The sequence below is a fragment of the Anolis carolinensis genome, unplaced genomic scaffold (assembly GCF_035594765.1).
Source record: "Anolis carolinensis isolate JA03-04 unplaced genomic scaffold, rAnoCar3.1.pri scaffold_7, whole genome shotgun sequence".
Classification (NCBI taxonomy): domain Eukaryota; kingdom Metazoa; phylum Chordata; class Lepidosauria; order Squamata; family Dactyloidae; genus Anolis; species Anolis carolinensis.
This window is the reverse complement of record NW_026943818.1, coordinates 4416341-4704698: the sequence shown is the minus strand read 5'-3', so window position 1 is coordinate 4704698 and position 288358 is coordinate 4416341. Positions and strand designations below refer to the sequence as shown.

The window sequence follows — 288358 nt, the reverse complement described above, 5'->3', positions numbered from 1 at the left end:
CCATGGATTTTATTTTCTCCACCTGGCTTTTTTTCTCCCTGACAAATCTTTTAGTTTGACCTTCAGGTTGGGTGACGCTGGCTGTATAAAATCTGCATTGAACTGTATAAAATCCACTTCCTTTCCTCCTTCCTTCGTTCCTTCGTTCCTTCCTTTCCTTCTTTATTCTTTCCTTTCCTCCTTCCTTCCTTCTTCAACTAATTTATGACACCATAGAAACTTCCAGTAGCGTGCGGAAAGGAATGAGGAAGTACTCCATCCAGGACTCGGTGTCACAATTGATCGATGAAGCAGCAGCTCCCCAGAATTGAGCTGAAGCTGGAAAAAATGTTAAATTGTCATTTTTTTCTTAAGTGAGTGAAGACTGTCTCCTTAATGAACCATTGGAGCGAAGCCCCTTTGGTCCTCTAGACCAACTCCCTGACACGCAGGAAAACACAATAAAAACATATCCAACAGATGGCCATCCAGCCTCTGTTTAAAAGCCTCCAAGGAAGGACTCTGAGGCAGAAGGTTCCACTGTTCAACAGCTCTTACAGTCAGGAAGTTCTTCTTAATGTTCAGTTGGAATCTCCTTTCCTGTAATTTGGACCCTAGTCTCCAGGGCAGCACAAAGCAACCTCTCCCTCTTCCTTATAACAGCCAATCAAATCTATGCACATAATAAAAATGAAAGTGTACGTGGGAAAGGTATCCACTTACACCTGTGGTTCCCAAACTTATTTGGCTTGCCGCCCCCTTTCCAGAAAAAAATATGACTCAGTGCCCGCTGGAAAGGGGGGGCGTGGCTTAGAGGGGTGGGCGTGGCTCTTGCTCAAGAGGGCGGGGCTGAGCCTCTCCCCTATTCCAAGATGTAGGGCTGGGAGGGGGAGGGGGATGTGGGCGGGGCCACCAATGGGTGGCCAGGACTGGGATGGGTGGGGTTACGAGCACTGAGGCAGGGCTGAGCTTCTATCTCTGTCCTGCGGTGCCTGCCAGGACACAGTGGGCGGGGCCTCTTGCTTGACGGGGCTGAACCTCTATACCTTGCCCCTGTGTTCTAACAAGCGCCTCAGGGGAGGTATAGTGGCTCAGCTCTGTCTCACACTCTTGAGAAAAGGCCCTGCCCCTAGCTCTGCCCTTTGGTCCTAAAAGGCCTCTCAGGAGAGGTATAGAGGCTCAGCCCTGTCTCAGGCTCTTGGAAGGATGCCCTGCCCCCTTACCTAGCTCTGCCCTCTTTGTTCCAACAAGCGCCTCAGGAGAGGTATAGAGGCTCAGCCCTGTCTCGGGCTCTTGGGAAGAGGCCCCGCCCCTAGCTCCGCCTTTTAGTCTTAAAAGGCCTCTCAGGAGAGATATAGAAGCTCAGCCCTGTCTCAGGCTCTTGGAAGAAGATCCCGCCCCCTTCCCTAGCTCCGCCCTCTGTGTCCCAACAACCGCCTCAGGAGAGGTATAGAGGCTCAGCCCTGTCTCGGGCTCTTGGGAAGAGGCCCCACCCCTAGCTCCGCCCTTTAGTCCTAAAAGGCCTCTCAGGAGAGATATAGAGGCTCAGCCCTGTCTCGGGCTCTTGGAAGGAGGCCTCGCCCCCTTCCGTAGCTCCGCCCTCTGTGTCCCAACAAGCACCTCAGGAGAGGTATAGATTCTCAGCCCTGTCTCGGGCTCTTGGGAAGAAGCCAAGCCCACTCCTCTAGCTCCGCCCCCTGTGTGTCCTAACAGGCGCCTCAGCCCTATGGACATCCCAGGATTCCTTAATTTGCATGACACTGCCAACTGCCTCTCCCTTAACCCTTTCCTACCCCTTCCTTTGGCAGAGAGTCCTGAACCCAGCTGGGAAGGATGAGGATGTTGGAGGGCGTGCGCTTGGGCTACTGTGGTTCCTCCACTGATACCACTAAGCTCATCCTGGATTAACATACCTGAGCGACCAAACAAAGCCGATCACGGTTCCTAGAGGGAATAGGTTGTCATAAATCCACATCCCTCCTCCTTCCTATCTGTCCCTTCTCGGGCACCCTTGTGCGCTGTCTTTCCTGTGAGCCCCCTCCGCTGTGAAGCATGAATCACCGTAACCAATCAATTTGTTCTTCACCTTTGTTATGTAAATCCACGCTGCACGGATCTGGATGTACCATGACAGATACAAGGATTGGACGTGTGTATCCATGGAGAGGAAGGAACTTGATCCAATCGAGGCGTCTCACTCGGATACAGAAGCGTGACAGACGCCTTCTCTGACTCCGCCAAGTAATATCCTGGATGGAGGAAGCCGTTCGTCAAATGGAATGAAAGGTCCTTAAGATAGCTAGGTGACAGATAGGCGGATAAATTAATAAACAGATGAGAGATTGACAGAACGGCGAGTTTCTGAGTCCAGTGGCCAACAAAAAATGATCAGGAATGTTGTATTAAAAAGGGGATTTTGTCACTGTTTGAGGGCCAAGAAGTGAGATTTATCTATAAGTAGAAATATAATAATAATAATAATAATAATAATAATAATAATAATAATAATATATTATTATTATTATTATACAATTATAATAGTGTATTACAGTACAGTCTCACTTATCCAGCAGAACGTTGGATAAGCGAATATGTTGGATAATAAGGAGGCATTAAGGAAAAGCCTATTAAACATCAAATTAGGTTATGATTTTACAAATTAAGCACCAAAACATCATGTTATACAACAAATTGGACAGAAAAAGTAGTTCAATACGCAGTAATGCTATGTAGTAATTACTATATTTATGAATTTAGCACCAAAATATCACGATATATTGAAAACATTGACTACAAAAATGCGTTGGATAATCCAGAACGTTGGATAAGCGAGCATTGGATAAGTGAGACTCTACTGTATTATTATTATTATTATTATTATTATTATTATTATTATTATTATTATTATTAACACAAGATGAGTCCACAGCAGACACTCTGCTGGCTGTTGTATTGGATCATACGTCGGACACTTTATTATTATTATTATTATTATTATTATTATTATTATTATTATTCTTTGAAACACAACAAGATGGGTCCACAGCAGACACTCTGCTGGCTGTTGTATTGGATTACACGTCGGACACTTCCCAAGTGTATTATTATTATTATTATTATTAGTAGTAGTAGTAGTATTGCACTCCCAACTGGCTTCCTTGCATTCAGATTTTGCCACTGTTTGAGGGCCAGGAAGTGAGATTTATCTAAAAGTAGAAATATAATAATAATAATAATAATAATAATAATAATAATAATAATAATAATTATTATTATTATTATTATTATTATTATACAATTATAATAGATTATTATTATTATTATTATTATTATTATCACAACAAGATGGGTCCACAGCAGACATTCCGCTGGCTGTTGTATTGGATCACATGTTGGACACATTATTATTATTATTATTATTGATACAACGACGTTGTATGACACAGCAAACAAGATAGATATGCTGGGTTTCGTTTCACAAAATCACAAGTCGAACACTTCCCAAGTGTCTAGGACTGTGTGATGTATTTTTGGATGATGCGCGCAGATCCCAGCAGGGTGGCCTTTTGCAGTTGGCAGATCGTGATTTTGTCAATGTCTATTGTTTCCAAATGCCGGCTGAGATCTTTCGGCACGGCACCCAGTGTTCCCATCACCACTGGGACCACCTGCACTGGTTTCTGCCAGAGTCTTTGAAGTTCAATCTTGAGGTCCTGATAGCGGCTGAGTTTTTCCTGTTGTTTTTTGTCAATGCGACTGTCACCTGGGATGGCGACATCAATGATTCAAACCTTTTTCTTTTGCACAACTGTGATGTCTGGTGTATTGTGTTCCAGAAGTTTGTCAGTCTGGATTCGGAAGTCCCACAGTATCTTTGCGTGCTCATTCTCCAATACTTTTGCAGGTTTGTGATCCCACCAGTTCTTTGCTGCTGGGAGGTGGTACTTGAGGCATAAGTTCCAATGAATCATTTGGGCCACATAGTTGTGCCTCTGTTTGTAGTCTGTCTGTGCAATTTTCTTACAGCAGCTGAGGATATGATCAATGGTTTCGTCGGTTTCCTTGCACAGTCTGCATTTTGGGTCATCAGCTGATTTTTCGATCTTGGCCTGAATTGCCTTTGTTCTGATGGCTTGCTCCTGGGCTGCAAGGATCAGGCCTTCTGTCTCCTTCTTCAGGGTCCCATTCGTGAGCCAGAGCCAGGTCTTCTCCTTATCAGCTTTTCCTTCAATTTTGTCAAGGAACTTTCCATGCAATGTTTTGTTGGGGTTAATAATAATAATAATAATAATAATAATAATAATAATAATTATTATTATTATTATTATTAGAAACACAACAATATGAGTCCACAGCAGACACTCTGCTGGCTGTTGTATTGGATCACACCTCTGACACTTATTATTATTATTATTATTATTATTATTATTATTGATTTATTGCTCTGTTTTTATATTGTCAATGTCCGGTCTTGGCCCCATGGGGCGGGGTATAAAAATAAAATAATAATAATAATAATAATAATAATAATAATAATAATAATAATTTATTATTATTATTATTATTATTATTATTATTATTATTATTATTATTATTGGATCACATGTCGGACACTTCCCAAGTGTATTATTATTATTATTATTATTATTAGTAGTAGTAGTAGTAGTAGTAGTATTGCACTCCCAACTGGCTTCCTTGCATTCAGCTTCTCTCTCTGCAGGAAAGATAACGCAGGTAGTAAAGAGGAGCGGTCATCTCGGAGTCTGTCTATCAATCTCATAAAGTTTTTTCCCCCGAAAGCGAAATATATAGATCCTGTCAAAAGCTCAGGCATCCAAAGAACATCCTGTCTCTGAAAAAAGCACCTCCGAAAAGGTGTCTTTTATGTAAACATTGGGATGCATCACCTGCTAGGTCCAGAGCAATTTCTCTCTTAAATCTCTCCTTTATTGCTTTATTACGGAAGGCAACGTCTCATAAAGGAAGCTCTGGGCCGGCCTCCGAATGCCAGGCGGCAGCTGTGCGCAGGCGAGGGAAGGCATCCGGGAGTTTGTGCGAGAGGACATGTTAAGCGTGAGTTATAATATGTTGGGGGGGGGGGCATGTTAATGATCCGAAGGACCTCTTCCAGCTCTTTTAAGGTTAATCAAGTCGGCATTTGTGTCAGGTGTAATGTCTAATTAAAATGATGGAAGGAGCACAAATGCCTTCTGGCAGAGGAGGCAAATGGCACGGAGAGGCAGCCTCAGTGCCATATTGGTTTAGAAAATCGATAAGACGAGCTCATTTTATCCCTGTGTATCTCCACGTTTTGCCATTCAACAAGCTCATTTGAAAAGGCGCCAGCTTGGCGGAAAGGAAAGGTTTACATGTATCTCTTAAAATAAGATGAGGAAAGGCCCGAGGGATTGGAACCATGGATGAGAAGCACGTGGAATCGTCTGGAAACGCCCAGAGGAATGGTGCCAAATCTTGCAGAATCGTTCGGAAGAAATGTGCAGAATCATCCAGAACTCTCCAGATAATAACAACAACAACAACAACAACAACAACAACAACAGCAGCAGCAGCAGACAAAAAAAATCAGTACAAGAAAACCGCACTACAAACTAGAGCTGACAGCTGGCACAACAAAACATTGCATGGAAAGTTCCTTGACAAAATTGAAGGAAAAGCTGATAAGGAGAAGACCTGGCTCTGGCTCACGAATGGGACCCTGAAGAAGGAGACAGAAGGCCTGATCCTTGCAGCCCACGAGCAAGACATCAGAACAAAGGCAATTCAGGCCAAGATCGAAAAATCAGCTGATGACCCAAAATGCAGACTGTGCAAGGAAACCGACGAAACCATGGATCATATCCTCAGCTGCTGTAAGAAAATCGCACAGACAGACTACAAACAGAGGCACAACTATGTGGTCCAAATGATCCATTGGAACTTATGCCTCAAGTACCACCTCCCAGCAGCAAAGAACTGGTGGGATCACAAACCTGCAAAAGTATTGGAAAATGAACATGCAAAGATACTGTGGGACTTCCGAATCCAGACTGACAAACTTCTGGGACACAACACACCAGACATCACAGTTGTGGAAAAGAAAAACGCTTGGATCATTGATGTTGCCATCCCAGGTGACAGTCGCATTGACAAAAAACAACAGGAAAAACTCAGCCGCTATCAGGACCTCAAGATTGAACTTCAAAGACTCTGACAGAAACCAGTTCAGGTGGTCCTGGTGGTGATGGGCACATTGGGTGCCGTGCCAAAAGATCTCAGCCTGCATTTGGAAACAATAGACATTGACAAAATCACGATCTACCAACTGCAAAAGGCCACCCTACTGGGATCTGCATACATCATCCGAAAATACATCACACAGTCCTAGACACTTGGAAAGTGTTTGACTTGTGATTTTATGATACAAAATCCAGGGTATCGTGCTCGTTTGCTGTGTCATACTATGTCTTTGTGTCAATAATAATAATAATAATAATAGTAATAATAATAATAATAATTAACTATTATTAACTTGGGAAGTGTTCAACTTGGGATTTTGAGATATGAAATCCAGCATGTCTATCTTGTTTGCTGTGTTATATAATAATAATAATAATAATAATAATAATAATAATAATAATAATAATAACAACAACTTTATTTTTGTACCCTGCCTCCATCTCCCCGAAGGGACTCGGGGCGGCTAACATGGGGCAATAAAACAATAAAAGCAAAATAAAATACATACAAGATACCCAACAGAATACGGTAAAAATATTGATACAGTAACATAGTACAACAAACAAGTAAAACAAGATACAATTGGGGTGAAGATATAATTTGTTAAACCCAAACTAAAGCACATCCAAATAACAAGGCCCATATTGACAGAATGGAACTGCTTCTCGATTCAGTAAAATGGAAACGGGACACTTTCCCCATATAATGAAAAGAACCAATGTGGGTTGCTGTGAGTCTTTCGGATTCACAGCAACCCACATTGGTTTACCAGCAGTTAGGATTTCTGGGAGTTGAGGCCAAAAACATCTGGGGACCCCAGAACCACTGAGCTACACAATGGTGCAGGATCTTACCCATCATAACTCGTTCCTTTAGGGCTTGAGAAAGCTTTCAAACCAGATTTTCTTACCATTTTCATCTCCAGTGTCCACGAATACAGCCCAGTATATCCAATCAAAGATCTCATCCATCAGCAAATACCATGACAAAGTGAATGCTGGTTGATATTAACAAACAGTGATGTGCTCATGTTGTGGACATTTTGACTTGCTAAATCCTCCGAAGGCCTCACAGCAATGACACCCAGATTGCATCCCCGCCACCCACCCACCCTTCTCCTCAAGGACCATCTGATTGTGATTCACTTAAACAAATCTGCTCCCATTGCCTTTCGATCCAGAGGAAGACACAAGAACAGCTTGACATCTGCCAAGATGGGTAGGAAATCTTTTTGATTTGTGTCTTTGCAACGCTTTGTAGTGTATGTATATAAAAAATCCTTGGTCAGGCTTTGAGCTGTTTGCCCCATTTTGCAGAAAGGGGAAGAGCTGGGATTTGTCATTTATAATCGAGATCCACTCCACAACATTTCAGAGGTCTAACTCAGGTTCAGAGATGGAACTTGGACCATCCATGGTCAGTTACTGAGTTAAACAAGTTTCTCAGTTCTTGTCACACCTCAGGTTAGCTTCACCTTGCTAAAGACACCAGGCTGCAGACAGAACGTATTCTTTTATAGTTTACTAGCTGTGCTCGGCCACGCATTGCTGTGGCTTTTTTAGGTGGTTCCGTGTCTTAGAGGGGGGGGGGGGAATCCTTTGTTGGGAGGTGTTAGGTGGCCCTGATTGTTTCCTGGATGGAATTCCTTTGTTTTCAGAGTGTTACTCTTTATTTTGTGTTTTGAGATGAAAGAGTGATGAGTACCGAATGGGTTTGGACCTTCAAAGAGTGGGTGTTTCCCTGTTTGAGGGGGGGAGGATCCTTTGTTGAGCGTAAGAATGTAGAGACATGAATGAGGGGTTGTGTTGTCAATTTTCTAGGTTGGGGGGGCCTTTAGTTTTGTTCTTTTGCCCGGTGGAGCGACACCATTATCCTTTTATATATAGAGATTAGGAAACAAGCAGAAGAATAGTTCATAAAAGGCAAAAGTTCAGTTCCAAAATATAGTTACAAAACAAGGCTGTAATAATCAAATCCATAGAAGCGTAGGCATGAAACAAGATCCTTTCAAAGGAAGCCAAAGTCCCAGAAATGAGAATACATCCAGGCTACGAGGTAATACAGGAAAGCAGACTTGGTTCTTGACTCAAGCTAAAAAGTTGCTTTTGACAAAGATCTCCCTTTCAGCAGACTGTTTTAATAGCATGACATGAAGGCATTCCTTTGCCCTTTGATCTCCCTCTTATTTGCTATTCGGAGGCTTCTACACAACCCCTGAAATTCCAGTCGACTGGAGCGATCAAGGGGAGCAGCCTCATCGTCAAGGCAGTCAAGGCCACTGAGCTCATTAGTGTTATCAGAGCTACTCTCCCTTTCTGCTTCTTGCACCTGAAAACCATCATCAGTAACAACATCATTTCTTCCCGTGGGAAAGCCTCCTTGCTCCTCATCTCCCACAGCAGGAACACTCTGCACCCGAATCCCATAATTCCCATCAGAGTCATCTTGAATCTCATCCTGAATCTGAATCCCATCATCATGCACTTGCATCCCAGAATCCTCATCAGAGTCACACAAAGGCAAGGGCTGAGTCACAACAGTTCTCAAGTTCTTTCATGTAATTGCCAAAATCCTGCATCTAGGTGATAATACAACTTTATACAAATTGTTCCATGTGGTGGTTGCACAGCCCTACTTCTCTAGAGTCCCATTGATGCCAACACCCCTTTCATTTAGGTTCAAGTGTTCATCAAGGCCTTTGAGCCTCATTACTCCACTCCCAATGCTAGTTTCAAAAACCTTTAAATCACGTACATCTGTCCTTCAGGAGATGGAGCGGGATATAAATAAAGTTTTATTATTTTTTATTATTTAATATGTTTTCCTACTTATTTACATTATTTTAATTAATTAGACATTCCAATTAATTAATAAGTAAATAAATACATTGAGATATAAGGTATGAATAGACTCAGCTTGTATTGAACCACGTCATGGCATTCTCCTCCTCCTATTGACCCAACGGGCAGAGCTCTGAGGGTAAGAGCACATGGCAATTCTCTGCACGCCAAGTGAGGACTCACCACATGCTCATGAAGATCAGGCGAGGAGTTGGGATTGGCTCCCGCTTGCTTTCATGTCAAGCAGATTTTCGTACTAGGAGGGGCCTTCCTGTTACGTGTTCCTGAAGATAACAAAAAGAACAAATGTAAGAAAGGAAATGGATCCATGCACAACTCTAATATTCATGCCCATTGGAATTGTGGGAGCTGGAGTTCAAAACACCTGGAGGGCCAAAGTTTGTCTAAAGTGAAAGGGATGTAACAAGGTGGGTTGCTGACATAATTCATCATTACAAGCTTTGTTCATATATAATAGGATCTCTCAACAATGCTTGGCTCAATTTCCCAGTGTGTATACTCGAGTAAAAGCTGACCCTAATATAAACCGAGGCACCTAATTTTACCACAAAAACTGGGGAAACTTATTGACTCGAGTATAAGCCGAGGGTGGAAAATGCAGCAGCCACAGGTCCATTTCAAAATAAAAATAGATCCCAATGAAATCCCTGCAATATTTACAAGCGCTATGTTCATATCTATCTATCTAGACATCTCTTTATATATAGATAATTATATCTGTATAGGATTTGCAAAGACTTGCAAACATGTGAGGCGAAAATTCATATATAAAATAATGTATACACATAGATATACAGGTACATGGAAATCTCTAGCTATCTATATGTATATAGGATTTGCAAAGACTTGCAAACACATCGGGGGAAATTCATATATAAAATTAATGTAGATAGATAGATAGATAGATAGATAGATAGATAGATAGATACAAATATAAAGGTACATAGGGATTGCAAAGGCTTGCAGGGGGAAATGCCTATGTATCTGTAGTAGAGAGTAACAAATATTTCAGGGGAAAATGCTTTTATAAGATTAATGGGTATATATGTATTCTTCTTCCTGACTTGCAAGGGCTTCTTTCCCTTTTCAAAACATTCCCTTGGTTAAGAGCGAGGGAGGCTTTGGAAAAGAAAATACTGATAAGGGAGGGTAAGATGAGAGATAAATAGATCATATATTGCAAGCAACTGCCTCCAGGCTCCACTGCTGGCTTGACCTTGACCAGTTTATAAGCCGGGGGAGACTTTTTCAGCTCATAAAAAGGGCTGAAAAACTCATCTTATCTTCGAGTATTTATGGTATATATGATGAACAAGCATTGTGGTTTTCATAATGCTTACAGTATTGGTTAAGCTGCCTTTCATGACCTATAATCTTTGACATTGTAATTTTTTTCTTACTGGAATTATGAATCAAGAGCACATCATGCTATGGAACCAAAAAATGAGAGAGAAAGGGCAAACAGCAAACAATGTGAAGGCTAAATTTTGGAATTCTCCTCCAGTGCAGCCTTTAAGCACAGCAGACAATGGCAGAACTGTCTTGAAAGCTGCGCTTAATTTATGCATGACAGTGATTAAAAGTGAGAGGGAGAAGAAGATGAAAATGAGCAAATCCATCTTTATTGCCAAGATTCCATTATGATTGTGGGGAGGAACAGAGAGGGAAATTAGAATTGCGGGTGTCAGAGACAACCCATCCCACCTGGGAAATATCCTTAGAAGGCCAGATGGGAAAATGCTGGTCGGATGATGCGTTTGCCCTTATGATGAGTCAATCCTTTATCTTTGGAAGATGATGTGGGAGGAGTTGCAGGATCATTCGGTTCTCTGGGACACAGCAAAAACATGATTGTGCAATGTAAAATCCGATGACTAACCGCACAATAATTGCCATCTGGTGGTGTTATCAATACGGTGGAGAAAATGTGTGTGTGTGTGTGTAGTGGTGATGGCAGCAAACTGAAGATGGCTCCTTGAGATAGCATTAGTTCTTTCACTTCTATGGCCTTGTCTTATCATAGGCCATAATTTTGGCCCCATAACTCACCCTCGACTTATACATGAGTTTGACTTATACATGAATATGTATAGTAGCTTACGTAACTAACTTAACAAAATAATAACAATAATAATAATAATAATAATAATAATAATAATAATAATAATAAATGCAGACTGTGCAAGGAAACCGACGAAACCATTGATCAATTCCTCAGCTGCTGTAAGAAAATTGCACAGACAGACTACAAACAGAGGCACAACCATGTGGCCCAAATGATTCATTGGAACTTATGCCTCAAGTATCACCTTCCAGCAGTAAAGAACTGGTGGGATCACAAACCTGCAAAAGTATTGGAAAATGAACATGCAAAGATACTATGGGACTTCTGAATCCAGACTGACAAAGGTCTGGAACACAACACACCAGACATCACAGTTGTGGAAAAGATCATTGGATCATTGATGTTGCCATCCCAGGTGACAGTCGAATTGATGAAAAACAACAGAAAAACTCAGCCGCTATCAGGACCTCAAGATTGAACTTCAAAGACTCTGGCAGAAACCAGTGAAGGTGGTCCTGGTGGTGATTGGCACACTGGGTGCCGTGCCAAAAGATCTCAGCCGGCATTTGGAAACAATAGACATTGACAAAATTACGATCTGCCAACTGCAAAAGGCCACCCTACTGGGATCTACACACATCATCCGAAAATACATCACACAGTCCTAGACACTTGGGAAGTGTTCGACTTGTGATTTTGTGATATGAAATCCAGCATATCTATCTTGTTTGCTGTATCATAATAAAATAATAATAATAATAATAATAATAATAATAATAATAATAATAATAGTAATAATAATAATAATAATAATAATAATAATAATAATAACAACAATAATAATAATTATTATTATTATTATTATTTATATCCTGCCACCATCTCCCCCGGAGGGGATTCGGGGCGGCTCACAGAAATATGGGATACAATACAATAACAATGTACAATACATCAATAAACAATAGCATTTCCTGGCCCAACCCGAAATCCTCCTTTGCTGGACATTGGTCGCCATGGCAATGCACATCTGTTCTTTAGCTTCCCTAAAATTCAGACTAAAATCCTGGATTTTCATCCATGGTTAAACAAAATAAAAGACTGAGAATGCTGGTTGAGTCCTTACGGCTACCGAGAGAGGTTTTGCTACAGTGTGGATAATATACGACATGAGAAAGGAAACTAGATTCAATTGCACACCTCTGGCACAATTGACCCTGCTCATCAAATGTTGGGCCGTTGTGCATGGAAGGTGAACATGCTGAGAGCAGGGAACATATGACCCCCGATGATAAGGGTATTACCTGGCAGGGGGAAGTAGAGCTGTAATTAATCACTGACAGGCGCAAGCTACCGTTGAACCAACCAAGCTAATTTATTCCGATAACATGCGCTGATTTAAGCTCAATGTCACTGATGGATTTCCTAGAAGTCTTCCTTGCTAGCAAGGATGAAATAGTCTCCCTTTCGCCACCATTTCTTTCCAATCCCTGGATTGATGTTGGCCTTTGGATTTCTGTCATTCCGTCCAATCGATTGGCTTACCAACTCGGAAAGAAACACCACAAAGTTGGGTGATGAAAAGACCAGGTTTATTAACTAATTAAATATTGATCTTTATTGATGATTTATGCAGTGGGAGGAGTATTAAGTTGCTCCCAGTTTGGGCAGGAGGCACCGATTGGACCTACTTTTGAGACACCGAACCACTTAGCCAGTCACTAACAAAGAGACCTCCTGGGGATTTAGTCCCATCACATCAAGGAAAGATATCCCCTTGCCAAGGGCAAATGATCCAACTCCCTGGGTTCCATAATACACAGAACTAATTCTGGAGTCCCCTCTTCACCAAATTGATGCCTAGGGATGCTCACCAACATTGGTCCATCTAGTCGTCCATGCCTATAGCATTTACTAGTGACTGCCAAAGTTAGCTAAGTTCAATATGCAGCAATGCTAGGTAGACCAAGAAAAATACTTCTGGAAGAGGAAAATATTATCTCTAGCCAGCCCCAAAAGGCAACCAACAAATGTCTACAGTTCCCGAAGGATAGATAGGTAGACCAAGTAGACGTCAAGGGTATATCGAGACGTTCCCAGTGTGCCGTCGCGTCTGGGGCTATAACTCTTAGCGAAAGAGGCATGGACGTGACATCTTTCCCCAGGGGATTGCTTCTTGCCCGCCTTTAGGGAAACTGGAACTCCCAAGGACCAAAACACTGTAGATAACTCAAAACTGGTTTTATTGTTCACAAAAGGTTAGTCCTTTAAGGCAATAAGCTGGAAGTTTTAAAGGGCTAAAGGAAAATACAATCTTTGGTTGTCTTAAGTCCAAGGAGCTCTGCAGCTGAGAAGCTTTTCCAGGTCCCTCTTTCTCAATGGCTGTGAATGCTGGAGCAATCCTCAGTCTCAGTCCAAATGGCCTGTGTTTGAAGACACATTCCTTTGGTGCCAAAGAAGTGATTTGAAGGTGCTTGAGACTCCTCAACATCATCCAGGTTGGCCCTGAATATGAAGCGTAAGTCTCAAGGGTAAGAACCTCAGAATTGGTGCTGAGAGGTAACTTAATCAAGGGTTTTTAGAGCCAAGTCTCTCTCTCACGTCCATCTGGTAGAAAGCTTGATGGTGGAATGAAAAAAGGAAACACTGTCCTACTCCAGGAAGAGGTGGAGCCAAACAATTGAGCTGAGGAAGCAATATAACTGGTGCAAACAACATTGATTGACAGCTATAAATAACCAATCAATCCAACTACATTTACAGGGTAAAGGCAAAATCAGGCATGATACAACAATTGAAATCTTGCAACTTACAGTTCGACATATAGATGGTGCCACTCGCGCCTTCGCACCCAGCAGCTCAGCCACTCATCTGTGGTCATCAGAGTTATTTGAACATATAGGTAGTGGGGCATTGAATACATAAACAAACAACATTGATCAAGGATGACCATGGATGAGCAGCTCAGCTGGTAAGAAATTCTTGGTATACCTTTGATTCCATCTTAGTTCAATGTTTCCCCAAGTCCTGGGGAATTATCAGTTTTATAAATAATTTTTTTAAAATTCCCCTTACATATTTCCTGCGTGTTTTGGATATCACTTCGTATGCAAGAATTTAATGAATTTGATCCGAAATACAAATTAAAAACAAAATTATGCACAAGCCTAATAGCTATAGGTACATACACACAGTAGACACTCAGTTAACTGACACCCATTTGGTTTGGTGATTTTAAATGGAGAATTTAAAATGTTATCTAGTTAGACTTTGGATCAGGATGTACTTATCACAGGTGAACAAATGTTGTTAATTATTAAACATACCAAATTTGAATGCACATCTGTCTGATTGTACAAAGTATTGAATGTTGCCTAAAACGAAACTCCTAAATGAAGCCATTCAAAACAAAACAAAAATGGCAACACAATCTGCAGTCATCATGGCAAGCGTTTTTTGGCTTCAAAATCATTTAATTGCATTTCCATTTTTCCCATTACAAATAATCCTATAGACATATTGCAAAATTTAATTTCCTCTCTGCATTTCCTCCTTCCTCCCACCCCTCAGCCTCAGTTAATAAAGCCAAATATATGTCACTGTCTATCACCGTAAATGTAACTCATCCTCAAAGTACTGACAAATGGGTTGTATATTGCTCTTGACATTCGAAAGATGCTTTTCTGTGGAATTGATCAGATGGTGGTTGAAACCCAGAGTTCACCTGGGCAGTGTAAATCATAAAGAAAATCACAATGTTTGGAGAAGCCCAACATCAAAATAATTATTGAGTTTAGGTAATACATGGTTGAGTGTTGGTTTGAGTGTTGGACTAGCACTCTGGGTGACCAGGGTTTAAATCCTTGCTCTGCGATGGATACTCATTGGTTCACCTTGGGCACGATACATACTCTCTGCCACAGAGGATGACAATGGCAAATCCAATGCCAAGAAATCCCCTCTTGGGATAGTCGTAAGTTGGAAATGACTTGAAACAACAAAATAAAACAACAACAACTAAAGAAATGTTTGGGTAACTCAAGCAAATCTGCAGGAGACAGACCATGAGCTTAAGATTGGTAGATCTGTCCCTGTCCTCTTGGGCAGTAAAGACGTTTCCTATTGAGCTGTTATATGGAAAATCCTTTCAGGTGTTCGGGGAGGAGAAATTCCCTGCTGCAAGTTTATATTTAGAGGCCTGCCAGAGAGCGGTAGATAACCTTGGTTAATAAATCTGTTACATTAACAACACTGGCGTAGAGACTGAATGAGTTATCAAGGTTCTGCAGAGAACACACATATTGCTTTCCTTAGCCTTTCTACATCACACATAACTGTGTGACAGTAAGCCTATTCAAACTGTGTAGAATTAAAGCAAATTGGCACTACTTTGACAGCCATGGCTCAATACTATGGAATCATGGTAGTTGTAGTTTGGTGAGCACAAGTACTATTTGACAAAAAAACCCAAAAACAAATTACATTACATTGAGACCTGGCAGAGAGGTGGTTTAATGATGCATGAGACCCTTTCCAATGCCATAATTTCATGATTCTATACTAAACACAGAGAGCATGTATAGTGGTTAGTAGGGTTGTGCTTTCGGGGTAAATCTTAAATGCCTAAAATGATGAGAAGAGGATCCTGGGAAGCCCTCCCCCCATAATAGGTCAATAGAATGGCTTTTTCGGCACCCTAAGTAAAAATAGTAGTAGTAGTAGTGGTAGTAGCAGTAGTAGCAGTAATGATAATAATAATCTATCTTGTTCGCTGTGTCACACTATGTTGTTGTGTCAATAATAATAATAATAATAATATATTATTGTTATTATTTACATAAGGATTTAATTATTATTATTATTATTATTATTATTATTATTATTATTATTATTATTATTATTATATTTTGACACAGCAAACAAGATAGATATACTGGATTTCATATCACAAAATCACAAGTCGAACACTTCCCAAGTGTCTAGGACTGTGTGAAGTATTTTCGGATGATGCCTTTTGCAGTTGGCAGATCGCAATTTTGTCAATGCCTATTGTTTCCATATGCCGGCTGAGATCTTTTGGCACGGCACCCAGTGTGCCCATCACCACCGGGACCACCTGCACTGGTTTCTGCCAGAGTCTTTGAAGTTCAGTCTTTGAGGTCCTGATAGCGGCTGAGTTTTTCCTGTTGTTTTTCGTCAACGCGACTGTCACCTGGGATGGCAACATCAATGATCCAAACCTTTTTCTTTTCCACAATTGTGATGTCTGGTGTGTTGTGTTCCAGAACTTTGTCAGTCTGGATTCGGAAGTCCCACAGTATCTTTGCGTGTTCATTTTCCATTATCCTTGCAGGTTTGTGATCCCACCAGTTCTTTGCTGCTGGCAGGTGGTACTTGAGGCATAAGTTCCAATGGATCATTTGGGCCACACAGTTGTGCCTCTGTTTGTAGTCTGTCTGTGCGATTTTCTTACAGCAGCTGAGGATACGATCAATGGTTTCGTCCGTTTCCTTGCACAGTCTGCATTTTGGGTCATCAGCTGATTTTTCAATCTTGGCCTTAATTGCATTTGTCCTGATGGCTTCTTCTTCTTCTTCTTCTTCTTCTTCTTCTTCTTCTTCTTCTTCTTGTTATTATTATTATTATTATTATTATTATTATAGATCTGGGTGAAACATCAGGAGAGAATGATTCTGGAACATCGCCAAACAGCCCTAAAAACTCACAGCAACCCAGTGATTCCAGCCTTGAAAGCCTCAGACAATACAAGTAAACTTTCCTATGACATTGAGCAGTGTTAACATTTGGCCATAGGAAGGATTCTAGAATCCCTTCTGCCTTGCAGCTATTCCCATCCCAGCATCCATCCTTGCTTGCTTCCTACTCTACTCCGACCCTTTAACATTCAATATTGTTTTCTCTGAGTGACCCATGTCCTCTCCTCAAATGATATGATTGAAACCAGGCAGAATATACTTCCCCATGAATTCTTCTTTCCCAGCATCTGGGCAATTTTGAGACTAATGTTGCCAAGCTGGTGCCGAGCTGTGAAACATGGAAATGAATGCAGCTGAGAAGAGTAGACAAACCGGGGGTGGCAAACTCTCTGGAGGTTCGACAGCGAAGGGGGCAAATGTTGGAACAGCATCCAGAGCACGGAAATTGGGGAGTGGGGAGGGAATCAAATAAAAGCAAGGCGCGCTTAACAAACACGAACATGTGTCTGCATTTATTAACATTTCCAGCGTGGATTTAATTCTCTGCAAGCGTTCCTGCCTACACAGAGCCCCGGTGTGTGTTGTGCAGAACCTCTTGTTAAGTTTCATGCAAGCCATCTCTCCAGCGTGTCCTCCAGGGGATTCTTCAAACAGATTCCATAATCTCACTGATAAATGGCTCTTTTGAAAAATGCTATTTACATGCCAAAAGTGGCAAGATTCTCTCCCTCCCTCCCTCCCTCTCTCTCTTTGTTTGTCTCTTCTTCCAGTCTTAGCAAGCTTTAACTATTGCTTTGCTAGAAGCATTGGGGAAGGATTGCACGGGGAGAAAGGGACAGCAAAGAATCCTAAGGGCAAGAAAGAATAGATCTAGATTATTTCCTAAATCCTACTGTAGAATAATCCCATTGAATGGATGAAATTCACCTAACTATTGATTTGCCATTCGGGGTAAGAACCCTCACTGGATTTAGGGGCCAATTCCACCCCAAATGGAACACATCTCTCATGACAAAATATAAAATCATCCTACCTATCACACTGAGATTTAGCTTCACGAAATACTGAAAAATGCTGGGAACTCATTTTTAAAACAGCTCCCAGGCAAAAAGGGAGAGATTAAAGAAGATTGGATAGCTCTTGGATAGCTCAAGCAGATTTTCATGCGGGGAGTGGGCTTTCTATTTTGTGCTCCCGAAGAAACTGAAAACACGAAAGAAACGAAAGATACGGTAGGAACGAATGTTGCGCACAAGCCTAGTTTAGACCAGTAATTCCCAAAGTGGGCGCTACCGCCCCCGGTAGGCACTGCAGTGATCCAGGGGGGTGGTGATGGCACCTATTAGGAGATGGGGGCGGGGCCAGAGGAGGGGCGGGGCCTCTTCCCAAGTGCCGGAAACAGGGCTGAGCACCTAAGGTGCCTGTTAGGACACACAGAGGGCGGGGCTAGAGGTGGGGGCGGGGCCTCTTCCCAAGAGCGTGAGACAGGGCTGGGCCTCTATATTTCTCCTGAGAGGCCTTTGAGGACTAAAGGGCGGGGCTAGAGGTGGGGGCGGGGCCTCTTCCCAAGAGCGTGAGACAGGGCTGAGCCTCTGTATACCTCCCCTGAGGCACTTGTAAGAACACGGGGGCAGGGTAGAGAGGTCCAGCCCCATCAGGCACTTCAGAAGACACCCCTCCCCCTCCTCTAGCCCCACCCCCTGTGTCCTGGCAGGTGCCACAGGACAGGGATAGAAGCTCAGCCCTGCCTCAGAGCTCATAACTCCGCCCATCCCAGTCCTGGCCACCCATTTGTGGCCCCCGCCCATCTCCCCCTCGCAGCCCTGCATCTTGGACTAGGGGAGAGGCTCAGCCCCACCCTCTTGAGTAGAAGCCACCCCACCCCTCTAAGCCACGCCCCCTTTCCAGGGGGCACTGAGTAATATTTTTTCTGGAAAGGGGGCGGTAGGCCAAATAAGTTTGGGAACCGCTGGTTTAGACCATTGGGTGGTCAGACTGAAACCAGAGCAGATTTGTCAGGACCTGGCTGACATGAACGGGAAGTCCTCAGTGGACAATAGGAAAGATGCATGCAAGAAGTCTTGCAATTTCTACAACTCGCAAACAGAAGACTCCAGAGTCACCTGTCGTCTTGTATTTGGAAACTTTTGCCATTCATCCCAGCCAATCGGTTGACTGTTCTTTCGCCCACGTTGCCCTCCAAACACCTGCCTTATCAGTCCTTTGAGTCAACCATCCGCCCGTTCTCCCCAGCCCCCAAGGGGTCAGACTGGCAATGTGAAGGAATGCGATCATTATCTATTAATGGGCCCATCAATTAAGAGTCTGCCATTGCAGAATGCTTTCTGATTACTCTAATTATCCAATAATTGTATTATCCCATTCAGTGGTGCGGCTCAGAGCAAAAGACCACCAAGGGACAGGGCATCTGCACTCCTCAAAGCCTTGACGTGTAGTCACTGCTCGCTGCTTTTATTTGTGGAAGCTTTCCAGTCCTCTGAACAATGACAAGCCAGCCCCAAAAATACAAGGACCAATTTAGGGACAAACAAGTCTATATTTTGCATTTTACAGAGTTCACGTTCTGAGCCCCATGTGCATGTTCCAAGTCCAGTGAACTCAAATGTTAGTAGATGAATCAGGAGATTCACCAAGCTCTATTTACAGAAAGGGAGAGAGGGTGGAATATAAATAAAGTATTATTATTATTATTATTATTATTATTATTATTATTATTATTATTATTGCATGTGAACTAACTGCACTTGCAGAGCTTGGCTGATGCAACTGTCAACCGAACATAGACATCCACAACAACCAAGAAAGTGCAATCATGTGTGCAGAGGAATTTGTGTAAGCCTAGAATACTAACAGAATCCGAGGCCGGGATGCTTTGCAGATGCATGATTATGTACAGTACAGTTATTTGAGGATTTAGGCCTGCCTGCCTTTTTATGCAGAGCAAACTGATTCACAATCCCTGGATGAGAGTAAAGAGTGTCGCAAAGCAATCAGGTGAATATCATGCTCCACCAGATTCCGCGATGCACTTATCAGCTGAAATAATGTGTAAAATACAGCCAAAATTGGATTAAAATCAGACAAATTTGCATAAAATATGCTTCTAAATTGATGTCACAGGTGCTTTTATTGCGTGTGAATTTGGTACAGTGTTTTTTTAAAAAAGCTTCACAAACAATGCCTGATGGGATGAATCCAAGATAGGGAAAAGCAAAGACTAGCAGGGAGGCAAAATACATACCTTCCTCCCTTTCTTAGGCACAGAAATCTGGATAGTGTAGCATATAATGATATATACACCCAGCCATATTTGAAATATACTAATTGGGATTTCCTTTTATAATACCCCCCAAATAATGCATTTGGCTGTGATTAAATAATTGTCACCTTGTTCAATGTCCTGGAAATTATCTTTGATGTCTAAGATGTAAGACATGTATCTTCCAACTAAAGAAATCTGTTTGAAGCCATGCGACTGTTTCTGGTGATGCTTCCATCTCTTAGTCTGCTGTTTTGAAGTTCTATGGTTTTATACTCCATGGGTGGAATGATATATGCTTTCAAATATAGTGCAAACATACACAGGCGTAGTTATGGCATAGCCGGTCCAACAATGAGGCAAATTAAGTGGTCGCTTGGGGCACAAAACATACGAGACTGCTTTTTCTGTTGATTTCTTGTAAAACATGATGTTTGGGTCTTAATTTTTAAAATCTTAATGTAATTTGATGTTTAATTGGCTTTTCCTTAATCCCTCCTTATTATCCAACGTTTTCGCTTATCCAACGCTTTTATTTTTCAGTGATTGGTTGGGGGGGGTGCCAAAATTCTGTTCGTCTACACTTGAAAAATACCCAGGGCCGGCTCTGAGTTATGGGGCACATATGGTAGAATGCTTTGAGTGTTGGACTATGATTCCATAGACCAGGGTTTGAATTCCTACTTGGCTGCGGAAACCCAATGGGTGACCTTAGGCAAATCACCTAGAAAACGTTGTGATGAGTTCACCTTAGAGTTTCATCAGATGGAAATGGATTAACCGGGCTTTAGCCCAGCAGATTAGCCACTAGCTGACCATTAGAAAAGTAAGCAGTTCAAAGCCCGGGTCGGGGTGAACACTCGACCTTCAGCCCAGCTCACAGCCCACCTAGCAGATCGAAAATAGCTGTGAGTAGATAAATAGGTACCACTTAAGCAGGGAGGTATTTTAATTGGCACCATAAGGAAATAAAAGAAAAATGCTGGCGATCAACAAAAAAAAGGAGGAAGTCTGTGAATAGGGCTCTTTGACATGAAGGACTAGGTGACAGCACCTCCTTCATGGCCAGAATTGAGCACATTCCCAGGACGCCGAAGATGGGAAATGCCTATATACCTCTATCAGGACTGTGTCTGTTCTGTCTGTTCATAACGGCATTGAATGTTTGCCATATGTGATCCGCCCTGAGTCCCCCTTTGGGGTGAGCAGGGCTGAATATAAATAAATAAATAAATGCATCAACATCCACAACTTATTTATGTAGAATCTTCCATCACAACGGTACCATGACTTTGAGCTTGCTGACCAAAATCTGTTCAAACATCAATCCACCAAGTCAATAAAGAGAAGTAAGAAAGTTGTGTGCACATTTGCATACAACATGATGATGATGATGATGATTATTATTTTTGTAACCCACTCATAAATCAGACATGATGAAGAAGAGGATATAATGATACACTGGTCAATTCGTGCTCAAAATAGATACGAAAAGAGGCGAATAGAGAAGATGTTGTGATCCACACGAAAACTGAAGACGCATTGTCTAAGTGTCTATGGGAAGGGATGCATTCTGAACTCATTTCTCCATGCCATCAAACATTAGCTGTCACTGACTTTCAATTGTTTCAAGTCTGATGTCTGTCCTTTTTGAAACCAGTGACTTGTGAGGATCGTCTTTACACAGATGACCTCCCGTCCTGATTCCTCTCTTGCAGTCACTTCACCCTGACTCCGTGTGCATCTTTGCCGACTCAGGTAATTGCTTTTAGATGGCCATAATTAAGAAGCGATTAATGTTGAGCTTCATCGTCGCTTATACCTTGGTCTCCATTTGAGCGGGGAAATGGGAAATTAACATAGTGCTTCTTTTCGGAGTTCTCAGTAACCGTGGGTCTTTCTACGAGCTGTTTCTCAGCTTGATATGTCTGTATCCTCGTCATTCCTTACCCCACATCCCTTTAGTCTAAATTGCGAGTTTTTCTTTAAGAAAGCAAATTTATTCCAGAGCTGAGAGGCTCTCTCACATTTTGATCACATACTGTGGCTACACCCCATGCAGCTGAAAAGCCATCTTAAGGAACAGAGGGCACAGATGGAGGAAATGCGTTCGCATATTCACCATTGATTCAGTGAATAGCCGAAAGGCACTGGATCCTGTCTGAATGTGGAAATGAAGCAGGATCAAGCCCAGGTTAGTACTTGGATAGGAGACCTCCAAGGAAAACCATCTGAAGTGCATGGGTCCACCATATGTCAACAGGCATCTTGAAGACATATCTACACAGGGTTCTAGTCCAAAACTGAAACTATTGCACGATGCTGCCTCTCAAATAATAATATAGTGATTTATATACGAGGGTTATCCAGAAAGTAGATTACGTTTTGGAATTAAAAATGAACAAAGTATAGGAGAAAACGCTTACCATATGCAGTTGAAAGCCACACCCAAATACCACTTCTCAACATAGTCGCCATTCATATCTAGGCACTTATCATAGCAGTGAATGAGCTTGGCAACGCCTTCCCCACAAAACTCTGCCGCTTGCGTCCTCAACCCCTTCCCGCAGCTGTGCATTGTTGCCAAAACACTGTATTGCCGGCTGGTTGAGGACGCAAGCGGCAGAATTTTGTGGGGAAGGAGTTGCCAAGCTCATTGATTGCTATGAAAAGTGCCTAGATTTGAATGGCGACTATGTTGAGATGTGGTATTTGGGTGTGGCTTTCAACAGCATATGGTAAATGTTTTCTCCTATACTTGGTTCATTTTTAATTGCAAAATGTAATCTACTTTCTGGATAACCCTTGTATAAGTGGAAAGAAGCAAGACGGAGTCCTTGAAGGTCACAAGGTCCATATTCAGTATGGATTTTATACAGCTGTGTAGAAGGGGCCTCATATAATCCTGTTCTAAGCACATAATATAAGATGATAAATATAATATGAAATAATTACTGTGGTATAATAAAACAGAACAATATAATCTCTAAAACCTGGAGAGTAAATAAAGAGCAACACTCTGAACCAGGGAAATTGGGAATTCCACAAAGGAAACAATCAGGGCCAGCTAACACTTCTCAACAAAGGATACCCCCAGGCAGGAAGCAGCCAGGCTTTGAAGCTGCAAGGCCATTAAATGCTAATCAAGGTGCCTAATTGCAGCATTCATATTTGCCACACTGAAACTATTAATTGCTATTCAAACTGGCCAACCAAGATGGACCCTTGCCCCCCAATTGGAATCTGTTGTGATTATCATTGATGGCTATTTTTAGTGTAACATTTTATTTTGTGTAATAATCTGTTTGTGTATTGTTATGTTTTGTATGTATTATGTATTGTATGCTGTGTATCACTGTTGTAAACCGCCCTGAGTCCCTTCTGGGAGATAGAGCGGTATATAAACAAAGTTTTATATTTATTATTTATTATCACTCAAATTTATGTTGCTGGGACTGCCCTTCATGTGGGGATTTGGACCCGCTTGTGTCTCCTCCAAGCAGACAGACTGACTGCTCAGGGTTAGATGAGATCCACATCTGTCAGGCACAGGGCTCCTATGATTAATCAGTGACAGATAGGAGTGTAAATATGGTTCATCAAACCTTAATTAAACAGTTCAGTCTCTGGGAGAAGCAAGGAAAAGAACTCGACAACACGACTTCTTCCTTCTGAGGCGGCAAAACACATCAAATCATCAATAATGCAGCATTGCCAAGATGTTCTTGCGCGAACTGGAAATGCCAAATAATCAAAGGCTTTGTTTATTTAGCATAGATGCTCCCTCCCCATCATTGTACACATACAGCATGCATTAATTCTTTATCACCTGGAAGCTCTGCTGTGGATTCAGGATGACAGGAGGCGGCAAGAGAAGGAGCCACTCCGAGCTCCCAGCAGAGTTCCTGCAAAGTTGCACTTTTGCAATCAACAGTATATTCCTGGAGAAAAGTATTTCTGGAATCGAATCTGTCCATGGAAACAAATGGGGAGCTGCATCTCATTTGGATTGCTGCAATATGCTCAACATGGGGCTGCCTTTGAAAAGTGCTTGGAAACCTCAATTGACCCCAATAGCTGCTGCCAGATTGTTAATTAGGGCAAGCTATAGGGAGCACACAGGTCCTTTCTTGCAACAATCAATTTCTGGGCATAATTCAAAGTGCTGGTGATGGTCAATAATGCCCTATAAAAGATGGCCCCACAATACCTCTGCTGAAGTTTCGCAAAGCAATGGTAGCACAAAATGATGAAATGTTGCTTCCTGTTACCATTCCCATAGAATCATAGAGTTGGAAGAGACCACAAGAGCCATCCAGTCCAACCCCAGCGTGTCATGGAGGAAGACACAATCAAAGTGTTATCGAACACAACGACCCCTACCCTTAATAAAAGAGAGACCTAGTTCAACCCCGAAATCTATATATATAAAAGAGTGATGAAATTTCGGCCTAGGACAAAACGACAAAACTACACATCCCAGAAACACTAAACTTGGCAGCACAACCCCTTATCCATGCCTCTACGTTCATTCAACAAAAAGAAAAGAAAAATAAAGTCCTAATTAGAGGGAGAGGAATAATTGTTTTTATCCAATTGCTGCCAGTTAGAAGGCTAAGCTCCGCCCACTTGGTCTCCTAGCAACCCTCTCAGCCCAGGGGACAGGCAGAGTTAGGCCTCATTTAAGCCTCTTCCACATTGCCTATAAGATACAGATTATTGGATTTTAACTGGATTATATGGCAGTGTAGACTCAAGGCCCTTCCACACAGCTATATAACCCATTTATAATGGACTTAATGTCAGGGGAAAACCTTGACCCTTTACATTAACTACCACTAATTCCTCAATACTTTATTTTCCATACCACCATACTTCGCCACAGCAATGCGTGGCCGGGCACAGGTAGTGAAGTTATAATTTCCCAAGAATGCAAGGTTGGGATGAACCGCAACAGCACAACTGCAATTCTGCAGATTGAACAAAGCTTCTGTTGTTTGTCTTCATGACCTTTGTCCAATCTGTTTTATTTTTCCCTTCAAAATGTATTTGTATAATGTCTATTATTTTAATTAGACAATCTTCTGCATTTGGAGCTTCTTTCCCTTTCCAAACTCTTGCTAGGGTCAATCTGGCCGCAGAGCTAATGTGAAATAGTCTTCTATCTTCGTTTTTATTTAATGTTGTGGTTGTAAATCCTAAGAGGTACATTTCTGGTTTTAATTTGTATTTGGTTCCTAACATCTTTTGTGACATTTTATGGATTACCTTTCAAAATTCCTTGAATTGGGGCCGGGCTGTGGTGCAGGCTGTTGAGCAGCTGCAATAACTCTGACCATGGGGTCATGAGTTCGAGGCCAGCCCGTGGCGGGGTGAGCACCCGTCAATTAAAAATAAAAAATAGCCCCTGCTCGTTGCTGACCTAGCAACTCGAAAGATAGTTGCATCTATCAAGTAGGAAATAAGGTACCACTTATAAAAGTGGGGAGGCAAGTTTAACTAATTTACGACTCGGAATGAGGAAATGCCATCAGAGTGGATGATGAAGCAGCTGCTCCCTCCTGTGGCCAGAATCGAACATCCCCTCAGGAGAAGGTTAAATTGCCTCTGTGTCTGTCTGTCTCGGTCTCTGTTTGATGTGTTTATGGGCATTGAATGTTTACCCTATGTGTGTATAATGTGATCCGCCCTGAGTCCCCTTCGGGATGAGAAGGGTGGATTATAAATACTGTAAATAAATAAATAATAATAATTTTCTCGCAAGTCCACCATTGGTGAAAAAAAGTTCCTGTTTTCTTCCCACTTTTCCAGCATATTTTAGAGGGGTTTTTTTTAATTGATTTTTGCCAATCTCTCCGGGGTGTAGTACCAATGATATTGCATCTTGAACCAAAAATTATAAATAAATAAATAAATAAATAAATAAATAAATAAAATACACTGCAGCAACCGATATAAGAGACTTTTTGAGTGGGAATGCAGTCTGAGGGTGGGGACAGGCTGCTGACCTATGTGCCGTTGCCTGCAATAATAAATGAGACGAGGAATGTTCCTCAATTCCACTGCAGGATGGGGTGCTGGTCGTGTCTAGAGTATACCAAGGACTGGACGGAAATAGCTACATTTCCAGAAAGGACGATATTCATTGTCAAAAGCCAGCATCAGATTAGTTTCATACTCAGAGCTGGCCCTAGGTAATTTTCAAGTGTAGGCGAACAGAATTTTGGCGCCCCCCCCCCCCCCAAAACCAATCACTGAAAAATAAAAGCGTTGGATAAGTGAAAATGTTGGATAATAAGGAGGGATTAAGGAAAAGCCTATTAAACATCAAATTACATTAAGATTTTACAAATTAAGCACCAAAACATCATGTTTTACAGGAAATCAACAGAAAAAGCAGTCTCGACTGCACCCCCATATGTTTTGCGCCCCAAGCAACCGCTTAATTTGCCTCGTTGTTGGACCGGCTCTGTTCATACTCTTCTCTCAAGCACTCATGCAAAATGGATGGCTTCTATTCTCTCTCTTTCTCATGCAGGCAGCAACCGCCAATGGCGCACGTAGTTTGCAGCAGAACCGGGCCGGGGGGAGAGAGCAGCAGAGGCGAAGTTTGCTGCGGAATTGGCTGCGCTGACAGAGAAGCCCCGGTACATGGAATGACCTTGCTTGTGTGCCAAACTTCACACGGAACAATAATGAGAAGGCAGCAGAACTAATCAATTTGGAACGAGGCCCACTCCCTCCGCCTCGCTCTTGCTGCCCGGCCACTTATCATTCAAGGAGTGTGGCGAGCTCTTCCTACAAGGCTGCCCTTTCAACAAAAACACAATGACTTCCCTTACATAACCCAACAGGCAATTTAGCAGGTTCGCAACTTTAAAAAAAATACACGCGGACACACGCACAAGCGGAATTAGAAGTTGGATTTCCGCAGCCTCTGCCACTTCCTCACCCCTACTACTCCATTATCATTTGAATGCACCCTCTCCCATTCCCTCCACCTTCTCTTCCTCTCTTTTGCTTGTTGTCTTCTTTGCGGCTTTTGTCAAGAGAGAGTGGCCCCATTTGGGAGGCTCTACTTATAGTAGTTACCTCTCTACTCTGGAGAGAAAGAAGTGGATTTCTGTTCTGACGTTGCCTCCCTGCTTCCTTCCCTTTGACATCCCACCTGCTCTGAACCTCTTTTCGTCAAGGAGAATCTTTGAACCATTGCTGGGGTAGACCACAATGGCTGCAGTGTTCAATTCTTATGTGCCAGGGTTCTACATGAGCTAATGAGTTAAGAATATTTATTATAGTAAGCATTCTATAGATACCAAGGATACCTGTGGTTATTTGGGGTGCTGATTCAGAAAATTGCATTGGATTGACCACATCAGCTCTAGTTTCGGATACAGAACATATGTCACCCAGTAGTCACCATCTTCTCACCCACAGAAAACCATCTAATCTAAATCTATGTAAATCCATAATAACCCGTATATGTGTATGTGGCACAGGTGTCCGCTCACACAGACAGCCTCTGGTCTCCACAAACAGGCTGCAGTTCCCAGTGCTGAGAAGCTAGCAAGTCACTCCTTTGCACTGACATTGTGGTTACAGCGAGCTCCATGAACATGTGGCCCAACCCCTGCCAATGTCCTCCCCAAACACTACGTCCCACCACCCAAGGAATGCTTTCATTTGGGGATCATTTCATCCTAGATTTTGCTTTTTCTTCCACCACAGGCAGGCATCCCAGGGTTCTGCATTGCTGCGGAATTTGCATGGTCCCGCCCACTGCCCTTCCCTTTCAAATCTATCTGTATAACAAACACAGCAGAATTGACCTGCAACTAAACTTACTGGAGGAGTTTGGGGACTGACTGCACATGATAGAAGTTGTAGTTCACCCTGCATCAAGTCAGAGCACTGTGACTCCTACTAGGGAATGTAGAGGAGTTGTAGTTCACCTACACCCAGAATCAGGGCCGGCCGGAGATCATAGAATCATAGAATCATAGAATCATAGAATAGTAGAGTTGGAAGAGACCTCATGGGCCATCCAGTCCAACCCCCTGCCAAGAAGCAGGAAATCGCATTCAAAGCACCCCCGACAGATGGCCATCCAGCCTCTGCTTAAAAGCCTCCAAAGAAGGAGCCTCCACCACGGCCCCGGGGAGAGAGTTCCACTGTCGAACAGCTCTCACAGTGAGGAAGTTCTTCCTGATGTTCAGGTGGAATCTCCTTTCCTGTAGTTTGAAGCCATTGTTCCGTGTCCTAGTCTGCAGGGCAGCAGAAAACAAGCTCCCTCCCTCCTCCCTATGACTTCCCTTCACGTATTTGTACATGGCTATCATGTCTCCTCTCAGCCTTCTCTTCTGCAGGCTAAACATGCCCAGCTCTTTAAGCCGCTCCTCATAGGGCTTGTTCTCCAGACCCTTCATCATTTTAGTCGCCCTCCTCTGGACGCTTTCCAGCTTGTCAACATCTCCCTTCAACTGTGGTGCCCAAAATTGGACACAGTATTCCAGTTGTGGTCTGACCAAGGCAGAATAGAGGGGGAGCAGGACTTCCCTGGATCTAGACGCTATTCCCCTATTGATGCAGGCCAGAATCCCATTGGCTTTTTTAGCTGCTGCATCACATTGTTGGCTCATGTTTAACTTGTTGTCCACGAGGACTCCAAGGTCTTTTTCGCACACACTGCTGTCAAGCCAGGCGTCCCCCATTCTGTATCTTTGATTTCCATTTTTTCTGCCGAAATGAAGTATCTTGCATTTGTCCCTGTTGAACTTCATTTTGTTAGTTTCGGCCCATCTCTCTAGTCTGTCAAGATCATTTTGAATTCTGCTCCTGTCTTCTGGAGTGTTAGCTATCCCTCCCAGTTTTGTGTCGTCTGCAAACTTGATGATCGTGCCTTCTAACCCTTCGTCTAAGTCGTTAATAAAGATGTTGAACAGAACCGGGCCCAGGACGGAGCCCTGCGGCACTCCACTTGTCACTTCTTTCCATGATGAAGATGACGCATTGGTGAGCACCCTTTGGGTTCGTTCGCTTAGCCAATTGCAGATCCACCTAACCGTAGTTTTGTCTAGCCCACATTTTACTAGTTTATTTGCCAGAAGGTCGTGGGGGACTTTGTCGAAGGCCTTACTGAAATCCAGGTAGGCTACATCCACAGCATTCCCTGTATCGACCCAACTCGTAACTCTATCGAAAAAAGAGATCAGATTAGTCTGGCATGACTTGTTTTTGGTAAATCCGTGTTGACTATTAGCAATGACCGCATTTGTTTCTAAGTGTTCGCAGACCACTTCCTTAATGATCTTTTCCAGAATCTTGCCTGGTATCGATGTGAGGCTGACCGGACGGTAATTGTTTGGGTCGTTCTTTTTTCCCTTCTTGAAGATAGGGACCACATTCGCCCTCCTCCAATCTGCTGGGACTTCTCCCGTTCTCCAAGAACTCTCGAAGATAATTGCCAGTGGTTCTGAAATAACTTCCGCTAATTCCTTCAATACTCTTGGATGTAGCTGATCTGGCCCTGGGGACTTGAATTCGTTTAGAGAGGCCAGGTGTTCCTGGACAACTTGTTTCCCTATTTGGGGTTGGAGTTCCCCCAATCCTTCGCCCATTCCATGTTGCTGAGGTTGAAGATGGCTTTCTTTTTGTGAGAAGACCGAGGCAAAGAAGGCATTGAGCAGTTCTGCCTTTTCCCTGTCCCCTGTCCCCTGTCGCCATCACCCCATCTTCTCCTTGCAGAGGCCCTATCGCCTCCTTTTTCTTCCTTTTTCTACCAACGTAAGCAAAAAAGCCTTTTTTGTTGTTTTTTATGTCCCTGACAAGCCTGAGCTCATTTTGTGCTTTAGCCTTGCGAACCTTTTCCCTACAGGTGTTGGCTATACGTTTGAATTCTTCTTTGGTGATTTCTCCCCTTTTCCACTTCTTGTGCATGTCACAAGATATTTTTGAATGTGAAGCGGGGGTGCTGAAAAGCGCCCCCGCCACCGGCCCCGCCTCCCGCGCCCTGGGCCCGCCCAGCGTGCCCTGGCCCCGCCTCCCACGCTGCGTGGGAGGCGGGGCCAGGGCGAATAGTGAGGAAGGCGGGGCCAGAGTTGGCCCCGCCCCCCGCCCAGCGTGCCCTGGCCCCGCCTCCCACGCAGCATGGGAGGCGGGGCCAGGGCACGCTGGGCGGGGGGGCGGTGCCAGAGTTAGCCCCACCTCCCACGCTACTCCCGCTCGCCCGTCTGGCCTTTTCTAGCTGGCCAGACTGCAGCGGAGGTCCCTCCAGGCCGCAATCGCAGGGCCAAGGCACGCTGGGTGGGGGGGGGGGGGGCGGCGCGATCGCGGCCTGGAGGGACCTCCGCTGCAGTCTGGCCAGCTAGAAAAGGCCAGACGGGCCAGGGCGCACTGGGCGGGAGGCAGGGCACCATCAGGGCGGTGCCCCACCTCCCGCCCAGCCTGACGGCGCCCCCCCGGGCCTGCGCCCGAGGCGGCGGCGTCAGGTGCCTCTATAGTGGGGCCGGCCCTGCCCAGAATGCTATGAACCCAATGATGGGTCTGGACCACACTTGCCATGCATATCTGATATGCCTAGATTTGAATACTGGTGGGTTTTGAGGGGAATTGGTCTGAACATTTAGAAGTAGTAGATACTGGGATTTATAGCTCACCTGCAATGAATGAGCACTTCGAACCCTACCGATGATGGACCAGGACCACACTTGGCACACAGAGCCCCCATAACCAATAGAACATATTGGACAAGTATGGGGAAAAGGGAGTAATGGTTCACCTGCATCCAGTGAAACAGTGACCCCCACCAACAATTGACCAGGACCACACTTTGCACAGAGAAGCCTCATGACCAACTGAACATACTGCATGTGTTTGTGGGAAAGGGCCTTGATTTTGGGAGTTGTAGTTCACCCGCATCCAAAGACCATTGAACCCAGCCAATGACAGATCTGGACCAAACTTGGCACACTGACTGAACATTGCCTGCTGTGGATACTGATAGATCTTTCGAGGCAATTGCCCTGGGACTCTGGGAGTTGTAGTAGCTCACCCCCATCCAGAGAGTACTGCAGCACACCTGGTACACAGGCCCGAAACGGCCAACTTATAATACTGGCAGGGTTTGGGGAGGATTGAGCCACGATTCTGGGAATTGTAGTTCACCCACTCCAAACAGAATACATAACACTGAAAGACAAATAATACCATCCTCAAATGACCTGGGCACCGCCTGGTCCCCAAGCTTGTATTTAATAATCTAGAGCTGATGTGGTCTATCTAGTGTAATTATCTGAATCAGCACCCCAAATAACCTCAGGAACAGGCCTAAAAATGAAGACACCAAGAAAAAAATTGGTTCAGCTGTGTTTATCTGTAGTAGTAACGTTGAGGCCGAGGATCATATTTTAGTTCTTGCAGACCACTGGTGGTCCACGGACCACTGATCTAAACATTAAGATGAAATTCCTGACAACAAAAGATGTCCAACTGTGGAATATGCTGCCTCAGAGTCTGATGGAGTCTCCTTTTCTGAAGGTTTTGAAGCAGAGGCTGGATGGTCCTCTGTTGGGAGTGCTTTTATTGTATATTTCTGCCTGGCAGAAGAGGCTAGGACTGGGTGGTCCTTGTGGTTTCTTCTAACTCTTATGATTCTATGGTACTGAGGTCTCCATAGCTGGAAACATGATTGATTCTCCTGCCCTATCTTCATACTACTGGTATGGAGAACCACCAGAGTGAAGACCTCAACAGTTATGGTTAGGCTCAGAAGTTTGGGGTTCTCCACTCCCTTGCCATTAGAATCTATCTTCCAAGGGAAGCCCTCTCTTTGGTCCCAAGTGGGAGTCTTTTCAGGTTGATTTTCAAAGACCATTCTATGCCCACTTACCGGAAAGTAAGCCCTGGTGAAGTCAATGGGACTTGCTTCTTATCGGTATCTAGTCTTGAGGCTATTAGGCCCTTAAAAGCAGGAGAAAAGCAGAAGAAATGACTGCTTTCCTCTCCCCTTCCCTCCCTTCCGCCCGCTCCAATGCACTGCCCCTTTCCTCCATCCATTTTCGGAGAGAAATCTATATTGGAGCCTTTCAGAGACAAACTCTCTGTCATGGGGAAAAGGACTTCTTTGTATGCGAGTCGCAACACCTATTTTTCAAGATAACCTTTATTTCATGTACTGAGTGTTAGCTCGGATTTGGGGAAAGAGGGGGGGAGAAAGAGGAGAAAAACCAAGATAACTCCTTCACCTGTGGAACATTATTAGAGTTTCATTCTCCCCCCTCCTTTCCCGCCCTACCTGCCCCCGCTCCCCAAAAGGGATGAGTTTGGTCTGGTGCATGAGAATAGGGAATGAACAAGCCAGGCAGAGAAGAATCCTAAATTGCATCTCACTCTCTCACTCTCTCTTGTTCCTATCTCGGTTAATCTCTTTTTCGCTCTCTGTCATTCACTAGTCAGTCGGACTTTTCATTACCTGCTGTCTATTTGTCTCCCTCTCTCTCTGTCTCTTTTTCTTTAGCATGCAGCAGGGTGGATCACATTCTCTCATAAGTTGCCTTCCCGGGTTAGATTTTTCTCCTCTTTTCCACTCCTGCTGCTAAGTATGCATCTAGGCATCCTCATGGAGCAGAATAGAAATCAGTGGTGCAGCAAAAAGGGGTGTCAATGGGGGCATTCACACTACATGGTTATAATGCTGTGGCTCCATTTTTATTGCCCTGGCTGCCTCCGATGGAACCCTAGGCTTTGTAGTTTAGTGAGGAAGAAGTTAAGGTAGTGTGTTGAACTAGAGCTTTGGGAGACCAAGGTTCAAAATAAAACAAAATGAGAACCTTTGTGCCGGCAGGATTGCTGGTTTGAAGGTTGGATTTCTGACCTTAAGTTTGCTGATTCGAATCCGGGGAGAGCAAGGATGAGCTCCCTCTATCAGCTCCAGCTCCATACAAGGACATGAGAGAAGCCTCCCACAAGGATAGTAAACATCAAACATCCGGATGTCCCCTGGGCAACGTCCTTGCAGACAGCTAATTTTCTCATGCCAGAAGCAACTTGCGGTTTCTCAAGTTATTCCTGAGATGAAAAAATATATTACGAGGGTTATCCAGAAAGTACATTACATTTTGGAATTTAAAATGAACAAAGTATAGGAGAAAACATTTACCATATGCAGTTGAAAGCCACATCCAAATACAGGGCCGGTCCAACAATGAGGCAAATTAAACGGTCACTTCAGGTGCAAAACATACGGGGGCGTAGTCAAGACTGCTTTTTCTGTTGATTTCTTGTAAAACATGATGTTTTGGTGTTTAATTTGTAAAATCTTAATGTAATTTGATGTTTAACAGGCTTTTCCTTAATCCCTCCTTATTATCCAACATTTTCGCTTATCCAACGCTTTTATTTTTCAGTGATTGGTTTTGGGGGGGTGGGGCACCAAAATTCTGTTCGCCTACACTTGAAAAATACCTAGGGCCGGCTCTGCCCAAATACCACATCTCACGTAGTCACCATTCAAATCTAGGCACTTACCATAGAACTGAATGAGCTTTGCAAATCCTTCCCCACAAAATTCTGCCGCTTGCTCCCTCAACCACTTGTTTTCAACCATGGGGGCATGGCTGGCAGCGCAGCATTTTGGCGACACTTCACAACTGCAGGAAGGGGTGACCGGCTGGTTAAGGATGCAAGCGGCAGAATTTAGTGGGGTAGGAGTTGCAAAGCTCCTTCATCACTATGGTAAGTGCCTAGATTTGAAGGATACTACGTGAGATGTGGTACTTGGGTGTGGCTTTCAACTGCATATGGTAAATGTTTTCTCCTATACTTTGTTCATTTTTAATTCCAAAACATAATGTACTTTCTGGATAGCCCTCATATTATTTTATTATTATTCATTTACTTTTCTCCTGCCTTTCTCCCATGAAGGGGACTCAAAGTGATATAGATTTATTTGTACATAACAACACAGCACACATGCATATTAGGTGTTTGGGATTCATCTCTGAGTATCAGGCTCTTCCCAAAGGCCTAGGATATTAGAGGTATCTTTGCAGAATGTCATGATAGTGTCCTTTGGGAGGATTGTTGTTATTGTTATTTACTTAGCCATGAAAATCTACTGGGTGTTCTTGGACAAGCTGTCTATACTCACCTTCAGGAAAAGGCAATGGCAACCTCCCTTCATAAAGCCCTCTGCTAGCTTTATGAATAAGAAATGACTTGGAAGGCAAGCACAACAATAACAACAACAACAACAACAACACACTGGAGCTCTCTCTCTGAGACTTGGAAATAGCTACTTCCTAAACTACCAACCCTAGGATTCTATAGGATTGAACAGCAACATATCTCCCCTCATGAACCATCATCTGGGGAGGCCCTGCTCTCAGTCCCACCCTCTTCACAGGGATGAGAGACAGGGCCTTCTCAGTGGTGGCCCCTCGGCTATGGAACTCCATCCCAAGGGAGATTAGTGTTACGGGTTTGTAGAAAAACAAACTGCGTGCAGTCCTGTCCAGACTTATCCAGTCATAAAGTCTCTGGCATTAAATTCATGCATCTTCATAGTAGGCTCTCAGCAAGCATTCAGTAAGTCCCCCAGTAAGTCCCCAAAAGACATTACAAACATTTCCCAGATATACCCCATTCAGGGAGTGGCTCAAGCCTGTTAGCCCTGATTGTTCCAATTACTCAACCATGAGTTGTAATTAACCAGGTGTTTTTCTCTTAACACACACTTACACAAGTAGTGATCCCACAGAAACTTAGTCACATACATGCATATACAGTAATACCCCTCCTTGTGTTAGGAGGAAAAACATAGTACATTTTACATAGTACATTCAAAAATTCCTAAATCATTTAAGACCTGTTCATGTTTCTGAACACTTAGTGGCTTTGTCAATATATCAGCCAGATTTAGAGATGTGTTACAATACATTAAATCAATCTCACCATTCTTTACTGCATCTCTTACACAACTGTATTTTATATCTACACGCTTGCTTCTTTGTTTTACTCTGGCTTGTGTTGCCATCAAAATGCATGTTTGGTTATCTTCATATATTTTTGTAGGATCTTCAACAGGTATTTGCAAATCTTTCAATAATTGTTTTATCACACAGATTTCTGTATATGCTAAGCTGAGAGCACCAAATTCAGCTTCACTGGAACTTAAAGCAACAAACCCCTGCTTTTTGGATTTCCAATCTATGACTGTATTAGAAAATTTAACTAAAACTCCAGTTGTTGATTTCCTATCTGCACTATTTCCAAAATCACTGTCTGCATATACTTCTAAAGATAGTGAGTCATCCGGACTTAAAACTAAACAAAAATCTTGAGTTTGTTTTAAATATCTTGACACTCTCTTAAGTCCATTCCATGCTGAAATGGATGGATTGCTTGCATATCTACTTAAAAAATTTACAGCAAATGCTATGTCTGCTCTTGTGTAATTGCTTATATATAACAACTGCCCAATAATGCTTTTATACAAAATCTTTTCTTCAAATGGTTCAGAATTTTCTACTTCATTTGTAAAACCTAAAATCATGGGTGACTGAACCCCTTTACAATCTTTCATGTTTAGCTTTTCCAAAATTTGCAATATTTTTCCTTTTTGACTCAACATAAAACCTTGTTCAGTTCTCATAATTTGTACTCCAAGAAAATACTGTATTGAACCAAGGTTTCTCAGTTTGAAATGTTTGCCTAGTTCTTCTGCAAACTGATCAATTTCTGATTGACTCTCAGCTGCAAAACATAAGTCATCTACATATACAAAAAGTATTTGATAATCGTGCCGTATATTTCTTATATACACACATGGGTCTGCTCGGCTTCTCTGAAAACCCATTTTGGTCAAAGCATCATTCAAACAATCATTCCAGGCAAGCCCCGCCTGTTTAAGACCATAAAGTGCCCGGTTTAATTTGAAAACTGTGTTGGTATTTCTGCACTTAGAACCTGGTGGAGGTATTATATATAAGTTTTCCTTTAGATTAGCATTCAGATATGCTGTGCTTATATCAAAATGATATGTTTTTAAATTTAGACATGCTGCAAGACTTAAAATTAATCTTACAGAACTGGGGCTCACAGTGGGTGAGTACACCTCTGTATAATCTATGTCCCTGATCTGTGTAAACCCTCTAGCTACAAGACGCGCTTTGTAGCGTACCTTACCATCAGAATCAATTTTCTGCTTGAAAACCCATCTTGTATCAATAGGATTACTTCCTTCTGGTAAAGTTGCAGGTTCATATACATTTAACCTTTCCATACTTTTAAATTCTTCATTTATAGCCTCTAACCATTTTTCTTTCTCCCCTTGTGACAAACTCTCTATTTCCTCAAAAGTCTGAGGTTCATGGTTGACCAAACATACTCTTACATTTTGAATTTTAAATCTGTCAGGTTTCTTCCTGGTTCTTTCACTCCTTCTGAGACCTATGTCCTGACTAGTACTTGGCACGGCATCTTGTTGCTCATTTACTTCTGGTCTTATATCTACTTCTTCAGGTTCACTTACTTCTATCTTGGGATGCCTAGTTCTGACTAGCTCAGACTGAGTAACTTGACTACTTGAGAGTTGGTGACTAGCAGATGTTGGCTTTGCAATACTACTCTGCTCTGATTGTTTACCTTGCTCACGAGTTTTCTCATTTGAAATTGGAAGTAAAACTTCATGATTAGCATGTATTTTATCCCAGTTTTGGCTATGAGCAAAATTTGCAGATCTAGATATTACAATTGTACCATCTTTGTCTAAAAACCGCCAAGCTTTGGCTCCTTGAGCATACCCAACCATGGTTAACCTCCTGGCTTTGTCTTGTCCTTTCTTTCTCATTGCTTTGGGTACAAAAACCCATGCCTGCGTTCCAAAAGTTCGTAAATGCCCTAATGGAGGTTTCTTACCATATAACAAAAAATAAGGTGTGTTCTGAATAGGCTCACACCAGAGTCTGTTTATAAGATAACATGCAGTTAACATTCCTTCTCCCCAAAGATTTTGTGGTAACCCTGAATCTTCTAATAATGAATCTTTCACTGTTTGTATTTTCCTCACAAATCTTTCTATTTTTCCATTTTCTGCACTCTGATAAGCACATGTAAGTCGGTGCTTTATCCCCTCCTGCTTTAGAAAATGTTCCAAATTGTGTGAGGTAAATTCTCCTCCTCTATCTGTTTGTAGAGCTTTTACTCCAGCTCCAAACTGCCTCTTAACATATGCTACCCAATTTTTAAAAATTTCAAAAACCTCACTCTTTTGTTTTAACAGAAAACTCCATGCAAAATTTGAATAATCATCTAAAATACACAAAACATAAATTGCTCCACCTTTACTTGGCTGAAAAGGACCAATTAAATCAGCATGCACTAATTGAAAAGCTTCTTCTGAGTTTCTTAAGCTTTTCTTACTAATTGGAGCTGACTGTGCTTTTGTTTTCTTACATACATTGCAATCCAGAAACTTCTTGCAATCTTTCAAATTAATGCCTTCACTGAAATCTTGCATTTTATATAATACTTTGAAACTTGGGTGACCTAGTGCTCTATGTAAATCATGAATGCAACCTTGATGTAATGGAGCATTCTTACTAATTACATTTACCTCATTTGTATTACCTCTTGGGGTTAAGACATACAAATCTCCCTGTAATACTCCAATTCCACATAACTTATTCCCTTTCAGAATCCTGACCTTGCCTCCAAAAAAGTTCACTGCATAGCCTTCTTTATCTAGCTTCCCAACAGATAAAAGATTATAGTCAATTTCTGGAACTAAAAATACATTTCTTAATGTTCTCCCCAAATGTTTAGCAAAAACTTCCCCTTGACCTTGAACTGGACAAAGCTTTCCATCTGCAAGGGTAACATTTGAGCATTCCGGATCTACAGGATTCTGAATTAAATTTTTGTTGTTCACTATGTGCTGTGAACACCCAGAGTCCACATAAAATATGTCCTCATCTGCTGGACTTCTTTGGGACTTTACAATTCTTACATGCGATGAACCCCTCCTTTGGTTCACCTTCTTCCCTTGCTTCCCTTGTTGCTTTGGACAGCTTCTCTTTAAGTGGTTTGGAGACCCACAGTTGAAACACCTTTTCACCACACAGACTCTCTCTGTCTCTTCCTCGTGTGCAACTCCAGAAGACTGCTTCTCCTGGGAACGTCCTGCTGTGTTTGCAGACTCCAGGCCACGATCTCTCCTTCTCTCCCAATCTGCCAAAAGTCTCGCACAAATGTATTGCAGGTTTAATTGTGATTGTGGGAGCGACTCTAGGGAATTCACTATTCCGTCAAAAGAATCATCCATTGAGGACAACACAATAAAACATTTGTTTGCCTCTGTAAGTTTAAAGTCTCTCTCCTCTAGCTGCAAAAACAAACTCTGTAATGTCTGCAAATGGTCCTTGAGACTTTCATTTCTCTTCAGTCTCTTTCTATATAGTCATCTTGCTAGTACAGCCACTGTTGCTGCTGAGTCTGAAGCATGCACCTCTCTCAGTCTTACCCAAATCGCGTTGGCAGTAGGCAGGCTGCATATATGGACGAGCTGGTCATCGTCAACACCCAGGATAAGCGTTGCTTTGGCCCTTTCCTGTGCCCTTTGTTGCTCTGCTGTAGCTGGTTGTTGGACTGGGTTCTCTGTACATTCCCATAAGGATTCCCTCCTTAAATAACTTTCCATTCTTACTTTCCAAATGGAATAGTTATTGCCATTAAGCCTGGCCATTGGGAAAGCTGCAAGATTCACCCCAGGATCCATCTTCCTTGTTTGCAAGTAAATTCAAAATGCAAAACAAAACAATTTCTTCTTGCTACAGTCTTTTGTGGATTACTTCTGGAACTGGTCTGAAACTGGACCTAAGACTGGGCCCATAACCTGTTACAGGTTTGTAGAAAAACAAACTGCGTGCAGTCCTGTCCAGACTTATCCAGTCATAAAGTCTCTGGCATTAAATTCATGCATCTTCATAGTAGGCTCTCAGCAAGCATTCAGTAAGTCCCCCAGTAAGTCCCCAAAAGACATTACAAACATTTCCCAGATATTCATTCAGGGAGTGGCTCAAGCCTGTTAGCCCTGATTGTTCCAATTACTCAACCATGAGTTGTAATTAACCAGGTGTTTTTCTCTTAACACACACTTACACAAGTAGTGATCCCACAGAAACTTAGTCACATACATGCATATACAGTAATAATTAGATCATCCCCCTCCCTCCTGATCTTCTACAAAAAAGTGAAGCCGTGGCTCTTTGACCAAGCTTTCGGAAATCTAGTGCAATAATAGATATAAAAGATGTGTAACTGACTAATAGAATTGTTAATGTGGGATTTGTGTATTGATAGTGTTTAAATGCAATTTGTGCCATGCTTGTATTGCAACTGATTGCATCATCCAGAATGTACTATAGTGTGGAAAGAGTTAATTGCCAAGAAGCTATGATGTCCTTGATGTGTGGCTGGAACCAGGGAGTATCCGGACACAAGTGTTTGTGCATACCGATTGCGTCAGTTCAGTTGAGTTCTGTCTGCCTAGAGTTCGAGTCAAGTTCTGTTGGAGAACAGAACAGTCCTGTGTTCATCTGTCGTCTGCAAGTCTGTTTGTGTTGATTACTGCTGCATACAGTAAAACTTTGTAAATAGGTTTACCAACATCTCTGAGTGTCTCTTCGTTCTGCACTCCACTGCTTCCATCCAACTACTGCTGCGCTGCAAATACTCGGACAGGAATGGCCCAGACTAAGCCTATGGATCACGTAATTTATCCTAATGTGTGAAGTTAAATGTTTTAATTGTTTATTTTATTTTAATAATAATGATGATAATAATAATAATAATAATAATAATAATAATAATAATAATAATATATTAATACCCCGCCTCCGTCTTGGGGCGGCTTACAAGGGTCGAACCCAGATAAAAACAGTAACAATATAAAACACATCAGATGTACAGAAACATATGCAATTATAAAACAGACATTTGCACATACAGGTAAAATAGAAAATTTAATAACATAATTAAAACACAAATTAAAAATAGACTGAATAAAGTGCACTGTATAAATTTCAAACCTGAGGTAGGTGACGAAGTGCTACAGATTAATGAGAGGACAACTTGGGAAGGGAATAATTTTTGTTTTTGTACTCTGTTTGTAAAGGCATTGAATTGTTGCCGTGTTGTGAGGCTGCCTTGAGTCCCTTCCGGGGTTGAGAAAGGCGGGGTAAAAGTACCGTAAATAAATAAATTGCTATTATTGTGCTGCATGATAATAATACTGAAAGCCCTTGACTGGCTGAAATACTATTGGCACTCTACAAATGCATGTAGGTTTTTGCACAATGTGTAAAACAGGGGTCCTCAAACTTTTCAAGTGGAGGGCCGATTCACAGTCCCTCAGATTGTTGGGGGGCCGGACTAGGATGAAATAGTCCAAAATTAGGAGTGTTGTTGTTGTGTGCCTTCAAGTCGTTTCAGACTTAGGTCAACCCGAAGTCTAAAGTTTAGGACAGAGGCCAGGTCAATCACCTTTGAAGCCCATGGGCCTTAGTTTGGGGACCCCTGATCTAGACGATCTCATAAGACCATAGGTAAGCAAAGAGACCTCCAAAGACCATTTAAAAGGTTTCATAAGACCATAGGTAAGGAAAGGGACCCTCAAAAGCCATCCAGATGATCTCATAGGACCATAGGTAAGTAAAGGCACCCTCAAAGGCCATCTAGACAGTCTCATATGACCATAGGTAATGAAAGTGACCTCCAAAAGCCATTTAGATGGTCTCCTATGGCCATAGCTAAGCAAAGAGACCTCCAAAGACCATCTAGACGATCTCATAAAGCTATAAGTAAGCAAAGAGACCTCCAAAGACCAGGTAGACTTAGGTCAACCCTAAGTCTAAAGTTTAGGACAGGGGCCAGGCATCTGGCCCCCGGGCCTTAGTTTGAGGACCCCTGGTGTAAAATCTGAGAGGAGAGGCTTAGGCAAAAGAAAACTGCTGCAGCCATTCCCAGCTTGTATGCTTGTCTTCATTAATATTTTTGCCATCTTGGTCACACACTGATGTTGCTTTGCCGCACAATGTGGTTTGTCGAAGGTTATGCCAATCCCTTTGACTTGGGGATTGGAGTCTCCCTCTGAAAACATTGCACACATCTCCAAATCTCGGTGGAGTTCCCAAGCCCGCTAATTCTTTTTTTTTCCTTTTTTGATTACGGATTGTCATTTTGGCAACACAAAGATCAGCCCTTTGGGAACGGTGAGTGTGTGTGCTGCTGCTATTTGTATAAAGGATGTCACTCTTGGGTTATAAAGGGGAAAGATAAAGTCTGGCACCCAGGGACCGAGAAGGCATTTTGGCAGCCCAGCTTGCTGCATCAGTTGTTTCTAATGAAACAGTCCATGCGTCATTCTGCACGAAGCCGGGGTTTAAAACAATAATTGGAATGAGAATTAATGATCTGTTAGGAATTTATTAACAGCGGGTTTTTTTTTTAGGGTTTCTTTTTCATTATGGTTGAGTATTCTAATAGCAGGGCAGCTCCGTGCCGTGTTTAGCTCAGGGGATTCTTCTCCCTGTTTCTGCAGTGTTGGCAATTTCACGTTGACTAGAAGATGCCAGCTTGGGGAAAAGTTCTGGGGCCTTTGCTTCGAGGAGCAATTTTCCCCATCGGAAAGTCTCTGGAAGTTGCCATACAAAGGTCCCGTGCTGTGTCATAAATTGCCAGGTAGTTATTCCTTAGTTATTTAGCAGTTAACGGTGTCATTAATTCCACTTAATGTCAACTCTTGCCAATACGTCTTCCGTTAAGCATGAAAATTACAGCTCCATTTTTTGAAAGGGTTGAGAGGCACCGGGGGATTTCATGACAGTCCCAAAGTGGGTGTAAAAATGGGGGGAACTGGGGAAAGGGAATTATGAGATTGGGGAGAAAAAAGATGATGAATTCAAAGGATTGCGGGGAGGGAAAGTGAAGAATAAAGCTCTGCTATCACTCAGTGCCGTACGTCAAATGCTGTTTTGACAGAGTTACTGAAGATGTGCAAATCTTTCTCCTCCTCCCTGTTTCTATCATCTCAGAAACTCTGCATCCTCTCTGATACCCCAGTAAGCTGCTGGTTTCTCTCACAGGTGTAAGTTCACCTGCAGAAATAGTTGGGCATTTTGTTCTGTTGGAGAAGATCTGTATTTATTAGGCATGTCCGATTGATGAAAAAAATGTTTCAATTCTCGTTTGTAAAGTAGGGGCTGCTGGCGCTTCGATATAGAAAATATTTCCAATTTTTTCACCCAAAAATTTCAGATATTTCCGAAAATTCGTAATGATTCTAAATGTTTCTAAAATGGTGGACGCGCATGCGCAATCACTACACACCGGGCTTGTATGGCAATCTTCCATGTGTACGCAGAGGACGTTAGCCCCCACCTTTGCGTCCATTGTGGAAGCTTCTGATTGGCCGGGGAGCGGCAGCCATGTTAGGCTGCGCTAAGCTCCCATTCAAGGTAGGTTGAAGAAACAAAAAAATTTTTAAATTTTTTTAAAAATATATTAAAAAAAATTTGGGGTGGAAAAAAATTAACGAAACATTAAGAGACAATTAGAGAATGGGCCAACAATGGTTCAAATTACATTGCTGGTTGCGCTGTGAGACAATGTCTCGGAATGCGTATCAAAAAGCGAGAACAATCTGAAATAATTCCAATATACGATTCAAAACGATTTTTTGGACATGTCTAGTATTTATTCCACTTGTGTGTGTGTGTGTGTTTCTGTTCTGCACATGTCTTGTGCATTATGCTGATACGCACTGAATGCTAAGCATGTAAGTACACATTTTTGGTGGCACAACCTCAAAATAAACTATCAATACATTTTGTAAGCACAATATCACTCCATGAATGCTACGCCGCATTTCCTTAATGTAGGATCATGGACAATTCCTTGGTTTTAGGCACTGATTGCTAAAATCAAATTCACTTTCTGTCTGCCTGTACCACCTACAGCTCCAGAGATCAAGAAAGGTCTTTGTTTGCGAATCAGAGCCAAAAATAGATTGCATCATTCAGAGCAATTATGTGGAAAAGTTGTGAAAGAAATTCATGGGAAACAGAATGATTTCAAGGGTGTCTATTGAACAAGTTGTTTACTTTAAGATCAGTTCAGGCAACTCTGCGTTAGAGTGAGAAGCTAAGCCTGAGTTCTATTGTTCCAGGTTCAAGTCAAGTTTGATTTTGGATTTAATATATCCTGGAAGTTTTCTATTTTCATGTACTCTGTTCAAGTTTTACTAGTTATATCTTCCTAATTGTGTACTTATGCTGTATCTGTGAATCCTACTTGTTCCTGGACTTTGTCACCTTTGGAACTTGATGAGACATTTGGATTATTGTTTGATTCACGTCTTTTGCTAAACCTTTTTGGATTATATATCTTCCTTTCTTATTCCTGATTTTATATACTTTTATATATCTTTTACAATAAACTGCTTATATTCCTGCACTCGTGTGTTGCAGTGTTCACAGGTGGTTCCAGGCCTGGGGTGCAATAATTGGGACCTCAAAGGGGTGAGTAAAATGAAAGCATTCAGAAAGAATGCAAGTTACTAATGGTCAACTGAAATATTTCGAAATTGATTTGAAGAATAAATTGATGCTTTGGGTTTCAGAGAGGATTTTGGAAAGAAAGGACGTGCCTGGAAATCGGTTAGCAATGCACCTTCCCTATGTGTTATTTTCCTTTCAAATGTAATCCCCGGATCAACATCCCAGGTGTTTGTATAGTCCATATTCAAGTATTGTGGATTTGCAGTTGGCGGTGAGGATGGGAATCGAGGTTGGGTTTTGCTTCGCGCCTGCAGAGATGCAATTTAGTCCAGGAGAGAAGAAGTACGAAATCCCACTCAAGGCCAACAGGGAGATCAGAAGTGAGACAGGCCTGCCTTCTATTAATGATGATTTCACACCGAAAAACCAGCAAGATGAACTGATGGGTAGGGAAGATGATGTGTTCTTCATCTTCTTTTCACGAGAAAAAAAAATCAACCAGGCCTAGGAAAAGAAATTACCCGAGGGAACAGTGTGTATGCACAAAGCCGAGAGAAATATTATGGAAGAGAGATATTAAGGCTCGGCGGATGATATCTGAAGTATTATTTGAAAAGAAGTTTTCGTCTGGTAGGGCACAGCCGAGGAAGAATTGGATGTCGTTCAATGAGTCGGCTGGTGTTTTAGGGCACGAATGAGATCCATCTTGTTTGTAGGGCGATGCCGCTTCATGTGTTGCAAAGGTAAACAATGCTTGCAACTTTTCTCTTCCTTCGTATATTTTGCAGGGTGCCACAGTATCTTGTTGAGAAGGCAGCAGGGGTGTAGTTATTATAGGAGGGTTCTGGTTCTTAAAAATGCCTTCGACTGTGTGGATCATAATAAACTATGGCATGTTCTTAGTGGTCTGGGGAGACCAAGTCACCTTGTCTGTCTCCTGAGAAATCTGTATAAAGACCAAGTAGCCACAGTCAGAACAGACCACGGAACAACAGACTGGTTCAAGATTGAGAAAGAAGTGCGGCAGGGCTGCATACTTTCACCCTCCCTGTTCAACTTGTACACAGAACACATCATGTGACATGCGGGGCTTGAGGAATCCAAGGACGGAGTTAAAATTGCTGAAAGAAACATGAACAACCTTAGGTATGCAGATGATACCACTCTGATGGCCGAAAGCGAGGAGGAGCTGAGGAGCCTTATCACCAAGGTGGAAGAAGAAAGTGCAAAAGCTGGGTTGCAGTTAAACGTCAAGAAAACCAAGATCATGGCAACTACACCTATTGATAACTGGCAAATAGAGGGAGAAAACGTGGAGGCAGTAACAGACTTTATATTTCTATGCGCGAAGATCACTGCAGATGCAGACTGCAGCCAGGAAATCAGGAGACGTTTCCTTCTTGGGAGGAGAACAATGGCCAACCTTGACAAAATAGTGAAGAGCAGAGACATCACACTGGCAACGAAGGTCCGCATAGTCAAAGCAATGGTATTCCCCAGAGTAACCTATGGATGCGAGAACTGGACCATAAGGAAGGCTGAGCGAATGAAGAGAGACGCTTTTGAACTCTGGTGCTGGAGGAAAATCCTGACAGTGCCTTGGACATTGGCAAGAAGATCCAACCAGTCCATCCTACAGGAAATAATGCCCAATGGCTGCTCACTGGAGGGAAGGAGATTAGAGGCAAAGCTGAAGTATTTTGGCCACATCATGAGGAGGCAGGAAAGCTTGGAGAAGATCACGATGCTGGGGAAAATGGAAGAAAAAGGAAGAGAGGCCGACCAAGGGTGAGATGGATGGACGGTATCCTTGAAATGAATGGCTTGACCTTGAAGGAACTGGGGGGGGGGGGTGACGGCCGACAGGGAGCTCTGGCGTGGACTGGTCCAGGAGGTCACAAAGAGTTGGAGACAACTAAATGACTGAGCAGCAGCAGCAGGGATAACTATTATATATCATAACAATGAGCTAATTTTTGCCACTTCCATAGTAGATGCCTGGAAAAGGATTCAATACTCCAATGTTTCTTCCATTTTGAGACTTGCAATAAGTGAGTTTTGCCCAATATCCACGATTTTATGCAGACAAAAGGGACTTAAATCCTGCTGTAAGGACCAGTGTAGGACCAGCTGCTGAGAAGGCCACCTCTTATTTACCTCTCAACTTTCCTTGTGAAGCTGCTAGGAATGAGAGAAAGGCTTTCCTCTGGAGATCTTTGCACTCAGGTTAATTCGTATGGGAAGGATTCGCCTCCTAGGACTGATATTTCATCAGAGTGCTCTTTCTGTGCCTTCCCTACTGTGCCAGGGTCTGCTATTTTGCCCACAGGTAAGCAAGCCATTAAGGATATGAAGAGCCAGAAAGGCAGATCATAATAATCATCATAATAAGGAACTCTCGTGCCCGTTCCTTTCTCACAAACACATTTGCCAAGCCATAAAGATATTTTACTACAGCGGGATCTTTAACAAATAATCATTTTACACTGTACAGTTCATCAATAAAGGCAATAACACCGGGTTATGTAATAAATTAAATATGATGTGGAGTTGAAAGTAATAGCAGTCCCTGGCATCAGCTTCTTGTCACATTAAGGGTTCTGGCAAGGAGATTTAATATTTGCCGAACGGGCTGCATTATTGACAAGCCAAGGAGGAACCAGGCAGCCAGCAAAATGTCATGTTAATTTTTCAAGAGCTGATATTGCTTTTCTTGCTGATAAGGCGACAAACTTTCAGGGGTCTGGGCATCATGGCAGCGGGAGGGGGAAGAACAGAGCTTGTTCCTTTTGTTCTTTCTCTCCCCCTTTCTCAGTTTGCCACTAATACTCTTTATCATTTGATGCCAGCAAAGTGCCCACCAGGAGAGTCAGTATTTATTCCCTTTCCTAAAACGGAAGGGTTCCGTTGGGAGAAAAGAAATAATGAGGATTGAGACCAGATGTGGATGGAGCAGAAGCAAGCTGAAGTCAAAAACAGGGACTGACTTTTAGTCTTGCATTTACAGATTCATAACCCAGGGCAGGCATGGGCAAACTTCAACTCCAAGTCCAAAACACCTGGAATCCAAAACACCTGAAAGTCTGAAGTTTGCCCATGCCTGACCTAGAGTTACACATCTGTAATTTGCTCTGCATTGAATAAAACTATGTAGACATCCTGTTGTTGTTGTATGCCTTCAAGCAATTTCTGGCAAGGAGCCGGTATCGTGCTTTCGTGCCGAGCTGATTTTCGTACTGGGAGAGGCCTTCCCATTATGTGCTCCCAAAAGTAACAAAAGTACGGATGTAACAAAGGAAAACTGATCCACACACAACTCTACTGAATAGTGGACAATACATGCAACCTGAAACATATACAAAAACAAGAGCCAGCTTAGTGTCATACTTTGAGTGTTGGACTAGGACTCTGGCAGATTAGGTTTTCAGAGAGATCACCACAGTCTTAGAGAAAGGCAATGGAAAATGCTCTCTGTAGACATTTCGTAGGGTCTTCATATGCTGGGGGTCAGTTTGAATAATAATAATAATAATAATAATAATAATAATAATAATAATAATAATAATAATAAGTTTATTTGTATCCCACCTCCATCTCCCCCGAAGGGGACTCGGGGCGGCTTACAGCAAAATCAAAATACAAACAATGATAAAATATAAAACATCAGGACAAAAACAAAACCAATAAAAAATATACACAATAAGTTAAAAAACACAACGCAGAATTAAAACATCAGGTTAAAAACAATGAGGTTGCAATAGTGGATAAGCAAAGTGTATGGTGCACATTATGGGTAACAAATTCATAAATAGATAAAGTGCAGTAGAATCATTTAAGGTCACATTAGGTACGGTAGGGAGGAGTCCTGAGTAATATCAATCAATCAGGAATCGGGAAGAGCGACCAGTGCAAAAGGTTGAGGAGCATAATAATTGTAATGGAAAAAAGATGATCTTAACCAAAGGCCTAAGTGAAAAGCCAAGTTTTCAGACTCTTCCGAAATGCCATCAAGGTGGGGGCCTGATCTCCCTAGTTTGAAGGCACCTAACAATCTATATAATAAAAGTCAGTGTTTGTATGTGGCGGTGAACACGACGGTGTATGTATGTGGCAGCTTTCTGATTGGCCGCCACTTACGCAGGCCACTGTGACTGCCAAGAAGGGCAGACCTGGACCAAAATTTCCACACATAACTCCTATGACCCATTCTATGTCCTGGTGCCATTTGGGGGATGATGGACCATGGATGATGGGATTTTCAGTACTTTCAATCACTTCGATTCCCACAGATCACCGCGACACCCACCAGTGACAGATCTGGACCAAACTTGGCAGACAGAACCTCCATGACCCCCTTTAGATCCTGGTGCAGATTGGGCAATGACAGACCATGGATGATGGGATTTTCAGTATCTTCACTCACTTCCTGAGACCACTGCAACTGCCACAAATGACAGAACTGAACCAAACTCGGCACACTTATCCCAAATGACACACTTTGCACCCTGCAGCAATTTGGGGGAGGATGGGCCAAGGATTATGGGATTCACCCAATTCTCCTACCACAGACCACTGTGACGCTGGCATTGGATCTAGACTGCCCTTGAAACACAGGCAAGCAATGCCTTCCTCAAATGGCCCGGGCACCGCTGGGTCCCCAAGCTAGTCTTGTGAATATAATCGCCCCAAGAGACTGAGAGCCGGTATAGTGTAGTGGTTTGAGTGTTGTACTAGGACTCTGGGAGACTGTGGTTTGGGTCCTTGTTCACCCATGAAAACCCATTGAGTGGCTTTGGTCAAGTCACACTCTTTCAGCTCCAGAGGAAGGCAAGGACGTATCTCATGTTTACAAATCTTGCTGGAAAATCCAATTATGGGTTCATTTCAGGGTTGGCATAAGTTGGAAACAATTTGAAGGACACAAGAACAACCCTTAGTGTCCACAGGTTGAAGTCAAGAACAGAAACAAGATTGGGTCGCTCCCTCCCAAATGGATGAATTTCATTATACCGAAGGAAAATATGTCATGGCAAGGATCAGATGGGAAAAGGCTTTATGAAGATGTGTGCTATAGATAACGAAAATCACGAAGAGTGTTGTTCTTTTTCACAAGTGTAGCATCTACAAAATGAAAAGAAGAAAATGGAAACAAAATTGCCACTTCCCCATCCAACTCTTGAGAGTCACTGCAGAAAACAATACAATATATGGCGCTGTCACTTATGTGTGTGTGTGTATTGCATGATGTTTATCTTCCCCCACACATTCTGAACTGCAGAGGTTCTCATGGTAACAGGTGGAAATGAAGAAAGTCAGGCGCGGAGCATCTGATCAGCTTGTTGGGCTGCCCCAGGTGAATATGCGCGGCCAACGGATTTGTGCGGAACGCTCTCAGCTCTACGGCAAATAGATTTACATTTTGTTATTTGTCTGATCCAGCTGCGTCCCATTTTCCCATCTTGACTTTGCCAAGAGGTTGTGTCTTTTGATATTCTTGACTTTTTGTCAAGAAGGGAAGTGAGGTCTCTAGAAGACGGGTCCCCCAAAACTACAGCACTCAGCTGAAGTGCTAATATGGTGCAACCCTTAGCAAATTTTACTCAGAGCTCCCAGCAAGTAGATCCAGAAGGCCACATGGTTCCTCCTCTTACACCAAGACCACCTCCAGATGTCTTCAGCTAATCCTCAAGTAGCTCCTTCCTTCTTTCCTTTCATGAATGGAGGGCGAAAGGGAGAAACGTGCCAAGAGGAAGGCATGTCAAGCCAACCCTGACCAGGACCGCCTTCCACCTGGAAACTGATGTTCTCACTGTGGAAGAACATGCAGGTCAATAATAAGGCTCTACAGTCACCTACATACCCACTGCCAAGACACTACACTTGGAAGGCCATCATACTCGGACAATGAAGAATCGCTTTCTATCATGATCCCCATCTCATGCCATCTCCGGACACAGAGTGCTGACACAGAGCCATGAGCCAAAAGGCAGGACAGGACATAAAACTCAATTGCCCTGAGATGGGGGGAAAGGGACCCTGGAATGTGAGAATGGGCAACCTCCAGGCGCCAGGACTCTAAGAATGATTTATAACACTGTAGCTAGGGCCTATATAGATGGGCAGTAGAGTAGACTTTTGTATTCCGAACAATAAAGCAGTATGGTATCTTCACTCATTGTCTTGGTGTATTCTTCTGAAGAAGAACAGCAACACAGCAACACAGCTGGAGCTGAGAAGCCTTACAAATTCTTTCCTTCCTTCCTTTCTTTCATGAATGGAAGGTGAAAGGGAGAAATGTGCCAAGAGGAAGGTGCATAAAGCCAACTCTGACCAGGACCATCTTCCATCTGGAAACCAATGTCCTCACTGTGGAGGAACATGTGAGTCAAGAATAGGGCTCTACAGTCACCTACGTACCCACCACCAAGACACTACACTTGGAAGGCCATCATACTTGGACAACGAGGGATCTCCTTCCTTCCTTCCTTCCTTCCTTCCTTCCTTCCTTCCTTCTTTCCTTTCATGAAGGAAAGGTGAAATGGAGAAACATGCCAAGAGGAAGGTGCATAAAGCCAACTCTGACCAGGGCCATCTTCCACCTGGAAACCGATGTGCTCACTGTGTAGGAACATGTGAGTCAAGAATAGGGCTCTACAGTCACCTACGTACCTACTGCCAAGACACTACACTTGGACAACGAGGGATCGCCTTCCTTCCTTCCTTCCTTCCTTCCTTCCTTCCTTCCTTCCTTCCTTCCTTCCTTCCTTCCTTCCTTCCTTCCTTTCATGAAGGGAAGGTGAAAGGGAGAAACATGCCAACAGGAAGGTGCATAAAGCCAACTCTGACCAGGACCATCTTCCATCTGGAAACCAATGTCCTCACTGTGGAGGAACATGTGAGTCAAGAATAGGGCTCTACAGTCACCTACGTACCCACCACCAAGACACTACACTTGGAAGGCCATCATACTTGGACAACGAGGGATCTCCTTCCTTCCTTCCTTCCTTCCTTCCTTCCTTCCTTCCTTCCTTCCTTCCTTCCTTCCTTCCTTCCTTCCTTCCTTTCATGAAGGGAAGGTGAAAGGGAGAAACATGCCAACAGGAAGGTGCATAAAGCCAACTCTGACCAGGACCATCTTCCACCTGGAAGCCAATGTCCTCATTGTGTAGGAACATGTGAATCAAGAACATGGCTCTACAGTTACCTACGTACCTACTGCCAAGACACTACACTTGGAGAGTCACCATACTTGAACAACGAGGGATCACCTTCCTTCCTTCCTTCCTTCCTTCCTTCCTTCCTTCCTTCCTTCCTTCCTTCCTTCCTTCCTTCCTTCCTTCCCTCCCTCCCTCCCTCCCTCCCTCCCTCCCTCCCTCCCTCCCTCCCTCAATTCTCTCATCTCCCTTGTCTAGGCAGATTTGTGGCATTTTTAAGAACCAGAAATCCTCCATTAAAATATTGAAGAGGCACATTAAATATTTATTTTCTTCAGCTCCTTGTTAGGACAGGAGGGAATGAGGAAAGGAGGAAAACCTGACAGAAAGGAGCCTAATAGTCACATATTTTTTTTGAAGAGGCAGTTTATGATTATGGTGCCTGGGGGATTTGAGAAACGGAGAGAAAGTGACAAGAGCTTTCCCTCCTTCCACCCTGTCACTGTTATCTGCCAGCTTACACACACATGCTCCCTCCCCCTCTCTCTCTTGCTGACTTGCTCTTTCTCTCTCTCTTAATTCTGAGATTGAACAATGCCAAGGCAGTCAAATACTGTGCACCATTTCACAAAAGGGAACGAGGCCACCTCCTTTCCTCAAGATGCCTGTGAAGTTTCAAAGGTGAGGTCTCCTTTCCAGAGGTTTTCATGGCACCTAGGGATGGACAAGACTTTTGTTAGAGGATGAAAATGGATGAAAAGAACTTTTAGGGATTGTCCGTGAGATGAAACATACCTCACAATAAGGAATCATCTATGTCCACGGCCTGCTGCTCGTTTGGAAGAAGTACGGCATGAGAAGTTGCCGCTATGTGTTTTCAAGTAGTTTCCAACTTAAGACAAACCTATCATGGGTTTTCTGGGCTGAGAATGTGTGACTTACTAACAGTTAACAAATGCTCTGGTCCAGGCAGGATCTCTGCCATTATTCTTGAAGAGAGGCAAGCAGAACACACAGAAAAAAGCATCAAAAATCAGATTAGTGTCAATAGCCCGGGGCTACTTGCTATAAATGCCCTTTGAATGAAAGAGGCAAGAGAAGCTGACCTGAATTGCTTTGTACTGCAAATGAGGGGCATTCTGATCCAAAGAGCTGCCTTTGTGTTGCCACTTGGCTTCCTTTGTGCCTTTTTTAAAATAAAAAAATACGTCCTGGGCTTTTAAAAGACGGCAAAATGCAGCCAATTTGCAGCCAGCACGTGACAGGATGTCTCAGACAGTCAACCCAGTGGGCCTTTCTCATGCCCAGCAATGGAATTAAGGGACCAAAAGACCAAAATCTAGTATCATGTTGGAAAGAAACCAGACTATTTTCATAAACTCCCTGCTTCTTATCCACAGGACCACTACCACCATTGCCAATGCCCGGCATAATGTTTGCTTTTTTTCCGTGTCAGTGGAGCAACTTGAGAAACTGCAAGTCGCCTCTGGTGTGAGATAATTGGCTGTCTACAAGGATGTTGCCCAGGGATGCCCAGATGTTCGATGTTTTACCATCCTGCGAGAGACTTCTCTCATGTGTCCACATAGGAAGCTGGAGCTGACACATGGGAGCTCACCCCACTCTCTGGATTCAAACTGCCAACCTTTCAGTCAGCAGTCTAGACGACACAAATATTTAACACACTGCGCCACCGGGGGCTTCTTTAGCATCATAGTACCACAATGACATTCTGCCCACAGGGAAAATGGAAAGGAGAAAAAATTGGACTCTGATTCCCATTTATTTATTATTTATTTCTTTACAGTATTTATATTCTGCCCTTTTTTCTCACCCCGAAGGGGACTCAGGGCGGATTACAATGAACACATATATGGCAAACATTCAATGCCAACAGACAAACAACATATATAGACAGACACAGAGGCATTTAACATTTTTTTTCCAGCTTCATGATTCCGGCCACAGGGGGAGCTGTTGCTTCACTGTCCAGTTGTGGCTGTACTTCCTCATTCCATTCCTCGTGTTTTGCTGGCAGTTTTATGATGTTGTAAATTAGTTAAATTAGCCTCCTGCATAAAGCGTACCTAAATTTCCCTAATTGTCAGATGCAACTGTCTTTTGGGGCTGCATAGGTCAACAGCAAGCCAGGCTATTTAATGGTCGGGGGCTTAACCCGACCCAGGCTTCGTACTCATGACCTCTCGGTCAGTAGTGATTTATTGCAGCTGATTACTAGCCAGCTGCGCCACAGCCCGGCCCATTCAAAACTCATCCACGATCTAGAAGGATTCCTTTGGGATATTACTGTCCTAATGTCACCAAGCTGACTTTCTGCTTCTGTCCTAGGTTTCTGAAATACCATGGATCCTTCAACTTATTTTGAATATACTGAAGAAAATGGAAATTTACTGAGAAAGCTAGTAAAAGGTTAAGGCAGAGGAGATAAAGGATTGGAAGACTTGAAAGAAGGTTGAAACTCTTTGCTCATCAAAACAACAGAAAAGCAGATTTAGATAGGAAATTGAGGAGATGGAGGTGGGAGAAGTTTCAAGAGAGAAGACTTAAAGAGAAAGGAAGGGGAGCTCAGGAAGGAGGGAAGAAAGGGGAGAAATTACTAGAATTTAGCACCAAAATATCATGATATATTGAAAACATTGACTACAAAAATGCCTTGGATAAGTGAGACTCTACTGTACCTATTTCCCAAAACTATTTTCCACCACTGGTGCTGTATTATAGATACACTGTCCACAACAGAATATAGAGAGACCAAGGTTCAAATTATTATTATTATTATTATTATTATTATTATTATTATTGACACAAAGACATAGTATGACACAGCAAATGAGATATATATGCTGGATTTCGTGTCACAAAATCACAAGTCAAACACTTCCCAGGCAATAATAATAAAAATAAAAATAATAATAATAATACACTTGGGAAGTGTCCGACATGTGATCCAATTCAACAGCCAGCAGAGTGTCTGCTGTGGACTCATCTTGTTGTGTTTCAAATAATAATAATAATAATAATAATAATAATAATAATAATAATAATAATAATAATAATAATAATTTCTTATCCTGTTTGCCTCATGGCTCAAGACTGTTTACAACATTGCTAAAAACACACAATCATCTGATAGACAATAGAGGTGTGCAATTCAGCCCAAAGGCATGTCATTTCGGGGTCCATTTTCGGCTAACCCCTCAATCTGTCTACTGGGAAGTTTCGCAAATCGGGGAGGTGTGTTGCTGTTTCCATTCGGCAAAGATTCAGCCCATTGGCTGCAACAGGAAAGTTTAAATGCTCAATCCTCAGTCATTTTTAGACCTATCTGCATGAAACCTGAGCTTCACTTCACACGACATCTCCTCTTATGGTGTCAAAATGCAACCACGCACTTCCCCTCCCCGTACCATTTCTGGTGAAGGTCTTGAAGCTGCCTTGCCCTTTTGCGAAATCTGTTGAATCTGATTTCGTTGGAAGAACACCTGCTTTCTTTCGCTCTCTCCAGCTTTGTTCTGCTTCCTCTTCTTTTCTAATTTGCAAAGCGTATTCCCATGTTTGTTGGCTGCCCTCTTAAGTGTGAAATGTAGCACTCAATAAGTGCTTTCCAAAGAACGTTTGGCCTTTTCCCCAAACGTCTTTTAAAATATCTATTTATTTGCAGAAGCCTTTCTTTCCTTTGAATGCAAGAGTGAGAAAAGAAAAAAACAACAACCCATTCTTGTTGGAATGGCAGGAAGACAGGGAGAGAGAAAGATCATGGCTGAAATTCTTGGGTTTATTTATATAATCATCTAAAAAACTATCTCTTCCGACAGGCTTATCCAGCTAGTTTTAATCACGAATTCTAAACTTGTGTCTTATGTTTAATCTCTGTTCGGAGTATTTAAATATGTTTTATATGTAGAGTTTATAAAATGTTTTCAGATGATTGTGTGTTTTTAGCAATGTTGTAAACAGTCTTGAGCCATGAAGAAAACAGGATAAGAAATTATTTATTTATTTATTTATTTATTTAATTACATCACTTCTAACCCGCCCTTCTCACCCATCAGGGGAGGCAGGGCGGCTTACAATATAAACATACACATCAAAAAACAGTTTTCATCAAATTTAAAAATCCATCAAGATTAAAAATTATTTATTATTGTTATTATTATTATTATTATTATTATTATTATTATTATTATTATTATTATTATTATTATTATTTGAAACACAACAAGATGAGTCCACAGCAGACACTCTACTGGCTGTTGTATTGGATCACACGTCAGACACTTCCCAAGTGTATTATTATTATTATTATTATTATTATTATTATTATTATTATTATTATTGCTTGGGAAGTGTTTGACTTGTGATTTTGTGATATGAAATCCAGCATATATAACTCATTTGCTGTGTCATACTATGTCTTTGTGTCAATAATAATAATAATAATACATATATAATAAACAACAGAAAAACTCAGCCGCTATCAGGACCTCAAGATTGAACTTCAAAGACTCTGGCAGAAACCAGTGCAGGTGGTCCCGGTGGTGATCGGCACATTGGGTGCCATGCCAAAAGATCTCAGCCGACATTTGGAAACAATAGACATTGACAAAATCACTATCTGCCAACTGCAAAAGGCCACCCTATTGGGATCTGCACGCAGCATCCGAAAATACATCACACAGTCCTAGACACTTGGGAAGTGTTCGACTTGTGATTTTGTGATACGAAATCCAGCATCTCTATCTTGTTTGCTGTGTCATACAACGTCGTTGTGTCAATAATAATAATAATAATAATAATAATAATAATAATAATTTGAACCTTGGTCTCTCTATATTCTGTTGTGGACAGCGTATCTATAATACAGCACCAGTGGTGGAAAATAGTTTTGGGAAATAGGTACAGTAGAGTCTCACATATCCAAGACTCACTTATCCAAGGAACTGGATTATCCAAGGCATTTTTGTAGTCAATGTTTTCAATACATTGTGATATTTTGGTGCTAAATTCGTAAATACAGTAATTACAACATAACATTACTGCGTATTGAACTACTTTTTCTGTCAAATTTGTTGTATAACATGATGTTTTGGTGCTTAATTTGTCAAATCATAACCTAATTTGATGTTTAATAGGCTTTTCCTTAATCCCTCCTTATTATCCAAGATATTCGCTTATCCAAGGTTCTGCCAGCCTGCTTAGCTTGGATAAGTGAGACTCTACTGTATTTTGATGTGACCTGTATCCCCATATTTATTTTTCTGGAGATAAAATACTAACTTGAAGTGTCAAAGGATACAAAAGCAGCCTTCTATAGTCCTCAGGGCCATATTCGGCCCACCATAACCTCTTTTTCCTTGTCATATTGTTTCTTGTTCTCTGCCTCTCATGTTTCTATCTCTCTCTTTTTTAATCTCCTGCTTTTAATTTATTGTTTTTGGAAGAAATTGCTTAGAAACGTCATTCTTCTCCCTTAATTATACCTGAGAATCTGAGCAACACAAAGAAGCCATTAACCAAAATAACAACAACAAAACCCCTCACTAATTCTTACAATCCCTCTAAGGGCCTCTAGCAACAAACAAGGCTCATGCCGCCAAGCTAGAGCACTCCGGAAACCGGGCCATCATAATAAGCGTTCCTCTGTGTCTTTCCCTAAATCTGTTTTCCTTTGCTCTTCCTCGGCTTCTCACTAATGTGGCTGAGCAGTGAAACAAGTTGCTTTCTAGTACATTCAACCATCAGTCCTTATGTCTTAGTCTACATTGACTAGCAATGGCTCTCCAGGGTTTTGAGCAAGAGACTTTCCCAAACCAACTCAGAGATCCAGAAGATTGAACATCTCCCTTTCAGCCATGTTCCACTTTTTCTAACAGGATTGCAGAATTAGCAATCCTAAATATCCATCCTCAGATGGTATCTTAATGGCTCCAACCAAAGGATGCAAATCACGTTACCTTTGGAAGCTACATAAACATCTTCATCAGGAAACTATGGCAAAACTAAATTAAGGAAATGAACTCAATCGTGTTGTAATCATGGGATGTCTACTCTATGGATATTTATGTATTTATTCCAGATGGAATTCTACTTGTTGGGAATTGATGAGCCGTCAAGCTCAAATCACCCCCTTTATGAGGTAAATTCCCATTAAAATAGCAGAATAAAATGCAGCAGTGAGACTTACGTGGTGTGAGTCTTGAAAGCCTTTGTGTATTCAGGATGGAAAAGGACTGCAAAGTTAGCTTCAAAGTTTAAAAACATTTATTTAGGTAAAAGGAAATCCATTGATGGATAGAAAAGGTTTGGAGCTATCTATCCTGTTCTAATACACATAGACAGATCAAAATAACAAAGGTATAGATAGCTACATCTTGAAAAATAGGAGCGGACAAAGTGCGTCCTCTCTCTGGAACAAAGCAGGAAGCAGGAATGGCGACCAAGCCTCGTGGGTCGCTTCTTCTCTAGGGCCATAAACATTCCAAAGGCCAAATTGGGGAAGTTACATCAAAGCCCTGGGAGAGATCACATTTCTAAAGCATCAAAGGGTGGGGTTGACCTAACTAGGACAGGAGGGAGGAAACAATAGTAAAGCCTAATCAAAGCATGCATGGAACTGGGGAAGGTGTCCCTAACTCTTTTCTAGGCTTCCTATCTAACCATAGAGACTTAAGCAGTGCAGGATGACATTTTTCCAACACTACTTACTTTCAAAAAAACCTTTAGTCATGTAGCTAAGGGTGCATCTCCACAATAGAATTAATCCAGACCTACTTATGTATCCATATCCACAGTCCCGATACAGTCAGAATCATGGTCGTTTGATGTCACTTGGACTGTCATGACTCAATGCTATGGAATCCTGGGATTTATAGTTTGGTGAAGGATCAGTGCACTTGGACAGAGAAGACTAAACAGTTCCCATGATTCCATAGCTTTCTGTCAATGTAGTTAAAATCATGTCAAACTGCATTAATGTGACAGTAAAGCTGCACTGTCACACCAACATAAAAGTCACAATAGCTCTCTATATCCACAAATACGTTTTGGCATATAAGGAAAGAATTGCATTTTGTCTTCATAGCTTTCTGTATCTGAAGTTACCATTGCGAAAAGAAATCTGTGCCATCAAATAAAGAAGTCAAATGAATTAATTAAATGCTACCCATGGCAACAGAGGAACCTTGGATGAGTTTTCAATCACGACTTTCTAGAAAAACCTGTCTTCTTTCCCGTTGAGTGAATCTGTTTCAAACTTTATGGAGCTCTTAAGATAGGTGAGCATATATACCCATATCTGTCTGCACACTTAAGATTAAAAATACAGATGGACATGTAAGGAAGCCTTCTAACCTACATTGCTTTCTGTCTCTGAAGCGAGTGCTGCAGAAGAAAATCTCCACCGCCTACCCAGGGAAGCTTCCATTAGCAGCAGCTGTCATCTCTGTCTTGTAATTGGAAATAATTGGGATGCTGTCTCAAACCACAGAGCCCCAAATTAGCCAATTCAGCTTCAGTCATGATCCAAGAAGCATCTGGCGCCATCTGAGATGGCAGCAGTTCAACAGTCCATCTTTACCTTGTGTCCCTGGACGCCACCACACCACTAGTAGTCAATGTGTTTTTGAAACGGAGCCATGGATCTCCTCTATCAAAGGTCTTGGATCCAAAGATGGAAGAAAAAGAGGAGGAAGGGAAGGAGGAAGTTCACCAGCCAGCTTTGCTCTCCTTCAATGGGTTCCTTCTACACCTAGATCTCCTTTATCAAAAGAACCTGATCTTAAGAAGAAAACGAATTTGTGTTGTGGTAATCTCTGAGCAGTTAGACTCAATTTAACCCTCTCTGGGGGAGATTCCACCAAAAATCAGCACAGTAGCAAAAGCAAAGCTTTCAAATGCAGCAGTTACTTACACGGGGTGAGCAAAGAGAAGCCTTTGTCTATTTAGGATTGCAATGGACTGCAGAGTCTCAGTAAAAGTTCAAAAAGTATTTATTCAGGTAAAAAGAACTCCATTGTAGATAGAAAGGCTTGGGAGCTGTCTCGTCTACTCTTGACTGGTTTCTAAGGAAAAATAAGAAAGGAAAAATAACAAACATCTAAATAGTTACATCTTGCCAGGAGAGATGGTGAGATGCTTCTTGTTAGCTAGAAGAACAAAGGGAGAAGAGAGAACCAAAATGGTTCCAACCTCATGGTCCAGTTTATTAGGGCCATAAAAGACATTCTGACCAATGAGAAGTTGACTTCAAAGTAAGGGATGTGACGTAAACAGGACAGAGTGAAACACAGCAAAGCCTGTCTAGGCATGCTTTGGAAACAGGGAAAGGATTCCCTCAATCTAACTCTATCATCTATCTAACTACATTTAGACTTGAGTAGTCCAGGATGATTCCCAACAATTTGGACCCCATCATAGAAAACCATCTGAAAGGTGGAGTGAAGACTCAATGATTCAATTGGATAATTTAGTAAACATGGTATTTAGCCCCACATATTTCATGTCAATGGCTCCCTATGAAGTCTAACTCTGACCCATAGAATTGTAGTGTTGAAGAGTTCCTGCGATTATCTCCTATCAAACCCCACAACTGGACTTTCCCCATCCATTCCCAGCTCCTGCATATCTTGGAGATGGCCGCCCAGTATCTTCTGGAGCATCTCAAATGACAGAAAACCAACTGTGTGTTCCAGCAATCTCTCTTCCTTCACTCAGCCTTCCTTATGGTCCAGCTCTCACATCCATAGGTTACTATGGGGAATACCGTTGCTTTAACTATGTGGACCTTCGTTGCCAGTGTGATGTCTCTACTCTTCACTGTTTTATAAAGATTGGTCATTGTTGTCCTCCCAAGAAGGAAACGTCTCCTGATTTCGTGGCTGCAGTCTGCGTCTGCAGTAATCTTCGCGCCTATAAATAAAAAAGTCTGTCACTGCTTCCACGTTTTCTCCCTCTATTTGCTAGTTATCAATCAGTCTGGTTGCCACAATCTTGGAGTTTTATATGTTTAACTGCAACCCAGCTTTTGCACTTCCTTCTTTCACCTTGGTTATGAGGCTCCTCAATTCCTCCTCACTCCTTACTGAGAATCTCAGTAAGATACACAAGTCCAAGCTTGATGAGGTCTAAAAATGGGCTTATAACAGACCAAGGGTTGGTAGGTATGGAAAGTATAGAGGGCAAGTAATTGCCCTGTAATCATTCAGGTGCTCCATTGATTGTACAAAATAGTGTAGATTGTTAGGATCTCTTCTTCCAGTTGTGCCGTGGGTAAGTCTTCCCCAGAAGAAAGCACTAAGACACAGGCTGGGTAGATTCAAACAGGTTTTTATTGTACAGTGTCAGGCTTACTTCAAAGGACCAGTCTGAACGCAGATCAAAGACAGCTGCTCTCAAACACAATCTTTATTGAAGAATACATGACTTTGGAAAAGTCGAGAATGACCTAATGTTTACATACATCTAATTTTATCACTTCTGATGCAACGTAATATCACACGCAAATATCATCATCAAACCCCACCTTCTGGATCACATTTCCACCAAGGTTTCTATCCCCCCCACACTACAGCAATTATAATTGTTTATACTTTCACCCCTGAGTTCCCAGGCTCATTTTATCTTCTCCCGCCAGGTGCTCGCATGTTTATGTTATGAAGTCAGATTCAGGGCTTGGAAATTCAGCCCTGGGATCTGGCTGCATGACATGGCGCCCCCGTTTTCTTCGTCCTCCTCTTCGGTTCTTCTTTCACCATAGTCCTGAAACAAATCAAACAATAACTCTATGGGTCCATTTTGTCTAAAGTCCCCATATATTTTTTCAGCAAGCTGCGATGGAAGACTGGGTGTATTTTCCCTAAACTTTTTGGCAATGCCAATTGGAAAGTCACTTCATTGATAACCCCCTGTATTCTGAATGGTCCAATATATTTGGGGCCCAGTTTTCTTGAAGGTAACCCCAATTTGATGTTTTGGGTACTTAACCACACTAGATCTCCTTTATCTAATTTATCGCCTTCCACCCTCTTTCTGTCTGCGAACGTTTTATACTTTTTGTGTGCTTCTTTTAACGATGCAGTCACTTGATTCCAACATTCCATCATTTGCGTTTTCCATTTCCCTGCCTCTGTTCCTTCATTTTCTGTCCACCTCGGCAATTGGGGTAAAGGTTGTATTTCATACCCGTAAACTACTTCAAAGGGGGTTTTGTTTGTTGCTGAATGTATAGTTGAATTAAAGGCTAGTTCCGCAAACGCCAACCACCTAGACCAGTCATTTTGTCTCATGTTAGAGTACATTCGAAGGAACTGCCCAAGCGTTTGCTGAGTACGTTCTACCGCCCCGTTTGTCATGGGGTGAAAAGCAGAACTTAAACTCCTTTCTGCTCCTAGCATTTCCAAGAATTTTTCCCAAAATTTTGCTGTGAATTGTACTCCTCTGTCACTGACTACTCTACTTGGACATCCATGTAATTTGTAAATATGGTTTATGTACAATTCAGCTAGTTTCTCAGCCGATGGTAGCTTCGTCAGTGCTATAAAGTGGGCCTGTTTAGAAAACAGGTCTAATACTGTCCAAATATAACGATGTCCTTTGCTGACTGGCAGTTCTCCCACAAAGTCCATAGCTACACATTCCCAAGGCCTGGTAGGTTCCGCTACTGTCTGTAACAATCCCATAGGCTTCCCTCCTCCCGATTTATTTCTGGCACAATCATCACATTGGACAACATGATTCTTTATGTCCTTCCTCATTCCTGGCCACCAACAATGTTTTGCTATTGCCTTTGTTGTTTTGGTAATTCCTGTATGACCAGCGCTCTGGTTGTTGTGAAAACGATGCAGAATCTTAATCCTTAATATTGCTGGGATATACAGTTTCTTGTTTACAAACCAAAATCCCCCCTTCTGGTCCCCCTTTTCTGCGTTGGACGCGATCCATTGATCTCCTTTATAAGACTGTTTTAGTTCATCTCCCCAGTTATCTTCCCCGCCGAGTTCGACAAAAGCCGTGTCCTCCTTTTGGGTTTGTGCTCTTGTCCTGACAGCTAAGCCCCATTGTTTGTCAGAGAATATTGTCCCCTCCTTTGCTGTGGTTAGGCCTTCGTGTTGAGGCATGCGTGAAAGAGCATCTGCCAAGACATTCTGTTTCCCTTGAAAAAACTTTAATTGGAAATCGAATCTGCTGAAGTATTGCGCCCATCTGATTTGTTTGGGGGACAATTTTCTAGGAGACTTTAAATACTGGAGATTCTTATGGTCAGACCAAATTTCGAATGGGATTCCGCTTCCTTCGAGGAAGTGTCGCCAGCATTCTAAGGCTTTTAATATGGCTAATGCCTCTTTTTCCCATATTGGCCAACTTTTTTCAGTTTCGCTGAACTTCCGTGACAAATATCCACAGGGTTTTAAGTTCCCATTTTGATCCTTTTGCAATAGCACTGCCCCGTACGCACAGTCTGAGGCATCGCAATGGATTATGAAAGGGCTCCTGATATCAGGGTGTTTTAAGATGGGTCCTTCAGTGAAGCATTCTTTTAAGGTCTCGAATGCCTTTTGGCATTCTGGCGTCCAACTCAGTTTGGCGCCGGGAGCTTTCACTTTTGCTGTCTCCCCTTTCCCTTTTGTTTTTAAAAGTTCTGTAAGGGGTGCGGTTATTTGTGCAAAGCCTTTTATGAAGGGTCTGTAAAAATTTGCAAACCCCAGAAATGATTGTAATTGCCTCCTTGTTTGAGGCACTCCCCATTCTTTCACATCTGCTACTTTAGCTGGATCCATAGCTAACCCTTCTGGAGACATCCGATATCCCAGAAAGTCAATTTGAGTTTTATTAAATTCACATTTGGACAGTTTTGCGTACAGCTTTGCTTCTCTTAGTCTCTGCAAAACTTCCCGGACCAATTTTACGTGCTTTTCCTTATCTTCAGAAATGATCAAGATATCATCAAGGAATATGAACACCCCTCTGTACAATAACGGGTGTAGTATTTCATTTATAAGCTGCATAAAGCAGCCGCTTCCATTTTTTAACCCGAAAGGCAAAATTTCGTATTCAAAATGGCCGAATGCGCAGGAAAATGCGGTTTTCCAAGTATCCTCCGGTTTGATCCTTAATTTATGATACGCTTCAATTAAATCCAGTTTAGTAAATATGCTCCCTTTCTTCAATACGGTAATTAAATCCTTGACTAAGGGCATAGGGTATTTATTGTCCTTGGTAATTGCGTTTAAATTTCGATAATCAATGCACAATCTTAGGGAATTGTCTTTCTTTCTCCTAAATAACACTGGAGCCCCGAGAGGAGAATTAGATGGCTTAATGAAGCCTCGAGCCAGGTTTTTATCAATGTATTTTCTCAATTCCTCTTTCTCTTGCACAGACATGGGATGCACTTTTGGTTTTGGTAAGTCTGCTCCTGGGGTTATTTCAATCCCTACTTCTATATTTCTTTTGGGAGGCAATTTACTGGCCTCTTTCTGATTGAAAACATCCGCAAAGTCTCTGTATTCAGGTGGCAACAGCTGTGGGTCTATTTCCCCTGCTTCGTCTTCCTCGTCCTCCTCTTCTGCAATTTTGCTTATCTCCCATTGCATCTGCTGTTCTTTAAATGCTAAGCTTTTTCCTCTCCAATCTACTTCAGGATTTGCTTGTTCGAGCCATGGTATCCCCAATATTACATGGTATGTGGCAATAGGGGCTATCACAAAGGATATTCTTCCTCCCCATTTGCCTATTTTGCATGGAACTCCCCGTAATTCCTTTGTAGATACTTCCCCAGCAGCGACTGATCCATCTAGCTGCGAAAATGCAATTGGGGAGTCAAGTGCCATCTGCTGGCATTTCAGCGCTCCTGCTAATTCTGGGGTTATAATGTTCCTAGAACACCCGCAGTCTACAAACGCCTTGCAGGTGGCCCGATTTTCTAGCCCCGAGAGGCAAATTGGTACTACTATCATGCGTTTGTCCCGACTCACCAATCTTTCCGAAGATTCTGGGGCCTGCACCTCCTCCTCCGCACGCCTCCCGGTTGCTGGCTTGGGTTTTGGGGCTTTTGGCGGCTCCCCCTTCCGGGCCCAGCATTCCGCTGCTCGGTGGCCCGTCTTCCCACATACAAAGCATCCCGGTTTAGGTTTGTTGTCGTCTCCTCTGGAGGGAATCCCCGGCCTCCCTCCGGGTCTTTCTTGCTTCCTCGTTTCTCCTCGACCTCTCGCCACCGGTCTTTGCTGGCCGCTGCTGCTCCTGAAGCGCTTTACTTGGGCCAGGGTAGATTCGACGCGCCCCGCTAGTTGAATCCATCCCTGGAGCGTCTCGGGGTCGTCTCTGTGCGCTGCCCAGCTGAAAATCTCGGGGCGTAGTCCCTCTTTAAATAGTTCCACTTTGGTTACTTCAGACCACTCCGGTACCCTTTCCGCGAGGTGGAGGAATTCCTCTGCGTACTCGGGCACCGTTTTGTCCCTCTGTTTTATTCCTTTCAGCTGGTCTCGAGCCCTCAATTGCTCTAGCCGGTCTCTGAACCGGTTCTCCAGTGCGGCGAGGAAGCGGGGCACTGACCTCAGGCATGGGTCGCGTCTGGCATGCAATTGCACATACCAGCTGGCCGCTCCTCGCTTTAGTGTGTTGCCGATGGCTCGAACCCTGCTTGCTTCGGAGGGAAATGTGTGTGCGTTGTCTTCCATGTATCCTCTAATGCTAATTAGAAAAAAGTTCAGTTCATCTGATTCCCCTCCGTATTCCAGCTTGAGATCTTCCCTTCTAGGCATCCATTCTGCAGCCCTTTGATGTTGTCTGGGCGGCATGGGGAAGGGTTGCATCAGGTTTCCTCGGGCGGCTCCTTGGAACACGCCGCGCCCCACTCCGGTGGTCATTCTGCGCGGCTCCTGGAAGTCTGCCGCCGCTGTCGGCTCTTCCGCCCATCCGCATACTGGCCTAGCTGTAGCCCCCTCATCTCGCCTTTCCTCGTCGTACGGCACATCCTCCTCCTCTTCCTGGACCCCCCGCTCCTCTCCGCCTTCGTCTGCGAATCCACTGGACCCGATCCCTGGCCCCAGTGGCCTTTCCACCCCGACGCCCATTCGGGGGGTTGGGAGCTCTGTTGGAGACGGCGGCCTCAGGGTCCCCAGGGCTCGCTGACGCTCCACTTCTCGCGCCATGCTGTCCCGGAACTGCAGCTCCTGCCAGTATTCCTCATCTCCCTCGTCCCTTGCCGCCACGGGGCTCTGCGTTGACGCCCGCTGGCCCCTCTGGCTCCAATCTCCTTCTTTGCTTGGTTCTCTCTCGGCGCCATATCGGCTGGCCTCCTTCTGGAGATTCTCTTCCAATAATGGCACCAATCTCCCCACGGTTTCCGACAGCCTGGATAAATTAGTTTCCAGGATGGATAACCGCAGGGCCACGGTCTCCGGCATACTTCCTCCAGATCCCCAACTGGTTTCTGCAGCCGCAGAGACGCCTCTTCCGAGCCTGGGAATTCTCTGGGTCACGCCGTTCGGCTTGGGGTACCCCGTAGAGGAAGCTATGGCTTGCAGCGTCTCTTCTCTCTTCGGCCGGGCCCCTTGCAAAGGCCTCTCTGCCTCATTTGGGCTTTGATCTTCTTCCTCGCTCATTATCACTTCACTGCGAATTCCGCAGGAGGGTGAGAAATGGGATTCTCGACTTTAATGTCAGGCTTACTTCAAAGGACCAGTCTGAACGCAGATCAAAGACAGCTGCTCTCAAACACAATCTTTATTGAAGAATACATGACTTTGGAAAAGTCGAGAATGACCTAATGTTTACATACATCTAATTTTATCACTTCTGATGCAACGTAATATCACACGCAAATATCATCATCAAACCCCACCTTCTGGTTCACATTTCCACCAAGGTTTCTATCCCCCCCACACTACAGCAATTATAATTGTTTATACTTTCACCCCTGAGTTCCCAGGCTCATTTTATCTTCTCCCGCCAGGTGCTCGCATGTTTATGTTATGAAGTCAGATTCAGGGCTTGGAAATTCAGCCCTGGGATCTGGCTGCATGACAGTACAGAATACCAGAATCTTCTCTGTAGCCCATTTATATAGGGGCTCTCACATACCAGAGGGTAATTGAGGCTTTATGGCTGACCAGTTTTATGGCTGGCATCTGTCCTTTGTCAGCGTTTGCTCTGTATCCGGAGATGTTATAAGATCGGAGATCATGACATCGATGCACTCTTGGCTCAGAAATTATCTGAATGCATTACAAGGTCTCCTCTCAAATCTTGGGCAAGCTCATGGGTCCTCTTTTGTTTCTAAGCTAAACCATACTTTCTCGTTGCATTAGATCAGTGGTTCCCAAACTTATTTGGCCTACCGCCCCCTTTGCAGTAAAAAATATTACTCAGCGCCCCCTGGAAATTAATTTTTTTTAATTTTTTTAAAATTTGTTTTTATTAATTTATCAGTCCAAATGTACAAGCTCACATTTTCCTCATTCTACAAAATGTCAAACACATCACGTTGCATACAATCCAACAGCAAAAAAATAAAAATCAAGAACATCCCCAAGCATATTTCCCATCAGTCTTTTAACTTTTCCATTACAACTTCACTATACATCTCTCCACTACACACCCTTCATCTTCCTATACATGTATTATTATCAATATTATTATTAATTTATAATTCAAAATGTATAAATATACATTCTTTCCTCATTTTACAGTATCCAAGACATTTCACATTGTATGCAATCCAACAATAAAGAAAAATCAAAATCAAAACATCTTTATGCATATTTCTTATCAGTTGTCTTTCCCGTTACAACTTTACTACATATCTCTCTACTACACCCCTTTATATACTTATACATGTTTTATTTATTTATTATTATTATTATTATTATTATTATTATTATTATTATTATTGTTAAACCTTTTCCCCCTCTTCCCTTCCCCTTATTTTGTGCCACCTTCACCAGGACCAACCAACTCATACTGTTTCACAAGCCCAATTTTTTTTTAATTTTAATAGCAATTAAACTAAGATATATGTATTAATGTTTCTACTTGTGGTCATCACCGCCCCCCTGGATTGCTGCAGCGCCCACCAGGGGGCGGTAGTGCCCACTTTAGGAATCACTGCATTAGATAAACAAATGCATTGAATTTCTTTCTTTTTTTTACACATTTAAGATTCTTTCTTACTTGGAAAATATCATCCGGCCCTTTTATCTCAAGATCTTGTTCTCCTCCCCTTCCAGATTTCTCTTCCGTTCCATGCAGAGCCTTTAGAAAAGCCAGGAGACAAATGCTGGGGATAAATCACCTAAATGTGTTTCACAAACTCCTGGCGGGCTTTCCACCATTCCAGGCCTTAGCAACAACAGCAGCTTTTTGCTCAAGAGTAATTGGGTTGGAGGACCCCTCCGGGGGTTTTCGGCAGAAGGAAGGAAGGGGTGTGCTTTTATTTTAGGGGATGGGAAAAATGCTGAAACGGGAAGGCGGCTGGCAAGTTTTATTTGTGTCGTTTGTCTAGGTTGCTTCCCCTGGGAACCCCAATTACAGCTGGAACTAGGAAATATAAATTTAAATCTTCAGATTCCCATCATCTCTGTTGACGAACTCATTGGCGCCTTGGGAGAACAACCCCTATAAGGAAGAGCGCAGAAATGTGATGAAGTCCGGGACCCCCCCGGGAGCCGAAAACAATAAACTCAGAGCGAAAGCAGAGAGAATGGTTTTCCCTTCTGCATTGACCCTTCTCCTCTGGTGTTAATAATAACAGGGAATATTTATGCATCGGACTGATCGGAGAAAATAGAAAGAGGGGCCGAGGGGATGGGATTGGTGAGGAAAGGGGGGAGTACAGGAGAAGACAGCAAAGGGAAACAAGATGGGGATGTGAAATTATACCTTCCCTGTCTGTCATCTTTCAATGCTAAATTAATTATTTGTAGTGTGGTATATCCTTCCAGTGCTTCCACCGAGCAATGTGCAATCTCCAGTTCACTGTCCATGGAACAACTTTGAAGAAGATCTTGCAAATAGCATTAGAGATGGATCCAATCAAACATTTCCAGTTGTCACAGTAGACAAGGGAGCCGAGATGCACAAAGGGGAGTCAGAGTGCATGAGAGGGTAAGATGTAAACCAGGGGTCTTCAAAATGTTTAAGTGGAGGGCTGATTCAGAGTTCCTCAAACTGTTGGTGGGCTGGACTATGATGAAATAGTAAAAGATTAGGATTGTTTTTGTGTGCCTTCAGGTCATTTCAGACTTAGGTCAACCCTAAGTCTAAAGTTTAGGACAGAGGACAGGTATATGACCTTGGAGGGCCGCATCTGGCCCATGGGCCTTAGTTTGGGGACCTCTGATCTAGAGGTTTCATTAGACCATCGGTAAGGAAAGGGACCCTCAAAGGCCATCTAGATGATCTTATCAAGCCATCAGAAGACCATAGATAAGGAAAGGGACCCCAAAGACCATCTAGATGGTTTCATAAGACCATAGGTAAGGAAAAGAAGCCCCCAAAGGCCATCTAGACAATCTTATAAGACCATAGGTAAGGAAAGGGACCCTCAAAGGCCATCTAGACAATCTCATAAGACCATAGGTAAGGAAAGGGACCCTCAAATGCCATCTAGATGGTCTCATAAGACCATCAGTAAGGAAAGGGACCCTCAAAGGCCATCTAGACAATCTCATAAGACCATAGGTAAGGAAAGGGACCCTCAAATGCCATCTAGATGGTCTCATAAGACCATCAGTAAGGAAAGGGACCCTCAAAGGCCATCTAGATGATCTCATCAAGCCATCAGAAGACCATAGATATGAAAAGAGACCTCAAAGACCATCTAGATGGTTTCATAAGACCATAGGTAAGGAAAGGAAGCCCCCAAAGGCCATCTAGACAATCTCATAAGACCATAGGTAAGGAAAGGGACCCTCAAAGATCATCTAGATGGTCTCATAAGGCTTTAGCTAAGCAAAGAGACCTTCAAAGACCAACTAGACGATCTCAGAAGACCATAGGTAAGCAAAGAGACCTCCAAAACCCAGGTAGACTTAGGTCAACCCTAAGTCTAAAGTTTAGGACAGGGGCCAGGTCAATGACGTTGGGGGACCGCATTCGGCCCACAGGTCTTAGTTTGGGGACCTCTGATGTAAACAGAAGTGTCTCCATAACTGAAAGGCATCAAATCCTGTCTGATCTTGGAAACTAAGCAAATTCAGTCCTGGTTAGGATTTGGGTGGAGGACCACCAATGACTAACAGGTGGTGTAGGGAATATTTCAGAGGAAAGAATGGGCAAAAACACTTCTAGAGTATCCCTTGCTATAAAAAAAAAACCTGTGAAATTAATGAGGTCATCATAAGTCAACAGGCAATCTGAAGACACACATTCCACACACACAAAGTTACAATAAAAATGTTATCGACCTGGTTATGGAGACAAATGTCTGCATTTTTGAGGTTCTTCTTAGGAGTGTATTGTTATAGAAACAATCATGATGGCCTTTGGGGTTTTGTCTTGTTTTGACATTCATCTATTGATCTTTCAAGGTCAGTACAGTCCATCCTGATTATCAGTGATATATAGGCCTGAGTCCTCTTGGTCCCAACTGGATCCATATCAGTGAATCAGTTGGATTGAAATTCTTGTTGCCTCTATATCAAATGAAAGGTTCATTGGGTCAACTTTAGGGAGCTTTTGGATGAATCATATTAGAGCAGACTCTAGATTTTTTTAATGTGTTGACTCTCCATAATTATCAAATGAGCCTACTCTAATTGGGATTAACCATCAAGACGTCTGCCATAGAGTCCTTCTTTCCCATCCCTAGCCAAGGACAAATGGGATTTAATGTTGGATCATTTGCATCCAAAACACATGTTCTCTGACATGGCCTCCCCAAACTCTTCTGTTTTGCCATAAAAATCAAGTTTCCATTAAGGTTGTGCTTTCGGGGTAAACCTTGACCCATTTTATGTCCCAACTTTCAGTGGGGGCCCAATCCGTTTTTTGGGAGCCTCCCGAAACCGGGAAGGCCGATATCTGTTTTTGCTCTGGGTGCCAAAGGATCCATTTTCTATCGGCCCATTGGAATCCTAAAATCTATATTTAGCCCAGATAAGAGCCATTGTATCAGATGGGTTTACTTACCGTGTTTACTAGAAAATAAGACAGTCTCATATTAAATTTTGCTCCTGAAGATATGCTAGGTCTTATTTTCAGGGGATGTCTTATTTTTCAATGAAGAAGAAATCACATTTATTGTTGAACAAAAAAATGAGCATTTATTATATACTGTAAAGTAGTTGTCATCACAAAACAGCATGACCAGACAAACTGTGAATCCTATCAAAATTTTCTTTTTACATTATCATTATTTCCATGAACATCAATCTGTGGTAAATACATTTACCGATCCTGCATGCTCTGGTGTTCTGTTTGACGGGCATGCTTCCAAACAAAACTGTGCTAGGTCTTACTTTCGGGGAGGCCTTCTATTTAGCAATTCAGCAAAACCTCTACTAGGTCTTATTTTATTTTATTTATTTATTTATTTATTTTTCAAACTTATATGCCGCCACTCCCCTAGGGCTCGGGGCGGCTTACAAGAACCGGCTAAAATCAACAATTTAAAAACATCTTAAAACATCTTTAAAACATCTTTAAAAATATCTTAAAAACATCCTAAAAGCACCTTTTAAAACATCTAACAGAACTCAAAGGCCTGCCGAAACAGGTGTGTCTTACATGCCCTGCGGAAAGCCGACAAGTCCCGCAAGGCACGGACTTCAGGTGGCAAGGTGTTCCAGAGAGATGGTGCCACTGCTGAAAAGGCTCTGCGTCTAGTTGCTGTTAGACGCAAGGCCTTAAAACTGGGGACTTCCAGCAGGTCTTGGTCCTCAGAATGGAGGGATCTCTGGGGTTTGTAGGGAGTGAGGCGGTCCCTCAGGTACATCGGCCCTAGACCATGTAAGGCCTTGAAGGTAAGCACCATCACTTTGAAAGTGATCCGGTGCTCAATTGGTAACCAGTGCAGCTGCCGTAAGATTGGTGTTATGTGGCATCTCATCGGGACTCCCGCAAGGAGCCGGGCAGCTGCATTTTGCACCAATTTGAGCTTCCGGATCACCGACACAGGAAGGCCGATGTAAAGGGCATTACAGTAGTCCAGTCTCGAGATTTTCAGGGGATATCTTATTTTCAGGGGAAAAGGGTATGTGTTGACTCACTGTTCAAACACTGAATGAAGGGACCCACCCTAGTTGGGATCAGATTCCATCCACTTTGTCACACCAAAGCATCATTGTTCTTGGTTCTTACTTTATGAAAGTTACCCGTGAAACAATAAAGGCTAGAGATTTATTTATATTCTTTATCTAGGTGGTATTTAGTTAAGAATCTGAGGGTAGGGAGATATCCCGCAAAAACTCTGTGGATTGCCATGAGACAGTTCACCATTCTATGACCATTCCTTCTCTCTGAAATTAAAATTCTGTGCAACAAGAGGGTTAATGTGTTTCACAATGAATTTTGATTGATCAAACGTGATTAGCGACTTATGAATATGAATGAGGTTTTGAAAAACAACAAGAAGTTCCTACTGCTCCCCTCCTTCTTTAAAAAATTAATTTAAACCCAAGGAACAAGAGGAACAGCTGGCTTAATATTAAGAAGCAGGTATGGTAGCAATGGGGGAACAGAGGACACCTAAGCAAGTTAAGGCTATGTCTTTAGGTGCAGTGTTAGGAAATAGGATTATGGAACGAGAAATCAAATTTCAACCTCAAAGCAAAACTAAAACTCAGAGAGTAGGACACTGGGGGTAGAAATTACAAGTAAGGGGTCTACATCTTTATAATGGACTTCTGTCTGTTGTAAATAGAGTAGTCACACTATGTCCATTTTCAACAAGAGGGTTCCATGAGGTTACAATTAGGCTTATGCATGCATTTCATTTCCCCCGTTTCCTTCGGTACCTTCAGAATGCACAAGCCTAGTTACAATGACTTATGCCACATCAACACTGACCATTGAAAACAGTTTCGAACTGAAAGTGGTTTTGCTGTGCAGATGATGACATAAGAAATCCTGGAACCACATTAATGGCTTTCTTTCACATGCTTTTCCTTGGAGCTAGCTTCAAACTGCATCAGTATAGATGGGTCCTTAAAGGCACACAACACTTACTGTTGTGGTAATCTCTGAGCGGTTAGACTCAATTTAACCCTCTCTGAAGGAGATTCCACCAAAATGCAGCAGAGTAGCCAAAGCAAAAGCTTTCAAATGCAACAGTTACTTACATGGGGCGAGCAAAGAGAAGCCTTTCAACTTAGGATGGCAATGGAGTGCAGAGTCTCAATAAAAGTTCAAAAAACATTTATTCAGGTAAAAAGAATTCCATTGTAGATAGAAAGGCTTGGGAGCTGTCTAGTCTACTCTAGACTGGTTTCTAAGGAAAAATAAGAAAGGAAAAATAACAAACATCTAAATAGTTACATCTTGCCAGGAGAGACAGCAAGATGCTGCTTGTTAGCTAGAAGAACAAAGGAAGAAGAGAGAACCAAAATGGTTCCAACCTCATGGTCCAGTTTATTGGGGCCATAAAAGACATTCTGACCAATGAGAAGTTAGTGTCCCTGGAGATTCACATTTCTACTAACTTCAAAGTAAGGGATGTGATGTAAACAGGATAGAGTGAAACACAGTAAAGCCTGTCTAGGCATGCTTTGGAAACAGGGAAAGGATTCCCTCAACCTAACTCTATCATCTATCTGACTACATTTAGACTTGAGTAGTCCAGGATGATTCCCAACACTTACAAATGAAGTAAACTTAGAAGAAGGGAGCTAGGAGTGGATTTATGTATGAATAGAAAGTGAATGCAGTTCTGGGGCTAAGCCTGTGCTCAGAGAAGCCCTTTGAGTATAAGCCTCCCTCACCTATTTTATAAGGTCACTTATTTCAGGTCTAGTTTGTATGGGTGGACTTGAAAGAGCTAGGGAAAAAATCAATCCCAATATACTATATTATGCATTGCCCACATACGCACAAAAAATCAAGACAACTTGGTGGTATTTATTTTGTGTCCTGCAAAACATCACGTCTGTCAGAGAAGCCTTGGATTTCTTCAACTCAGCCTGGCTTTCTGACACTCCCGTCACCATGGTTTCTCAGCATCACACTTATGACAGGAATAAGCCCAGTTCAGGTTGCTTAGTGACAACAATTTACTTCTCTGATGTTATATCCACACAAAAGAGAGAGAAATAAGTACGTATTAGGGCCAATCCTGGTTGAGATCCTGCATTAGCCCAGGAGGAGCATAATGCTCCACCAACACAGTTGCAAAGGGCAACTTTCTAGTCATGAAGAACACAATGCCCAGGTGGCACCATGGAGGTCATCCCATAGCTATTAGACATGTCCAAAAATCGTTTTGAATCGTATATCGGATTTATTTCGGATTGTTCTCGCTTTTTGATACGCACTTACCCATACAGTTTGAATGTACAGTAGAGTCTTACTTATCCAACATAAACAGGCCGGCAGAACAACAGCAAATATGTTGGATAATAAGGAGAGATTAAGGAGAAGCCTATTAAACATCAAATTAGGTTATGATTTTACAAATTAAGCACCAAAACATCATGTTATACAACAAATTAGACAGAAAAAGTAGTTCATTATGCATTAATGCTATGTCGTAATTACTGTATTTACAAATTTAGCACCAAAATATCACAATGCATTGAAAACATTGAATACAAAAATGCGTTGGATAATCCAGAACGTTGGATAAGTGAGACTCTACTGAACATGCATTTAAAATTTTATAATTCATGGTTTAATAGAGTCTAATTAGAGTTTTAATTGATGTGGTACTATTTTATTGTTTATTAATATGTTGTTGTTTTATTGAATGTATTTTGGGCAATGTAATTTGCCAACTGTTGTAAGCCGCCCTGAGTCCCTCCGGGTAAGGGTAAAAGTGATGCAAATAAATAAATAAATAAATATATTCCTGCTCAACAAAAAGGACAAAGGGGACACCAATCATAAAAGCTAGGGAAGAGAATAAACAATTGTCCCACCCAATGCATTAGTATTCATTTCTTCCAACCCTGATTCTGTTTCGCAATATTAGCACTTGTTACAAAATGTCATTGATCTATTAAGGCTTTCCAGGCATTCAAAAACTCCACACACTGGGAGGAAGAGTGGATGGGGAAATTATGACTAACTAGACAAGATGAGAGGTGATGCTTTCTTGGGAAATTAAATCAGGTTGTAATGTTTGCGAACACAGCACAGGAGATTAGAGACAGGTCGGAATAGGCTGTTTTATATGGCATTGCACCTATTGTCCAACCAGTTGTGTCAACCTGAAAAGGAAGCTGTTCTATTCTGAAGCTGCCTATCTAACGAATATATTTTTGCAACTGCACTGGGAGAAACTGAATCAGTTGGCTGCCAACAAGGTCTCTTCCAACTCTATTATTCTAAAGGGCAATTAGGTAGTAAGTAAGTTATTCAATCGGCTTGTGCATTTTGGGTGAATTCTGTTGGATATCATCCTGGACTACACAAGTCTCATCTAATAGTTATGTAGTGGATAGGTTAAAATGAGGGAAACCTCTCTCTATTCCATGCATGCCTAGATAGGCCTTTGCTGGTTTCTCTCTTCCCTTTCCTGTTTACATCCACTCCCCACATTGTTGATATAGTAATGTGAACCCTTTTAGGGATGAGACAACTTCCTCTATCTAGATTGGAATGTTAATTGCCCAAAAGGCTCGGACCATGAGGTCAGCAGCCATATCTCTTCCTCCTTTGTCTTCTATCTAAGAAGGACACATTTTGCCCACTCTCATGGCAAAAATGTAGCTATTTAGATATTTGTTATTTTTACCTGCTTACCTTCCTTAGATGCTAGCTTAGAGAGCTAGTTAGCTCCAAGAAACCTTTTCTATCCACAATGGATTTCTTTTTACATAATAAATGCTTTTGAACTTTCAAGGAGACTTTGCAATCCTTTGCCATCCTAAGAAACAAAGGCTTCTCTAACCTCACCACACGTAAGTTTTTGCTGCTTTTGAATTGTGGTTCTGCCACTCTGCTGTATTTTTGAGGAATCACCCCCGAAAGAGGGGATTTTTTTTAGTCTAAACGCTCATAGATTCCCAACAAAGCCCCTCATATCTGTTTTCCAGCACCTCCTGAAAATGGACACACTGCTAAATGGGCATTTTTCTTCCTTGCCCAAAAAAAGCAGTACTTTTTTTTTGAAAAAAAGAGTGAAGAAAAGGAGAGAAAAAAGTTAAAAGGCTGAAAGCTCCCAAACAAGTGTGCATGCACCCCATCCACCATCCCTCAGGTCTCCAACTCCCACTAAAAAAAAAAAAAATCAGGAAAATAAAAGAAAATCAAAAATATTCTACTGTGATGCCGAATAGAGGAGGAGGAGCTGAGATCAGCTCCCACTTGCTTTTGTTGTGAGAGGCTTTCTGTACCGGGAGGGCCATTATTGTTAGGGGCTCCTGAAGGTACCGAAGGAAACTGAAGCTAGGCACAAGTCTATTATCCAATTTTTCTCTTCCAGATATTTTGGACCTCTTTCCCCAGAAGCCACAGACAATGACTTTGTTATGTGTTAAGTCCCACTATCAAATTTCACTGTCCTGATCTCAGAAAGAGTATGCGAGTTGACACATATTAATCCAAGTTTGTTATTCAGGCTTTCTGCCTTCATACATTTGACAATATTTTGACAGTTTTATTCTGAAAGAATCTGACTTTGATGGCTCTAGCTTCTATTGTGGGAAGTTATTTTTCGATACAGAGCCCCAGGTAGGTGGCAAATGGGGCGTGGTGTATTATGGCTAAGAGGGTGACTAATTTGATGTAGGCAGTGTGATAAGTGAAAAAAAATCGAAATGTTAACATTTTGAACATGTCAGTTTGGAAGAGAGGGCGCAGTTCTCCTTCCAAAATGCTAATTATGTGTCTGAAAAATGTAATGTGTTCCAAAATGTCAAAATGCAACATTTTCAACATCTTTTGGAGTGCCTGCTAGCAGAGTGGGCCGGGAATATTATTAAGCCTCATGCATATCATCCCCTTCCTCCTCTGCCATAGTTCTGTCTGCTTGTTCTTCTTATCTTGCTCTGACTCCCACCAAGTGAGTTTGGATGTCTCAGTCAGCTATTTCACTTCATTTTGGAACCCCACCGACTCGTCAAATGTCATGATGGGTCGTCATCACTTCCATGAGTGAGGTCTTTCATTTTCATAGTTGTGTTTGGCACAGCTGATTTCATGTTATAGTTTATAACATCATAAAATAGGGTTAATCAAAAAATGTGGTTGCACAACAGGGAGTTAGTAGTGTACCGTTCCAATGTTGGATGGGAGCAAGCAATACTAGAACAGTGAGAATCTGCCCTCATCCAGCTCATCTCTATTAGATTGAAGGTGTTCATCTACATCAGTGGTTCCTAAACTTATTTGGCCTACCGCCCCTTTCCATAAAAAATATTACTCAGTGCCCTGGAAATTATTATTTTTATTTAAATTTAATAGCAATTAAACCTGTGGCCATCACCGCTCCCCTGGATTGCTGCAGCGTCCAGCAGGGGGCGGTAGCACCCACTTTGGGAATCACTGATCTACATCTTGGAGAATCTTATGTTTGCCTCTTGTACTGAGTCTGAACTCGGCCAACAAATGCCACTCAGGGCAACTCTTTTGCTCGTAAGGAGAAGGGAGCAAGCTTGTTTTCTGATGCCCTGGAGACTAGGACACAGAACAACAACTTCAAACAACAGAAAAGGAGATTCCATCTGAACATGAGGAAGAACGTCCTAACTGGGAGAGCTGTTCAGCAGTGGAACTCTCTCTCTGCCTCAGAGTGTGGTAGAGGCTCCTTCTTTGGAGGCTTTGAAACAGAGGCAAGATGGCCATCTGTCAATTTTCCTACTTCTTGGCAGAATGGGGTTGAACTGGATGGCTCATGTATGATTTTATGATTTTATGACTCATGAGTGAAAGAGGCTAGTGGGAAGTGAAGACCAACAACAACTTTCTTATCCCCGTTCTGCTCAGTGAAGATGGATGAAAATGGCTTCCCGTAATTCCCGTTACAAACAAATTCTGGCCAAGGGCAATATTTCATACCATGTTTCCCCGAAAATAAGACAGTGTCTTATATTGATTTTTGCTCCAAAAGATGCACTAGGCCTTATTTTCAGGGGATGTCTTATTTTTTCCCATGAAGAAGAATTCACATTTATTGTTGAACAAGAAAATGAACATTTATTATATACTGTACAGTAGTTATCATCACAAACCATCATAACCAGACCAACTGTGAATCCTATCAAGAATTTCTTGTTACTACCCTGTTTCTCCTAAAATAAGACATCCCAGGAAAATAAGACCTAGTAGATGTTTTGCTGAATTGCTAAATATAAGGTCTCCCCTGAAAGTAAGACCTAGCAAAGTTTTTGTTTGGAAGCGTGCCCACCGAACAGAACACCAGAGCATGCAGGATTGGTAAATGTACGTACCCTAGATTGTTGTACATGGAAATAATGGTACAGTAGTAACAAGAAATTCTTGATAGGATTCACAGTTTGTCTGGTTATGCTGCTTTGTGATGACAACTACTGTACAATAAATAATAAATGTTCATTTTTTTGTTCAACAATAAATGTGAATTCTTCTTCATGGAAAAATAAGACATCCCCTGAAAATAAGACCTAGAGCATCTTTGGGAGCAAAAATTAATATAAGACACTGTCTTATTTCCGGGGAAACACGGTACTATTACTTCCATGTATATCAATCTATGGTATGTATATTTACCAATTCTGCATGCTCTGGTGTTCTGTTTAGTGGACATACTTACAAACAAAAACTTTGCTAGGTCTTACTTTCGAGGGAGGCCTTATATTTAGCAATTCAGCAAAACCTGTACTAGGTCTTATTTTCAGGGGATGTCTTATTTTCGGGGAAACAGGATAGTTGCTATTGCCCTAGCCAGAAAAGCCAATGTTGGCTGTTGCATTCTGGAGAGGCAAATTGTATCTATTCTGTTTATAAATGCGAAGGCAATTACATACAAAGGGTGAATTATCTCTCATTTAATGTTCCTCCAAAAGAACCCACTGAAAGTCCATTTTCGACACTGAAATGGTGGATTGGTGCTTTTGAATAAAATGAAACATTCTATTCCTACCTCGTCCTAATTATTCTCCTGCTAATACTAAAATACATTTTTGCTAAAACCTCCTGCTCCCTTATTCCTAGAGAACAGTAGCCCCGCTGTGAGGAAGGCCTGGTATATTTAAAATAGAACCAATTAACAAAAATAGTTAATTGCTTGAGGGAGAGAGAACTGGAAAAGAGAAAGAAAGAGAGGCCCGTCAATTTGCGAGTGTGTGTACATAGCTTCCTTTCCTCCCGAAGAACAATAACAACAACAGCAAAGAATACCTTGGCTTTAATGGGTTTTTTTCTGTCTGTTTGTTTCCATTAATTTTAATCAATCTTAAAAGAACACAAAGAATATAGTCAAGTGGCCTTGCAGCGCTTTCCAATTTTCTAAAATGTTCCCGTGCAAGAAATTGCAATTTCAGCTTCAAACCCTGGGAAACGTAATGAGAAAAATGGTCTTGATCATGTTGTGTGTGCGTGTGTGTGTGTGTGTAAAGGCAGATGGTGGGAAGTCAGAAAGAGTTGAATTAACCAGCGCACTAGGCTGGAACCACATAAAGGCATATGATGTTTCTGTCTGAGAAACCTGTCTCTTTATCTTTCCTGAAGAGGTCGTATACCTGTCTGTAATGGAACCAGGAGCATTTTGGGAACATAAGTTTAATATCTTTTTCCTCTTTTAATTCAAATTATGGAGGGGTTTGCATATAAAATTTAGATTTATACCTGTCCCAAATTTTTATCAGGCCGGCTCTAATAAAGTGATTGGAGAAGTTTCTTTCTACCTTTGACTTATCATACCATGTATAGGTATGCCACCCCCTCCGTAGATCGAATTCCTCCAAAGTCAAGATCCTTCACCTTTTTAGAATCGTCCATTCTCTGATCCAACATAGGCCCGCAGCTTCATAATAAAATCGTAAGTCCGGTAGGCCAAAACCACCTCTTTTTTTCCCATCTATTAGATTCGTCCGATTGATCCTTTTTTTTTAATACAGATTTTTTATTTTTTAAAACACAAAAAATACATACCATAGACATACAAAACATTTACAATTCCCACCACCAACACGAGGATTGTTTTCTTTTTACATATTCATTTCTTTGTGAGACAATCTTTATAACTTTATCTTTATCCATTTCCATCCTATATACTAAACTAGCTGTGCCCGGCCATACGTTGCTGTGGCAAAGTGGTGGTGGTATTGGTTAAAAATTGTTGTGTAATTTTTATTTGACGTTATTTGCATTTTTTAAATTAATTTTATTGTAAGTTATATTTTTATTTATTATATTTTATTCTTTTCTTGTATTCTTTTTAGTTATTTTCTATTATTATAGTATTTTATTGTATTGATTTTTAGTGTTTTTTTATTATTTTTTATTGGGTTGCTAGGAGACCAAGTTGGAGGAGCTTAGCCTTCTAACTGGCAGCAATTGGATAAAAGCAATTATTCCTCTCTCTCAAATTAGGACTTTATTTTTGTTTTCTTTTTGTTGTATCAACCTAGAGGCATGGATGATGGGTTGTGTTGTCAAATTTCGAGGTTGGGGGGCCTGTAGTTTTGTTGTTTTGTGGGTCACCGTGATGCCATCACTCTTTTATATATATAGATAACATTTGTATCCTATTTCTTATGGCTTGATCTCCACATTGATTCATGATATAGTTCTTTACCCTTGTCCGTCTTTCTTCCATTTCTCTTGTTCTATTTTCATTAGTTTTTACAACATTTAGTTTCACATTCATAATTTCAAATTCCATTTGCTCCACCATATATTGGTACCATTTACTTACTGGCCATTTGGATTTATCTTTCCACTCTAATACTATTAATGCTTGTGCACATTCAATTATTGCTTCTTTTATTTCCCTTTTATTTCCCGTTTCCTCTCTTTTCCCTAATACCACTATTTCCTTTGTTATGACCCACTCATTTCCTAGTATTTGATTTGACTCGTTTTGTATAGTCTGCCAAAAATATTGTACAGATTCGTCCGATTGATCCTGGGTTTTTTGTTTTGCCATATAAATTTTGAAATGTCTTTATGCCAAATATTAAAAATACTTAAATTCCTTATAATTGGGACTTGAATAGGTATAGCAGTTTGGGTAACACATTCATTTTGATGATTGAAATTCTGCCAAGGAGAGATAACTTTAAATATTTCCAATTGTCCAATTCTTTTTTGACTTCCTTCCATTTTTGTTCATAATTATTTTTCATTAATTGGGAGTTTTTTGCCTGTTATTGATAAACCTAGATATTGAATTTTATCAACCACCTGAAGACCAGCAAGTTTAGATAATTCTTCCTTTTTCTCTTTTGTTTCTAGCTGAAGCTGGCATTGAATTTCCCTGAAGAAGAGGCTTCAAGTTCTACTCCCAGATGATTATGAGCAATATTCAGTGTTAAACATGGTGTCCAGGGGGGTCAAAGTCTGTGGTCAACCAACCTGTTGTATCCCCTTACCATATTCTGGCACACAGGAGCAGAAAGGGAGAGAAAAGACAATAATAGCTGCATCTGTTTTGGTCCACCCCCTACCATTTCCTTTCCATGCCTTTTCTTTCATGCAGATGCTCCTGTCAGCGCACTACAGCACTCGGCCGGCTGCCTTGCCAATGAGCATGGCTCGGTTGTTCAAAAATGGCTCCCCCAGAGGGCAATGGAGGTTGGGGGCTCCTGAAAATTGTTGACATCTCCATGAGTCAGCTGGGTCTCCTGCAGCTCTCATAGACCAAATGTCTTCCAGCTTCTCATGAACATTAGCCATCTGGTCCTTCTGTACACATATACATTGTATATTAGCGATGGTGGGGGATTTTAGGCAATATTGCTAGAATAGGGAAGTTGTTCATTCCTTTCTGAGGTTGTGCTGCACTCCCAGTCATCATGTCCTACTAGGAGAAGACCTCCTTGGATGAGGAAGGGAAAGAGAGGAGCTCAGATGACAGACTTCAATCTGAAACAATTGAGAGTGGCAGTCCTCTCCTTTGTTTTAAACAACTTAAAAAGGAATCTATGTGGTACTAATAATAATAACTATTATTATTATTGTGGTACTACTGTGTTCCCCTGAAAATAATAGTGTCTTATATTAATTTTTGCTCCCAAAGATGTACTAGGTCTAATTTTCAAGGGATGTCTTATTTTTCCATGAAGAAGAATTCACATTTATTGTTGAACAAAAAAATGTATATTTATTATATACTGTACAGTAGTTGTCATCACAAACCAGCATAACCAGACAAACTGTGAATCCTATCAAGAAATTCTTGTTACTACCATTATTTCCATGTACAACATTTACCGATCCTGCATGCTCTGGTGTTCTGTTTGGTGGGCATGCTTCAAAGACAAACTGTGCTAGGTCTTACTTTTGGGGGAGGCCTTATATTTAGCAATTCAGCAAAACCTCTACTCGGTCTTATTTTCAGGAGATGTCTTATTTTCGGGGAAACAGGGTAGTAAGATAACTGAGTAAGAACCAATGCGGCCTGAGCCCTGCCACATACACAATGGAGGACCTTCTTAGAGCCACACTAGAGGCATTTCTGGTCAAAAGAAATTTAGTATAATGCCAAGTTTTTAACTTTGTGGGTTTTTAAAAAAATACATGATAGCTGTTGTAATGAAGTATGAATTTTTGATTTACAGATGTTATGTTTAATTGTGTGTTTGTGTTTTAAAAGGGTAAGTTATTGCATCTCAGCACTCGGAGACTGGTTGCCATGGAGAAGTAGGCGGAGCCAACTGCCGTTTTGTTGAAGAAGTGCAGAGTGTAAAAAAGGGATTCAGTCTGTGCTCTGATGAGGCACAGGGAAGATTGATCCCAGGTTGAGGGGATCAAGGAGACTCAATTGTTCATTTTTTGAGTCGGTTTAAAATAAGTTTGATGACTTATTTAATGTAGTCTGTGTAATGTAAGGAACAGAGAATCTGTGATCGTATATCAAAGGGTGACTGCGGTGTAAAAGTATCAGAGGAAGAAGTTCTAACTACTTTAAGTAAAAGAAGTGACACTTTAGAGAGTTTGACTCACCTCATTCTAGTATTCTAACTGTTAATAAAAGTGCCTCTAAGTGAGAACAACATTGTAACCGCTATTTATTCAGTGCCTGAATAAACTTGTTATTGTTCCTCCAACATCTAAGCCTCTGTCGCATATATTATAAACCAAGTTGCGTTACCATTTAAAGTGAATAAGAATAATAAAGAAAAAATTAATTAAAAGGTCTCCTCTCTTAGTCTTTGGTGGTTGCATCTTCGCAGCTGTATTCTCAATTTGCTTTTGATGCAACAAATAAATAAAGGAGCTATCCAAGGTGACATCCAAGATAAGCTCAGTCACCTTGGATAGCTCCCTGGAAACCTAAAGAAAAACATGCATACCTCACAAACTCACAACCTCTGAGGATGCCTGCCATAGATGTGGGCGAAATGTCGGGAGGGAATACTTCTGGAACATGGCCATACAGCCTGGAAAACACACAACAACCCAAACATGCAGTTGTCTCAGAAGGATAATGACATGGATCCCACCAGTTGCCACCAATCCAGACCATGTAGGGGAATTGCCATCGGTAGCAGTACAAGACTGGTTTTCTGTAGGCAAGAGGGACAGTTCAATGACACTTTCCTTGTGGAAGAAAGTCAAACATGACAGCTCCGTAGTTCCTTACAAGCCTAAGATGTGAGGAGACTGAAAACAAAGAACAGTACTGAAGAAGATATTCTGGGAGGAGGGGGCGAAATGGGAATGGAATGTAAAAGTAGTCTTATAAAGGGGGAGAGAATGAAAAAAGATTGGAACAATCTCAGTACTTTGCAGGTGTGGCTCAGCAGGTCGTCTCCGAGCTCCTCTCTCTGGGACACAGCGTGTTACCTGGGCTAATTTATAAAGGAAATGAAAAGGAAATGGACTTGGAATAATGAACACCATTAATTCACCACTTCAGACTTCCCTGTTTGAACAGAGAGTATCAAACGACTCAATTGTCATTTTGCCGTTCTCTTCTATTCACGTGCTCTTCCCTTTCTAGTCTTACTTCTTTTCTTCTTCTTCTTCTTCTTTTTTTGGTCTGTTAGAAATGGCCGGTGAGCAGATCCACACTGAAAGGCTGTGACGCGACTAATTAGCATATATATTGTTTGTCCTGCTCAAAATTTATAGCAAACAGCAATATTTTACACTCCAGTAAAGTTAATAAATGAAGCTTTGGGCTATAAAAATTTCATGTTCTTTTGTGCAAAGGTCAATTATAAATAGTTAAGCACATATTCATCTGGACGCTTTAGGCGCTGGCAGGAGGAGGATGAAATATATCCCAGTCGATTTTGCACTCCGGTCGGGCAGGAAGGTGGTTTATAGCCGTGGTGGCACTCCTGGCTAGCTAGCTACCACTCCGCAAAGGGTTAGCGAGGATCTGTGTAGTGGAGACAGCAAAGAGGAGCCGAGTCTTAATTTTATTCTCTGGGGATACAGTTGTCTTTGCCAGCAGCAGAGTTGGTTTGTTCCATGGCTGTAGCTCAATAACTGATATCACAGAGTAGGACTGAGTAGGACTGAAGAGGAATTCCTATTGGAAAAAAAATATTTTCCAATATTTGCAAATATCAGCCGAGATCATATATCACAGTCTACGTTTCATGACTTTATGAATCTGTAATGATGTTGCAGAAACGCAATAACTCCCTTTTAGCGTATTGGGGAGATTTGCATGCAGGTAATGCCTTCCACATGAGATACCTTTGATGGATGTTGGGAGTTCTTACTGTACTCTGGCACTTCCTAGTTGGAGTCCAGATGTACATCACGGAATGTCTTGATGTGCAACAGTGTCTGTTTTCCATCTTGTCATGGTACATTGTGGAGCCGCAGTGGTGCAATGGATTAAACCCTTGTGCCCGCTGAACTACTGACCTGAAGGTTGGGTTGCTGACCTGGAGGCTGGTGATTTCGATCCGCGAAACAGGGTAAGCTTCCGTCTGTCAGTTCTAGTTTGCGGGAGCATGAGAGAAGCCTCCAAAAAAGGGAAACGCTAAAGAATGCTCAAACTTCCGTACAGTGGCCCTTATTTCCCGTGCCAGTAAGGTAATGTTCAAGATCCTGCAAGGCAGACTCCAGCAAGACATGGAGCGAGAGTTGCCAGATGTCCAAGCTGGGTTCAGAAAAGACAGAGGAACCAGAGACCAAATTGCCAATATCCGCTGGATAATGGAGGAAGCCAGGGAGTTTCAGAAAAACATCTACTTCTGCTTTATTGACTATTCTAAAGCCTTCGACTGTGGGGATCATAATAAACTATGGCATGTTCTTGGTGGTCTGGGGAGACCAAGTCACCTTGTCTGTCTCCTGAGAAATCTGTATAAAGACCAAGTAGCCACACGGAACAACAGACTGGTTCAGGATTGGGAAAGGAGTATGGCAGGGCTGTATACTATCGCCCTACCTATTCAACTTGTACGCAGAACACATCATGCGACATGCGGGGCTTGAGGAATCCAAGGCCGGAGTTAAAATTGCTGGAAGAAACAATAACAACCTTAGGTATGCAGATGATACCACTCTGATGGCCGAAAGCGAGGAGGAGCTGAGGAGCCTTATCACCAAGGTAGACCTTGAAGGAACTGGGGGCGGTGACGGCCGACAGGGAGCTCTGGCGTGGACTGGTCCATGAGGTCACGAAGAGTCAGAGACGACTAAATGACTGAGCAGCAGCAGCAAGTTCATTATGGAGGATAGTAGTCTTGTGCACGGATTCGTTTTCTCCGTATGCCTTCGGCTTCTTCAACTTGTTTGGATGCCTATAATGGCAAGGTCTTTTCTGCCATGTTTTGCTCGACCAAGCTGGACCACATGACTACCTTCTGCTCTATTCAGGATCGCACAGTGCGCAGAGAGGCTGATCAGAATAGAAGAAAGCCGTGACGTGTCTTACACAACCTGTCTATTTAATGGGGCAAGTTCCTCTACTACTCAGTTGCGTCTTGGCTCTGGAGAGAGGTGCTTCAGTCCGATTGCCTTGCTGCTCACTCTCGGCTTTAACTTTTGGCTTGGCCTCTCTCTAACATTGAATCTTTTTGACTTTCCTTTATTTTCCTGATTCTTTATTTAGTGGGAGTTGGAAATTGCGGGTGGGTAGGTATGGAGTATTTGAGAACTTGTGGGTGGGTGTGCTTTTCTTTTAGGGTGTCTCTGAGCTTTGAGTCGCTCACGAAAGCCTTGAGCTTCTTCTCTTATCTCTCCTCCCTCCTCTCTTTCAGAAAGTACTTTTGAAAGATTATTGTTAATAATTATAGGAATTCCAGCAAACAGCAAAGCCTCCTTCTCAGAAAAACTACCAAACTACCTATCTAGCTAAACGTACCACCAATACCTAATAATTTATTTCCGTTGCAATCTCATCACAAGTTCTCCCTGTTTATATTTCTCTCTATGCTCTCTGCCTTCTTAATTTCATTTAATAATACTAATTTGGCTGTTGCTGCCTCATAATAATAATAAAAGATTTGGGTTTCTGTGGAAGCTTTGCCAACCCAACCCATCGTCTCTCTCTAATTCCAACCTCCATCAGAGCACAAAAGATTATGGTTATTATTATTATTATTATTTGTACTAGTATTCATGGCGCTCCCAGTGGCGCAGTGTGTTAAACCGCTGAGCTGCTGAACTTGCTGACTGAAAGGGTCGGTGGTTCGAATCCAAGGAGTGGGGTGAGCTCCCACTGTTAGCTCCAGCTTCTGCCAACTTAGCAGTTCAAAAACATGCAAATGTGAGTACAGTGTTCCCTCACTACTTCGCGGTTCACTTTTCGCGGATTCGCTGTTTTGCGGTTTTTCAATAAACTCTAAAAGAATATTTTAAATAATAAAAATTACAATTTACAGCCTAAGGAAGGGAGGAAAGAGAAGCCAAAGGGAAAGAAAAGGAACCCAAGCGGCAACGGGAGGAGAAGGAGGCAATTTATCAACACACAATTGGTTGATAAAGACTTAAAATAGTGTATAACTACTAAAATAATGTATAAATATTAAAATAAATATAGTGCCCCTACTTCGCGGATTTTCACTTATTGCGGGTGGTCCTGGAACCTAACCCAAGTGATAAGTGAGGGAACACTGTAGATCAGGGGTCCCCAAACTAAGGCCCGGGGGCCGGATGCGGCCCATCGAAGCCATTTATCTGGCCCCCACGGCACAAGGGCAGAAGGGGGTTGGGCTAAATGACCCAAGAGGTCGCATTATTATTATTATTATTATTATTATTATTATTATTATTATTATTATTATTAGAAACACAACAAGATGAGTCCACAGCAGACACTCTGCTGGCTGTTGAATTGAATCATACGTCAGACACTTCCAAGTGTCTAGGACTGTGTGATGTATCGGCGAATAATGCGCACAGATCCCAGTAAGGTGGCCTTCTGCAGCTGGCAGATCGTAATTTTGTCAGCACCGACTGTGTTTAAGTGCAGGCCAAGGCCTTTAGGCGCTGCACCCAGTGTGCCAATCACCACTGGGACCACCTTGACTGGCTTGTGCCAGAGTCTTTGTAATTCGATCTTTAAATCCTCATATTGTGTCAGCTTTTCCAGTTGTTTCTCCTCAATCCTGCTGTCACCTGGGATTGCAATATTGACAATCTATACTTTGTTTTTTAACACGATTGTGAGGTCAGGAGTATTGTGTTCCAAAACCCTGTATTATTATTATTATTATTATTATTATTATTATTATTATTATTATTATTATTATTATTATTAACACTGAGGCTGGGTGGCCATCTGTCAGGGATGCTTTGCTTGTGCTTTTGGTGCACAGAGGCAGAAGGGGGTTGGACTAAATGGCCCTAGGGGTCTCTTCCAACCCTCTTTATTATTATTATTATTATTATTATTATTATTATTATTGACACAACGACGTTGTATGACACAGCAAACAAGATAGACATGCTGGATTTCGTTTCACAAAACCACAAGTCGAACACTTCCCAAGTGTCTAGGACTGTGTGATGTATTTTCGGATGATGTGTGCAGATACCAGCAGGGTGGCCTTTTGCAGTTGGCAGATGGTGATTTTGTCAATGTCTATTGTTTCCAAATGCCGGATGAGATCTTTTGGCACGGCACCCAGTGTGCCCATCACCACCGGGACCACCTGTACTGGTTTCTGCCAGAGTCTTTGAAGTTCAATCTTGAGGTCCTGATAGCGGCTGAGTTTTTCCTGTTGTTTTTCATCTATGCGACTGTCACCTGGGATGGCGACATCAATGATCCAAACCTTGTTCTTTTCCACAACTGTGATGTCTGGTGTGTTGTGTTCCAGAACTTTGTCAGTCTGGATTCGGAAGTCCCACAGTATCTTTGCGTGCTCATTTTCCAATACTTTTGCAGGTTTGTGATCCCACCGGTTCTTTGCTGCTGGCAGGTGGTACTTGAGGCATAAGTTCCAATGAATCATTTGGGCCACATAGTTGTGCCTCTGTTTGTAGTCTGTCTGTGCAATTTTCTTACAGCAGCTGAAGATATGATCAATGGTTTCGTCAGCTTCCTTGCACAGTCTGCATTTTGGGTCATCAGCTGATTTTTCAATCTTGGCCTTAATTGCATTTGTCCTGATGGCTTGCTCCTGGGCTGCAAGGATCAGCCATTATTATTATTATTATTATTATTATTATTATTATTATTATTATTATTATTAACATTGAAGCTGGGTGGCCATCTGTCAGGGGTGCTGTGCTTGTGCTTATGGTGCACAAAGGCAGAAGGGGATTGGACTCAATGGCCTAAAGGGTCTCTGCCAACCCTCTTTTTATTGTTGTTGTTGTTGTTATTATTATTATTATTATTGCTCGGTGGCCAACCATAGTCCGGCCCTCCAACGGTCCGAAGGATTGTGAACTGGCCCCCTGTTTTAAAAGTTTGGGGACCCCTGCTGTAGATAAATAGGTACCGCTTCAGCGGGAAGGTAACAGTGCTCCATGCAGTCATGCTGACCACATGACCTTGGAGATATCATTGGACTACACTCGCAAAAGCCAATGTTGACTGAAGACCATGGAAACTGAAGTCAAGCAACATCTGAAATTCAGTCAGCATTTCTGCTCTATGCAAAATGGTAACTCAGGTCGACCATTTAACATGACTAACTACAAAAGTTCCAGGAAATGCAGAACTGGTCATTGTTTCTGAGATTGAAATGGCAGCTGTAGCATCAGGGTTTCATCCATGGCAACAATGTGGCTCTTTGACAGACAATCGGAAACAGGTTCCTGTCAAGGTCAGTGACCACCTTGGCTTCTGTGCAGGGACCTTCTTGGCTCCGAACAGAGAACACTCTCTTCAGATGTCTTCCCAGGTCTTATCAGCTTCCCACAGGGGAGTTTTTCAACCCTGCCATCCATCCATCTTGGAAATGTCTGAAATGCGGCTGAAAAACAGTGAGCAGAGCTGACCTGGCTTGATGGTCAAGGACAGCCATTTCACTTATAAATTACTGCCTTCACACATTCCTAGATTCGAGCTGACACCTCATGGCCAGCTGCAATGAAATGTACCACGGTGCTTTCTTTGTTTCCGGCAAAAGGGTTAAGTCAGCTACCTGCTGAAGAAACGGCACACACCCAGCCTTGTCTTCCTCCTCCCCACAAATTCATTATCCCTTCTTTTCGACTCATCACAACAGAGCACCTTCCCTGCAATTTATCATGTTTGTGCTCATTTGTTTCCCTTCAGAGCGTCTTGGAGACACTATACACTGTGACCTCTGGCAAAGGAGAGGGGACAGCACGCAGTTTGAGCCTGGCATTATGCACCGTCAGTGACAAATTGTTTTACTTTTTTGTGAAGATGAGGCTTTGAAAGAGGGGGAAAGGAGCCATGTCATTTCAAAGTTTGAGAAGTCGCAACTTTGGGTTTGTGTGTGTGTGGAAGGGGGGGGGGTGATGCTTAAAATAACATCCTGGCAATTTGAGCAAAGGATTCCAGGGACAACTTCAAACTACCGTGTTTCCCCGAAAATAAGACAGTGTCTTATATTATTTTTTTGCTCCCAAAGATGCGCTAGGTCTTATTTTCAGGGGAAGTCTTATTTTTCCATAAAGAAGAATTCACATTTATTGTTGAACAAAAAAAATGAACATTTATTATATACTGTACAGTAGTTGTCATCACAAACCAGCATAACCAGACAAACTGTGAATCCTATCAATAATTTCTTGTTACTACCATTATTTCCATGTATAACAATCTATGGTATGTATGTTTACTGATCCTGCATGCTGTAATGTTCTGTTTGGCGGGCATGTTTCCAAATAAAAACTTTGCTAGGTCTTACTTTCAGGGGAGGACTTATATTTAGCAATTCAGCAAAACCTCTACTAGGTCTTATTTTCTGGGGATGTCTTATTTTAGGGGAAACAGGGTATTTAGCCTAAGATTCCAAGGAATGGGACCATGAGAGTTCAAGTGGCGCAAAAAGGATAGAACTGTACAGTGTGGACCTGTTTCTGTATATTTCTGTATATTTGCATTAGTGTTTGGAATCCACATAAACCTTGATCCGCTTTCAGTGGGGCCTCCAGTCCGTTATATGGGAGCCTCTCAGCTGATATTTGCAAATATTGGAAAATATTTTTTTCCAAAAGGAATTCCTCTTCAGTCCTACTCTGTGATATCAGTTATTGAATGTCCTGGCAATTTGAGCAAAGGATTCCAGGGACAACTTCAAACTATTTAGTCTAAGATTCCAAGGAATGGGACCATGAGAGTTCAAGTGGCGCGAAAAGGATAGAACGGTACAGTGTGGACCCGTTTCTGTATATTTCTGTATATTTGCATTAGTGTTGTGCAATCCAGGTAAACCTTGATCCACTTTCAATGGGGCCGCCAGTCCGTTATATGGGAGCCTCTCAGCTGATATTTGCAAATATTGGAAAATATTTTTTTCCAAAATGAATTCCTCTTCAGTCCTACTCTGTGATATCAGTTATTGAATGTCCTGGCAATTTGAGCAAAGGATTCCAGTGACACAACTTCAAACTGTTTAGCCTAAGATTCCAAGGAATGGGACCATGAGAGTTCAAGTGGCTCAAAAAGGATAGAACGGTACAGTGTGGACCTGTTTCTGTATATTTCTGTATATTTGCATTAGTGTTGTGCAATCCAGGTAAACCTCGATCCGCTTTCAGTCGGGCCTTCAGTCCGTTATATGGGAGCCTCTCAGCTGATATTTGGAAATATTGGAAAATATTTTTTTCCAAAAGGAATTCCTCTTCAGTCCTACTCAGTCCTACTCTGTGATATCAGTTATTGAATGTCCTGGCAATCTGAGCAAAGGATTCCAGTGACACAACTTCAAACTGTTTAGCCTAAGATTCCAAGGAATGGGACCATGAGAGTTCAAGTGGCTCAAAAAGGATAGAACGGTACAGTGTGGACCTGTTTCTGTATATTTCTGTATATTTGCATTAGTGTTGTGCAATCCAGGTAAACCTTGATCCACTTTCAATGGGGCCGCCAGTTCGTTATATGGGAGCCTCTCAGCTGATATTTGTAAATATTGGAAAATATTTTTTTCCAAAATGAATTCCTCTTCAGTCCTACTCTGTGATATCAGTTATTGAATGTCCTGGCAATTTGAGCAAAGGATTCCAGTGACACAACTTCAAACTGTTTAGCCTAAGATTCCAAGGAATGGGACCATGAGAGTTCAAGTGGCGCGAAAAGGCTAGAACTGTACAGTGTGGACCTGTTTCTGTATATTTCTGTATATTTGCATTAGTGTTGTGCAATCCAGGTAAACCTTGATCCGCTTTCAGTGGGGCCTCCAGTTTGTTATATGGGAGTCTCTCAGCTGATATTTGCAAATATTGGAAAATATTTTTTTTCCAAAAGGAATTCCTCTTCAGTCCTACTCTGTGATATCACTTATTGAACGTCCTGGCAATTTGAGCAAAGGATTCCAGGGACACAACTTCAAACTGTTTAGCCTAAGATTCCAAGGAATGGGACCATGAGAGTTCAAGTGGCGCAAAAAGGATAGAACTGTACAGTGTGGACCTGTTTCTGTATATTTCTGTATATTTGCATTAGTGTTGTGCAATCCAGGTAAACCTTGATCCGCTTTCAGTGGGGCCTCCAGTTTGTTATATGGGAGTCTCTCAGCTGATATTTGCAAATATTGGAAAATATTTTTTCCCCAAAAGGAATTCCTCTTCAGTCCTACTCTGTGATATCACTTATTGAACGTCCTGGCAATTTGAGCAAAGGATTCCAGGGACACAACTTCAAACTATTTAGCCTAAGATTCCAAGGAATGGGACCATGAGAGTTCAAGTGGCGCAAAAAGGATAGAACTGTACAGTGTGGACCCGTTTCTGTATATTTCTGTATATCTGCATTAGTGTTGTGCAATCCACGTAAACCTTGATCCGCTTTCAGTGGGGCCTCCAGTCCGTTATATGGGAGCCTCTCAGCTGATATTTGCAAATATTGGAAAATATTTTTTTCCAAAAGGAATTCCTCTTCAGTCCTACTCTGTGATATCAGTTATTGAATGTCCTGGCAATCTGAGCAAAGGATTCCAGGGACAACTTCAAACTATTTTGCCTAAGATTCCAAGGAATGGGACCATGAGAGTTCAAGTGGCACCAAAAGGATAGAACTGTACAGTATGGTCCCGTTTCTGTATATTTCTGTATATTTGCATTAGTGTTGTGAAATCCACTTAACCTTGATCCGCTTTCAGTGGGACCCCCAGTCCGTTATATGGGAGCCTCACAAATTCAGGAGGGCGGATATCTGTTTTCGCTCTGGGATGTGGAAGTCCATGGAGGTTGCAGAAGGATGATTAAAGAGGATGAAAGAGCACACCAAGCATCCTAGTTATAATGGATTGTCCAAAGGCAAGGAATGCCTGTATTTTTAAAAAATGTAGATTCTGTAAAGAGTTTAGTACTATTTTAATTCCAGCATTTATTTTCTTTTCAGTGAAATGTGCTTTTACGGGCGCCTCTGTTTATTCTGTAAGCCATCTGGAGTCTTACTCTTTCTCAAGGAAGGATATTAAAAAAGAGGATGGGTTGGGTGTTGTGACGGGAGGTGAGAATGCACGAGCAGAAAAAGGCAATACACTTTTGCAATAAAAACTGAAGTTGGGAAACAATGCAGAAGATAAATGGCATAAAGCGAGAAAAGGAGAAACCGAGAAGGAGACATTGGTCCATCTCTCCTTGGCACCCATGGTCATTTGGAGCCTGTGTTGGACCATGAGGACACTCTTTGCCTTTCTCTCCGGAAAGAGGATTTCAGGAAACTTCAATCACAAGCTGATGATCCACTCCATCAGAGATCTTTTGCCTTTTTTCTCATTGCCTTGGCACGCATCCCTGGATGAGGCTCTTTACGAACCTTTCAGTTGCCTGGTTACCAAGTTAGTACTGATGATAAACTCTTGAAGGCAGACCAGCTGTTTCGCCCAGCTTCATTTGAGTTACATTCTCCTTTCTGGTTACCATCTTGCTGGGAGGCTTCTCTCTGCTGCTGCTCAGTCGTTTAGTCGTCTCCGACTCTTCGTGACCTCATGGACCAGTCCACGCCAGAGCTCCCTGTCGGCCGTCACCACCCCCAGTTCTTTCAAGGTCAAGCCAGTCCCTTCAAGGATACTGTCCATCCATCTTGCCCTTGGTCGGCCTCTCTTCCTTTTTCCTTCCATTTTCCCCAGCATCGTGATATTTTCCAAGCTTTCCTGTCTCCTCATGATGTGGCCAAAATACTTCAGCTTTGCCTCTACTATCCTACCCTCCAGTGAGCAGCCATTGGGCATTATTTCCTGGAGGATGGACTGGTTGGATCTTCTTGCCAAGGTCCAAGGCACTCTCAGGATTTTCATCCCGCACCAGAGTTCAAAAGCGTCTCTCTTCCTTTGCTCAGCCTTCCTTATGGTCCAGCTCTCGCATCCATAGGTTACTCTGGGGAATACCATTGCTTTCACTATGTGGACCTTCGTTGCCAGTGTGATGTCTCTTCTCTTCACTATTTTGTCAAGGTTGGCCATTGCTCTCCTCCCAAGAAGGAAACGTCTTCTGATTTCCTGGCTGCAGTGATCTTCGCGCCTAGAAATATAAAGTCTGTCACTCCACGTTTTCTCCTTCTATTTGCCAGTTATCAATAGGTGTAGTTGCCATGATTTTGGTTTTCTTGACGTTTAACTGCAGCCCGGATTTTGCACTTTCTTCTTCCACCTTGGTGATAAGGCTCCTCAGCTCTTCCTCACTTTTGGCCATCAGAGTGGTATCATCTGCATATCTAAGGTTGTTAATGTTTCTTCCAGAAATTTTAATTGAACTGAATTTTAATTTTAACTGAATCTATTGGAGATACAAAGTTCAGTACTTTGGATAGCTTCTTTGAAGTTTGATTTTTTTTTCAAATTTTGTTACATAGTGTAATGTTTTCAGCCTTCTCCTATCACTAAGCAAGGCTGCGACAATCAGAAGCAAGGCCAACAGGGTTTTTTTTGCCACTGTCTTACTCACTGGTGGGAGAGGGATGGAAATTTCATCCTCTTTGTATTCCGAGTAACAGCTGAACAAAGCTACTCCATGCAATATACCGTATATACTCGAGTATAAGCTGACCCAAATATAAGCCCGAGGCACCTAATTTTACCACAAAAAAACTGGGATAACTTACTGACTCGGGTATAAGCCGAGGGTGGGAAATGCAGCAGCTATGGGTAAATTTAAAAATAAAAATAGATACCAATAAAATTTCATTTCATTAATCAAGGCATCAGTAGGTTAATTTTTTTATATATTTACCGTATTTCAAAGGAAAACAATAAACTAGCTCTATAAGTGGAAAAGTAGGGGCAACAGAAACAATATGGTATCAACAATAACCTAATAATAATAATAATAATAATAATAATAATAATAATAATAATAATAATACAACTTCATTTGGATCCCACCCTATCTCCCCATGGGGACTCAGGCTGGCTTCCAACATAGAAACAGGCAAACATTCAATGCTTATATAAACAATGCAGAGCAAGATATATATCTATAATTATAGACATTAATTTCACATATGCATTTCCCTCTGAAATGTTTGCAAATCTCCTCTGTGTGTGTGTGTTTGTGTGTGTGTGCATTTCCCCTACAATATTTGCAAGCCATATATATATATATATATATATATATATATATATATATATATTCATATGTATCTATCTAGACATGTCTATAGATATTTGTGTATTCATTTCCCCCCTGTAATATTTGCAAGCCCTATATATAGGTAGGTAAGAATATATTCATATCTATCCAGACATCTCTCTTTGTATAGATATTTGCAAACATAAGAGGATAAATTCATATATAAAAATAATGTATATGTATGGCTACAGATACATACGTACATGGATCTATATGTATAAAGGATTTGCAAAGACCTGCAAACATATGAGGGCAAATTCATATATAAAATTAATGTATATAGATAGATACACATATAAAGGTACATAGAGATGGCAAAAGCTTGCAAGGGGTTAATGCCTATATATCTGTACGAGAGTTTAACAAATATTTCAGGGGAAAATGCTTTCATAAGATTAATGAATATATCTTTTTCTTCTTCCTGACTTGCAAGGATGTCTTTCTCTTTGCAAAACATTCCCTTGATTAAGAGCGAGGGAGGCTTTGCAAAAGAAAACACACTGATAAGGGAGGAGAAGAGAGAAATAGATCACATATTGCAAGCAATAGCCTGCAGGCTCTGTTGCTGGCCTTGACCCGATTATAAGCCGGGGGAGGCTTTTTCAGCTCATAAACAAGGGCTGAAAAACTCGGCTTATCTTCGAGTATATATGGTAACTGCTGGCTGTTAAGGTGAGTTTAGGGAGCCAGGGCAGGAAACATTATTTAGTAATGCATAAGCATCTTAGTAGCTGATGTAGACTACCAGTGCATATGCTTTTCTCAATAGAGTTATTCCTCCACAACACTCAGAGACATTTGAACACAGGAATAGTACTGAGAAGGATTGTGGCTGTTTCTTTTGTTCCTGCATATCAGAATTAAATAGTCAGGGATTTGCATCCCTACCATGTAGGTACAGCCTTAATCAGATTTCAGTTCTACCGGTAGAATAAGCAGTCCCTGCTCCTTTTATCTTATCTGGCTTGTTGTAGGAAAAATCACAAACAGAAAGCTGAATAAAACACACACGTTTGTTTCTTGTTTTCAAGGGTGTCCTTGGTTTTAAAAGTACATAATATACTGTACATAACAATGACATATCGCATGGTAAGTAATTGATGTTTTCGATGGATCATAGAGCAAAGGTGAAGGACATTTCCTGCCATTGAAAAGAGCCTTGGAAAGGACCTTCTGCTCTCAGGAAGTTAACCAACAAAAACAAGAATTGGAACCAAAGTGGGGGTTCTCAGGTAGATAAACATCATGGTAAAGTCTCATCCTTATTGTATACTTTATAGATTGCCTCAAGTGGGTTGGAGGAGATGGAATACTGAAGCGTGAAAGGTGTGACAGAAGAGCCAACCCAGAAGCGGATTCAAGGCCCTCCATCCATTGGGGCCGGGCTGTGGCGCAGCTGTTGAGCAGCTGCCTTAAATCACTCTGACCATGAGGTCATGAGTTCGAGGCCAGCCCGTGGCGGGGTGAGCACCCGTCAATTAAAAATAAAAAATAGCCCCTGCTCGTTGCTGACCTAGCAACCCGAAAGATAGTTGCATCTATCAAGTAGGAGATAAGGTACCACTTATAAAAAGTGGGGAGGCAAGATTAACTAATTTACGACCTGGAATGAGGAAGTGCCATCAGTGTGGATGATGAAGCAGCTGCTCCCCCCTGTGGCCAGAATCGAACATCCTCTCAGAAGAAGGTTAACTTGCCTCTGCGTGTGTCTCTCAGTCTCTGTTTGATGTGTTTATGGGCATTGAATGTTTGCCCTATGTGTGTTATAATGTGATCCGCCCTGAGTCCCCTTCGGGGTGAGAAGGGCGGAATATAAATACTGTAAATAAATAAATAAAATAAATTGTCACTCCTTGCAGAACCTAGCCAGGAATTCAGACCACTCACAAACCTCGCTTCCGATATAGCTTGATTGCCCTGAAATTGCTAATGGTGTTCCCGATCAAACTCCCCTGTTTTTCCTACTATTCTCACTACTCCGCTCCCATTTCTTTCCTTCCTCCTAGTTCCTTATCACAATTTTCCCACAAGAAAAGGTTAGTCCTTCCAGATTTTCTCATTGTGTCAGAAGCGACTTAAGTACATACTACAAGTTGCTTCTGGTGTGAGAGAACTGGCCATCTCCAGAGAAGTTGCCCAGAGGACGCCCGGATGTGTTACCATCCTGCTGGGAGGCTTCTCTCATGTTCCCACAAGATAGAGCTGACAGACAGGAGCTCACTCTGTCTCGCAGATTCGAACCGGCAACCTTCAAGTCAGCAACCAATCTTCAGGTCATCAGTCCAGCTTGCACAAGGGTTTAACCCGGTGGCTGCCAAACTTATTTGGCCTACCACCCCATTTCCAGAAAAAATATGACTCAGGGCCCCTGGAAAAGGGGTGTGGATTAGAGGGGTGGGCATGACTCCTGCTCAAGAGAGTGGGGCTGAGCCTCTCCCCTAGTCCAAGATGCAGGGCTGCAAGGGGAGGTGGGCGGGGCCACAAATGGGCGGCCAGGACTGGGATGCGCAGAGTTATGAGCTCTGAGGTAGGGCTGAGCTTCTATCCCTGTCCTGGACACAGGGGGAGGGGCTAGAGGAGGGAGCGGGGCCTCTTCCCAAGTGCCTGATGGGGCTGAACCTCTATACCCCACCCCCGTGTTCGAACAAGCGCCTCAGGGGAGATATAGAGGCTCAGCCCTATCTCTTGCTCTTGGAAGGAGGCCCCGCCCCCTTCCCCAGCCCCACCCTTTAGTCCTAAAAGGCCTCTCAGGAGAAATATAGAGGCTCAGCCCTGTCTCACTCTCTTGGGCAGAGGCCCCGCCCCCATCCCTAGCCCTGCCCTTTAGTCCTAAAAGGCCTCTCAGGAGAGGTATAGAGGCTCAGCCCTGTCTTGGGCTCTTGGAAGGAGGCCCTGCCCCCTTCCCTAGCTCCGCCCTCTCTGTCCCAACAAGCGCCTCAGGAAAGGTATAGATCCTCAGCCCTGTCTCTGGCACTTGGGAAGAGGCCCCGCCCCTCCTCTGGCCCCAGCCCCGTGTCCTAATAGGTGCCATCACCCCCCCCCCCCGGATTGCTCCAGTGCCCACTGGGGGGCGGTATTGCCCACTTTGGAAATCACTAGTTTAACCCATTGCACCACCTCGGCCCCTAGTCCATCCAGATGCCAGCAAGTCTTTCCATCAGCACCTCCTACTGGCCATGAGATATCACGGAAAAGATTTATGATGAACTTCTTAAACAGCAGAAATCGGCTCTTGACATCCATCCCCGGGCTGTGGAGATAGAGACAGACCTTTCTCCACCCCAAGTGCTTGCATCCTTGTCTTGGAATGGGAGAAGAAGAGATAGATATATACACAGTAGGCTTGATCGATCCATGAAAAATTTGATTCTAAACTCGTTTCAAAACTAGAGGGGGGCAGCTTTTCGTTTCTCATGGTATTTCCGAATTTGGCCCCCAAAAATTTTCGAAATTAATGAAAATTCGTTATCTTCAAAATTAATTCGTTAATGGCGGACGCGCATGCGCAATTCCCAAAAACAGCACAGAGGGAGAGGACTTTACAGGACTCTCCCACCCTCATTTTTTGAGTGATCTTCTTCAAACTTGGTACAGTGGTAGAACACATTTAACACTGATAGCTCACCAAAATTTGGAACGTTTCCCTTATCCTCTGATTTTTGGCGAATTTTCATAGCTTTTATAATAAACCATTTTTTAATAATTGCAGAAATCTGTTCCTGGTTTGAAAGTCTTATTTCCTGTTAAATTGGGTTGTCTTTACTGTGAAAGTCATTGTTCTACTTCAGAAACTTTGTTTTTGTGGCTGAAACTTTGTTAAATTGGTGTGTGTGTGATATATACTGTGTATAGTCCCTGCTTATGTGTGTGTGTGTGTGTGTGTGTATAGGTAAAGGTAAAGGTAAAGGTATCCCTTGACGTTAAGTTCAGTCATGTCTGACTCTGGGGGTTGGTGCTCATCTCCATTTCTAAGCCCAAGAGCCAGTGTTGTCCATAGACACCTCCAAGGTCATGTGGCCGGCATGACTACATGGAGTGCCATTACCTTCCCAGAAACACCCAGAAAATGGGAATTCCAGACAGGAAACAATCAGGGCCAGCTAATATCTCCCAACAAAGGATTCCCCCAGGTAGGAAGCAGCCAGGCTTTGAAGCTGCAAGGCTATTCAATGCTAATCAAGGTGACCAATTGCAACATTCACACTTGCCTCCCACAGACAAGAGTTCTTTCTCCCACCCTGGACCTTCCACAGATATATAAACCCCACTTGCCTAGCTTCGCACAGACGTCAAAACCTCTGTCTGCCACAGATGTGGGTGAAACGTCAGGAGAGAATGCTTCTGGCACATGGCCATAGAGCCCGGAATACATACCACAACAGTGTGATCCCGGCCATGAAAGCTTTCGACAACACAACCACAGTATCCATTCAAGTTCATGTAGCGTGGTATGGACTGGAGACCTGTATTGAGGGGAGGGAGGGTGCGAATCTGGGCCCCTGGAAGTCGTAGTCCTCCCTCCCTCCCTCCCCGGGAGCAGCCGAGGACGGGCCTGGCCCACACCCCCTCGCATCGCCTTCCCGCCTCACAGAGAGACACCAGGCCTGAGCTGAGGCGAGGCGGCGGCGGCGGCCATTTCCCCCCTCCGTCTTCCTCCTCCTCCTCGGCCTCCTTCCCCCTCGCCCCCTCCCATTGGCTGAGCCCGTGACGCCCCTTTTGCTGAGGGGCAAAAGGAAAGGAGTTTGGGTGATTTGCAAAAGCTTTTTTTTCCTAACGAAAAAAACGAAGAAATAAGAAAAAACGGCCTCTCGCGATTCGAAACCGCGATATCCAGACGTGTGGACAATCAAGGTCGTATATTGCTTCAAAACAAACGAAAATAACGAATTAATAACGGGTAACGGGGAAATCGAATTATTTGAGCAAGCCTAATACACAGTCTTAGAAAAAAATGCGGTTTTCAAATCTTTCCTTTCAGCAGGAACTAAAAGGCTAGAATCACTTGTGGCATCCTCCAGGAACAAATTTAGTGAAGAATTACATCACTACTGACCTTTCGGAAGGGGCCGATTGTTGTGAAATTAAAGTGGGAAGGAAGACGAGAGCATGAATCTAGCTCTGAGTTCATGATAGGAAAGGCAGGATGCACTCAATAAATAAATATGATGACCATCCACTCATTAGATTGCCCTGCTACTTGTTTATCATTGGCAGAAATGGAAAGTATGTGATGAATAAGGACCTTGGAGGTCAAAAAAGAAATCTACGGAGTATGAAAGTTACAAACTCCATTGGCTGGGAGCCTGCTGGCATATACATTCCCTTATGGATGTTGCTGGACTTACTTGCCTGTTCATCAGTGGCTGCATCTAGTTCAAGCTTGTGGAAACAGAGTTGTAGAAGTGGGGCCATTGATCATGGATCTATCCCGTACATTATGTGCATATTTGTTGCACATGGATGCACATTCTGTTTGGCAATGCACTCTGCTTTGTTCATGGTTGTGTGTGCATATCTGCTTTGGAATTTAGATTCACACTTGGAGTCTGGGTTCAGTGTTGCATTTTAATACAAAGGTGGCTCTAACAATTATTGTGTGCACAGAGATGTATGCTATACAATAGAGTAGTGTGAGGAATTCGTTTCTCCCGTTAATTTTGTTTCTATAGAAGCATGAAACAGGAAGCCCCTCCACACATGAAAATAAGCTTGACACAAAAGCAAGCTGGAGATGATCCCAGCTCTGAGCTTGCTTTCATTTCGCCTGCAGCCAAGCGCCTCCCAGAACTTGCCTCCTTGTCTTGGAAAGAGTGTGTGTGTGTGGCATGCAGGCCCAGAAAGCATGAATGACTGCCAGGACCTGCAGCCGAGTGCCTCTTATCTAGAGTAAGAGGTGCTCGGCTGCAGGTGCTGGAAGGCATGTGTGTTTTCCGGGCCTGCATGCCGCCCACACACTTTCCAAGGAGAGTGTGTATGTACCATGGCATGCAGGCCCAGAAAGCATGAATGCCTGCCAGGACCTGCAGCCAAGTGCCTCTTATCTAGAGTGAGAGGTGCTCGGCTGCAGGTGCTGGAAGGCATGTGTGTTTTCCGGGCCTGCATGCCGCCCACACACTTTCCAAGGAGAGTGTGTATGTACCATGGCATGCAGGCCCAGAAAGCATGAATGCCTGCCAGGACCTGCAGCCGAGTGCCTCTTATCTAGAGTAAGAGGTGCTCGGCTGCAGGTGCTGGAAGGCATGTGTGTTTTCCGGGCCTGCATGCCGCCCATACACTTTCCAAGGAGAGTGTGTGTGTGCCATGGCATGCAGGCCCAGAAAGCATGAATGCCTGCCAGGACCTGCAGCCGAGTGCCTCTTATCTAGAGTGAGAGGTGCTCGACTGCAGGTACTGGAAGGCATGTGTGCTTTCCAGGTCTGCATGCCGCCCACGCACTTTCCAAGGAGAGTGTGTATGTACCATGGCATGCAGGCCCAGAAAGCATGAATGCCTGCCAGGACCTGCAGCCGAATGCCTCTTATCTAGAGTAAGAGGTGCTTGGCTGCAGGTGCTGGAAGGCATGTGTTCTTTCCGGGCCTGCATGCTGCCCATGCACTTTCCAAGGAGTGTGTGTGTGTGCCATGGCATGCAGGCCCAGAAAGCACACGTGTCTGCAGTGCCTGCAGCTGAGCACCTCTTACTCTAGAGTAGAAATTGAAGGCAAGAAGCCTTCTTACAGCGAGCTCTGGGAAGAGGAGCCTTGATGGGAATGGTCTGATAAAAAAACAGATCTTTCAGGGCCCCAAACTGAAAAGAGATAAATGTCCTCCCAAGTTTGAAAGGCTCCCAAAAAACAGATCAGGGGCCCCAATGAAAGCCAGGATACGAAACAGGTCAAGATTTACCCCAAATACACAATCCTATTATATAACCACAGTGTAGAATCTTGGCCATGGGAGTTATGTGGTATGTGGTGTATTCCTTCTGAGTTGTGGAGGAGATTTAAGGGCATCATCCTATGAGGATGCAACACTTTTTCATTGTTTCTTTTCCTCCACACCTTCTTTGCCTTCCCTTCTGTTCTGGCGATTCTAGATCCATTATAGAGCATTATCAGCTTAGCATTTTCTTCCATTCTTCCCGCGCAGCCCTGTCTTGACCTCAAAGGCACAATCTCAAGAAAGTGTGTTCCAAACGCACACGCACACACACCCAAGCACAAGTCATTGTGTTCTTCCCAAATCCGAGGCTGATTTTTATCATGCGTTATCTTAATTGCAGGCTTTAAGGGCATGCACAGGGAAAAGGTAAAGAGAGAAAGAAAGTGGAGGGAGGGAGGGAGGAAATCACTTCTGGAGTCTTATATTGGCTAATAAAACTTGGAGCTAATTTAAGGAGGAAAAAAACAATTTTCCCTGGATTTTTTAATGTCAAAATGTCCCATTTCCCACTTTGAGCTCCGGCGATAAAAATTACAGAACAAGAGTACTGAGTTCTTTCTCTCGTTGCTAATTCATCCAATCTAATGCCTTTAAAGCACCATTTGACATTCAGGATTTCAAATAACAACGGCAACCAGTCATCTACAACTAGGAGTGATGCAAAAATCTATTATGTCTGGATCTAGCCATTTATTTTCCATCTTCAAAAGTTGAACAATGAGAGCCTACGCATTGGGCAGGATGTGACATCCTGCCAGCCCTATCATATGGTAGTGAGGAAGCAAGATGGAGTCTGGGAGTCAAGATACGTTTTTGGAGGACTTAACCCTGCTCATGCCTCCAGCCCTCCATATTAGGGATGAGATTGTTCTGTTACCATTTCTCAAAGAATATTCCACTGCCAATGCATTCAGCTTCCTTGCACGGGATGGAGTAATAATAATAATAATAATAATGATAATAACTTTATTTTTATACCCCGCCCCATCTCCCCGGAGGGATTTGGAGCGGCTTACATAGGGCCATGCCTGACATAAAAATTCAATTACAGCGATAAAACAATAAAAACAATTGTTGGAATCTATCTTGGTATTCTTGTCCCAAAATGATTTGGAAAGCAAAGATGCAGGTCCCAAGCAGAACGCTAGCCAACAATAGCTCTGTTTCTGTTGTAGTTGGGCCAAGGGGCAGTAATGATTCTATGGGTTTTCACCTAGAAGGAGAAAAAGGGCTAATAGAGAGCAGGTGCTTGATGAAGAACAACAAGTAAAGCGGGTCCGGGAAATACTTATGGCTCCTTCAGAGGATGAGATGTTTTATGGGTTTTCTAGTGATGAGGAGTCCATACTAGATGATGATTTTGCAGAGAGTAGAGGAACTAAAAGGTCTACTCGAGAGCAGGAGTTGGATGAGGAAAGATAAAGAAAAAAGATCCAAGATATATTCACTGCTCTCACGGATGAGGAGACTTTTGAGGGATTCTCTGGGAATGATGGGTCTGGGAGTGAGATGGAGAGTGCTGACTGGACTCAAGTAAATGTGGATGATGAGCCAGCCCATTGGGCTGCATCAGGGGATTGGCAAGCCTCTCATACTTCTGGGACATGGGGAGATCTAAGTCTTGAACAGAGATGGAGGGGCTGGAGGGATTGGAGGCAAGGTCCACTAACAAGATCAAGATCAGCTGTGATTGATGAGGAAAGGCAGAGGTCTCATGAGCATCGGACTCCGATGAGTAAGTTAAAAGTAGAGTTTGGAGGACTATTGCCTTGCAGAAGGCAAGGTGTCGTTTTGGGGACATTGCTTTGTCACTGCCTGTTTTCCATGGGTCCTGGCTGTAGAGCTTCCTGATAATCCGGATTGAATCCTGCTTCGGTGTTCCTGGCTTCTGACTCCTGTTCAGCTCTTGACAACGATGTTCCAGTTTGGCATTTGTTTTGGCGTTTCTGCTCCAGCGTTTCCAGTTGGGCGTTTGCCTTGGCGTTTCTGATCCAGCGCTTCCAGTTCGGCGTTTGCCTTGGCGTTTCTGATCCAGTGCTTCCAGTTCATCGTTTGCCTTGGCGTTTTTGCTCCAGTGCTTCCAGTTCGGCGTTTGCCTTGGCGTTTCTGCTCCAGTGCTTCCAGTTTGGCGTTTGCCTTGGCGTTTTTGCTCCAGCGTTTCCAGTTTGGCATTTGCCTTGGCGTTCCTGCTTTGACATCCCTGCTTTGGCGTCCCTGCTTTGGCGCTCATACTTCAGCTTTTCTGGCTTCTGAACCCGGTCCGGCTCCTGACCTTTGTCTGTGCTTGCTCCTGGCTTGGTGTCTCCGGTTTTCTCCCTTTGGTCTTTGAAACTCGGCTTGGCTTCAACAACAATTCTGCTTGCTGCCTTTTGGGAGCGTTTTGCTCTTTTCCAGCCCTTTGTGCCACAGCATTGAGTGGCGTCAGTTCTGGTAACATTTCTGTTAGATTTGCTGCGGATTATCAAGCCGGATAATCCGGTTTATCCTTTTGTTCTTGCTTTTGACTCCTTTTGAACTAAGATGTTTACTTTTGAAGAAAAACACTGCAGTTAAGTGTTTCTGAGTTTAAAATATCATTTAATAAACATTTGAGAACTTTCCTTTATGTGTGTGGCTTTTTAAGAGGCGGCTGTGTCACATCAGTTTCATTACCAAAAGATTTGAAAAAGCAGACCTGATATACGTGAGTTATAAAAAGCAAGTACTGTGTTAAACACATGCCCAGTCCCAGCGGGTGGTTAAGTAAACCTAGGCATGCTAAAGCCCAGAGGCCAACGCAGAGCTTGTTATCTTCTGTTTCAGATCACCCGGCTCCCCTCGCTAGGCCATTCCTTTCGGGGTGGAAGCTGGGTGCCTGCAGGGCGAGAGGCAGGGAGCTTTCTGTAGCTCCAGGCGGTGTGCCTTTTGCCTCTGGGAAGATGAGATTCACTTTCGCTCCCCGAAGTTGGCAGCAAAGTTGTGAATACATTGGGATCATGACTTCCAGACACCCAGAGGCAGGAGCTGAATTGTTTGGCTTTCTATTGTTGCAGCTTATCTCACTGTGTCATGTGGTTGGAAATTGGAGCCTTGCCGCCTAGGATAACTAGCAGGAGGCAAGGAAAGCTTGTATCACCATTGTCTTCTCCGGTTCTGTTTTTCTTCTTTCTTCTTTTCCCCCCTTGTGAGTGAATGAAACAGCTCAGCTGAAAAAAATCTACCTCTCCTTCTTTTCTTAGCCTTGTTTCTCTGACGGGCGGGGGAAGAGAGGTAGAATCCATTATCCAGTGTTTAACTGAAAATAATAAAAAGGCAGCATCATATGCAATACTATTTACAAATCAGGATCCTGGATCCTGCATGGCAAAAGGTTGGACTAGATGGTCCAGTGTTTAACACACATCACAGCATTCTTCTATTCAGATTGGCCCAACAGACAGGGTTCACAGGGAACCCCCATGTGAGCAGCACACAGCAGCCTTTTTGCTCACTGTGTGATGTTAAATAGGGAGGAGGAGCCATGATCAGCTGCCACGTGGTCCGATAATGAATAAAAAAAACATTGTGGCTGGGCTCTTACCATTATAGCCATCCAGCCAAGCAGAACAAGCCAGATTGGCTGGAGAGAACTGACCACTCCTAATCCGTGCACAAGCCTAATCTCTACAGAACTGAAGTATGTTGGTGTATTTTGGTGTAAGGGTGAAATGTTGAATCAAGTGTTTTGCTGTTGGGTTTTTGCAACTGTGTAGCAGCACACGGGTTAATGGCAGGCCAGCTTGAATGATAGCCTGTCTAGCCAATAGGTCAAGCCTTCTGGTCTCAGAAGTGCGGACAGGACATTCGTCTTTCTGCTATGGAATGTGGGAGTTGCTGGGAGAAGAACTTCTCTGACGATCTCGGCAAAGAGAGAGGACATGCTTTGCCTTGCTAGGGAAACATGGGTCCTATGAGCGATGGACTTTGTAACTGTATATAGTTTGTATGTATAATAAAGCCTTGGAACCGCTGTGATCAGCTGAATTACAACTGTGGTGTCGTTTGTCGGTGCTGCTTAGCCAGATGCTTAAGCAGTCTGACGGAGGATGGATTGGTGAGAGGCCTGACTCACCAATAAATCAGGGTGGTTCTGAGCTAATTAACCCCCCCCCCCCCCCGACAAAGTATGTGGAGCAATGGATTGCATCCACATTTCCCATAGCTGATCTAGACACAAAGGCCTTCACCATGGGACCCCCCTCAGTGTATTGGACTGCCACAAAGAATTGGAATCCAAGACACATTTATGCTGCTGCAAGCTTACACATGAACACCACTTTTGTGGCCCCTAAAAATCAGCTCCTTAAACCCTGCAATAAAAACATATTTGCATTATTTTGGTAAATCTTTGCACACACACCCCAATGTAGATGGTCCTCAAAAACGCACATGCCTATTATTTACAATATAGATTTGTACCTCCTTCAGTTTCCTTCAAGGATGGGGATAGTGGTTGACATTGGCCTTCCAGGTCTTTTTGGAGTTCAACTTCCAGGATTCCTCAACAAAATTAACTGTGCCAGCTACAGCTCTTTGGAGATGCAGTTCAACATCTTGAGGATTTCATAGCTCCCATCTTTGCTTGGGGTGTCCATCATAAAGGCCCAATTAGATTCCTAACAATGGGATCAAACCTAGAGATCACTGCAAGAGGGAAAGACCTGAGAACTGCATCTGAAGAGGTCTGTTTCCAAATGGTTTGCGGGTTTCCTCTGCTGAAAAATCTGCCTGACAAATCTAGATAGTAAAGCACTTTTCAGAATAGATACATTCAGTACTACTTGATGTTATCTGATTGTGTACAACCTGAATAAGAACTGAGTGTTTATTGAAACTTCAAGAACTCATTGTTCCTACTGGATCCACCTTTCTTAATAAGTCGTGCTTGCTTTTGCAGAATTCTTATGCTTGCTTTAAGCAGGCAGGGCACTTTCTCATTCCTCTTTGCTATATTTGGATTTCTAATTTTGTTGGCTTTTTCTGCTGCTGTTTGAAATTAATTCTGGCAATTTCCATTATTCTTAACAAAAAGAAACTCTTTTGCATGAGTAATACATTAGAGCGCCTGATCTGAGTTGCATAAATAATGTAATGGTTGAACAACTGAGAGATATTGATATCCATAACACAATCATTTGGCCAGTGGTGCGATTGAGGAAATACCTGCATGGAACGACTCTATACATAGCTATATTGGCATATTTTTCAAATATACATGCTAGGACCTTGGCCATCATTGTTGCTCACCCCACTTCCTTCTCTTCTTCTCTCTTGACTTCCCATTCTTTCTCTGCCTCCTTGTTCTCCATGGGGATGCAAACACGAATCACATTAAAGCTTGAATCTGGCATTTCACATGCTGGCAAGTCGTAGTTTGAACTTAGTAAAAAGCAGATTACACAACTGTGGTGTTCTTTTCAAACACAACCTGAAGGTGGAGGACAAACTTCTTTATACCTTTACAAAAGGAACAGGAAAGGGTCTTGAGGTTGTATTGCCTTTTCACTAGACTCCTGACTCCAGTATTGAATTCCTCAAGTTGCCTTCTTCCATCTGATCTTCCACAGGAAGAACATGAGGCTTCCATTCCTACTATCCGGTTTATCTGGAGCAGTGGTTCCCAACCTTTTTTTGACCAGGGACCACTTTGACCAGGGACCACTTTGACCAGGGACCACTTTGACCAGGGACTACTTTGACTAGGGACTACTTTGACTAGGGACTACTTTGACTAGGGACCACTTTGACCAGGGACCACTTTGACCAGGGACCACTTTGACCAGGGACTACTTTGACCAGGGACCACTTTGACCAGGGACTACTTTGACTAGGGACCACTTTGACTAGGGACCACTTTGACCAGGGACCACTTTGACTAGGGACCACTTTGACCAGGGACTACTTTGACTAGGGACCACTTTAACTAGGGACCACTTTGACCAGGGACCACTTTGACCAGGGACCACTTTGACCAGGGACCACTTTGACTAGGGACCACTTTGACTAGGGACTACTTTGACTAGGGACTACTTTGACTAGGGACCACTTTGACCAGGGACCACTTTGACCAGGGACTACTTTGACCAGGGACCACTTTGACCAGGGACTACTTTGACTAGGGACCACTTTGACTAGGGACTACTTTGACTAGGGACTACTTTGACTAGGGACCACTTTGACCAGGGACCACTTTGACCAGGGACTACTTTGACCAGGGACCACTTTGACCAGGGACTACTTTGACTAGGGACCACTTTGACTAGGGACCACTTTGACCAGGGACCACTTTGACTAGGGACCACTTTGACCAGGGACTACTTTGACTAGGGACCACTTTAACTAGGGACCACTTTGACCAGGGACCACTTTGACCAGGGACCACTTTGACCAGGGACTACTTTGACTAGGGACCACTTTGACTAGGGACTACTTTGACTAGGGACTACTTTGACTAGGGACCACTTTGACCAGGGACCACTTTGACCAGGGACCACTTTGACCAGGGACTACTTTGACTAGGGACCACTTTGACTAGGGACCACTTTGACTAGGGACTACTTTGACTAGGGACCACTTTGACCAGGGGCCACTTTGACCAGGGACCACTTTGACCAGGGACTACTTTGACCAGGGACCACTTTGACTAGGGACCACTTTGACCAGGGGCCACTTTGACTAGGGACCACTTTGACCATGGCTCACTTTGACCAGGGACCACTCTCCAACATTAGTACCAAAAGAGTTACGAATCGGTTTTTGGTCAACTTCAGATTTGGCTTGGTTATTTGGGGTGCTGATTCAGAAAATTGCATTTGAAAGACCACATTAGCTCTAATTTGTGATCCAGAACATATGACATGCAGTAGTCGCCATCTGCTCATCCACAGAAAACCATAGTTAATCATCTAGAGCTGATGTGGTCTATCCAATGCAAGGGTCAACTCTGCAGAAAGGAGCAGAAATAAAATTAATAAAATAAAATAAATAAAGAAATAAATAAAGAGGAAGGAGGTTCATGGACCGGATTTTCATTCTTGTGGGCCACTGCTGGTGATCAGAAGATCTATTCCACATTTCTGGCTTTTGGGCTGACCAAGGTGCTGAACCTCATTTGGATATAGAGTTCAGCACCTTGGATAGCTACTTTAAAATTAATATTAACACATGGAAACACCCATTACTACACTGACATCAGAATCTACCAGCTGCCATCCATTCATAGCTTGGAATTCACCATAGTACAGTTGTAGACCAAAAAATATGTTTCCAAACGTAGCTTCTACCTTCTGCCTACATCAAACTCAGTGCACTTTTCAGTATAATGTGCAACAGAAGTTCTAAAAGGAGAATTCTTGATCTTATGCTCCTCTATGCCCTCTTGAGGGATTTTTCACCCTGCTTTCCATCAGCGCTGAGAGAGGTTGGGATCTCCTCAGGCAGGAATCCATTGAAACAGGGCAAGGGTTAATATTTCAGGGGCTGGAGGTTGCAGAGGACAAGAGCTGTTTCTCCTGCCAGAAGGAAAAAAAGTAATGACATATGACATGATTCAGAAGAGCAGGGAAAAAAGAAATGAAGACTGGAAAAGGAGAAGGGGGGGGGGAGAAGAAGGGGAGGATCAAGGTTCATTGCCTGTTCTTCCCAGCTTGAATCCTATGAAAAGTCTCAAATAGAGCGGACCCATTTGGTCAGTGGATTTACACACGTTTCATAGAATTGAAAGCAACTTGGTGGTACACAAGAATAACGATGATTAAAGTTGGGTTTTATTGTGGCTCCCAACATTGCTCATCACTATATCTTATGGTAAGTATTACCATAAGATATTGTATTGGAGCCCCCAGATGGCGTAGTGGACTAAGTGACTTGAAGGTTGGGTTGCTGACCTGAAAGCTGCCAGGTTCGAATCCCACCTGGGGAGAGTGCGGTTGAGCTCCCTCTATCAGCTCCAGCTCCAGCTCCATGCGGGGACATGAGAGAAGCCTCCCACAAGGATGGTAAAAACATCAAAAACATCCTGGCGTCCCCTGGGCAACGTCCTTGCAGACGGCCAATTCTCTCACTCCAGAAGCGACTCAAGTTGCTCCTGACACGAAAACAAACATGGTAAGTATTGAAACAGAGTTTCAGAGTTATTTGGCCTTGCTCTGAGGACATATGGGGTCATCTGGAGGAACCCTCTACCCCTATTCAATTGTCTAGAAGTTCAAAGATCTTAGAATTATAGTCCACTGAATATTATTATTACTATTATTATTATACTTATTTATACCCCACTTTTATCTCTCCCAAAGGAGACTCAAAGTGGTGTTGTGGATGGCCAAAAATAACTGGGATACAAGACATGTAAATTTGCTCCTTGAGATGGAATATTTTTTCTCACCCTCATGATAATAATAATAATAATAATAATAATAATAATAATAATAATAATAATAATAATTATACCCCGCCTCATCTCCCCAAAGGGACTCGGAGCGGCTTATATGAAACCTTTTTAGAGAAAAGACACTGGGAAACAAATATGGGGAGCTTCCAGCCGAAATGGATAGTGATTCACCAAAATGCACAAGCCTATTGGTAAGTAAAAGGATCTCTATCAAAGCTCAATGTAGTCTATTGAGTTTGCTTCACTTCCTTTGAGAATTTTATTCCGTAATAAGGAGAAATGGATTTTTATCTCTTATTTAGAACGCATCCTTTAAATTACATCCCAATTTCTCTGAAGCTCATTCTTTTTTTTAAAAAAAAAGTCTAAGTGATAAACACAGAAAAATGGCTTATTTTTTTGCTCATTTAGCTAATATGCTGTGCCAAAAAAAGAGCAATCATTCTTTGTTATGCTTTCGCGGCACTTTCCAATGATTATGATAGTATGATCCATGCAAAATGGAAGGCTGTTACTAAATCCTGATCTTGATTATTTTATTTCGAAGGCATTAAAGTTTCATTTTTTAAAAATGCCGGAATCCTATCTCATGTATACGAGACTGTGAAAAGCTGACAAATAAACTGCTATGGCAGAAAAATAACCCAAGTCTCCGGAGGGAAATTACAGCACTTATTTTACAGTCAAGGAAAGATTTCTTTTCCTCCTCTGGATATGGCTTTTTTAAATATAGGAAAATGTGGTCGTCCTCTTTGTATATTAGGTTTGTGCCTTAATCAGTTTGAACTAAAATGATTTGTAGTTTTCGATGGCCAGTTGTATATAATCTCTGAAAACAGACTGAGGAGGAGGGAGACAAAAAGCCCGGCAAAACAGATTACAGGAGCCAGATTTTATCGGTTCTGGAGAGGAAAGAATTAAGTCTGCAATATACGTGAAATGGGGATCTGTTGCTCTTTTCTCTCTCCCCAGTAGAAACAGTGTCCTCCATGGGGTTGTTGTATGTTTTCCGGGCTGTATGGCCATGTTCTAGAAGTATATACTTCTAGAACATAGCCATTCAGCCTGGAAAACATACAACAACCCTGTGATCGCGGCCATGAAAGCCTTCAACAACACAGTGTCCTCCATGTTCCTTCCTCCTCCAGAAAGGGCCCTGGAAACTCACTTTCCCAGAAGCACTTGCATAGGGTGGGCATTGGAAAGTTCTTCTCAGAGCATCATGGGAGTTGAAGTTTTTCTCTTTCTCTGTAGGTCTAAAACTGAGGTAGGTTTCAAGCAGATAGGTTTCAAAATGGCTGAGGATTGAGCCTTTAAAGCAGTGGTTCTCAACCTTCCTAATGCCATAACCCTTTAATATAGTTCCTCATGTTGTGGTGACTCCCAACATTATTTTCGTTGCTACTTCATGACTATAATTTTGCTACTGTTATGGATGGTAATGTAAATATCTGATATGCAGGATGTATTTTCATTATCCATAGGTCATGTGGCCACTGGCATGACTACATAGAGCACCGTTACCTTCCCGCCGGAGCACCTATTGACCTACTCACATTTGCATGTTTTCAAATGGGTAGGTTGGCCGAAGCTGGGGCTAACAGCGGGAGCTCACCCCGCTCCCCGGATTCGAACCTCCGATCTTTTGGTCAGCAAGTTCAGCAGCTCAGTGATTTAACCCCAAAATCAATTTGGTTGAGTAACTTTTGGTTATGGATATTTTACACTTGAAGTGCAATATACAGCATATTTTTGCTGAATCCCACAGTTCTGCATAGGCTTGGCCTTGCCTTGACTAGTTGGGTGATGATTGACTACATCCCATCCCACAAATTGAAAAGTATATGAGAGAGAGCAGGACCACTAGCTTCTCTAGAGACCCCATGTTTGCAAGTTCTGAGAAAGAACAGTGGTTTTTTTTAATCATAGCCCAGTGTTCCAAGAAGATCCCAGCTGAAGAATCCAAATAAGAAACTTAATGGGTACATATTTGATTTTCCCTCTTCCCATTCTACCTCCAAGGAAGAAGATCATCAATTGCGGCAGAGGAAGAATACCCTCGAGGCACGCTTGGCCTGAATCTACAACGCCCACAGCAAAGATACCGGTAAGAATGTATTGTGTCGCAATGTGGTGATAGAATCAGTCGGAGGGCCTGGGGGAAATCACGCAATGTGTGCTCACTTTACAGCCGTTACAAAATAAATTGCACTCCCCTCCTCAAAGAAATTGATCTGAGTAAACTTTGGTGGGGGGAAAACCCCGTCATTTTCTTCCCAGTGCCTCCATGGGAGACGGTTCCTATTTATGCTGATAATGTTCATCTTAGATCAGTCTCCTTAATTGCAGGTCTCTCTGGGAAGCCAACTTTAGAATAGTTTTTTTTTTCAAAGTTACTTTTAATGGCGGTTGTAGCGCAGGGATGGGAATTGTACAGCCGGTAAGAGACCTTTTATAGATTCTTCCTTTTTTTTTAATACAATGCTCCATTTAATTGTGTGATCTTCCATTTAACTGCATGATCCTCCACTTAATTGCAGGAGCCTCTGTTTAATTGCATCGTTTCCCATTGAACTACAGCGACGGTCCACTCAAATATCTCAAAATGACCCACAATAGAATGTCATATTTTGTCTCAGTATCGCTTTTGGGGAAATAAGCAAGTGGAGGGGACATTGGGGAAGTGAAAATGCTTTCTGAAAAGGGTCCTAAGCTGGGTTTGGAGGTGTACCAACCAGAGTTGCATGCTGATCCATTTTTTAGCCATTTCCTTTGACTAATCCGGCTTCTTCGATTTGTTTGGGTGCCCGAAATGTCAAGGGTCCACCCGTCACAGACTCCTCTCCATAATGAGAACACATGGCAGATAATCAGGAGTCTCACTGAAATCCGGGACACTGAAATGGATTGTGTTTTACCCAGATTGCACAAGACCAATACCAACCATTCTTGGACCGGGTTTGCACTGCCCTTGAAAGAGTATGTTCACAGCTTTAAGGGCTCCTGGATCTATTGTTCCAAATGACTACTCAGATAGATGCAACATCCGAAAGTTCTTGCTATTAGTTTACACCTGTTGAGTTTTCTTTCCTAGAACTGGAGTTAAAGATGGCAATGTATATGCTATATGTTGGGCTACCTCCACATCAAATTTTGAAACTTCAGCTGGTTCAAAACAGGGCAACGAGTTTGGTTAATAGCACATCATGGCATGATATCACATCAAGGTTAAAATTATTCCGCTCACTGTTGTTTGTTGTTGGCTCCAGGTTACCTGCAGAAGCCTGTTATATCTGACTCATACATGCATGACCATTGGAGAATTTCTCCTTTCAGGCATCCAAAATTATGATGACTATTATCCAAAGACCTTGGAGACCTTGGAGGGATCTATGGACAACACCGGCTCTTCGGGTTAGAAATGGATGAGCACCGTCCTACAGTATTGGACTTGACTAGACTTAATGTCAAGGGGAAACCTTTACCTTATAGTATTTGTTGTTATTCCCTTACTATGATTCATAGGAAGAAGCAGGTAAGAAATCACCACTACCACCACTATCATCATCATTGCACATTGATACCTCTCACATACTAATGCACTGTGCTTGGACTGGGTTGCACATATGGTTGTGCAGCACCACAATGAACTAATGAGGCACTGTTGCAATGCATAACTCCATAAAATGCACTCCATCCCTTGGACATAATATGAGGAATTTATTTATTTTAGCAGCATCTCTGTTTGGGTGTTGGGTGGGGTCCCATGTTTAAAACTGGCCTTGAACCATAATGAGCAAATAAACAGCTGTAGAGCCTTTGTGTTATAGCTCAGCCATCAGGATCTGGCCCTCCACAGGAGTTAGAGTGGGACTCAGAGGCTGATTTAGATTTTGAGCCTCTCCGGGATTTGGATCAGAGCCCAATGGCTTTGTGGGTGCCTGAAGTTGTGGTTACAGAGGAACAGCTAATTGGAGAACATTCCCATGTTACCTCAAGGCTAAATTCACCAGATGGAGTTGTTGTAGGAGAGGATGAGTCTTTTGATCGGAGGCAATCTATCTCACAGGATAGAAGTCAAAGAGAAGTGCTGAGAAGAAGTAAACGTTTGACTCTCAAATGCTTCAGTTAGTAAACTTTCCCATGGGAAGCTGTGATTGTCCTGGATCTCATGAACAGGAGCCCTGAGTTTTCCTTAAAGGGACCTCGCACCTTGTTTTCTTTGCGGTGTCAACGTAGCCTTTCTTCGGAGTAGCATCTCCGTTCCTGTCTCTTGCTCCTTGCCTTGTTCCCGTGCTGTTTCCAGGATATCCAGTTGTAGTTCATGCCTTGTGACTCTCAAGTATACCTTTCCTTGTTACTCCTGTTTTTCCCTGCTCTCCAAGGGATACCTTCCATGTGGATTACAGTTGGCAGTTTTGCTGCGTCTTGTCCCTGATTCCTGCAACTACTGGCTGTTTGCTGACTTTGACTCTTTGCTGGAACTCTTCATGTTCTGTTTGTGGATTACAACTTTGAAAGACTTTGATGAACCATCTTTTGAACTATTGTGAACATTATATTATGGACTACTGACTCTTATTACTCTTACTCCTATTTACTTGCATATATATATATATATATATATATATATATATATATATATATATAAATATAACCTTCAATAAACTGTGTTGCTTGAATACCTGGCTTCCATGTGGTTCTCAGAGGGCTCTCATACCCTTGGGGTGCAACACTTTGTTTTCAATAAGTTGCTTCTTTTTCAGCACCCAATTTGCCTGATGTGCCAACTCTATCTTCCCCCTCACCCTCAACTTATCTGATGTCAGAAGAGTATATTAAGTTTTCATGTATGTTATATAAGCAGCTTATTATGCGCTTCCTCGTATAATAATGAAGTTATCTTGCAGTAAGACCCTGAGTGCTAAAATGAATTTATTCCAGCGTGACAGATTTAGGTCAGGGCCACTAATGGAATAGGCAGATTGATGGAGGTGGCACAAAAGGCAAGGGAAATTGAGTTGTATCTCGCGTAAAAGGGGTTTGATGGCTAGCCTGGGTCACCAAGTTTTATCCAAGTGTGGTGGTGCTTTCTGGCAGTTGGATAAGCCTAGGGTTTTCCAGACATTTGTCTCGAGCAGCACATGCCATGGTGTGAATCAGATTGTTTAATTCCAGTTAGAATCCTTTTTGAATCAGTTGTTGAAGGAAGAATCTATTCGAGGAAATCACTGAATAGACTTTAGTTGGGTTCAGAGCCAGTCCAATAATGAGGCAAATTAAGTGGTCGCTTGGGATGCAAAACATACGGGGGCGCAGTCGAGACTGCTTTTTCTGTTGATTTGTTGTAAAACATGATGTTTTGGTGCTTAATTTGTAAAATTTGAATGTAATTTGATGTTTAATAGGCTTTTCCTTAACCCCTCCTTATTATCCAACATTTTCGCTTATCAAACGCTTTTATTTTTCAGTGATTGGTTTGGGGGGGGGGATTCTGTTCGCCTACATTTGAAAAATACCTAGGGCCGGCTCTGGTTGGGTTTGTCAGCTGTAATTCTTTGTTTCTCCTCCTACTTCTTCTACATTTTTTCCAATATGAAACAGCTATATTCAGTTCCAGACTGCAAAAGCACAGCTGTATATGTACCGCCCATGGCTGGGCATTTTATATGGGTAGGCATTATGCCTGAAGATGAGCACAAACATTTTGGCAGGACAAAACGACAGTGTATGAATAAGGTGGTTGTCTTGTGTAACCATGATGGAACTCCATAGCCATATTGCTACATTCCCTCTCTGTGATGTAAGGTCTCCATCCTTGTTCAACCTATTGCAAAGAATCATGAGATCTAGCAGTGAGACCTGCTCTAATGCCTGCCCATCCTCTTTGCATTAGATTGTTTTATTTAGATCTAGAAATATTACACGGGAAGGAGGAAGGGAAGAAAGGAAAAGACATAAGAAGAATGGTATGCCCAGAGAATCGTAATGACTGATGGAAGCTTCAGTTGGAGTTTATAACTTCTGCCCTAAGACACTTCTGAAAGGATTCTTCCTTCGAATTAAAATCAAGGCAAGCCAAGCTAAACAGTGTTTGATGCCTCTGGAGAACCAAAGAGCTGGAAGCTCTGGAGAAGGACTTTGAGGAAAATGCTTGTCGGATTTCTCTTTGGTCAGGCCTTGCCTCAAGACACGTCTTGACACTGATTGATTCCCTACTACCACTACGTCCTTAACCTCAATTCCATCAAGCCCTCCGGGGTTGTTCTGGGCTGTTGCTCAGTAGAGAGGCTTATGCTCTGCATGCAGAAGGTTCCCAGGTTCATTCCCAAACTCTCAAGGCAGGTTTGGAGAACCCATTGTTGGGATGCGTGAAAAGCTACTACTGAAAACACTGAACTGAAAGCTAAAGTGTTCAGAAAGCTGTGTAAAAGGTCATGTAGGATTCAAGCGAGTAATTGAAGTAATAATGGGTGGCATGCATCTGAACACACAATGCATCCTTGAGCTGAATGCAGGTGTTGTGCATAGGATAAAATGTCCAAGATCTCCAGTAGGCGAGAGCATGCACAAGACACGTCCAACATCTGGACCGAATTCTTCTTGACTAAGATGGACGTTGAATAAGAAACTGGTTAAAAAGGGGTTGTGAGTTGCTACGGACCATACTCATACATACACCCCGGAGGGTAGAGATGCCAAGAGGCCTAGACTCTTCCCAAGGATTTCAAGGAACATCTAATTAATTGCCTCCTTTGTTTCCAAGGAAACCCCAGGCTTTACTCTGGAGCCTTGTTCCAAGCGGGCGGTCTATAGCTTCCATGGCATTCGCCTCGACGTATTATTAGCAAGACAAGCTGAGTCAATATGCCTGCTCCTGCGCAAGGCCAGAGAAATGGTAATTGAATTAAAAGCATTGAGCAGAAGATCAGGGTGTGGTGGGGGTGGGTTGAGAAGATCTCAGCCGCCTTCCAGCATGTCCTGTTCCTCGCTCAGCTTCATAGCAGTGTTGTGTTCCCCAACCACGTCCTCCCACTGCCTGAAGCAGGAGAGAAGCTGTATCTCACAGGCTGTTCTTCTGTGTAGGATTCCCCCCACCTCTTATTTTATCCAATTGGGGATATTTATGGTAATGTCATGCTTAATGGGAAAAGGCAGTATGAAAGAATATGAGGAGAGTTAGAGAAGGAGGAGGAGCTCTTGCTCTGGATGCTGTTGGTGAATGAGTCAGGGAGTAAAAGCTTCTTGACAAGGGATCTCCAAACTAGAGATGAAGAGTGTGTGGTCCTCTTGGATGGTAACTCCATGGAACACAGCCAGCATGGCCAACAGTAAGAGATGACCCGAGTTGCGTTCCAATGGCTCCTAGATGACAACGCACACATTCCTGCTCCAAAGGGAGCCAATGGGTACCAGAGATGAACATCCCCAGGTTGAAACAAAAAGTCATGAATCTATTTTGAAATAGGGTTCAGCACCATGGATGCTTCCTTCATGGTTCCAGTGGTATGTCAGTGGTTGCACTGAATCTGCTTTAGAGTCACTATCCAAATTGCTGAACTGTATACCATAAATAACATCAACACATTGGATAGTTCCATCACGGGTCAGCCCAAATCCATAAGGGAGCTTTATAAGGTTATGAATCTATTTTGGAATAGAGTTCAGCACCATGGATACTTCCTTCATGTTTCCAGTGGTATGTCAGCAATTGCATCAAATCTGCTGCAGGTCTTAGTCTCAGCTTTAGAGTCACTATCCATGTTGCTGTACCATATACTCTAAATACCATCAACACATTGGATAGTTCCATCACGGGTCAGCCCAAAACCATAAGGGAGCTTTATAAGGTTATGAATCTAATTTTGGAATAGAGTTCAGCACCATGGATACTTCCTTCATGTTTCCAGTGGTATGTCAGTGGTTGCGTCAAATCTGCTGCAGGTCTTAGTCTCAGCTTTAGAGTCACTATCCAAGTTGCCCAACCGTATACTCTAAATAACATCAACACATTGGATAGTTCCATCACGGGTCAGCCCAAATCCATAAGGGACCTTTATAAGGTTATGAATCTGTTTTGGAATAGGGTTCAGCACCATGGATACTTCATGTTTCCAGTGGTATGTCAGTGGTTGCATCAAATCTGCTGCAGGTCTTAGTCTCAGCTTTAGAGTTGCTATCCAAGTTGCCCAACCATATACTCTAAATAACATCAACACATTGGATAGTTCCATCACGGGTCAGCCCAAATCCATAAGGGACCTTTATAAGGTTATGAATCTGTTTTGGAATAGGGTTCAGCACCATGGATACTTCATGTTTCCAGTGGTATGTCAGTGGTTGCATCAAATCTGCTGCAGGTCTTAGTCTCAGCTTTAGAGTTGCTATCCAAGTTGCCCAACCATATACTCTAAATAACATCAACACATTGGATAGTTCCATCACGGGTCAGCCCAAAACCATAAGGGAGCTTTATAAGGTTATGAATCTATTTTGGAATAGGGTTCAGCACCATGGATGCTTCCTTCATGTTTCCAGTGGTATGTCAGCAGTTGCGTCAAATCTGCTGTAGGTCTTAGTCTCAGCTTTAGAGTCACTATCCAAATTGCTGAACCGTAAGCCCTAAATAACGTCAACTTGTTGGATCGTTTCATCACCAGTCAGCCCAAAACCATCCAGCACATTATGAGCTGGGTAAACCCATATTCCGAACCAGATAATTACTGGTCGCTTCCTTTCAAATGACCAAGTCCAACCAGGGTGAGGGAAATGATTCAGAATAAATCTGCCATGACACGTCACAAAAGAAATATCTTTTATCTTTGGCCATTAACTCCTCCTAGGAGAAATGGCGACTCTTTGTATCTGTACACAGAATTCATTCTATTTCTCTCTCCTTTTCTTTTTCTCTCTCTTTTTGGCACCTGCATAGCTGAACTCTTTACAATTAAATACAGGAAATCTCAAAAACACCGATTTCTGCATCTTTCTGATTTGTCCCCCACCCACCCATCTCGGCTATCTCTGGATCCTACCCAACAGAGTCTCACGTTATGACCCTTTGGAAGGATAACAGAACATGCCCAACACTTCAACATGGCTCACTGAATAGTTTTCTTTTCATTTTCCAACAATCCTCTTCCTCTTCCTCCCACCCCTTTTGTATATTAATTACATTTTACATTTCTTCATATTTGTTTTAAATCTCTTTTTCTTTCATCTTCGTTTTTTTAAAATGTTGTTTTGTGGTTTTGTGTGTGTGTGTGTGTGTGTTGTTTTGTTGTTTGTTTGTTTTTTTACAGCAAAAGTGAGTCCAGTAGTACATAAGTACACAAAAGTCTGCGTTAGCAGAGTTTGGCTGTCATTTGGTCGGACTGTTTGAGGATTTCGGTGTTGTAGAGATCCAGCGCATGATTCACTCGGATGATCTCGCTGTTGGTCAGTTTCAGGCGGTGCTTCAGCATACAGGAGAAAAGATCGAGCTGGGGCTTCCCTGGCGCTACCGGAGGTGCCAGTCTGTTGATTCGGTCCCGTATATCCAACAGCAGTAACATGACGGAGGATGAGGAGTAGAACTGGCCACCTTGCGTGTAGGATTGGTTGACCTGCTGTACGGCACTGCGCAACAGGTCGGCATTGAAACGCAAGCTGTATCCAAACACCTGGATGTCTGATATCTTGATGTAGAACAGGCGCTTGTTGGGGTCAGACAGATCCACAGGTCCTTGACCAGTCTCATTGCGCATCATAGTGGAGAGCCGGCTCCGGCTGCGTAGGTAGATGTGAACAGTCTCAAAAAAGGTTTTCCACCGGTTTCCCAACAGTAGTGTCCAGTTGTAGCACTGACTGTTCTGCAGGCGAGTTTTCTCCCAACGAGGATAACCAAACTCCCCAAAGGGCATGTTCCAACCTTCGGAGTGGCTCCCACTAAAAGGGTTGACATAGACGTAGAACAGGGGATCCAGGGTGGTGTTGCGTGCTTGGCAGATGCGCATGGAGATGCCAATCACCATGTGGATGAAGTCCATCCGATTCTTGTTGCTCTTTAAGGTGAGGGACATGCGCTTGCGCCACCTGGGGTCAAAGAAGGTGTCCAAGCGGATCTCATTGCTGATGAAAGTGGTGTGCACATACAAGCGAGAGTCCATCTTCTGAAGGAGGTACTTCAGCTCCAAGTCCTGGAAGTCCAGGTCTGTCTCAAAGCTGATGAACTGCTCACTCCGTTCAGAGTCCACATTCTGGGGCTCACAGCGGCCCCGGGAGAGACGGTAGCCCTTGTTGCAGGAGCCACAGAGGGAGATGTTGGCCAGGCTGCACATGGCACAGCTGTTGTTGCCTCCAATGATGCAAGGTATGGGACGCTGGCACAGGCTGGTGCTTCCATGGCAGACGCAGCTCCGTTGGCTTTCCAAGAAGGTGCCCCAGAACCCATTCTCATTACAATAGAGGAGAGACTGGACCCTGGACAGCCACTGCTGTATTGTTCTGAAAAGAAGAAAGCAAATCATCAGGTCAAGTCTAAAAGACTGGGCTCTAAACACAGGATTGGCAACACAAGACCCTCTAGTTGGGATTGGTTGGTACTCCCAACATTCCTCTCCATTAGCTCGGCAAGCAAGGGCTGTTAGAACCTAAAGTTCAACAACATCTAGAAGCAACGTGATTGATAGCCCTGCTTTAGCATATCGGTCTCATAACTGCATCTCCCATCTCACCCGCCCCCCCAAAAAAACAGAATGAAAGGCAGCTCATTAGCCTCTGATCTTCACCCATTCTTGAGGAAGAGAGGTGTAGGATTTTCCTACCACTCCCTTCCAACAGGTTGAAGATAAACTGAGCAATGCATCCCATACCATCATTGGCCAACCAATTGGTCCATTGCTGAAACAACCTACAGAGCTCTTGAACGATGTCCCAACCATTTTCCTTGGTTTGACTTTCAGTGTAAACATACCAAGTTCACACTCCCTGAACCCTCTGAATTGTCCAGTTTCCTGGATATGCTCCTACAAAGGTTCCACACTCAATGGGCCTTCACAACATTCCAGATACTCTATCTGTTGGTTGTCATCCTGGACTGGACAAGTCTCAACTAGTTATGTAGAGGATAGGATTAGATTGAGGGAACCCTCTCTGTATTCCCATGCATGTCTAGATAGGCCTTTGCTGGTTTCTCTCTTGCTTTCCTGTTTACATCCACTTCCTCACCTTGTTGTTATAGTAATGTGAACCCTTCAGGGATGAAGCAACTTCCTCTATCAATTGGAATGTTAATTGCCCCAAAGGCTTGGACCATACGGTCAGGCATATTTCTTTGTCTTCAACCTGAGAAGGTCACATTTTGCCCTCTCTCCTGACAAAATGTAGCTATTCAGATATTTTGTTATTTTTACCTTCTCACCTTCCTTAGTGGCTAGTCTAGTGAGCTAGTTAGCTCCAAGAACCTTTTCTATCTATAATGGATTTCTTTTTTACTTCAATAAATGATTTTTGAACTTTCAAGGAGACTTTGCAATTTTTTGCCATCCTGAGAAACAAAGGCCTTTCCAAGCTCACCACACACAAGTTTCTGCTGCATATGAAACGTGGTTCTGCCACTCTGCTGTATTTTTGAGGAATCACCCCCAAAAGAGGGTTATTTTTGAGTTTAACCGCTCAATAGATTCCCAACACTATCTTCCATTTCTGAATGTGATGCTGTTTTGATGCATGTGCTGCTCAATGCTCATCATACTATCCCTGAATGTAGGGCTATTGTTACAGGCCTAACCACAGAATTATATTATACAAGCAGTGCTTTTTGGTCCATGGCTGTTCTTTCCCACCCCCAGGACACTTTCCTCTGCTTCACATTCCCTTTGCTGCATTACCAAGTCTTCCATTGTTCCCCAAAGGCACAGGCCACTCAGCGTTTTACAGAGATGGCACTGGCTAATGAGAAATTAGGATGCCATTCCTGTAGATGGGAGGGAGTGATCACGGGCACAGCTCCCGGAGTCAGATTAGTGAAATTTGCAGCACCCGTCTGGCTTGACCTCTGAATAATCATTAGGTTGTGTGCCGGATCAAAGGCAGAATTAAAAATGACACAATGGGCCTGGATGAACAAGGAAAAATCAGAGATAAAAAGAGCGAGATGGAGGGAGGGAACCAGAGACAGGGAGAGAAATAGGAAGAAAGAAGGGGTGGAGGAGCATGAGCAGACAGATGGACAGACAGAGCCAGAGATACAGGCAGGGACAGAGAGATAATGATCAATGGATATGGTCACTGTACACTTGTGCAAATGGACATCTGGTACATAACTACTCAACTGTGCTTTCAATGTATCCTTTGATTCTGAGCTCCTCTCCTCACTATTGGCTTTGACATCAGAGTTTTGGGTATCCATCAATGCTTCTAACTAAGGGAGGAACAGACATTGTAGCGTTTGTAGTCTGATGTTCTTCCTAGTCTAGGTTAGATCCAGAAACATGTCCACCTGTTTCCTTCACAGCCAAGCTGTTGGTGTCTCTTATAATTCTCACTTCAGTTGAACCCATAGTTTGGAGCTGACACTTCAATATACTGTGTTTTATCCTCTGACAACTAAGAACTATCTTGCATGTCATTGTGTCCACAATTCGTACATCTTTCGCAACACAGAGGGAAGATGCACATGGCACAAGAAATATGGGCCAACTCTTAAATGTTGACATAGCAAATCATTGATTCAGTGGATCTGCCCAACATTTAGACCAGGGGTCCCCAAACTAAGGCCCGTGGGCTGGATCAAGGTCATTGACCTGGCCCCTGTCCAAAACTTTAAACTTAGGATTGACCTAAGTCTACCTGGTCTTTGGAGGTCTCTTTGTTTAGCTATGGCCTTATGAGACCATCTAGATGGCTTTTGGAGATCACTTTCCTTACCTATGGTCCTATGAGATCATCTAGATGGCCTTTAAGGGTCCCTTTCCTTACCTATGGTCTTATGAGAATGTCTAGATGGCCTTTGAGGGCCCCTTTCCTTACCTATGGTCTTATGAAACCATCTAGATGGTCTTTGAAGGTCCCTTTCCTTATCTGTGGTCTTCTGATAGCCTTGTGAGATCATCTAGATCAGGGTTCCTCAAACCTTTAAAGCAAATCCTTCAGACTGTTGAGGGGCCGAATTATCATTTGAAAAAAAAAACAAAAAACGAACAAATTCCTATGCACACTGCACATGTCTTATTTGTAGTGCAAAACAACAACAACAACAACAACAATGAAAGAACAATACAATATTTTAAAATGAAAACAATCTTAACCAACATAAACCTATCAGGATTTCAATGGAAAGTGTGGGCCTGCTACTGGCCAATGAGATAGTCAAGTTAATTAGGGTTGTTGTTGTTGTTGTTGTTGTTGTTGTTGTTGTGTGCCTTCAAGTCATTTCAGAATTTGGGTGAGCCTAAGTCTAACATTATTTATTTATTTACTTACTACATTTATTTACTACATTTATATCCCACCCTTCTTACCCCGAAGGGGACTCAGAGAAGCTGTATGTACATACAATATATTATATTATTAGCATAGCACAATATTAGCATTATACATTACTATATTGAACTATACCACTATACTGTAATACTATATGTAATATATAACATATAATTAATAATAATTAATAATAATGCCCCCAGGCAAGAGACAAAACCTTTCCAATGCTAATTAGGGTGATTAACTTAAACATTAATGCTGGCTTCCCAGTGACAAAGGACTCTTGCCACACCCTGGACTCTCCACAGATATATATTCTTTCCTTTCCTTACCTAGTTTATCCATACCTCACAACCTCTGAGGATGCCTGCCATAGATGTGGGTGAAACGTCAGGAGAGAATACTTCTGGAACATGACCACACAACCCGAAAGACATACAACAACCCTGTGATCCCGGCCATGAAAGCCTTCGACAACATATAATAATAATTATTATATGGTATTATTATTAGTATTATATTGTATAACATTATAATATTATTATCAATATTATATGTATATACAATATATTATATTATTTAAAATGATATAAAATATTATATTATAAAACTGAGGGCGGGGGCCAGGTAAATGACCTTGGAGGGCCGCATCCGGCCCCCGGGCCTTAGTTTGGGGACCCCTGATCTAGATGGTCTTTGAGGGTCCCTTTCCTTACCTATGGTGTTATGAGACCATCTAGATGGTCTTTGGGAGTCTCTTTGCTTACATATGGTCTTATGAGATCGTCTAGATCAGGGGTCCCCAAACTAAGGCCCATGGGCCAGATGCGGCCCTCCAAGGTCATTGACCTGGCCTCTGTCCTAAACTTTAGACACAACAACAACAATCCTGATTTTGGACTATTTCGTCATAGTCCAGCCCCCCAACAGTCTGAGGGACTGTGAAGCGGCCCTCCACTTAAAAGGTTTGTGGATCCCTGATTTAGACCATGGGTTGCCCTGCTCCTCTTGTTCTGATAGGCTGATGAGTCTGTCCCATTTTTGCTCTATGGCAGTGGTTCCCAATCTGTGGTCTAAAATATGGGCTGCGGTCTCACCATTACTACTACAGTTAATAACACAGCCCAAGCAAAACAATGTTTTCTTGGTGTCTTCGTTTTTAGGCCCGTTCCTGGGGTTATTTGGGGCGCTGATTCAGAACATTGCATTGAATACACCACATCAGCTCTAGATGATTAAATATGGTTTTCTGTGGGCGAGCAGATGGTGACTACTGGATGGCATATGTTCTGTATCAGAAACTAGAGCTGATGTAGTCTATTCAATGCAATTTTCTGAATGAGCACAACAGATAACCAAACCAAATCTAAAGTTGACCAAAAACTGATTGATAACCCTTTTGGTACTAATGTTGGAGAGTGGTCCCTGGTCAAAGTGGTCCATGGTCAGAGTGGTCCATGGTCAAAGAGATCCCTGGTCAGAGTGGTCCATGGTCAAAGAGATCCCTGGTCAAAGTGGTCCCCGGTCAAAGTGGTCCATGGTCCAAGTAGTCCCTGGTCAGAGTAGGCCCTGGTCAAAGTGGTCCCTGGTCAAAGTGGTCCCTGGTTGAAGTGATCCCTGGTCGAAGTGGTCCCTGGTCAAAGTGATCCCTGGTCAGGTGGTCCCTGGACAAAAAAGGTTGGGAACCACTGCTCTATGGAGTACTATGGGCGATCCCTTGTGGCTGAGTCTGATTGTCTTCCAAGGCTAGAGTCATTGTTGTGGATCTGTAAGTGACTGTGGAGACCTATTCTGGATCTGCCTGGTCTTTCACAATGAGGTTGTACATTTCCAGATAGAAGGCAACTCCCATGATTTTTCCAGTCTGGTTTTCAAAATGTCTAATGGGACTCAGAAGGAGGGCAAGAGAGAAGGAAGCAACAACAACAGTGACAACGCACAAGAAAACAAGTCAGCGGTTGCGTGCTTGCCATAGTTTTGAAAGCGAGAAAGGACGATTAGCACATCTTGCTCATTCCAAAGCTGAGAATGTCTCTTGCCACTTCTCGGCAAGTTAAAAGGAGTCAGACAGAACTGGGGAGGGGTTGCAAGAGAGGGAAAAAACACTGGGATCTATAAATACTGTTTAGCAGAACAAGCCCAGCAACAAAGCTATATCAACAATGGCTAACACTGCAGATTCCACCGCCTATTCTCTGCCAAGAACGGTTTACTAGTGCACATTTAGCTGAAGGCAAAGGGAATATTTTACAAGCTCTCCCTGTCTCTCGCTCAGACTCTCATGTGGAAGATCAGAAAAACTAATCTGGCAGGATGGAATGCCTCTTTCCTGAGAGAGCATCCTCAAAGTCTAGGGAATTGGGAATAAGACAGGAAAGACATTTCCATTATGGTGTCAATGGTTCGAGTGTCGGACTATGACTCTGGGGACCAGGGTTAGAATCCCCACTCGGTTATGGAGACCCGTTGGGCATATCATGCTCTTCTCGGCTTCATAGATGGCAAAGGCAATATTCTCCAACCAAATCTTGCCAAGGAAACCCTATGATAGGACAATCCAAAGGTGAAGCTAAGTCAGAAATGACTTCAAGACACACAACAACCAAGACATCAGAGAAGCTTTGCAAATGTCAGCCATGGAAGATGCCTCACACAAGAAAGCTGTCCGTTCACTCTTACCGGTTTCACACTCATAGTTCTGATTATTTATGGGTTTGTGCCACCACCACATTCTGAAGGAGATGCCAGTGGCTCAACTGATGACTTGAAGCTTGGGTTGCTGACCTGAAGGTTTCCAGTTCGATTGCAACCCAGGGAGAGCGAGGATGAGCTCCCACTATCATCTCCAGCTCCATGCAGGGATAGTAAAAACTGTTGGGAATCTGCGAGCTGTTAAGCTCAAATGACCCTCTTTGTGAGGTAAATTCCCAGGAAAAACAGCAGTGTGTGGAAGTATCTCTTCCAAAAGAGCAGGAAACTTACGTGGAGCGAGTTCAGGAAAGCCTTTATCTTCTGGATGGCAAAGGATCGCAAAGTCAGCTTAAAAGTTTAAAAACATTTATTGAGGTGAAAAAAATCAATTGATGGATAGAAAAGGTTTGGAGCTAACTAGCTTATCTAAGCTGGTCTAAAACAGGTAGGCTGGTAAAAATAATAAAGAAATCTAGATAGCTACATTTTGGCTACGAGAGGAGACAAAATGCGTCCTCTCTGTGAAACAAAAGCAGGAAAAGCGCCCTAACCCTTTCTTCTCTAGGGCCATAAAAATTCCAAAACTAAATTGAGGAAGTTGCATCAAGCCCTAAGAGAGATCTCATTTCTAAGTCAACAAAGGATGGGGTGGATCTAAACAAGACAGGAAGAAGGAAATAACAGTAAAGTCTATCTGGCATGCATTGGATATAGAGAGAAGTCCCTCAGTCTATTTCTATGCTTATTAATCTAATAATAGAGACTTGAGCAGTGCAGGATGACATGACATCTCTAACAAAAACATCCAGGCGTCCCCTGGGCAACGTCCTCACAGACAGCCAATTCTCTCACACTAGGGATGACTTGCAGTTTCTCAAGTCGCTCCTGTCAGGAAAAAAGAATTCTGAAGTTGGGCTGCGGTGTGAACAATCTGTGAGATGGGGCGAGCTCCCGTCTGTCAGCTCTAGCTTGTGCGGACATGAGAGAAGCCTCCCAGCAAGATGGTAACACATCCAGGCGTCCCTTGGGCAACGTCTCTGTAGATGGCCGATTCTCTGCAGTATGAACTCAAGCTGCTTCTGGCACAATAAAAAAATCAGTAGTTGTATGGGTTGTTGTGCATTTTCTGGGTTGTATTATCATGTTTCAGAAGCATTTTCTCCCGACGTATTTGCCCGCATCTATGACAGGCAACACACTATAGGAACCTGGAATGTAAGATCTATGAGCCAGGGCAAACTGGACGTGGTTATTGGTGAGATGTCAAGATTAAAGATAGACATTCTGCGAGTCAGTGAACTGAAATGGACTGGAATGGGCCACTTCACAAAAGATGACCACCAGATCTACTACTGTGGACAAGAGGAACACAGAAGAAACAGAGCAGCCTTCATAGTTAATAATAAAGTTGCGAAAGCAGTGATTGGATACAACCCAAAAAATGATAGAATGGTCTCAATTCGAGTTAAAGGCAAGCCATTTAACATCACAGTGATCCAAACATACGCCCCAACCACAGCTGCTGAAGAAGCAGAATTAGATAAGTTCTATGAGGATCTTAAGCACTTAGTGGATAACACACCAAAAAGAGACATTATTCTCATTACAGGAGATTGGAATGCTAAGGTGGGCAGTCAAATGATAACCGGGATCACAGGCAAGCATGGTCTGGGACAACAAAATGAAGCGGGATGTAGGCTGATAGAATTTTGCCAGGAAAACTCAATGTGCATAATAAACACTCTCTTCCAACAACCTAAAAAACGGCTTTACACATGGACTTCACCAGATGGTCAACACCGAAATCAGATTGACTACATCCTTTGCAGCCAAAGGTGGCGGACATCCATCCAGTCGGTGAAAACAAGACCTGGAGCTGACTGTAGTTCAGATCATGAACTTCTTATTACAAAATTTAGAATCAGACTAAAGAGAATGGGGAAAATACACAGACCAATTAGATATGATCTCACAAATATTCCCAGTGAATATGCAGTGGAGGTGAAGAATAGATTTAATAAATAGAGTCCCAGAAGAACTATGGACAGAAGTCCACAACATTGTTCAGGAGGCAGCAACAAAGTACGTCCCAAAGAAAAAGAAAACCAAGAAGGCAAGACAGTTGTCTGTTGAGACACTAGAAGTAGCCCAAGAAAGAAGGAAGGCGAAAGGAAACGGCGATAAGGGGAGATCTGCCCAATTAAATGCACAATTCCAGAGGTTAGCCAGGAGAGACAAGGAACTATTTCTGAGCAAGTCAGAGACTGAGCATGACAGGCATCCTCAGAGGTTGTGAGGTATGTACAGCCTGGAAAATGCACAACAAATTCCGGCCATGAAAGCCTTCGACAACACAGTAGTTGTATGTTTTGCATTCACTGTCCCCAAGCAGCAGAACGGCTTACAGGACGACTTGTGGGCAAACACTATTTTATTCTCAGTGAAGTAGTCAAAAGAGAAGTAAAGGAAAATGCTGGGCAGGCTTAGTCCTAGTTGAATTCAGCAATAATTTCGATCCTGGTTGTTTGGAAAAATTGGATCTGACTTGACTCATGCTGCCATTTGCCATTTTCTCATCTATTTTCATTAGCGGGCCCCCACATTTCAGCAGAAACAATCACCCTTCCATTGCCACCCCATAAATCGCTCTGCCAGATCAAAGGTCTTAAATCTATCACTCTCTGAAGTTGAGTAGCCCACCCTGAGGCAAACAATATATCACCATCCGAGAAGAAGAGGAGGAGGAGCCGATTTGATGTGGGATTCTATTATGACTTGAGTCACCTCTCTTTTTACTTGTACTAACTTCGTTTGCTCTGCTTGTTTCAAAAACAAATTGAGTCAGAGTAATCAGCGGTGGGAGAAAATGGACTCCCACCTTTGTGCGTCAACCACGTTGACTGAACACAACTTTCCGCATCTGGCTCTATTCTGCTTCATTTTCAGAAGGGCAGCTGAGTGTCAGCACGTTCCTTCAGGCTATAATTGAATATAGAACATGCTATTTCGATTAGACCTTTTTGTGAACGGGACAGAGAGCGTCCCGCTGTTAATATAACCACTCCATCTTTTCAAAGTCGGCGGCACATATTAAGTGCTGCTTTCTCGGTCGGGGCTTTCGCACGGCCAAAATTGCCCCAGTATGGGTCCATTCTGGGTCTAATTTTGTTCAAGGGACATTCAGTGAAATCATGCTGGACATGTGGCAGATATTGGAGAACTGGACATGTGTTTAGGAGGAGAGGAAATGAAGTTCACTCTGGATTTCTTCAGGAGACAGCTGCAGAGACAGACAACATTCAATTACTATCTGCTACGGTAGGCATGGGCAAACTTCGGCCCTCCAGGTGTTTTGGACTGCAACTCCCACAATTCCTAACAGCCGGTAGGCTGTTAGGAATTGTGGGAGTTGTGGTCCAAAACACCTGGAGGGCCCAAGTTTGCCCATGCCTATGCTAGAGGTTCATCCTTAACTTGTGCTTGCTCTGTCCTGGGATGAAAACCACCTCAATGTTGACATAGCAAATCATTGATTCAGTGGGTCTCCCCTAGTTGGAACTAACTAACATTTAGACCATGGGTTGTCCTGCTCCTCTTGTTCTGAAAGGTTGATGAGTCTGTCCCATTCTTACTCTATGGTAGTGGTTCCCAACCTGTGGTCCTCAAGAACTAAAATATGGTCCACGGCCTCACCGTTACTACTACAGATAATAACACAGCCTGACCAAAATATATATTCTTCTTAGTGTCTCCGTTTTTAGGCCTGTTCCTGGGGTTACTTGTGAGGTTTAATGGGCCTTAAGAAGCATCGCTAATAACAAGGCAGCAGGAGACTCTGTTTTTAGGCCTGTTCCTGGGGTTACTTGTGAGGTTGAATGGGCCTTAAAAAGCATTGCTAATAACAAGGCAGCAGGAGACTCCGTTTTTAGGCCTGTTCCTGGTGTTACTTGTGAGGTTTAATGGGCCTTAAGAAGCATTGCTAATAACAAGGCAGCAGGAGACTCCGTTTTTAGGCCTGTTCCTGGGGTTACTTGTGAGGTTTAATGGGCCTTAAGAAGCATTGCTAATAACAAGGCAGCAGGAGACTCCATTTTTAGGCCTGTTCCTAGGGTTACTTGGGGTGCTGATTCAGAAAATTGCACTGGATAGACCACATCAGCTCTAGATTATTAAATATGGTTTTCTGTGGGCAAGCAGATTGCAACTACTAGATGGCATATGTTCTGTATCAGAAATTAGAACTGATGTGGTCCCTGGTCAAAGTGCTCCCTGGTAAAGAAAAGGTTAAGAACCACTGTATTAAACCAATGGGATTTACCAATGTGTTGGCAGAAAGCTTGAATTGCTGCTGAACTGCAACTCCTAATATACCGTATATACTCGAATATAAGCCAACCCGAATATAAGCCGAGGCACCTAATTTTACCACAAAAAACTGGCAAAACATTGACTCCAGCATAAGCCAAGATACCAATAAAATTACATTAACTGAGGCATCAGTAGTTTAAATGTTTTTGAATCTTTACATCAAACTGTAATTTAAGATATGACTGTTCAAATCTGATTAAATCATTATTTTCATCTTCTTCAATGTAAATGTGCTTATGTATCCTTTGAATAATAATAGAATGAAATAATAAAGGTACTGTATATACTCGAGTATAAGCCTAGTTTTTCAGCCCTTTTTTAGGACTGATAAAGCCCCTCTTGGCTTATACTCGAGTGAGGGTCCTGGCTAGTGAGTATATATGATACATTTATTATTTTTATTTTTATTGGTATTATTACATTTATTATTTTACTCTATTATTATTGTTAGTATTACATTTATTTTACTCTATTTTTATTATTAATAATACATTTATTATTTTACTCTATTATGATTAAAAGGATACATAAGTGCATTTACATTGAAGATGAGAATAATGATTTAATCAGACAGTCTTATCTTAGAGTTTTATGTAAATATTCAAAAATATTTAACCTACAGATGCCTCGATTAATGTAATTTTATTGGTTTCTATTTTTATTTCTGAAATGTACCTCTCTCGGCTTATACTTGAGTCAATGTTTTCCCAGTTTTTTGTGATAAAATTAGGTGCCTTGGCTTATATTCGGTCGGCTTATACTCGAGTATATACCCTAATAATAATAATAATAATAATAATAATAATAATAATAATAATAATAATAATAATATTCAGTAAAATAATAAATGTAATAACAAATAGAGTAAAATAATAAATGTATTAATAATAATAAAAATAGAGTAAAATAAATGTAAAAGTAACAATAATAGAGTAAAATAATAAATGTAACAATACCAATAATAATAGAGAAAAATAATAAATATACCAGATATACTTGAGTATAAGCCCACCAGGACCCTCACCCAAGTATAAGCCGAGGATATTTTTTTTTCAGTCCTAAAAAAGGGCTGAAAAACTAGGCTTATACTCAAGTATATACAGTATCTCTGCTTGCCAAGGTTGATGAGAGTTGTAGTCCAGCACTCTTTGCCTACTCTTACTCTTAACAAAGCTGGCTCTGTGAAGACAAGATGAGGATGAAGCAAAAACACGCATATATTATTTTTGATTCATCAGCTTAGAAATAAGAGCTTTTGGAGGAGGCACCTAGCATCTCTCCAGTCAAGCATACTCCAAAGCTTTTAGATAAATATGTCTTTAGCATTCCACTTCTATTTGGGGGAAAGAACGCAGGGCGGGGGGAGTGAAGCCACCGAAGCAGAAAGACAGTCTCTGGCGAATGCTATCAAATCTGGGTGAGATGGGACAAAATGCATGATGGCAGCTGAGTTTTTAAATGAGTGATGTGCCTGAACTGTTTAAGTCAACACCACCAGGCATATTAGCATTTTTCCCTCGTGTTTGTCATTCTGCATTTCTAGCTAATGGGGCAGAGGGAGGGGTTCCCTGGGAAGGGAACAAGACGAGAGTGCGAGAAAGCAAAGAAAGTGGCCTAGAAAACCCTTCTTGGCTAGAGATCTGGGATTGTCTTTCTTTCTCATATCAGACCCAAATACCACTTCTCAACATAGTCCCCATTGAAATCGAGGCACTTCTCATAGCGATAAATGAGCTTGGAAAGTCCTTCCCCACCAAACTTTGCCGCTTGCCTTGCGTCCTTGACCAGGCAGCTGCGCATGTGCATGTGTTCAACTTTCCCCCACGCTCGTCCTGGATTGCTCCTGTTGTGGTAATCTCTGAGCGGTTAGACTCAATTTAACCCTCCCTGGGGGAGATTCCACCAAAATCAGCAGAGTAGCAAAAGCAAAGCTTTCAAATGCAAGTTACTTACACGGGGCGAGCAAAAAGAAGCCTTTGACCATTTAGGTTTGCAATGGACTGCAGAGTCTCAGTAAAAGTTCAAAAAGTATTTATTCAGGTAAAAAGAATTCCATTGTAGATAGAAAGGCTTGGGAGCTGTCTAGTCTACTCTAGATTGGTCTCTAAGGAAAAATAAGAAAGGAAAAATAACAAACATCTAAATAGTTACATCTTGCCAGGAGAGATGGCGAGGTGCTTCTTGTTAGCTTGAAGAACAAAGGGAGAAGAGTGAACCAAAATGGTTCCAACCTCATGGTCCAGTTTATTGGGGTCATAAAAAACATTCTGACCAATGGGAAGTTAGTGTCCCTAAAGGTTCACATTTCTACTAACTTCAAAGTAAGGGATGTGACTTAAACAGGAGAGAGTGAAACACAGTAAAGCCTGTCTAGGCATGCTTTGGAAACAGGGAAAGGATTCCCTCAATCTATCATCTATCTAACTACACTTAGACTTGAGTAGTCCAGGATGATTCCCAACAACTCCTCTAAGGTTTTGCAAGAAGCACATCTTTCCTGTCCCCAAAAACGGTCCTTGCAAGCATTTGCAAAACAGAAGAGCGATCCAGGACGAGCGTGGGGGAAAGTTGGGCGCATGCACATGCGCAGCTGCGGGAAGAGTTAGACTCAATTGGTTGAGGATGCAAGCCAAGCAGCAAAGTTTGGTGGGGAAGGACTTTCCAAACTCTTTTATCACTATGAGAAGTGCCTAGATTTCAATGGGGACTATGTTGAGAAGTGGTATTTGTGTCTGGCTTTCAACTGCATATGGTAAATGTTTTCTCCTATACTTTGTTCATTTTTAATTCCAAAACGTAATCTACTTTCTGGATAGCCCTGGTATTATTAATTTATGTTCATGTTGACTTTCCATTTCTCCTTTGATTCAGTAGGTCCACCATAGTTGGAATACACAACTGGATGTAGGCCAAAGACTAGGCAACGTAGTGTCATTCAGGACCATGGCTGAAACTCAAGAGTGATTTCAGCATCTCCGTGACATGAAGGTTGCTTATAAGTTATCTTCATCGTGACCTTGTGTCACTACAATCACAGACTCACATGAGGACAGCTAAATGAAGGATGCCGATACCTTTCTCGAGGCAGCTGGTGGTTAGGGTTGTGTCGACAGCGGATGCTGAGGCCGAAAAGTTTGCGGGCAGTGCGTTGGATCTTCTGGCGCTGGATCTCCATGGCACTCTGTAGGAGTTTGTACCGGTTCTGAAGGTCCCAATCGTTCCCCCAGTGCTGGTGGATGCTTCCAATGGTCAGAAAATGGTTGCTAGGTAGCCTTTTCATGAAAGATTTAAATTCATCTAGAAAACATAAATATACACACAGTCAAGTGGAGATTCTTTGGCCGGAGAAGAGGAGAGCAATATGGACTCCTTCCTTTCTGATGCTTGTTTCATTTTGCTTTTAACAGACTCTATTGTTAGATGAAAGTACTACAAGTAGAAAATTCTGGGGAGGATGCCATTTTTTTCTGAGTCATTGTCCATTATTTCTCTTGGAGGACAAACTTTGGTGTGACATATGGTTTATCCTGCACTTCACCAGCTAATCTGATGCCTTGTCTCTAGTCTATATATATAAAGGAGTAATGGTGTTCGTTCCTCCCACTAAACAACAAAAGTACAAGCCCCAGAACCTAGAAATTTGGCAGCACAACCCACCATCCTTGCCCCTAGGTTCCGACAACAAAAAGAAAAGAAAAATAAAGTCCTAATTAGAGGGAGAGAAATAATTGTTTTTATCCAATTGCTGCCAGTTAGAAGGCTAAGCTCCGCCCACTTGGTCTCCTAACAACCCACTCAGCCCAGTGTCAATAAAAGAATAAAAAATAAAATAAATACAAATAATACAATAAAAATAATAACAAACACTAAAATAATTAAAAACACTAAAAAATTAATACAATAAAATACTATAATAACAAAATAACTAAAAACAATACAACAAAATAATAAAATATAATAAATAAAAAAGATAAGTTACAATAAAATTAATTAAAAAAATACAAAAAAATCCACAACAATTTTTAACCAATACCACCACCACTTTGCCACAGCAACGCGTGGCCGGGTACAGCTAGTGTTGATATAAGTTCCAATTTCCTTTCAGTTGACTTCTAGACTTGCCACAATAGTTGGGCACCACCTTGTCCTTTGCTTCAGGCAAACTATACGTTGAGTCAACTCTAATCATATATTTACATGTATATATGTATTTATTTATTTATTTATTTCAAATATTTCTATCCCGCCCTTCTCACCCGGAGGGACTCAGGGCGGCGTACAATTGGCAACAATTCGATGCCGATACATCATTAAAAACAACAACATATAAAAAATACAACCAATTAAATACAGTATAAAATATAAAACATAAACGTGTTTAAAATCCGTTCGTCCAATATCCTCCAACTTTATCCATATAACAATCTGGGTCGTCTTTATCATTTATTTATTAAAAGCCTGGGCACAAAGCCATGTTTTTAAGGCTTTTCTAAAACTCAAAAGGGTTGGGGCTTGCCGTATATCTCTGGGGAGGGTGTTCCATAGCCGGGGAGCCACCACCGAGAAGGCCCTGTCCCTCGTTCCCACCAGCCGCGCTTGTGTGGCAGGCGGGACCGAGAGCAGGGCCTCTCCAGATGACCTCAGGGATCTTCCTGGCTCATAGGAGGAGATACGTTCGGACAAGTAGATTGGGCCAGAACCGTAGAAGGGGATGGTCAACAATGACCCTCCAGTTTCTTTTAGAGGACACTTCCCATAGTCCTTCTGCACTGGCATTAGGGAGTTCTGGGACTTTTCAACTGCTGTGATTCAATCCTATACATGTTCAGCTAGGCATCAGAAATGGACGAGTAGATATTGCACTCCTTCCAGGTTTAATTCCATACTTCCTCAATTTAAAAAAGTCAGATTATAATGGTAGACAACACTAGGATGTTACAGGAGGCTCTTTCCCTCCTTCTCCCATCATTACCTGAGTTCTCTAGATCTTTGTACGCCTCCGTCCAAGACTTTGCCATGTTGGCCAACGTGTACTCCATGATCTGAATGTCGGTGATGGGACAATTACACTGTGGGAATTCTTCGGCACACTGGCAACCGCACTGGCTGTCTTGGCAAATATATTCTCCCTCTCCATTGCACATGATGTAACTCAATGCCGACTGCACAAATTTCTCTTGTAAGTACTGAGGGAAGATGACCTGGAGACCTAGAGATGAAACAGGGAGAGAAGGAAACAACAAAAATAAACTCTACAGTCTACAATGTATTTAATAGTGGCTGGCATGTTCCATACCAATAGGGTGGTGATTCCATTTTGACGTTCAATCTAAATTTTAAAGGAGCGATTGGAAATTATGAACTATTCAGGGAAAAAGTCCGGCACCTTGACATTTCTAGTTTCTGATACAGAACATATGCCACTCAGTAGTTGCCATCTGCTCGCCCACAGAAAACCATATTTAATAATCTAAAACTGATGTGATCTATGCAATGCAATTTTCTAAATCAGCTCCCCAAATAAGCCCAGGAACAGGTCTAAAAACGAAGACACTTAGACATCCAGGTGCCATATGAAATGGCTCTGCTCAGGGGGATAGAGGAGGAGAAGCAGCAGTCAGGAGGCCTGTTGTTACGCCTTTTGTGGGTAGTCAGCCTAAAAAACGAAGACACCAAGGTTCTCCCCGCTTCCAGGTGCCACATGGAACTGCTCTGCTCAAGGGAAGGGAGGAGGAGGAGAAGCAGCAGTCAGGAGGCCTGTTGTCGTGCCTTTCATATATAGTCATCCTCTCCCCTCCCAACATTCCCGCTGCCTTGGCACTATAAGAGGGTTTTGTGAGAACAGTCACTCTTGTTGCAACAGTGTAGTAACTAACAGTGAGGCGATGGACCATATTTTAGTTCTTGGGGACTACTGGTAGTCCACGGACCACAGGTTGAGAACTACTATCATACAGAATGAGATCTCTTGCAGAGACAGAGCTAGGTAAGTCTAAACACAACATTCCTGTATGCTTCATTGTGGTTCTATCTGAAAGATAATTTTATACCTTTGCACAAGTCTGCACATCAGAAAGGAAAGTTGTCATTATATCACCAATCTGAACCACTTCAAATTTTGGAGGATTTCGGATTTTCGGGTAAGGGTTGCTCAATGCTAATTTGTGGAGCCTCCAGTGGCCTAGGGGATAAAAGCCTTGTGACTTGAAGGTTGGGTTGCTGACCTGAAGGTTGCTGACCTGAAGGCTGCCAGGTTCGAATCCCATCCAGGGAGAGCGCGGATGAGCTCCCTCTATCAGCTCCAGCTCAATGTGGGGACATGAAAGAAACCTCCCACAAGGATGGGCAACGTCCTTGCAGACGGCCAATTCTCTCACTCCAGAAGCAACTCCGGTTGCTCCTGACACACAAAAAATGCTAATTGTATATGCACACACACATATATATATATTATTTACATATAATATTGATAATAATATTATAATGGAATACAATATTATACTACTAATAATACAATATAATGATATTAATTATATATTACATATTAAATGTAATATTACTAATAATATTACCATATAATGATATAGTACATTATAGTAATTTAATGCTTATATTGTGCTATGCTAATAATATATTGTATGTACATTTGATTTGTAAGCCGCTCTGAGTCCCCTCCGGGGTGAGAAGAGCGGGATATAAATGTAGTAAATAAATACATAAATAAACCTATACCTATGTCGAATTATCAGGGGTATATTTCCTCTTCTGTGCTCCCACCCTAACTTTTTTTTTCATTTCCAGTGCCATTTTATTCCATTTCCAGTGCCATTTTATTACTCCATATTTTTTCATTCTGGGTCTCGGTCTGAACTTGGGAGGGGCTATCCAAGGTGCTGAACATAATTTAAGGAAACCCGAATCCTTCTTTTCAAGTCTGGACTAAAATGCAGAGTCGGGAGGGTGAGGGCACGCAGACTGTGGGAAAGGATGGGATCCACGTCTGCCAAGAAGGCAATCCTGTTCTTCCGCACTGTAAGGCAAGTGTGAACAGCCACGGGGCTTTCCCAGCATGCAGCGAGGCCTGAATGAATGCAAAAGTGAACACAGCTGCCCTGGTTTTGTCACTTCCACTTGCATCACGGATTGAGAAGTGGTAGCGAAGGTGGGATTTTCAAGGTCAACAAAGGGAGACTTGGTCTCCCTTTCCCATGTGCCACGGTTTTGCAAAGCTTGGAGAAAAAGCACAGCGAGTTCTGTTTTTCTCCCTGTACCCATATCTGCGGCTTTGCATCGGAAAGCCCGAGGCCCATGGAGTATTCCCAGCTGTTTCTGTGTACCTGATAAGTTCTGCCTGTCAGACTCGCTTTCCAATGCACAAGAGGACGACTGTGGCAGGGAGCAAAGGGACAACGTTCCTTGCTGAGAACCCCAACCTGCTCTCATCTGGCTATGCTGTTGAGATGTGGGATTTCAGACTGGCAGATCGAGGATCCCAAAGCTCCAGCAGTTCCGTTGAAACATGGCACAACGAAGGTGGGCAGGTCAATTGCCCATCTGCTTGTGCTGCTGCAGTTCTGGACTGTGCTTATCTAATGCTGACAGCTCACTGGAGTGGAAGGATAAAGGAAGGCAGAATCCACAGGGAAGAAAAAAGGACACAGCGGTGGTCCCATCCATGCCCTACTTCTGTAGGGTATATACGTGTGTTTATGGACGCTTACTATTATATGAAGGCTAACCCAAGATATTTTGCTCCATGAGATCTCAGTAGCAACATGAAGTGTCTTCCTAAGGCAACAGTATTGGGTTGCTTTGAGTTTTCCAGGCTGTATGGCCATGTTCCAAAAGCATTCTCTCTTGACGTTTCACCCACATCTATGGCAGATATCCTCAGAGGCAGAGCCGGCTCTAGGTATTTTTCAAGTGTAGGCGAACAGAATTTTGGCCCCCCCCCCAAAACCAATCACTGAATAATAAAAGCATTGGAAAAGCGAAAATGTTGGATAATAAGTACAGCACAACATATGCATCATATACCACCACGCCGCAACACCACTAGCAATACCACATGCAACACACAATACACAATTATAATAGTATATTACTATTATAGGGTTTAGTCTGAACTCTTCCATGTATCTGAATGAGCAGAATGAAGAAGGTGGGGCCAGGAAGACATCTTTCCACCATGTCTCATGTATCAATTTAATGATATAATAATATTATACTATACTAATATTATAATATATTGTATATACACGTAATATTAATAATGACATTATGATGTAATACAATGTAATAATAATTATAATTCACTATTATAATTGTATATTTATATTACATGCAATATTACTAATAATATTGCAATATAGTCGTATAATACAATATATTGTATGTATATATACTTGTAAACCGCCCTGAGTCCCCTTCGGGGTGAGAAGGGCGGGATATAAATGTCGCAAATAAATAAATAAAATAAATAATGAGGGATTAAGGAAAAGCCTATTAAACATCAAATTACATTAATATTTTACAAATTAAGCACCAAAACATAATGTTTTACAAGAAATCAACAGAAAAAGCAGTCTCGACTACGCCCAGTATGTTTTGCGCCCCAAGCGACCGCGTAATTCGCCTAATTGTTGGACCGGCACTGCTCAGAGGTTGTGAGGTCTGTTGGAAACTAGGCAAGTGAGGTTTTTATATCTGTGGAATGATGTCCAGGGTGGGAGAAAGAACTCTTGTCTCTTGTGAATGTTGCAATTGACCACCTTGATTAGCATTGTGACAATAGATTGGCATTCACTGCAGAATCGCATGACTGTCTGAAATCCCAGCAATCTTATTCAGAGGTGAGGGAAAGCTTTGGTTGCCTGTCCCAATGTCGATAACATTCATCGTGGCTGGGTTGCTTTCAAAAAATGCAGACAGGCACAAAACAGACCACACTCTTCTGGACCTCTGGTCCGGCTTAGAACGCTCTGCCCGTTGGCTGTGCATCACCCAGTTTCGTCTGACCTAATTCTTGAGCGAGAGGGGAGTAGTGGCAGCTGTCAGGCAGAATAACTGCAGCACTGCAGTCAAGATGAATATTTGGGGACAGAGACTGAAAGAAGGAGGAGTGGCCCTGGAATCTAGGTCCTGGTTGTTTTCTTTCGAGGAAAAGAAACTACTAGCACTTGTCGTTCTTATTCGACACTTGGAAGCTTTAGTAGCTTCTCTTTCATAGATACATTACATACACAGGAATACACATATATATATTAGGCTTATGCAATCTGGGGAAACCCTGACCCGTTTCATGTCCCGGCTTCAGTGGGGGACCCAATCCAGGCTCCCATTCCCGTCATTTCAGGCAATGAAGCAGTTTTATTCTAGAGGAGAGACGCTCAGCTGCAGGCAGGCATGTGTTTTAAGAAGGCTTCTTATCTGTTTCTATACTCTAGAGGAGAGGCGCTCAGCTGCAGGCAGGCGTGTGCTTTAAGGAGGCTACTTATCTGTTTCTATACTCTAGGTGTTCAACTGCAGGCAGACATGTGTTTTAAGAAGGTTTCTTATCTGTTTCTATACTCTAGAGGAGAGGTGCTCAGCTGCAGGCAGGCATGTGCTTTAAGAAGGCCTCTTATCTGTTTCTATACTCTAGAGGAGAGGCGCTCAGCTGCAGGCAGGCATGTGCTTTAAGAAGGCTTCTTATCTGTTTCTATACTCTAGAGGAGAGGCACTCAGCTGCAGGCTTTAAGAAGGCTTCTCATCTGTTTCTATACTCTAGAGGAGAGGCGCTCGGCTGCAAGCAGACACGAGCACTTTCTAGACTTGCACACCACACACACTCTCCAAGACAAGGAGACAAGTTCTGTTTCTTACTGATCCAATACAAATGCCAGCAGTGTGATCTTGTTTGCTGTGTGCTAATCTTGTTGTGTATATAATAATAATAATAATAATAATAATAATAATAATAATAATAATAATAATAATATAACCTGCCCTATCTCCCCATGGGACTCCAGATTCTTCACAAGGACCAATACAGACTCCTAACAGTTGTCCACCTTGAATTGAAGCAAGGATGGGACACATGTAGTCCTGCAGTTCAACAACAACATTCCCCAACCCGAGTTCAGATATCAGAAAGACTAGCTTTTACTGAGTCTATTCTACATGGACCTCATACTCTGACTTGGTATCAGTCAGCCTAATGGGGACAGGTGTCACAAATGTTACTCCATTTTGGAGGAACTTATGGTTTTCTATGCCATAACCTTGAAAGCTGTGTCTCATCTCCCCTAACTCACACACATACACACACTGCAATTTAGAAGGTGGGTCTTTGAATAATTAGCTACGTTCTTTGCCTCTCCTCTCCAGCTGCCTCGCAAGGTACAATTAAGAATCATTCTCAAGGCCGCAGGTAATGGATTCTGACTTTGTCGTCTTTGATCTGATCAGAAGCCACATACAAGCCACTGTCACGAACTGGCAATCTGTAATGGCTCAGAGGTCAGTTTGGGGAAAAGAGCAATGTTCCTGAAACCACAGCTTTGACTGGGCTCAGCTGGCAAAGACCTGGAAGGATGATGCCAAAAGCAGGGAATTGGCCTCAATGGCGACAACACCAGAACCACAATGCTATTCCATCCACCCATACAAGACAAGACTTTTCTCTTCTCAATGGTGACACCTCCCAAGACCTCAGAAAGAGGTCTATCTCACCAATGCTACTTGAGATAACACTTTGGTCTGGTGTAGAGCCTGGGGACCTCTGCAATGAACACCAGTGCACCAGGTGATTCCTCAACCCACCACATTGCGTTCTATACAGTGGTAGTTTCTTTTGGAAAGATTATTTCTCTCTCATTTAGAAAAGACCTCATTTTACTGTTTTTAGGAGGCCATAGTATCCCACGTACAGACATACACCAACGTACATACACTATTTACTCTCTGTCCATAGCAATTACATGAAAATCCAGAGGATCAATGGAGCCGGTTTTGTTCTTCAACCCCTTTGCTTGCAAACCAAAGCTATCCCTTGTTTCTTACCTTGAAGATGGAGTTTACTCTCAGTGCTTTGCAGAAGGACGGAACTCACAGAGTCCAGATTGTCATAACTGTTACAACCCAAGGGGCCTGTCCGTGTTTCGGTTACCTACAGAGGTTGGAAGTGAAGCAAAGTCAGAAGCAATACCTTTCTGTGATATTGGAAGACAACAGAAAAACAAGAAAGTTCATAGGAATGGGATGGATCAGGAATGATCAGAAGAAGGCCATCCCAAAGCAATGTTACATTCCAAGTGGTTCAAACCCAACTTTGGAGAAGCAACAGGAAAAGCACCAGATGATAGAATAGCATAAAAGGTGACAATTGTTTAGTGTTGTAGCAAACACTTGTACCAAGATGATTCAGTGTCTGGTATCTCCCTTGTAATGGTTTCAAACGCCAAATATGAGGGTTATCACTATGATAAGTGCCTAGATTTGAATGGCGACTATATTGAGAAGTTGTATTTGGGTGTGGCTTTCAACTGCATATGGTAAATGTTTTCTCCTATACTTTGTTCATTTTTAATTCCAAAACGTAATCTACTTTCTGGATAACCCTCGTAATATTTAATAAGGGTGCTCATTCATCACAGGTCATTGTCCTCCAGTTTGCTCAGACTAAAACTCTTAATGTTCTTGACCATTGGACAAACTGCCTGGAGTTGATGGGAATTGTAGTACAAAACATCTTAGAGCAGTGGTTCTCAACCTGTGGGTCCCCAGATGTTTTGGCCTTCAACTCCCAGAAATCCTAAGAGCTGGTAAACTGGCTGGGATTTCTAGGAGTTATAAGCCAAAACACCTGGGGACCCACCGGTTGAGAACCATGGTCTTAAAGGCTGGGATTTCTAGGAGTTGTAGGCCAAAACACCTGGGGACCCACCGGTTGAGAACCATGATCTTAGCGGCACCAAATTAGTGTTGGCATTACAAATTAAATGGTCTATTAGTCTGACTCAATATGGAGAAATTAATCACAGCTCTCCAGAGGCCTCTATCGCCCAGAAGGAGGACAACTATGGGTCACATTTGGTCTTCATGTTAGTAGTTCTCCAGTATACATACTTCACAAATATCTCAATGAAGCTTTGAGTGAAGAAAAGTGTATGATTCCATATTTCTTCAATTATTTCTTTGATTGGACATCTGGGGCATCACTTGTCTCACCATCCCACTCTCAAGTCTCTGTTCTCTACGGCAGCTCTATTATTTCCCATCTTCCAGGCAAAAATTAGAAAGTTTTTGATTATCTGATGTCAGAACCCTGCTACTAGAGCCTGGATGTGGCTCTGAGTTTCAGGGTCACTGACATTGATAAGACACCTGCGTCTCAGGACTCGGAGAAGAAACGGCTGCTGGACTTGGCGGGGAATCTGCGCGGGGTTTTGCTGAGCGGGAAGAGACTTTTCAAATGAGGGGGAGGGTATATAAAGGATGGTTAGCCGGAGCCTCCCATTCTTGGCTTTTCTGATGTTCATGTTTCCTGCAGTAAAGTTTCTGGTGATATCACAGAGAGTCTCGTGTGTTCATTCAGGAGCGGCTGTGGTGAGCTGACACTAAGCCAAGAATACGGACACCATCCCGCTGTAGCGGTGAGGTGCAACATGCAAGTGGAGGATGAGGAGCTCTTGGGCGCAGGAGGAGGAAGGTCGGGAAGGGCCACTCCCGAGCCGGACGCTGAGTTCCACCAGCTGGCGGCCCTGGCGTCATCCACCGCTTATGCCCAGCCGAATGGGGTAACCCAGAGGCGTGGAGTGGTGCGGGGAGACAGCACCGGAGGAGAGGAAGATTTACCTTCCCCAGCCCCACAAAGGATGGTGTTTCTGGAGGAGAGGATGTCGGCGATGGAGACCACCCTGGCAGTAATGTCGAGGGCGATGGAGCGCCTGGCATTTTTGGCGGAGCCAGAGAGAGGAAGGGAACTTCGGGCTGGCTCAATGTGGGACATGAGCGTGGGAAGCAGCCAGGGCTTTGCAGACCTCCCAGCACCGAAGGGAAGGGAAATGCGAAAGGAGCCCGGCGCCCGGCCCAAGACCCGCACTAGCCTGACGCGGGTGGAGGAGAGTGACGACGAAGGGGAAAAGCCTCCGAGAATCCCGGCTACGCTCCCAGCTGAGACCCTGGTGCCCCTGGCGAATGCCGGGCATGGCACAGGGCCAAGAGAAACAGCAGCGGGGCCCACCGGTCCGCAAGGGGGCTTGCGACGGGCGGAGGATTGGGGATTGCCGCCACAGGGACCCCTACCGAGACGAGAGGAACTAAGGATCGAGTTTGGGGGAGAGTCCTCTGAACTGGATTTTTTCCTTACCACGGTGAGGGGCTATATGGAGGACAATGCTCACACTTTTAGAACGGAATCCAGCCGGATCCGGGCCATTGGTGCAGTGTTGAAGAGGGGAGCGGCTAGCTGGTACGTTCAGCTGCACGCGCGGCGCGACCCATGTCTGGGGTCAGTCCGACGCTTATGGGGGCCCTGGAGACCCGTTTCCGAGATCCATTGGAGCAGATCCGGGCGAGGGAGAAGTTGAAGACCGTCTCCCAGGGGCAGAGGTCGGTATCTGAGTATGCAGAGGAATTCCAATGCCTCGCCGAAAAGGTGCCGGAATGGTCTGCAGTGACAAAGATGGAACTCTTCAAAGAAGGGCTCAGGCGGGAGATCCTCTCCTGGGCTGTGCACCGTGATGAGCCTGACACACTGCGCGGATGGATTCAGCTGGCGGGGCGCGTCGAGACATCGCTGGCCCAGGCGAGGAGGCACCGAGGAGGGCTACAGCAACGGCCGCAGATGAAAGAGGGGAGCCGGAAGGAGGGATCAGCCCCAGCCGGGAGGAGAGCGGAGCCGACAGGGAACGGGAGCACCAGCAGGAGTGGCTGCTTCGTGTGCGGCCGGTTGGGCCACAGGGCTGCCGAGTGCTGGCAGAGAAAAGGGGAAGGCGGAGGCCCGCCCAAACCAAGAGCCGTGGCAGGAAAACGCGCCGAGGAAGAATCACCGATGAGGCACCACTCGGGGGGGTTGGTAAGTCAGGACAAAGCTATGATAGTGGTCCCCATTCAGCTTGAAAATGGCAGCAAACAAGCAACCTGCAAAGCGTTTGTGGATTGTGGATGTTCCAGGAACATAATTTCCCCTGAATTAGCCGAGGGATTGGGATGCGAAAGAACGAGCCTAGAATCCCCAATAGCATTTTCGCAGTTGGACGGATCCACAGCATCAGGATCGCTAGCTAGGCACAGTGCCGAAGATGTAAAGTGTAAGATAGGGAGTTGGGAAGGAAAGGTGTCATTTGTGATATCACAAATCGCCAATTATAATGTTATACTAGGCATGCCGTGGCTGGGGCAGGCCAACCCGCAAATCAACTGGGAGGATAAGAGCATGATTTTCGGGATGAGTTTGGAAGAAGGGAGCCAGGAAGTCGAGAGGGAGCCGGGGAAAAGGGGGGAGGAAGACTCTATCAGAATAGCAGAACTGGCAGATAAATTACCCCCAGAGTATCGGGATTTTGTGGACGTGTTTGACGAGAAGGAAGCAGACAATTTCCCACCGAAGCGGAGAGTTGAAGTGAAAATAGAGCTAGTCCCAGGAGCAGAGCTTCCCAAGGCAAAGATATACCCGATGTCGGCTAGGGAAAAGGAGGAACTGAGAAAGTACATTGATAAAAACCTAGCGAGGGGTTTCATAGAACCTTCGAATTCCCCTTTAGGGGCACCTGTGTTGTTTAGGCGGAAAAAGGACCAAACGCTGAGGCTCTGCATTGATTACAGAGGCCTGAATGCAATCAGTACTGTAAATAAATACCCTCTACCCTTAGTGAAGGACTTGATCGCCCAGTTATCGGAGGGACAGATATTCACTAAACTGGATTTAATTGAGGCTTACCATAAATTGCAGATCAAACCAGAGGACAGGTGGAAGACGGCCTTCTCCTGCGCATTCGGATTATTCAATTATTGTGTGCTCCCATTCGGTTTATGCGGGGGAGGGGCCGCGTTCATGCAATTAATCAACGAAGTGTTGCATTCATTATTGTACAAGGGAGTTTTTGTTTTTTTAGATGATATATTGATAATGTCTCGGACCAAGGAGCAACACGTAGAACTAGTCAGGGAAGTCCTCCAAAAGTTGAGGGAAGCGAAGCTGTATGCGAAACTTGCCAAGTGCGAGTTCAATAAAGACCAGATAGACTTTCTGGGGTATAGGATTTCCTCCCAGGGAGTGGCGATGGACCCTGCGAAGGTGGAAGACGTAAAGGGGTGGGAAGCCCCCAGAACACGGAAGCAGCTGCAATCCTTCCTGGGATTCGCAAACTTCTATAGAACATTTATCAAGGACTTTGCGTGCCTCACTTTGCCATTAACTGATTTGTTAAAGACTAAAGGCAGGGGAGAAACAGCCAAAGTGAAGGCCCCTGGGGCCAAACTGACCTGGACAATAGAATGCCAGGAAGCTTTCGAAGCCCTAAAAAAAATGTTTTACTGAGGAGCCCGTCCTACAGCACCCTGATATATCTAAGACCTTTGTAATACATTGCGATGCGTCAGACCGGGCATATGGGGCAGTCCTGCTGCAGAGAGACGAGGGGGGGAACCTGAAGCCATGTGGCTATCTGTCGAAAAAGTTTAGCGATACAGAAAAAAACTGGCCGATTTGGGAGAGGGAAGCCTTAGCGATTCTGAAAGCACTAGAGTGCTGGAGACACCTTCTGGAAGGGAGTGGAACACCGTTTGAGGTGTGGTCTGATCATAAAAATTTACAATATTTGAGATCCCCTCGCAAACTATCAGCGAAGCAGATTAGATGGGCCCAATATTTCAGCCGTTTTGATTTTAAACTCAAGTTCTTCCAGGGGAAACACAACATACTCGCTGACGCTCTCTCTCGGATGCCTCAGCACGGGGGAGGAATTCAGGAATCTGAGGGGAGTCTTTTCCTAGATAAGCAATGGGGCCTGGCAGTACTGACTCGAGCACAAGCGGCCAAAGATAACAAACGTACTGCCATTTCCACGGGGGGAGGAGAAATATGGGAGGAAGCGTTGAAGCGAGCATATGGAATGGACGAATGGTTACAAACGAACAAAGAACAGGGAGAACTGTGTGGGGATTTGGTGTTTGTTAATAAGAAATTGTATATTCCTGAATGTTTGAGACAAGAAATGTTAAGGAAATGCCACGATAACAAGGGTGCAGGTCATCTAGGTCCCACCCGGACTATTAAACTGTTGGCCAAACAATGCTGGTAGCCCGGAATGAGGAAAGATGCCAGGGGGTACGTCACGCAGTGTGAATTATGTGCAGAGGGCAAAACACCACCTGGGAAGCCCCAGGGGCTATTGCAGAAGGTGGTGGAGCCCATGAGGCCATGGGAATGCGTGGCAATGGATTTTGTAGGCGAACTACCCCCTAGCAGAGGCCACAGATACATTTGGACAATATTGGACCTATTCTCAAAACAGGCGCACTTTGTGGCCCTGCCAAAGCTCCCCTCGGCTGAAAAGCTCGCGGATTTGTATGTAAAGCATGTGTATCGCCTACATGGGTGCCCCGACAAAATAATTAGCGACCGGGGAGTCCAATTCACTGCAAAATTTTGGGGAAAATTCTTACAGCTGTTAGGAGCAGAAAGGAACCTGAGCTCAGCCTTTCATCCCGCGACCAACGGGGGGGTCGAACGTACCCAACAGACACTGTGCCAATTCTTGAGGATGTACACCAATTATAGACAGGACGATTGGGCGGACCTTCTACCGTTTGCTGAGATGGCTTTTAACGGGGCCATACATTCGGCCACAGGTCGTGCCCCATTCGAAATAGTATACGGACAGGAGGTAGCACCTTTCCCCAGGCTACCCGAGTGGAAGGAAGGAGAGGGCCAGACCGACAAGGAATGGCCGGCTAAAATTAAGCAAGGGTGGCAGAACGTGGTGGAGGCATTGCGGGAAACACAAAAGAAGTACAAGCTCTTTGCAGATCGTAGGCGCCGAGAGGGGGACAAATTGGGCGAAGGAGATCTGGTTTGGCTGAGCACAAAAAACCTGAAATTGGGGTTCCCATCCAAGAAATTGGCTCCACGCTATATAGGGCCGTTCAGGGTAGCGAAAAGAATAAACGAAGTGACATATCGGCTGAGGCTACCCAAGGACCTAGGAAAGGTACACCCGGTATTCCATTGCAGCCTGTTAAAAAAGTATAAAGGAACTCTGGACAGCGGAGAACAATAGTTGTGTTAAATCTTTTCCTTCCAGGACGAAGGGGAGGAGGACGCCATGTCAGAACCCTGCTACTAGAGCCTGGATGTGGCTCTGAGTTTCAGGGTCACTGACATTGATAAGACACCTGCGTCTCAGGACTCGGAGAAGAAACGGCTGCTGGACTTGGCGGGGAATCTGCGCGGGGTTTTGCTGAGCGGGAAGAGACTTTTCAAATGAGGGGGAGGGTATATAAAGGATGGTTAGCCGGAGCCTCCCATTCTTGGCTTTTCTGATGTTCATGTTTCCTGCAGTAAAGTTTCTGGTGATATCACAGAGAGTCTCGTGTGTTCATTCAGGAGCGGCTGTGGTGAGCTGACAATCTGACAGGAGGCTTCCCATCTTAAATGTGGCAAAGAAAGAGGACCTGCCCTGTTGACACCCAACGTGATGATGGAGGGCAAACCTTTTCGGAAATTGCTCCCTGTGACAGCTTCACCAGCCAATTGCTGGGAGAATACGAATCCCCTCACACTTCCACTCGTACCAGAAGATTGCTTTTCAATGATGGAAAAAGGTCTCTCTCTTTTGTCTGAGGGTCCATTCTTGTCTCTTTTGTCTGCCCTCCCCAGAACCTATCTTGTGTCCCTGACTGCTTCGTATCTCAGAGCCTTTTGTCCAGTGGTATTGTAGCCTCGTGTTGCTCACACACTGGACAGCCGGTGAAAAGACTTTCGAAAGAAAGCTCAGCTCACAAAAGGCTGAATGGGAACACCGTTCAACAATGGGAACACTACACACCACGTTCTCCTGCACAGGTACAAAATCGTTCCCGCCTCTGCATCACTTCCATTACTACCATGACTCTTGGGACCATTTGTCCCTCCAACTCCTATGGCTCACTATTGAATTGATACTGGTAAGCATGTGTGAGGTTCAGGTTAAATTGCTTAAACTTCTTTCTATGTCGAAGGTTGGGCATGGTGTGGATTCATTCCCCCAAAGTCTACAAACTACCAAAACATTACAGTAGAGTCTCACTTATCCAAGCTAAACAGGCCGGCAGAACCTTGGATAAGCAAACATCTTGGATAACAAGGAGGGATTAAGGAAAAGCCTATTAAACATCAAATTAGGTTATGATTTTACAAATTAAGGATCCAAAACATCATGTTATACAACAAATTTGACAGAAGTAGTTCAATACGCAGTAATGTTATGTTGTGATTACTGTATTTATGAATTTAGACCCAAAATATCATGATATACTGAAAATATTGACTACAAAAATGCCTTGGATAATCCAGAACCTTGGATAAGTGAGTCTTGGATAAGTGAGACTCTATTGTATTTAGAATGTATGGTTTTCGAACTTTTTGTTCCCACGTTACACAGAAAGTCTCCCACATATGAGAAAACATTGGAAGATGCCTCTCAAAGGAGCTTGGAACCCTGTAGCATCACCGAATCCCTCCATTATATACTGAATTGCCTCTCAAACTTTTGTGTCGCCCCACTTCATCATCATCATCACCACCACCACCATGACCACCACCATCGTCATCATCATCATCATCATCATCATCATCATCATCATCATCATAATCTTTACTCTCTCTTTTCCCATTCCAAGACGTATGGAAATGCACACAATCCATGACTTACCTTGATTGCTCCCGTTGAGATTTGGATCTCATGGAGACGTCTCATGGTTCCATCCCGGTCCACGAAATAAGAGGAGGCGAGCTGGTGAAGGGACTCAACGCTTTGGGTTGCATTGCCTGACTTTCGATCAAGCCGGCTTTTGTCCATGTACATGGTCAATGCTTCCTCTCCTAGAAAAGAAGGAAAGAAGGAAGGAGATGTCACCATCCTGCAAAAATTGCTTATGTCCAAACTGTGAAACAAATTACTTATATTCTCTGTTGAAAGGGCTTTGGTTGTGTATTCTTGCACATTGGGTAGGATCGTTCTTCAGCCCTTTCCAACTTTAAGCTTCTATGATTCTACCTTTGGCTTGAATCCTCATGGTATTCCCAATTAGAAGCGATACCTAAATTTTCTACTCGACCGATACAACTGTCTTTCAAGACGCTTAGGTCAACAATGAGCTAGGACATTAATGGTTGGGAACTCAATCTGACCCGAACTTTGATCTCATGACTTCCACATCAGTAGTGAGTTATCGCAGCTGGCTACTAACCAGCTGCATCACAGCCCAGCCCTATTCTAGTTTGGAGTCCCAATAAAGATTTAGACCAGTGGTTCCCAAACTTATTTGGCCTGCCGCCCCCTTTCCAGAAAAAATATTACTCAACGCCCACTGGAAATGGGGGCATGGCTTAGAGGGGTGGGTGTGGCTCCTGCTCAAGAGGTCGGGGCTGAGCCTCTCCCCTAGTCCAAGATGCAGGGCTGGGAGGGGGAAGTGGGTGGGGCCACAAATGGGCGGCCAGGACCGGGATGGGCAGAGTTATGAGCTCTGAGGAAGGGCTGAGCTTCTATCCCTGTCCTGCGGTGCCTGCCAGGACACTGGAAGCGGGGCTAGAGGAGGGAGTGGGGCCTCTTCCCAAGTGCCTGACAGGGCTGAACCTCTATACTCTGCCCCCATGTTCTAACAAGCACCTCAGGGGAGGTATAGAGGCTCAGCCCTGTCTCGTGCTCTTGGGAAGAGGCCCCGCCCCCACCCCAGCCCCGCTCTTTAGTCCTAAAAGGCCTCTCAGGAGAGATATAGAGGCTCAGCCCTGTCTCAGGCTCTTGGGAAGAGGCCCCGCCCCCACCCCAGCCCCGCTCTTTAGTCCTAAAAGGCCTCTCAGGAGAGGTATAGAGGCTCAGCCCTGTCTCAGGCTCTTGGGAAGAAGCCATGCCCCTCCCCTGGCCCCGCCCCTGTGTCCTAATAGGTGCCATCACCGCCCCCTGGATCGCTGCAGCACCCACCAGGGGATGATAGTGCCCACTTTGGGAATCACTGATTTAGACCTTGATGCTCCTGTGCTATGGATTAGCGACAAAATGTACCTGGAAATTCTCCCACCACACACACAGCTCAAGGGAGTTCATTTCTATAGACTTGGAAGCTGGAAGAGCAGAAAATTGAAGTGCTCATATTGAAAATAATGCTAATTGGATGTTGCAAAAAAAACAGCAACGGATTTAACAAGGATGGAGAAGAGGAAATAGATAGGGACTTTGATTGCTAATCAAGCCACAAAACATCCTCAGGAGGACTTCAAAGAACATCACAGGAGTGGTACACAAATGCCTCCATGTTGGGACAAGGCCTCCTGAGAAATCCCTATCTTGTGAAAACATTGGTAAATATAGATCAGGAAGAGGAAAAGCGCAGCCCATCGCCGATAAAAAAAGCCAGCGTCAGCAATCAAGGAGGGTTAATAGATTTTTGCTGCATTATTAAGTCCTAATTTCTCATTTATTAAGCGGGCACAGCGTTCAAAGCCATCTCGCCTTCAGGATATTCCCTGCAAAATAGCTCTCAGCTCTTCCCACTCCAGCCTTTGGCAGACACATTCCCAGAAATCGTGGAAACTCAGAGAAGAAGAGCCAGGCCTTGCTAGGGTTCATGGGAAGGAGATATGGATATGGATATGGTTTGGGGCAGGGGTCCCCAAAGTAAGGCTTGGGGGCCGGATGCGGCCCTCCAAGGTCATTGACCTGGCCCCTGTCCTAAACTTTAGAATTAGGGTTGACCTAAGTCTACCTGGTCTTTGGAGGTCTCTTTGCTTACCTATGATCTTATGAGATCATCTAGATGGTCTTTGAAAGTCTCTATGCTGATTTACGGCCTTATGAGACCATCTAGATGGCTTTTGGAGGTCACTTTCCTTACCTTTGGTCTTATGAAACCATCTAGATGGTCTTTGAGGTCCCTTTCCTTATCTATGGTCTTCTGGTGGCCTGATGAAATCATCTAGATGGTCTTTGAGGTCCCTTTCCTTACCTATGGTCTTATGAGACCACCTAGATGGTCTTTGGAGGTCTCTTTGCTTACCTATGGTCTTATGAGATCATCTAGATCAGGGGTCACCAAACTAAGACCCGTGGGCCTGGACTCTGTCCTAAACTTTAGACTTAGGGTTGACCTAACTCTGAAATGACTTGAAGGCACACAAGAACAACAATCCTGATTTTGGACTATTTCATCACAGTCCATCCTGCCAACAGTCTGAGGGACCATGAACCTCCACTTAAAAAGTTTGAGGACCCCTGGTTTGGGGTGAAGCTGGAAGGAATTGAAGTGCAGCAAGAAGATAGACATCCAGAATCATCATAAAAGGTGCTTCATACTCTTGAGAGTCTTCCAAGAAAGCCAACAGGAGGTTCAAAGTTGAGATGGGAATAGGATCCCGGGGCTTTATGTGGTCCCCAAGATTGTTTTGTAACAGTTTAATTCCTTACATTCTGTCAAAAAGTATCTAAAATATTTTAGGAGAGGAGAAAGTGATATGAGATTCTAACAGGCACCAGACCTTGCCTGATCTTGGAAGTTACAAAAGATCAGCTCTGGGTAATAGTTGGATAGGAGACCATCAACAAATACAAGGTTCTGTAGGCTATCTTTTGGAGGTAGGAACTGGGAAAAAACACTGCTCGGATTCCTTACCTAAGAACCCTTTGGAATTCATGGGGTCACCATAAGGCCATAGGCAAATTGAAAGCAAATGCAGAATAGACACATATAGCTCCTTGGTTACAGGCAACGGGGAGGAAGCTTGCTCTTCCCCCTTAGGCCTACTAGCCTATAGAGCAATATCTTGGGCACCCTGGGGCACCAGTTCTGTCAACTGCTGAAGGGGAATTCCAGCTTCCCATCAGCTCGGGGAAATATATGTACGCCAAAGTGCTCTTTCGCATGCATTAATCACACTCCGCTTCCTGAAGTCAACCACGATAATCAACAAACAGAAACAGCAATCCAATGTCCAATGTAGTGTAAATTTCTATGCGCAAAGAGATGTTAAGCCAGCACTTGAAGAACAGCAATTTTGTGCAACTTATGTCAATAAGTGGGTTCTGTTGTGTAGTTCACAATTGCAGTTCAGACAGCCCTGCTTCTGCAGTTGTCAGCAGTATATATTTGTTGCATATATGGTCGGAGGGGACCCCAAGGGTCATCCAGTCCAACCCCTCTTATGTTATGCAGAAACACCAAATCATTCCCTTGTCTCAGCCTTCTTTTATCCAAAAACACAACAGAGCATCCAAAAATACAGGATACTTGTAGTTGAGCATTCAGCTCACAGCAAGCAGCGTGTGAAGTGTCATGTGGCTGCCCAGACTGGACATGGGATTATTCCAGGTGAGGTCTAACCAAAGCAGAATAGAGTTTTACTATTACTATTTGCCATGAATGTTCTGTGAGTCGGGGAAAACTACTCAGAAACACAACAGAGTATCCAAAAATACAGGATACTTGTAGTTGAGCATTCAGCTCACAGCAAGCAGCGTGTGAAGTGTCATGTGGCTGCAAAGAATTTAGAGCTTAGGAAGTAAAGATGCAGAGTTCAGTCTTTAAGATTGCAAAAGGTTTGTTTACAAAAACAATAACAACATTTCTTCATAGTAAAGACCTGGATCCTAGCTTCTGTTGAACTCCACCTCTCTAGGGTTCAAAAGAGAGGGAAAGATCTCAAAGCACACATCTCTCCTGACACAGAAGCAAAGAGAGGTCTCAATACACACAGTGTACACCAAGATGTAAAAGTAGCTAACTAAATAATAATAAATAATAATAATACTTTATTTTTCTATCCCGCCACCATCTCCCCGAAGGGACTCGGGGCGACAAACATGGGGCAATATCCAAAACAAAAGCAGAATAAAACAATTACAACAAATAACAAAACAAAAACAATGATAACATCAATCAAATAAAATAAACAATTTAACATTTTAAATACAATAAAACATATAAAACCAGAAAAAATGGGTAATGATACAACATCAACCACTAAAGATAAAAGCAGTCGGGCATATAAAAAACACAATATCCAAAGCTTTTAATAAAGTGCATAACCAAGTGTCAGAGAGTTAACTGGGGTAATATGGGATAAGGTAAGGTAGGAAGGGATTAAAGTGTAAGTAAACTACTCTTCATTGAGGACTGCAGACTTGGGCAGTGTGGGGTTGAACTCCAATACTATTAACATTAGATTCCTCTTGATGCAGCCTTGAATTGTATTGGCTTTTTAGCTGCCGCATCACATTTTTGACCCATGTCTACTAGGCATGTCCGATCGATGAAAAAAATGTTTCAGTTCTCTTTTCTAAAGTAGGGGGTGCTGGCGCTTCGATATAGAAAGTATTTCTGATTTTTTCACCCAAAAATTTTGGATATTTCCGAAAATTTGTAATGATTCTAAATGTTTCTAAAATGGCGGGTGCGCAATCACCAAAAAAAGGAACCTGGGGGGGGGGATTTTACAGGGCTCTCCCGCCCTCATTTCTTGAGCTATCCTCATCAAATTTGCAATGCCCTTACAAGTTGTGCAAAGATACTTTGAAAACTAGAAATTCCCTTGCTATATTTGTAAGCAAGACGGACACTGGAAATCAATGGTATCTCTGACTATGTAATCCCACAAGCCTCAACCCAATGCCTTCCATTAGAAATGGACCAGTGATCACCACGCCAAGCAATGCCCTGGCAAGGAGTGCAAAGATACTTTGAAAACTAGAAATTCCCTTGCTAAGAGAAAGAACCAGCAACAAAACCCTAACCCTTTCTCCAAACCCCTCTGTGGGAACAGCCAGACTGGGCCCCTTCACCCTCTCTCTCCCTTAAGACACGAGGCTTGCTCTACATTTGCAGACCACCACTCTCTCCGCGCAAAGCCCAGCCCAGAATGGCTCACCCAGGCTACACAACGGGCTTTTATGGCAATCTTCCACATGGACGCAGAGGACCCTAGCCCCCACCTTTGTGTCCATCGTGGAAGCTTCTGATTGGCCGGGGAGTGGCAGCCATGTTAGGCTGCGCTAAGCTCCCATTCAAGGTAAGTTACAGAAACAAATTTTTAAAAAAATATATTTTTAAAAATATATTTTAAAAAATTTGGGGGAGGAAAAAATTAACGAATCATTAAGAGACAATTAGAGAATGGGCCAACAATGGTTTGAATTACATTGCTGGTTGTGCTGTGAGACAATGTCTCAGAATGCGTATCAAAAAGTGAGAACAATCCGAAATAAATCTGATATACGATTCAAAACGATTTTTTGGACATGTCTAATGTCTACTAAGACTCCTAGATCCCTTTCGCGTGGACTGTTTTGTAGTCAAATGTCACCCATCTTATATCTGTGCATTTCATATTTTCTGCCATGCATTTATCTCCTTTGGCCCTCCACATTTGCAGGCCTCAGTTTTGTGGATTTAGCTATATGTTCTGAATAGCTAGGTCCTCCAGCTCTATTGTCAATGCCCGTCTGAAGTTGAAGAATTGGCTACTAGATCTCCACACCCAGAGAGCCATAAGACAGAAAGGAGAATGCATTTGCTCAATTCCGTGATTGGTAAATATCAGCACTAAGAAAATGGCCACGATGTGCCTGCTAGGTTTTAGAGCTCTTTGGGGGTAATTTGGGGATTATTGTAATGAAACGGAGAAGCGATGGGCTGTCAAGGGCTGATAGGTTGTATATCCTGGGTGTGTTGGGGCAAGGCGCGCCGGCAGTCTCCAAACAGGCAAATACTTTGGCTCATGAACAATGCATGCTCCCAGGAGGGTCTATTTGCATCATCTTCCTCTTTACTGCCGTCAAGACGAATCTTTCATTCCTCCGGTACGGTTCCCCTGGCGGCTCCCCCTCCCCGCGTTTTCTGCACCAAGGGCTGATGGAACTCTTAGCGCCGCTGTCCATCGCCAGCTCTCGTTACAGCGCCGTGCATATTTTAAAGCATTCTGTCGTAAAAACAGGCGCAGGAACAAGCCTCGGTGAATAATTCACCGTCGTGCCTGGGCAAAATTAAAAATATATTTCACAGTCAAAGCTCGGCGTTCTGTAGGGTTTCGAGGGAGATGCAGCGGGGAAAGGGAGCCGGATGGCAGGAGGTCAACCAGGTGAGAAGATTGAACATCAACGGTGTCCTCAGAGAACGGGTTTGTGGCATGGAAAACACATAGTATGATGCTAAACTAAGCCCCATCGCTTATCCGTTTCGTTGCATTTGAGCTTATTTTATGTAAATCTCCATTTGTGGAGTTATGCAGAGATTGTGTGCAACCCTAGCAAAGAGCAACAGCATCTATTGCTTGTGGCAAGGAGTTATTTTGGATATGGAGACAATGAGCGCAATGGTTGAAGGTTCAAACACTTAATTAATTTAGTAGGTAAGATTTATGGATATTTAAGAAGCTGTTCCTATATTCTGGTTTTTATGAAAACAAACCCCATGCTATCTATATCTATATATCTATATCTATATCTATATCTATCTCTCTATCTATCTATCTATATATATATACAAACACACACACATACATATATACATACAAACATACACACACTAGGTACCCACTGTTGCCCGGATTACTTGAAAAACCCTGAGAAGCTCCATCAGTACTTAAAGTTTGTTATGTTGGGCAAATTTGTTCAAGATGCATCATCGGTGAGGGTAAACTACAACTCCCATTCTGGTGAGTCAGTCCCCTCAAACCCCTCCAGTAGGTTGAGTTAGTCATGGGGGTTCTGGGTGCCAAGTCTGGTCCAAGTCCATCATCCATGGAGGTCACAATAGGAAAGGGTTAAGGGAGATGCAGTGGGTGGGGTTATGCAAATTATTCACCAATTGAGAGAGTAAGAAACACTGGGATTCCCATGGTGGAGGAAAAACAGAAAATCTAGGATGAAATTGTCCCCATCTAGTGGGCAGTATGGTGTTTGTGGAGGACGCTGGCAGGGCTCTTGGACATGTTCACAGTGCTCACCATAACCTGCAATGTCATTGGAAGGAGGACCATTGGTGTCTCCTGAGTAGTGGGAGCTATAGCTATTTGTGGAAGTGGGAGCCTGTCTGTGTAAGTGGACACCCCAGCCACATACAAACATACATATATTCACTTTTATTATGTGTAGAGATATATCTATCTATCTCAAAGTATGTATGTACCGCTATAGCTTGTTGGATCTGAACCAAGTGTGGCCCACATACCCAATCTTTGCAATTTACTAATAAGGCTTTACTGTGTTTCTGCAATGCAGCGATAGATTCACAGCGTCGCGAGCCATAGATTGTGATGGAAGATCTCAGACAGCAGTTTATTTAAAGGCATGCCAGGCTTGATGTAAGCATTTGAGCTGAGAAAATCTGGCCCTGGAGCAAACACACACTTTCCCATTTATAGCAGCTTTGGCTAATTTACCCAGCAACAAAGGAGAAAATCACAAGGAAACACAGCCATGACAATCCAAAGGGACTTCCAACACAAAACTCCCAAGCACCAGAGAGGATACGGTCAGGGGTCCTCAAACTTTTTAAGTGGAGGGCCGATTCACAGTCCCTCAGACTGTTGGGGGGCCGGATTATGATGAAATAGTCCAAAATTAGGATTGTTGTTGTTGTGTGCCTTCAAGTCATTTCAGACTTAGGTCAACCCTAAGTCTAAAGTTTAGGACAGAGGCCAGGTCAATGACCTTGGAGGGCCTTAGTTTGGGGACCCCCTGATCTAGACGATCTCATAAGACCATAGGTAAGCAAAGAGACCTCCAAAGACCATCTAGATGGTCTCATAAGACCATAGGTAAGGAAAGGGGCCCCCAAAGACCATCTAGATGGTCTCATAAGACCATAGGTAAGCAAAAAGACCTCCAAAGACCATCTAGATGATCTCATACGGCCATCAGAAGACCATAGGTAAGGAAAGGGGCCCCCAAATGTCATCTAGACAATCCCATAAAACCATAGGTAAGGAAAGGAACCCTCAAAGGCCAGCTAGACGGTCCTATAGGATCATAGGTAAGGAAAGTAACCTCCAAAAGACATCTAGATGGTCTCATAGGCTGTAGCTAAGCAAAGAGACCTTCAAAGACCATCTAGATGATCTCATAAGACCATAGGTAAGCAAAGAGACCCTAAGTCTAAAGTTTAGGACAGGGGCCAGGTAAATGACCTTGGAGGGCTGCATCCGGCCCACGGGCTTTAGTTTGGGGACCCCTGGGATATGGTGAAGCCCATCTTCCTCACAATACCAAACGGTTGCCGACCTACCTCCCAAGGTGGCAGAGATGAGTATGTGCGTGCCGTACTTTTTGATGATGGTATCTATGAACTGCTGCGTGGTTGGCCTCCTGCCCAGCAGGCGGATGCTTCTCTGGAACTCGGGCATCAGGGGCACCGGGTTGCGGAGCAGGTCCCTCCGATCGATAGCTGTGTTCCTCACCTTCCAACGGGCAAACTCCCTAAGCAACAACACAGGAACACAACACAGGTGAGGCTCCAAATCCAGGCGGGAAAGGCAGGAGAGCAGGGTTAGAGTTGGGTTTAGGATTAGGAGGGAAACAGAGGGAATTATTTCCAAATACTTCCATAGAGATCCATAGGCAGAGGCGGTCCAACCGCCAGGCAATCTAGACATTTGCCAGTGGCACCATCATCCTGGGGGCGCTATCGAGGCCCCCGGGAGGGTGGCGCCACTCCCCTCCTCCTTCACCTTCAAGACGGGCCTTCCTGCCACAGTCTGGGCCTTGCCTCCATGGCCTGGGCCTTGTCTCCATGCAGCCCGCGCAGCCTGGCCACACCTCCCGACCCATGCGGCCTGGCCACACCTTTTGCGCGCCCTGGCCATGCCTCCCGCGTGCCCTGGCCATGCCTCCCGTGCGGCCTGGCCCTTCCTGTCATGGCCTGAGCCTTGCTGCCATGCGGCCCGCACGGCCTGGCCTCGCCTTGTACCCCATGCCACGTGGCACTGCCCCCTGCGCTGTATGCCCCGCCCCCGCACCGCAGGGGGGCTCGCAAAAATTACCTTTGCCTACTACATTAAAATAGCTAAGGACGGCTCTGTCCATAGGCACATTCCCAGGGCTAAAGAGTTTCAATATGGGAAGAAAAGTAGTGAAAGAAGGGAAAGGAAAGACAGGGACGAAGGGGATTATTTAAGCACAAGGTGATTCATGACAAAGCAACAGGTCTGATCTAGATCAGAATCAAGGCATTCACAACACAACATGTTGCTGAAGTATAGATGGGTAACGTTAAAATGTGAGTATGTTTATATGTATGTAAATGTATATTTACACAAACACAAGATGGTCTATGTACAAGGAAATATGTCCAAATAGCATATAGTATTCTTAAAGTTCCCCATACAAAGCTCAATTTGGTAGTACCAGACAAAATGAAAAGGAGCAACAGCTCTAACACAAAAGTTATCCAAGTCTAATATTGGTTCCAATGTATATAGGCTTCAGGGATACATAGTCAATGAAAATATCTTCCAAACAAAGTAAACAGACGGTTGGTCCTGTTGCTGTATACTGGAATGAAGAAAATAATGATGGAGCACCGCTCTCAAGAAAGTCTTCACAAGTAAAGTCCAAATAAAGTCCCAAGTCTACAGGGGTTCCCAGGTAAAAATCCCCTTCTTCAGGAGTTGGTATACTCAGCAACAATGAACTTATATATAGTGCCTAATTGCTTACAAGGAGTGACTCTTCTTGTGGTGATTTCACTCGCAGATAGCTCAAACATGTTTCTACACAATATATATATATATATATATATATATATATATATATATATATTAGTGTTGTGCATGAAATCATTTCTCTCTGCTCTTTCATTACTTTTGTTACCTCTGGGAACATGTAATGGGAAGCCCCCCTCTCCTACAAAAATCAGCTCAATATGAAAGCAAGCAGGAGTCAATCCTGGCTCCTCGTCTGCTTTTCGCCATCACAGTTTAACCTTTTTTATTAATTAAGAGTATAGACACAAATTTTCAGACACATTGAACCCAACGCACAAATTTATCAGAGGAGGAAACTACAAAAATGAATTCTACAGAGTTGCTAAAACATAACAAGTAAAGTCAGGCTGATATGGGAAGATATTACAATATTATTATTAATATGATGATTATTATTAATATTAATAAAAATAATGATGGTAGTGATAGTTTTAATAGGATTTATAGTGCATAACCACTTTGAATTATCTCCGGAAACAGATCAGTAGCCAGTAGAGATGCTGGAGTGGAGATGGTATATGATCTCAGTTATATCCAAATCTCTGTGCTCCCTCATATGAACTTCTTCAGAAAAGACATTGCCAATTGGAGGCAGACCAAAGCCCCAGACAGGTTGCACTACATCTCCCATAAAGCCCAGACAGCATAATCAGGGATTAGATGGGGCTTTTTAAGAGGGAAGAAGAACAGTTGCATCTGGACCCCGGCTGAAGCATCTAGGAGCTGAAGGGGGAGGAAGGGAGGCCAAATGTGTCCCTTCTTCCTCATCTCAGCAGAAGCCAGTCTCTCTTTTGGCCCCAAGGTAACGTTTGGCTAATGAGCACACGATAAAGGCTAAAAAAGTAAGATAAAACGAAATGGCAGGTGTTGCAAGAGACTGTCAAGATACTTATTAGCAGCACGCTGCCTCAAGGGGATGGAGAAGTTTGGGGGGAAATGCTAAGGAGGAAAGATAAAGTTCAGTGCACGGGGTGAGGATTTCACCCTCCTGGGAATGGTGGCCCAAGGGCAGGAACATTTCTAACTGGAGGGAAGAGGCCCTTGGAACAAATTAAATGCTCCGTCTTTAAATTGCCTTGGAGGACAGAGAGCATGAGGGCAAGGGAATGAGATTCCTGCAGAAGCCCGAGGCCGTTGGTACCAAATGGAGACAGAGAAATTATACACAGCACAGAATCTTCTTGGTGTCTGATATGCAATCAGTTCTTATCATTTGTGGATTTAACTTTTGAGGATTTGTGGATTTCATTAATATGTTCGCTTTGGGAATCCTGAGGTCCTCCAGTGTGGCTCTATTTCAATTCATGGTTTTCCCACCATTTATGGGGGGTCCTACCGTGTTTCCCCGAAAATAAGACAGTGTCTTATATTATTTTTTACTCCCAAAGATGCGCTAAGTCTTATTTTCAGGGGATGTCTTATTTTTCTATGAAGAAGAATTCACATTTATTGTTGAACAAAAAATGAACATTTATTATATACTGTACAGTAGTTACCATCACAAACCAACATAACCAGACAAACTGTGAATCCTATCAAGAAATTCTTGTTACTACCATTATTTCCATGTATAGCTAGTATGTACATTTACCAATCTGTTCTGTTTGGTAGGCACTGGGCATTCTTCCAAACAAAGACTTTGCTAGGTCTTACTTTTGGGGGAGGCCTTATATTTAGCAATTCCGCAAAACTTCTACTAGGTCTTATTTTTCGGGGATGTCTTATTTTCAGGGAAACGGGTATGGAGTTTTGTGGAGCATTCTGCAACAGTTTTGTGGGTCACCATGGTGAAACGGTTTGAACATTGAACTATGATTCTTCAGACCAAGTTTTGCATCCCAGCTCTGCCATAATAACTAGATTTGTGCACGGATTTTGTTTCTTCCATTTCCTTTGGTATCTTCAGTATTTCAGGAGCACGTACCGTGTTTCCATATTTTTCTATGAAGAATTCATATTTATTGTTGAACAAAAAATGAACATTTATTGTATAGTAGTTGTCATCACAAAACAGCATGACCAGACAAACTGTGAATCCTATCAATAATTTATTGTTACTACTATTATTTCCATGTAAAACAATCTATGGTACGTACATTTACTGATCCTGCATGTGCTGGTGTCCTGTCTGGCGGGTCTTACTTTCGAGGGAGGCCTTATATTTAACAATTCAGCAAAACCTCTACTAGGTCTTATTTTCAAGGAATGTCTTATTTTCAGGGAAACAGGGTAACAGAAAAGACCCTCCTGGTATGAAACCCACCCAACACGAAAACAAGCAGGAGCCAATCTCAGCTTCTCCTCTCCTATTCGGCATCACAGTTGAATCTTTTCAATTTCCCTTTAATCTTCTGATTTTTTTTATTTAGTGGGATTGACTCGGAGTTGGTGGACTGAGGGACGTTGGGTGGGTTGCATTTTTGGGGGCTTGGAGAGTTTACTTTAGCTTCTTTTTCTCCTTCCTTATAATTATTATTAATAACAGTTATCCCAGCAAACAAATAGTGATTCACCTGAAATGCACAAGCCTAATAATAATTCATTGATAGAGGAGCCTGGCTACAGTTGCTAACAGGCAAGGAAGTCCATGAAAAGACAGAGAATAGTGCATGGAAATTCTAGGAAAATGCCTTCCCTGGCTTCATTTTTGATGTCTACAGGTCTCTCTGCTCAACCTGACCTTTTGCTCTTGGGCTGCATCAAGTGGGAAGAGGAGCGGAGTAGGATCATGACCACTGTTTTCCAGTTGCCCTTGCTACCTCTTCCTTGCTGATTCTTCCGGCTTTCCGGCATCCCCCGGGAGGAGCCATCTGCTCTCTGCCACCCACAGTCCCATCCGTCAGCCGGTGGCTTTTTCCACACATGCTCACGTCAACACTTTTCTATTCCTAGCATCTCTTCTTTGCTGCTGGGTCAGCCTCTTCTATTTGCATGATTTGCTGCATTTAACACCATGGAACCGTCATGGGGCTAACAAACCACAGAAGCAGGACTTTGCTCTCTGCCAGCCTTTCTCAGTGTGGCCAGGGGTCCAACTTGACAAGAGACAGTCCTTTCTTTGAAAGGCTATGGGAAGACAATACTCACTTTGAACCCTCTGTTTCAGAGACAAGAATCATGTGCCCCTCCCCAAGGGCTGGTTTTGTGTCTTTGAGACTAGTTGGAATCTGCCACAGAGTCTTTGAGAGTTGCCATTTTGGGAAGCTTCAGGAAACATTGACTTTCCTTTCAAAGAAAATGGACAGCAAGCAGATGTCCAGGTCCATTTAGTGTCGCTCCAGGTATATATATGGTAGACGACAGTGTTGTGCCATATACCATATGTACACTTGTATATATTTTGACCTCAAGGGCAGGTTTGCGATGGGTCAAGGGTACATTTTCTGTCTCCGGGACCTTTCCTGAGTTGCCAAAATTGCCAAATGACTCCTCCCCCTCAAAGTAGACAAGGAAGTGGTATATAATAGGCTTGTGCATAGATTCGTTTTGGTTGGTTCTCTTCGGCCAATCTGGCTTGTTAGTTTGGCCGTAATGGCAAGGATTCAGTCACCTTGTTTTTTTTTCACCTGAAAACCCATGTGGCTGCTGGACATGGCATATTCCCTTCCATTCGGGAGTACATGGCACATGTTTCCTTAACTCTGTTGTTCAAATCCAGACTCCCTTGAAAGGAAGAAAGGAAAGGATGCCAGGAATTGAAAGGGGAGCCTTGTAAGTTCTACATTGCCACCAATTGGCCGGATCTTCCCAGATCTTTCAGCTACCTAGTCAAAAACAGATATTTCCATTAGCCAATTTTCGGGAAACTCGGAAACTCCCAAAAATGGGTGTGGGTGCCCAACAAAATTCGGATATCAAAACTGGATCGCCCCACAGCCGAATTGCACAAGCCTAGTATATAAATTTGTTTGCAAGAATTTCTCTTTGTCTTCCTCTCTGGGAACAAACAACAGCATTCCTAAAGGGAGAAATGCCCAACGAAGATAAATCAAGGGGAAAACATATGCTGAGTGTCAGCAGAAACTCTGCAGAGTTTCAAAGTGTTCAGCAGAAACCCTGGATTTATAGTACATGGTGGAAGCCATCTTGTCTCTCAGGAGGCTGGATTTTTTTAAGAAAAAAAATAACTCCCACAAATGTGTTCTAAATAATAAAGCCAACAAACAATAAACAAATATGTTATGATCAAAGCACAGCATGTCTGTTCTGACATATTGTTGGCACACACTGTTTATTTTGAGAACAATGAGGGAGAATCCTCAGTATCGAAACACAGCATCATTGTTACCAATGCTGCTGTAGTATTATCATCATCACAATCATTCCCATCATCAACCAAATCATAGAGTTGGAAGAGACCTCATGGGCCATCCATGCCAAGAAGCAGAAAATCACATGCTAAGCACCCTGAACAGATGGCCATCCAGACTCTGCTTAAAAGCCTCCAGAGAAGGAGCCTCCACCACACTCCAGGGCAGAGAGTTCCATTGCTGAACAGCTCTCACAGTGAAGAAGTTCTTCCTAATGTTCAAGTGGAACTACCAACCCAATACGCCTTTAGAAGATAAGATGAATGACTGAGCAACCATGTTGACACCCTGCACTTCCAACTGCCAGTTTGGTCCCTATTGCAGAAGGTGGGGAGAACAATTTCCCCTGGAGATCACGTAGGCTAGTGGTTCCCAGACTTATTTGGCCTACCGCCCCCTTTCCAGAAAAAATATTACTCAGTGCCCCCTGGAAAGGGGGAGGCGTGGCTTAGAGGGGTGGGCGTGGTTTCTGCTCAAGAGGGCGGGAGGGGGAGGGGGGCAGGGACACAAATGGGTGGCCAGGACTGGGCGGAGTTACTAGCTCTGAGGTAGGGCTGAGCTTCTATCCCTGTCCTGCAGTGCCTGCCAGGACACAGGGGGCGGGTCTAGAGGAGGGGGCGGGGCCTCTTCCTAAGTGCCTGACAGTGCTGGACCTCTATACCCCGCCCCCGTGTTCTAACAAGTACCTCAGGGGAAGTATACAAAGGCTCTTGGGAAGGGACCCCGCCCCCGCCCCTGCCCTGTTCTTTAGTGCTAAAAGGCTTCTCAGGAGAGGTATAGAGGCTCAGCCCTGTCTTGTGCTCTTGGGAAGAGGCCCCGCCCCACCCCTAGCCCTACCCTTTAGTCCTCAAAGGCCTCTCAGGAGAGGTATAGAGGCTCAGCCCTGTCTTGGGCTCTTGGAAGGAGGCCCTGCCCCCTTCCCTCTGTGTCCCAACAAGAGCCTCAGGAGAGGTATAGATCCTCAGCCCTGTCTCAGGCTCTTTGGAAGAGGCCCTTCCCCTCCTCTGGCCCCACCCCTATGTCCTAATAAGTGCCATCACCAGCCCCCTGGATCGCTCCAGTGCCCACCACTGGACTCCCACTTTGGGAATCATTGCTTTAGAAGATAAGATGAATGACCGAGCAACCATGTTGACAGCCTACACTTCCAACTACCAGTTCGGTCCCATTATCCCCACTCAGATCAGTAGCTTTCTCACTGGATGATGGGTACTCCAACACGTCCTCACTATTGCCCCATTGTAGAAGGTTGGGAGAACAATTTTCCCTGGAGCTCATATAGGCCATGGACTTGAGTCTTAGAGTCTTCCATGGTGTCCTGAGATGGTCAACCCAGGTCCAGCCTCTTTGGCTGGATCTACAAAGCCAAATAATGCAGTTTGCCCCTCGCAGTTTTGTAATTACTTTTGAACCGTTTTTTTTTAATTGATCACAAATACATTTACACAGCCTTACAATTACAACAGGCCCTTTGAATGCAACGCTAAGGCATTGTGGCCCTTGGTGAAAATGCGTTCGACACCCTGATCTATAGAGTTCATTTAAAATTCATTGAAATAATATTTTAAAAAATCTATAAAACATGACTTCCCAGACCCCTTTCAGTTCTTTAATCTAATCTTTCTATAATTCTACGACTGGCAATATGTTTGAGCTTATGCTTTACAGATGCACATCTAGGAAACGCATTCAGCATGCTCCAGTGACCAGCAATGTGGTCGTATCAGGCTTGGCGTTAAAGCAATGATTACACAACTCCCCCTCCCCGCAATCCCATTTATTTATTATTTCTTTTATTGTCAAATCATTTCTATACCTTCTCGGGGTATAGAGGGGTCCGCGAGATGGCTAGCATCAATATAAAACAATTTTAAAACACAATCAATCGACGACACAGCCACTCAAATAAAAAATAATAAATAGAAGCCAATGAAGCCACAAATAATGAGAAAATCACAACGGCAGCAAAAGGAAGCAGACGAGACTTCCAAAGCAGCCATGAATCATCACAGAAGCAATCCGAGGTGCCCTTTGTTGGGCGTAAGGGCCAAATCAAAGAGATTTTTAAAGACAGAGCTAGCAGCTATAAATCCCTCGGAATACCAATGTTTATGTTTCACTGCAAAATAAACATGTCAGACTTGGTCTCAATGGGGAATGTATTCTAAGAGGTTTAACCCTTTGCTCCATCTCTGCTCCAGAGCTCAGTCTGGATTGCCCTCTCCTACAGACATACAGTTGTAAAAAAGTTGATGGAGTTAAACAAATGGCTCATCCGTTTCATTGGCTGAACTTGACTTCTACCATAATGAGATCCTCCTTTTTTTTCCTCCTCGCCAGCTATAACTGGATAAATCTCTATAATTTCATCACTTACAGTTGACTTTCAGGTGGTGGCTTATATGGAGAGAATGGGAGGAGAGGAGAAGAAAGGAGGAAGGAGAAAGGGAAGTTTATAGAGAAAGACTGTCACACCTCAGGTTAGCTTCACCTTGCCGTCACCAGACTGCAGCTGGTCGAGCTCTACAGATTTTTTGCTCGAAGTTCAGGTTGAAGTCTTTTGTAGTTTATTAGGAAATAGGAAATCATAGAATCATAGAATCATAGAATAGTAGAGTTGGAAGAGACCACATGGGCCATCTAGTCCAACCCCCTGCTAAGAAGCAGGAAATCGCATTCAAAGCACCCCCGACAGATGGCCATCCAGCCTCTGCTTAAAAGCCTCCAAGGAAGGAGCCTCCACCACGGCCCCGGGGAGAGAGTTCCACTGTCGAACAGCCCTTCTCACAGTGAGGAAGTTCTTCCTGATGTTCAAGTGGAATCTCCTTTCCTGTAGTTTGAAGCCATTGTTCCGTGTCCTAGTCTGCAGGGCAGCAGAAAACAAGCTTGCTCCCTCTTCCCTATGACTTCCCTTCACATATTTGTACATGGCTATCATGTCTCCTCTCAGCCTTCTCTTCTGCAGGCTAAACATGCCCAGCTCTTTAAGCCGCTCCTCATAGGGCTTGTTCTCCAGACCCTTAATCATTTTAGTCGCCCTCCTCTGGACGCTTTCCAGCTTGTCAACATCTCCCTTCAACTGTGGTGCCCAGAATTGGACACAGTATTCCAGGTGTGGTCTGACCAAGGCAGAATAGAATAAGGGGGAGCATAACTTCCCTGGATCTAGACGCTATTCCCCTATTGATGCAGGCCAGAATCCCATTGGCTTTTTTAGCAGCCGCATCACATTGTTGGCTCATGTTTAACTTGTTGTCCACGAGGACTCCAAGGTCTTTTTCGCACACACTGCTGTCAAGCCAGGCATCCCCCATTCTGTATCTTTGATTTCCATTTTTTCTGCCGAAGTGAAGTATCTTGCATTTGTCCCTGTTGAACTTCATTTTGTTAGTTTTGGCCCATCTCTCTAGTCTGTCAAGATCGTTTTGAATTCTGCTCCTGTCTTCTGGAGTGTTAGCTATCCCTCCCAGTTTTGTGTCGTCTGCAAACTTGATGATCGTGCCTTCTAACCTTTCGTCTAAGTCGTTAATAAAGATGTTGAACAGAACCGGGCCCAGGACGGAGCCCTGCGGCACTCCACTCGTGACTTCTTTCCAAGATGAAGACAACGCATTGGTGAGCACCCTTTGGGTTCGTTCGCTTAGCCAATTACAGATCCACCTAACCGTAGTTTTGTCTAGCCCACATTTTACTAGTTTGTTTGCCAGAAGGTCGTGGGGGACTTTGTCGAAGGCCTTACTGAAATCCAGGTACGCTACATCCACAGCATTCCCTGTATCGACCCAACTCGTAACTCTATCGAAAAAAGAGATCAGATTAGTCTGGCATGACTTGTTTTTGGTAAATCCGTGTTGACTATTAGCAATGACCGCATTTGTTTCTAAGTGTTCGCAGACCACTTCCTTAATGATCTTTTCCAGAATTTTGCCTGGTATTGATGTGAGGCTGACCGGACGGTAATTGTTTGGGTCGTTCTTTTTTCCCTTCTTGAAGATAGGGACCACATTCGCCCTCCTCCAATCTGCTGGGACTTCTCCCGTTCTCCAAGAACTCTCGAAGATAATTGCCAGTGGTTCTGAAATAACTTCCGCTAGTTCCTTCAGTACTCTTGGGTGTAGCTGATCTGGCCCTGGGGACTTGAATTCGTTTAGAGAGGCCAAGTGTTCCTGGACAACTTGTTTCCCTATTTGGGGTTGGATTTCCCCCAATCCTTCGTCCATTCCATGTTGCTGAGGTTGAAGATGGCTTTCTTTTTCTGAGAAGACCGAGGCAAAGAAGGCATTAAGTAGTTCTGCCTTTTCCCTGTCCCCTGTCGCCATCACCCCATCTTCTCCTTGCAATGGCCCTATCGCCTCCTTTTTCTTCCTTTTTCTACCAACGTAAGCAAAAAAGCCTTTTTTGTTGTTTTTTATGTCCCTGGCAAGCCTGAGCTCATTTTGCGCTTTAGCCTTGCGAACCTTTTCCCTACAGGTGTTGGCAATACGTTTGAATTCTTCTTTGGTGATTTCTCCCCTTTTCCACTTCTTGTGCATGTCACTTTTGAGCTTTAGCTCAGTTAGAAGTTCTTTGGACATCCATTCTGGCTTCTTTGCAGATAAATAGTTCTAAAAAAGCAAAAGTAAAGTTCCAAGAGATTGTTGCAAAACCAAGGCTATAAAGAATGATCCAAGAAAACATTAGGCATAAAACAAGGTTCCATTAATGCATGACAAAGTCCCATGAACTTGAATACACAAAGCTGCGAGGTAACCCAGGAAAGCAAGAGCTACTTCTTGCCTCGAATGAGACGTTGCTTTTGACAAAGATTTCTCTCTCAGCACACCTTTTTAATATTCTCTGCATAGCATGAACGCATTTCTTTGGCCTCTGACCTCTTTCTTGTTTGCTATTCTAACACTCTGGCGAACCCGGAATTCCAAATGGCCAGCTCGATCTAGAGATTCCGTTTCCTCATCAAGGCCAGACAGCTCATTACATCAGCCTCTGTCTGCGTGCTAACTGGGAGCTGTCCTCCCTTTGCACCTGGCTAGCTTCAGTATCATCTCCAGTATCATCAACACCATTCCCTGCTGTGGGAATGCCTCCCGGCTCCTCATCTCTCACAGCAGGGACACTCTGAACCTAAATCCCATAATTCCCATCAGAATCATCTTGAACCTGAATCCCATCATCTTGAACACTGGAACCTGAATCCCATCATCTTGAACACTGGAACCTGAATCCCATCATCTTGAACATTGGAACCTGAATCCCACAATCCCCATCAGAGTCACTCTGAGACTCCAGCTGAGTCACAACAAAGACTCCAAACCAATAGTTCTCAACTTGTGGGTCCCAAAGTGTTTTGGCCTTCAACTCCCAGAAATCCCAGCCAGCTGTTAGGATTTCTGGGAGTTGAAGGCCAAAACATCTGGGGACCCACAGGTTGAGAAGCACTGCTCCAAACCCATGGTGAAAAACATCTGGATTCAACCACAAATTATATAAGACTTGGCCGGGTTGTGGCACAACTGGTTAGTAGCCAACTGCAATAAATCACTACTGAACGAGAGGTCATGGGATTGAAGCCCGGGTCAGATTGAGCTCCGGACTGTTAATAGCCTACCTCGCTGCCCACCTAAGCAGCTCAAAAACCAGTTGCATTTGTTGAGTAGAAAAGTGTAGTTATTGCTATATGTGGGGAGACTAATTTACGACACCATAAAACTGCCAGCAGTGTGCAGAAAAGAATGAGGAAGTACTACCATCAAGGACTTGGTGTCACAAGTAGACAATGAAGTGACGGCTACCCCTGTGGCCAGAATCGAGCGTACCCTCATGAAGCCGGAAGTAGAAAATTCTAGGTACAGTAGAGTCTCACTTATCCAGCATAAATGGGCCGGCAGAACATTGGATAGGTGAAAATGTTGGATAATAAGGAGGGATTAAGAAAAAAAGCCTATTAAACATGAAATTACATTATGATTTTACAAATTAAGCATCAAAACATCATGCTTACAACCAATTGACAGAAAAAGCAGTTCAATACGCAGTAATGTTATGTAGTAATTACTGTATTTACGAATTTAGAACCAAAACATTGCAACATTTAGTACAAAAACAATGACTACTCAAAGGCAGACTACCTTGGAAAATACAGAACCTTGGATAAGTGAAGCTTGGATAAGTGAGACTCTACTGTACTGCTTAATGCATGGAGGATATTTTAACTTAATTTATGACACCACAAAACTGTTGATGGCATGTGAAGAACATGAGGAAGTACTACCATCAAAAGGACTCGGTGTCACAGTGGACAATGAAGCAGCAGCTCCCCCTGTGGCCGGATTCAAGCATGCCCTCATGAAGTCGGAAGCTGGAAAAATGTTAAATTGCCCCTGTGTCTGTCTATATGTTAAAAATGTTAAATTACCTCTGTGTTTGTCTAGATGTTAAAAAAATGTTAAACTGCTTCTGTGTGTCTATATGTTAAAAAATGTTAAATTGTCTCTGTGTCTGTCTATATGTTAAAAATGTTAAATTGCCTCTGTGTCTGTCTGCCGTACCTTATTTATGTCTTAAGTCAAAGAATAGAGAATAAATTAGCAAACTGTAAGTCACTCTGAGTTTTGGGGCCAAAATTGTGCATTTTGATAGGATCCATGGATAAGCTGAGGAGCAATCATGGGAAGGGGAATATATAATAATATATATTCGATGTAATATATATTCGATGATTTTGCACTGTTATATTGTGTTTGATTTGCTGTTTATTTTGTTGTATTGTATGGTGTCTGGGCATGGCCCCATGTAAGCCGCCCCGAGTCCCCATAGGGGAGATGGTGGCGGGGTATAAATAAAGTTTTATTATTATTATTATTATTAAGGGGAATGTACCAGAACGGAGGAACACCGAGAAAGTAGAAGGAGTTGGTGCTTCTTTTGGGTTCTCAGAACCATCTATATGAAATATCCAAGACACAACTACATTTGGAGGGACACAGCAGGTTACTTGTTTAGTCCTCCGTTGATGTTACCTTTCGCTGAAGGATGAGGGGCAGCTACAACATAGTATTAAATGTGCAATATAAGTGAAATACAGGGAAACCGAGTAAGGTCTCGCTGTTTGCTTAACCCTGCAAACCCATAATGAAGAGTGCGGTTTATTACAAACAGGAGGCTTTAAATGAGCGATATCTTTTAACTGACTCCACTGGCAAGCACAATTTCAGTAATCTACTGCCCTCCGTAGCTGGTAGTTTAAGGCAGTAATTTTAGATTACAACACCTTGCCCTTGAGGTGCTAAAGAAGCTCCCAACTTCGGTTCGGGATGTACATCTTCGTAAATGGCCGCATGCATGTGCAAAATTGAATTGAGTAGCTTCACAATGTCCGTATTCACGCATAGCATTACAACGTAAGAGCATCCATTGTGCAGTTATGGAATGACTGATGCACCATGGCTCGACGCACAATGGGCATCAATGCAGAACAAGGAAGTGCTTGGAGCACGACAGGGGTGACTGATGGGCATCAGAAGTGCCTGGTGAACATCAGAAGTCCTCATACACATTCAACATGCCTGATGGAGCAATCTTGGAAGTACCCAGATAGTCAGATTCATGATTCACTAACAAGGTTTCATTGCATTTCTACAGTGTGGTGTCGGATTGTTCATGCCATCACTGCATTCCATGACATTTAGGCTTTTCATGCTTTTCTCACTTCATTTTCATCTAGGATTTCCTGTCCAAGTGGCTTGAGGTGGTTCATTCTTCTTTCCACTTCTGAAGGTCTAGATCAGTGATTCCCAAAGTGGGCACTACTGCCCCCTGGTGGCACCTATTAGGACACGGGGCGGGGCCAAAGGAGGGGCGGGGCCTCTTACCAAGTGCCGGAGACAGGGCTGAGCACCTGAGGCGCCAGTTAGAATACATAGGGGACGGAGCTAGAGGAGTGGGAGTGGCTTCTTCCCAAGAGACAGGGCTGAGAATCTATACCTCTCCTGAGGCACTTGTTGGGACACAGGGGTAGGGTATAGAGTTTCAGCCCTGTCAGGCACTTGGGAAGAGTCCCCACCCCATCCTCTAGCCCCTACCCTGTATCCAGGACAGGGATAGAAGCTCAGCCCTGCCTTAGAGCTCGTAACTCCGCCCATCCCAGTCCTGGTCGCCCATTTGTGGCCTTGCCCACCTCCCCCTCCCCCTCCCAACCCTGCATCTTGGACTAGGGGAGAGGCTCAGCCTCGCCCTCTTGAGCAGGAGCCACACCCACCCCTCTAACCCACACACCCCGTTTCAGGGGGTGCTGAGTAATATTTGTTCTGGAAAGGGGGAGGCAGGCCAAATACGTTTGGGAACCACTGGTCTAGATTCTCATCTCAAATGTGGATGGGGTACAGGCCTAACCTACAGCATATGATTTGAAGGTGTGTTAAGGTTGGTAGAACTCCATCCCAGGATGAAGAGCCATCACATGTGGACAAGATCTTGTGCTATGGACAAGGCATGAATAGAGGGTGAAAGGAAGACATGTGCCAAGAGAAAGGCACCTCAAGCAAACCATTGTCGTGACCGCCTTCCATACGGAAATCAATGTCCTCCATATGAAAGACTATGTGGACTCAGAATAGGACTTCACAGTCACAGACAACGGTAACCTTGTCTTATCCATAATGAGTTGTGGCTGTTGCCTGGGCTATGAAATACACTCAGCATATGTTCAGGTGTTCCACGTCCAGATTTTGTAGCCCTTTCCCATTTGAATATGTGTTAAGGTTGGTAGAGCTCCATCTCAGGATGAAGGGCCATCACATGTGGACAAGATCTTGTGCTATGGACAAGGCATGAATAGAGGGCTAGAACTAGGTTGGTAGAACTCCATCCCAGGATGAAGGACCATCACAGGTGGACAAGATCTTGTGCTTTTAGAGCTGTGCTTTGGACAAGACATGAATAGAGGGATAAAGAAAGACAAGTGACATGAGGAAAACACCTCAAGCAAACCCTTGTCATGATCGTCTTCCATACGGAAATCAATGTCCTCCATATGAAAGACCATGTGGACTCAGAATAGGTCTTCACAGTCACATACAACAGCACCCTTGTATGATTCATAATGTGTTGTGGCTCCTACACAGGCTATGAAATACACTCAGCATATGTTCAGATGTTCCACATCCAGATTTTGTAGCCCTTTCCCATTTGAACGTGTGTTAAAGTTGGTAAACTCCATCCCAGGATGAAGGACCATCACAGGTGGACAAGATCTTGTGCCTTTAGAGTTGTGCTATGGACAAGGCATGAATAGAGGGCTAAAGAAAGACATGTGACATGAGGAAGACACCTCAAGCAAACCCTTGTCATGATCGTCTTCCATATGGAAATCAATGTCCTCAATGTGAAAGACCATGTGGACTCAGAATAGGTCTTCACAGTCATGTACAACAGCAACCTTGTCCGATTCATAATGAGCTGTGGCTGTTCCATGGGCTATGAAATACACTCAGCATATGTTCAGGTGTTCCACGTCCAGATTTCGCAGCTCTTTCCCATTTGAACATGTGTTAAGGTTGGTAGAACTCCATCCCAGGATGAAGGACCATCACAGGTGGACAAGATCTTGTGCTTTGTCTTATCCATAATAAGGCAACCTTATCTTATCCATAATGAGTTGTGGCTGTTGCACGGGCTATGAAACACATTTAGCATGTTCAGGTTTTCCACGTCCATTCCAGGGGGTTGGACTGGATGGCCCGCGAGGTCTCTTCCAACTCTACGATTCTACGATTCTATGATTTCGCAGCCCTTTCTCATTTGTTTGCATGTTGTCCTTTCCCTCTTTCACAGTTTCTCGTCCCCTGGGTCCAGGATCTCAAGCTCACCGCCCGCCTCGTCCATTTCTGCTATTATTTATGATTTTATCTCAGGCCCTTGTTCTGTTTAACTCTGCAAAGCATCTGGGGGAATATGTTGGTATGTTTGAGAGACACTAAAGCAAATGAGGTGGAATCGTGTCGGCATCCTGGCACGACCAGAGACATGGCAGTTTCCTGTTTCTCACCTCATCAAAAACTTGTCTCCCCTCAGGCACACTAAATAACTCTTTTGCCTGAAACTATATGAGAGGACGACGATGAAAAGTGTTTTTCAGAGAGCACAGAACGTCCAGATTTCCTCCCTTCGTCTCTCATCATGTTCTTCTCTGTCAGGTTTTTCTCTATAACTACCTTCCATTGACTTATGGCAATCACAACAATTTCACAGGATATTTTAAGGCGAAGGTTACTCAGTGGTAGTTTTACCTGCAGCACCTGGGATTCATGAGCTGCCTCCCATTCAAGTACTAACCATAGCTGTCACTGCTTAGCTTCCAAGACGATACAGCTTCTGATAGTTATAGGAGACGCAATGTTACTACGTCATTTTGTTTAATGGAGCTTGGGCATCGGTGGATTTTAGTATCCACTGAGGGCCTTGGAATGGATACCAAGGACAAGTTGAATTTCAATGATGGTCATAAAAACAGTTTACATGGGACACATGGAGGGACAATAATTCTAAATACTCACAGATTCATAGTATCATCTATATATATAAAAGGGTAATGGAATCACGGCACCGGACAAAACAATTAAACTAAACGCCCCACAACCTCGAAAATTGACAACAAAACCTCTCATCCACGCCTCTACGTTCATACAACAAAAAGAAAAGAAAAATTAAGTCCTAGCCACAGCAACATGTGGCCAGGCACAGCTAGTGGAGTTATAAGAGACCACCAGTGCCATCCAATCCCACCCCTTGCCAAATAACCCAAGAAAAGCACAAATAGTGAGAACATCTACAGTGCTGGGTTGTTGTATGTTTTCCGAGCTGTATGGCCATGTTCCAGAAGTATTATCTCCTGATGTTTCGCCCACATCTATGGCAGGCATCCTCAGAGGTTGTGAGGTATGATTGTGAGGATGCCTGCCATAGATGTGGGAGAAACGTCAGGAGAGAATATTTCTGGAACATGGCCATACAGCCCGGAAAACAGACAACAACTCGGTGATCCCGGCCATGAAAGCTTTCGACAACACATCTACAGTGCTGATATCAACACAGAACCAGTCAAGCTATAGTCCAGTTTAGTTTGTTTCTGCATTGCACCACAATGGATGGAAGAAATCTCAGACTTAAGTATCCTGAGTGACTCGGCTCATTCTCCCTCCAAATCCTCTCATTCCAGTCTCAGACATTTAAAAAAAACCCACACAACTAGGGTTGTTGGTTTTTTTTTTTTTGTCACACCCGCCATGGGACAGGCAACTAGATTCCCTTCCATACTTGCTTCATCTCCAGCTATCTATATTAAATATTTATCTGACGAAACAAGCTCTGTATTGCAGGCACATTTTCCCATTATGAGCTTTTATCAACAGATGCTTCCCCAAGATATTCTCCCTGGAGCTGTCTCTCCCCCTGCACAGATCCAAGCCAGAATTTCTGACAGGATGACATCTCTCCCTCACCCCTCCCTGCTTCTTCCCCAATGACCTTTTTCCCTCCCTCTTTCGGCAACAAGATGCTGATATGCTGGGATTTATGGGGTTATAAACATTTTTATTGAGTGGGGAAAGCGCTGCGTAATTCTGCAGTGCCCTTTCTAATAACAATAATTTAAAAAAGCTGTGCAGGTGGAGACAATATTTGACACTCATAAAATGCTATGAGAAACCGCCCCCATATGGATGACGTTGACGTTTTTATGAAAGGACAATGGAGCTCTGGAGTTGGTTGTACTGATTTACCAACAAGGAACAGTGTTGGATAGATGAATTCCATGCAATAGGGACATCAAATCCACTCCTGCTACTAAAGGAAGTATCCAAAGTGCTGAACCTATTTTGAAGGTTGTCTCAGCACCTTAGATAGCTCTTTTCAAAACTGTGGCTAGATCCTGGAATAGATTTACTGCCTGGCAACACTAAGGAGGTACTCTACTTTCTGCTCCATATTGCAAGGTTGTTTTTACCAGGTATGGAGCTATTAGAGTTGTGCACAAATTCTGTTTCCTTCGGTACTTCTGGTATCAAAATTTGGCTAAATCCTAGAATAGATTTACTGCCTGGCAACACTAAGGAGGTACTCTACTTTCTGCTCCATATTGAAAGGTTGTTTTCACCAGGTATGGAGCTATCAGAGTTGTGCACAAATTCTGTTTCTTTTGGTACTTCTGGTATCAAAATTTGGCTAGATCCTGGAATAGATTTACTGCCTGGCAACACTAAGGAGGTACTCTACTTTCTGCTCCATATTGCAAGGTTGTTTTTACCAGGTATGGAGCTATTAGAGTTGTGCACAAATTCTGTTTCCTTCGGTACTTACGGTATCTTGGGGAGCATGTAACGGTAAGGGCCTCCTGGTACGAAAACCCACCCGACACAAAAGCAAGAGGGAGCCAATCTTGGCTCCTCCTCTCCTATTTGGCATCACAGTTGAATCTTTTATTTTCCTGATTCTTTTTATTTACTGGGACTGACTGGGTGTTGGGGACCTGAAGGATTGTGGGTGTAGTCCATGCACCTGAGTTTGGGGCTTGGAGACAGAGAGTCACCTTTTTACGTTCTTTATTTCCGTCCCTTATTCTCCTCAAAAAATGGGCTGATAGAAAACGACCTTTCGGCACCCCCAGAGCAAAAAACAGATATCTGCCCTCCCGTATTCGGGAGGCTCTCAAAAATGAATTGGGGACCCCACCGAAAGCTGACACACGAAATGGCTCGAAGTGTAGCCATTTCTATATATGCAATCACTAAGAGAGAAATTGTCTGATCCTTTACAGTTCTTTGGTTCCAGGATGGTACGTATTTTAATTCTTTCCCAAGAGACAGAGAAGGATAGAGAAATAAAGGATTAGCTAGCACATCTGTCAATTGGCCTCTGCTGGTTCTCCTGGGTACCCAAGGAGATATCCTTCCCGGAGTGTGACATCTTTTATTTGATTTTAAAGACCTCCACATTTTTCAGTTCGGGAGAAATGTTGGAGCCACTTCCAAGAAACAATCTATCAGACAACATTTGTCATAAAAACGTGTGTGTGTGTAAGAATTTCTCTGGCGCTACTACCTTTCTTGCAGACATTCTTCTATTTATGAAGAAAAGCAGAAAGGTGAGGTTTTGACACTCAATTGCTCATACAGTAGATTCTCACTTAACCAGCACCCATGGGATCGTTAGATGCTGGGTAAATGTGGTTCCTGGTTGCTTGAGTGTTACTATTAATTTAAAAATGCCTAATACTGTACCCCATACTAAACCATACCAGAAACCCTGTATTTACTTGATAATGTTATTGAAGTATTGAAGGTACCAGAGGAAACAAAGGAAACAAGGGAAATGAAATCCATGCACAACCCTAGTTGCATGAGCATAGCCTTTAGTGTACCAAATCATACTTTAGGAAGACTCACAGCCCTCTCTCTTAACTTAGCTGCACAACAATAGTTTGGGTTACCTATCAATCAATCAATTGTGGAGTCCTACATAATTATGCTCTTAGCCATTCATGCCATACCAAGCCCCAACCCATAGTTTTCCTTTGCAGTCCCTCTCCAAAATAATGTCATATTCCACTGGGTTCCCATTTTGAGAGGGACTGCAGAAAAAGGCAAAGGTATTTCAGGTTGGGACAAGGTTCTGCGTAGGTGTATTTTTGCATTTTTGTATGCTGAAAGGATTCTTGGGAGAGCCCGATACAAGGGTTCAGGGTCCACACAAATGGGGTTGTTGAAGCCGTATGCCATCAGCAAGTCACCAAATAACCAACCCACGAATAGAGGGTCTTCTTCTTTACCCTGTACTAGGTGAACCTCCCCAATGTCAGGAGTATGAAGCACCCAGGAATCTCATCTATTGCACATAAAATAAGTTTTCTAAATGGGGGACTGGATTTGCTGTCCGGAAAACCACATTTCCACACATAAAATGTTATTTTCTGTGAATTTTTCACAGAATAAACAGCGAATCATAGCCCTTGAAATATGCAGTTTTTGAGGACTTCCTCACAACTGGAAGAAAAAAATGGTTAAATTAATCAGTCTTGCCCCTGAGAAGATCAAGTTGCACTCCTATCTGGGAACAGAGGCGGTCCAACAATGAGGCGAATTAGGCAGTCACCTGTGGCGCAAAACATACGGGGGCACAGTCGAGACTGCTTTTTCTGTTGATTTGTTGTAAAACATGATGTTTTGGTGCTTAGTTTGTAAAATCTTAATGTAATTTGATGTTTAATAGGCTTTCCCTTAATCCCTCCTTATTATCCAACATTTTTGCTTATCCAACGCTTTTATTTTTCAGTGATTGGTTTTGGGGGGCGCCAAAATTTTGTTCGCCTACACTTGAAAAATACCTAGGGACGGCTCTGTCTGGGAAGCACAGCTCTCTAGCATCCGAAGCTATAGTTGCAACCTCCGTCAGTATGCAACCTACGGTCTTTCTCAAAGTTCACCTGAGGTAATGGGGTAAGTTAATGGCATCGACTTCTTTCGTAAACTTGGAACATTGGTGCCTTAACAGGAGAAAAAAACAATAACTCTGCTGCATTGCTTTCCCCACTGGATTGCTTCTTGAGGCTATGTGTCCTCCAGGTCTGGCCATCGGCCAAGAGGAGATACCCTTCTAGTTAGGACAATCCAATTCTGGCCAGGTACCAATCCTGAGATTAATAATGCACATCCCTTCTTCTCTGTAGGTTGGCTGAATATGTGTCTATGTTTCCTACGTTGCATGCAACTTTCCATTCCCTAAGCTTAGTCATTGTGCCTTTTCTCCGATTTGAAGCTCTTCTGCTTTGTGACTTCTTTGTCCAGTTGCCCAAGCTCTCCTATCTCCATCATCATTCATGGACTACACATTGGCTTGCATGTTCCAATGAATCTGAGGGCACAACCACGGGAGTCACACACTCCCAGGAGTGGCCACAGGGGAGGTTCCAGACCAAGAACAATCCGAAGACCCAAAGACCTCAACGGCGAAGCAGGCAGAGGATAACATGGTACATGTTACAACTGCTGTGAAGGCGGAAGAAGGCTGCAACAGACTGAGAAGCCACTCTCATTGTGTTAATCACACCACTGCTGGAACCTCACTCTGTGAAGACTGTGTGTTGACCAGCCGTGCACCGACCTCCACACATTAAAAAAAATCATGCACAGGCATCTTCCAAGAAATGGAGGACCATCATCCTCAAACTACGAGGGATCGCCTAAGTAAGTACACATTGACCCTCTTTGTTGCCCAGTCTGCCTACTCTGAAACTGCTTATCCATGACTAGGTTCAGGTTGATGTTCTTCAGTCCATCCCACAAACAATACTTCTCCTAAACCATGTTGTCATCCTCATCACAACAACAGTTCTTCACGTCCCTGCTGCCTCATCCTCTCAAATTTCAGCCAATGTCCTTAGTCCTTGTGAGATATTTTAACTCTAGCCAAAATGGCAGCTTTCCCTTCCTTCTCAGAAGTTAGGCTCCAAATGTTCTGACAGCTTCTTTCCTTGAGCAGTTGGAATGTTTGTGTGAATGCTGTCTCATCGCAGCTGCACATCCCATTGGTGGAAAGATTCAATATCAATAGTAGGCAGAGACTCCAGGAATGTAAATGCGTCCTGATCTCCTGACTCCCCCGTGCTCTGTCCCAACTCTTCGGCTTCTGATCCTGAAGGGATTTATCCAAGCAGCACGAATGACTCCCTTGTGAAGTTGGCCTCGATGCAGTTTTCTGTCAATATTTTATTGCAAATTACTGTGTCAGAGCAAAGCTCTGTGAAGCGTGATATATGTGAAATGGCTTTGGAGTACTGCGAGGGGAGGAGGGGAAAAAACCCCAACACATTGCTTAAAAGCACAAACATGCTGATGTAGAACTTCTCCAGGAGCACCAAATACCGCTTACCTTACACTGAGGCGGCATATTGTTTTATACGGTATTTTTATTTAAAATATTTATCTCCCCACTCCATCACAGAGACGGCCAACCAAAGCATCAGCTTGATGTGTAAGGAATTAGTGGCTCAATGCAGTCAACTGTAACAACCAGTAGTCCTGATGTTAACAGAGTGGTCATTTTGCTATGGGGTTTAAACTGAACTATCCAAGTTACTAAACGGCATCCCTAAAATATGCCCAACATCTGGGACAGCACACTTAAAAGTTCAGAATAAAACATATAATGGATTTACTACTACATAGTAGAGTTGTGCATTTGGGGTAAACCTTACTCCATTTCGTGTCCTGACTTTCGTTGGACCCCCCAATCTGTTTATTGGGACCCTCTCGAAATTGGGAGAGTGTGTTTGGTTTGGGGACCCAAAATTCGGACCATTATTGGGGGCTTCTCACCTACTGGCTCCCCGTATCAAGAAGATTTTCATGCGGGGAGGGAGCTTCCCGTTTCGTGCTCTTGAAGAAATGGAAGACACGAAAAAACAGTAAGAACGGTAGGAATGAATTCTGCACACAACTCTACTTCATAGATGTGGAAGGAATCAGCACAAAACAACACTATAGGAGCTCATCCAAAGGAAGGTATGTTTGGGTGCTTTAAGTAGAAGCATTTACAATGCCTCCCTTTTATAAAATTGGAAAAATTAGGAATTCAGAGATAGCAATAATAATAAGGATATCAATAAGGTGGAATATTTGTTATTTATTTACTACATTTATATCCCACTCTTCTCACCCCGAAGGGGACTCAGAGCAGCTTACAAATCAAATGTACATACAATATATTATTAGCATAGCGCAATATAAGCATTAAATTACTATACTGTAATATATCATTATATGGTAATATTATTAGTAATATTACATTTAATATATAACATATAATTAATATTATTACAGTAGAGTCTCACTTATCCAACACTCACTTATCCAACATTCTGGATTATGCAATTCATTTTTGTAGTCAATGTTTACAATTGTGATATTTTGGTGCTAAATTCGTAAATACAGTAATTACTACTAGCATTACTGCGTATTGAACTACTTTTTCTGTCAAATTTGTTGTATAACATGATGTTTTGGTGCTTAATTTTTAAAATCATAACCTAATTTGATGTTTAATAGGCTTTTCCTTAATGCCTCCTTATTATCCAACATATTTGCTTATCCAACATTCTGCTGGCCCGTTTATGTTGGATAAGTGAAACTCTACTGTATATTATACTATTATTAGTAGTATACTATTGTATTACATTATAATATTATTATCAATATTATAAGCATATACACTATTTATAAATTATTGTATATTATATATAAGTGTGTGTATATACAATTAGCATGACATGTTGCTATGGAACAAGAGACAAGCTGTCCAAAGCATGGCAACCAAGATGATCAAATGTCTGGAAACCAAGACTTAGGAGGAACAACTGAGGCATTTGGGTTTGTTTGGCCTGGAGAAGAGAAGACTGAAAAGTAACATGATAGCTAACTTTAAAAATCTGTAGGGAATGTCCTCTACTGTATGTGTCTATGTGTTGCTTGTCAACCTATGGCACCCTCATGGATTTCATAGGTCTTTCTAGGCAACAGATACATTGTAGACATTAAATGAATTCTCCACAGTGCTGAATCCTATTCCCAACTAGGATCAGTACCTTGGATAGCTCCTTCAAAGTCAACAGTGAAAACAGGAAGACCCTATACAAGTCAGAATACCTCCCATATCTTGGAGAGCTCCTTTAAAATTCAGATTATAACCCAGAGCAGAAAGCTCAAATTTACTTATGTGGCCGAATTGAAGGAGAACTGGTACAAGTTATTCTTTAGGTGGTACTTGACGCCGGAAAGACTAGCAAAATTTAGTAAGGGGAAAGGTGACGGGAAATGTTGGAAATGTGGGAAACATAAGGGTGACTTTTTCCATATGTGGTGGAGGTGCAAAAAGATTTAAAAGTACTAGCAAGGAATTCATGAAGAAATGGAGAAAATTCTAGAAAAAAATCAACATAAAACCTGAATATTTCTTACTAGGAATAACGGATTTCCAGATGGACGCCAATACGGAAAGGATTTTTGCATACATGGTCACGGCAGCTAGGATATGCCTAGCAAAAATATCGAAGAAACAAGAAGCTCCTTCAGTGGAAAAATGGCTGCTTAAACTATTAGATATAAGGAACATGGACTTATTAACTCAAGTAATTTCACAGAGCAACCCGCCAAGGACAAAAACAGATTGGACATGTTTAAAATCACTCCTAGGCTCATAAGAAATAAAAGCTTTTGTTATAATAAGGCTAAGATAAGAAGGAATTCGAATTAGCAATGCAGAAGATCTGGAGGGGTAGGGAGTGGGTACCCGTCATGTGTATATATACATATACATATATACACGTGTGTGTGGATGTAAATGTGTATATGGACAAGGTTTGCTCGTTTGTTTGTGGGTTTTTGTTTTCTTTCTTTCCTTCTTTTCTCTCTATCGGCAATCTGCCTTTTTTCTTTTGCATTGTGCCCACACTTTTTATGTATCTGAAAAACTATAAATAAAATGTAAAAAAATAATAATTAAAATTCAGATTATAACCCAGAACATTGCGAACATTGGAAGAAACATAAAACTCAAGGAATGGGAAGAAATTTGGAACATAAAACTAAACTATACCTATGCATCTGACTTAAAAGAAAACTGGCTAAAAATGATACATAGGTGGTACATGACCCCCCAAAAGATTGGTATTATGTATAAAAATTCAGAAAACAAATGCTGGAAATGCCATCAGCATGAAGGCAGCTTTTACCACATGTGGTGGTCCTGCAAACAAGCAATAAAATATTGGAATATAATTCATGAAACATCCCAGAAGATACTAAAAACAAAATTTAAAAAGAAACCAGAGTTTTATCTATTAGGCATGACAAATCCAGACATGAATTTAAACAAAAACCAGGACATCTTATTCACATACCTTACAACAGCGGCTAGAATGGTTTATGCCAAAATATGGAGACAAAAAGAAACCCCATCAAAGGAACAATGGCTGGAAAAAGTTTCAGAAATAAAAGATATGGATAAATTAACTTTTTTATTAAAGAAAGTCACAGGTAAACAAATAAGACTAACGGATTGGAAATACAGTAGAGTCTCACTTATCCAACGTTCTGGATTATCCAACGCATTTTTGTAGTCAATGTTTTCAATATATCATGATATTTTGGTGCTAAATTCGTAAATACAGTAATTACTACATAGCATTACTGTGTATTGAACTACTTTTTCTGCCAAATTTGTTGTCTAACATGATGTTTTGGTGCTTCATTTGTAAAATCATAACCTAATTTGATGTTTAATAGACTTTTCCTTAATGCCTCCTTATTATCCAACATATTCGCTTATCCAACATTCTGCCGGCCCGTTTATGTTGGATAAGTGAGACTCTACTGTACTATGAAGACTATATGCAAGGACTAAACTAATTGTGATAGGTAAGAAAGAGTATTAAAAGAGAAAAAGTGAAGAACAGAAGGAGATCAAACATAAGAATTCCATTTGGAATATAGAAGAAATAGATTTAAAGAAGAGAAAATATTCCCGAAGAAGATGAATGGAAGTTAAATATTACCCTCCCCCCTCTCTCTTTTTTTCCCCTTTCATTCATTTTTTTTATTTTTTATTTTTTATTATTTCTCTCCCCCCCTCTGTCTCCCCCTCTTTTTCCTTCTTTTCCTACTTTGCTATACAAAGTATTGTTCCCCCACTTTTATTGTATTGCTTTTTTTTGAAAATTGTAAATAAAATTTTTTTTAAAAAATTAAAATTCAGATTACAACCCAGAGCAGATTTATCACCCTTCCTAGGCTTGAGCGATCCATGAAAAAATTGATTCTAAACTCGTTTCAAAAGTAGGGGGTGCCAGCGTTTCGTTTCTGATGTCATTTCCGAATTTTGCCCCCCAAAAAATTCGAAATTAATGAAAATTCGTTATTTTCTAAATTAATTCGTTAATGGCGGACGCGCATGCGCAGTGGCCAAAAAAAAACAGCACGAGGGGAGATTTTACAGGACTCTCCCACCCTCATTTTTTGAGTGATCTTCTTCAAACTTGGTACAGTGGTAGAACACATTTAATACTGATAGCTCACCAAAATTTGGAATGTTTCCCTTATCCTCTGATTTTTGGCGAATTTTCATAGCTTTTATAATAAACCATTTTTTAATAATTGCAGAAATCTGTTCCTGGTTTGAAAGTCTTATTTCCTGTTTCATTGGGTTGTCTTTACTGTGAAAGTCATTGTTCTACTGCAGAAACTTTGTTTTTGTGGCTGAAACTTTGTTAAATTGGTGGACCAAACCATAATATGTTCCATCCATGTCGCTAGCACAAAGTTCAGGCAGTGTCATAGATTTTGCCATGTTTCTATGACAGAACCAATTAGGAAATGACATTTATCACCCAGGAACAGAAATCATAGTACACCATCAAATCCTTCCTGACAGATGGCCATCAGCCTCTGAATAAGGAAATTAGTTCCTTGTTTGAAAGTGCTATTTCCTGTTTCATTGGCTTTTCTGGGCTGAGAGTGTGTGACTTGCCCAAGTGGGTGGCAGAGTGGGGAATCAAGCCACAATTGGAGTCCAAAATTCAAACCTCATCCTCCCTCCTTCTCTCTAAACTTCTCATACCTTCCAAGAATTCACATACTGTATGAAAGTTTGGTCAAGATGGTCAGAGGAGGGCAACTAAAATGATCTAGGGTCTGGAGAACAAGCCCTATGAGGAGTGGCTTGAAGAACTGGGCATGTTTAGCCTGCAGAAAAGAAGGCTGAGAGGAGACATGATGTATAATATGTGAGGGGAAGTCATAGAGAGGAGGGAGCAAGCTTGTTTTCTGCTGCCCTGCAGACTAGGACACTGAACAATGGCTTTAAACTACAGGAAAGGAGATTTCACCTGAACATTAGGAAGAACTTCCTCACTGTGAGCTGTTCAGCTGTGGAACTCTCTCCCCGGGCTGTGGTGGAGGTTTCTTCTTTGGAGGCTTTTAAGCAGAGGCTGGATGGCCATCTGTTGGGAGGGATTGGATGGTGTCTTCCTGCCTGGCAGAAGGGGTTGGGCTGGATGGCCCACGAGGTTTCTTCCAACTCTACTGTTTAATGACTCTATGATTCTAAGTGAGGACAAAAGGGGGTGGGGAATGTTAAGAGGAGAGAGGGCCTGGAACACCTGGGAATTGTAGTTTGCAAGTGGGCATAGTACTATTGGAGAAATGTTTGCTTCAGCCCAATGCTTTTATAAATGGTCAATATTCAGAGGCTTCGTTCTCCTGCATTTTGAAAGCTATTATGATGAAATTTGCCAGAATGGAAGCAAAAATTAAGTACTCTTAGCCTATCAAGTTTCATAATGTTTGACCCATCCACTGATTTTTGGGGATTTCTGAAGCAACATTTTTTTAAAATGTTAGCAGATCGATGGCCACGCCTCCCTGTCCTTCTTCCTTCCACTTTGATTGGCTTGCTAAGGCTTCTGGGAAATGGAGTTTTTTCTCTCGTTATGGTGAATTGCTTCATTTCCACTTAAAAGAATGGTCAATATTCAGAGGCTTCGTTCTCCTGCATTATGAAAGCTATTATGATGAAATTTGCCAGAATGGAAGCAAAAATTAAGTACTCTTAGCCTATCAAGTTTCATAATGTTTGACCCATCCACTGATTTTTGGGGATTTCTGAAGCAACATTTTTTTAAAATGTTAGCAGATCGATGGCCACGCCTCCCTGTCCTTCTTTCTTCCACTTTGATTGGCTTGCTAAGGCTTCTGGGAAATGGAGTTTTTTCTCTAGTTATGGCGAATTGCTTCATTAATGGTCAATATTCAGAGGCTTCGTTCTCCTGCATTTTGAAAGCTATTATGATGAAATTTGCCAGAATGGAAGCAAAAATTAAGTACTCTTTGCCTATCAAGTTTCATAATGTTTGACCCATCCACTGATTTTTGGGGATTTCTGAAGCAACATTTTTTTTAAAATGTTAGCAGATCGATGGCCACGCCTCCCTGTCCTTCTTCCTTCCACTTTGATTGGCTTGCTAAGGCTTCTGGGAAATGGAGTTTTTTCTCTAGTTATGGCGAATTGCTTCATTAATGGTCAATATTCAGAGGCTTCGTTCTCCTGCATTTTGAAAGCTATTATGATGAAATTTGCCAGAATGGAAGCAAAAATTAAGTACTCTTTGCCTATCAAGTTTCATAATGTTTGACCCATCCACTGATTTTTGGGGATTTTTGAAGCAACATTTTTTTTTAAAATGCTAGCAGATCGATGCCCATGCCTCTCCCTCCCTCCCTCTTCCGCTCTGATTGGCTGAGAGGCATGCCAACATGGCTTCTCCTCTCAGAGGGGCTACAGCTTCATCCGAAGACATCAGAAACAAACGAAAAAAGGTACTTTTATTATTCAAATTCGTAATATTTGTAAGGGCAGTGAGCAGATGGTTCAATATTAATTCAAAAGTGCTTACGAAACAAATTTTTAACAAATTTAACGAAATAACGAAAAATTTGCTCTAGCCTATGGGAGACACCAGTTATCACTGATGCTCTTCTCCATATGTGCATTCGCAGCTCGGCCTGCAACATCATTCTTGTGAAACATTGAGGTTTGACCCATATCAGTCTCCTGAGGGAGAGCATGTTCTCCTTATAGAGGTAAGTGGGTGGTTCTCGGTCTTCACAAATAGCAAGAGAACAAGGACAGGAAGAGAGGAAAGGGAGGGGAGTTGAGAGAGAAGGAGCAAGGAAAATCACAGTGGTGCCCAAAACAGGAAACCAGAATAGGTAGAACCAGAACTTCTTGTGCTTCAAGTAAAAGTTAATTCCTAACATCAAACACAATGACTTCTATTCTTTATGTAACCGTTCCGGCAGGGAGCTGCAAGCTGCCCCATTTGGAGGAAAGCAGAATTAAAATTAAAATTGAGTAATAGCTTCTGCTTGGCTTGTTAGAGCCTTAAAATACACTCCCAGGAGCCCATCCCGACTTCCGAAAGTGAGCTAGCAGATTTACAGCGCTGAGATTCTCCAACAGTTCCCAAAGAGCGAAACGGTTCCTGCCTCAAGCACTTGGAGGCCCACCTGGGACTGTCTGGAGAAGCCTATCAGAGGCAGGAAAGCATCAGAAGGGAGAGGAGCAGGAAATGGAAGATTCCCCCTCTCCTTCCATGTTTGCTGCAGCTGTAGCACAGGGAGGAAATGTGTAGGCAGAGTTTTCCTGAGGTTATAAGGAAAGCACCTCCACTTAGAAGCCAGCAAATGCTTTGTTTGATGTACAAACTCGTTCAGCTATATCAACCAAGCTCTCCTTCCTGTTGAATTCCTCTATTAAATGAAAACATTGGCTCTGGCTACGAGAATTCAGCAGACCAAGGCCAATGAGTTTGAAGGTCAAAATACTTTAGCATTAACCCCTTGCCCTCGTACGTTTTTACAACTGGGTGAATAATCTATTACATCATTCACAGACGGGCTGGGCAAGTTCCAACATCCACTGTGGTACTATGGGTAGCCTCCGTGATAGTATGGCAGTGAATCCAGTTTGGCTTTCACTGCTGACTTTGAAGGAGCTATCCAAGGTACTGATCCTAGTTGGGAATAGGATTCAGCACTTTGGAGAATTCATTGAATGTCTACAATGTATCATCGCCACTCCCTCCCTTGAGACTGCCCCAGAGGATCCTATGGGATTAGTTGAGCTTCAATAGTTACTTGTATGTGGTCTTTAGCCTAGATTTTAGATTGGTAAATAATTCAATTTTATAATGTTTTTTTTAAAAAAATTTATTATGATTTTATTATTATTAATGAAGTCTAACATGGATGTACAGAACTGGGTACCCCGTTACGAGCTGGTCATTGACCATAATAAAAGTTTACTACTTACTACTAATGTCTACAATGAATCCCAGAGTATTTTTCTCATCTGACTAACAAACAACACTCTAATCCAGGGGTCCCCAAACTAAGGCCTGGGGGCCGGATGCGGCCCTCCGAGGTCATTTACCTGGCCCCCGCCCTCAGTTTTATAATATAATATATTGTATATACATATAATATTGATAATAATAATATAATGTAATACAATATAACACTAATAAAAATACCATATAATAATATTAATTATATATTCTATATTACATATAATATTACTAATAATATTACAGTATAGTGGTATAGTTAAATAAAGTAATATATAATGCTAATATTGTGCTATGCTAATAATATTGTATGTACATATAATTTGTAAGCCACTCTGGGTCCCCTTTGGGGTGAGAAGGGTGTGATACAAATGTAGTAAATAAATGCAGTAAATAAATAATAAATAAATTTTAGACTTAGGCTCGCCCAAAGTCTGAAATGACTTGAAGGCACACAACAACAACAACAACAACAACAACAACAACAACCCTAATTAACTTGACTATCTCATTGGCCAGAAGCAAGACCACACTTCCCATTGAAATCCTGATAAATGTATGTTGGTTAAAATTGTTTTTATTTTTAAATATTGTATTGTTCTTTTGTTGTTGTTGTTGTTTTTGCACTACAAATAAGACATATGCAGTGTGCATCGGAATTTGTTTGTATTTTTTTCAAATGATAATCCGGCCCCTCAACAGTCTGAAGGATTGTGGACTGGCCCTCGGCTTAAAAAGTTTGAGAACCCCTGCTCTAATCTCTCAGTTTATACTGTAATCTGATCTGAGTCCCTATAGGGAGAAGGGCGGAATATAAATAAAGTTATTATTATTATTATTATCAACACAACGACGTTGTATGGCACAGCAAACAAGATAGATATGCTGGATTTCGTTTCGCAAAACCACAAGTCGAACACTTCCCAAGTGTCTAGGACTGTGTGATGTATTTTCTGATGATGTGTGCAGATCCCAGTAGGGTGGCCTTTTGCAGTTGGCAGATGGTGGTTTTGTCAATGTCTATTGTTTCCAAATGCCGGCTGAGATCTTTTGGCACAGCACCCAGTGTGCCCATCACCACCGGGACCACCTGTACTGGTTTCTGCCAGAGTCTTTGAAGTTCAATCTTGAGGTCCTGATAGCGGCTGAGTTTTTCCTGTTGTTTTTCATCTATGCGACTGTCACCTGGGATGGCAACATCAATGATCCAAACCTTGTTCTTTTCTACAACTGTGATGTCTGGTGTGTTGTGTTCCAGAACTTTGTCAGTCTGGATTCGGAAGTCCCACAGTATCTTTGCATGTTCATTTTCCAATACTTTTGCAGGTTTGTGATCCCACCAGTTCTTTGCTGCTGGGAGGTGGTACTTGAGGCATAAGTTCCAATGAATCATTTGGGCCACATAGTTGTGCCTCTGTTTGTAGTCTGTCTGTGCGATTTTCTTACAGCAGCTGAGGATATGATCAATGGTTTCGTCGGTTTCCTTGCACAGTCTGCATTTTGGGTCATCAGCTGATTTTTCAATCTTGGCCTTAATTGCATTTGTTCTGATGGGTTGCTCCTGGGCTGCAAGGATCAGGCCTTCTGTCTCCTTCTTCAGGGTCCCATTCGTGAGCCAGAGCCAGGTCTTCTCCTTATCAGCTTTTCCTTCAATTTTGTCAAGGAACTTTCCATGCAGTGTTTTGTTGTGCCAGCTGTCAGCTCTAGTTTGTAGTGCGGTTTTCTTGTACTGGTTTTTTGTCTGCTGTGTTTTGAGGAGTTTCTGATTTTTGACTTCAATCAAAGCAGGTTCTTCACTTTGCTTGACATATTCTGCCAGGGCATGTTCTTCTTCTTTGACTGCTTGCTTTACTTGTAAGAGTCCTCTGCCCCCTGATCTTCTAGGCAGATACAGCCGGTCAACATCACTGCGAGGGTGCAGTGAATGATGAATGGTCATGAGTTTTCTTGTTTTTCTGTCCAAATTGTCCAGTTCCACCTGTGTCCAATTTATAATGCCAGCAGTATATCTTATGACAGGTATGGCCCAGGTGTTTATGGCCTTGATGGTGTTGCCTCCATTGAGCTTGCTTTTGAGAATTTTTCTGACCCTTTGTGTATATTCTTTACTGACCACAGTCTTCACATGTTCATGCTTGATGTTGTCCAGCTGTAGTATGCCCAGATATTTATAGGCCTCTGGCTGGTGACACTTTATTGTTTGGCCATTGGGCATATTTATGCCCTCACTTTCAATGATTTTTCCCTTCTTCAATGCCACTGTCGAACATTTGTCCAAACCAAACTCCATGTTGATATCAGTGCTAAAAATTCGGACAGTGTTGGTCAGAGACTGGATTTCAGTTTCCGTTTTCCCATATAGCTTCAGGTCATCCATGTACATCAAATGTGAAATTTTGTGAGAATTCTTAGATATTTGATAGCCGAGATTTGTTTTTTGTAAGATTGTTGACAGAGGGATCATGGCAATAATGAAAAGCAGAGGGGACAATGAATCTCCCTGGAAAATTCCTCTCCTGATGTTGACAAGTCCATAGCTTTCATTTCCAACAAACAGTTCAGTTTTCCAGTGCTCCATCATGTTTTCAATGAAGGTGCCAACTGTTTTACAAATCCCGATGGCGTCCAGGCACTTGATGATCCAGCTGTGTGGGAGTGAGTCAAAGGCCTTTTTGTAGTCAATCCACGTCATGTGAAGATTAGCTTTTCGGCTCTTACAGTTCTCCAGAATCATTTTGTCAATCAATAACTGGTCTTTTGTGCCCCTGCTTTTCCGTTTGTTGCCTTTCTGTTCATCTGGCAAGATGTTTTTTTCTTCAAGATAGTCTTGAATTCTGTCAGCTATGATGCCAGTCAGTAGTTTAAACATAGTGGGCAGACACGTTATTGGCCTGTAGTTTCCTGGTGCTGCTCCTTTTGCTGGATCCTTTTGTATCAGGTATGTTCTTCCAGTTGTTAGCCATTCACTGATACTTCCTTTCTGCAGCATCTCATTGAATTGTTGGGCCATTTTTCCATGTAAACTAATCAGATGTTTGAGCCAAAATCCATGAAGTTGATCACTACCAGGCGATGTCCAGTTCTTGACTTTTTGCACTCGTTTGCTGATCATTTCAGTTGTTATTTCCATCAGTTCCATTTTGTTCTGTGAGAATTTTCCTTCAAACTCCTTTATCCACCCAGCGTTTTTGTTGTAGTTCTTATTGTTTTCCCAAAGCTCTTTCCAGAACTTTGTTGTTGCAGTTTTCTCTGGCTTTATGGTTACTGTGTCTGTTTTTTGGTTCAGGCTCTGATAGAACCGTCTTTGGTCTGATTGAAACAGTTGATTTTGTCTGTACTGGATGATTCTGGCTTCATACCTTTCAATTTTTCTGGCTGTTGCTGTAATTTGTTCTTTCACGATTTCCAAAGCTTCTTCAATTTTTCTGGTGTTCAGCCAGTACTTTCGGATCAGGTATTGCTTGATTTTGTCATTCTTCAGTTTCCTCTCTTTCATATTTTTCAGGTTACTTGCATCTGATCTAAGTTTCTTGATTTTCAACTCTAGCCTGACCTTCCACTTTGGTTTTCCAGTCGATTTTCTTTGGGGCTGCCTTGGTTGTAGGAGCCCAAGTTCTTCTGTTACTATCACTGCTGCACTGTAGGCAAACTGGTTTGTTTGTTCAATTGATGTTATTTGGACAGTGGAGAGTGCTGCATTCACATCTTTCATGAGAGGCGCCAGGTGTCTCTTGGGCACTGTTTTTAGAGTTGGGAGCCGCTGTCTTATTGCATTTGCTGCAGCATGAGCCATGATCTTATCCTTGAGCTCTTGTTGTCTTGCTGTCAAGGTTCCTGGTGGTTCAACAGGTGTTTCAAAGGCTGGTTCTTCAAATTCTTGCAAAGGTTCCACACTTTCTTCTGGTTCAATCTGTTCCACCATTCCAAGTGTTGCTGGAGTCTCTGCTGCTGTCTGTGCTGTGGTCTGATGGTAATCTACTTTGCAAATTTTCTGGATTTCTTCAAGTTCAACTTCACTGAACACTTTGTTTCTGATTATGAATCTTCGTTGGTCAGCCAGTCGGGGTTCTGTTATCTGTGAGTCAGGGTACTCTTGTTTCCATAGCTGATGCATCCTTTTTTGGTAGCCACGCCTTTGAGGTTCAGATTTGTAGTAGCATTTCATAATTGTGCGGTTTTCTGGCATTGTATATTTTTGCCGCTTCTGTGACTGTTCATTTGGGGTTTGGTGATTCCGTAGCCCACTTGTCGATGGATGTCCAGAATCAGCAGCATCCACCGCGGTCCTTTTTATCCTGGGCGACGACCGAGCCAGTATAGACTTCGTTTGGGTTTGATTCTCCATAATGCTAATGGGTTAGGTGCTCTTGGTTGTGCTCCTCAGCTGAGGCCTCTCTGGCTTGGTTGGACCTGCCGGTAGTTACACTACCGCCAGCACAGCCCTCAGTCATCATTGGAGCAGCTAAGCCCCCCCACCACGTCAAGGTGGCACCTGCGGGGGGGATTATTATTATTATTATTATTATTATGACTACTACTACTACTACTATTATTAAAGTTGTGTTGTTGAAGGCTTTCATGGCCAGGATCACAGGGTTGTGGTCTGTTTTCCGGGCTGTATGGCCATGTTCAAGAAGTATTCTCTCCTGACGTTTCTCCCACATCTATGGCAGGCATCCTCACAATAATACCTCACAACCTCTGAGGATGCCTGCCATATATGTGGGAGAAACGTCAGGAGAGAATGCTTCTGGAACATGGCCATACAGCCCGGAAAACATACAACAACCCCATTATTAAAGTTCATTTATGGGGAATATACAGCCCCAGACATTTTTCATGGCTCCCAATAACTGAAATGTTCTCATCTTTAAATATATATATAATTTGCCCTTGTAATTGGGGAGAAAACCGCTCAGTGCACTAAAGTTAATAGACGAGGGAATTAAATGCACTCCAGTTGCTGCAATGATCAATATCAGTGTCGACCTGAGCTCCTTTTTCGTTCAGTATCAATAGTCAATATCATATTAATGGAAGTCACTTTAAGGCATTCAAACATGCATGGGGAAGTTATTTTGTTAATTATGAGTGATAGGCATTGTAATGGATTCAGCAACAGCGAATAAAGAATTGACCTGCATTAATTTCAGCTCATTTTTAATCAATGTTTTCAAACCTCCTTCACTTATGGTGAGATAGACTAACATGCTGAACTTCTTTAAGGTAGCTTCTCACCATGGAGAAATTTCGTTTGACAACCAACAGTCCCTGCCACCAGAATCCCCATCGTTTCGAGAGTCCTGCTCAAGTCACGCATGCTCCCCCATGGTCCCGCTTTGTTCTCATGAAGCAGATACATGAGAGAACATTCCCCATGCCTATTGATGTATAATGCAGGGCATCCAACAAGACGGTTCCCTGTACATCAGAGGGAATGGAATTTGCAGCTACATAATACAACGCATTGGCTTCTGTTCACTCCCAGAATGCATGCCTTTTGCCAAAAGGCAAAATGGGGAGGGGGAGGGGGCTGACATCAAAAAAGTCAGAAAGAAGGTATAACCAGAACAAGTGTATCTCTCTACAAAGTTCTTACAACCCAGTCTGACTACTCCATGCAACCTAGAGTCAGGGCCGGCCCTAGGTAATTTTCAAGCGTAAGCGAACAGAATTTTGCCCCCCCCCAACCAATCACTGAAAAATAAAAGCGTTGGATAAGCAAAAATGTTGGATAATAAGGAGGGATTAAGGAAAAGCCTATTAAACATCAAATTACATTATGATTTTACAAATTAAGAGCCAAAACATCATGTTTTTACAACAAATTGACAGAAAAAGCAGTTCAATACATGGTAATGTTATGTAGAAATTACTATTACCAAAGGCTCCTTCTTTGGAGGCTTTAAACAGAGGCTGGATGGCCATCTGTCAGGAGTGCTTTGAATGCGATTTCCTGCTTCTTGGCAGGGGGTTGGACTGGATGGCCCATGAGGTCTCTTCCAACTCTACTATTCTATGATTCTATGATTCTATATTTGTGAATTTAGCACTAAACATTGAATTGAGATATAGGGCAGTGTGGACTCAGATAACCCAGTTCAAAGCAGATATTGTGGATTATTCTGCTTTGATATTCTGGGTTATATGGCCGTGTGGAAGAGCACTGAAGGTCCTTCCACACAGAAATATAACCCAGAATATCAAGGCAGATAATCCACAATTAAAAGGCCACTGAAAGGGAATCTGGCCCCTGGTATTTAAAAAAAAAACTGTAAAATCAGGACAGTAAATAAAGAACACCACTCAGAAAACAGAGGAATTCTAGACAGGAAACAACTAGGCCGGGCTGTGGCACAGCTGGTTAATAGACAGCAGCAATAAATCACCACTGACTGTGAGGTCACTGGTTTGAAGCCCAAGTCGGGTTTAAAGCTCCTGACCGTTAATAGCCTAGCTTGCTGTTGACCTAAGCAGCTCAAAAGCAGATGTGTCTGTAAGTAGAAAATTCTAGGTACTACTTAATGCAGGGAGAATAATTTAACTTAATTTATGACACCATAAAACTGCTGACAGTGTGCGAAGAACATGGGGAAGTACTACCATCAAAAGGTAAATAATGAAGCAGCAGCTCCTCCTGTGGCCGGAATCGAGCATATCCTCATGAAGCCGGAAGCTGGAAAAATCTTAAATAGTCTCTATTTGTCTGTATATGTGGTATGTCTGATAATGGCATTGAATGTTTACCATGTATATGTGCATTGTAATCTGCCCTGAGTCCCCTTTGGGTGAGAAAGAAGGGCGGAATATAAATACTGTAAATAATAAATAAACAAAGAAACTATAAAATGAGCAAAACATTCCTTATTTCACTTTCTTCCATTGCTAAAGATGAAACCAAACCGCATCCATCCAAGGTGGCTGTTTATAATGTTTCCAGCATTTTTCAGGGCATGATGGCATTATCCTCTAGGCTGAGTCCATGGGATGTTAACGCGTTATGTCTATGAATCTGAAAATTCTCCCTTTTTGTCCAAAGTGCCTGAAGTAATTGGCATCTCAAACCCATTAATATATGTGTTTGTACGTAGAATCTGTTAAAGGAGCAACGGATGGTTCTGTACGTATTTGTTTCACTTTGGAAAGGATTTCTGGAAATCCGGCAAAGCAGGAGGTCAGGAAATCTCCAGCTTTGACGAAATCCATTTCAGAAACAATTGCCAATTAGAACAAGAAGAGTTGTGACTTTCCACCAGATTTGCAAACTCAACTTCCAAAGGATAGCACAATCCTTCGCTGGGCTTATATTCGTCACAGATCGCAAGCAGGTCGGTAGCATAAATGGCATATGTCTAATGTGCCGAATCCGTGTCCCCTCGTAAGGTGCTCAAGGGAAATCTTGACTAAAGCAGGGATTGTGTGGAAATTAGTGACTGGATGCAGGCAGAAGTCACAGAGTGCAGAGGACAAGTCGAGTCCAAACCAACAGAGAACAGAAGGCATGGCTGAGACCGGATGAGAAAATCCCTCCTGGGCAGACAGAAGACGGGGTGACTTGGAAGGCACGGAAAAGTCTGCGCTCTGGCACCATAAGATGCAGAACCAACCTTAAGAAATGGGGCTATAAAGTGGAGTCCACGACATGCCAGTGTGGAGAAGAACAAACCACAGACCACTGACTACAACGCAACCTGAGCCCTGCCACATGCACAATGGAGGATCTTTTTAGAGTGACACTAGAGGCACTCCAAAAGGTCAAAGAAAATCTAGTATAATGTCACGTTTTTAACTAAAAAAATACATTATAACTGTACCCTCAATGTGCTTCAGACACAAATAGATTTTGTACTACTTCCATTTCCAGATTTCTATCCTTTGCATCAGAGTCAACGAGGTTGATTGAACTAATGTATTTGGACATTTATACCCTGCAAACTCAAAGGCTGGGTGAGAAGTTTTGTTTGGCTCACATTTTAATTATGCACTGACTTAACGGATTCGTCTCGAACTGATCCATGAACTAGAAGACAGTTATCCCCCAGTCTTTGCTCTCCTCGGATTTTTAAAAGACTACCATGCTGGTCCAAGATACAATGATTTAGAATCATTTCCAAATCAACATGAGAGAACGTATCCGACAAATTCCCAAGGTTGCAGAAAGTGAAACAGACAGACTCTCCCAACCCTAGCAAACCCAAGGCGGAATACACACTCATGCATGCGCATATATATATATGCATGGCATTGCTTCTCAGCAAAATTAAAAGCAATCCTAACCATAAAACTGCCATAAAACCCAGCATAAACAAACAGCAGTAAAAACAGAATTGTAAAACACAGACATAAAACAGTACCATAAAAACCAAAGCAGCAGCAGAAGAAAAAGGCTAAACACAATAGATATGATCAGAAGCTCTTGTTTGCTTTCTTTTTTTTTGCAAAGGGGAATCGAGTGTCTCAGATAGAGCATTCTTTTTGACCAGGAACCACATTGACCAGGGACCATGTTGACCAGGGACCACTTTGACCAGGGACCACTTTGACCAGGGACCACTTTGACCAGGGACCACGTTGACCAGGAACCACATTGACCAGGGACCACGTTGACCAGGGACCACTTTGACCAGGGACCACTTTGACCAGGGACCACGTTGACCCGGACCACATTGACCAGGGACCACATTGACCAGGGACCACTTGACCACCTTGAGTCCCCTCGGGTGAGAAAGGTGGGGTAAAAATGTTGTAAATAAATAAATTGACCAGGGACCATTTTGACCAGGGACCTCTTTGACCAGGGACAGCTTTGACCAGGGACCACTTTGACCAGAGACTACTCTCCAACATTAATACCAAAGGGGTTACAAATCAGTTTTTGGACAATTTTAGATTCAGTTTGGTTATCTGGGGTGCTGATTTAGAAAATTACATTAGATAGACCACATCATCTCTAGTTTGTGATACAGAACATATGCCTTCCAGTAGGTGCCATCTGCTCGCCCTCTGAGAATTATATTTAATCATCTAGAGCTGATGTGATCTATCCAATGCAATTTTCTGAACCAGCACCCCAAATAATCCCAGGAACAGTCCTAAAACAAAGACATCACAATGCCCCCGCTTTCGGGTGCCACATGGAAAGGCTCTGCTCAGGGGGAGGGAGGAGGAAGAGAAGCAGCAGTCAGGAGGCTTGTTGTCCTGCCTTTCATGGGTACTCAGCCTCTCCCCTCCTGACATCCCAGTTGCCTCGGCACTATAAGCAGATTTCATGAGACCAACAATTTAATAACAGTGAGGCCATGGACCATATTTTAATTCTTGGGGACCACTGGTGCTCCATGGGCCACAGATTGGGAACAACTGGTCTAGATCAAGGGAAGTCATAATCTCCCGTTTTGGTCAGATCTCATCTGGAATAATATTGTGTCCAGTTCTGGAGACTGCAATTCAGGAAGGATATTGACAAGCTAGAACATGTCCAGGGACCACTTTGACCTGGGTACAAAGTTCCACCTAAACATTACAAACAACTTCTTGACAGTAAGAACTGCTCAACAGTGGGATACGATGCCTGGGATTGCAGTGGGGTCTCCTTCTCTATAATCCTGGATTGCATAGAGCACAATGATGCCGGACTGGATGCAATGTTATGGTCCATCTCATCATTGTAGGATCTAGGCCAATCTGCATTTCCTCATGGAGGAATTTATCCAATGGCCTCTCAGCATGGGATCCTGGCTTTTCGTTCTTGCCAGCATCAACTACTCATCTCTAGCGGCTGTGAAGAAACTTCACTAATGTCCCATTTATGGTTGTCTCAACACAATGAAAGAGCCTGTCAAGAACTCTTAAGTCCCTCGGAGAGATCTCACCTCCATCAATAGAATGAGGCATCAAAAGCTATTTTTTCCCAGCATGCATTTCACAATAGTGCAAAAATAGCTCTAAAGTATATTTTCCCCCATTGCGTGCAAACACTCCTCTACAGACAAAGCAAATAAAAAGTCAGACTGATTGCTTCATAAGACATGAGCAGCCGATGCATTTTTTCTTTTTAATATTCCCTGCAACAAGGTGTTTCTGATCACTGTTTTAATCTTTGCACATTTACAGGGAGCATGCTAACAAACACAGATGTTTGCCTCTCTCTCCGAGATTGACAAAAAGAAGGAATAAGATGTCCCTGCTTTCTGTCTTCAAACAGAACATATTGTGTGTTCATTTCCTTCATGAGGACGAACCAAAAGTACGTTCACACTCAACCTTTTGATACCACTTGAACAGCCATAATTCCATCCTATAAAATCTTGAGAGGGGGAGCTTCATGAGCTGGAGAGCTCTAGTGCACGACTTCAAGAAAATAGGCTATAGTAATGACTCTCAACCTTTGATCCTATGGTTGTATAGGGAATCAACTGCCAAAACTCTCAGAAGCTGGCATCCAAAACATCTGGAAGGCCCAAGATTGAGAACCACGCAACCATGGAATGCTTAAATTCCTCAATGAATGAAAGATCTCAACATTTCACAAGATGCAGCCACCAATTGAGCCTTTTCGCCGAACCTCACTCCACCATCACTCCCTTGTCTGACATGGACATTATGGTCTTGGCTACTGATGAATACTTCTTATCTTCATATTATGATTTTTTATGTATCTTATTGTTGAATCTTCCAGGCATTTTAGTGCATCTAAAGGAGCTGTCTCAGGTGCTGAACCCATTCACTCCCAAAGAATATTCAGCACTGGGTAGCTGTGAGTTTTCCGGCGTCAGGATGTGAATGCCCAGCATTCACACCAGCTAAACTATTCCCATCCAGCCAAATCAATGGGGACAGAGATAGCCTAAATGATAAGGGCCATCTGGCTAGGAGGATTGATTTATGGCCTGCTCTGGTTTTCAAGCCTGGGAAAGGACTATCGACAGATAGGTGTGAATGTGGAAGGGGGGCTGGGGGGAAGCAGTAGTTTGGTATGCTGGGGTCTTGGCGGGAATTGGTTAGTGCTAGTTTTATGTTCATCTTGGCAAGAAGGATTTCAATAAAGTGTTTCCACGGAACTGCCTGTGAGAGCTTGCATTGTGTCCTATAGCTTCCAAGGACTGACATCCGGGCTGTATGATGTTCCAGAAGCATTATCTCCTGATATTTCCAGGCATCCACAGAGGTTGTGAGGTCTGTTGGAAACTAGTCAAATATGGTTTATATATCTGAAATGCTGGACCACTCTAACAACCACTATGTCAGACTACACAGAGAAGCCACTGAAATCCAGAAGCATGTGGACAATCACAACAGAAAGGAGTAAACCATGAAAATGAACAAAATCTGGCTTCCAGTATTAAAAAAACCTCTAAAATGAGGATAGTAAATAAAGAACAACACTCAGAAAACAGGGGAATGAACCCCAAACTGCAAAGACTATTCTCAATCCAAGATTCTTCTCACTGGGATTTATTGACAGTTCAAACAATATGCTTTCCAATTTTGCAACATGTTTTGAATATTTTTTCCATCCCTACGTCGTTCTGAGTGGTTTACTCCTTCTGTGATGCTGGAAAAAAGTTAGCAAAAGGCTAGTAAAACAAGAAAACGGCAATTACCGAAACACCACTGCCTTACCTGTATATTTTATATCTGGTTGTAAATCCTTGACGATGTCTTTCCACAAAGGATAAGTAGCTCCGTGAGTGGTGGAAAGGCCCTCTGTCTGAAATAAGCCAATCAAATTCCTTGGAGACATGTTGGTTGGTCACAGCGGGTTCCTGGGAGGAGGGCTGTATTGTGATATGGTCCCATATAAAGAGGAAGTAGAGGAACTCAATAAGCCTCCAGTTCATGCTTTTCTGTCTGCCTTTTTCTTCTCATTCTTGCTCCATTCTGTGGAGTCCTGTGCAGGAAGGGAAGGGGGAGGGAAAGGGAAAAAGAGAAGCGAGGAAGAAAACAAGGCAAATGAGAATTATTTCAATGGTTAAACAAGAACAACTGCAGGTTTAATTGCAGGAGAAGAAACCCTCCAAACAGGACCCCATCTGATACTCTGTTACTGATCACCCTTCTCTTGAGCAACTTGTTTGATCTTATTAAAATGATGTATAGATTTGATAAATGTGGATTTTATATGTGTGGGTATGAATTAACCGAAATGAATGGTGGAGAGTAAAATTTTGGAGAGACCATCCTGAAGATTAAGGCCTGCAATGACTAAACCATTAACTACCAGCTTGATGAATTGTAATAAAAACCTGTTATTGAGAACTGAAATGGGTGACCTGCCCTAGTAAACTGTGACAAGAACTGTGACAGTGATAAGAGAAATGTTTACATTATAACAACAACAACAACTTGAAAACATGGCTCTTTCGCTGTGCTTTTGGAGAGTAACCATTTTATATTTCTTTTCCATTGCTCCCTCTAATATCTATCCTCCAGAATACCCCACTCCCTTATGACCCTGTTCGCTGTGGTTTTTATTTTTATGTCTTTCTCACCCCGAGTTTTAACTTAATGTTCATGTGGTCTGCCCTTGTTTTCATTGTCTCCTTGTTTTATTTTGTAATGGATATTATTTACTGTATTGCTTATTGTATTGTGTTGTGCTGTTCTTTTATATGCTGTTTACATTGTATTGTTTTGGGCATGGCCCCATGTAAGCCGCCCCGAGTCCCCGTTGGGGAGATGGTGGCGGGGTATAAATAAAGTTTTATTATTATTATTATTATTATTATTATTATTATTATTATAACTTTATTTATATCTCTGAAGGACTCAGAGTGGCTTACACTGGGACAGGCCCAAAACAGTATTACATAAATAAAAACAGTAAGAGAATAAAATCACGGTATAATATAAAAATCTTATAAAAATTAAAATATACTTAATTCCAATACTAATCCCAATCAGTAGTCAATATTTACTGAGAAGAAACCAATATATGTTAAGAAGAAAGTCAACACAAGGCTTTACCAACACCAATTAAGGAGAGTCAACATCTGTTCAGGAACTGAGATAGAATCAACATTTTCCAGGCTGGAAAAACATCTATCATTCATTTACAACTTTGGAACAGCATCAGCAGAATATTGCTATATAAGAGACCTTCTAATATTCCAAAATTGTGACAGACAGTTGTGCTGTTCACCCGCTATGCTCTTCTCCTTTGGTAGTGGCAAATCTTTGACCCATTTCAGTATATTTGGGCAGCCAAAGGTTATAATCTACTGCTTTTGTTCTTCCTTCACCCCTTCTTTTCTCTTTTATTTTCCTTGTTCTCCCAATTTCCAAAGTGCATTGTCGCCACAACTCCAGCCTCATTGAACATGCTACTCTATGGCACAAGTAGATACAACACATTCTGTTTCGACAACTTCTGAGGGCCTCTCCCCAAAGTTTATCATCCAAGCTAGATGGCAAAACAAGAAAGCATATCAGAAATAAAGAACATAATAGTTCATGTCGACTCGGGTGGAAGGAAACGGCATGTTTGCGTTGATGGAAACGGGCCTGTGGTTTAATGAAATGGAAATCAAATGGCCATTCGAAAGGCTGATGGATCATGAAAATGGACATAAAGATCGATAAAAGAGGCAGAAAGGAAAACATGAACCAAATTAGAGAATTAAGGGCTCCGGGAATACAGTCCATCTGTGGAGGCAGAGACAAATCACAGGATATATGATAACTGAGGGAGAAAGCCAACCAAAGGCATGCTGCTGCCTATGACAAAGGACAAGATGGTGCCCTCAAAGCATAAAAAGTAGTGCTGGTGATGGAGAAGATTTCCCCACTGTACATAGAACAGAACCCTTGTTTAGAGGGAAAAGAGCTGTCTTGAAGACCCACACAATTTTTGGACTTGCATTAACCAAATATTAGCCTAGTCTTCTTTTCTTGTTGTTGCCGTTGCATACCTTCATGTTATTCCTGACTTATAGTGACCGTAATGTGAACCGATTAGACTTGTGCTATCAGGGAAAACCTTGCCCCATTTCATGTCCACTGGGGACTCCAATCCATTTTTTGGGTGCCTCTGGAAATCGGGAGGCATGATATTATACCATAATGGGGGTGAGTGTCCTGGGTGGCCTCTGTACATGTGTGGTAAGCAATTTTTGGTTTTGGAGGGTTTTCAGTTATTTGGACTTAATTTTTCAAGTTTTTTTGTGATTGAAAGACACAGATTGGTTGAGTATGTCTTTTGTGGTACATTACATTTTATATTTATACTAGCTGTGCCCGGCCACGCGTTGCTGTGGCGAAGTATGGTGGTATGGGAAATAAAGTATTGAGGAATTGGTGGTAGTTAAGGTAAAAGGTAAAGGTTTTCCCCTGACATGAAGTCCTTTATAAATGGATTATATAGCTGTGTGGAAGGGCCTTGAGTCTACACTGCCATATAATCCAGTTAAAATCAGATAATCTGTATTTTATAGGCAGTGTAGAAGAGGCCTAAGTGAGGCCTAACTCTGCATGTCCCCTGGGCTGAAATGGGTTGTTAGGAGACCACGTGGGCGGAGCTTAGCCTTCTAACTGGCAGCAATTGGATAAAAACAATTATTCATCTCCCTCTAATTAGGACTTTATTTTTCTTTTCTTTTTGTTGTATGAACGTAGAGGCATGGATGAGGGGTTGTGCTGCCAAGTTTAGTGTTTCTGGAATGTGTAGAATGTGTAGTTTGTTGTTTTGTCCTAGACCGAAATTTCATTACCCTTTTATATAGATAGATAGATTATTTCTTTGAAAAAATTTTGCAAGTTGCTCGAGATTTCTATTTGCTTTGTTTCAGGTTAACTGAGAGCATACCCTAGTCTGCTGTGTTTGCCTGTCCTTGCTCCCTTTGCTTTCCTCCTTTTCTTAAGGATCCTGGAACCAAACTACAGCAGATACCAAAGGACATTAAAAATGTCTTCTTGACATTTTTTAAAAAAAATACTTGAGGGTGGCATGCAGCCTTTGAACGCCCCTGACAACAAATGAGAAAGTTTTCCAAAACTGAGAAACATACAAGGAGTTTGATGCAAGTGCACATGACAATGGCAGAATCTGATGGGGAACTTGGAATCCATCTGTCAGGGAGTCTATGCGCTAACTCACTCTAAGCTAGTCCCGCGTCAAGCAATTAAGAGACAAAAGGCAATTAAGCATCCTCAGAAATGATTAGGTAAACACGTCGAGTAATTAGGTATGTGATTTGCAGACTATATCATCCCCACAAATGGATTTTGTCATAAAAAATAACGGTAATGGAGAATGGGACTTGGAAGGTTACTTGCTAGAAGGCTGGCCTCGATTACAGGCTAACCATCGTGCCTCCATTTTTGTCGTCAGATGTCTCATTTTCAGATTTGGCAGCAAAAAATCATGCGTTTTGTGTGACGGATATCCCCAGTATCAACTTTCCGCATGTTCGGCAAGTCAATTGACAATTAAGTGGGGGAAAGGGGACTAGAGGGGTTGCTGAGCTGGAACTGGCCACAGAATCAAACTTCCTTCATCTGGTCCTATAAAATGAGGTCTATTGGTGGCAAACGATGGAGCAGATGGTTTACAGCTGAAGAAGCATTGCAGTCCGTTAGCGGATGGGCTTCAGCTTCATTTCACAGCAAGTGGTCCAACTGGGTTCCTAAACAATTCACTCTTCTCAGACTATCCTAAGGTAAATGTGCCTGATCCCTGCGGTGGAATATTGCACAAACTCCAACTGTCCTAAAATCGTAGAATCACAAAGTTGGAAGAGACCATAAGGACCATCTAGTCCAATCCACTTCCATGCAAGAACACAGTAAGGTTGTGCTTTCAGGGTAAACGTCACCCCATTTCATGTCCTAGCTATTGGTGAGGGCCTTGATCCATTCAGCCCCCCTAAAATCACAAGGACAGATATCTGTTTTTGCTGTGGGGTTCTATCAGACCCATCATGGGGGGGGGGGCTCCACTTTCATTTTCGGCATTTAGGGTGTTTTACTCTAGAGGAAAGGCGCTCAGCTGCAGGCTGGCACGCACATTAAGGAGGCTTCTTACCTGTTTCTACTCTAGAGGAGGTGCTCGGCTACAGGCAGGCACCCATGCTGGCCCTGCACCCCACACACACACTCTCAAGACATGGAGGCAAGTTCTGACTTTCTTACTATAGAGCAAGTGCTCAGCTGCAGGCAGGCACCCGTGTTGGGCCTGCACACCACATACACACTCTCTCAAGACAAGGAGGCAAGTTCTGACTTTTTTATTATAGAGGAGGTACTCGGCTGCAGGCAGGCACCCGTGTTGGGCCTGCACGCCACATACACACTCTCTCAAGACAGGGAGGCAAGTTCTGACTTTTTTATTATAGAGGAGGTACTCGGCTGCAGGCAGGCACCCGTGTTGGGCCTGCACGCCACATACACACTCTCTCAAGACAAGGAGGAAAGTTCTAACTTTCTTACTATAGAGGAGGTGCTCAGCTGCAGGCAGGCACCCATGCTGGCCCTGCACATCACATACATACTCTCTCAAGACAAGGAGGCAAGGTCTGAATTTCTTACTATAGAGGAGGTGCTTGGCTGCAGACAGGCACCCATGTTGGGCCTGCATGCCACATACACTCTCAAGACAAGGAGGCAAGTTCTGACTTCCTTACTATAGAGCAAATGCTCGGCTGCAGGCAGGCACCCGTGTTGGGCCTGCACACCACATACACACTCTCTCAAGACAGGGAGGCAAGTTCTGACTTTCTTACTATAGAGGAGGTGCTCGGCTGCAGGCAGGCACCGTGTTGGGCCTGCACATCACATACATACTCTCTCAAGACAAGGAGGAAAGTTCTAACTTTCTTACTATAGAGGAGGTGCTCAGCTGCAGGCAGGCACCCATGCTGGCCCTGCACATCACATACATACTCTCTCAAGACAAGGAGGCAAGGTCTGACTTTCTTACTATAGAGGAGGTGCTTGGCTGCAGACAGGCACCCATGTTGGGCCTGCACGCCACATACACTCTCAAGACAAGGAGGCAAGTTCTGACTTCCTTACTATAGAGCAAATGCTCGGCTGCAGGCAGGCACCCGTGTTGGGCCTGCACACCACATACACACTCTCTCAAGACAGGGAGGCAAGTTCTGACTTTCTTACTATAGAGGAGGTGCTCGGCTGCAGGCAGGCACCGTGTTGGGCCTGCACATCACATACATACTCTCTCAAGACAAGGAGGCAAGTTCTGACTTTCTTACTATAGGGGAGGTGCACGGCTGCAGGCAGGCACCCATGCTGGCCCTGCATGCCACATACACACACTCTCAAGACAAGGAGGCAAGTTCTGACTTTCTTACTATAGAGGAGGTGCTCGGCTGCAGGCAGGCACCCATGTTGGGTCTGCATGCCACATACACACACTTTCAAGACAAAAGTACGAAAAAACTGACAAATCAAAGGAAAGTGGTTTCCGCGCACAATCCTTTTGCTGCAGTTTGAATCCATCGCTCCATTTCCTAGCCTCTAGAGCAGCACAAAACAAGCTTGCCCCTTCCTCAATATGCCATGCTTTCAAATATTTAAACATTTCGATATGACTCACGGATCAGTTCAGGGTCATTCTTTGGAGAACACTAACAAAATTGTCTACACTTATACATGAGTATATATGGTAGCTTGGTACGTTTGGTCTTCAGCATTTCCATGACCCACATTTCACTTTGGAGACCAAAATAAGAAAAGTGAAAACCCACTAAGTGGTTGCTTACAGTGTGCTTTTAAAGGAAGAAAGAAGCAAAGCGATTGCTGTTGGTACTTCACTTTGCTACAGCTGTACAACCTGCCCCCAGGGAGAGAACGAGAGAGAAGAGGGAGAGATAAGGAGGGGCTGGATAGCATCCTGAAGGGCACAGAAAAAGAATGACTCAGCTAAAGAACTGTCATTTGCTGAGTACAACGTGGGCTCGAAAAAGGCATAAATATCCCTCCTCTCTTGCTTCAGTTTTCATTGTAGGAAATACCCTGTTTCCCCGAAAATAAGACAGAGTCTTATATTAATTTTTGCTCCCAAAGATGTGCTAGGTCTTATTTTCAGGGGATGTCTTATTTTTCCATGAAGAAAAATTCACATTTATTGTTGAACAACAAAATGAAATTTATTATATACTGTAAAGTACCGTGTTTCCCTGAAAATAAGACAGTGTCTTATATTATTTTTTGCTCCCAAAGATGTGCTAGGTTTTATTTTCAGGGGATGTCTTATTTTTCCATGAAGAAGAATTCACATTTATATTGTTGAACAAAAAGATGAACATTTATTATATACTTTACAGTAATTGTCATCACAAACCAACATAACCAAACCAGACAAACTGTGACTCCTGTCAAGAATGTCTTGTTACTACCATTATTTTCATGTACAATTGATATGAACATTTACCAATTCTGCATGCTCTGGTGTTTTGTTTGGCGGGCGCCAGGCATGCTTCCAAACAAAAACTTTGCTAGGTCTTACTTTCAGGGGAGGACTTATATTTAGCAATTCAGGAAAACCTCTGCTAGGTCTTATTTTTGGGGATGTCTTATTTTAGGGGAAACAGGGTAACACTTGTGGGGGAGACATCCAGGATCCCACTCAGAAAAACAACACACAAGGGGGTCCAAACCAGTGTTCCCAGATTTTTAAGGTTTTTAGGAGAAAACATTTATCATATGTAGTTGAAAGCCACACCCAAATACCACATCTCACATAGTTACCATTCAAATCTAGGCACTTACCATAGTGATGAATGAGCATTGCAACTCCTTCCCCACTAAATCCTGCCTCTACTTGTTTCTAACAATGGGGGCGTGATTGGCAATGCAGCGTTTTGGTGACGCTGCGCAGCTGCGGAAACGAGAGACCGGCTGGTTGAGGGCGCAAGCAGCAGAATTTAGTGGGGAAGGAGTTGTAAAGCTCATTCATCGCTATGATAAGTGCCTAGATTTGAATGGCGACTACGTGAGATGTGGTATTTGGGTGTGGCTTTCAAGTGCATATGGTAAATGTTTTCTCCTATACTTTGTTCATTTTTAATTCCAAAATGTAACCTACTTTGTGGATAACCCTCGTATATATTCAAGTCATTTCCACCTTTTGTTGTTGTGTGCCTTCATGTTATTTCCATCCTATGGAGATCCACCTATGATGGAGTTTCCTTGGCATTGTCTAGATAGGGTTTGCCATGGCTTTCCTCTAAGAGAGATTTCCATGGCCAAGCAAGGTCTCCCCGAACCCTAGTCCAACATTCAAAGCACTACACCATGCTGGTACTCTTAAACCAAAGTTGCTGTGATGGCAAATTCCTAGTTCTTCTGCTGTTGTTGCTGCTTTAAACTGAAGACAATGGGGTCTCTCAACACTTTCTGCACAACTAAGAACATCCCCCAGCTAGAGACAAGTACCATATACTTCTAAATCATCTATATATGCACACACATTTCAGCGGATGAATTGAACTCTCCGACCTTCAACTCTGCTGCTGTAGATCTGGGCTGAGATATAAGCAGGAGAACGTGTTTCGGAGAGAGATCCAAATCACAACACTTTCTGCACAACTAAGAACATCGCCCAGCTAGAGACGAGTACCATATACTTCTAAATCATCTATATATGCACACACATTTCAGCGGATGAATTGGACTCTCCGACCTTCAACTCTGCTGCTGTAGATCTGGGCTGAGATATAAGCAGGAGAACATGTTTCGGAGAGAGATCCAAATCACAACACTTTCTGCACAACTAAGAACATCGCCCAGCTAGAGACGAGTACCATATACTTCTAAATCATCTATATATGCACACACATTTCAGCGGATGAATTGGACTCTCCGACCTTCAACTCTGCTGCTGTAGATCTGGGCTGAGATATAAGCAGGAGAACGTGTTTCAGAGAGAGATCCAAGTCTCAACACTTTCTGCACAACTAAGAACATCCCCTAGCTAGAGACAAGTACCATATACTTCTAAATCACCTATATATACACACACATTTCAGCGGATGAATTGGACACTCCGACCTTCAACTCTGCTGCTGTAGATCAGGGCTGAGATATAAGCAGGAGAATGTTTTTCAGAGAGAGATCCAAGTCTCAACACTTTCTGCACAACTAAGAACATCGCCCAGCTAGAGACGTGTACCATATACTTCTAAATCATCTATATATGCACACACATTGCAGCGGATGAATTGGACTCTCCGACCTTCAACTCTGCTGCTGTAGATCTGGGCTGAGATATACGCAGGAGAATGTGTTTCGGAGAGAGATCCGAGTCTCTACCATCAATGAAGCTGCCTTCTCTTCTCTTTCCTCCTCTCTTGCTGCCTCCCAGATATCCATTTGTTCATTCCCTTTTCCATCACAAGCAGAAAATCTGGATTTTCCCATTGGCCTACGTGAAATGGAAAGGGATGTAGGGCTGCAGAGGTGGAAAAGATACAAGTTGTATTGATTCGTTGCCTTCGTGGGCAAAAGCCTGGACAGGCTGGTTACAATTCGGGGAAAGATTGAGGTTCTGGGGTCAATTCAAGTGTGATCAATGCTGCCTGACTTTCTGGCAATTTCAAGATAGGAGAGAAGCAGTTTTAAATTGAAGTGGATCATGCAATATGGAACACAGAGGGCTGAATAACATCAATATTGTGTCCTTCCCAGGAATAGAATGAGTCCAATGATGCAGAAGAGATGAGGGGCTTCAGGCTCCAAGGTTCAGATAGAAAGCCAGATTTGCATCTCATTGTATGTAGATGTATGTATAGTTGTACAGACTAAGCCTCACTGCACTTAATGGGGATTACTCAACACATACATGCGTATAGCTAATAGAAGAAGAGGTACTACATGAAATGAATCATCCTTGCATTTCTTTCCTTCTTGCCTATAATTCACCCAGGTAACCTCTTGGGACAGGTAATTCCGGCCATGCCTTGGACCCTGGGCATTCATGCCTTAATGTGCAATGTACAACGAAGCAGATGGCGGAGTATTCCCTGCCAGCGTGTGAGGCTCGTTTTGCCGTGAGTGCCTGCAACCCCTGTCTCATTGAATATGCTGACTTGCATCTGATTTTACTCCAGACGTCCTAATGCGGAAACCTATCCAGATGAATGAAACCCCCCAGACAGTTAAGCTTGTTCCCATTCTAGATTTCTGACAAGGAATTGTCAAGAAATATCAACTCCTTTGTCTTCTAGTTCACAGAAAGGGAGCGGAGATTCCCTTGAAGCCATGGGTCTGTTAATGCAATGACATGGAAGGTATATTCCTTTTCATCCTGTCACCCTCAGTTTAAGATGAACACACATTACACCCAAAAAAAATGTAGAAAGTTAGAGGAAGTAGACTGCATGTCCCTTAAAATTTGGCCCAAGTTCTAGTATCTAATATCTCAGTCTCACCACCTTCATAGGCATAGTCTATATCAGTGGTTCCCAAACTTATGTGGCCTGCCGCCCCCTTTCCAGAAAAAATATGACTCAGCACCCCCTGGAAAGGGGGCGTGGCTTAGAGGGGTGGGCGTGGCTCTTGCTCAAGAGGGCGGGGCTGAGGGGGAGGTGGGCAGAGCCACAAATGGGCAGCCAGGACTGGGATGGGCAGAGTTACGAGCTCTGAGGCAGGACTGAGCTTCTATCCCTATCCTGCAGTGCCTGCCAGGACACATGGGGTGGGGCTAGAGGAGGGGGCGGGGCCTCTTCCCAAGTGCCTGACGGGGCTGAACCTCCATACCCCGCCCCCGTGCTCTAACAAGCGCCTCAGGGGAGGTCTACAGAGGCTCAGCCCTGTCTCACACTCTTGGGAAGAGGCCCTGCCCCCACCCCTAGCCCCGCCCTTTAGGCCTCTCAGGAGAGGTATAGAGGCTCAGCCCTGTCTCAGGCTCTTGGAAGGAGGCCCCACCCACTTCCCTAGCTCTGCCCTCTATGTCCCAACAAGCACCTCAGGAGAGGTATAGATTCTCAGCCCTGTCTCGGCTCTTGGGAAGAGGCCCCACCCCGACCCCTAGCCCCATCCTTTAGTCCTAAAAGGCCTCTCAGGAGAGGTATAGAGGCTCAGCCCTGTCTCGGGTTCTTGGAAGGAGGCCCCACCTCGTTCCCAACTCCACCCTCTGTGTCCCAACAAGAACCTCAGGACAGGGATAGATTCTCAGCCCTGTCTCGGCTCTTGGGAAGAAGCCATGCCCACTCCTCTAGCTCCGCCCCATGTCCTAATAGGTACCATCACCACCCCCCTGGATAGCTCCAGCGTCCACCAGGGGTGCGGTAGCGCCCACTTTGGGAATCACTGGTCTATATGATGAAAGTTTTAAATTTACTGTTGTGATCCACTTTGAGTTTAGTTCAAGAGAAGAAAGTGAAATATAATAATAATGACACATAAAAAAATCTTATCCATTGCTACTCCCAAATTATGGAACTCCCTCCCATGGGAGGCCCAGTTAGTTCCTTCCTTGTTCTCCTTCTTGTCACAGAGTAAGACCCTTTTTTCATTTGTTTAGGACTTTGATTTTAATTAGATGAAGAATATGTTATAGCTCAGCAAGCAGCTGAGGATCTTTCTAATTTTTCCGACATTTGAGAGGACAAAGAATTTGATGGGTTTCAAAAGGTGAAGGATGTCAGTGGTAGAAGAGACGTGCAGACAGTTGAGGCCAATGTTTTGGATTCCAGTACTCAATCCCAGGAAACAGGAAAAATAGGGGAAAGTGGAAGTCCCAGGTTCCCTGGGAAACGACTTTCATCTGATGGGGAGTTTTCACAAGAAGCTAAATTAGGCTGGAGTACAGAGGGAGTGAAAACTAGACGGAGAGAATCTGTGTGAAGACCTTGAAGCCCAGGTGCATTTGACATGATCTCATGGCTACTTGGTCAGGCTTAAATTAAGGAGCGCCGGCTTCAGGCCTTTCAGAGGACACAACATTGCCATAGGGATGGCTGTCTCTCTTGTCTCTGCTCTCAAGTCCATGATTTAAGTATTCTCAAGTTTTCTGTTCTGGTTCCCGACTTTGTTTCCTTGAAGGGTTTACCTATAAGTATTTAGCAGCAATGGAGAAGATGCTCTTCCGTGCCCTCAACAACCTTGGCCTTTTATATGTTTTAGACATCCTCCCTTGTCATGTTAGCTGGAGAAAACAGCCCATATAAAAGGGATTTAGGAGTCTCAGTAGACCATAAGCTGAACATGAGTCAACAGTGTGATGTGTTAGTTTAAAACGCCAGGATGATTTTCGGTGGCATCGATAGGAGTCTAGGAGCTTGACTGAGGGAAGTCATAATCCCACCCTATTCCTCATCTGGACACCATAATTCAAGAAGGATATTGATAAACTGGAAAATGTCCAGAGAAGGGTGACCAAAATGATCAAAGGTCTGAAAACTAAGCTCTGTGAGGAGTGGTTTAGTAGGCTGGGTATGTTTAGCTTGGAGAAGAGAAGGCTGAGAGAGAACATAAGAGCTATGTTTAAGTATCTGAAAGGATGGTACATTGAGGCAAGCTTGTTTTCTGCTACTTTAGAGATTAGGACACAATGGGATCTTAGGGATCCTGATCTACTACCTATTTTGGGGATGAGCTAATTGAGAATGTCTATGGCCCTTGGCCACTACAGACTCTGCAAAGAAAAAGACTGATTCGCCCTCTCGACAGGATGCCTTTGGACACAATAACACACCTTTCAAATTGGGTTGCAGAGTTCTAGCACTCTCTAACCGAAAAGAAATGCCCATGTTCAAACCCATAAATCTATTCTGAATGGATTTTGTTTCCTAGCTTGGATTTTTGGCACTCTTCCTGGCCCCCAGCAAAAGAAAACAATGCCTCCAGCCCCCCTGCAGTTGTATATTTCTATTCCATTCCCAATCAACGTAAACAAACAAGCCCGAGAACCCTCCCCTTGCAAGGAATCAGCAGCATGTTAAATTGAAGTCACCATGCGACAACCCTTCCAATTTCCTTCCCAATGCCTCTCTGTGCTGGAAGGAGCCTCGAGTACAGCATACGGCACATATTGCACTTTCCATATTCTTTCCTGGGCTTCCTTGTCTGTCTCTCTCTCCATATGAATTATGGATGTAGAGCCGCATCCTTCCTTTGCGCCTGCCCACATCATGTTTCCCCCTCATCTCTCCAACCCCTGTGGATAACCAGCAATTCACACCTTATCGCAGCCTCCCACTTGCCCCCTATGTCTCCCCCGATGCCATGCTCTGCAAGTGGCACACTCCTTCATTCTTAAATGGCGCTTTATCTCTGCATTTACACCTGTCTTGTCAATAGAAATGGTGTGTCTCCCCCACTGTTTCTGGTTCCTCTGCCCAAAATCTTGCTTTCCCTCCATCTGATTATTCCCTTCCCTGCATTGGTTTCACTTTCATCCTTCTCCATCTGCTCAGAAGAGGAACTTGATGCTCACTTCACTTCTGGAGGCATGGGCTCCTTTCCAATAATGCTCTCTTTGCCTAACACTGCATTTTGTATCAGGCTCACCTTTGAGTCTGGATCTAAAGCAAAGACGTGCCACAAATAAGTCACACATTTGGGGAGCGCTTTCCTACGTACACATATAAATATAAAAATTCCAGTACTCATTCCCAGGCAACACTGGAAACAGGGGAAAATTGAAGTCCCAAGTCCCCTGGAAAACAACCTTCATCTTATGGGGAGTTTTCACAAGAAGCTAGATTAGGTTGGAGTACAGAGGGAGTGAAAAATAGACTAAAAGCTCCGAGAGAATCCATGTGATGACCTTGAAGCCCAGGTGCATTCAACATGATCTCATGGCTACTTGGTCAGGCTTAAATTAAGGAGTGCCCGGAAAGGGAGAATCTTACACACTTGAGAAACACACGTCCCACCATCTGGAAAAGTAGGCAGGTAGGAAAGTAGAATATGGAAATGCATTTGAGACTGAGGAAAGAAAAATAAATCATTCTGTAACAAGCTTTTTCCCCTTGATTGACAGCTGCTCCGCCTTTGGAAAATTGTTAATATATCCTGTTCCTTCCAAGTAACTGCATTATATGGCAGCGCAGATCCAGCCTCAAGATAGCCACGTCTCCTACTTTGCAGGGCACAGTCTCATTCCCAAGGGTCTCATGCAGTCCAAGAACATTATATAAATATAGGCCCATCCTTACTCTATTTGAAGGGAATCACTTTGTGGTTGGACTATCTGAAAAACTGATTTATCCATCCTACACTGGTGTAAAGAGAGATGGGTATGTTTAGCATGGAGAAAACTGAGAGGTGACATAATAGTGTTGTGGTAATTTCTGAGCAGTTAGACTCAATTTAACCCTCTCTGGGGGAGATTCCACCAAAAATCAGCAGAGTAGCAAAAGCAAAGCTTTCAAATGCAGCAGTTACTTACACGGGGCGAGCAAGAGAAGCCTTTGACCATTTAGGATTGCAATGGACTACAGAGTCTCAATAAAAGTTCAAAAAGTCTTTATTCAGGTAAAAAGAACTCCATTGTAGATAGAAAAGCTTGGGAGCTGTCTAGTCTACTCTAGACTGGTTTCTAAGGAAAAATAAGAAAGGAAAAATAACAAACATCTAAATAGTTACATCTTGCCAGGAGAGAACAAAGGGAGAAGAGAGAACCAAAATGGTTCCAACCTCATGGTCCAGTTTATTGGGGCCATAAAAGACATTCTGACCAATGAGAAGTTAGTGTCCCTGGAGAGTCACATTTCTACTAATTTCAAAGTAAGGGATGTGATGTAAACAGGACAGAGTGAAACACAGTAAAGCCTGTCTAGGCATGCTTTGGAAACAGGGAAATTATTCCCTCAATCTAACTCTATCATCTATCTAACTCCATCTAGACTTGAGTAGTCCAGGATGATTCCCAACAAATAGACATGTAGAAATAGTTGGAAGGTTGTCATATCAAAAGAGGAGGCAAGATGGTTTTTGCTGCCCTGGGAACTAGGTCACAACAGAGCTATGGATTCAAATTGCAAGAAAAGAGATTCCACCTAACGTTGAGGAAGAACCTTCTGATGGGAAGGGCTCTTTGGCAGCAGATGACATTGCTTTCAAATGTTGTTGAGTCTTGGGTTTTGGAGGTTTTTGGAGATGTCCATCTGTCTAAAGTGTTTTGACTGGATGTCCTCGTCTCGCAAAAGGGGGTTGGACTGGACATACCTTGGAGTTTCTTCAAAATGTATTATTCTAACTGCCCTGAAGTAGCAGAGAAGAGGGGTTTGAAGGTGACCTTCAGCATTAACTCCTCAGAAGAATAACTCTGCAAACCACACACCACAAAAAATACAACACAGTAGATTTGGAAGAGACCTCAAGGACCATCCAGTCCAACCCCATTTTACCATGCGAGGAGACATAATCAAAGCACGCCTGATACTCGTGATCGTTCTTTTGGGAAAACGTTGATGGATATGTTTCTTCTGCCTAGATTCCTAACTGTTCCGGTGAAAAACATAACACGAAGCAGCCTTCCCTCCAAACATAGTCGTTCAAAATCATTGCTAATTCAGCAAAAGCAAAAAAAAAACCACACACACACCTTTCATTGCCCTTCCTTTTCCCGTCTCTGTGTCTCCTTGTGATGGGGAGGCCCGAGGGCAAGGACTTTCATGTTTAGATTAATCTTTCACCCAATCGGAGAGCCTTTCTGGTTAAAGAGCAGGGCAGGGAGGGCTTTCGCAAAATTAAACAAGGAGCAAATCCTTAACCATCTACCTGCCCTCCAGCTCCAAACTCAGAATATACAAGCCAATGCTATGGACTGTAGCTGCTTTGGCCATGAATTGCATTCTTTCCAACAAGACAGAGATGAAAACCAAGGCATGAGAAAAGTTATGAATGAGGAAGAACAGGGGAACTAGGAGAGGCTGAATCCTGTTCACAAAACAGGTTGCTCCTGGAAAGTTCAGACTAGACTCACTACGTCTGGTTTTAGTCCAAACTTAATCCCAAAATATGTTCAACAGTTGGATAATTCCTTGGAAACTGGGGTTCAAACAGAATGGGATTCATCATCCAATTGATAAGGGGAATCTCACCGGCCACCACTGCAACCAACTCAGAATATTTGACCGAGTTTCTTCATTGAACCAATCAGGTTGGACTTGGAAATAGGACCGTGCCCATCATTACAGGGAGGACAGCCCAAAATACACACTGTCCTGTCCTCCAAATCATGCCATCACTTGCCGGTCCCTGAGATGGTAGCTAAGTGGGAAAAAAACATGCTATCAAAACAAAACTAAAGTGTATTTGCCAACCAGAGCTAAACAAAACACCAAGAAGTTGACATTTAGCTTGGGAACCAGAACCATATCATTCTTGAGCTTGACAGGCTTCCATGAGCAGAGTGACAACTCAAAACTTCCTGCTTCTGAACCTGTTAAATCCATAATTGTATGATAGATGCAAAGCTGAAACTACAGAATTTAGAGATTTCAGGTTGGTTGGATCCCTCCTTGATGAAGACTTTCAAGCAGAACCTGAACAGGACTAAGGATGCTCATACTAGTTGAGAATGTTGTGGTCCACTGGACTACCATTGGCTATATAAGGCAGTGGTTTCCTATTTTTGACCCTCTAGGCATTTTGGACATTCTAGAATCTCCAGCCAACTTGTGAATAGACCTCTATTGAAGATGTCCTACCTATGGGTTTCCAACATCAAGCAAAATTTATCTACAGCAATGCTACTCATAATGGTGATCCATGAGCCATCAGCTGCTAGATCCTGGACAATTTCCAGGAAATAAATATGTAGCCAATTGACACACATAAATAGTCCATCACCTCACATCTGAGAGTTGAAGGACTCATGAACAAGACCTTATGCAACTCCATGAGATTGCCCAGACTTTGATGCCCCAGCATACATGGATTCAGCTTTAAGGAGAATGTTAAGACACCACCATCATGTCTTTAGCTAGCTGTTAAAATCTCAGTCTGCCTGGCAGTAGGACAATTTATGCTTCTTGGCATCTGATACGCTACAAGTTGTGCTGGTTCCAATGATTCCAAAGCTCCTACAAAGTTGGCATCCCTCAAAAAGCTGAGTAACTAACTCACGTGAGAGCAGTGCAGAAAAAGCTGGACACCTTGCTTCTTTCTCCTCTTCTCTACACCCCATTGAATGAACAAAAGCAAGGAAATTCAGATGGAGGAACATGAAGGTCATACCTTGGCATGCTATCATTCGCCAGGAAACCAATCAAGGCAAGTGAGACAAAGCCAATCAAAGCAAGTGGGAAAAGAACAATCACATGGGACATCTCAAGGGGCTTGAGTCGAAAAGGGAGAAGTTCATCACAGGATACAGAGACCGTGATCGCCATGTGTAAGATGGAGATAATATCATACCTAGGATTTCTGTCTCACTGCCTCTCGTACACAATAAACGTGGAAACAAGCTTTGGCTTTGTCCTCATAGAAAGCTGTGACACACCAGGGACAGAAAATCCTGTTGACATAAAAGTCTGGCAAAAGTTCATCAAAGGAGTAGGAAGACAAAGGCCATTGAAATTATTGTTGTTGGGTGCCTTCAAGTCATTTCCAACCTACGATGACAACAAGGCATTTTCTGAAGCTAAGATCGTGTGACTTGCCCAAGATCAGTCAATGGGTTTTCATAGCTGAGAAGAGATTCCAATTCATAGAAAAAATGAGGGGGAAGGATTTCTGTAGATCAGTTGTTCCCAACCTGTGATCCATGGTCCACCAGTGGTCTCAAAGAACTAAAAAAAGTCTGCAGCTTGACCGTTATTACACTGCTGCAGTGAGAGTAACTGGTCTCACAAAACCCTCTTATAGTGCTGAGACAACACGGAAGTTGGGAGGGGAGAGGCTGACTACCCACAAAAGGCATGACAACAAGCCTCCAAACTGCTGCTTCTCCTCCTCCTTCCTCCGCCTGAGCAGAGCAGTTCCATGTGGCACCTGGAAGTGGGGGGAGCCTTGGTGTCTTCATTTTTAGGCCTGTTCCTGGGGTTATTTGGGGTGCTGATTCAGAACATTGCATTGAATAGACCACACCAGCTCTAGATTATGAAATATGGTTTTCTGTGGGCAAGCAGATGGCGACTACTGGGTGGCATATGATCTATATCAGAAACGAGAGCTGATGTGGTCTATCCAATGTAATTCTCAGAATCAGCACCCCAAATAACCAAACCAAATCTAAAGTTGACCAAAAACTGATTCGTAACCCTTTTGGTACTAATACTGGAGAGTAGTCCCTGGTCAAAATGGTTCCTGGTCAAAGAGGTCCGTCCCCTGGTCAAAGAGGTCCCCGGTCAAAATGGTCCCTGGTCGAGTGGTCCCTGGTTGAGTGGGTCCTGGTCAAGGCGGTCCCTGGTTGAGTGGGTCCTGGTCAAGGCGGTTCCTGGTCAAAGAGGTCCATCCCCTGGTCAAGGTAGACCCTGGTCAAGGTAGTCCCCGGTCAAAGCGGTCCCTGGTCAAGGCGGTCCCCAGTCAAACTGGTTCCTGGTTCAAGTGATCCCTGGTCAAGGCGGTCCCTGGTCAAGGCGGTCCCTGGTCAAACTGGTTCCCGGTTCAAGTGGTCCCTGGTCAAAGAGGTCCCCTGGTCAAAATGGTCCCTGGTCGAGTGGTCCCTGATCAAGGCGGTCCCTGGTCAAAGAGGTCCCTGGTCGAGTCATACCTGGTCAAAGTGGTCTCTGGTCAAGTAGTCCTTGATCAAGGTGGTGCCTGATCAAAAGAAGGTTGGGAACCTCTACCATAAGCCAATATACTCAAAATACCAACTCAAGTAACAGACGAGAGAGAACCTCACAAGCTGACTAGACTTAGCAGTCTCATCATCTTCAGCACCAAGACAGTTTTCTTCATTGCCAAGCAATAGAAAAGGGGGCAAGCTCGTGGTACGCACTAGCCGTGCTCTGCAGCCTTTGCCATCTGCCACCCACCCCACGACATCTACTGCCTGAGGCAACTGTCTCCGTCTCGGGCAATCTGGTATTTCTAGCCATACAAATGCCCCGATGTCAAAAGATGTTGCCAGGATGACAAACCCTTGTCTCTTTCCTACTTGCCCACACTCGTTTTGAAAAGGAGACAAACAAACAAGTATATGTGTATATATATATATAAAGCTGATTGGTGTTGATTTTTGTTCTGCACAGAAGCCATCTCCCTTCTGGGCGGGGGGAATAGCTAAAGTCTTCACTCCTTTTTAAAAGATGGAGGGTAAAAGTGAGGTCTAAAACAAACAGAAATTGAGATTGCCTTGGCATACAGCTGGCGTTGGCACGTCTTTCTCCGAACCCCAGTAACAGAGCTGGAGCTCCCTCTTCTGGGAGACACGGTATCTTTTTGGGAAAAGCACTTTGCTAGACAAGGAAGGGAGTCAGAGACCCCGTTGAGGTTATCTGACACCACAACACCATCACAAAAACAACCAAAAATACCGAAATGCATATATTCGCATTTACTATAGAGGGAAGCTATAATTTAAGTGCCTTGCGTAGTCCAAGAACCTCAGAAAGATCCTCACTTAATTTCTAATACAACCTCTGAGAATGCCTACCACAGATGAGGACGAAACAACAGGAGAAAATGCTTCTGGAGCATGGCCACACAGCCTGGAAAACTCACAGCAACCCAGTACTGAATATTCTATGGGAGTGAATGGGTTCAGCACCTGGGACAGCTCCTTTAAATGCACTAAAGTGCCTGGAAGATTCAACAATGCAACGTTTCACCCCACAGCTTGCTTATTATTACTATTATTGTTATTATTATTATTGACACAACAACATTGTATGACATAGCAAACAAGATAGATATGCTGGATTTCATATCACAAAATCACAAGTCAAACACTTCCCAAGAGTCTAGGACTGTGTGATTTTTTATTATTATTATTATTATTATTATTATTATTATTATTATTATTATTATTGACACAACTATGTTGTATGACACAGCAAACAAGATAGACAATGCTGGATTTCGTATCACAAAATCCCAAGTCGAACACTTCCCAAGTGTCTAGGACTGTGTGATGTATTTTCGGATGATGCGTGCAGATCCCAGTCGGGTGGCCTTTTGCAGTTGGCAGATCGTAATTTTGTCAATGTCTATTGTTTCCAAATGCCGGCTGAGATCTTTTGGCAGGGCACCCAGTGTGCCCATCACCACCGGGACCACCTGCACTGATTTCTGCCAGAGTCTTTGAAGTTCGATCTTGAGGTCCTGATAGCGGCTGAGTTTTTCCTGTTGTTTTTCGTCAATGCGACTGTCAACTGGGATGGCGACATCAATGATCCAAACCTTTTTCTTTTCCACAACTGTGATGTCTGGTGTGTTGTGTTCCAGAACTTTGTCAATCTAGATTCGGAAGTTCCACAGTATCTTTGCGTGCTCATTCTCCAATACTTTTGCAGGTTTGTGATCCCACCAGTTCTTTACTGCTGGGAGGTGGTACTTGAGGCATAAGTTTCAATGAATCATTTGGGCCACGTAGTTGTGCCTCTGTTTGTAGTCTGTCTGTGCGATTTTCTTACAGCAACTGAGGATATGATCCATGGTTTCGTCGGTTTCCTTGCACAGTCTGTATTTTGGGTCAACAGCTGATTTTTCGATCTTGTCCTTAATTGCCTTTGTTCTGATGGCTTGCTTCTGGGCTGCAAGGATCAGGCCTTCTGTCTCCTTCTTCAGGGTCCCATTTGTGAGCCAGAGCCAGGTCTTCTCCTTATCAGCTTTTCCTTCAATTTTGTCAAGGAAATTTCCATGCAATGTTTTGTTGTGCCAGCTGTCAGCTCTAGTTTGTAGTGCGGTTTTCTTGTACTGATTTTTTATCTGCTGTGCTTTGAGGAGTTTCTGATTTTTGAGTTCAATCAAAGCAGGTACTTCACTTTGCTTTACATATTCTGCCAGGGCAGAATATTTATTAATAATAATAATTCATTTCTACCCTGCTTTTCTCCCATGGTTGGGATTCATATTGGCTTTCCCCTTTCTCAAGTCCCTATACAATGCAATACAGACATCTGAGCATGTACAGAATGTACTCTATGCAAAGATGCCACACATTCATAAGCAGCCATCTGATTCAATCCAAAACCATTGTGTTTCTACATTCATCCCAAACAAGACTCCAACTTCACTGGATCCCATGGTTGGAATGATGGACAATGTCAAGGGTAGAGTAGTTCAAGGAATCGAAGACCCTCCCATTTAAGCTTCTCATGGTAGAGCTTGGCAATGGAAGCAAACTGGGGATGACATCTGAATCCTCGCCTTAAGGGGATTATGCCTTTTTCCTAAACAGCTTTTTCCTCCAAATAGTCAACAAGGGAAGCTGGACGTGCCTACCCACGTTGAGCACGGAACGGTTTGCGAACACGCACAATGGTACATCTGTAAGTGCCGGTGTTAATGCACGCACACACACACAAATGCATGCAGATACAAAATACACGTCATCCTCCTTCCTCCGAGGCCATCCTGGAAGAAAAAAGAGAGGCTTCCCCAACAAATACACAAATACATCAGGAGCACATATATCCAAGTGGGCACTTCTGCAGAGCTTCATTTGCCTCTCATAGATGCCCACCGAAATTCTTATTTTCTTCATCGTGCGCCTTAAGAAACGCACACCCACACATACACACATGCCACTTCCATGTGAACGGCTTGCTTCGCTTCCAATCATGGCAAAATCAATAATAATAATAATCATAATAATAATGCATCACACAGTCCTAAAGACTTGGTAAGTGTTCGACTTGTGATGATACAAAATCCAGCATCTAGATCTTGTTTGCTGTGTCACACTGTATTTTTGTGCCAATAATAATAATAATGATAATGATAACGATAATAATACACCACAGAGTCCTAAACACTTGGGAAGTGTTCAACTTGTGATTCTGTGATACGAAATCCAGCATATTGATCTCATTTGCTGTGTCATACTGTATTTTTGTGTCAATAATAATAATAATGATAATGATAACGATAATAATACATCACATAGTCCTAAACACTTGGGAAATGTTTAACTTGTGATTATGCAATACGAAATCCAGCATATATCTCGTTTACTGTGTAATACTATGTCTTTGTGTCAATAATAATAATAATACATCACACAGTCCTAAACACTTGGGAAGTATTCAACTTGTGATTCTGAGATACGAAATCCAGCATATTGATCTCATTTGCTGTGTCATACTGTATTTTTGTGCCAATAATAATAATAATAATACATCACACAGTCCTAAACACTTGAGAAGTGTTCGACTTATGATTCTGTGATACGAAATTCAGCATATATATCGCGTTTGCTGTGTCATACTCTGTCTTTGTATCGATAATAATAACTTTATTCTGATACCCCGCGCCCTCTCCCCAAAGGGACTCGGGAGAGGCTTACATGGAGATCAAGCCCTAAAATATTAATATTTCTAATAATATTACCATATAATGATATAGCACAATATAGTAATGTAATTCTTATATTGTGCTATCAGGAACTCAAGTTGCTCCTGACACGAAAAAAAATTGTGCTATGCTAATAATATATTTATGTTCATTTGATTTGTAAGCCGCTCTGAGTTCGCTTTGGGGTGAGAAGAGCGGGATATAAATGTAATAAATAAATAAAAACACAATGATGCATAACATAAAATGACATTCCAAAATAAATATATAAAATATATTAAAACATCAGAACATCATAATTCAATAATCCAGTCCCGTGGACATATACCGAGTTAGGGCGAGGGATAAAATCTGTGTATAGTAGGAGTAAAGACCATGGGTAAGGAGAGGCATAAATCAATGCAACACTATAGGTGAGGTAGAGATGTGCCTCCATCACCATGACACACTCAGTTGCAGAAACGCACATAACCAGCTCTGAAAGGGAAACACATTTTCGAATCACATGCACATCCCAACTATATAAATCTATAGATCTATAATTGCTCCAAACAAGGGTCATATGCATTTGCACCGACATAAACAACATCTAACAAGCATCTATCCCAACACAGTCTTGCTTTAATATCCAAAGAACACATGAGTCTATCTCTTTCCTCCCACCCTATAGAATCGATAGGATAAATGCACATCCCTCAGTCCCAAAGGCATTTCCAGAGAATCGAACCTACCTTGCTTGCTTCCTTCCTGCACCACCAACTCATCCTATTTCCCTGCCTTCCCTGGAGTCCCGAGTCCACCTAAAGTGCAGTAAAAGGCGGGAGGGAGGGAACGGAGTGTGCAAAACCTTTTTTCTGCTGAGTGCTAAAGAGCTCCCCAAAGAGACAACCCCCTTCTTCCACACCGAGAGCAAAACGGCAAACAAGACACACTGCAAGGGAGGAGAGGAAAAAGCGAAGATGAGCATGAAGTCTCTGATACATGTACGCATATGTGCGTGCATATGACTTTGCCCACGCACCAGCAAAATCATTGTGATGCCTCTCTGGAAAGCTCATCCTCATCTCTGGATGGGATGGCATCCCACCCATCCCCTTTCCAAACCGTGTGTGTGTGGTGGTGGAGTCCTTCTATTTGTGCTCAGCCATATATAGAACCCACCTCCCTTGCCTAGTTTCCAACAGACCTCACAGCCTCTGACGATGCCTGCCATAGATGTGGGTGAAATGTCAGATGAGAATGCTTCTGGAACATGGCCATACAGTCCGCAAAACTCACAGCAACTCAGCCATGAAAGCCTTCGACAACACATTTCCATGTCACTCTCTTGTGACATCTCATCTTCCTAATCCTCTTCTCCAGACCCCAGAATCATTTCCTCCATTTCAACATCCTTCAGAGGAGAGTCAAAGGATACAACCCCCAACCCTGAATGATTATTCTTAAATATTTTAAAAATATTAAATATTAAAAATATTAGTATTAAATATCAAATAATAATAATAAATATTACTATTTATAAAATAATATAATTATTACATATTATTATTAAATATCAAATAATATTACTATTAAATATAAAATATTATTATTAAATATCAAATAATATTGTATTTAAATATTACATAAAATTATTATTAAATATAAAATAATATTATTAGTAAATATCAAATAATAATAATAAAGAATGAATATTATTATTAAATATTAAATAAAATTATTATTAAATATAACATATTATTATTAAATATAAAATAATATTAAATATTAGTAGTAGTAGTAAATATCAAATAATGTTATTATTAAATATCAAATAATAATATTATTATTAAATATAAAATATTATTAGTAAATATCAAATAATAATATTAAAGAATGAATGTTATAATTAAATATTAAATACAATTATTATTAAATATAACATAAAATTATTAAATATAAACTAATATTATTAAATATTAGTAGTAGTAGTAAATATCAAATAATGTTATTATTAAACATCAGATAATATTATAAAATATAAAATAATATTATTAGTACATATCAAATAATAATAATATTCAATATTTATTATTAGTATTCAATATTTAATATTGTTTTTAAATATTAAATAATATTGTTATGAAATATCAAATAATTGTATTATTAAATACTAAATAATATTAATATTAAACATTGAATAATATTGATATTAAATATTATTATTGAATATTAAATAACAATATTAAATATCAGATACTATTATGATTCAATATTAAAGAGGGCAAGTGAAGTTGAGCTCCATCTCTACCCCCTGGTGTGCCCCCATCCTTGATCTGTGCCCCTCCATATTCATACATCACGTCTCCTTCCCCTGATTTGACAGACAGATAGAAGATCTCACTCTCTTTCATTGCAGAGTCCCCAAGGGGGACATGTGGAGCATTTGGCTTCTGGGTCATCACCCCACAAACCCCCCAAATGGGGTGATGTGTGAAACCAAGAGGACAACGTCTCCTTGGGGACTCTATTAGACCCGGTCCTGATCAATACAAAACCTGGCATCGGCAGGGTTGGGATGGATGGTTTTGGGAGGGAGAGATGCTGCAGCCCTCCCACCATGCATTTTGGGAGACATACACACATGCAGCAAAGCCACACACACATGAATGCGTTCTCGAGCCGGGTCATAAATAAAATTGATTATGAGCATTATTCTCCTGTCCTCGTTCCCCTGTGGAGTCCAAGCCATGTGTATCTGGACACATATGGGCCATCTCTGGAGAAAGTGTAAGACTTTGATGAACATATTTAGCTGACAATGAGTGGCAGTGCAAACACAAGCACAATAATAACACTCTGTGTGTGTGTGCTGATACACACATGGGCAATCTCTACACAGTGTAAGACTCGATACACATGCATTTAGCAAAGCTACGAACAAATCATTGCTCCCTATCAAAGGATGACCGAGCAAACAAGCAGAATTCAACATACAAGGCTATCTATCGGTGCATGTGTGCAACCTCTAGACATGCCTAAATTGTGTATGATTCCACATTCGAAAGCAAAGAGTGTGTAATATATAGTGATAATGATAATAATAATAATAATAATAATAATAATAATAATAATAATAATAATATAGCATTGTAATATCCATTATAACACTACTGATAATATATAATAACATATAGTGATAATGATAATAATAATCTATATATATATAAAAGGGTAATGAAATTTTGGCCTAGGACAAAACTACACATTCCAGAAACACTAAACTTGGCAACACAACCCCTCATCCATGCCTCTAGGTTCATACAACAAAAAAGAAAAGAAAAATAAAGTCCTAATTAGAGGGAGAGGAATAATTAGAGGGAGAGGAATAATTTTTATCCAACCAACACCACCACATTAAGCCACAGCAACGCGTGGCCGGGCACAGCTAGTCTATATCTATATATATATAAGGGTAATGGAATCACAGCACCGGACAAAATAGCTTAACTAAACGCCCCACAACCTTGAAAATTGACAAAATAATCTCTCATCCATGCCTCTACATTCATACAACAAAAAGAAAATAAAAATAAAGTCCTAATTAGAGGGAGAGGAATAATTGTTTTTAATCCAACCAACACCACCACACTAAGCCACAGCAACGCGTGGCCGGGCACAGCTAGTCTATATCTATATATATAAAAGGGTAATGGAATCACGACACCGGACAAAACAACTAAACTAAATGCCCCACAACCTTGAAAATTGACAGCATAATCTCTCATCCACGCCTCTACGTTCATACAACAAAAAGAAAAGTAAAATTAAGTCCTAGCCACAGCAACACGTGGCCGGGCACAGCTAGTCTACATATATATAAAAGAGTGATGGCATCACGGTGACCCACAAAATAACAAAACTACAGGCCCCCCAACCTCAAAATTTGACAACACAACCCCTCATCCACACCTCTAGGTTGATACAACAAAAAGAAAAGAAAAATAAAGTCCTAATTAGAGAGAGAGGAATAATTGCTTTCATCCAATTGCTGCCAGTTAGAAGGCTAAGCTCCTCCAACTTGGTCTCCTAGCAACCCAATAAAAAATAATAAAAAACACTAAAAAATTGATACAATAAAATACTATACTAACAGAAAATAACTAAAAATAATACAAGAAAATAATAAAACATAATAAATAAAAATATAACTTACAATAAAATTAATAAAAAAATGCAAATAACATCAAATAAAAATTACACAACAATTTTTAACCAATACCACCACCACTTTGCCACAGCAACACGTGGCCGGGCACAGCTAGTATATATATAAAAGGATAAAAAAAATTCAGCCTAGGACAAAACAACAAAACTACACATCTCAGAAACACTAAACTTGGCAACACAACCCCTCATCCATGCCTCTACGTTCATACAACAAAAAGAAAAATCAAGTCCTAATTAGAGGGAGAGGAATAATTGTTTTTTATCCAGTTGCTGCCAGTTAGAAGGCTAAGCTCTGCCCACTTGGTCTCCTAGTAAGAACATAACTGGCTGCAGTTGCACGCTATCACATATGCACACACCAACAATGTAATTTCATAGCTCGGCACCCGCAACTAGCCTCTCACGCGCATCCAGGGCTGCAGTTGCACCCGGTTTGAGGGTGACTACATATGAGTTAATCCATTGAGTAAGTGCAAGACACACTGCAAGGCAACACGGTGGAGACTTAATGCTCCTTGGGGAAGGAAGAGAAGGAAAGGCAACGTCAAGGTAACTCAAGGAGGGGTGTGAGGGCAAGATCTGCAAGCCAAGCCCTTGGAGGCTTAGGAAGCTGGAAATATTAGGATTTTAGGAAAGAAGACTGAGAGAAGGGACAGGAGAGAGAGACATGTTTAAATATCTGAACAGATGTCATGTTGCACATGGCGCAAAAGACTCAAATCGCAGGAAAGAGATCCCATCTTAATATTAATCGGAACCGATTATGGTAAGAGCTCTTTGAGATGCTTTCTGAGACTCCTTCTCTGGAGGTTTCGCAATGGGTTAAACCCTTGTGCTGGCTGGACTGCTGGCCTGAAGGTTGGGTGGCCGACCCGTTCGAACCCACGAGACAGAGTGAGCTCCCGCTGGTCAGCAATTCAATACCATACCATACTAATAATAATACAATATAATAATTTATAATATTGTAATATAAGGCTAATATATTCATTATAACGTAGATAATATATAATAATATATAGTGATACTGATACTACTACTACTACTACTACTACTAATAATAATAATATATAGTGATAATTGGAGCCCCGGTGGCGAAGTGTGTTAAAGCACTGAGCTGCTGAACTTGCAGACGGAAAGGTCCCAGGTTCAAATCCCGGGAGCGGAGTAAGCTCCCACTGTTAGCTCCAGATCCTGCCAACCTAGCAGTTCGAAAACATGCCAATGTAAGTAGATCAATAGGTACCACACCAGCGGGAAGGAAACGGTGGCGCTCCATGCAGTCATGCTGGCTACATGACCTTGGAGGTGTCTACGGACAACGCCGGCTATTCGGCTTAGAAAAGGAGATGAGCACCAACCCCCAGAGTCAGACACGACTGGACTTAACGTCAGAGGAAACCTTTACCTTTACTATAGTGATAATGATACTACTAATAATAATATAATATATTATATAGTGATAATGATACTAATAATAATAACAGATAGCATTGTAATATAATGCTATTCATTATAACACTACTGATGATATATAATAATATATAGTGATAATGATAATAATAATATATTATTATATATTATATTTTAATATTATATAATAATATAATGGCGCTCCATGCAGTCATGCATAGAAATGTGAGTAGAGCAATAGGTACCGCTCTGGCAGGAAGGTAATGGTGCTCTATACAGTCATGCCAGTCACATGACTTTGGAGGTGTCTATGGACAATGCCGGCTCTTCAGCTTAGAAATGGAGTTGAGCACCAACCTCCAGACTGGATTTAATGTCAGGGGAAACCTTTACCTAATGATAATACTGTTTTATTATTGTATATTTTTGTATTTTAAGTTGCATTGTGATGCTTTTAATTGTGAGCCGCTTTGAGTCTCCGTATGGGTAATAATAATAATAATAATAATAATAATAATAATAATAATAATAATAGTTTAACGGGACATGAGAGACGGTAACAAATCTGGCCGTCCCCTGGGCAACATCTCTCACACCAGAAGCAACTTGCAGTATGTTCTCACGAGATGGGTGAGCTCCCATCTGTCAGCTCTAGCTTGCAGGGACACGAGAGAAGCCTTCCATCAGGATGGTAACACATCCAAGAGTCCCCTGGGCAACGTTTCTCACACCAGAAGCGACTTGCAATATGTTCTCAAGTCACTTCTGATATGATATTTAAAAAAGCAGACGCTGGATGGCCATCTGTCAGGAGGGCTTGGATTGAGTGACAATTTGGGGTCAGATTGGATGACATTTGGGGGTCTCTTACAGCTAGGAAAGAAAGGGGATTTCAAGTACATGTGGAGGGGAAGCTTTCCAAAGGGATCAAGGGAAGGTGGAAGGATGAAAAAGGAGGAAAAGAGAGAGAGAGAAATGGAATAAGTCTGTGAGAGATAGAAAGAGAGAAGGAGATGTTGAGTATTTGTTATCTGTTTTTGGGCATTGGATGTTTCCCATGTTTGTTATTTTTGTAAACCACGCTTTGTGGAGAGAGGGCGGGTAATAAATAAAGTATTATTGTTATTGTATGGCACAGCAAACAAGATAGATATGCTGGATTTCGTATCACAAAATCCCAAGTCGAACACTTCCCAAGTGTCTAGGACTGTGTGATGTATTTTCAGATGATGTGTATTATTATTATTATTATTATTATTATTAGGAATATGAAAAGATGGGAGAGAGAGAGAGAAATGTGAGATAGGCTGTGGCCGATCTGTCGGCACCTCTGGGACCAAAAAAAAGAGAGAGGGATGAATGAGAGAAGGTGCAAGAGAAAGAGGAAGGAGATGGGGTGGGAGAGGATGGGGTTGAGAGAGGGAGAGAGGGGGGAAGAGGGGAAGAGAGAGCAAGAGATGGAGAGGGAGAAAGGGGGAGAGAGGGAGTGAGGAAGAGGGAGAAAGAGGGGGAGATGGAGAGGGGGAGGAAGAGAGGGAGGGAAAGGGTTAGGGAGGGAGGGAGAGAGAGAGAAAGGGAGAGAGGGAGGAAGAGATTGGAAGAGATGGAGAGGGGGAGAAAAGGGATGGAGAGAGGGAAGTAGAGGGAAGGAAAGGGAGGGAGAGGGAGGGAGAGAGAGGGATAAAGGGAGAGATGAAGGGAGAAAGGGAGGGAGGGAGGGAGGGAAAAGAGAGGGGAAAAGACAGAGGGATAAAGGGAGAGAAGGAGAGAGGGGGAGAGAGAGGGAGAGATGAAGAGAAAGAGGAAAGGAGAGAGGGAGGGAGAGAGGGAGGGAAAGGGAGAGGGAGGGAGAGAAAGCGAGGGAGAGATGGGACAAGAAGGAGAGAGAAAGGAAATAAGAATCAGGGCAACCAAAAAGAGAGAGAGAGAGATGGCATAAGAGGAGATCAGAGAGAGAAGGAGAGAGAGAAAAAATGCACCAGAGAGAGAGAGAGAGAGAGAGATGGAGTAAGAAGAGATCAGAGCGAGGAGAGAAAGAGAGAGAAAATGCACCAGAGAGAGAGAGAGAGATGGAATAAGAAGGGAAAAGAGAGAGAGAGAGATGGAAGAAGAGAAGATGCACAAGAGATGGAGATGGAGATAGACTAAGAAGGGATAAAAGATAGAGGGTCAGTGTGTTATCGAAGGCTTTCATGGCCGGAATCAGTGGCTTGCTGTGAGTCTTCTGAGCTATATGGCCATGTTCCAGAAGCGTTATCTCCTGACATTTCGCCCACATTTACGACAGGCATCCTCAGAGATTGGGAGGTCTGTTGGAAACGAGGCAAGTGGAATAATGTCTGTTGGAGGCAAGAGTGAGTGTTGTAACTGGCCACCTCGATGAGCACTGAATAGCCTTGCAGCTTCAGAGCCTGGACGCTTCCTGCCTGGGGGGATCCTTTCTTGGGAGGAGTTCGCTGGCCCCGATTGTGACAGGAAAACGCATTTGGGGCTGGGTTGTTGTGTGTGTGTTCCCCCCCCCCCCCCGCCATGTTGCAGAAGCATTGTCTCCTGATGTTTCGCCCAGGCATTCTCAGAGGTTGCAATGTTTCAGAGGCATTCTCTCCTGACGTTTTGCCCAGGCATCCTCAAAGGTGGCCGTGTTCCAGGAGCATTCTCTCCTGACGTTTCTCCCAGGCATCCTCAGAGGTTGCAATGTTTCAGAGGCATTCTCTCCTGACGTTTTGCCCAGGCATCCTCAAAGGTGGCCGTGTTCCTGGAGCATTCTCTCCTGACGTTTCTCCCAGGCATGCTCAGAGGTTGCAATGTTTCAGAAGCACTCTCTCCTGACGTTTCGCCCAGGCATCCTCAAAGGTGGCCGTGTTCCAGGAGCATTCTCTCCTGACGTTTCGCCCAGGCATCCTCAGAGGTTGCAATGTTTCAGAAGCACTCTCTCCTGACGTTTCGCCCAGGCATGCTCAGAGGTGGCAAGATGCGAGGCATGAAACGCGAGAAGGCACATGAGAGGAAGAGCGAGGGATTGAAGAAGGTCATGGCCAACCCCAGAGACATGATTGACATGGGGGAGGGGGGGGCTTTGAGACCCCCAAAAAGATGGGGAAAAGGGTGAGAGAGTGACATAGAGAGATAGAATAGGGCGAGAAGATGCACTTGGGAGGAAGGGGAGAGGGATAGAAGACCCCCCAATGCGGGGAGAGGGATGTGCTTGAACACCCAAGACCCCCCTCCCCACAGACCCCCAACCGCAGCCCCCTTACCGGCTCTCAGTGCTCCTCTGTGGTGGCGGCGTGGGGCGGGTGGCTGCTCCTCATTGAGCCTGGCTCTTGGCTGCGCCTGGGGCTGCTCCGGGGCGCATAGTGGGCGCCGGGCGTGGGCGGTGGGAGCTGGGCAGGGTCTCTAGCAGTCCTTTTCATACTCTCCTCTCCGCGGCCCGGGCATCCAGAGGCAGCGCCGCACCAGCCCCCTCCTCCCGCCTCCCAATCCAGCCCGGTCTTCCTCCTCCCGTCCTCGTCCACCGCCTCCCTGAATGAGGGATCCCAAAAGGGCAACACGCTGGCACAGAGCCCTTCCTTAGGCTCCAATAGGGCGCAACGCTAAAGAGAACGAGAGACAAGAGAGAGACGAAGGCAAGAGCTGCGCTCGCCCCGGTCTCCGCGGAAAGAGAAGAGCCTGCGGGAGGCGGGGCTTGTCGGGCAGGATAAAGGGAGGGGGCGGGGCCTGGAGGGGAGAAGGGGCGGGGCTTCCGCAGGGAGAGGGAGGGGGAGGAGAGAAAAAGCTGCCTTGGAAAAGGGTGCAGAGAAGGTTTAGAGTGATATCTACATATATATGTGTGTGTGTGTATGTATGTATATACAGGGTGTTTAAAAAAGAACTCCCTATTCACCATTTAATTTAAATGGTGAATAGGGAGTTCTTTTTCAAACACCCTGTGTATGTATATACTAGCTTTGCCCGGCCACACGTTGCTGTGGCTTATGGGAATCCTTTGTTGGCCAGGTGGAATAGCAGTGAATAGCCTTTCAGTCTCAAAGCCTGGCCGTTTTCTGGAGTAGCTGGAGCTTTTTCTTGTATGAACACAGAGGCATGGAAGAGGGGTTGTGCTGCCAAATTTAGTGTTTCTGGGATGTGTAGTTTTGTTGTTTTGTCCTAGGCCGAAATTTCATTACCCTTTTATATCTATACTAGCTGTGCCCGGCCACGCGTTGCTGTGGCGAAGTCTGGTGGTATGGGAAATAAAGTATTGAGGTATTGGTGGTAGTTAAGATAAAGGGTAAAGGTTTTCCCCTCACTCTGGGGGTTGGTGCTCATCTCCATTTCTAAGCCAAAAAGCCGGCATTGTCCGTAGACTCCTCCAAGGTCATGTGGGATGACTGCATGGAGCAGCGTTACCTTTTCGCCAGAGCAGTACCTATTGATGCACTCACATTTGCATGTTTTTGAACTTCTGGGTTGGCAGAAGCTGGGGCTAACAGTTGTGATCGAGGTGACCACCCTCCCCCCCAGGACTTTGTAAAAGATAGTTCAAAAATCAAGACTTTATGTTCTATATTCCATATATTTATAGTAGAAGGTGATTGAGACTTTTTACTGGAGTTTACTGTGGTTTACTAAAACTCTGCACTCTGAGGCAAGAGATAACAACTTCATGAATTGTAAAATCATGCTGCTAAAACTCCACTTTTATGAATTTCCATGCTGGGTTCTCCAGATGTTATGAACTTCGTTCTTATCAAATATTTTCAATTGTTTATATCATTCATGATTCCCCTTTATGAAACTAACTCACTTTTATGAATTCTCCCTTATTTCCATGAAATCTATCTATCTGCCTATATGTATTTGTACTCTTTGGGATCCCCGGAAAATATGTATTTTTCCCAGCATGGTTTATATTCCAACTTTATTTTATTTTTCATTTTATTTCATATAATTGTCAAATCATGAAATCAAATAGGAAATATTTTGAACTCAACATGAACCCCAGAACCTATCCCATTTCCTATGACCCAGGCTTCCTTTCCCAAAAACAAAAGGATAATCTGCCACCGCTAAATCCAATCAAATTCAAATTGCATGGACAATATAGGGCTTGAGTCACCGAATTCGGAGTGTTGACCCAAAGGAGATTCGCCCCAAGGCAAACATTGTCATATCTCACCCAAAGAAATATCCAGGACACCTCAGGAAGGCGCCCTGCAGAGCCTGTCAATATGGCTCATCACCACCCATCTTTGCTTCCATCTCTGACACCCCAAGGCATATCTAAAATCTGTATACGTGACAGGAACCCGGACATCCTTGATTGCTGCCATTAATAAAATAAGCACCCTTTAGAAATCAGTCTAGCAGGACTTAATCCTCTGGTTCCTGTCCCCGTCACCTCATTGTTTCGCTAACTCCCGCCTTCTCTCTCCTGATTGGCCCGAGTAGAGACAAAAGGCAGCTTCCTATTGGGCCAACGGAGCGAGGCGGGAAACGAAAGCCCGCCTCGTTCAACCTTCTAGCCTATCAACGATCAGATGGGCGGGGAAGCAGGGCGGGAAATTCAAAGGGCTGTCAGACTGAAATTTTGTATAAATATGGCTTTATTTTGATTGTATAGTACTTCTAGTAAGTCGAATGATCGCTACTAGAGTCCTCTTCAGCTGAATTGCTCAATAAAGACTCCTTGGCGGATTTTCCTTCAACTTTGGCGGACCTTCTTCATTTCGGCTTCAGGTTGTATTGCGGCTCGTAATTCTCCTTTTGGCTTCGCCAAGGTCCGTTCTCTCAGGACCGGATCGGGTCTCTCCTTAAGGGCCCGATCCCCTAAAACGCGGTCGACAACACAGTGGGGGCTCTCTCTGCTCCCCCAATTCAAACCATTGACTACAAAAATGTGTTGGATAATCCAGAACATTGGATAAGCGAGTGTTGGATAAATGAGACTCTACTGTAATTACTACATAGCATTACTGCTCATGGAACTACTTTTTCTGTCAAATTTGTTGTATAATATGATGTTTTGGTGCTTAATTTGTATAACGATTATCTAATTTGATGTTTAATCAGGTTTTCCTGAATCCCTTCTTTTTATCTAACATGTTCACTTATCCTGCCGGCCTGTTTATGTTGGATTAGTGAGAGTCTACTGTATATTTATAATATTATATTATCTGCTTAGAACTGGATTATATGAGGCCCCTTCTTCACAGCTGTATAAAATGCACACTGAAGTGGATTATATGGCAGTGTGGAGTCATGATAATCCAGTGCAAAGCAGATAATATAAGATTATAAATGGGTTATATAGCTGTGTGGAAGGGCCTTGAGTCTACACTGCCATATAATCCAGTGCAAATTAGATAATCTGTGGAAGAAGCCTAAGTGAGGCCTAAAACTGCCTGTCCCCTAACTGAATCCTGGCTGTCCCTTGGTTGCTAGGAGACCAAGTGGGCAGAGATTAGCCCTCTAAACTGGCAGCAATTGGATAAAAAAAATTATTGCTCTCCCTCTAATTAGGACTTTATTTTTCTTTTCTTTTTGTTGTATCAACCTGGAGGCATGGATGATGGGTTGTGTTGTCAAATTTCGAGGTTGGGGGGCCTGTAGTTTTGTTGTTTTGTGAGTCGCCGTGATGCCATCACTCTTTTATATATATAGACTAGCTGTGCCCGGCCACACGTTGCTGTGGCGAAGTATGTTGGTATGGGAAATAAAGTATTGAGGTATTGGTGGTAGTTAAGGTAAAGGGTAAAGGTTTTCCCCTGACAGAGCCTAGCCTTCTAACTGGCAGCAATTGGATAAAAAACAATTGTTCGTCTCCCTCTAATTAGGACTTTATTTTTCTTTTCTTTTTGCTGTATGAACGTAGAGGCATGGATGAGGGGTTGTACTGCCAAGTTTAGTGTTTCTGGGATGTGTAGTTTTGTAGTTTTGTCCTAGGCTGAAATTTCATTACCCTTTTATATATATAGATTATTATCATTATCACTATATGTTATTATTAGCTGTGCCCTGCCACGCGTTGCTGTGGCCCATTGGAATTGCACTGAATAGCTCTGGGTTTTGGGGGTTTTTAGGCCCTGTGGAGGTTCGTGACGTGATATTTTATGGTTTCAACCTCGAGGCGTGGATGATGGATTGTGTTGTGAAATTTCGAGTTTGGGGGGTGTTTAGTTTTGTTGTTTTGCTCAGTGCCAGGATTCCATCACTCTTTTATATATATATAGACTAGCTGTGCCCGGCCACGCGTTGCTGTGGCGAAGTATGAGGCCCCTTCTACACAGCTGGATAAAATGCACACTGAAGCGGATTATATGGCAGTGTGGAGTCAAGATAATCCAGTTCAAAGCAGATAATATAAGATTACAAATGGGTTATATAGCTGTGTGGAAGAGCCTTGAGTCTACACTGCCATATAATCCAGTTAAAATCAGATGATCTGTATTTTATAAGTAGTGTGGAAGAGGCCTAAGTGAGGCCTAACTCTGCCTATCCGCTGGGCTGAGTGGGTTGCTAGGAGACCAAGTGGGCGGAGCTTAGCCTTCTAACTGGCAGCAATTGGATAATAACAATTATTCCTCTCCCTCTAATTAGGACTTTATATTTCTTTTCGTTTTGTTGTATGAACGTAGAGGCATAGATGAGTGGTTGTGCTGCCAAGTTTAGTGTTTCTGGGATGTGTAGTTTTGTTGTTTTGTCCTAGGCCGAAATTTCATTACCCTTTTATATATATACTAGCTGTGCCCGGCCACGCGTTACTGTGGCCAAGTATGGTGGTATGGGAAATAAAGTATTGAGGAATTGGTGGTAGTTAAGGTAAAGGGTCCCCTGGGCTGAGTGGGTTGCTAGGAGACCAAGTGAGCGGAGCTTAGCAGCAATTGGATAAAAACAATTATTCCTCTCCCTCTAATTAGGACTTTATTTTTCTTTCCTTTTTGTTGTATCAACCTAGAGGCATGGATGAGGGGTTGTGCTGTCAATTTTCGAGGTTGTGGGGTGTTTACTTTTGTTGTTTTGTCCGCTGCCGTGATGCCATCACATATATATATATATATATATATATATATATATATATATATATATAACAATTATTCTTCTCGCTCTAATTAGGACTTTATTGTTCTTTTCTTTTTGTTGTAGAGGCATGGATGAGGGGTTGTGCTGCATGTATATATATGATTAAATATACATACACACATATGCATGCATGTATATGATTATATACATACATACACACATATGAATGTATGCATCTATATATGCATATATATAAAAGGGTAATGAAATTCTGGCCTAGGACAAAACAACAAAACTACACATTCCAGAAACACTAAACTTGGCAGCACAACCCCTCATCCATGCCTTTACGTTCATACAACAAAAAGAAAAAGAAGAAGGGAAATAACTAACTTAATGAATGGAGGAAAGTTTCACTCATCTTTGGCATCTCATTCTGCTGCCTCTTGTGGTTCCGTTATGTTATTTGTGGTTTTATTGTTTATTGCCTTCTATGAATGTCCCACGGTTGTTTTGATGGCTCACCTCCTGCCACTATTAGCCACATCACGGGTCCCTATGGAGCAGAGCGGCAGGCCAAAAATATTTTAAATAGCCAATTGAAAACCATGTTTTAATATTTTACACTTGTAATATCATTTTTAATGTTTTCCATTCACAATATAATTCAAGCTGGCCAGTGGCAAACCCAATTGGGCTCCCATCTCTTCTCTTTCCTTCTTCTTCCCCTACTTTTCTGCTCTCTGCAGAACAACAAAGGATTCCCCCGGGCAGGAAGCAGCCAGGCTTTGACTCTGCAAGGCAATTCGATGCTAATCAAGGTGGCCAATTGAAACATTGACACTTGCTTCCAACAGACAAGAGTTTTTTCTCCCACAGATATATAAACCCCACTTGCCTAGTTTCCAACAGACCTTACAACCTCTGACAGTACCTGCCATAGATGTGGGTGAAATGTCAGGAGAGAATGCTTCTGAAACGTGGCCAGACAGCCCAGAAAACTCACAGCAACCCAAACAAAGCAATGTTTCACAACTGAATGTGCCTCCCATGCACATCTACATGGAGGGTGAGTAGTTCCACTTCGGCAGCCTTGAAATGAATATGAGCATCCCACATTATAACCCTATTATTATTATTATGACACAGCAAACAAGATAGATATGCTGGATTTCGTATCACAAAATCACAAGTCAAACACTTCCCAAGTGTCTAGGACCGTGTGATGTATTTTCGGATGATGCGTGCAGATCCCAGCAGGGTGGCCTTTTGCAGTTGGCAGATCGTAATTTTGTCAATGTTTATTGTTTCCAAATGCCGGCCGAGATCTTTTGGCACGGCACTCAATGTGCCAATCACCACCGGGACCACCTGCACTGGTTTCTGCCAGAGTCTTTTAGTTCAGTCTTGAGGTCCTGATAGCGGCTGAGTTTTTCCTCTTGTTTTTCATCAATGTGACTGTCACCTGGGATGGCAACATCAATGATCCAAACCTTTTTCTTTTCCACAACTGTAATGTCTGGTGTGTTGTGTTGCAGAACTTTGTCAGTCTGGATTCGGAAGTCCCACAGTATCTTTGCGTGCTCATTTTCCAATACTTTTGCAGGTTTGTGATCCCACCAGTTCTTTGCTGCTGGAAGGTGGTACTTGAGGCATAAGTTCCAATGAATCATTTGGGCCACGTAGTTGTGCCTCTGTTTGTAGTCTGTCTGTGCAATTTTCTTACAGCAGCTGAGGATATGATCAATGGTTTCGTCGGTTTCCTTGCACAGTCTGTATTTTGGGTCATCAGCTGATTTTTCGATCTTGGCCTGAATTGCCTTTGTCCTGATGTCTTGCTCCTGGGCTGCAAGGATCAGGCCTTCTGTCTCCTCCTTCAGGGTCCCATTTGTGAGCCACAGCCAGGACTTCTCCTTGTCAGCTTTTCCTTCAATTTTGTCAAGGAACCTTCCATGCAATGTTTTGTTGTGCCAGCTGTCAGCTCTAGTTTGTAGTGCGGTTTTCTTGTACTGGTTCTTTGTCTGTTGTGTTTTGAGGAGTTTCTGATTTTTTACTTCAATCAAAGCAGGTTCTTCACTTTGCTTGACATATTCTGCCAGGGCATGTTCTTCTTCTTTGACTGCTTGTTTTACTTGTAAGAGTCCTCTGCCCCCTGATCTTCTAGGCAGATATAGCCGGTCAACATCACTGCGAGGGTGCAGTGAATGATGAATGGTCATGAGTTTTCTTGTTTTTCTGTCCAAATTGTCCCTATTATTATTATTATTATTATTATTATTATTATTATTATTAATTTTATTTGCTATCCACTTCTCCTTATGGCTTGAGGCCATAAGGAGTTAAAACACATTGCCACAAAGTACATCATAGCACACTTACATACATTAAAGCACACCATCTATGAAAATACATAATGCAAGAATCGAAATGCAACACAAATACATACATTAAAATGAATTAAAACCTTGTTGGTGGCCTGAGCTATCATTCCATGGGATGCATGAAACAAACACTCTTTGTGGAAGAAAAAGGAGGCGATAGGGCCATTGCAAGGAGAAGATGGGGTGATGGCGACAGGGGACAGGGAAAAGGCAGAACTGCTTAATGCCTTCTTTGCCTCGGTCTTCTCACAAAAAGAAAGCCATCTTCAACCTCAGCACCATGGAATGGACGAAGGATTGGGGGAAATCCAACCCCAAATAGGGAAACAAGTTGTCCAGGAACACCTGGCCACTCTAAACGAATTCAAGTCCCCAGGGCCAGACCAGCTACATCCAAGAGTACTGAAGGAACTAGCGGAAGTTATTTCAGAACCACTGGCAATTATCTTCGAGAGTTCTTGGAGAACGGGAGAAGTCCCAGCAGATTGGAGGAGGGCGAATGTGGTCCCTATTTATCTTCAAGAAGGGAAAAAAGAACGACCCAAACAATTACCGTCCGGTCAGCCTCACATCAATACCAGGCAAAATTCTGGAAAAGATCATTAAGGAAGTGGTCTGCGAACACTTAGAAACAAATGCGGTCATTGCTAATAGTCAACACGGATTTACCAAAAACAAGTCATGCCAGACTAATCTGATCTCTTTTTTCGATAGAGTTACGAGTTGGGTCGATACAGGGAATGCCGTGGATGTAGCCTACCTGGATTTCAGTAAGGCCTTCGACAAAGTCCCCCACGACCTTCTGGCAAACAAACTAGTAAAATGTGGGCTAGACAAAACTACGGTTAGGTGGATCTGTAATTGGCTAAGCGAACGAACCCAAAGGGTGCTCACCAATGCGTCGTCTTCATCATGGAAAGAAGTGACAAGTGGAGTGCCGCAGGGCTCCGTCCTGGGCCCGGTTCTGTTCAACATCTTTATTAACGACTTAGACGAAGGGTTAGAAGGCACGATCATCAAGTTTGCAGATGACACAAAACTGGGAGGGATAGCTAACACTCCAGAAGACAGGAGCAGAATTCAAAACGATCTTGACAGACTAGAGAGATGGGCCGAAACTAACAAAATGAAGTTCAACAGGGACAAATGCAAGATACTTCACTTCGGCAGAAAAAATGGAAATCAAAGATACAGAATGGGGGACGCCTGGCTTGACAGCAGTGTGTGCGAAAAAGACCTTGGAGTCCTCGTGGACAACAAGTTAAACATGAGCCAACAATGTGATGCGGCTGCTAAAAAAGCCAATGAGATTCTGGCCTGCATCAATAGGGGAATAGCGTCTAGATCCAGGGAAGTTATGCTCCCCCTCTATTCTGCCTTGGTCAGACCACACCTGGAATACTGTGTCCAATTTTGGGCACCACAGTTGAAGGGAGATGTTGACAAGCTGGAAAGCGTCCAGAGGAGGGCGACTAAAATGATTAAGGGTCTGGAGAACAAGCCCTATGAGGAGCGGCTTAAAGAGCTGGGCATGTTTAGCCTGCAGAAGAGAAGGCTGAGAGGAGACATGATAGCCATGTACAAATACGTGAAGGGAAGTCAAAGGGAGGAGGGAGCAAGCTTGTTTTCTGCTGCCCTGCAGACTAGGACACGGAACAATGGCTTCAAACTACAGGAAAGGAGATTCCACTTGAACATCAGGAAGAACTTCCTCACTGTGAGAGCTGTTCGACAGTGGAACTCTCTCCCCGGGGCCGTGGTGAAGGCTCCTTCTTTGGAGGCTTTTAAGCAGAGGCTGGATGGCCATCTGTCGGGGGTGTTTTGAATGCGATTTCCTGCTTCTTAGCAGGGGGTTGGACTGGATGGCCCATGTGGTCTCTTCCAACTCTACTATTCTATGATTCTATGATTCTATGATTGTGACCCCTTTCTCCATGCAAGACATGCATTTTATCCCCATGCAGCATAAAATGATGAGATGACCTCAAGAAACAAAGCTAAATATTGTTTTTCCCACCAATTGTCAATGGCTCATTTGTTGTCTTGATGGAATCTTTAGATCACACATTTCATGTCCATCGATGTCCATCAGAAACTCGTTCTTACTGAAGACGTCAACAGAATTCCAGGAAATCATGACCACAGTTGCTTGCTCGATTGCTCTCTTGATCATATCCTTGACTTGAATCCAACGAGCTCAGACTGGGTTGTTTGGATCTTCTCTACTTTGTCTTCCAAGCAACCATCTGGCATCTAAGGTAGGTCAGGCTGATGGGCTTCAAATCAACCTGTGAGGTCCGTGACACAATGAGGACTTAAAGATGGATCTTCCATGTCATCTTCTGATACTCAAAGGGTGGTGACATCTTGTTGTGCGTCTTCAAGTCAACTCTGACTTGTGACAACCCTATCCTAGGATATTCTTCCTAAGGTGGTCCTCCATGGAAGATATGTCTTGGCCAAGGTCATCACGGGCCTCATCCCATGAGTTCCCTACCATTGAGGTCCTTCCAGACATCCCATATCATTCTCACATCCTTCTTTCACTGTCATTTGGAGTTGGATAGTATTCTGGGCTCCAATGAGGACTTAAAGCTGGGTCTTCCATGTCATCTTCTTATACTCAAAGGGTGGTGACATCTTGTTGTGCGTCTTCAAGTCAACTCTGACTTGTGACAATCCTATCTTAGGATATTCTTCCCAAGGTGGTCCTCCAGGGAAGATATGTCTTGGCCAAGGCCATCATGGGCCTCATCCCTACCATTGAGGTCCTTCCAGACATCCCATATCATTCTCACATCCTTCTTTCACTGTCATTTGGAGTTGGATAGTATTCTGGGCTCCAATGAGGACTTAAAGCTAGGTCTTCCATGTCATCTTCTGATCGTCAAAGGGTGGTGGCATCTTGTTGTGCATCTTCAAGTCAACTCTGACTTGTGACAACACTATCTTAGGTATTCTTCCCAAGGTGGTCCTCCAGGGAAGATATGTCTTGGCCAAGGTCATCACAGGCCTCATCCCATGAGTTCCCTACCGTTGAGGTCCTTCTAGACATCCCATATCATTCCCACATCCTTCTTTCACTGTTATTTGGAGTTGGATAGTATTCTGGGCTCCAATGAGGACTTAAAGCTGGGTCTTCCATGTCATCTTCTGATCGTCAAAGGGTGGTGGCATCTTGTTGTGCATCTTCAAGTCAACTCCGACTTGTGACAACCCTATCCTAGGATATTCTTCCCAAGGTGGTCCTCCAGGGAAGTTCCCTACCATTGAGGTCCTTCTAGACATCCCATATCATTCCTACATCCTTCTTTCACTGTCATTTGGAGTTGGATAGTATTCTAGGCTCCAATTCCATGCCCTTCATCATCTGATGGCCTCTGTGGAACTCTGTCTCCGAAGCGCACAGAGATGGACCCCAGAATATAATAATAATAATAATAATAATAATAATAATAATAATAATAATAATAATAATAAAACTTTATTTATACCCCGCCACCATCTCCCCAATGGGGACTCAGGGCGGCTTTCATGGGGCCATGCCCGGGAAAAATACAATATAACACAATATAAAAAACAACATATCATAATACAATTACAACAATACAATAAAGAATCATATACAGTACAACACAAAATCCAAAGAGCAATATAACAGGGCAGGCCGCACTAATACTCAGTTAAAACTCGGGGTGAGAAAAGGATAAGAAAAAGGATAAGAATAAAACCACAGGGAACTAAGGAAAAGATAGCATGCATGAGAATGCATGAGATGAGGTCCCAAGTGACTTTCCATAGCCGAGCAAGGACTCACACCATGAGTAATCCCATAACTACTGCACCACACTTTGTTTTTGTTACTGATAGATCTGTTTTTGGCCTCAAACCCAACAATGAAGTTGTCCCTTCCTACCTTTGAAACATCCTCGGGTCTTACAATGCACTCCTCTTCGTTCCTGCAATTGGGCAGAAACACAACATGTCGTGGTTGCGTGTCCTGTCCGGTTGTTATTTATGGCTGTCTCGTGAACCATGGTGGTGCCATCAACCATCTAATCAAGAAACTGTCTCTCTTCTGGACTTCTGAAGAGTTCCTCACCAATGATGTGCATGCTAGCTGAAAGTTCCAACTTGGCATGCAAAGTGAATATCCTATCTTAGGATATTCTTCCCAAGGTGGACCTCCAGGGAAGATATGTCTTGGCCAAGGTCTTCACAGGCCTTATCCCATGAGATCCCTACTATTGAGGTCCCTCTTCTGGGACGGCCAGCCATCCCACGTCATGTCCACGTCCTTCTTTGACTGTCTTAAGCCATTTAGAGTTGGATAGCATTCTGGGCTCCAATTCCATGCCCTTCATCATCTGATGGCCTCTGTGGGACTCCGTCTCCAAAGCACATGGAGAATGCATGAGATGAGGTCCCAAGTGACTTTCCATAGCCGAGCAAGGATTCAAACCATGTGTAATCCCATAACTACTACACCACACTTTGTTTTTGTTGCTGATAGATCTCTTTGTGGGCTCAAACCCAACAATCAGGTTGTCCTTTCCTACCTTTGAAACATCCTCGGGTCTTACAATGCACTCCTCTTCGTTCCTGCAATCGGACAGAAACACAACATGTCTCGGTTGCATGTCCCGCTGTTATTTATGGCTGTCTCGTAAACCATGGTGGTGCCATCAACCATCCAATCAAACTGTCTCTCTTCTGGACTTCTGAAGAGTTCCTCACCAATGATGTGCATGTCCAAAATTCTAACTTGGCATGCAAAGTGAAAGAGCGATAAACAACAACAACTAAAAATAAAGCCTCACCACACTATCCTGGGTGTCTGAAGTGTTGACAACGCGTGTGTGCTTGCTGCTGTTCCAACCTGAGCACAGCTCCGTTGCTTCAGGACAAACTGGCACACATTCAAGGTAGAGTCAGCTGACGGAACGGCACTGCGGGTCATGAATGCACAATGCAGACAGTGTTGTGTAGCAGCAGCCTTTCATCACACATGCAAGGGAAAGGAGAATCATCCTCCGAAGTCTGATCTCTTCCAAATGTAGCTGGTTGATTTTAGCAGTAGAGATATTGCTGGATTGTTAAATAGACTCTCAATTAACCAACACCTATGTGGTTTGCTAGAAGATGGACAAATGTAGTTTCTGGTTGTTTGAGAATTAGTATTAAAAATAAGTCTAAGTATGCCCATGCATGGACTGGTCCGTGAGGTCACAAAGAGTCGGAAATGACTGAGTGAATGAATGGAATGGATACCCATATTATACCATACTATATAATCTGTATTAATATTAAAATTGAGTAATTAAAAGCAAAATAATAATAATAATAATTATTATTATTATTATTATTATAATAATTATTATTTATTCTTTTATCCCATCACCATCTCCCCGAAGGGACTCGGGACAGTTGACATGGGGCCAAGCCTGAACAAAACAAGATTTGACAGATAAAACCAATATAAAGCAATATCAAAACATAACATTCAAATGTAGTAAACAATTTAAAAGCACGAGATGCAAAATATAAACAAACCCATTGTAACTAAATAGAAAATAATAATAAAAATTATGGCTAAAGCACAAGGATATTGGATGAATGGATTTTAACTATATGTTATATATTTTTATACTGTATTAACTGTTTGTAATGGATTTTATTTACTGCTATGTTTTAATTATGTGTCGGCATCGAATCGTTGCCAATTGTGTATGCCGCCCTGAGTCTCTTCGGGTGAGAAGGGTGGGATATAAATGTTGGAAATAAATAAATAAATAATAGATAATTAATAAAAACAAACATCACCATCAGTAGTTAAGTAAAGTAGTTAAATTAAGGCAAATTTAACTTAATGTAAGACAGTTTTGCTCTTTTGGTAAAGATAAAGGGAAAGGTTGTTTTCCGTTGCTGTATGACCATACAGCCCAGAAAATTCACAGCAGTGATTTAGCCATGAAAGCCTTCGACAACCTATGTCACCCTATCTTCTTGCGTTTACCAAGGTGATCCACTCCTTCAACTGTCCTCACAGGTGTTACCCTCCATACCTCATATCATCCTTGTTGTCCTAATCTGTACCAGCTTCTCCAACTTGTCCATATCTGTCTTAAGATGATATCCAGAACTGATAAAAGGACTCCAGATGAGACCTACCAGTTCAGGATGGCATAGATCAGCGTTTCTCACCCTGGGGGTCGGGACCCTTTGGGAGGTCAAGAGAGGGGTTCAGAGGGGTCTCCAAAGACCAGTATTTGCTGTTGGTCATGGAGGTTCTGTGTGGGAAGTTTAGCCCAATTCTATCGTTGGTGGGGTTCAAGGGGTTCTTTGATTGTAGGTGAACTATACATCCCAGCAACTACAACTCCCAAAAGTCTATTATCCCCAAACTCCACCAGTGTTCACATTTGGGCATGCTGAGTATTTGTGCCAAGTTTGGTCCAGATCCATCATTGCTTGGAATCCACTGGATGTAGGTGAACTACAACTCCAAAACTCAAGGTCACTGCCCACCAAACCCTTCCAGCATTTTCTGTTGGGCGTGGAAGTTCTGTGTACCAAGTTTGGTTCAATTCCATAGTTGGTGGAGTTCAGAATGTTCTTTGATTGTAGGTGAACTATAAATCTCAGCAACTACAACTCCCAAATGTCAAAATCTATTATCCCCAAACTCCACCAGTGTTCACAATCTTGGAACACAGAACTCCCATAACCAACAATAAATACTGGAAGAGTTTGGTGGGCATTGAACTTGAGTTTTGGAGTTGTAGTTCACCTATATCCAGAGAGCACTGTGGACTCAAACCATGATGGACCTGGACCAAACTTGGCACAAATACTACAACTCCAAAACTCAAGGTCAATGCCCACCAAACCCTTCCAATATTTTCTGTTCGTTGTGGGAGTTCTGTGTACCAAGTTTGGTTCAATTCCATTGTTGGCGGAGTTCAGAGTGCTCTTTGATTGTAGGTGAACTATAAATCCCAGCAACTACAACTCCCAAATGACAAAACCAATCCCTCCCAACCCCACCAATATTCAAATATGGGCGTATCGGATACTGGTGCCAAATTTGGTCCAGTGAATGACAATACATCCTGGATATCGGATATTTACATCACGATTCATAACAGTAGCACAATTACGGTGAACATAATGTTATGGTTGAGGGGTCACCACAACACGAGGAACTGTATTAAGGGGAAGGTTGAGAACCACAGACAAACAAAGTGGAGACTGTTTTGGTTTTCCAAGGGAGAAGATACCCAGTGACTCTTTTTAATGACCCGGCGGATTCCACTCTCTGTTATGCCTTTAACAGGCTTATGCCGCCATTAAAGCCTCCTGGATGGATCAGTGTGCATTGTGCAGGTATAATGCTGACCTAATTATCTTTACTGTGGATTTATTTAACAGGTTTATTTGAAAAGGGTGATTCTTTAAACGTCTGATAACCGGTTTGTTGTAACTCCTTTTAATGAGTCTCTCTCTCTTCCTCAAGGAGGCTTAAATTCCTTTCTCAGTGGCACAGAGTGGCGGCAAAAACCCAACGGTACTGTGTTTAGTCTTTTGGAAGGAATATATAGACACACTGGATATCTTACACTGGGTATTCATTTCGCCAGGCGGCTGCGGAGGTAGGAACTAATGTGCCCAAGGATGCCTATTCAACTTTATCTTTTACTGAAAAGATAAAAGAATGATCACACTAATTTTATGAAGTCTGTGTATGTGTATCCGTACTTATTAGAAATGTGAAACTAGGCAGAAAGGAAGAACTAAAAATGTTGTTCTGGATAGACAGGTAAGTCAAGCCTGTATGTTTGCTTCCCTGGTCCTACAAGACTTGAATGTGCTCTGTTTTCTTATGCTACAGACACCCATCCCTTGTGATGTCAATCTCAGCAGGCTAGATTAGAGAAGGTCTCGCTACCCTCAACCATAGCTGAACACACAACAAGATCAGTGCTGAGATCCACTGAGATCCTATGGAGATTCCAAATGCTTCTGCAATTCTGCCTGCTAATGTTGAAGCATGAAATGTCTGTAGAAGTTGGCTTTGAGGCTTTCAAGTAGGTTAGAAAGGTGCTTTGGGGCACTGCATGGAGAACACAGGAGAACCCATCCCATGTTGTTGTTGTTGTGTGCCTTCAGGTACATTTCCAAATTATGGCAAGTCTATCATTATGTTTTCTTGGCAAGATGATAGTGTCTAGATCAATGGTTCACAAGGTTTTTTTTTGACAAGGACCCACTTGAGCAGGGACCACTTTGACAAAGGACCACTTGATGAGGGACTGCTTTGATCAGGGACCACTTGGACCAAGGACCACTTTGACTAGGGACCACTTGGCGAGGGACCACTTGAGTAGGGACCACTTGAGCAGGGACCACTTTATTTATTTATTTATTTATTAGACTTGTATACCGTTACTCCCAGTTTGGCTCGGAGCGGTTTACAGAAATAGATTAAAACAATACAATTAGCTTTAAAATAACAATAAAAACAATAAAAACAACAATAAAACAACTTTGACCAAGGACCACTTTGACCTGGACCACTTGATGAGGGACCACTTGAGCAGGGACCACTTTGACCAGGGACCACTTGAGTAGGGACCACTTGATGAGGGACCACTTGAGCAGGGACCACTTTGACCAAGGACCACTTGAGTAGGGACCACTTGAGTAGGGACCACTTGAGCAGGGACCACTTAAGCAGGGACCACTTTGACCAGGGACCACTTTGACCAAGGACCACTTGATGAGTGACCACTTGAGCAGGGACCACTTGATGAGTGACCACTTGAGCAGGGACCACTTGATGAGGGACCACTTGAGCAGGGACTACTTTGACCAGGGACCACTTGAGTAGGGACCACTTGAGTAGGGACTACTTGAGCAGGGACCACTTAAGCAGGGACCACTTTGACCAGGGACCACTTTGACCAAGGACCATTTTGACCAAGGATCACTTGATGAGGGACCACTTGAGCAGGGACCACTTTGACCAGGGACCACACTCCAACATTAGTAACAAAAGGGTTACTAATCAGTTTTTGGTCAACTTTCTATTCAGTTTGGTTATTTGAGGTGTTGATTCAGAAAATTGCATTGGACAGACCCCATCAGCTCTAGTTTCTGATACAGAACATATACTCACAATCTGCTCATCCACAGAAAACCATATTTAATAATCCAGAGCTGGTGTGGTCTATCTAATGCAATTCTCTGAACAAGAAAAAACAGATCAAGAAAAAATATTTTGGTTGGGCTGTGTTATTATCCATAGTAGTAACGGTGAGACCGTGGACAATATTTTAGTTCTTGCGGACCACTGGTGGTCCATGGACCAAAGGTTGTGAAGCAGTGGTCTAGATCAAGGGAAGTTATGGAGCCCCTTCATACTGCTTTGATCGGACCTCACCTGGAATACTTTGTCCAACTCTGGGATCCATAAGGTGGATTGTTTTCAAGTCTGGAAGAAGACGGAAAGAATGGGAGAATGTTCCTCAAATTGGATGATGAAAGAGTGATGAGAAAAGCCTGATGCAGGTGAGATACCTGGAGACCCTTAGCTGACCTCGCCTTGGCACATCCCCCCCTCCCCTCGCAAAGGAGCTGAGATAGATGAAGGCTGCTTCATTCGCCCAGAGGCTTACGGATAGTCTTGTTCGATCTTGCTGGGAAGCGGGAGGACTAGGACACTTGATAAATGGGAGTGGAGACCTCCTTGTGGCTCTGGATAAACATCTCTTTGAACAACTGACAACAGCATTCTTTCCATTTGCCTTGGTTTTTATGATGTCAGCTCTCCCAGTCAGATCTCTTCAGGCGATGGATAGAGGTGATCTGTCTCCTAAGGAACTGCCATTCCTTTTCAAAGCCAACGGTAGATCCGGGTCTCACTTTTGCCACCTCGGAGGTGGTTTAATTCCTATTCCTAGAGGAATGAATTGCTCTAAGGTGCCTCCTTCCTTTTCTCACCCAGGGTATTCTATAGCTGTCCGATTTTCTGCATCGTTTAGTTTCAGAGCATTGATTGGAGCCTGCGATCGCAGATCAATTGACAATTTCATAAAACTAAATGAATGCCTGTCAACATTTTAATCAGTGCAATGTGATGTGTCTCCACTGACCTTCACCCTTTGCTTATTTTTCTCTTCCCTGAAGCCGGAATCAAAAGCCTCTTCCTTTCTGCAGGTAGGTTTCCTCCCACCCCGCTCCCCACCCTTTGCGTTCAGCCAGCATCGCTATTTGCAAATGGATTTGACGTGTGCTTAATTGGCTACACTAGATAGGAAAATAAATAATGTGGACATTTATCATTTCTTCAGAGCAAGCCACAATAGCACTGGGAGGAAAGAATAAAGGCAACAGTAGAGCACTGAGCAGGAATCGCAATGAGGGGGAGCAGGATAGCAGAAAGGATCATAGCTTCGTGGTGCTTGGAAACTAAAGGAAGACATGATTTCCCATGGCTGCTCTCATGGGATGGACAGTAGGGTTGTGCATGGTTTTTGTTTCTTCTGTTTCCTTCAGTTGCTTTGGGACTTTGGAAGCCCCCTCCCCCATCACCAATGGATGCTCCAAGACCAGAGCAACGGGGAGAGCCAGGAAGATAGTTCCATCTTGTCTGTGCCATAGCAACATGCTATGCTAATTTTATATATATATATATATATATATATATATATATATATATATATATATATGCTAGCTGTGCACGGCCACGCGTTGCTGTGGCTAGGACTTAATTTTACTTTTCTTTTTGTTGTATGAACGTAGAGGCATGGATGAGAGATTGTGCTGTCAATTTTCAAGATTGTGGGGTGTTTAGTTTAGTTGTTTTGTCCGGTGCTGTGATTCCATTACCCTTTTACACACACACACACACACACACACATATATATATGGGTAATGAAATTTTGGCCTAGGATAAACAACAAAACTACACATCCCAGAAACACTAAACTTGGCAGCACAACCCCTCATCCATGCCTCTACGTTCATACAACAAAAAGAAAAGAAAAATAAAGTCCTAATTAGAGGGAGGGGAATAATTGTTTTTATCCAATTGCTGCCAGTTAGAAGGCTAAGCTCTGTCAGGGGAAAACCTTTACCCTTTACCTTAACTACCACCAATACCTCAATACTTTATTTCCCATACCACCATACTTCACCACAGCAACGCGTGGCCGGGCACAGCTAGTAAATATATATATATATATATACTTGCAGACCGAAAAGTCCCAGGTTCAAACTGCGGGAGCGACATGAGAGGCCGCTGTTAGCTCCAGCTCCTGCCAACCTAGCAGTTCGAAAACATGCCAATGTGAGTAGATCAATAGGTACCGCTCCGGCGGGAAGGTAACGGCGCTCCATGCAGTCATGCCAGTGGCTACATGACCTTGGAGGTGTCTACAGACAACGCCGGCTCTTCGGCTTAGAAATGGAGATGAGCACTGTGATGAAGTACGAATTTTTGTTTTACAGATGTCATGTTTAATTGTGTGTTTGTGTTTTAAAAGGGTAAGTATTACAGTTATTGCATCTCAGCACTCAGAGGCTGGTTGCCATGGAGAAGTAGGCGGAGCCAACTGCCATTTTGTTGAAGAAGTGCAGAGTTTTAAAAAGAGAGAGTCAGTCTGTGCTCTGATGAGGCACAGGGAAGATTGATCCCAGGTTGAGTGGATCGAGGAAACTCAATTGTTCATTTTGAGTTGGTTTAAAATAAGTTTGGTGACTTGTTTAATGTAGTCTGTGTCCTGGTAAGGAACAGAGAATCTGTGATCGTATATCACAGGGGTGACTGCGGTTTAAAAGTAGCAGAGAAAGAAGTGACACTTTAGAGAGTTTGACTCGTATCATTCTAGTATTGTAACTGTTAAATAAAATACCTCTAAGTGAGAAACAATATTGTAACCGCTAAGCTCTGTGCCTGAATAAACTTGTTCTTGTTTTTCCAACATCGAAGCCTCTGTCGCATATATTAAAAACCAAGTTACACTACCATCTAACGTGAATAAGTAGAAGAAAGAAAGAAAAGTAAAAGGTCTCCTCCCTGAGTCTTTGGTGGTTGCATCATTACAAATTGGTGGCAGTCGTAATTAGCTTCCTTACAAATTGGTGGAAGCGGTGGGATAAGAAGTTTCCCCCCTGCCTGAGAGAACCTTAGTCGTTCTTAGTTCTTCACAAGCACCAGCCTCCAGAGTCAGACATGACTGGACTTAACGTCAGGGGAAACCTTTAGCTTTGCCTAATCCATAACAAATAACTGTTGTTCTTGTGGTTTCCTTTTTAAAAAAAAGACAATTATGCAACAATGTTGTGCTTATTGTGAGTAACTGGGAAATTGGTGCATCTTGGGTCCCACGTTGGAACAAAGCCAGAAAATATATCAAATAAACAAACCAATAAACAAATGCAAACTCTATCAGCACATAATTAGTTCTATAGTACTCATGCTTAACCAAAATCTAAGTATGACTAACTGGATGGAAATTAGAGCTAAGGAGAATAGGTGCAAAGAATGACATTCCAACTGGTTACCCGAGAATGTGAATTGCCTCTCATCTTCCGGGCAAAGGAGCCTGGAAAGGTTAAGTACGTCAGGTTTCCGTAGATATGGCAGTCATTGTCACATATGCCGCAAATCCTACAAATTCCAAAGCAGGTGAGTCGGTGCAGAATCAACTGTGGTAGGTGGGGGAGGGGGATAAAAAGTGCATTCAAAATCTCCTAGAGTGATGAATCAAACTTCCACCAGGCACCAGGACCTATCTTCTCATTTCATATTTTTCCACAAAGAGCAAGGACCTCTCTTACTTTCTGCTTCTTCTAAAGGGGTTCAAGAGACATGCCGGCTGCCTCAGAAACCCCCGGAGGGCTGATGTGATCTATGAAATGCAGGTGACTTTGAGGTCAAGAGAGCACCTGCTCACCACTGGCTTCCAGCTCTCTTTGTAACATGAGAATAATTTGTTATAATAGCTTGAAATGGGGAGGACATGGAGATCTCTGTGGGAGTTTCGCCGTTTTCCTGCCATATTCAGAAAGCTAACTCTTGGGCTGGAGAGGAAAGAAGAAGAGATGAGAAGAACATTGGAGCCAAGGTACATCCAGCCATGGATTCTGGCTGTTATAGTGGAGATCCAGCTGCTTATGGAAAACATCCCTGTTGCTTCTCCACCCACACTTAATAATAATAATAATAACTTTATTTTTATACCCCGCCTCTATCTCCCCGAAGGGGACTCAGGGCGGCTTACATGGGACCAAGCCCGAATAAAAACAGTAGCAGTATAAAACACAGCAATAGACAAAACATGCACAATAAAAATTTTTAAACATTAGCCAATAAAAAACAAGAACTAATAAAAACATGGATTAAAACTGAGAGATTGTAAAAGTAGACTGGGTAAGGTGCACCATATAAATATTGTAAACACGAGGTGACTGATAAAGTGCTGCAAATTCTTGGAAGTGCAAATTGGGATGGGAATAGACCCTGTGTCTATATCAAGTTGACAAAGGTAAAAAGTGCAAACCGGTACAAGAATGGTCACAGATACGGATTGCTTCTGGATTAGCAATCTTTATCTAAAGGCTTGAGTAAAGAGCCAGGTTTTCAAGCTCTTTCTGAATGCTACCAGGGTGGGGGCTTGCCTGATTTCCCTGGGGAGCGAGTTCCAGAGCCGGGGGGCCACCACGGAGAAGGCCCTCTCTCTAGTCCCCACCAACCGTGCTTGTGACGGAGGTGGGAGCGAGAGGAGGGCCTCCCCCGACGAACGAAGAGATCGTGCAGGTTCGTAGGGGGAGAGGTGATCACTAAGGTAGGAGGGTCCCAAACCATTCAGGGCTTTGTAGGTGATCACTTGCACCTTGAATTGGGTCCGGAAGGTGAACGGCAGCCAGTGGAGCTCCTTAAGCAGGAGGGTTGACCGCTCCCTATAATTAGCTCCAGTTAGAAGCAAGGCTGCCGAACGTTGAACTAGTTGGAGTTTCCGGGCCGTCTTCAAGGGCAGCCCCACGTAGAGTGCATTGCAATAGTCCAGTCTAGAGGTAACTAAGGCATGGACCACCGTGGCCAGATCAGACTTCACTTAGGCTGATAGTGTTGTGAATCATCCTGGACTACTCAAGTCTAGATGTAGTTAGATAGATGATAGAGTTAGATTGAGGGAATCCTTTCCCTGTTTCCAAAGCATGCCTAGACAGGCTTTACTGTGTTTCACTCTATCCTGTTTACGTCACATCCCTTACTTTGAAGTTAGTAGAAATGTGAATCTTTAAGGACACTAACTTCTCATTGGTCAGAATGTCTTTTATGGCCCCAATAAACTGGACCATGAGGTTGGAACCATTTGGTTCACTCTTGTCCCTTTGTTCTTCTAGCTAACAAGAAGCATCTTGTTGTCTTTCCTGGCAAGATGTAACTATTTAGATGTTTGTTGTTTTTCCTTTCTTTTTTTTAATATATAAAATAATCTTTATTAGTTTTAACAGAATAATAAAAAGCAAAAACCCCTAATTGGGCAAAAAAGAAAAGGAGAGAAAAGGTCAAGAGAAGACAGGAAGGAAATGCAAAAAAAGAAAAAGAAAAGAAAAGAGATTTTAAAAAGTGAATATAACAATGACTTCTCAGCAGTTTCTTCAAGGTAATTTTCCTTTTCTTTCTTCCTTAATTTCTCCTTAAATTCTAACTCCTTTTCTTCTTATTTCCTTCTCCTTTCTGTTGAGGTTATCTTTCTTTTTCTTTATATTTTGTCTTTCCTTTTCCTTTATCATCTATTTTTGCTTCTTTCTCTCATCTATCCGTTTTAGGTTTTCCATCATTCTGTCCCAATTAGTTTCTTTGATTGGTTCTCCTTTATTTTTTGCTAGTAAGAAAGTCAGCCTGTCCATGTTACGTATGTCAAGCACCTTTATCAGCCAATCGTCTTCCTCTGGGATTTCTTCTCTCTTCCATAATTTGGCATAGCAAATCCTTGCCGCTGTTGTTAGTAGGAATAATAATTTGCCTTCATTATTTTCTATTTTTATTTCATGTATCCCTAATAAAAATGTTTCTGCTTTAAATGGTATTCTAATCTCCAATATTTTTTCTAATTTTTCCTGTATCTTTTCCCAGTATTTTTGGGCCTTTTCGCACGTCCACCACATGTGGAAATATGATCCCTCTTTCTTTCCACACTTCCAGCATTTTGTATTTGTGTTTTTGTCGAATTTCCCTAATTTCTGGGGGGTCATATACCACCTGTAGGCCATTTTAAACCAATTTTCTTTCAAATCTATTGCGTAACAGTATTTTAATTTTCTTTCCACCTTTTCATATAGTTCTTTTCTTTTTCCTTTTCTACTTCCCACTCTAAAATTTTTTTGTATATTTTGGTTATTATTTTCCTATCTAAATGCATTATTTTATTTCCTTTCTTATTTTTCCTTAGAAACCAGTCTAGAGGAGACTAGACAGCTCCCAAGCCTTTCTATCTACAATGGAGTTCTTTTTACCTGAATAAATACTTTTTGAACTTTTATTGAGACTCTGCAGTCCATTGCAATCCTAAATAGACAAAGGTTTCTCTTTGCTCACCCCGTGTAAGTAACTGTTGCATTTGAAAGCTTTGCTTTTGCTACTCTGCTGATTTTGGTGGAATCTCCCCCAGAGAGGGTTAAATTGAGTCTAACTGCTCAGAGATTACCACAACAGATAGAGCAATGAATTTACTACAAGTTTCAGTCCAAATTGTATCCAAGTTGGTGCAACAATGGTGTGACGGCAGTGATTCATCAGCATCGGTATATGTGAAAAGTATCGAGTGTTCTGTTGTTAAGTAGTGCATGGTCTGAAGAGGATAGTGCTTCATCTCACCATTGAAGAACAAATTCCACCTCCCACCAGCCACTTGGACAACTGCCTACTGGTACTTAACAATGATAATGAAATGGGCATGAACCAAAAATCCCTCTCCAAAAACATCAAAGATGCCCTTACAAGTAAATTCAAACTAGACATCCGTGCTTGTTACGCCAAATGAGTCGCTTCCTTCCCCCCTCATTTTGTTACTTTTGAAATATTGCTCTTTGGCTCCTCATTTGCTCAAAACGTTGTAGCTCGTTATAGTAATAATGGTCCTTTTAACATGATGTTTCACAGGATTGGATTAATGAATGGGGAGGTGGATAAAAAGAGAAAGGCAAAAGGGGACAATCTACTGGACCTGATGGTAGCAATATTCTGAAGGGAGTGGAAAGTGTTATCAGGATTTGCAGTGACACAATAGGTTTAACCTAGCAGTTTGAAAACATGCAAATGTGAGTAGATAAATAGTTAACGCTTTGGTGGGAAAAGGCAAGGTGATAACACAGGATCTTCGGCTGAAAATGGAGAAGAGTATCTCCCCAGAGCTAGAGATGAGCACCGCCTCTAGAGCCGGAAATGAAAGGAGAAGCTTTTGCCTTTGTCTGTGTATGTGTGTCTCATTGTATTGTAACAAGGCATTGAATGTTTGCCTGTATCTGTTTGTATACTGTAGTCCACTCTGAGTCCCCTCAGGAAGAAGGGCCAAATATAAATTATTATTATTATTATTATTATTATTATTATTATTATTATTATTATTATTATTATTTTAGTATGACACAGCAAACAAGATAGATATGCTGGATTTCATATCACAAAATCACAAGTCGAACACTTTCCAAGTGTCTAGGACTGTGTGATGTATTTTTGGATGATGCGCGCAGATCCCAGCAGGGTGGCCTTTTGCAGTTGGCAGATCGTAATTTTGTCAATGTCTATTGTTTCCAAATGCCAGCTGAGATCTTTTGGCACGGCACCCAGTGTGCCCATCACCACTGGGACCACCTGCACTGGTTTCTGCCAGAGTCTTTGAAGTTCAATCTTGAGGTCCTGATAGCAGCTGAGTTTTTCCTGTTGTTTTTTGTCAATGCGACTGTCACCTGGGATGGCAACATCAATGATCCAAACCTTTTTCTTTTCCACAACTGTGATGTCTGGTGTGTTGTGTTCCAGAACTTTGTCAGTCTGGATTCGGAAGTCCCACAGTATCTTTGCATGCTCATTTTCCACTCCTTTTGCAGGTTTGTGATCCCACCAGTTCTTTACTGCTGGGAGGTGGTACTTGAGGCATAAGTTCCAATGAATCATTTGGGCCACACAGTTGTGCCTCTGTTTGTAGTCTGTCTGTGCAATTTTCTTACAGCAGCTGAGGATATGATCCATGGTTTCGTCGGTTTCCTTGCACAGTCTGCATTTTGGGTCATCAGCTGATTTTTCGATCTTGACCTTAATTGCATTTGTTCTGATGGCTTGCTCCTGGGCTGCAAGGATCAGGCCTTCTGTCTCCTTCTTCAGGGTCCCATTCATGAGCCAGAGCCAGGTCTTCTATTATTATTATTATTATTATTATTATTATTATTATTATTAATTGCCTTTGTCCTGATGTCTTGCTCCTGGGCTGCAAGGATCAGGCCTTCTGTCTCCTTCTTCAGGGTCCCATTCATGAGCCACAGCCAGGTCTTCTCCTTATCAGCTTTTCCTTCACTTTTGTCAAGCAACTTTCCATGCAATGTTTTGTTGTGCCAGCTGTCAGCTCTAGTTTGTAGTGCGGTTTTCTTGTACTGGTTTTTTGTCTGCTGTGCTTTGAGGAGTTTCTGATTTTTTACTTCAATTAAAGCAGGTTCTTCACTTTGGTTTACATATTCTGCCAGGGCATGTTCTTCTTCTTTGACTGCTTGTATTATTATTATTATTATTATTATTATTATTATTATTATTATTATTATTATTGTTATTATTTAGTCCAAAGTTTAAAAGAGCTGCCCAACAGCTTCACCCTCACCCCCCAAATAGGTTTAGACTTTGGATAGCTCCAGTCCAATTTGAAAAAAAAAATCAGTGCATTTGAAATGCATTTCACCGTCAAATTCAATGTCTCCACTGACACAGATTCAGTGCCTCCACTGGACAGCATGCATTCTCACACATTCATCATCTATCTATTGAAGTGGTTTGTCCTTCCTTTTTGGGTATGTAAGGATACTGATGAAACCTGACTTGGATCCAGCTTGAGGTATGTTTCTGTCGAAGAGGCTAGATGCAAAAAAGCTCTGTCATCTGTCTGTCTGCCCATCCATCCATCAATCATTGATTTCCTGCAGCATCTTCCTTCCGTCCTTGCATTCCCTTACTGGAGAATTTGATAGCCAGAGTAATTAAAGGGTAGCCAAACTGGACTGTATACACAGGGAGTAAGTCGATGCCTTCCAATCCGCTGTTGAATTGACTGCGATCGATACCCTTTTCTGCCTGTCCAAGGCTACTGCCATAAACTTCTCTCAGAAACTGATCAATGATGACCTTGAATGCAAGAAAGTGATGCGACGAGCAGCAACCTAGGGAAAGACAGTGGAGAAATCCCCTTCCCTGAACAAAGCAAAGTGATATAAGATGTCCAGGAAGCTTAGCAAATGTATAGTTTTGTTGTCTTATCAATGACACCCAATAGTTTCTATGCCAGTGGGACAGCGAATCCACCCTGGAATTTAGCATGAACTTTGAACGTGTGCTCATCCAAATAAGTTTAGAATCTTGGACAGATCTTGTCAATTTCAGTTTTAGTCCCAGATTCACCAACATCATGATAGTAATGGCGATTTCCATTATGTGCTCCCGAAGTACCAAAGGAAACGGGAGAAACGAATTCCGCACACAACTCTAATGGCATGGATCCAGCTTCTATAGCATCCGCGTTCAGATATATGGAAACCTCTATCTGTGCAAAGAGTTAATTTTTATCAGCATAGCTAGCTTCTCATGCAAAATAACAGAAAGAGCTGAAGCTAAATCACAGCTTTCTTGAAAAATGGCAGGGAAGGAATATGAGATATACAAAAGATATGAATCTTAGAGAAAAGCAAAAGGATGGCTCCACCTATCCCCAGTCCAACATGATAGGGTAGGAATTGTTTTATTTTTCAAGAGAGAGAGAGAAAGTAATTTTCACAAAAGTTCTTGTCCCACCTAACCGGCATCTTCACAATGAGTAACCAATGAATCAGATGGCCCCTGCTTTCATATGTGATATTTGAGCTCTCAAAACAGACGCGGTGGCGAGATTCGAAAATAAAAATGCTTTTGAGATGGATGTGTCCCTATCTCCAGTAAATGCAATTTCGCTGCCTTAATGAAACACTAATTGGTAGGAAAATTCAGAAACCTCTTCAGTACCATTCTAATTAAATTTCCCACATTCATCCCTCTCCTGTGACCCTGGAAAAAAGAATGCTTTTGGAACTCAACAATACATTGTTTTTTTCCCTATGGTGGGCAATGAAGTTGGATTTAGGACATCTTACCTTATGTGGGAGGTGAGCTTAGAAAGTTAATATCATGCATAAAGATATATGTTTTTTTTCCTGAGTAAACAAGTAACTCTCATAATACGTACCGGGGAAAAAAGGCATTGTTGATTGGCCCAGTGCCATTCTCCAGCAATTAAAATTTAGGTATTGTAGCGGTTGTTAATAAACAGCTACCATCAGAATATTATCATCATCATAAAGAGTGTTATTAAAACAAGGAACAAAAGAGCAGGGGAGTACAAGAGCATTAATAAGATCATAGCTGAATCAATGGCTTACAAGCACAGACATGGGTGCCTTTCAGATATAGGGTGGCTTGAAAACAGCCCAAGCGAAAGGCATCTTGGAGTCTTAGAAGACCACAAGTAGAACATGTCAACAGTAGACATGTGCATGAGATTCGTTTCTCCTATTTGATTCGTTTCTTTTGTTCCTTCGGGATCACAAGACGGGAAGGCCCCTCACAGTACAAAAATCAGCTTGACATGAAAGGCATGGACACTTTCTGCGCCTGTACATCACACACACACACTCCCTGGAAAGAGAGCTTCACATTAGGTCAGTGATGGCCAACCTATGACACGCGTGTCAGCACTGACACGCCTAGCCATTTTTGCTGACACGCTGCCGCTTGCAGATTGATTGGACGACTATGTATTTTGTGGCCAAATTTGGTGTGATTTGATCCAGTGGTTTTGTTGTTTACTCCATGGAAATTATGCACTTTACATTATATATATATATATATATATATATATATATATATATATATAATGTAAAGTGCATAATTTCCATGGAGTAAACAACAAAACCACTGGATCAAATCACACCAAATTTGGCCACAAAATACATAGTCGTCCAATATATATTATTACTATTATATTCTTATTATATTATTCATTATTTATGACTACATTGAAACTAGAATAGAGAGAAATAAGCGTGGAAACTGCAAGAGGTACCATAGATTGTTGTACATGGAAATAATGGTAGTAAATAGTTTTTAATTTATTAAATACAGTTATATATTACAATTATACATTTTTGTTATTTAAACTATACATATTGCAAAATTATGGTTTTTTTCTCAAAGTGACACACCACCCAAGTCATGCTAGGTTTTTTGGTGAATTTTGACACACCAAAGGCAAAAGGTTGCCCATCATTGCATTAGGTGAAGGAGGTCTATTCATCATTGGTGCGAGGAGGATAATATTCTTAAGTTACAAAGGAGGAAAACTATCAAAAGTAGGACTGTTGTCATGAGTCTTGGGCACAGAGGCGGTTCAACCACTAGGCCAACTAGGCAGTTGTCTGTGGCGCCATCTTGTTGGGGGCGCCATCGAGGCAACTCCTGTCTCCTGCAGCCTGCCTCTGCAAGGTATTGAACTGCTTTTTCTGTTGATTTGTTGTAAAACATGATGTTTTAGTGCTTAATTTGTAAAATCTTAATGTAATTTGATGTTTAATAGGCTTTTCCTTTTCCTTATTGTCAAACATTTTCATTTATCCAACGCTTTTATTTTTTAGTGATTGGTTTGGGGGGGGGGGGCAAATTCTGTTCGCCTACACTTGAAAAATACCTAGGGCCAGCTCTGCTTCAGCACAACCATTGGTGAGAAATTGGAAATATTATCCTCTGTACCCAGATTCTCTGCAGGAGTCAGGTTAGAAGATGTAACTTAGCTTATGTGCAAGTAACTAATATAGAAGAGATCGCAAGCAGACTTTCTTATTCCTAGAAGATTTGTGAGCATTGCTTGTCATAATAATCCTTAGCACATGTTTATTTAGCACACTGATATATATATATATATATATATATATATATATATATATATATATAGGTTTTTAAGCCAGTTTCTGGGGTTATTTGGGGCACTGAATCAGAAAATTGCATTGGATAGATTGTATCAGCTCAAGTTTTTAGAGCTTCTTTATAGGTGAGCAGATAGTGATTGGTAGATGTTCTGTATCTCAAAAGCTAAAGCCAATAAAGGAAAACCGGTGGCATTTTTGGAATCAGCAAGTCAAATATACCCAGAAACAGGTCAAACGTTTGAGGCACCAAAATGTGTGCTGGTCAGCTTAATTTCTCAGGAGGCTCAGATACATGGGAAACTCAAAGGTCCAATTTTGCCAAATCATTTAGACCATCTCAGACCCCTGAAGCACAATATTTGAAGTTGGAGAAACACAAGGAAGTCTTTCTGAACTGTGGGATGATGACTAAGGCTGGATCTACACTGCCCTACATCCCAGATCGGATCTCGGAGAGTCTGTTTTGAACTGGACTATATGAGTCTACACTGCCAGATAATCTGGGATCAGATGCTGGGATATAGGGCAGTGTAGATCCAGCCTGAGAAACAGAAGAAGCCAAGACAGAGCCCAGTAAGGCGGGAACACTCTCCCACTCTGGGTGCCTCCGAAGCCCTTGTGTTGTCAGCATCACCTTTTGTAAAAGGTAGCATGTCAGCATCGAGCCATTAAATGCCTCCGCAAATTGCCTTTCCTGCTGAGCATAATTACCTTAATTAAAACCCCACCTCAGTCTCTCGGATGCAAAAGGTTCCTGTAATTGCCGTGTTTGTTTTAATGATCTGGTTAGCAGCAGGATCTGAGAGGCCTTTGGCCTTTTTGTATGCAGATGTTTCGATGGTCCCAGGTTAATCAGAACGGAGGCGGAAGAGACCTGCTTGTCAGAATCATCTTCTCCAAAAAAAAAATCCGCATCATTTGAGAAGGCTTTTGAGGCTGACCCACAGTTGGAAACAACACACTTGGGTATGACCAGCAGGAGGCAGTGCCAGAGCAGAGATTAGAAATGGGTGGCTGGTTGATTTTCCTTGGACTGAAACTTCTTGGACATGTTTCCATTCCACTTCCAACAACCAGGGTTTCTTCATTCCATCTTGCCTCAAAATACAGATGTCTCCTTCTCTGTTCTTAACTCTTTTTGAGAACACTTTCCAACAGAAGCTGGCCTAGAGTTCTCCAGGAGAGAGTTCTTCAGCCTAGGATTGTTCATCTTATATTATAGGCTTGTGCATTTTGTCTGAACCTCAATCTGTTTCTGCTGGACAAATTTCAGGAGATGCACGGATATGTTTTCCAACAACCAGGGTTTCTTCATCCTGTCTTGCCTCAAAATTCAAATGTCTCCTTCTCTGTTCTTAACTCTTTTTGAGAACACTTTCCAACAGAAGCTGGCCTAGAGTTCTCCAGGAGAGAGTTCTTCAGCCTAGGATTGTTCATCTTATATTATAGGCTTGTGCATTTTGTCTGAACCTCAATCTGTTTCAGCTGGACAAATTTCAGGAGATGCATGGATACGTTTTCGCACACCTCCCGAAAATGGGCGAGTTGCCACTTTTGGTCCGCTCTATGAATATCTCACAGAGCAGTGGTTCTCAATCTGGGGTCCCCAGATGTTTTTGGCCTACAATTCCCAAAATCCCAGCCAGTTTGCCAGTTGTTTGGATTTCTGGGAGTTGAAGGCCAAAACATCTGGGGACCCACATTTTGAGAACCACTGATCTAGACACTAGGCCAGTGGTTCTCAACCTGGGGTCCCCAGTTGTTTTTGGCCTACAACTCCCAGAAATCCCAGCCAGTTTACCAATTGTTTGGATTTCTGGGAGTTGAAGGCCAAAACATCTGGGGACCCACAGGTCCACTGGCTTGGACCATCTCTCAGAGGAAGACAGTGGCAAACCGCTTCCAAGTCTGGTGGAGTCTCTTTCTCTGGAGGCTTTCAAGCAGAGGATGGATGATCTGTCAGGATCATTTGTTGTGTGGTGGAGGCTCCTTCTTTGGAGGCTTTTTGTCTTACAATTCCCAGAAATCCCAGCCAGTTTACCAGCTGTTAGGAGTTCTGGGAGTTGAAGGCCAAAAAACATCTGGGGACCCCAGGTTGAGAGCCTCAACCAATTCAACATAGTTTGTGGCAGCCACAAAGCAATGTTTCTGGAGTATAACAACTCCTTTCAAAGTAAGCACCACACAACTAAACAGGAAAAAAACTTTCAAACCAGGAACAGATTTTTTTAAATGTTACATAGTGCAATGCTTCATTTTGGAATAAGAAGTCTATACAAGTAGTAATGTGGATCTGTCTTTGATTGTTTTATGCAAGGACATCAGTAATACATTGTGGCAAAATAGGGTAGATGGATGGATTTAGATGCAGAGACTTCATTTGGTGAAATTAGATACTCCCCTCCTCCTTCTTAAGCAAAGTGCTGGCTAACCTTGATCTAAATGGGAAAGAAGATAAAAAGTCGAGATATCTACTGAGTGCCTCCATCAGTGAATAATAGCGCAAGAGATGTATCGGATAGAGAGTTAAGAGAGTGACATTCTCGTGTGATTTACTGCTTCCAAATGGCTTCTCGTGTTCTGAAATACTCTCTTAATTTAATAGACAAACATGGTAGAATGAATACTTACCAGAGACAGGGCTGATGGGATAAACATCAAGAGACTGAAGACCTGCTGGGGGAGCCAGTAATTCCCTCATTGAAATCTCAAAGTGCTACCTTAAATTTAGTCGTTGCTAGGGAAAGCAATGTTGGAAAGCTGTGTTTAAAAGACTGTGGTAGTGGGGGTCTCATACAATATTTCAGCATCAGGGCATCATTAGCTAGACAGGTGGTGCAGAGGGCTGAATACAGCCTGCACCCTTTTGTGCTTCTGATTGCCAAAGCGAACGCGCTCGAGAAGCCCACCGATTAAGTGTTGCCTTGCGACGATTTCTAAAAGTAGCTCCAAAAAGCCTTCGGTGAATGAGTGTATGCCGTTCCTACCTTTTGCGTGGAGTTGACGTCACCAGGAAGGGAATGACAAGAGGGAGAAGAAGGCTAATAATGCTTAGCAAAAGCAAACCATGAGAACATGCCACACTCTTGATAATCATTCCACACAATTCTGGGAGGTTAGTGTAGCCAGCATTCTCTGAACAATCCTATAAAGTGAGGTCTGGAGTGTTGAAGGAGGCCAATCAAGTTGAGATTAAATCCAGACAAGGAAGAGGTACTCCTGGTCAGTCGCAACACAGAACGAGGTATAGGTTATAGCAGGGGTCCCCAACTAAGGCCCGTGGGCCAAATGCGGCCCTCCAAGGTCATTGACCTGGCCCCTGTCCTAAACTTTAGACTTTGGGTTGACCTAAGTCTACCTGGTCTTTGGAGGTCTCTTTGATTAGCTATGGCCTTATGAGATCATCTAGATGGCTTTTGGAGGTCACTTTCCTTATCTATGGTCCTATGAGACCATTTAGATGGCCTTTGAGGGTCCTTTTCCTTACCTGTGGTATTATGAGATTGTCTAGATGGCATTTGGGGGCCCCTTTCCTTACCTATGGTCTTATGAAACCATCTAGATGGTCTTTGAGGTCCCTTTCCTTATCTATGGTCTTCTGATGGCCTTATGAGATCGTCTAGATGGCCTTTGAGGGTCCCTTTCCTTATCTATGGTCTTCTGATGGACTTATGAGATCATCTAGATGGCCTTTTGGGGCCCCTTTCCTTACCTATGGTCTTATGAAACCATCTAGATGGTCGTTGAGGTCCCTTTCTTTATCTATGGTCTTCTGATGGCCTTATGAGATCATCTAGATGGCCTTTGAGGGTCTCTTTCCTTATCTATGGTCTTATGAGACCATCTAGATGGCCTTTGGAGGCCTCTTTGCTTACCTATGGTCTTATGAGATCGTCTAGATGGCCTTTGAGGGTCCCCTTCCTTACCTATGGTGTTATTAGACCGTCTAGATGGTCTTTGGAGGTCTCTTGGCTTACCTATGGTCTTATGAGATCGTCTAGATCAGGGGTCCCCAAATGAAGGCCCTCCAAGGTCCTTTACCTGGCCCCTGTCCTAAACTTTAGACTTAGGGTTGAACTAAGCCTGAAATGACTTGAACCACACAACAACAACAACAACAAGAATCCTAATTTTGGACTATTTCATCATAGTCCGCCCCCCCCCCCCCCAACACTCTGAGGAACCATGAACTTTAAAAGTTTCAGGATCCCTGGGTTACAGTCTATATTGGATGGGTCACACACACCCTGAAGATACAGGTTCATAGCTTGGGGGTGATCCTGGATTCATTGCTGACCCTGGAACCTCAGGTGTCAGTGGTGTCCAGAAGTGCTTTCACACAGTTAAAACTGTGTGCAGTATCTTGAGACACCAAACTTGGCCATGGTTGTCCAACTTTAGTCACATCCCATCTGGACTACTGCAATGCTCTCTACGTGGGACTGCCTTGGAAGATAATTTGGAAGTTCTGACTAGTACAGAGATCGGCGGCCAGGTTACTAACAAGGAGAAAACCACTCCCATGTTGTGGCAGCTCTTCTTAAGAAGGAATTTGAACACTGTTCTCATGAAGTCTTAACCCAACATTCGAACCAGTACACAATACTGGCCCAGAGTTTCTAGTATAAGGTGAATTCAGAGGAGATCTTCCTCTAAAGCAGGGGTCCTCAAATTTTTTAAGTGGAGGGCCGATTCACAGTCCCTCAGAGAGTTGGGGGGCCGGACTATGAAATAGTCCAGAATTAGGATTGTTGTTGTTGTGTGGCTTCAAGTCATTTCAGAGTTAAGTCAACCCTAAGTCTAAAGTTTAGTCCATGGGCCTTAGTTTGGGGACCCCTGATCTAGACAAACTCATAAAACCATAGGTAAACAAAGATACCTCCAAAGACCATCTAGATGCTCTCATAGGACCATAGGTAAGGAAAGGGACCCTCAAAGGCCACCTAGATGGTTTCATAAGACCATAGGTAAGGAAAGGGACCCTCAAAGACCATCTAGATGGTTTCATAAGACTATAGGTAAGGAAAGAGACCTTCAAAAACCATCTAGATGATCTCAAAAGCCATAAGTAAGCAAAGAGACCTCCAAAGACCAGGTAGACTTAGGTCAACCCTAAGTCTAAAGTTTAGGACAGGGGCCAGGTCAATGACCTTGGAGGACCACATCCAGCCCACGGGCTTTATGGGGACCCCTGCTCTAAAGTTTGCCAAAAATCATGGCTGAATGGGGATACAAACCGTGTCCTCCCAGAATCCTCATCCAACACTGAAATAGCTACATTATGATGGTTCGTTTTATGAGGATGGTAGGAAGAAAATAGATCCACCGTCTCTTCTCCCTTCGGAGAGTCTGATCTTTTCATGAACTTCCCTCCTCCCTTTCTGATATAAACATTAATGTCTGTCAGGAAAGAAAGGAAGTAAGAAAAAATCCAGAGAGATTTGAAACAACTTTAATATATTGCTAGCATTGGGAAGGGAGGGGGAGATCTTATAACAGGGTACGATGTCTTGACAGGCCTCCAAGCCACAATCTTTTCTCCGAGCGAGCCGAGGTGAATCCCTCCTGAATTATAAACACACAAACTGGGAGTTCAGGAGGTGAAGTGAAGCCGTTCGGCCTTTGGCTGGAGAGAGGTGAAGGGAGGAGAATCCTGGATTTCATTTCCCATCGCCAGCCTTGAACTAACCAATCGCCCATTGCTGATTATTATTTCCAATTTGTACGCCGAGATTTAATGACAGTCGATGGGTTATGTATCGCTGGCAGAGGGATTTGGAGGAGTCCCCCAAATTAGTTTTTAATGACCAACGTCCCATTTTAATGTACACTTCTAAATCTCATATTAAGAGGAAAATTGCAGACACAGCTTAGCGCAGCATCATGATGCTCAGAGTCAAAAGGTTTATTCCCGCTCTGTCTCTCTTTTCTTAAATAATGCTAGTGATGCAGTGATGTGGCTGGTGGATTGATTCCATGTCATTGGAGCGATCCAAACATAGAAGTTATTCAAAGCCCTGCCTCCAAGATTGGGTCAGTACCTAAGGGTGCATCTACACTGAGGAATGAACGCAGCTTGACACGACTTGAACTGTCATGGATCAATGCTGCTTAGCTTTCTCTGACAAAGAGCTCTGGAACCTCCCTAAACTACAGACCCTAGGACTCTGTAGTATCAAGCCATGGCAACTATTATTTACAGCTTGACACATTTGATAACATCTTATACAATCTCAGGGCGCTGAACAATTAAGCCAACCTCGATCATTTCCACAATACGAAAGAGTAAGAAAATCATTTGAATTGTCTTTTAAACAACAACAACAATTTATTGATTAGCCAGTTGGCCTTATCAAGGACAGACAATACAAAAACAACATACAACATACAACTGGTTCACTTAAAATAAAATACAGATATACAGGTGTCTGCCTGCTTGGTGCCAATGTAGTTTAGCTAAAGATCAGTGCATCAACTATCCTCGTCTCCCCTACACTGCACCCCAATCTGATCTATGTACTCTGATCTCCTTTTAGCAGCTTTAAACAAATACAGGGCCACTTTTGTTGTCAAAGTGGGGTTATAACCGGCCAACAAAAATGAAGTTTTGGCTTCGATAACCCAGCTTGTTTTATTACCAATAAAAGGCCATAAGTATTGTTTCCTTTCTTTTTTATATAGATTACAGTTGTGCAAAATGTGGTTCAAATTTTCAACTTCAGGGCTGCCACAAATACATAATCTTTCTTCATACGGGATATGATTGAATCTGCCGTGTCTCTCCATGGACTCAATTTGTTCGAATCTTGTCCTAGTGAAAGTGATTCTTAGATGTCTTGGCATATCTGCTTTTAGGTACAATGGCCTCTGGAAATTACGTTTAAAGCGCTCTAACCACTTCAGAGATCTTGTATTAGACAGGATGGCTATGTCTTTTTGGGCTTCAATATCTAGGATTCTTTGGATTACTGTCCTTTTTTCGGCATCCCTATTCTGGTCTGATGAAGTAATTTGTAATCCACAGGAGCAAAGAAACCTTGCTAGTTGTTCTGCCCAGGAGTCTTGGTTAAAGCCATTAGATTGTTCTAAGAACCACAATTTTGGCAGTCTGTTATTTTCAAGATTTTTTATTTTAGACCAATAGTTAAAGGCCCTGATTTTGGCGAGACCTTCGATAGAATGTATTTCTAACTCTGCTCTAACTGCGGCAGCGGTGGTCTTAGCGTCAACGCCAAGTATCTGTCTTAGAAATTTTGATTGTGTTTGTTCTAGTATTGGTAGTTGGCTTAGGCCCCAGATTTCTGCTCCATATAGTATCATGGGGAGGATTTTTGCTTTATAAACTTTGATTATTGGAGTTAAAGAGCCAGGATATCTATGGGTTAGCAGTCTTGCCAGTGTGTTGGAGCGTGCCCTGGTTTTGATCGCACAAGATTGAGAATGTGCTAGCCAAGAGCCAGTCTCTGAATATACTAAGCCTAGATATGTAAAAGAGCTAACCTGTTCTATATGTTCTCCATCTAGAACCCATTTGTGTCTAGATGGGCGTTTTCCGAACACCATAATTTTTGACTTGGTTTTGTTTATTGTCAGCTCATTTTTGTGGGCGTAGATGTTTAGTTTGATCAGTAATCTTTGTAAACCTATTTGGGTATTAGACATCAGAACCATGTCATCCGCATATAGAAGAGTATTTATGTGTCTGTTACCAATTATGGGCATATGAACCTCGGAGCTGCTGAGGTGGTCTGGCAGGTCATTGATATAAAGGTTGAAAAGTAAAGGGGCTAATAAACAGCCTTGTCTTACACCTTTGCAGGAGTCAATTCTCTTTGTCAGGGCACCACTGATTCCCATCCTAACCTGGATATGGTTGTTGGAGTATAAACTTTTGATCAGGAGTAGTAATCTACGGTCTATTCCATGTACTGTTAGTTTTTGCCAGAGGAGCTCTCTGTTGATGCTGTCAAAGGCTGCTTTTAGATCAATGAAAGCAACATAAAGTCTACTCTTTCTTTTTAGATGTTTGTATATTAGGTGGTTTAGGATAAAACAGTTATCCATGGTGGATCTTCCTGATCTGAAGCCGGCTTGTTCTTCTGATAGAATTTTATTATCATATTCCCAAAGCTCTAATTTAGAAAGAAGCACTTTAGAGTAGATTTTGGCCACTATATCTATTAGGCTGATAGGTCTGTAGTTTTTTGGATCTTTTTTGCAGCCTTTTTTGTAAATAGGGATAATTATTGCCAATTTCCAACCTGTAGGAATGTTGGCAGTGTTATTTATGTGAGTACATAGACCTGCTATTAGGGGGGCCCACCAGTCAGGGTTGGATTTAAATAACTCTGGTGGTAAAAAGTCTTCTCCAGGAGCTTTATTGTTGTTAAGGCTTTCAATTATACTCTTTATTTCCTGTACGGTAGTCGGGGGCCAGTCTGGCAAATTTTCAGGGCTGTCTATACTAGGAGTAAGGTATTTCTTTGGAAGGGGCGAGGGGGCAAACAGTTGAGAGTAATAGATCTCCCAATTCGCTGCAGGAATAGGGGCATCAAATGCATATTTCCTTTCTTTAAGAATACCAGCTACTGAATTCCAGAAGAGGACTGTGTTCCTCCCTTTAGCAGCAAGTTCTAACCCATTCCAGATGGATATTGAATGGGTTTTCTTTTTTGCTCTAATGGTTTGCTTATATTTCCTTCTCAGTTCTAACATATTGTTGTGTATAGTCTTGGATTGAGACCCCTGTGCCTTTCTCAATAGGCTCTTAAGTCTTTTCCTGATGGATTGGCACTCAGTATCGAACCAATCTGCTCTATATCTTTTGGTACTTGATGAGGTAGCATTCTCAGTTAAATGATTTTTTAGTTGGCTGCATATATTCTCGAACGCCGAGTTAACTGCCATCCAATCGGATGAGGAGGTTTGTATTGTAGCTGACCAATGAGCAAAGTCTGGAGAATTAAGGGACTTATTTATCTCATCAGTGTTGACCTTGTGCCACCTGATTCTTTTGTTTAGATGTACCTCGGTGTTGTTTGTAATCCATTGATCCAGCTCATTAGTAAATCTAAGGTCCAATGGTACCCTGATCTTAACACTGACTGGTTGATGATCACTATCAGCTCTGGGAAGAACTTCAATTTGTGAAAAGAGATCATCTTTTCCTGCAGATATACAGATAAAATCAAGTACACTACTTGAGTGTATGCCATGGTAAGTGTAGGGGTATTTGAAGTTAGGATCATTGCCCCCTAGGATGAGCAGGCTGCATTTGCTGATTAGTGACAAAGGTTTTGCACCAGCTGCATTGGTCTTTGTATCGCAGGAAGACCAACAGGGTATCCCGCTTGCAGAGGGACTGGGTAAGCCTATAGAGGACGCAAAGTTCTCAGGTGAGGAGCCTAGTCTGGCGTTAAAATCCCCCAACATAATAATTACAGCGTGTGGGTAAAGGAGTGAGATGTCTAGGATCATGGCTTCTAACTGCACCCATATTTCAGGTCTATAATATGGGGATGTGAAAGGTGGGATATACACATTAATCATTATTAGGTCACTATTCCTGTGACTGAACTTTACGGCCAGAACTTGTGGCAAGTCATCTTCCTCATATAATTTGGTACCTTTCCAGTTTAGATCTGTCTTCAGCAAGATCCCTAGACCCCCAGAAGCTCTCCCTTTATTTTTTGATTTTTGGGCGTTATTATACCACATATCATAGCCAGGTAGCTGTAACTGATCGCCCCCCATCAACCACCCATGATTCCTGCAGAGCTATTAAGTCAAAGTTATTGAGAAAATTAACCATTTCAGCATTTGAATTTACCCCTGCCCCAGCCACATTCCACGACAGGATCTTTATGTCATTCATGGCTATGTTCCAGGGGATGATCTTTGGATGGGAAGTCTCCTGGAACCCTGAGTGGCTGTGTAGCTTTCATGCTATTTCCACGTTTGACCCCTTGCCCACTACTTCAGTATCTAGGGATGTTTCACCTGAATGTATGATAAAGGAATTATCAGTGTAAACACAGGGGTTAGTAGTTTGGGTTTTCATAATATTGATCTTCGGGGACAGTGGGAAGTGTTTAGTGATGGTCTCATCTTTTTCCTCAGGGTATAAAAATCTCATCTCTAACCAATTTGTGCTATCTGGAACTGCTCTCTGCTGGTCAATTGTTTCCTTAAGGCCTTCTTCATTTGAGTACTGGCATTTTGTATTAATTTTCTTCAAAAGACAACTTAGTGGCTCCAGCCTTTCTATGATTTGGCTTTGTTCCTTCCCTGGTAGATCTGCGAAGGATGCAATCAGAGACTGTTCCTCAGCACTAAACAGATAACCCTGACCTTGAATGTCATCCTCACCATTTGCGGATTGGACTGCTTGGGCTTTATGGAAATACAACCTCTGTTCATTTCCTTCCTTCATATCTGATTTCTGTACCTCTGCTGACATTGTGTCATCTGGGACCTTTTGGATAGGAACCTGTTTAAAAAATCTTGTAATGACCATGCCTTGTTTTAGAAAAAGGTCTCTGGTTCTTATAACAAATTGGGCTATATTAGGGTCAACAAGGGAGACTATAACATCAACATGCTTTGGATCATTATCTAAATATTCAACCGTATCTATGTCAGAAAGAAACAGCCCCCCTGGTAAGACTTTTTCCAAAAGCCCTAGCACATGAGTTTTGCAGTCTTCCAAACCGGCCAGCTTTCCTGGTTTGGGGACTTTGATAAACACCAGCTTTTTTGGGTCAAGAACCAAATTCCAGTTTCCAATAAGATGTCCTTTGCCACTGAAAATTTGTTCACAGTTTTGCTGTTTTGTTATTGGCAATGTGGATCCGTCAGCTGTCTCTGTCTTTTCTGGGGACATATTGTCCTTCTCCCCCTTCCCGATGATTTCCTGGTTAATCCAGTGGGTTTGTGTTGCCATGTTGATCTTTTGGTACCCTGGATTTGCTGGTCTGGAGCTGTCTACTTTGCCTTGTCCAGTGGCGCTGTTTCTTAGTTTCAAGGTACTTTTTTTACTTTTCCTCCTACTCATTGCAGTGGGTTTTGAGGATGGGATTAATGCAAATAATTTCTTTAGGCCTCGTTTGTAATTCCTAGATTGTCTTGGCTGAGTACTTGTGGTTTTTTGTTTCGCCTCCTTTTTAGTATTTATACCTTTTGCCATGCCCTTGTGGATATCTCTTTCTGTAGAGAGCTTGGTTTTATCCACTTTTGTTGGTATTGTTTTTATGTCCCTGGGGCGAGGAGTAGCTGTACCCTGTCCAGTGGCGACTGAAGTGTTTGAAGTCATCGACGTTTTAGGGGCATCACTGTTACTCCGGCTTTCTAGCACCTCAACTTTAATTATTTTTGCCAAAGTGCTCAGGAGCCCCGTGCTTTCCTGTAGATATTTCTTGATTATCTGCAGGTCATTGGAGAGAGCAGAAAGTTTCACTTCCAAAAAGGAGCAACCCTCAGTCAATTCTCCTCGCAGCTGTGAAACTAGGTGAAGCTGCTGCTGTATTAGATCCTCAGATGTGTAAGGAGTAAGGTAGGCCTCTTTCAAGAAGGGCGTTGTAACTACTCCTGGCTCGGCTTGTGCCTGAACCTTGGGTAGGCTTCTCACAGTCTCAAAGCTTGTATTATCGCTCTCCTTCTGTAGTAGCCCATTGATATTAGAAGGCCAGTTCCATAAATCATCTGCAGACGTAAACATATTGGCTTCCCTTTCCTTTTCGGTCTCCTTAGCTAAGGGAGCAGTTTGAACCTTTTCCTTAGAGTAGAAGGGGAAATAATCAGTCATTTTTGCTTGGCTGTGGCTTTTCACCATAACAGGAGTTGATACATCTACCTTGTCCGGCTGTGGTCTCTTAGCCACAAGTGTTTGTATTGGGCTGTGCAAAGGTAAGGCTTTCTCCCTGTAGTTATTCCTTGTGTAAACCATTCTTTTAAAAAAATTCTTAAAATGTTCTAAAAACAATGTTAAAAGTTAAAAGTTCAGCTTATCTGGGCTCCGGCACTCCTCCGCACTCCACCGCCGGCTGTCGAGGCCAAGAATTATAATTTCAATGGAGCTCTGCTCTTCCCCATCTGGAGATTCTGGCTGTTTCTGACCTAGCAATTAAAAACTTCTAAAACAATAAAATATTGCAGTAAATAGTATTGCCTGACTAGTAAAAACAAGTAAAAACAAACAAACTACAGGAGCTCTGCTCGGCAGCCTCCCTGCGCAGCCACCGGAAGTCCTCCAGTTTAGCAAACAATTCGACAAGTTTAAAACATGACAGTGGAAACAGAGCCCAGCAAAAAATGTCTTGGTTTTTAGGCCTGTTCCTGGGGTTATTTGGGATGCTGATACAGAAAACCGCCTTGGATAGACCTCAGAACAGGGCTGACATTTGAGGCACCAAAATGTGTGTTGGCGAGTGAAAGCAATGAAAATAGGTTTTGTTGAAAAATCTATTAGGCCCCAAAGATCATAGTCAAAAGACCTTTTAGATCAGACAATGAGGTCGAATTTAGACTAGGATCGCAGATACAGAGGGTCTTGCCTGGCGAGCATTTACGCTAAAGCCCGAAGTACCCAACTGAAGAATACATTCACCAGGTGAAGACAGCTACAGAGGTTTATTAGTGTCTTGTAGGCTTCTCACTCATCAGGTTATCATAAATTGTTACGAGTCAGACCCCAGCCAATATAAATAACTCAGTTTATTGCAAAACAACATAAAAGAGCCCAGAAAACAACCAAAAAAAGGCTCAAAACACTTTCTCTTCAGTGTGAAGTAACAATGTCCAAAAAGAACTCAAAAAACCTAAGCTCGGGATATAATACGGATTATCCTGGGAAATATTCCAGATTAAAACAAACTAAGCCGAAACAGCTAGAAACTCACTCCACCTACTCGATGGAACTTAACAATCACAGGAAAGCAACCAGCAACTACCCAGTGACCAGCGGCCACACTGTGCCCCAAAACATTGTTGTGAAGCCAAATCGCGTCGTAAAGGAGAAGTCAAAGCCACCACATCCAGTCCGCGTTATTAAGGAGAAGTCACAGGCATCGAATTCCAATCCGCGTTGTTAGGGAGAAGTCACAGGCATCAAGTTCCAGTCCAAGGTCAACACAAAGAGCCAAAGCGACAGAGGCAAGCTGGCAGGTCCCAAAGCAGTCTTCCAAACACATCTTCTGAAACAGAGATCCCGAAAAGCTCCCAACAAACACCTTGCCGATTGCAAGGTTACATTAACAACAAACTTGCTTTTATTTACAAGTCCTCCTCTGAACTTGAGCCAGCTAACGCCCTATCCACAGCTGAACCTTGTTGCTGCAAATCCTTATCAGAGCTGGAGTCGCCCAATGCCCCATCTCCAGCTGCTGCCCTTCTACGATCTCTCCAGCCAGTCCACCTTCTATCCAAACCCATAACTTCCCAGGATCCATCTGTATCTTCTCTGTGCCATCCCTCAAATGTACCACTGCTTGTGGATTCCTCAAAAATCTCCCGAATCTCTTGAACCATAGTCCAATCCATCTCTTCACTCCCAGAGTCTGATATCCCATTCTCCTGATTTCCAGTCCCACAATCCCCTTCAAAACCCTCAAAGGAATCATCATCAATGGGTTCCATAAGTATTTCCCGGATTCTCTTTCTTTGTTGCTCCTCATCGGAGTCTTGCTCACGAGTAGTTTTCCTGCCTCTTCTAACACAACTAGTAGTATATCTACTTGAAGACTCCATCACAACATAAATTGAGGCAATTAATCATTCTATGAGTCTGAGGATCAGTGGGACATGCAATGTCATATGATGTCATAGCATAACATCTCTCATCATTGACTATACTGGGCAAGCATTGTGGTGCCCAGAATTGGACACTGCTATTCCAGGTGAGGTTTGACAAAAGCACAATAAAGTGCGACTATGACTTCTCCCATCGCACACCAGACACCTATTGATGCAGTCTAGAAATGCATTTGGTTTTTTAAGCTGCCAAATCGCTTTGTTTTTTTTAAATAGTTTTTATTGATTTTCCAGAATTTATGGAATTACATTACAAAAATTGTGAGGGGGGGGGAGAAAGAAAGGGAAAAGAAGAAAAAAATATTACACACAGCCTGCAGACAGCAAAAAAAAAAAAGAAGAAGAGGAAGGAGGAGGAGAAGGAGAAAAAGAAGAAGAAGAAGAAGAAGAAGAATCAAAAAACAAAAACACACTGATAACTTCCGGTCGATTCCACAGGTGTAGTAATTCATTTACATTATACTAAGAATTTTCTCTGCCCATAACCCCGCACATTCTCGGTCTGACACACGTCTATCATTGCTCTGACCAACTATTCAAAATTGACCTGATGTTTCCCTTGTAAAAATTTTTTTTACTGGTGACCAGTCTGTCCTTTGTTTTTTGGTATAATCTTGCAGTAACAAGGTCATAGTATCCATGTCCATGTATTCCCTTAATTTGGTGATCCATGCATCTTCCGATGGGATGTCTTTCGAACGCCATCTTTGAGATATTAAAGCTCGAGCAGCTGCTGTTATGTGAAAAAATAATATATCTTCATTTCTTTCTAGGTGAAAGTTGGTAATATTTAACAAATAATATTCAGGTTTAAAATCGAAGTTCTTATCTAAGATTCTTTTTGCATAATTATGTATCATTTTCCAGAAACCTTTGACCTCTTTACATTCCCACCATACATGTAAAAAAGTCCCTGTTTTATTATTGCATTTCCAACATTCTTTTTTCTGGTTTTTGTAAAATTTAGATCATTTCTGGGGGGCTAGGTACCAGTGGAAAAACATTTTGTACCAATTCTCCCTTAATTTGAGTGAACTAGAATATTTCAGTTTAGTTTTCCACAATTTCTCCAAATTGAATCGGGTGTCTTTTACCCCTTCGGATTCTGTACTCCACTCAAGTAGTTTTTGATATAAAATCTTGATGGTTTTGTTTTCTCTAGACATTATTATGTCCCACACGGTTTCCCGACCCATAAAGTTGAATTTTTTATCTTTTGCGTAACTCTCCGCTATCTATCTGTGTTGGTACCACGTTATCGCATTGTTGACTAGTTATACCATTTCGATACTCAGCAATGCCGTAAAACTCCATCGCTGGATTTTAAGATGGATTTGGGGCTCAGATCAGGAAACACAGTGTAGTTATGATATTGTGACTATGTGTCCAATACAGAATTTCAGTTGATGGTATGTGCTTAAAAAAAACAACCACAATACTTATTTGCATCTCGAATACCCAACATCTGAAGGATGCTAAGCTGCCTTGAGCCTGCTGTGCAGTGTCCACTTCCCTAAGAATTTCTTCGAAATTCATACTCGGTTCTCAAACGGCGTTGGAAATTAGACAAAATAAACCCAGCACTTCTCTTTTAATATGCCTTCCCTTTGATCCTGCGCACCAGCTCCCTGTTCATTGAGTGATGCTCGTAAATATACCCTGTCATTTTTACGATTATTGGTGGTTGGGATTTGATGAATATTGATACAACGCAACAGCGGGGCTGCTATTAAATACATTAGACAATTTCCAATCCTCTCTCCCCCCCTCCCTCCCCGGTTACTTCTCTGAAGAGCGTCATCCAATATGAATCAATATTGGTTTAATAATTAACACGTTTAAACATTTTTTATGTATATTTCATGGGAAGAGGCTCGATGTTTATTTTATGAAGATGAAATATTCAGTTTCAAGGGGATTTGAGATCGTTGTCATCATCTCGGCTTCTGATCAGTTCTTCCTCTATAGTGCCTAAGGGAGGATTCTCTGTCTTCCAGACAAAACAGACGCTTTGGTTTCCCCCGCCATCCTCACCAAAGGCCGTTCAACACAGGGCCTGAAATGCGCAGAGTTAGAAAAGATAATTACACGATCTGACTCCCTGATAAAGACATCCACGTTCCCATTGTTTGCATTCAAGAGGGGAACGGGAGAGAAATTTCAAAGAAGCTTGTGCCCACAGGATGCCTGAGCATTTTCCCCCCTTGTTTTTTGGAGAGAAAGAAGAATACGCAACATCACAAGGATGAGGGTGAATCTACACTGTAGAAGTAATGCAATTTGGCACTGCTTTTACTGCAGTGGCTCAGTGCTATGGATTCCTGGGAGTAGCTGTTTAGTGAGGCACTACCATTCTTTGGCAAAGAAGGCTAAAGACTCCCATGATTCCATAACATCTAGTCATAGCAGTTAATGTGAAGTCAAATTCTACAAGCAACAGAGCAACAAGGGGTTGTATCAAGTGTGCACAAGGCTCCCTCTATCTGCTAGTTCCTAGAATCATAAAATCATAGAGTTGGAAGAGAGTCCCATGGCCATCTAGTAGACATGTGCATTAAATTCGTTCCTACCTTTCCTTTCGTGTCTTTCATTTCTTTGAAATGCTCCTCACACTAAAATCTGCTCGACACAAAAAGCTGCTTTTGTGTGCATCCGAACTTGCCTCCTTGCCTTGGAAAGGGAGTGCATGTGTGTCGGGGCGAAAATTAAAAACAGGTAGATTTGAAAAGTGTATGTTGGTCCGGATGATATAAGAAACAAAAGTACCATATATACTCGAGTATAAGCCAACCCAAATATAAGCCGAGTCGCCTAACTTTACCACAAAAAACTGGGATAACTTATTGACTCGAGTATAAGCCGAGGGTGGGAATGTACCAGCTAGGGGTAAATTTCAAAATAAAAATAGATACAATAAAATTTCATTAATCCAGGTATCAGTAGGTTAAATGTTTTTGAATGTTTACCGAATTTCAAAGAAAAACAATAAACTAGCTCTATAAGTGGAAAAGTAGGGGCAACAAAAACAATATGGTATCAATTTTTTGTGTGTCTCAGGAGCAACCGGAGTTGTTTCTGGAGTGAGAGAATTGGCCATCTGCAAGGACATTGCCCAAGGGACACCCGGATGTTTTCATGTTTTACCATCCTTGTGGGAGGCTTCTCTCATGTCCCCGCATGGAGCTGGAGCTGATAGAGGGAGCTCATCCATGCTCTCCCCGGGTGGGATTCAAACCTGGCAGCCTTCAGGTCAGCAACCCAACCTTCAGGTCACAAGGCTTTTATCCCCTAGGCCACTGGAGGCTCCTATGGTATCAATAATAATAATAATAATAATAATAATAATAATAATAATAATCCATTGGAACTTATGCCTCAAGTACCACCTCCCAGCAGCAAAGAACTGGTGGGATCACAAACCTGCAAAAGTGTCATGGAGCCAAATCCCAGGGCTGGATTTCCAAGCCCTGAATCTGGCTTCATAACATAAAACAACCCTGCAAGCACCTGGCGGGAGAAGATAAAATGAGCCTGGGAACTCAGGGTTGAAAGTATAAACAATTATAATTGATGTAGTGTGTGGGAATGGTAGTAATGTGATCCGGAGGGTGGGGTTTGATGATGATATTTGCGTGTGCTATTACGTTGCATCAGAAGTGATAAAATTGAATGTATGTAAACATTAGGTCATTCTCGACTTTTCCAAAGTCATGTATTCTTCAATAAAGATTGGATTTGAGAGCAGCTATCTTTGATCTGCGTTCAGACTGATCCTTTGAAGTGAGCGTGACATTTAAGTCGAGAATCCCGTTCTCACCCTCCTGCGGAATTCGCAGTGAAGTGATAATGAGTGGAGAAGGAGATCAAAGCCCAAATGGAGCAGGGAGGCCTTTGCAAGGGGCCCGGCCGTTGGGAGAAGAGACGCTGCAAGCCATAGCTTCCTCTACGGGGTACCCCAGGCCGGACGGCGTGACCCAGAGGATTCCCAGGGGAGGAAGAGGCGTCTCTGCGGCTGCGGAAACCAGTTGGGGATCTGGAGGAAGCATGCCGGAGACCGTGGCCCTGCGGTTATCCATCCTGGAAACAAATTTATCCAGGCTGTCGGAAACCGTAGGGAGGTTGGTGCCACTATTGGAAGAGAATCTCCAAAAGGAGCCCATCCGATATGGCGCCGAGAGAGAGCCAAGTAAAGAAGGAGATTGGAGCCAGAGGGGCCAGCGAGCATCAACGCAGAGTCCCGTGGCGGCGAGGGGCGAGGGAGATGAGGAATATTGGCAGGAGCTGGAGTTCCGAGACAGAATGGCACGCGAAGTGGAGCGCCAGCGAGCTCTGGGAACTCTGAGGCCGCCATCTCCAACAGAGCTCCCAACCCCCCGAATGGGCGTCGGGGTGGAAAGACCACTGGGGCCAGGGATCGGGTCCAGTGGATTAGCAGACGAAGGCGGAGAGGAGCAGGAGATCCAGGAAGAGGAGGAGAATGTGCTGTACGACGAGGGAAGACGAGATGCGGGGGCTACAGCGAGGCCCGTATGCGGATGGGTGGAAGGGCCGACAGCGGCGGCAGAATTTCGGGAGCCGCGCAGAATGACCACCGGAGTGGGGCGCGGCGTGTTCAGAGGGGCCGTCCAAGGAAACCCGATGCAACCCTTCCCCATGCCTCCCAGACAGCACCAACGGGCCACAGAATGGATGCCAAGGAGGGAAGATCTCAAACTAGAATACGGAGGGGAATCAGCTGAATTGAATTTTTTTCTAATTAGCATCAGAGGATACATGGAAGACAATGCACACACATTCCCCTCCGAAGCAAGCAGGGTTCGAGCCATCGGCAACACACTAAAGAGAGGAGCTGCAAGCTGGTATGTGCAACTACATGCCAGACACGACCCATGCCTGAGGTCAGTGCCCCGCTTCCTCGCCGCACTGGAAAACCGGTTCAGAGACCGGCTAGAGCAATTGAGGGCTCGAGACCAGCTTAAAGGAATAAAGCAGAGGGACAAAACGGTGCCCGAGTACGCAGAGGAATTCCTCCACCTCGCGGAAAGGGTACCAGAGTGGTCTGAAGTGACCAAAGTGGAAATATTTAAAGAGGGACTACGCCCCGAGGTTTTCAGCTGGGCAGCGCACAGAGATGACCCCGAAACGCTCCAGGGATGGATTCAACTAGCGGGGCGCGTTGAGTCCACCCTGGCCCAAGTGAAGCGCTTCAGGAGCAGCGGCGGCCAGCAAAGAGGCAAGAGGCCGAGGAGAAACGAGGAAGCAGGAAAGGTCCGGAGGGAGGCCGGGGATTCCCTCCAGAGGAGACGACAACAAACCTAAACCGGGATGCTTTGTGTGTGGGAAGACGGGCCATCGAGCAGCAGAATGTTGGGCACGGAAGGGGGAGCCACCAAAACCCTCAAAACCCAAGCCAGCAACCGGGAGGCGTGCGGAGGAGGAGGTGCAAGCCCCAGAATCTTCGGAAAAACTGGTGAGTCGGGACAAACGCATGATAGTAGTGCCAATCTGCATCTCAGGGCTAGAGAATCGGGCCACCTGCAAGGCATTCGTGGATTGTGGTTGTTCTAGGAACATTATAACTCCGGAACTAGCAGGAGCGCTGAAGTGCCAGCAGATGGCGCTTGACTCCCCAATTGCATTTTCGCAGCTAGATGGATCAGTTGCTGCTGGGGAAGTATCTACAAAGGAAATACGGGGGGTCCCATGTAAAATAGGCAAATGGGAAGGAAGAATATCCTTTGTGATAGCCCCTATTGCCGCATACCACGTAATATTAGGGATACCATGGCTCGAACAGGCTAATCCTGAAGTAGATTGGAGAGGAAAGAGCCTAGCATTTAAAGAACAGCAGACGCAATGGGAGATAAGCAAAATTGCAGAAGAGGAGGACGAGGGAGATGAAGCAGGTGAAATAGACCCACAGCTATTGCCACCTGAATACAGAGACTTTGTGGATGTTTTCAATCAGAAAGAAGCAAGTAAATTACCTCCCAAAAGGAATATAGAAGTAGAAATTGAAATAACCCCAGGAGCAAACTTACCAAAACCAAAAGTGTATCCCATGTCTGTGCAGGAGAAGGAGGAATTGAGGAAATATATTGATAAAAACCTGGCGCGAGGCTTCATTAAGCCATCCAATTCTCCTCTCGGGGCCCCAGTGTTATTTAGGAGAAAGAAAGACAACTCCCTAAGATTGTGCATTGATTATCGAAATTTAAATGCAATTACTAAGGACAATAAATACCCTATGCCCTTAGTAAAGGATTTAATTACCGTATTGAAGAAAGGGAGCATATTTACTAAACTGGATTTAATTGAAGCATATCATAAATTAAGAATCAAACCGGAGGATACTTGGAAAACTGCATTTTCCTGCGCATTCGGCCATTTTGAATATAAAATTTTGCCTTTCGGATTAAAAAACGGAGGCGGTTGCTTTATGCAGCTTATAAATGAAATACTACACCCATTGTTGTACAGAGGGGTATTCATATTCCTTGATGATATCTTGATTGTGAGCGAAGATAAGGAAAAGCACGTGAAATTGGTCCGGGAAGTGTTGCAGAGACTAAGAGAAGCAAAGCTGTACGCAAAACTGTCCAAATGTGAATTTAATAAAACTCAAATTGACTTTCTGGGGTATCGGATATCTCCAGAAGGGTTAGCTATGGACCCAGCTAAAGTATCAGATGTAAAAGAATGGGGAGTACCTCAAACAAGGAGGCAATTGCAATCATTTCTGGGGTTTGCAAATTTTTATAGATCCTTCATAAAAGGCTTCGCGCAAATAACCGCACCCCTTACTGAACTTTTAAAAACAAAAGGGAAAGGGGAGACAGCAAAAGTAAAAGCTCCTGGCGCCAAACTGAGTTGGACGCCAGAATGCCAAAAGGCATTTGAAACCCTAAAAGAATGCTTCACAGAAGGACCCATCCTAAAACATCCAGATATCAGAAGCCCTTTCATAATCCATTGCGATGCCTCAGACTGTGCGTACGGGGCAGTACTATTGCAAAAAGATCAAAATGGGAACTTAAAACCCTGTGGATATTTGTCCCGGAAGTTCAGCGAAACTGAAAAATGTTGGCCAATATGGGAAAAAGAGGCATTAGCCATATTAAAAGCCTTAGAATGCTGGCGACACTTCCTCGAAGGAAGCGGTATCCCATTTGAAATTTGGTCTGACCATAAGAATCTCCAGTATTTAAAGTCTCCTCGAAAATTGTCCCCCAAACAAATTAGATGGGCGCAATACTTCAGCAGGTTCGATTTCCAATTAAAATTTTTTCAAGGGAAGCAGAATGTCTTGGCAGATGCTCTTTCACGCATGCCTCAACACGAAGGCATAACCACAGCAAAAGAGGGGACAATATTCTCTGATAAACAATGGGGCTTAGCTGTCAGGACAAGAGCGCAAACCCAAAAGGAGAACACGGCTATTGTTGAACTCGCCGGGGAAGATAATTGGGGAAACGAACTGAAACAGTCTTATGAAGGAGATCAGTGGATCGCATCCAACGCAGAAAAGGGGGAGCAGAAGGGGGGATTTTGGTTTGTTAACAAGAAACTGTATATCCCAGCAATATTAAGGATTAAGATTTTGCATCGTTTTCACAATAACCAGAGCGCTGGTCATACAGGAATTACAAAAACAACGAAGGCAATAGCAAAACATTGTTGGTGGCCAGGAATGAGGAAGGACATAAAGAATCATGTTGTTCAATGTGATGATTGTGCCAGAAATAAATCGAGAGGAGGGAAGCCTATGGGATTATTACAAACAGTAGCGGAACCTACCAGACCTTGGGAATGTGTAGCTATGGACTTTGTGGGGGAACTGCCGGTTAGCAAAGGACATCGTTATATTTGGACAGTATTAGACCTGTTTTCTAAACAGGCCCACTTTATAGCACTGACGAAACTACCATCGGCCGAGAAACTAGCTGAATTGTACATAAACCATATTTACAAACTGCATGGATGTCCCAGTAGAGTGGTCAGTGACAGAGGAGTACAATTCACAGCAAAATTTTGGGAAAAATTCTTGGAAATGCTAGGAGCAGAAAGGAGTCTAAGTTCTGCTTTTCACCCCATGACAAACGGGGCAGTAGAACGTACTCAGCAGACACTTGGGCAGTTCCTTCGAATGTACTCGAACATGAGACAAAATGACTGGTCTAGGTGGTTGGCTTTTGCAGAACTAGCTTTTAATTCGACTATACATTCAGCAACAAATAAAACCCCCTTTGAAGTAGTTTACGGGTATGAAATACAGCCTTTGCCCCAGTTGCCAAGATGGACAGAGAATGAGGAAACAGAGGCAGGAAAATGGAAAACGCAAATGCTAGAATGCTGGAGTCAAGTGACTGCATCCTTAAAGGAAGCACACAAAAAGTATAAAGCGTTCGCAGACAGAAAGAGGGTGGAAGGCGATAAATTGGATAAAGGAGATCTAGTGTGGTTAAGTACCCAAAACATCAAATTGGGGCTACCTTCGAGAAAATTGGGCCCCAAATATATTGGACCATTCAGAATACAGGGTGTTATCAATGAAGTAACTTTCCAGTTGGCATTGCCAAAAAGTTTAGGGAAAATACACCCAGTATTCCATCGCAGCTTACTGAAAAAGTATATGGGGACTTTGGACAAAATGGACACATAGAGTTATTGTTTGATTTGTTTCAGGACTATGATGAAAGAAGAACCGGAGAGGAGGACGAAGAAAACGAGGGCGCTGTGTGACACAAAAGTATTGGAAAATGAGCACGCAAAGATACTGTGGGACTTCCAAATCCAGACTGACAAAGTTCTGGAACACAACAAACCAGACATCACAGTTGTGGAAAAGAAAAAGGTTTGGATCATTGATGTCGCCATCCCAGGTGACAGTCGCATAGATGAAAAACAACAGGAAAAACTCAGTCGCTATCAGGACCTCAAGATTGAACTTCAAAGACTCTGGCAGAAACCAGTGCAGGTGGTCCCGGTGGTGATGGGCACATTGGGTGCCATGCCAAAAGATCTCAGCCGGCATTTGGAAACAATAGACATTGACAAAATTACGATCTGCCAACTGCAAAAGGCCACCCGACTGGGATCTCCACGCATCATCCGAAAATACATCACACACTCCTAGACACTTGGGAAGTGTTCGACTTGTGATTTTGTGATACGAAATCCAGCATATCTACCTTGTTTGCTATGTCATAATAAAATAATAATAATAAAAACTTCATTTGGATCCCACCCTCTCTCCCCATGGGGACTCAGGCCGGCTTCCAACATAGTAACAGGCAAACATAAACAATGCAGAGCTAGATATAGATCTATAATTATAGATACTAATTTCACATATGCATTTCTCCCTGAAACATTTGCAAATCCCCCCTCTGTGTGTGTGTGTTTGTGCATTTCCCCTACAATATTTGTAAGCCACACACACACACACACACATATATATTCATATCTATATATATTTGTGTGTGCATTTCCCCCTGTAATATTTGCAAGACCTATATATAGGTAGGTAAGAATATATTCATATCTATCCAGACATCTCTCTTTATATAGATATTTGCAGAGACTTGTAAACATATGAGGGTAAATTCATATATAAAAATAATGTATATGTATGGCTACAGATGCACAGGTACATGGATCTATATGTATAAAGGATTTGCAAAGACCTGCAAACATATGAGGGGAAAATTCATATATAAAATTAATGTAAATAAATAGACATATAAAGGTACATAGAGATGGCAAAAGTTTGCAAGGGGTTAATGCCTATATACAGTAGAGTCTCACTTATCCAACGTAAACGGGCCGGCAGAACGTTGGATAAGCGAATATGTTGGATAATAAGGAGAGATTAAGGAGAAGCCTATTAAACATTAAATTAGGTTATGATTTTATAAATTAAGCACCAAAACATCATGTTATACAACAAATTTGACAGAAAAAGTAGTTCAATACACAATAATGCTGTGTAGTAAATACTGTATTTACGAATTTAGCACCAAAATATCACGATGTATTTAAAACATTGATTACAAAAATGTGTTGGATAATCCAGAACGTTGGATAAGCGAGTGTTGGATAAGTGAGACTCTATTGTATCTGTAGGAGAGTTTAACAAATATATTTCAGGAGAAAATGCTTTCATAAGATTAATGAATATATATTTTTCTTCTTCCTGACTTGCAAGGGTGTCTCTCTTTTCAAAACATTCCCTTGATTAAGAGCCAGGGAGGCTTTGCAAAAGAAAACACACTGATAAGGAAGGAGAAGAGAGAAATAGATCACATATTGCAAGCAGTAGCCTGCAGGCTCCATTGCCGAGTATAAGCCAGGGAGGCTTTTTCAGCTCATAAATAAGGGCTGAAAAACTCGGCTTATCTTCAAGTATATACGGTGCTCTACAAATGGGACTTAGTTGTTCTTGTGTGCTTGTTTGTAGGTCCCATTTTCTGCCTCATTCCCTATAATATCAGGAGACGATGACAAATTAGTGAGGAGGACTACAGGGCACTCCCATTTTTGGCATTTCCATTTTTCCACTTGGGTGACCGCAAGTCTTTATTTGGTGGCTTGCTACAGCAGAACTAGATCATTTCCCAGTATATGGGAGTCTCTCTCTTTTTTTGGTCTCTGGAGACGGTGTCATCGAGCACGTTCCTGCAACACAGAATCCGGTAGGGACTGGAGAGATCACCGTGAGAAAATTAAAGTGTTTATTCATTGGAGGGGAAGGCATGCTTGTGTTGACTCAACCTTCATTAAAAGGCTCTTATTATTGCTGCCGCGTGTGAGCTGCAGGCAGCAAATTCTGCTGTGCCACTGGTAGCCTGATGCCATCTGGAAATGAAGGAGAGAATGGAGGAATTAAGGGCTAAGAGAGACATTACGTGACCGTTGCATCTGATCAGTTTCCTAGAGGACTTGCGCATACAACTGGAGACGAAAAGAAACCTCACAAGTTACAGTTTGGGACGGGGAAGAGTTGCTTAACCCCTTCCCGCCTTTTTGAAATCCAACTCCTACCTCCTTCAAGAAAAACATACAAAGAGAAGAAAGCAAGTTGGGACTGTTGGAGGTTTCCATTTCAGTGAGGCACTCAGTTCACTTTGGAGCATCTTATGAGCTCTCCAAAGAGAACTGTACTTCAAAGAGAGGTTCAACACCTTGGACGAGTCCTTTAAAGCAAAGCAAGACAAGGAGATTCTGCAGGGTGTGGGATGCATTCCTCCCTGTTGGTGACTGCACTGATTTATTTTGGCATGATTGAAATGATACCACGTCACTTCCAGCCAAGAGTTTTGCCCATTTTCTCCTGGTTTGCTTTTGTCTTAAGCAGGGGTCCCCAAACTACAGCCCGCGGGCCACATGCAGCCCATCGAAGCCATTTATACGGCCCCCACAGCACAAGGGCAGAAGGGGGTTGGGCTAAATGACCCAAGGGGTCTCTTATCTTACAACCCTTATTATTATTATTATTATTATTATTATTATTATTATTATTATTATTATTATTATTATCATTGAGGCTGGGTGGCCATCTGTCAGAGATGGCTGGGTGGCCATCTGTCAGAGGCTGGGCTGTGGTGCAGGCTGGTTAGCAGCCAGCTGCAACAAATCACTCTGAGCAAGAGGTCATGAGTTCGAGGCCCGCCTGTGCCTGTGTCTCATCTCTGTCTCTGTTCTATGTTATGGCATTGAATGTTTGCCTTTATGTGTGCAATGTGTTTTGATATTTGATTGTTTTATCGGGCAAGGCCCCATGTAAGCAGCCCCGAGTCCCTTCGGGGAGATGGGGCGGGGTACAAAAATAAAGTTTTTATTATTATTATTATTATTATTATTATTATTATTATTATTATCTGCCCTGAGTCCCCTTCGAGGTGAGAAGGGCGGAATATAAATGCTGTAAATAAATAAATAATGCTTTGCTTGTGCTTTTGGTGCACAGAGGTAGAAGGGGGTTGGACTAAATGGCCCAAGGGGTCTCTTCCAACCCTCTTTATTGTTGTTGTTGTTATTATTATTATTATTATCATTGAGGCTGGGTGGCCATCTGTCAGGGGTGCTTTGCTTGTGCTTTCGGTGCACAAAGGCAGAAGGGGATTGGACTCAGTGGCCCAAAGGGTCTCTTCCAACCCTCTTTTTATTATTGTTGTTGTTATTATTATTGTTATTATTAATGATTATTGCTTGGTGGCCAACTATAGTCCGGCCCTCCAACGGTCCGAAGGATCGTGAACTGGCCCCCTGTTTAAGAAGTTTGGAAACCCCTGGTTTTGTTTTGGGGCTCTCTGGGTTAGAGGAAGCAAACTGTATTTCTATTTAAATGGCTTGGGCAGTTTGGGGGCCATTTTCCGGCAAATTAATTAATAAATCCACTGAAAATAACCTCAAAACAAAACAAATAGAAGTTGTGGTCTGTGGATGCTTTGGGGAGTTTTTCGAGGGACCATGCTTAGGAGTTCCAAAAGCTGCTGGAAAAGCAAGCCACACACATTTCCCGCCTTATCCCTGCACAAGTCTATAGATGCTGATAATTCCTTCTTCCACAGCAACTTATTTCCCTGATTGTAGGCCATAGAAGCCTCCCATGGCCTTTCATACCTGCAGGAGAACTAGGAGAAGAATCTGGCTATGTTTCTGTAGCAAGGAGAGAAACAATTATGCAACTGCTGAAACCTATAGAGGTCTCTGTAGAACCTCAATAGATGAGGACTGCATTCTATATCTGGCTATGAAAATATAATCAGAAGTTTTTTCAATGCCTCCTGCTTTCCTCTGGCCACAAATTACTCTGGAGTCTTCAATTTGGGGGAGGGGTGTCAAAATTGATTTTAGCAAATCATGAAGAGTATTTATTTATTTATTTGCGACATTTATATCCTGCCCTTCTCGCCCCGAAAGGGACTCAGGGCGGTTTACAAGTATATATACATACAATATATTATATTATACGACTATATTGCAATATTATTAGTAATATTGCACGTAATATAAATATACAATTATAATAGTGAATAATTATTATTACATTGTATTACATCATAATATTATTAATAATATTACATGTATATACAATATTGTCAGCTCACCACAGCCGCTCCTGAATGAACACACGAGACTCTCTGTGATATCACCAGAAACTTTACTGCAGGAGACATAAACATCAGAAAAGCCAAGAATGGGAGACTCCGGCCAACCCTCCTTTATATACCCTCCCCCTCATTTGAAAAGTCTCTTCCCGCTCAGTAAAACCCCGCGCAAATTCCCCGCCAAGTCCAGCAGCCGTTTCTTCTCTGAGTCCTGAGACGCAGGTGTCTTATCAATGTCAGTGACCCTGAAACTCAGAGCCACATACAGGCTCTAGTAGCAGGGTTCTGACACAATATATTATAATATTAGTATAGTATAATATTAGTAGTAGTTCCATAACACAAACTAATTTAGAAATCAGGCTCCATCGATAAACTTCAGTGGACACTCATGGGGATTTGGTTAACCAGTTAAAATTCATGAGTAAACCAGGGAAGATGGTGGCGGGGTATAAGAATAAAGTTGTTGTTATATTATTATTATTTTATTATGACACAGCAAACAGGATAGATATGCTGGATTTTGTATAACAAAATCGCAAGTCGAACACTTCCCAAGTGTCTAGGACTGTGTGATGTATTTTCGGATGATGCCGCCAGATCCCAATCGGGTGGCCTTTTGCAGTTGACAGATCGTAATTTTGTCAATGTCTATTGTTTCCAAATGCCAGATGAGATCTTTTGGCACGGCACCCAGTGTGCCCATCACCACCGGGACCACCTGCACTGGTTTCTGCCAGAGTCTTTGCAGTTCAATCTTGAGGTCCTGATAGCGGCTGAGTTTTTCCTGTTGTTTTTCGTCAATGCGACTGTCACCTGGGATGGTGACTTCAATGATCCAAACCTTTTTCTTTTCCACAACTGTGATGTCTGGTGTGTTGTGTTCCAGAACTTTGTCAGTCTGGATTTGGAAGTTCCACAATATCTTTGCGTGCTCATTTTCCAATACTTTTGCAGGTTTGTGATCCCACCAGTTCTTTGCTTTTGGGAGGTGGTACTTGAGGCATAAGTTCCAATGGATCATTTGGGCCACAAAGTTGTGCCTCTGTTTGTAGTCTGTCTGTGCCATTTTCTTACAGCAGCTGAGGATATGATCAATAGTTTCATCAGCTTCCTTGCACAGTCTGCATCTTGGTTCATCAGCTGATTTTTCGATCTTAGCCTTGATTGCATTTGTTCTGATGTCTTGCTCCTGGGCTGCAAGGATCAGGCCTTCTGTCTCCTTCTTCAGGGTCCCATTCATGAGCCACAGCCAGCTCTTCTCCTTATCAGCTTTTCCTTCAGTTTTGTCAAGGAACTTTCCATGCAATGTTTTGTTGTGCCAGCTCTAGATTGTAGTGTAGTTTTCTTGCACTGATTTTTTGTCTGCTGTGTTTTGAGGAGTTTCTGATTTTTGACTTCAATCAAAGCAGGTTCTTCACTTTGCTTTACATATTCTGCCAGGGCATGTTCTTCTTCTTTGACTGCTTGTTTTACTTGTAAGAGTCATTATTATTATTATTATTATTATTATTATTATTATTATTATTATTATTATTTGATCTCACTCAGGAATAGTCCCAACTTCCCAGGCAGCAACAAGGGGATGAACGGACGAACAGATCTGAGCATACATATTTTTTAAATTTATATACTGTAATTTTATACTGTATTTAATAGTTTTAACTGATTTTATGTATTGTTGATTGATTTTGTATAGGCATCTAATTGTGCCAATGTTGTAAGCCGCCCTGAGTCCCTTCGGGTGAGAAGACCGGGATAGAAATGATGGAAATAAATAAAAATAAATAAATAAAGGGGAATGAATAATGGAATTGGAAGGGGCATCAACTCCGTCCCCAAGAGAGTTGGCCATCTAATCTCTAAGATGGGAAGACCATAAAGTTCAGCTCTGAACTGCTATTCTCCTGGCCTCTTGGTCTCTTAACATTAAAGCGTTCAGAGACCAAGCATAAGATGAAAACTCTTTGCCTTCTGGGCTTTTGTCCATGTCACCAAAATGGCATTCAGTCTTTCGCCTACCCTAGGGAATTGTTTTCAAACAGCCTCCCCTTGGTTGTCTTTCTAGCTCCTCTCAACCATGTCTGCTATTTATCCTTCAAAGGGATAGACCGACTCTCTCCTGCCCTTGTTTCGCTCGCAGCTCGTTTGCCCGGGTGCCTTCAAAGTCTTCCTTGCACTCACATCCTTGACCTGACATATTAGAGGTCGCACATGACGATGCTGCCAATGCCACATGCTCCTTTTTTCCTGCCATTACAGCCTTGTGATGAGGCTTCCCGCTTTGGCTCCCAGCTAATCAGAAGAACCTCTTGGGTGCTTTGGAGGCCAGGAGCAAAGTTCAGCTTGTTTTCTCCTTGCCCCGGCTTCCTTGGATACTCCCTCCGCAGCATTTATTTTCCTTGTAATTTCTCAATGTAGCTGATTAGTGGCCTAGGTGGATGGAGAGGTAGCCTTCAGGCTTAGATTCAGTACCTTGTGCTTCAATCACCTCCTCCTCTTTCTCTTAGGCTTTATGTCTAACACAAGCAACATCTCTTCCCAGGTCGAACTGTTGCATAATGGAAGAGGCAGAGGAGGAGAAAGACAAAAAGAGAGAAAGTCAACTCCAAGCACAGTTCGGTGATTATAGCAGCATTTCAGATCCGTCCCTCCCACCTTCCCGAGAATGATTCTAGTGGCAATTTGTGCCCCAAAAAAGTGCTCATTTTCCGCCACGGGCATCAAATCCCGTCTAGTCACCACTTTATAAATGCATTTCAAATATGGGAATACGGGTGTTGATTGGAAATCTGAGGCCTTTCCCACATTTATCCTCCAGCCTGAATATTTAATTTAAAATGCAAGCACACATAGGGGAGAGAGGATGTTAACCAACCTAGTTGCCCTGCCAATACTATATCTCTCCGTGTGTGTGTATATATATATGTGGGTGCAGCTTCGAAGGTATTCTTGCCAATACCGGTTTATTTAAAAATCTAATAAGGCAATTTTCATGGCCACAGAAACGAGGTCCAGTATCTGAGCTCCCCAGATGGAGCAGAAGGAAATGAGGGTCAGGTTTTCTTTCAGCATCTTCTTCGAAAAATGCCGGGTTTGACAATCTGTGACATTGGTTCCGTCATAATGGCAAATGTCCATGACCATTAATGATCTTTAGTTCCTTCTTCTGGTTGCCAGGTCTGCAAGGGCAATCATCACCCATCACTGCCATTCCAGAAAGCACCAGTCATAGTGATCTACTCCTATCAACTGCTGGTCTGTCCTGATTTGACCCAAACAAAGAGAAACATGGACTCAGAATGGAGACCTTGAAGGCCAGTTGTTCCCAACCTTTGATCTTCCAAGTGTTTTGGAGTTCAGCTTCCACAATTCCTAACAGCTGGCTGGGATTTCTGAGAGTTGAAGTCCAAAACAATTGGAGGACCAAAGGTTGGTCTGGACCACTGGCTCTCAACCTGTGGGTTCAACCAGGTATTTTGGCCTACAACTCCCAGAAATCCCAGTCAATTTACCAGCTGTT

The 288358-nt window shown here is 42.8% G+C and overlaps 2 protein-coding genes and 1 long non-coding RNA gene across 5 annotated transcripts in view; all 3 read right to left on the bottom strand.

Moving 5' to 3' along the window:
• The window catches only part of LOC134293268 (uncharacterized), a 2883-nt gene extending 472 nt beyond the window's left edge, over window positions 1–2411 (bottom strand). The window contains exons 1-2 of the long non-coding RNA XR_010000284.1: window positions 2066–2411; window positions 1–318 (exon numbers count right to left, since the gene is read on the bottom strand). The exon at window positions 1–318 is cut by the window's left edge and continues 472 nt beyond it. This is a non-coding gene — a long non-coding RNA (uncharacterized LOC134293268). The remainder of the gene's footprint in view (window positions 319–2065) is intronic.
• A 57830-nt stretch (window positions 2412–60241) lies between these two features.
• Window positions 60242–68307, bottom strand: LOC134293129 (uncharacterized). The gene is made up of 2 exons (XM_062959716.1): window positions 63835–68307; window positions 60242–60619 (listed from the first exon to the last, which is right to left on the bottom strand). Exons 1-2 carry the CDS (start codon window positions 65461–65463, stop codon window positions 60512–60514), a joined length of 1737 nt encoding a protein of 578 aa, XP_062815786.1. The 5' UTR covers window positions 65464–68307; the 3' UTR covers window positions 60242–60511.
• A 50100-nt stretch (window positions 68308–118407) lies between these two features.
• brinp1 (BMP/retinoic acid inducible neural specific 1) lies at window positions 118408–229980 on the bottom strand. Of its 3 annotated transcripts, none has more exons than XM_062959686.1 (8): window positions 229568–229980; window positions 198942–199209; window positions 157589–157779; window positions 149029–149198; window positions 141176–141281; window positions 135105–135341; window positions 133207–133429; window positions 118408–120094 (listed from the first exon to the last, which is right to left on the bottom strand). In XM_062959686.1, exons 2-8 carry the CDS (start codon window positions 199157–199159, stop codon window positions 118954–118956), a joined length of 2286 nt encoding a protein of 761 aa, XP_062815756.1. In that variant the 5' UTR covers window positions 199160–199209; window positions 229568–229980; the 3' UTR covers window positions 118408–118953. The 3 variants fall into 3 exon arrangements, with proteins under 3 accessions (XP_062815756.1, XP_062815759.1, XP_062815758.1); XM_062959689.1 differs by having other exon boundaries at window positions 198942–199199; XM_062959688.1 differs by lacking the exon at window positions 229568–229980 and adding an exon at window positions 221420–221657.
• Window positions 229981–288358: the final 58378 nt, after the last annotated feature.

Coding starts and splice junctions, on each gene's coding strand:
- LOC134293129 (XM_062959716.1), bottom strand. CDS start 65,463: ATGAGCGAGGAAGAAGATCAAAGCCCAAATGAGGCAGAGAGGCCTTTG. Junction 60,620..63,834: donor CAGAATCTTCGGAAAGATTG/GTGAGTCGGGAC, acceptor GATTTGTTTCAG/GACTATGGTGAAAGAAGAAC.
- brinp1 (XM_062959686.1), bottom strand. CDS start 199,159: ATGAACTGGAGGCTTATTGAGTTCCTCTACTTCCTCTTTATATGGGAC. Junction 149,199..157,588: donor CATCTCTGCCACCTTGGGAG/GTAGGTCGGCAA, acceptor CTTCTTTTCTAG/GAGAGGAAGCATTGACCATG. Junction 135,342..141,175: donor GAGTAAACTCCATCTTCAAG/GTAAGAAACAAG, acceptor TTTCATCTCTAG/GTCTCCAGGTCATCTTCCCT.